The 281,543-nt window shown below is 41.4% G+C and overlaps 39 protein-coding genes, 2 long non-coding RNA genes and 1 pseudogene across 66 annotated transcripts in view; 22 read left to right on the top strand and 20 right to left on the bottom strand.

The window, feature by feature from the left end:
- Positions 1 to 6,893, bottom strand: part of LOC118216473 (metalloproteinase inhibitor 2-like) — a 17,663-nt gene extending 10,770 nt beyond the window's left edge. Inside the window, exon 1 of the mRNA XM_035397644.1 lies at positions 6,151 to 6,893. Within this exon, the coding sequence (XP_035253535.1) occupies positions 6,151 to 6,280 (130 nt within the window). The 5' untranslated portion in view covers positions 6,281 to 6,893. The remainder of the gene's footprint in view (positions 1 to 6,150) is intronic.
- An 8,587-nt stretch (positions 6,894 to 15,480) lies between these two features.
- Positions 15,481 to 25,105, bottom strand: LOC118219167 (galectin-3-binding protein A-like). Of its 2 annotated transcripts, none has more exons than XM_035402147.1 (6): positions 24,953 to 25,105; positions 23,311 to 23,433; positions 21,784 to 21,975; positions 19,332 to 19,463; positions 16,937 to 17,210; positions 15,481 to 16,648 (listed from the first exon to the last, which is right to left on the bottom strand). In XM_035402147.1, the coding sequence occupies exons 2-6, from the start codon at positions 23,378 to 23,380 to the stop codon at positions 15,607 to 15,609; spliced, it is 1,710 nt and encodes a 569-aa protein (XP_035258038.1). In that variant the 5' UTR covers positions 23,381 to 23,433; positions 24,953 to 25,105; the 3' UTR covers positions 15,481 to 15,606. The 2 variants fall into 2 exon arrangements, with proteins under 2 accessions (XP_035258038.1, XP_035258028.1); XM_035402137.1 differs by having other exon boundaries at positions 23,311 to 23,483; positions 24,953 to 25,049.
- A 1,860-nt stretch (positions 25,106 to 26,965) lies between these two features.
- Positions 26,966 to 33,701, bottom strand: LOC118221485 (soluble calcium-activated nucleotidase 1-like). 2 transcript variants are annotated; one of them, XM_035406607.1, is made up of 5 exons: positions 33,287 to 33,701; positions 29,130 to 29,819; positions 28,361 to 28,564; positions 27,505 to 27,891; positions 26,966 to 27,474 (listed from the first exon to the last, which is right to left on the bottom strand). In XM_035406607.1, exons 1-4 carry the CDS (start codon positions 33,480 to 33,482, stop codon positions 27,521 to 27,523), a joined length of 1,461 nt encoding a protein of 486 aa, XP_035262498.1. In that variant the 5' UTR covers positions 33,483 to 33,701; the 3' UTR covers positions 26,966 to 27,474; positions 27,505 to 27,520. The 2 variants fall into 2 exon arrangements, with proteins under 2 accessions (XP_035262498.1, XP_035262497.1); XM_035406606.1 differs by having other exon boundaries at positions 26,966 to 27,891; positions 33,287 to 33,700.
- Positions 33,702 to 33,943: 242 nt separating this feature from the next.
- afmid (arylformamidase) lies at positions 33,944 to 43,330 on the bottom strand. Its single transcript, XM_035406608.1, has 10 exons — positions 43,181 to 43,330; positions 42,857 to 42,961; positions 42,337 to 42,385; positions 39,727 to 39,812; positions 39,534 to 39,606; positions 39,095 to 39,192; positions 38,285 to 38,363; positions 37,130 to 37,265; positions 36,588 to 36,692; positions 33,944 to 34,876 (listed from the first exon to the last, which is right to left on the bottom strand). The coding sequence occupies exons 1-10, from the start codon at positions 43,227 to 43,229 to the stop codon at positions 34,847 to 34,849; spliced, it is 810 nt and encodes a 269-aa protein (XP_035262499.1). The 5' UTR covers positions 43,230 to 43,330; the 3' UTR covers positions 33,944 to 34,846.
- Positions 43,331 to 44,810: 1,480 nt separating this feature from the next.
- On the bottom strand, positions 44,811 to 50,205 carry LOC118219956 (annotated as a pseudogene).
- Positions 50,206 to 52,181: 1,976 nt separating this feature from the next.
- LOC118220428 lies at positions 52,182 to 54,701 on the top strand. The gene is made up of 5 exons (XM_035404287.1): positions 52,182 to 52,283; positions 52,616 to 53,144; positions 53,260 to 53,516; positions 53,610 to 53,858; positions 53,963 to 54,701. Exons 2-5 carry the CDS (start codon positions 52,812 to 52,814, stop codon positions 54,699 to 54,701), a joined length of 1,578 nt encoding a protein of 525 aa, XP_035260178.1. The 5' UTR covers positions 52,182 to 52,283; positions 52,616 to 52,811.
- An 8,056-nt stretch (positions 54,702 to 62,757) lies between these two features.
- On the top strand, positions 62,758 to 73,498 carry LOC118219972 (zinc finger protein 260-like). Of its 2 annotated transcripts, none has more exons than XM_035403528.1 (2): positions 62,758 to 64,163; positions 68,890 to 73,498. In XM_035403528.1, the coding sequence occupies exons 1-2, from the start codon at positions 63,056 to 63,058 to the stop codon at positions 70,005 to 70,007; spliced, it is 2,226 nt and encodes a 741-aa protein (XP_035259419.1). In that variant the 5' UTR covers positions 62,758 to 63,055; the 3' UTR covers positions 70,008 to 73,498. The 2 variants fall into 2 exon arrangements, with proteins under 2 accessions (XP_035259419.1, XP_035259418.1); XM_035403527.1 differs by lacking the exon at positions 62,758 to 64,163 and adding an exon at positions 67,722 to 67,839 and having other exon boundaries at positions 68,171 to 73,498.
- Positions 68,331 to 78,175, top strand: LOC118219970 (zinc finger protein 2 homolog). Its single transcript, XM_035403524.1, has 2 exons — positions 68,331 to 68,378; positions 74,992 to 78,175. Exon 2 carries the CDS (start codon positions 75,025 to 75,027, stop codon positions 76,936 to 76,938), a length of 1,914 nt encoding a protein of 637 aa, XP_035259415.1. The 5' UTR covers positions 68,331 to 68,378; positions 74,992 to 75,024; the 3' UTR covers positions 76,939 to 78,175.
- A 2,533-nt stretch (positions 78,176 to 80,708) lies between these two features.
- Positions 80,709 to 81,145, top strand: LOC118220024 (histone H2B-like). The gene has a single exon (XM_035403621.1). It carries the CDS (start codon positions 80,726 to 80,728, stop codon positions 81,098 to 81,100), a length of 375 nt encoding a protein of 124 aa, XP_035259512.1. The 5' UTR covers positions 80,709 to 80,725; the 3' UTR covers positions 81,101 to 81,145.
- Positions 81,146 to 83,171: 2,026 nt separating this feature from the next.
- LOC118220011 (histone H1-like) lies at positions 83,172 to 84,608 on the top strand. The gene has a single exon (XM_035403608.1). The coding sequence runs from the start codon at positions 83,817 to 83,819 to the stop codon at positions 84,447 to 84,449; it is 633 nt and encodes a 210-aa protein (XP_035259499.1). The 5' UTR covers positions 83,172 to 83,816; the 3' UTR covers positions 84,450 to 84,608.
- Positions 84,609 to 84,955: 347 nt separating this feature from the next.
- Positions 84,956 to 86,379, top strand: LOC118220018 (histone H2A). Its single transcript, XM_035403615.1, has 2 exons — positions 84,956 to 85,880; positions 85,991 to 86,379. The coding sequence occupies exon 1, from the start codon at positions 85,411 to 85,413 to the stop codon at positions 85,795 to 85,797; it is 387 nt and encodes a 128-aa protein (XP_035259506.1). The 5' UTR covers positions 84,956 to 85,410; the 3' UTR covers positions 85,798 to 85,880; positions 85,991 to 86,379.
- Positions 86,380 to 86,951: 572 nt separating this feature from the next.
- On the top strand, positions 86,952 to 87,457 carry LOC118220014 (histone H3). The gene has a single exon (XM_035403610.1). The coding sequence runs from the start codon at positions 86,996 to 86,998 to the stop codon at positions 87,404 to 87,406; it is 411 nt and encodes a 136-aa protein (XP_035259501.1). The 5' UTR covers positions 86,952 to 86,995; the 3' UTR covers positions 87,407 to 87,457.
- Positions 87,458 to 88,215: 758 nt separating this feature from the next.
- LOC118220030 (histone H4) lies at positions 88,216 to 89,234 on the top strand. The gene has a single exon (XM_035403628.1). It carries the CDS (start codon positions 88,641 to 88,643, stop codon positions 88,950 to 88,952), a length of 312 nt encoding a protein of 103 aa, XP_035259519.1. The 5' UTR covers positions 88,216 to 88,640; the 3' UTR covers positions 88,953 to 89,234.
- Positions 89,235 to 89,550: 316 nt separating this feature from the next.
- Positions 89,551 to 90,399, bottom strand: LOC118220038. The gene is made up of 2 exons (XR_004763900.1): positions 90,167 to 90,399; positions 89,551 to 89,861 (listed from the first exon to the last, which is right to left on the bottom strand). It is a non-coding gene; the product is annotated as an uncharacterized LOC118220038 (long non-coding RNA).
- Positions 90,400 to 98,104: 7,705 nt separating this feature from the next.
- LOC118220029 (histone H4) lies at positions 98,105 to 98,533 on the bottom strand. Its single transcript, XM_035403627.1, has one exon. The coding sequence runs from the start codon at positions 98,511 to 98,513 to the stop codon at positions 98,202 to 98,204; it is 312 nt and encodes a 103-aa protein (XP_035259518.1). The 5' UTR covers positions 98,514 to 98,533; the 3' UTR covers positions 98,105 to 98,201.
- Positions 98,534 to 99,699: 1,166 nt separating this feature from the next.
- On the bottom strand, positions 99,700 to 100,229 carry LOC118220013 (histone H3). Its single transcript, XM_035403609.1, has one exon. The coding sequence runs from the start codon at positions 100,159 to 100,161 to the stop codon at positions 99,751 to 99,753; it is 411 nt and encodes a 136-aa protein (XP_035259500.1). The 5' UTR covers positions 100,162 to 100,229; the 3' UTR covers positions 99,700 to 99,750.
- A 548-nt stretch (positions 100,230 to 100,777) lies between these two features.
- LOC118220017 (histone H2A) lies at positions 100,778 to 101,815 on the bottom strand. The gene is made up of 2 exons (XM_035403614.1): positions 101,277 to 101,815; positions 100,778 to 101,166 (listed from the first exon to the last, which is right to left on the bottom strand). The coding sequence occupies exon 1, from the start codon at positions 101,744 to 101,746 to the stop codon at positions 101,360 to 101,362; it is 387 nt and encodes a 128-aa protein (XP_035259505.1). The 5' UTR covers positions 101,747 to 101,815; the 3' UTR covers positions 100,778 to 101,166; positions 101,277 to 101,359.
- A 400-nt stretch (positions 101,816 to 102,215) lies between these two features.
- Positions 102,216 to 103,701, bottom strand: LOC118220010 (histone H1-like). The gene has a single exon (XM_035403607.1). It carries the CDS (start codon positions 103,329 to 103,331, stop codon positions 102,699 to 102,701), a length of 633 nt encoding a protein of 210 aa, XP_035259498.1. The 5' UTR covers positions 103,332 to 103,701; the 3' UTR covers positions 102,216 to 102,698.
- A 2,295-nt stretch (positions 103,702 to 105,996) lies between these two features.
- LOC118220023 (histone H2B-like) lies at positions 105,997 to 106,432 on the bottom strand. Its single transcript, XM_035403619.1, has one exon. The coding sequence runs from the start codon at positions 106,416 to 106,418 to the stop codon at positions 106,044 to 106,046; it is 375 nt and encodes a 124-aa protein (XP_035259510.1). The 5' UTR covers positions 106,419 to 106,432; the 3' UTR covers positions 105,997 to 106,043.
- A 733-nt stretch (positions 106,433 to 107,165) lies between these two features.
- Positions 107,166 to 109,994, top strand: LOC118220022 (histone H2B-like). Its single transcript, XM_035403618.1, has one exon. The coding sequence runs from the start codon at positions 107,181 to 107,183 to the stop codon at positions 107,553 to 107,555; it is 375 nt and encodes a 124-aa protein (XP_035259509.1). The 5' UTR covers positions 107,166 to 107,180; the 3' UTR covers positions 107,556 to 109,994.
- On the top strand, positions 108,937 to 115,342 carry LOC118219998 (zinc finger protein 83-like). Of its 3 annotated transcripts, none has more exons than XM_035403582.1 (3): positions 108,939 to 109,080; positions 112,557 to 112,720; positions 113,554 to 115,342. In XM_035403582.1, exon 3 carries the CDS (start codon positions 113,704 to 113,706, stop codon positions 114,805 to 114,807), a length of 1,104 nt encoding a protein of 367 aa, XP_035259473.1. In that variant the 5' UTR covers positions 108,939 to 109,080; positions 112,557 to 112,720; positions 113,554 to 113,703; the 3' UTR covers positions 114,808 to 115,342. The 3 variants fall into 3 exon arrangements, with proteins under 3 accessions (XP_035259476.1, XP_035259473.1, XP_035259474.1); XM_035403583.1 differs by having other exon boundaries at positions 108,941 to 109,080; positions 112,594 to 112,720; XM_035403585.1 differs by lacking the exon at positions 112,557 to 112,720 and having other exon boundaries at positions 108,937 to 109,080.
- A 5,532-nt stretch (positions 115,343 to 120,874) lies between these two features.
- LOC118220000 (zinc finger protein 501-like) lies at positions 120,875 to 126,525 on the top strand. Its single transcript, XM_035403592.1, has 2 exons — positions 120,875 to 121,076; positions 124,748 to 126,525. Exon 2 carries the CDS (start codon positions 124,887 to 124,889, stop codon positions 125,988 to 125,990), a length of 1,104 nt encoding a protein of 367 aa, XP_035259483.1. The 5' UTR covers positions 120,875 to 121,076; positions 124,748 to 124,886; the 3' UTR covers positions 125,991 to 126,525.
- Positions 126,526 to 130,236: 3,711 nt separating this feature from the next.
- Positions 130,237 to 156,244, top strand: LOC118219987 (zinc finger protein 883-like). 4 transcript variants are annotated; one of them, XM_035403569.1, is made up of 2 exons: positions 130,237 to 130,388; positions 153,977 to 156,244. In XM_035403569.1, exon 2 carries the CDS (start codon positions 154,010 to 154,012, stop codon positions 155,597 to 155,599), a length of 1,590 nt encoding a protein of 529 aa, XP_035259460.1. In that variant the 5' UTR covers positions 130,237 to 130,388; positions 153,977 to 154,009; the 3' UTR covers positions 155,600 to 156,244. The 4 variants fall into 4 exon arrangements, with proteins under 4 accessions (XP_035259460.1, XP_035259461.1, XP_035259462.1 ...); XM_035403570.1 differs by lacking the exon at positions 130,237 to 130,388 and adding an exon at positions 143,181 to 143,333; XM_035403571.1 differs by lacking the exon at positions 130,237 to 130,388 and adding an exon at positions 144,973 to 144,993.
- On the top strand, positions 134,599 to 136,574 carry LOC118220001 (zinc finger protein 501-like). Its single transcript, XM_035403593.1, has one exon. It carries the CDS (start codon positions 134,717 to 134,719, stop codon positions 135,818 to 135,820), a length of 1,104 nt encoding a protein of 367 aa, XP_035259484.1. The 5' UTR covers positions 134,599 to 134,716; the 3' UTR covers positions 135,821 to 136,574.
- On the top strand, positions 154,147 to 164,318 carry LOC118219976 (zinc finger protein 2 homolog). Of its 6 annotated transcripts, XM_035403532.1 has the most exons (5): positions 154,147 to 154,204; positions 157,301 to 157,391; positions 158,892 to 158,984; positions 160,336 to 160,426; positions 160,635 to 164,318. In XM_035403532.1, the coding sequence occupies exons 4-5, from the start codon at positions 160,361 to 160,363 to the stop codon at positions 162,354 to 162,356; spliced, it is 1,788 nt and encodes a 595-aa protein (XP_035259423.1). In that variant the 5' UTR covers positions 154,147 to 154,204; positions 157,301 to 157,391; positions 158,892 to 158,984; positions 160,336 to 160,360; the 3' UTR covers positions 162,357 to 164,318. The 6 variants fall into 6 exon arrangements, with proteins under 6 accessions (XP_035259423.1, XP_035259424.1, XP_035259426.1 ...); XM_035403533.1 differs by lacking the exon at positions 157,301 to 157,391 and having other exon boundaries at positions 154,164 to 154,204; XM_035403535.1 differs by lacking the exon at positions 154,147 to 154,204 and having other exon boundaries at positions 156,393 to 157,391; positions 160,641 to 164,318.
- Positions 164,319 to 167,531: 3,213 nt separating this feature from the next.
- LOC118220008 (histone H1-like) lies at positions 167,532 to 168,269 on the top strand. Its single transcript, XM_035403604.1, has one exon. The coding sequence runs from the start codon at positions 167,581 to 167,583 to the stop codon at positions 168,211 to 168,213; it is 633 nt and encodes a 210-aa protein (XP_035259495.1). The 5' UTR covers positions 167,532 to 167,580; the 3' UTR covers positions 168,214 to 168,269.
- Positions 168,270 to 168,727: 458 nt separating this feature from the next.
- Positions 168,728 to 169,553, top strand: LOC118220019 (histone H2A). The gene has a single exon (XM_035403616.1). It carries the CDS (start codon positions 169,112 to 169,114, stop codon positions 169,496 to 169,498), a length of 387 nt encoding a protein of 128 aa, XP_035259507.1. The 5' UTR covers positions 168,728 to 169,111; the 3' UTR covers positions 169,499 to 169,553.
- A 1,094-nt stretch (positions 169,554 to 170,647) lies between these two features.
- On the top strand, positions 170,648 to 171,504 carry LOC118220015 (histone H3). Its single transcript, XM_035403612.1, has one exon. It carries the CDS (start codon positions 170,662 to 170,664, stop codon positions 171,070 to 171,072), a length of 411 nt encoding a protein of 136 aa, XP_035259503.1. The 5' UTR covers positions 170,648 to 170,661; the 3' UTR covers positions 171,073 to 171,504.
- Positions 171,505 to 172,195: 691 nt separating this feature from the next.
- On the top strand, positions 172,196 to 172,807 carry LOC118220028 (histone H4). The gene has a single exon (XM_035403625.1). It carries the CDS (start codon positions 172,337 to 172,339, stop codon positions 172,646 to 172,648), a length of 312 nt encoding a protein of 103 aa, XP_035259516.1. The 5' UTR covers positions 172,196 to 172,336; the 3' UTR covers positions 172,649 to 172,807.
- A 1,607-nt stretch (positions 172,808 to 174,414) lies between these two features.
- LOC118220027 (histone H4) lies at positions 174,415 to 175,621 on the bottom strand. The gene has a single exon (XM_035403624.1). It carries the CDS (start codon positions 175,477 to 175,479, stop codon positions 175,168 to 175,170), a length of 312 nt encoding a protein of 103 aa, XP_035259515.1. The 5' UTR covers positions 175,480 to 175,621; the 3' UTR covers positions 174,415 to 175,167.
- A 689-nt stretch (positions 175,622 to 176,310) lies between these two features.
- Positions 176,311 to 177,167, bottom strand: LOC118220016 (histone H3). Its single transcript, XM_035403613.1, has one exon. The coding sequence runs from the start codon at positions 177,151 to 177,153 to the stop codon at positions 176,743 to 176,745; it is 411 nt and encodes a 136-aa protein (XP_035259504.1). The 5' UTR covers positions 177,154 to 177,167; the 3' UTR covers positions 176,311 to 176,742.
- A 1,094-nt stretch (positions 177,168 to 178,261) lies between these two features.
- Positions 178,262 to 179,086, bottom strand: LOC118220021 (histone H2A). The gene has a single exon (XM_035403617.1). The coding sequence runs from the start codon at positions 178,701 to 178,703 to the stop codon at positions 178,317 to 178,319; it is 387 nt and encodes a 128-aa protein (XP_035259508.1). The 5' UTR covers positions 178,704 to 179,086; the 3' UTR covers positions 178,262 to 178,316.
- Positions 179,087 to 179,545: 459 nt separating this feature from the next.
- On the bottom strand, positions 179,546 to 180,283 carry LOC118220009 (histone H1-like). The gene has a single exon (XM_035403605.1). It carries the CDS (start codon positions 180,232 to 180,234, stop codon positions 179,602 to 179,604), a length of 633 nt encoding a protein of 210 aa, XP_035259496.1. The 5' UTR covers positions 180,235 to 180,283; the 3' UTR covers positions 179,546 to 179,601.
- Positions 180,284 to 189,148: 8,865 nt separating this feature from the next.
- On the bottom strand, positions 189,149 to 207,904 carry LOC118219999 (oocyte zinc finger protein XlCOF6.1-like). Of its 6 annotated transcripts, none has more exons than XM_035403587.1 (3): positions 195,845 to 197,381; positions 190,866 to 190,968; positions 189,149 to 190,481 (listed from the first exon to the last, which is right to left on the bottom strand). In XM_035403587.1, exon 3 carries the CDS (start codon positions 190,331 to 190,333, stop codon positions 189,230 to 189,232), a length of 1,104 nt encoding a protein of 367 aa, XP_035259478.1. In that variant the 5' UTR covers positions 190,334 to 190,481; positions 190,866 to 190,968; positions 195,845 to 197,381; the 3' UTR covers positions 189,149 to 189,229. The 6 variants fall into 6 exon arrangements, with proteins under 6 accessions (XP_035259478.1, XP_035259481.1, XP_035259480.1 ...); XM_035403590.1 differs by lacking the exon at positions 195,845 to 197,381 and adding an exon at positions 191,316 to 191,752; XM_035403589.1 differs by lacking the exons at positions 190,866 to 190,968; positions 195,845 to 197,381 and adding an exon at positions 207,752 to 207,904.
- On the bottom strand, positions 201,128 to 207,755 carry LOC118219997 (zinc finger protein 501-like). Its single transcript, XM_035403581.1, has 2 exons — positions 203,425 to 207,755; positions 201,128 to 202,589 (listed from the first exon to the last, which is right to left on the bottom strand). The coding sequence occupies exon 2, from the start codon at positions 202,554 to 202,556 to the stop codon at positions 201,339 to 201,341; it is 1,218 nt and encodes a 405-aa protein (XP_035259472.1). The 5' UTR covers positions 202,557 to 202,589; positions 203,425 to 207,755; the 3' UTR covers positions 201,128 to 201,338.
- A 4,956-nt stretch (positions 207,905 to 212,860) lies between the features above and the next one.
- Positions 212,861 to 217,132, bottom strand: LOC118219990 (zinc finger protein 2 homolog). 2 transcript variants are annotated; one of them, XM_035403575.1, is made up of 3 exons: positions 216,958 to 217,132; positions 215,642 to 215,735; positions 212,861 to 215,540 (listed from the first exon to the last, which is right to left on the bottom strand). In XM_035403575.1, the coding sequence occupies exon 3, from the start codon at positions 215,514 to 215,516 to the stop codon at positions 214,026 to 214,028; it is 1,491 nt and encodes a 496-aa protein (XP_035259466.1). In that variant the 5' UTR covers positions 215,517 to 215,540; positions 215,642 to 215,735; positions 216,958 to 217,132; the 3' UTR covers positions 212,861 to 214,025. The 2 variants fall into 2 exon arrangements, with proteins under 2 accessions (XP_035259466.1, XP_035259467.1); XM_035403576.1 differs by having other exon boundaries at positions 215,642 to 215,732.
- Positions 217,133 to 220,324: 3,192 nt separating this feature from the next.
- On the bottom strand, positions 220,325 to 225,632 carry LOC118219994 (keratin, type I cytoskeletal 13-like). Its single transcript, XM_035403579.1, has 7 exons — positions 225,143 to 225,632; positions 222,883 to 222,965; positions 222,521 to 222,677; positions 222,064 to 222,225; positions 221,810 to 221,935; positions 221,462 to 221,682; positions 220,325 to 220,622 (listed from the first exon to the last, which is right to left on the bottom strand). Exons 1-7 carry the CDS (start codon positions 225,584 to 225,586, stop codon positions 220,433 to 220,435), a joined length of 1,383 nt encoding a protein of 460 aa, XP_035259470.1. The 5' UTR covers positions 225,587 to 225,632; the 3' UTR covers positions 220,325 to 220,432.
- Positions 225,633 to 242,104: 16,472 nt separating this feature from the next.
- On the bottom strand, positions 242,105 to 244,221 carry LOC118220040. Its single transcript, XR_004763902.1, has 3 exons — positions 244,183 to 244,221; positions 243,963 to 244,064; positions 242,105 to 242,945 (listed from the first exon to the last, which is right to left on the bottom strand). It is a non-coding gene; the product is annotated as an uncharacterized LOC118220040 (long non-coding RNA).
- Positions 243,750 to 247,254, top strand: LOC118219984 (zinc finger protein 2 homolog). Of its 5 annotated transcripts, none has more exons than XM_035403566.1 (3): positions 243,750 to 243,918; positions 244,593 to 244,650; positions 245,271 to 247,254. In XM_035403566.1, exon 3 carries the CDS (start codon positions 245,391 to 245,393, stop codon positions 246,897 to 246,899), a length of 1,509 nt encoding a protein of 502 aa, XP_035259457.1. In that variant the 5' UTR covers positions 243,750 to 243,918; positions 244,593 to 244,650; positions 245,271 to 245,390; the 3' UTR covers positions 246,900 to 247,254. The 5 variants fall into 5 exon arrangements, with proteins under 5 accessions (XP_035259457.1, XP_035259456.1, XP_035259454.1 ...); XM_035403564.1 differs by lacking the exons at positions 243,750 to 243,918; positions 244,593 to 244,650 and adding an exon at positions 244,692 to 244,843 and having other exon boundaries at positions 245,271 to 246,359; positions 246,444 to 247,254; XM_035403565.1 differs by lacking the exon at positions 244,593 to 244,650.
- A 1,030-nt stretch (positions 247,255 to 248,284) lies between these two features.
- On the top strand, positions 248,285 to 254,758 carry LOC118219975 (gastrula zinc finger protein XlCGF26.1-like). 2 transcript variants are annotated; one of them, XM_035403531.1, is made up of 3 exons: positions 248,285 to 248,440; positions 249,274 to 249,388; positions 250,986 to 254,758. In XM_035403531.1, the coding sequence occupies exon 3, from the start codon at positions 251,019 to 251,021 to the stop codon at positions 252,819 to 252,821; it is 1,803 nt and encodes a 600-aa protein (XP_035259422.1). In that variant the 5' UTR covers positions 248,285 to 248,440; positions 249,274 to 249,388; positions 250,986 to 251,018; the 3' UTR covers positions 252,822 to 254,758. The 2 variants fall into 2 exon arrangements, with proteins under 2 accessions (XP_035259422.1, XP_035259421.1); XM_035403530.1 differs by lacking the exon at positions 249,274 to 249,388 and having other exon boundaries at positions 248,287 to 248,440.
- On the top strand, positions 251,184 to 259,147 carry LOC118219979 (zinc finger protein 2-like). Its single transcript, XM_035403545.1, has 2 exons — positions 251,184 to 251,213; positions 256,635 to 259,147. The coding sequence occupies exon 2, from the start codon at positions 256,642 to 256,644 to the stop codon at positions 258,367 to 258,369; it is 1,728 nt and encodes a 575-aa protein (XP_035259436.1). The 5' UTR covers positions 251,184 to 251,213; positions 256,635 to 256,641; the 3' UTR covers positions 258,370 to 259,147.
- Positions 259,148 to 263,522: 4,375 nt separating this feature from the next.
- LOC118219978 (zinc finger protein 883-like) lies at positions 263,523 to 276,180 on the top strand. Of its 2 annotated transcripts, XM_035403543.1 has the most exons (7): positions 263,523 to 263,673; positions 265,607 to 265,834; positions 268,781 to 269,104; positions 269,497 to 269,580; positions 270,552 to 270,604; positions 272,113 to 272,236; positions 273,069 to 276,180. In XM_035403543.1, the coding sequence occupies exons 6-7, from the start codon at positions 272,225 to 272,227 to the stop codon at positions 274,404 to 274,406; spliced, it is 1,350 nt and encodes a 449-aa protein (XP_035259434.1). In that variant the 5' UTR covers positions 263,523 to 263,673; positions 265,607 to 265,834; positions 268,781 to 269,104; positions 269,497 to 269,580; positions 270,552 to 270,604; positions 272,113 to 272,224; the 3' UTR covers positions 274,407 to 276,180. The 2 variants fall into 2 exon arrangements, with proteins under 2 accessions (XP_035259434.1, XP_035259433.1); XM_035403542.1 differs by lacking the exons at positions 268,781 to 269,104; positions 269,497 to 269,580; positions 270,552 to 270,604; positions 272,113 to 272,236; positions 273,069 to 276,180 and having other exon boundaries at positions 265,607 to 268,704.
- Positions 276,181 to 281,543: the final 5,363 nt, after the last annotated feature.

Genomic DNA, 281,543 nt, shown 5'->3' with positions numbered 1-281,543 from the left:
ACAGGGACGTGAATACAGCCGCTGGTTACTGGGAACAGCAAAAGCAACCATAGTGGCACCCAAAACAACACAAAAAAACATGAAAGCCTCAGACGTTAATGAGCACCCACACAATACATTACAAATGGACATAAATGGTTAGAGATTCTGAGTTTCGGTTGTTGTGATAAAGCTTTAGTGGTTTATTTTTGTGAATGTCTTTTAAACGTAGGTGTGGCTTAGGCAGGCGATAGGAGGCAGGGTCAGAACTGACGTCACACTTGGGGGGTGGTGGCACTGACTCATTTAGCTGAAATCAGTCGCACCTGTGGGGAGACGTATTGTAGGGGGGTTTTGACCTGGATCGCACGCCACGAGTAAGACGCCGGAGGCAAGACGTTTTGGAGACAAACAGACTGAGAAAGCGGAGTTTGTCTCACACACCACGACAAACCGTCACTGTATATACACCTTTTAAACTGAACATCCATATCGGAGGGCGGGCTGGCCGACCGGACCGACGGAACTGCACCCCAGGGGTGTCTAGCGAAGAGTCGCCCGGTCCGAGTGAGCTGGTCGCAGGAAGCCAGAGCGGTGGCCTGGCGGTGAGTCAACCACAAACACGCCCCACAGACAGGAAAGGTTACCTTCACCCAGGAAAGTCCAGGTAACACCTTTCACGTCTAACGCAACACGTAGGGAGAGGCACTAGATTACGGGCTTGCTAGCCTCAGATATTTAGGATTCACGAGCCTGGTTTGGCATACAGCGTAACACTGTACTTAATCATTCAAACTTAAAACAGCGCCTCATTGGCCATACTTAGACCACACCGAATCTCCACCGGGGAAGGTTTTCACTGGATGGCTCCGCAGCCGGAATGTATCGTGGTTACCGCGGAAACACACCAGTCAAAATTTGCAGACCATTTCACGGCAGTTCTCCCCGAGCTGACTGGTGTGCTCACCGTCCTGACAAACTGCAGACACGCCCCCTCGTCTGCTGCCAGCGGGCGGAGTGGCCAAGGCACCGGCGCTCTCCCAAACCCTAATTTTAGCTTGTTTTTTTCCTCCACACACACAGAAAGAGAGAGGGTAGGAGCCCTGTGAAAGCCATAGAGAGGATATGAGTAAGGGCTTAACAGACCTCTAATGAGCCAAAGAAAGCCTCTTCTGCTCTGAAACCAGAGAAGCAGTATTTCCACAGGCACCGCACAACACAAACCCTCACTGCTGGGGCAGGAACTGGCAGGTCTATGTTCACCATGAGGAATCAGTAAAATAAAGTTTTTATTCTCTTTGTGGACTCAAGAGGAAAGATTCATGATCTGGTCCTCCAGTCATTTTGCACATTCACAAAGCCTGTCCAATGAGAATCCATCACCCACTGTGGCAGTTAAAATGTAGCACTGTAAATGTGACCCAGTTTAAAAAGCTGAAGACTTTGGAATTTGTTTTGCTCGTTTTTATGATGACTCAGAGGACATTCCTTAACACAAGGACTTCCAATAACCCTGTTAACAGAGGCCACTTTCTCCTCACGACTGGACCAGAGAGGCAGAGATTTAAAACTAAATCTGACTCCCATTCCAGCCACGGGCAGCATCTGTGCTCAGCGCTGTCCCATCAAATCAATTTGGACATGGGTGGGAAAGCCTGAAATCTCTGGCAGAGCTAAACCACAGCATTCCCAACATTCCCATCACAGCATTATCACTACAGCATTCCCATCACAGTATTCCCAACCTTCTCCCAGCTCTGAGGGTGCGCTGGCAGATCTCTGGTGATTTTTGGCCAGGTTATCATGATGCCTGAGCCAGAGAGAGGTTCCACATTTTAGCTCCATGTCATTTATGTATGGATGTTCTTCCTTAATGGATTCTTTAGTATGAATCTGTGATAACATTTTAATGTAATTTGGGGAACCAGGAAATACACTTTCTGGAATTTTATTCCTTAAAGTAATTTACACAAATAGTTTATTTCATTTTTTGTATGTCGGCTACTTCAGCTGAAGTTCCCCCTGGGAAAAATAACACTGTGGCCGTCCAGGACTGGAGTTAAACCCGCAGGCACTGTGGCCCTCCAGGACTGGGGTTAAACCTGCAGACCCTGCGGCCCTCCAGGACTGGAGTTAAACCCGCAGGCACTGCGGCCCTCCAGGACTGGACTTAAACCTGCAGACCCTGCGGCCCTCCAGGACTGGTGTTAAACCTGCAGACCCTGCGGCCCTCCAGGACTGGAGTTAAACCTGCAGGCCCTCCAGGACTGGACTTAAACCTGCAGACCCTGCGGCCCTCCAGGACTGGTGTTAAACCCGCAGGCACTGCGGCCCTCCAGGACTGGAGTTAAACCCGCAGACGCTGCGGCCCTCCAGGACTGGTGTTAAACCCGCAGGCACTGCGGCCCTCCAGGACTGGAGTTAAACCTGCAGACGCTGCGGCCCTCCAGGACTGGAGTTAAACCTGCAGACGCTGCGGCCCTCCAGGACTGTAGTTAAACCTGCAGACACTGTGGCCCTCCAGGACTGGAGTTAAACCTGCAGACGCTGCGGCCCTCCAGGACTGGAGTTAAACCTGCAGACACTGCGGCCCTCCAGGACTGGAGTTAAACCTGCAGACACTGTGGCCCTCCAGGACTGGAGTTAAACCTGCAGACACTGTGGCCCTCCAGGACTGGAGTTAAACCTGCAGACACTGCGGCCCTCCAGGACTGGAGTTAAACCTACAGACGCTGCGGCCCTCCAGGACTGTAGTTAAACCTGCAGACACTGCGGCCCTCCAGGACTGGAGTTAAACCTGCAGACGCTGCGGCCCTCCAGGACTGGAGTTAAACCTGCAGACGCTGCGGCCCTCCAGGACTGGAGTTAAACCAGCAGACCCTGCGGCCCTCCAGGACTGGAGTTAAACCTGCAGACCCTGCGGCCCTCCAGGACTGGAGTTAAACCTGCATAAGCTGTGGCCCCCCAGGACTGGAGTTAAACCTGCAGACCCTGCGGCCCTCCAGGACTGGAGTTAAACCTGCAGACACTGCGGCCCTCCAGGACTGGAGTTAAACCTGCATACACTGCGGCCCTCCCAGAATGCACTTTGATAAACAGTCTGCTATTCAGACAAGTATATAATTCTGATTGGAAGTTTTTAGCAAAATAAAATAAATACATACATTATTAATAATAACACAATTCCTTTTAAACATGAGACACGTGTGACTGAGGAACAATGCTTTTCTCTGCACATCTGTGGTGTTCCAGACAGCCTCTCACACTCGGGGAAAGGGGCGCTGGAGCCTGTAGCTGCTGGCTTGTTTCAGGCTGTATTTGAATACTAGCACAGAGATTCCTATCCGCTGGGAAGCCCGAAGAGGCGAAGGGCCGGCCAAGCGCCTCAGGGGCTCGGGGCATGTCAAAAAAAAAGGTGGGAATAAACAGAGAGGGAGTGAAAAAGACGGGGGATCCACAGAGCGTGACAAAGCGATACGCGCGTGTGAGGGAGGCCGCGAAGCTACGCCAGGGCGTCCTGGCGCTGAGGCCCACGGCACGAGGTAAACACGGCCTACGAGTGATCTGCATAATACAGCACAGTGCCTTAACACAGCATTAAAATACGGCACAGTGCCTTAACTACGCCTTAACACGGCATTAAAATACGGCACAGTGCCTTAACTACGCCTTAACACAGAATTAAAAATATGGCACAGTGCCTTAACTACGCCTTAACACAGCATTAAAAATATGGCACAGTGCCTTAACACGGCATTAAAACACAGCACAGTGCCTTAACTACACCTTAACACGGCATTAAAATACAGCACAGTGCCTTAACTATGCCTTAACACGGCATTAAAATACAGCACAGTGCCTTAACACGGCATTAAAATATGGCACAGTGCCTTAACTACGCCTTAACACGGCATTACAATACCGCACAGTGTCTTAACACGGCATTAAAATACGGCACAGTGCCTTAACTACGCCTTAACACGGCATTACAATACCGCACAGTGCCTTAACTACACCTTAACACGGCATTACAATACGGCACAGTGCCTTAACTACGCCTTAACACGGCATTAAAATACGGCACAGTGCCTTAACACAGCATTAAAATACGGCACAGTGCCTTAACTACACCTTAACACGGCATTAAAATACTGCACAGTGCCTTAACACAGCATTAAAATACGGCACAGTGCCTTAACTACGCCTTAACACGGCATTAAAAATATGGCACAGTGCCTTAACTACACCTTAACACAGCATTAAAAATATGGCACAGTGCCTTAACACGGCATTAAAATACAGCACAGTGCCTTAACTACACCTTAACACGGCATTAAAATACAGCACAGTGCTTTAACTATGCCTTAACACGGCATTAAAATACTGCACAGTGCCTTAACACGGCATTAAAATACGGCACAGTGCCTTAACTACGCCTTAACACGGCATTACAATACCGCACAGTGTCTTAACTACACCTTAACACGGCATTACAATACCGCACAGTGCCTTAACTACGCCTTAACATGGCATTAAAAAACAGCACAGTGCCTTAACCACGCCATAACACGGCATTAAAAAACAGCACAGTGCCTTAACTACGCCTTAACATGGCATTAAAATACGGCACAGTGCCTTAACACGGCATTAAAATACGGCACAGTGCCTTAACTACACCTTAGAACAGCATTAAAATCTGCAGGTCTGCATCATACAGCACAGGGCCTTAACTACGCCGTGATACAGCATTAACAATGGGCTCGTTCCCCTCCAATATCCCAACACCCTACGCCGCATCTTCCCAAAAACGTCCAAAGACATTCTGTGGCAACTATACAAATGAGATTTTAACGGCTTTACCAACAAACACAAGTTTGAATAAACTCCCATGAACGGATAATGTCCCAGTAACAGTGGCATCGTTGTCGAAATGCTCAGACAGGCCAGATATATTCTGGCACACAGCCGGGAAATTACGTGTTTAAGTAGCCCACAGCAGTGGCTCCCAAACGGGCACCCCTGTGTATGCGATTAAAAACCATAGATGGAATCCCTGAATTTTACCAAGCTGTAACTTTTTCTTAATTCGGTGCTTTTCATTTTTAGAGGGATGACTTGCCCCCTTACACCAAAATTGTTTACAATATAGTGCAATAAGAACAATATGACCTCAGGAATTTTATTCTTCATGGTATGCACAGCTATTTCTGACATAATGTGGTTTAAGAGGGTAAATAACATCTCTAAACATGATAAGCACCTAATTAAGAAAAATGAACAGCTAGTTAAAATTTTGGGATTGCAATTGTGGTTGAAAAGGAAACCCAGCATACACAGGGGTGTCCCACGACCGAGTCTGGGAACCACTTGCCTAGTAGGCCAAAAAAATCCTTCAGAGTCTTTAAAACGTCCCAAATCCAGCCAATGAAGAGGTATACTAACACATTTCTCATGGCACGCTGTGTGAGGAAAATATTTTGGCAGCAGAAGATTTGGGTGACCTGATTCTTTCGAAACCACGAGTAATCCGATTGCCAAGGGGCAGCCGAAACTAACAGAACTCAACCGGTCCGGCAATTAACCCAGAGCGTATTACAGAAGCCATTTATCATGTCTGTGCAGACTGTAGTAATGCACGGGAAACTAGTCAATCTCAACCCATCAGCTATGCAATAAATATTTACTATATTTGCTACGTCATTGGCCTGGTCAAAATGTATACATTTCCATAGCTTGCTAGCTGTACTCAAAACACCCAACTTCGGTTCAAAAGTTAGCTAGCGTTAGTGCTCTTTCAAACCCACCAACTAGGCTACATGTAGTTGATCGGTTACCAAAGAATAAGATGTATAGGTCGAGAAAAAAAACTAAAGCCAAAACATTGACGCTAGTAGTCCTACGCAGGCCTATAAAATTGAGCATTGCTTTCGCTGTCAAAATTCAAAATAAAACTGAATGCGCTGACGATGGAGCCAGCTAAGTACCTAGCTGCATTTTTTCGTACGTCATTGGTGTTCCTCGTGCCAGACTTAACCTGCTGTACGTAGCATAAGCGTTCACCACAAACCCTTATTCAGTGATGGGATCCAGGCAACTACACGTCTACTCCGACTATGACAACTATTGGCTAAATTCACGAGCGGTTGCAAGTCTCTTTAACGTACTACTTACCTATGTCTGCATTGCAAAATGCCTGTTGAGGATGAACAGGAGAACAGCTGCACGCTTCTGCAACCTCTTCAGCGCGCCAGAAAAGCAGCACAACCAGGGTGGCAAAGAAACTGCGTACAGTACAAGTCATTTTCCCACCGCCTTACTGTGTGACTTTATACCTTCTAAAAACTAATAACTGACCGATCTATGAACAAGCGGACCGCGAAGAAACGCTCGCCTTTCTCTTCCACTAGATTCACGGCACAACAACACAGAAAAAACGGAGTTCCCGTGTCCTCCGCAGGCTAGATCGCGCTGAAAGACTATTTTAATTAATCCAGCAGCAGAATATTGATCGCTGAGTAAGTTACAACGTGTAGGCTGTTGTTATGCGTTGGTTCGAGTCATCTACTATCTACTTCCACCGCGTTCTACGCGTCTGTTTGATTTTCGCTGAGATCAGGCGCATTCTTCTGTCTGGCCCCTCCCTCGCCTGAAGGTCGGCCCAGCGGCTCGTTGGGTAGGCTACTTTTAAAGGCCGTGTTGTTGCACTATGAACGGCGACGCGAAACAGTGGTGTGTTCAACGGATTTTCTGGTCTCCTATCTTGACTTCTGATTGGACGCAGTTCTCGTGTTCTGTTTGTCCCGGGGATGCGGATAAATCAGACCCGCAGTGTTTCCTGCAGGTTCGCGTGTAGTATGCGCGCTTCACCCTTCTCCTGCGTCTCGCTCTTATTTGGCTGTACGAGGCCGGGGCTCCGCACGGTATTTTAAGGTCAGGCTGTATCTTTGCTCACAGCAGGGCGGATAAGACTTTCAGTCCACCCGGTATTAACTTGTCCCAACTCATCCTCGATTTCAGAACTGAAAACTGATGTCAGCGATTTCAGCAGTAACAACAAAACATCACAATGACACAAAGAATAAACTACCACATCCCCAGAAATATCTGGTGTTAGTAGTAGCCTGGAGTAGTCAATATGTTTTACAACAATGTTGACACTGAGCCCCAGAATATCGGGGTGCTTTGGTTGTGACACTGCGCAAATACACGGTTGGCGTACTTCGACAGAAATTAGTTCTCAGTGAAACAGTGCATAACAAGGTCTGTGGGCGTTTGTGAGTAACTGTGTCATTATATTTGGAAAGACAAACTGCTGTTGAGTTTTTTAATGTACATTTTTGGCACTTTAAGCGACACAAACTTTGGTACCGTTGAGGTCCGTTGTATCAGGGTGAGCTGCAGAGGATATCCAGAAAACTTAACAAATCTCAGTGAAACAATCTGGAGAGATATATAGCACTCCAGGTCAATGAAAATATTGCTTTTATTTTTGGGTGAAATGCCCCTTTAACAACACAACCCATAAATTACAGCTTCGGTTCTGTCTTCATGAACAGAGATCGCAACTGATTACATTGCACGTAAAAACTCATCTTCTCAATTCGTCGGGTACGAACAGGTAAAGAAGTAATTGCTACAGACACACCTCACTACATAGCAGAGCGAGGTTCATGAACTGGTGCACTGGTGATAGGTTGTAGGGCTAGATAATCATTTAAGTGCAGCAAAACCACAAAGACTGTGAAGGATGGGCCCATTTGGAAAGAATTGTCTGTTCTGAGAATCTGCACAGAGAAATCCAACAGAACATTTTAAATGACAAAAATATGATTGCAGAAAAGTACATTCTTGAGATTCATCAACAAAAAAATAACTCTTGGTAACCCTGATGTCTCAACAAAAAACTGTTTTATGGATTCAGCATTCTGTATTTTTACAGTTTTTCAAACTCTTAGATGTCCTTAAATAGAGCAATGCTGTGAGTAAAAAAAAAAATTAGAATGCTTCCAAATGACCACAAAAATAACTGCTGTACTCAAAGTAATATCAGGGATAGTATATACATATGTTCACGCTTATGTACACTGCACAAAAAGGCAAGTGTGTGTTCTTCAGTGTGGAACAGCCACAGTGAGTCTCCGGCTGTACATCAGCAGGGTTTGGAGCAATCTCCCACTCTCTGGCTCATGCCTAGGGTTGGTTCCAGGTATAGATGACATAAGCGGTTGCTTAGGGCACCATCTGTCTTGGGGGAGGAGGGGGGGGGGCGGCAAGCAGGTCCAAAATTACAACGTATCTTCAGCACCTCCCCCTTGGGCAGCCTGGAGGCTAAAACCATGCCTGCTCATATGGACTACAGACTGGGGGGTGGGCTAGACAGAAACTCCCAGAGTGCCCTTCTGTCATTTGTTCTGTCTGCTGTCTCCTAAGACTCAATCCTCAGGAGGGGACCCCACTGACCAGAGCCTGTCTTCCCTGTTCGTAACATTCCATTTTATTTTATTTGCATTCAGATGAACTGGCCCTGCAGTGTCTGCCATTACAGAGACCTCAGCCAATCCTAGGTCTGCTGGACTTGCACTTGAGATGAAAAAAGAGAGAAAGTTGGGACAAGGAGACAAGAGTACACAAGAGAAACTCTTTCACAATCAAAAGAAGAGACTATGGATGGAATATTTGTCTGTTTATTCACCTATTTTAAGCTTTAGGTTCTGTGCTGTTGTCTATGATTGTACCCAGATTCATTTTGCGCCCATAGTTTACCAGGAATAGCAGGTAGAGACACAGAGCAAGGCAATGCTCACAGTGTAAAAGGTGAGGATGTTGAGACAAACGTGTACTCAACATGCAGAGGTGGACAATCCAGGTTCAGATAGTAAAAGTTCATCCCAGGATTTTGTTCCAGCCACCTGGATTTGCGAATGAGCACCACTCTTCAGCCAGGAGGTAGAGCTAAATCAGCTGGCTGAGTTCAGAGGTGGATGAAATACATGGCAGGACTTTTACTTTCTGACCCCTGGAATGTCCACCTCTGTCAACATGGCACAGGCACAGACACCAAAAGTGTACTCAACATGACACAGGTACAGACACCAAACATGTACTCAACATGGCAGCACAGGTACACACACCAAAAGTGTACTCAACATGGCACAGGCACAGACACCAAACGTGTGCTCAACATGGCACAGGCACAGACACCAAACGTGTACTCAACATGGCACAGGCACAGACACCAAATGTGTGCTCAACATGGCACAGGCACAGACACCAAACGTGTGCTCAACATGGCACAAGTACAGACACCAAATGTGTGCTCAACATGGCACAGGTACAGACACATGAACAGACCCCTTTTCCACAAACTCACACCTCTTCCTTAACTCCCTGAATTTGAACAATATAATAAAACAACCCACCCTCTGAGGGGGGAGAAGAATAGGCCAACTGCGCAAAGCTACAAAAAGTTTTTACTTTTTTTCTTAATATATTTACTGGCAATGATTACTGTATTTGTCCCATACAAACAAAACAAACAAAAAAAAAACAATGAAAAATTGAGCATTAATTTGAATTGCACTGAACTGAGAAAGACACAAACAGAGAGAGAGAGAAAGAGAGAGAGAGAGAGAGAAAGACAAACAGAAAGAGAGAGACAGACAGAGAGAGAGTGAGGGGAAGGGAGGGAGAGTTAAACTTGGTGACATCATTAAAAATAACCAATTCAATCTGGCTTCAGCTGGCTCACTCACTCTCTCTCTCCCTCTCTCTCCTAAGAAAACATCACGGTCATATTCTTCAGGCATTTCCTCCTCTTCTCCTAAACCCACTTCACTTTCTTTATTTGACATTCTCGACCACTGTGTGGAAAAAAGTATATATATATATATATATTCTGTACAGACCTGGGTCAAATACGTATTTGTTTTGGATTTAAATACTTTTCTGTGCTCTGTTAATCTTGCCTGGTGTAATTGAGCCTGCCAATATGATCAGAAGGCGGGGTTTGCACTTTTTGAGAGTATTTCATTGGTTCCAAAACACCAGACAAGATCAGTGTAGTGTAGAGAAGTATTTGAATCCAAAACAAATGCGTATTTGACCCAGGTCTGATTCTGTAATGCAGCTTCCATCCAAACCTGAAAAAGTCACATGATACATTATAATTGGAAAGGAAATCACGAGAAAAATTTACACGCCCCTGCAAAATTGATCAATAATGATCACCTGGAACTCAGCAGTAAGGATTCTGCACTTTGGTTGTTTTTTTTGTTCTTCGGGCCCGAGGCGATGTGCGAAAAAGGACTAAGGGGTCCCGGTCTGTGGGTCCCCCGGGGGCTGGTGAGGCTCAGTCACGTGGACGTCCCATAGCCTGTATTCAAATCAAAACCCTAAAATCGCAATCTCTGTCAGCTTCTCATGCGTTAATTTAAAGAGCTACAGGCTTTTCTCTCTCTGCTTCGCAGTGGCCTGATATTTCTCATCGGGAGAGAAAAAGGGGGCCCCCTATTGTTGGACCATGAGAAGGACTGAGGAGAATCATTGGATAAGTACAAAAAAGAAGCAGCAAAAATAAAGTTTAGGAAACGTGTTCCTCATATATGTCATTATTCCTGGCACGTGTACTTTATCCAGAGGTACTTATAATTTAAATAAAACATTTTAAAGTATTATTATGCCATTGTACAGCTGCTTTATATTTGAACAAACCTGAAGTTCTTCCTGGGAAAACGAGTTCTATCCCATTCTATTCTATCCCATTACTGGCGGTGGTATTCCAGTCAAGGCTGGAATGGAAGAGCCCCAGGAAGACTATGAACCTGCTCAATCTCTCACGTAACAAGACCAGTTCCTAAACCACTGCACGACAATACCTGTGTGTGTGTGTGCGTGAGCGTGTGCTCATGTGAACGTCTGCAACAGGATGTGACATCACTTCACTGAGCAGCAATGACAGTGTGGTTAGTTCCCTTGGTCTGAAGCTCAGTGGGCTAATTGCATCTTGTGCTGATGAAACCAGACAGTGAGCGCTGTGGCCTAAATCCCCCCCCGCCCCCCCGCTCACCCACCCCCCCCCGGGCCTCCCCCCGTTATGCATGTGTATGATCTGTGCATGTCTGAGTTCAGTAGAGGGGGGGGGGGGGGGTAATTGTTTTCACTGTGATTATATTAGCCATAAACTAATACAGCTCTACAGCAGCACAGCCCGACCCTGTTCCAACCTTAATTTGGTTCCTCTGATTCTGAAAAAAACAAAACAAAACAGCAGCACTTTGAGTGGAGACTGTGCCCTCGCTCCCTCCAGCCAGGACTGTGTGGTTATGGTCGCAGGCCCATTGTGCTGGATGACTGTGCGCTGGGACGATGGCTCTGCTGACAGTACCGTGTTTAGACAGTACCATCTAGGTTGATTGACGGGTTGTACTAATCTGCCACTGCTGTGTGTGCAGATGACTGGTCGGGGTGGGGGTGGGGTAGGGGCGGGGGAGGGGGGGAGTCAAGGGTAGCCACTGCTGCTGTGAGTATTGGCTGCAGATCCTTTTTCTTTGTGACACCACTTCCTGTTTTCTAGACTTAGAGCCCACATTCATCACTCTGCAAACATAACCCATTAGAAATGCTTACATAAACACATACTTACACATATCAAGTCACATGGAAACACACACACACACATCCAGTACATACACATGCATACACACACATCCAGTACATACACATGCACACACACACACACACACACATCCAGTACACACACACAGGCACATACACAGGTTTGATTCCCAGTTGGGACACTGCCATTGTATCTTCAGGCAAGGCACTTAACCTGAATTGGTTCAGTAAAATATCCAGCTGTGTTTAAGTCTCTTTGGCTAAGAGCACACACTAAATTCCTAAAATATAAATGTTGTGCATGTGTGTGTGTGTGTGTGTGTAGTGTGACGTGTGTGTGTGTAGTGTGACGTGTGTGTGTGTGTGTGTGTGTGAATAGTGTAACGTGTGTGTGTATGTGTGTGTAGTGTAGCATGTGTGTGTGTGTGTGTGTGTGTATAGTGTAGTGTGTGTGTATGTGTGTGTAGTGTAGCGTGTGTGTGTGTGTGCGTGTATACTGTAGCATGTGTGTGTGTGTGTGTGTGTGTGTATAGTGTAGTGTGTGTGTGTGTGTGTGTGTATACTGTAGCATGTGTGTGTGTGTGTATGTGCAGACATGCTTGTGTAACTGTGGTGATCTACTCCAGATGGAAACTATGCAGAAAATGCATTATCGGTGCCAGGAGGAGTGTTTTTGCGCTGTCTGTGTTCTGAAGGAAAAACATATAAACTCAGAAAGGGCAACAAGGATCCCAGGGTGAAGGTGGATTTAACCCGGGGTACACAACCCCGGTCCTGGGTGCTGGTTTCTCTTCCAACCAGTTACCTTAGTTTTAGTTTTCTGACAGCTCTATAAACTACGCTGGTTCACTCCTGCACTTGACCACAGTAAAATCTTTAGGATACGTAGTCTGTGACTGTAGCTGGTCCTTATACAACTGTCAGATCAGACTGTGGTTGAGCTAATTAAAAAACTGAATGCAGAAGTTGGCACAAGATCCTAAAATAGATCGGCCCAGGTTGTGCACCCGTGTTTTAACCCCTCCTGGTCTCCTCAGTGATGGGGTGCAATGCTGGGTTTTTAAGCACCTTTCACCTTCCCATCATGCCCTGCAAATGCACACTGTAAGCCTTTAACAAGGGAGTGCAAAGCAGCTGCAGGATTAACCCAATCCAGTTAAATGCTGTATTTTTATGGAAACACTGTCAAAAAGTCCACAGAGGAAAACTAGTGTTTGAAGGTTTAACTCCAGTCATGGATTTCTTTAGCACCTGCAGGTTTAACTCTGGTCCTGGAGGGCTACAGCATCTGCAGGTTTAACTCCAGTCCTGGAGGGCTACAGCGTCTGCAGGTTTAACACTGGTCCTGGAGGGCGCAGCGTCTGCAGGTTTAACTCCAGTCCTAGAGGGCCGCAGGGTCTGCAGGTTTAACTCCAGTCCTGGAGGGCCGCAGGGTCTGCAGGTTTAACTCCAGTCCTGGAGGGCCGCAGGGTCTGCAGGTTTAACTCCAGTCCTGGAGAGCCGCAGTGTCTGCAGGTTTAACTCCAGTCCTGGAGGGCTACAGCGTCTGCAGGTTTAACACTGGTCCTGGAGGCCGCAGCGTCTGCAGGTTTAACTCCAGTTCAGTCAGCCACACAGATGGATCCAAACTTGAACTTGGCCTCCTTCTTACAAGGCAGCAGTGCTAACCACTGCACCACCATACCCAAAGGAGCAGCAGTGCTAACCACTGCTCCACCATACCCAAAGGAGCAGCAGTGCTAACCACTGCTCCACCATACCCAAAGGAGCAGCAGTGCTAACCACTGCTCCACCGTACCCAAAGGAGCAGCAGTGCTAACCACTGCTCCACCGTACCCAAAGGAGCAGCAGCGCTAACCACTGCTCCACCGTACCCAAAGGAGCAGCAGTGCTAACCACTGCTCCACCGTACCCAAAGGAGCAGCAGCGCTAACCACTGCTCCACCGTACCCAAAGGAGCAGCAGTGCTAACCACTGCTCCACCGTACCCAAAGGAGCAGCAGCGCTAACCACTGCTCCACCGTACCCAAAGGAGCAGCAGTGCTAACCACTGCTCCACCGTACCCAAAGGAGCAGCAGTGCTAACCACTGCTCCACCGTACCCAAAGGAGCAGCAGTGCTAACCACGGCTCCACCGTACCCAAAGCAGCAGAGGCAGCAGAACACACAGCTCTTGGGGGCAGGCTGCAGTCCGCTGCACACGCTGATATATTGTTCAATTGCTTAACTGATTAGTTGCCGCAATAACTGAACAGTGACCTGTTCTCATGTTTGCAGTGTGTTCGCTGTCATGCTGTTGACGAACTCCTGTCACATGATCTCTGACTTCAGACAGTTACTGCACACAAACACGCTGCAGCCTGCATATACACATACACAGCCCATATACATACATAAACACACATACACACACACCACATACATACATAAACATACATAACCCACATACATACATGAACACACAGACACAATCCATATACGTACATAAACACACACACATACACAGCCCACATGCATACACACACACCACATACAAACATATATACACACACCAACAGTAAATCTCAGGAACATCTTGTTCTTTCCATCCCGATGAGAGGAACGGACGTCCTAGTCACACATAGGCAAAATCACTCAGCAAGCGGTCACCTTTGGCATTTCTGGAGAAGGGCAACAGTGCCACTCAGTGGTCATTAATAGATCAACAGCATCCCAGGTTTTACATTGGTTCCATTACATTACATTACATTATAGGCATTTAGCAGACGCTCTTATCCAGAGCGACTTACACAACTTTTTACATAGCACTTTACATTGTATCCATTTATACAGCTGGATATATACTGAAGCAATGCAAGTTAAGTACCTTGCTCAAGGGTACAACGGCAGTGTCCTTACTCGGGATTCGAACCTGCGACCTTTCGGTTACAAGCGCAGTTCCTTACCCACTGTGCCACACTCGGTTCCAGTGCATCTCATTGTGGAGGACGGATCACGGAACTGCGTTCTGAACCAGCTGCACTCTGAACCAGCTGCGTTCTGAACCAGCTGCGTTCTGAACCAGCTGCACTCTGAGCCAGCTGCACCCTGAACCAGCTGCATTCTGAACCAGCTGCACTCTGAGCCAGCTGCGTTCTGAACCAGCTGCATTCTGAACCAGCTGCACTCTGAGCCAGCTGCACCCTGAACCAGCTGCACCCTGAACCAGCTGCACTCTGAACCAGCTGCACTCTGAGCCAGCTGCATTCTGAACCAGCTGCACTCTGAGCCAGCTGCGTTCTGAACCAGCTGCACACTGAACCAGCTGCACTCTGAGCCAGCTGCACCCTGAACCAGCTGCATTCGGAACCAGCTGCACTCTGAACCAGCTGCGTTCTGAACCAGCTGCACTCTGAACCAGCTGCACTCTGAACCAGCTGCACCCTGAACCAGCTGCATTCTGAACCAGCTGTACCCTGAACCAGCTACATTCTGAACCAGCTGCACTCTGAACCAGCTGCACCCTGAACCAGCTGCATTCTGAACCAGCTGCACTCTGAACCAGCTGCACCCTGAACCAGCTGCATTCTGAACCAGCTGTACCCTGAACCAGCTGCACTCTGAACCAGCAGCAGGCGAGACAGAAGTGAGTCACTGACAGTCAGTTACAGTAATCAATGCAGGATGATATAAAGGCATGGATGACTTTCACAAAAAGTTTGGCTTAACATTAGTCTTTGACCTAGCCTATGCTTACTGTGTGAACTGAGGTGTTGTGTGTTCATTGCTATGAATAACTGTTACATATTGAGAATTGTGCCTCCCCGGACCTGTGTTTTGTAGTTGTTCCAATGACCTTCGGTTTACACTCACTGTATGTCACTTTGGATAAAATGAAAAGTACAAATAAAACGTGAAACATTATTTATTGAATCTTTTTTAATGTCAGCAAGTATGCACAAGGTGAGTTTGTTTGTAAAATGTGTTGATACCAGCTTTCTGTTTACTGGGCTGTGGTTCTGTACTCTTCCTGCCCTAAAATACATACTGGGGTGAAACCACAAACCGGTAGAAGAACTGATTGTCATTGCAGGGGTAGCCTGGACTAGTGCTGCTATTGGTGGCAATCTGGGCGATGTTATCTTTGAAGTCCTGGACGTGGAAGACGTATTCGCCGTCACACGACAGAACGATCTTGTTGGAATAGCGAATGCTGCCACGGTAACGGCTGAGATCTGTGTTGGCGGTCAGCCAGGCAGCGGGAGCGAAGTCGCCCCGCTGACCCCTATTCAGACACTCCTGCCGGGTCCGACAGAGGCTTGTGGTCCAGGAGACCATTTCTCTCTGGAAAAGCGCACTGTTGTGCACAGGGGTCTGGAAGTAGCTGCTGTACTGGTCGTACCTGCCGTACTGGTTGTACCCGCCATAGCTGCGCTGGCTGGTTGAAAAGTTGAAAGACAGGCTCCAGGGTGTGGCGGTGTAAATTCGGGGAGAGTGCTGCTCCCTCTTCCTCTCCATGTGCTCCCTGAGTTTGGCCAACGGCAGGAGGTTGAACTGGTAGGCCTCCAGAGTGCCGCTCTTGAACAGGCTCCGGTGGCTAGCGTAGAGGTCAGAGGTCGAGCAGAGGTCGTACAGCTGCTCAGCAGAAATCATGGGGAATCGGATGGCCCCCAGCAGGCTGGCCACGGCCTCCGAGCCTGGGGGGTCCGGCTGGGCCCGAACCCAGCTCTCCAGGCCCCGCAGGACGAAGCCCTCGTCCGGGACGACGAGGTCGGAGCGGGCCAGCAGGGCTGCCAGCGCGCCCTGGCTCAGGTTGCCCCAGGCCGGCGACTCCACCAGGCCCCGGCCGTTCCAGGCCAGGTACTGCAGGCAGGTCTCCTGCAGGGCCAGGTCCCCGCTCTCCACCGCGTAACTGTACAGGGACACCGGGCCCCGGAACGTGGGGTCCTGGGGCAGCAGCCAGGTGAACAGCCTTCCGGAATCCTCCTGCAGCTGCTCCAGGCCCAGGCCGGAGGCCAGCCGGTGGAGGCAGGGGGCCGAGGCCACCGTGATGTCCACCTGGAGCGTGTACAGGTACCTGCGGGGCCCGTGGGAGACCACGTCAGTCAGCCCCGCCCCCTCAACAAGGCGCAAAGGGGCGATTATGATATTGATACAGTACTGGTTTAAATGATACATTATTTGTGTCATTTTTGAGGAGATTCTGATGGATCTTTTGGGGAGACTGTGATACCTTATTGGGTCATTTTTGAGGGGATTGTGATGGATCTTTTGGGGAGATTGTGATGGATCTTTTGGGGAGATTGTGATGGATCTTTTGGGGAGACTGTGATACCTTATTTGGGGCGATTATCGGTCCTCTTACCTGAGGAACTCGGTCACGTACGGTCGGCACTCTCTGTGCACCTGCATGGTGTAGCTCTGGGACTCCTGGGCGGCCTTCAGAAAGGGGGCTTTGGGGTGCATGGAGAGGACCAGCCTGTGGGTGCAGACCCTGTCCTCCCCGGGCTCGCCCCCCGGGCTCTGCACCACCACGGTGAAGTCACAGCCCCGGCCGCTGTCAAACAGCGCCCCCAGGTACCTCGAAAGTTTCAAAGCGTGGTCCAGAGGGTACACCTGAGAGTTACTCAAAGACCTGTCTGGAACACACAGAACTCCAGTTCAGCTCAGCACCTCTCTTTCAAACGACAATCTGACAATAAAACCCGCGCCAGGAAGGTCAGCAGTCCGCTGCGTGGAACAGGCGGGCGCTCAGAACAGACACACGCGCTTCATTCTGTTCCCTAACAGAGAGATTATAATTACACATAAAACATTAGGAACTGCTGGAGAACACAAACTCTTTCTTTTATCTCTTTTCTTTTAAACTTTAAAAAAAAAAAAACACTTTTAACACCACTCATGTAAAGAAAAAGAAGAAGAAGAAGAAGAAGAAGTGCACAGAACTAATTACAAATTACTAATTACAAAATTACAATTAATTACAAATTACAATAACTAATTACTAATTACATTGACAAAAAAGTCAATTTAATGTTCATTATAAAATGTTTTGGATCATCAGACACGTAATTCACCATGTGGCCATTCTCAGCCATAGGAAGCTTCAAAGTGATCTGCCAGCAAAGCCTGGAGATAAGACAGAGCAGGAACTGGGGGCTTACTATCTGAGGTGTGTGTGTGTGCAGATTTATTTTAGTTTTTTTAGTTTCAGTTTTGGACAACTTGGAAGGAGGTCGTTTTGTAACAGCTGGTAGTGGGCATGTGAGTCCTGCATCTAGGTCTGTCATTCTACATTTCATCTCTGGTTGTTTTGGACTATTCTGCTGTCCTTTGGTTTCTGTCTTTTGGATTACTTTGGGACAAAAGCTGTGGTTTGGTATCTTCTCTCATGCATTTCTTCTGTCCATGTCTGTAACCTTTGATAATTGTTTTAAGGTAGTTGAACGTCATCTTTAGATTAGACGTGAACACTTGTTGTAACTTAATAAATTACTTAATTTTCACCTGGTTGCGAGTTGTACATTTTGATAAAGGTTGATCCAAACAGTTTGCTCTGCCTATCAATTCAGAGATTTGATTGATAATTCATATCTTTGATAATAATTACCAAATTAAATCAAATACATATATTTAACATGTTGGGTAAGTGATAAGTGAGGTGTTTTAACTGTTGAGTCAAATGAGGGGGTTAACAATTAAAACTGCTGGGTTCGGAAAATTAAACATATTTCAATTAATCCTTATTGACAATATATACATACACACTGTATATTGTCACAGGGGAAACATAACTTGAACTTTCCAAATACTGGTATATTGGTAAGACACAAGTGAGGTACAGGTGAAACGCAGATGAGACACAGATGAGATGCAGGTGAGGTATTAGTGAGACGCAGGTGAGGTGCAGGAGAGGCCCTGGTAAGGTGCAGGTGAAATGCAGTTAGGGTGCAGGTGAGACACAAGTGAGACACAGGTGAGATCTTAGCGAGACGCAGGTGAGGTATTAGTGGGACGCAGGTGAGGTGCAGGTGAGGTATTAATGAAACTCAAGTGAGGTATTAGTGAGACGCAGGTGAGGTATTAGTGAGATGCAGGTGAGGTCTTAGTGGGACGCAGGTGAGGTGCAGGTGAGGTATTAGTGGAACTCAGGTGAGGTATTAGTGAGACACAGATGAGGTGCAGGTGAGGTATTAGTGAGATGTAGGTGACGTCTTAGTGAGACGCAGGTGAGGTATTAGTGGGACGCAGGTGAGGTCTTAGTGGGACACAGGTGAGGATTTAGTGAGATGCAGGTCAGATGCTGGTGAGGTCTCAGTGAGACGCAGGTGAGGGCATAGTGAGACGCAGGTGAGGTCTCAGTGAGAAGCAGGTGAGGTGCAGGTCAGATGCTGGTGAGGTCTCAGTGAGACGCAGGTGAGGGCTTAGTGAGATGAAGGTGAGGTCTTAGTGAGACGCAGGTGAGGTGCAGGTCAGATGCTGGTGAGGTCTCAGTGAGACGCAGGTGAGGTGCAGGTCAGATGCTGGTGAGGTCTCAGTGAGACGCAGGTGAGGTGCAGGTCAGATGCTGGTGAGGTCTCAGTGAGACGCAGGTGAGGTGCAGGTCAGATGCTGGTGAGGTCTCAGTGAGACGCAGGTGAGGGCTTAGTGAGATGAAGGTGAGGTCTTAGTGAGACGCAGGTGAGGTGCAGGTCAGATGCTGGTGAGGTCTCAGTGAGACGCAGGTGATAACTGGTCCAGGGGGAGGGCACAGGACTCACCTCTCTCACAGATGACTCCAGCATCCTCGCTGTGGCTGCAGTCCGTCACACCCCAGCCTTTGAACTTGCAGTCCGCCAGGGAGCTCTCATTACCCTCACACGACAAATCATCCAGCCAAACGGGGCCCGATCCTGCAGCGCTCAACGTGGACATAAGGACAACAGAGCCAGGCACAGACAGCACCATCACAGACAGACAGACAGCGCCATCACAGACAGACAGACAGCGCCATCACAGACAGACAGACAGCGCCATCACAGACAGACAGACAGCACCATCACAGACAGACAGACAGACAGACAGACAGCGCCATCACAGACAGGCAGACAGACAGACAAACAGCGCCATCACAGACAGACAGACAGACAGCACCATCACAGACAGACAGACAGAACCATCACAGACAGACAGACAGACAGACAGAACCATCACAGACAGTGCCATCACAGACAGACAGACAGCACCATCACAGACAGACAGCGCCATCACAGACAGACAGACAGCGCCATCACAGACAGACAGACAGACAGACAGACAGCGCCATCACAGACAGGCAGACAGACAGACAGACAGCGCCATCACAGACAGACAGACAGACAGCACCATCACAGACAGACAGACAGAACCATCACAGACAGACAGACAGACAGACAGAACCATCACAGACAGTGCCATCACAGACAGACAGACAGCACCATCACAGACAGACAGACAGCGCCATCACAGACAGACAGACAGACAGACAGACAGAACCATCACAGACAGTGCCATCACAGACAGACAGACAGCACCATCACAGACAGACAGCGCCATCACAGACAGACAGACAGACAGTGCCATCACAGACAGGCAAGCGGCACCATCACAGACAGACAGACAGACAGCAGCATCACAGACAGACAGACAGACAGACAGCACCATCACAGACAGACAGACAGCCCCATCACAGACAGACAGACAGCAGCATCACAGACAGACAGACAGCCAGACAGCACCATCACAGACAGACAGCAGCATCACAGACAGACAGCGCCATCACAGACAGACAGACAGCCAGACAGCACCATCACAGACAGACAAACAGACAGCACCATCACAGACAGACAGACAGACAGGCAGCACCATCACAGACAGACAGACAGAATTACATTACATTTAGCAGATGCTCTTATGCAGAGCAACTTACAGAACTTTTTACATAGCATTTGCATTGTATCCATTTATACAGCTGGATATATACTGAAGCAATGCAGGTTAAGTACCCGCTGGCTTGTTTTCTGTTGGACCTGTAACGTTACCTCTAGCTATACAGCTGTGGTTACCAGAGTTCCAGTTTCTGACGGAATGTCTGGTTTTAAAATTATTTGTACATGTCTGGTTCGGTTCGTGGTCCCGACTGGACAATGTAGTCTAATGTCCAGTCCCAACTAACTGATGGGAGAAATCTACCGGTAGTTTCTAATGAATTTGCTTATCTGTGACTTGGTGAGGTACTCGGGGGTGCGTGGGTGAGGCTGAAACCGGAGGAGGAGCCTTCTTTGATTGCAAACACAGGCTGTTTGATTGTTAAAAAAAAAAGCCTGCACGATATGCAGATACACAAAAAAATACACAGCAAGTAATGCATTAGGAGGAGGAGTCACGTGAGTAGCTACACTACGGTCCAAAGCATTCAGGAGAGAAGATGGCCGTACAAGCTGATATGTTTGTATGAGAATGGGCGTGGCTTAGAGGGGCATGACTTAGAGGGGTCTAACATGGTGGGTGTGGCATTGATGGGGCATGGTGAGGATGGTGTGGCATGAGGGCATGACATGGTGGGCGTGGCAGAGAGGGTGTGACTTGGAGGGGCGTGTCTTGGAGGGTGTGACATGGTGGGTGTGGCTTGGAGGCGTGGCATGGTGGGTGTGGCTTGGAGGGTGTGACATGGTGGGCGTGTCTGGGAGGGTGTGACATGGTGGGTGTGGCTTGGAGGGTGTGAGATATTGGGCGTGGCTTGGAGGTGTGGCATGGGGGCGTGTCTTGGAGGGTGTGACATGGTGGGTGTGGCTTGGAGGGTGTGACATGTTGGGTGTGGCTTGGAGGGTGTGACATGGTGGGCGTGTCTTGGAGGATGTGACATAGTGGGTGTGGCATGTTGGGCGTGGCTTGGAGGCGTGGCATGGGGGCATGTCTTGGAGGGTGTGACATGGTGGGTGTGGCTTGGAGGGTGTTACATGGTGGGCGTGGCTTGGAGGCGTGGCATGGGGGCTTGGCTTGGAGGCGTGGCATGGGGGTGTGCCTTGGAGGGTGTGACATGGTGGGTGTGGTTTGGAGGCGTGGCATGGGGGCGTGGCTTGGAGAGAGTGACATGGTGGGTGTGGTTTGAAGGGTGTGACATGTTGGGCGTGGCTTGGAGGGTGTGACATGGTGGGTGTGGCTTGGAGGCGTGGCATGGGGGCGTGGCCTCACCTTGTCCGTACCTCCCTCCCGGGACAGCGGACTGTGCTCCAGAGAACCCCAGCTGGCGGCACACCACCCGCGCCTCCCTCTCGTCCCAGCTGTCATCGCACACCGTCCCCCACTGGCCCCTGTGGTACACCTCCACTCGCCCCTCTGCCAAATGCTTCCCCCCCACCAGCCTCACGCGCTCATCCTGTACGGCTGGGGGAGGGAGAGGCACCGAGCTGGCACACTTCCAGCACAAACCTAGCACTACTACCACTACTACAACTACTAATATAACTACTACAACTACTAATATAACCACTACAACTACTACTACAACTACTAATATAACTACTACTACTACAATTACTAATATAACTACTACAACTACTACTACAACTACTAATATAACTACTACTACTACAACTACTAATATAACTACTACTACAACTACTAATATAACTACTACAACTACTACAACTACTAATATAACTACTACTACTACTACAACTACTAATATAACTACTACAACTACTACAACTACTAATATAACTACTACTACTACTACAACTACTAATATAACTACTACTACTAATAACTACTACAACTACTACAACTACTAATATAACTACTACAACTACAACTACTAATATAACTACTACTACAACTACTAACATAACTACTACTACTACAACTACTAATATAACTACTACTACAACCACTAATATAACTACTACAACAACAACTACAACTACAATTACAATTACTACTACTACTACAACTACTAATAACTACTACAACTACTACAACTACTAATATAACTACTACTACTACTACAATTACAATTACTACTACTACTACTACAACAACTAATACTACTACTACTACAAATACAATTACTACTACTACAACTACTAATATAACTACTACAACTACGACTACAATTACAATTACTACTACTACAACTACAATTACTATTACTATTACAACTACTACAACTTCAATTACTACTCCTACTACAACTACAACTACTAATATAACTACTACTACTACTACAATTACAATTACTACTACTACTACTACTACTACAACTACTAATATAACTACAACTACTACTACAATTACTACTACTACTACAACTACTAATATAACTACTACTACTACTACAATTACAATTACTACTACAACTACAACAACTACTACTACAATTACTACATCTACTATAACTACTACAGCTACTACTACAACAGTTACAACTACAACTATGACTACTAACTGCTACTACTACTACTACTACTGCTACTACAACTACTACTGCAATTACTACTACAACTACTGCAACAGCTACAGCTACAACTACTATAACTACAACTATGACTACAAACTGCTACTACTACTACAACTACTAATACAACTACAACAACGACTATAACTACTGCTTCAACTACTATAACAAGTACTACAATTACAATTACTACTACAACTACTACTACTACCAGTACTGCTACTGATACTTCTACTACAACTACTACAGTGCACGCAGGTACTCACGTCTATATCCGCGCGCGGACAGACAGATGGAGAACGCCAGCAGATACGGGGTCAAACTCCGCAGCCACATTTTCAGCAGAACAAGGTTAAAAGTAAACGCAGCTTGGTGAAGACCGACGGTTTCTGTAGGACAAACGGCACCACATTCCTGAATCAACCACTCCCTGGAAGACCTTCATGCGTAGACAAAGACCAGATTTACAAGTTCCACAGTTTACAAGGACGTATTATTGTGTTCAGCTCTGCCCTCGAGAGAACGGTAGCATAGTCGTGTGATTAAATAAAAAGAAAGTGAAAAAAAAAATTATCATACTGATTTTTTTTTTCAGTTTCTCTGGGGAATTGGAATCTGTGAATTCTGGTTCATTGCTGAACCCTAATCACATCCTATAATACCCTCACTTTACACGGCTTCCAACATGTCAACAACAAAACGAAAAAAAAAAACAAAACAAAAAAACACATTTCACTAACTGAACATAAAAGAGCAACAAACGTTGGGATTGCACTTGAGACTGTCACTGTTTCTGTCCGGTGACATTACATTACATTACAGGCATTTGGCAGACGCTCTTATCCAGAGCGACGTACAACAAAGTGTATAACCATAACCAGGAACAAGTATGACGAAACCCCTAGAGAGAAGTACCGGTCCAAGTGCAGGGAACAACCGCATAGTTCAACTTGGACCCTGATGGTTAAACTGATTAACACTAACGAGAACGGCAACAACGCAATCTATGGAAAAAATACAAGTAGTCGTTAATACAGTTAATGCACCTAAGTCACTTACGAAACAGCTGCCTAGTTTACAACCCTAAGCTTAGCCATTTACAGGGGGGAAGGGAGGGATGGGGAGAGGTGCAGCCTGAAGAGGTGAGTCTTCAGTCGTCGTTTGAAATGGGTCAGTGTCTCAGCTGTTCTGACCTCCACAGGGAGGTCATTCCACCATCGTGGGGCCAGAACAGACAGGAGACGTGTTCTGGAAGTGCAGGTGCGAAGAGGGGGAGGTGCTAGGCGTCCTGAGGTAGCAGAACGGAGGGATCTGGCTGGCATGTAGGGTTTGAATATCTTGTGGAGGTATGCTGGGGCTGATCACTTGACTGCCTGGTATGCTAGGACCAATGTTTTAAAATTTACATTCAAATCCCTACATGTTTAACCGGCTAACAGGCTAACGAAGCGGTTCGAAGTTGCGATATGTAGCTAATATAAACTTGTCGAATTAGCATTGCCTTATTGATATGCTATGTTTACCACGCAAAACACTTTCGTGACAATAACATTGCCTTATTGATATGCTATGTTTACCACGCAAAACACTTTCGTGACAATAACAGCCAATCAGCATTTAAGCGCATGCATCTGATCTCCCCTGAGGCGCACGAGAAGCAGGGAGACCACGCTCATCTTTTTATCTGCCATAAAAAAAAATAAAAATAAATAAATGAATAAAGATTTATGCAGTTGATTAATAATGCTAAGACAAGAGTTACATTGACATTTAAAATAAAAAATCTACAACTATCAAAACAATTTTCAGCATTGAGACTAATTGGCATGCTACTAATAGTTGAACATATATTACCATGAGGTGAGGTAAGTTACACAAAACAGGCTATCTTTATCTTTTATTCCTTACCGGGCTTCCTCTGTGTCCGTGGAAAGGTCAGTAGCACCGGGTAAAATGAACTGAGATGACAGGTTTATTCTGCCTAAAGTATATTTGCCAAGATTGAACTGTAAAGGTCCAAAGTTCCTTGACCCCGTTTTCCCTGGACAAAACACGCCCATCCGATGCTGCATTTTAAATGAATTCCTTGAGAATATCCACACTATTGTAAGCTTGCACCACGTTTTCTAAATTTTAAATGACTGAATCCTTCACTGAACACCATTTGGTTAGTCTGTTGCGTGCAAGACCAATGCAATACAAGCTTAAATCTTAATAATGGAGAACTTTAAGGAAAAACATCTTAGAGAAAGAATAGCCATTTTGGTTTATTATGTGTCATACGCTGTGACACGTGTGGGTGGACAGAAAAGCTGGACACAGGGAGATAGGCAAATTCAGGTTTTCACCGGAAATGTATTGTACAGTAAGGGGGGGTGTGGGGGGGTCGGGGGTTAATTAAACTTACAAAGCTTCTCCTTCTATCCCCCTCCCCATGGATTCTATGAAAAATAAAAAATTTAAACAACAAAGGAACCAACGAAGCCAACTTCGCATTCATTCTCTCTCTCTCTCTCTCTCTCTCTCTCTCTCACACACACACACACACATACACATGCAAACACACATACGCACACACAAACACTTGCACACACATACACACACTTACACAGGCAAACACACAGATGCACAGACACACACTTGCACACCCAGAGACACACACACTCACACACACACACAATACTTACACATGCAAACACACAGACACACACTTGCACACACATACACACACACACTTACACATGCAAACACACACACACACACACACACATGCACAACCAGAGACACACACACACACATACTTACACATGCAAACACATGCATACACACACACCGGCACACACATACACATGCAAACACACACACACACACACACACACACACATGCACACCCAGAGACACACACACAAATACTTACACATGCAAACACACAGACACACACTTGCACACACATACACACACACACTTACACTTGCAAACACACACACACAGACACATGCACACCCAGAGACACACACACACACACACACACACATGCAAACACATGCATACACACACACACACACGTACACATGCAAACACGCACACATGCACACATAATCACACTCACACACATACACAAACTTACACATGCAAATGCACACATACACACACACGCACACACATACATACACACACGCACTTACACATGCAAACACACTCACACGCACACACACACACACATATACACACATACACACACACACACACACTTATACATGCAAACACACATGCACGCACACACACATACACACACGCACACACACTCACACACATGCACACACACTTACACATGCAAACACATTCACACGTACACACACACATACACACACATGCACTTACACACACACTTACACATGCACACACACACACGCACACACTCACACATGCAAACACATGCACACACACTCACACACATGCACACACACTTACACATGCAAACACATTCACACGCACACACACACACACACACATGCACGCACACACACATACACACACACGCACTTACACATGCACACACACACACACACACATGCACACACACACACACACACATATACTCGCATCACTTCAACCCAGTAAACAGGCTTTTCTTCCCAGAACCTCATTTCTACATGTACAAGATCGCAGTCTCAGGGTGAGGCTCCTTCTGCAGCCCAAACTTCCATACTGGACTGGAATCAGTTAAGAAGGAGATGCTGTTCAATTAGTTCTCATTTTAAGTGGCCTTCGGTGCCAAATGGACCCTTCCATCATTGGGATGAGAGCAAACAGACTGCAGGCGCTGGTCTGTGTTCATCTATAAATCGGTCTTTTCCGGCTTCTAAGAAAACGGTCTGTGAACCACACAATAACCAGGCAAAGCCAATGAAGAGCCAACAGCATGTTTCCACCACAGGCATTTTACTAGAAGAGAACTGTGTGTGTGTGTGTGGGAACACACATATATACACACACACACACTTACACGTAAATGTTATCACATCTATATACAACAGTGAGGTGATAGTTAGAATTTGTGTTCCATAAAACACAAAGCTACTGTACAGAATAAAAATCAATAAATTAATGAAAGACTGTCCAGTCCAGTGCGCCTTACTGCAGCTCCATCACAGCTCCGTTTGGAGCGTTTTCACACGCAGTAGGAGCCGCCCTGATTCCCACAGGGGCCCGGGGACAGCAGTCGGCCTTATCATGGGGCAGCAACTGGTTACAAGCCCTCAGCTGCAGCAGCCAATCACGTGCCAATAACCAGTATCCACCCCTTTCCTCTGACCAATCACGTGACGTGAATCAGCGTCCCACCCCTTTTCATCTGGCCAATCATATGATGCGGTCCAGCAGCCGTTACTTCCCACTGGCCAGCTCTATGGGGGAGGGGAGGTTAAGCCGACTCAAACTGAGCCCCCCCGGCCCCGGCCCCGGCCCGGACGGGCGCTAAATGAACTCCAGCCCCTCGTACTTGACGTCGCCGATCTTGGTTTCGGGCAGCAGGACGCGCCCGTCCAGCGTGAAGGCCAGGATGTAGGAGGCCACCCGGCCGCCGTCCTCCTCGGACTTGAGGGCCAGGACGAGGCGGTCGCGGGTGCCGGGGACGAAGCGGAAGGAGGAGAAGCCGCGGGTGGGGTGCAGGGGCCCCGCGCGGCTGGCCGTCACGCGCCGGAAGTCCGCCGAGCAGCTCAGCAGCAGGTTGGCGGCCCTCCGCTCGTCCGCCGTCTCGTCGTAGCGCTCAGAGCTAGCGCGCCGCGGCAGGAAGTACCAGCGCTGCTGCACCGCGCTCCACACCGCAGCCTCGTGGATCAGGTACCCTGGGGGGGCGAGAGGGGGGGCAGAATAAACCACACCGCCGACTCGTGGATCAGGTACCCTGGGGGGGCGAGAGGGGGGGCAGAATAAACCACACCGCCGCCTCGTGGATCAGGTACCCTGGGGGGGCGAGAGGGGGGGCAGAATAAACCACACCGCCGCCTCGTGGATCAGGTACCCTGGGGGGGCGAGAGGGGGGGCAGAATAAACCACACCGCCGACTCGTGGATCGGATACCCTGGGGGGGGGGGGGGGGGGGGGGGGGAATGATGATGTTTATCTTTTTTGATAGAAATGATTGAGAGAGGGCCAAAGACAGAGAGAGAGAGAAAGAGAGAGAGAGTGAGACTGAGAGTGAGAGAGGAAGAGGGAGGGAGAAAGAGAGAGAGAAAAGGGTGACCCAGTACCTGCCCCTGATCAGAACCTCACCTGGAGGGGTGACCCGGTACCAGCCCCTGATCAGAATCTCACCTGGAGGGGAGATCCCTGCTGCACTCCTCAGGGCCTGGTATTGGGGCACCCAGTTCAGGTGATGAACATCGCCATGGAAACCCACCACCTTGACCCACTCTGGGTTGTCGTTGACAACCTCCCCCGTGGTGGTGGTCCACTCCTTCCCGAGACCCCCCACATACAGCTGCTGGTCTTTCACTGCCAGCCACTCAGCTTTAAACCCTGGGGGGGGGGAGGAAACAGGGTGGTTATAGTGACTATTAATCTTAGAGGTTAATTTAAGATGTCCCCTAAGCCCTCATCCCCTCATTCCTACTTTTTTGGGGAGGGAAGGCTGTAAGGGTATAAGGGTGAAAGTGGGTAAGTGCATAAAAGAGTACGTGTATAAGTGCATAAGGGTGTAAGTGTGTAAGGGTATAAGGGTCTTAGTGTGCAAGTGCATAAAGGTGTAAGTGTTTAAGTGCATAAAAGAGTAAGTGTATAAGTGCATAAGGGTGTAAGTGTGTAAGGGTATAAGGGTTTAAGTGTGCAAGGGCATAAAGGTGTAAGTGTTTAAGTGCATAAAAGTGTAATTGCTTAAGTGCATAAGGGTGTAAGGGCATAAGGGTGAAAGTGGGTAAGTGCATAAAGGTGAAAGTGTGTAAGGGTCTAAGTGTGTAAGTGCATAAAGGTGTAAGGGTTTAAGGGTATTAGGGTATAAGGGTGTAAGTGTGTAAGTGTTTAAGGGCATAAGGGTATAAGGGTGTGTGTAAGTGCATAAGGGTGTAAGTGTGTAAGGGCGTCTGACCTTTAGAGACGGACCCGTCGCCGTCGGGCAGGATGACCCAGGGCACGGCCTTGTTGCCCTCGATGCGGTAGACCACGCCCGTGCGGTCGTCCACGCTGTACAGGTGCCCGTTGAAGGCCACCAGCTCCGACAGCTCCATGCCCCGCCCCTTCTCCGCCAGGTGGCTCTCCAGCACCACCCTGTCCGGGTCCCACTCCACCTCCACCCTCTCGCCGCCGGCGGACAGCAGCAGGTGCCCCCGCCGCAGGTAGCTGAACCAGGTGAGGTGGCTCTGGGCGCGCGAGGCCGTGTCCAGGTCCGCGATGACGGCGATGCGGTAGCGTGTGCCTGCCGCCGTGCGCACGGGCGGGGACAGCGGGTACGTGTCGTTGTAGCGCCGCTCCGCTGGCCCCGCCCCCACGCTCCCGCTACGCTGGGCCTGCCCATTACCGCCGACGGAGCGCTGCCCCGGGCCGCCGCCGCCGCCTGCTGGCCGGTTGAGGTAGAGCAGCAGCGCCAGGGTCAGCAGGGAGGCCAGCGCCATGCCCCGCCCCCGCAGGCGGAAACGCAAGTCTGGGGGCGTGCTGCTCATGCAGGCCAGCAGGGGGAGCCTCCACAGCGCTGAGAGGCGAATGGGACTCATAGATACTGCACCCGCCGCCACAGCACGGCACCGAACTGCAGGTACGAGAGGGGAGACATGGAGCCCACCTTGGGGGGGTGGGGGGGAGAGAGAGAGGGGGGAGGGGAGGGGGAGAGAGACAGAGGGAGAGACAGGGAGAGAAAAATGGGGCAGGGGGGAGGATGAGAGTGAGGGAGAGAGAGGAGGGAGAGGAAGAGAAAGAGGAGGGAGAGAGGAGGGAGAAACAGAGAGAGAAATTAATCGAAGACTCCACTATTTTGCACTTATACACAGTTTCACAGTTGTTGGAATGGGCGGTTAGGTTAGGCTTAGGGTGGTTGGGTTAGGCTTAGGGCAGTTGGGTTAGGATGGCTGGGTTAGGCTTAGGGCGGTTGGGTTAGGGTGGCTGGGTTAGGCTTAGAGCTGTTGGGTTAGGCTTAGGGCTGTTGGGTTAGGGCGGTTGGGTTAGGGTTAGGCTTAGGGCAGTTGGGTTAGGCTTAGAGCTGTTGGGTTAGGACGGTTGGGTTAGGCTTAGGGCAGTTGGGTTAGGCTTAGAGCTGTTGGGTTAGGACGGTTGGGTTAGGGTTAGGCTTAGGGCAGTTGGGTTAGGCTTAGGGCGGTTGGGTTAGGGTGGCTGGGTTAGGCTTAGAGCTGTTGGGTTAGGGCGGTTGGGTTAGGCTTAGGGCTGTTGGGTTAGGGCGGTTGGGTATTCTGTGGTCTGAGGCCTGGTCATATTTCAGAAGACACACACATTCTTTCTCTCGCTCTATCTCAATCTCTCTCTCAAAAACACATGCACTTCTCTTCAAATTCAAATGTGCTTTATTTGCATGACGAATAAAGTTGTGTTGCAAAAGCAATGAGACACATAAATGACAAACAAACCTCCACAAACAAGAAAAGATGGGAAAAAGAAAAAAACAGTAACACCCCCTCATAAACATATGCAAATACGCACACACACCCACCCACCCAGGTGAAAAGACATTCACTTTATAATGTAACATATTAAGAAACCTGTCAGTTTTAACAGTGAACACATGATATCCGAGGCCCCACCCTTAATTTATGGCAGGCAGAGACGTACTGAGCTGCCACCTCTGTTGTGGTATCCTCTTCCCCCAGAAGACTTTTAAATTTATATGGTTCTGATATGTTCTCTCCCTCTCTCTCTCTCTCTCTCTCTCTCTCTCTCTCTCTCACTCACTCACACACACACACACACCTGGCGTCAATTTTGATTGAGACCATCCTGAATCTGTGTGAGAGGTCCTCCAGAATCTCACCATTGAATAGCCTCTTTCACAGCCCCCCCTCCCCTCCCCTCCCCTCCCCTCCCCTCCCCTCCCCCGCCTCTAAGAGCCGGGATACTCCCCAGGCAAACAGAGCGCCATTATGACATGGCTCACAGACCAGGGAGGGTTGTGACTGAGTGACAGCTGCACTGCCCAATCAGAGCTTCAGGACAACACTCAAATGGTGTGATCACAGTGATGTCAAGAGATCCAGGAACAACATCACACCGAATGGACCACATTCCCAAATAAAGGCCATATATTTTGGCAGAGGGTGAAGGTCAGCTTGTAAAACTTCCCTCACAACCACTCTCCTCAAAGTGCCTATCTAGGACAGGTTTATCTCCAATCCCAGAAAACCTCAGTGCCTGCAGGTTTAACTCCAGTCCTGGAGGGCCGCAGTGTCTGCAGGTTTAACTCCAGTCCTGGAGGGCCGCAGTGTCTGCAGGTTTAACTCCAGTTCTGGAGTTAACTGGAGGGTTAAACCCCAATGGGGATAACTGGGCACTACGAAAGAACAACCAAGGCTCAAATATCTTACACACAAACCTTAACCACACAAAGGATCATGAAATGCTTTACTATCGAGTCCAAAAGAGGAGGGACAGAAGTTTACTGAAAGTGCTTCTGGGAAGAAAAAAATGTCATTATCGGGCGGGACTCGGTTGCTTTGAATTATGCTTATTCGGATCTGTCTCGGAAGAGAATTTCCTTTCATGCAAAGCACGAAAATCTGAAATTTGAATACCAAACTCACCCCGGGCAGACCAAGCGTGAGATTCTCCTGGTTCGCGCACGCGCCACCAGTGCAGGACCTTTTCCTTCTCCTGCACATTAACCCCAGATATGCAGAGCATGTTATACCTCGCGTGCGAAAACACGTGCAGCCGCAAGGTCATGCTTGTGAATCACGAACAGACAGCACACCCCCTTCGTTTATCACCAACAGTTTTCCAAAATATTTGCGAGTAGGTCGTCCTCAAAAATAATTCTTCAGTATTAACTGACAATTATGTCATTCGTCCTGTTTATAAGCAAGTTTTCGAGATTTGTCACTCAATATATTTTGTAATCCCTCATTCACTGTATTGCATATTCATCATGTGATTTTTTTTCCTCTCGAAAAATCTAATTGTTTACTAAATACCTGGCAACCCTGATGAATGCCCATTAAAAAACATCTACCGGCCCATTAAAAAACATCTACCGGCTCTTTCGCAAGAAGCTTGCCATGTGTGTAAACACTCCTTCGCGAGCGCTGCGTTCTCTCAAAGCCGCCGGAAAAGATGAAGGATAAACGTTAGATAGCAAAGGAGAGGCGGGTGGAGGATCCGTTTCATACTCTGCTTTGGTAAACAAGAACCGCGAAATATTCACTCCTTGCGCGTGCGGAGCTGCCGTAAACCCAGTCAAAACGCCTGTGTTCCGTCCTTTGTGTCGTATGGGATTAGTCTCGAGGGCTGATTTCACAAACCCAGATTTAGATTCCAGTAAATGGCAATTTTTAACTGAAAAAACATTATTAAACGCGTTTAATTTGGGTATGTGTGCATACAGCCACACAAAAGAACGGGCTATAAATGATACACCTGCCCAGCGCACGCGACCCTGAAATTACATGTCAGCAAAGGATAAATCGAGTAGGCTATAGGTATAATGTTAAAGAAATGCTGTCTTTGTTGATATAAATGTTAATTGAATCAATCACTGTATCTGAAGTGATCTCGTACTCCCAGTGAGGTCGGGCGTTTTATAATAAAGGCAATACTTCACCTTTCATGTAACCTAAAGTAAAATCTAACGCCGCCAGTTGTGGATAAGTGTGCTTCCTACCTGGATTATCAAGTTTTATCTCGCTAGAGTAGGATATAGACATATCTGGGTTTGTACAGTAATACTAGCTAGGTGGCTAGCCAGTAGACAAATAATTTTCAATCAGCAGGCAATCTCCACTCGCTATTTACTGCGTACCCTCATGAAACACCCCCTTTCTCCTTCTATACTCTCTCCATAAAACGCAAAATTATATAAATTTAAATAATATTTTAAAATAAAAAATTAAATAAAATATATAAAAATAAATTGACACGCTTTGTCGTCAATCCACTCAAGCTGGTTGCACAAAAGCTTTGGCTTTTTTTTCGGGCGAGCTAGTTCAGCAAACTCCGATTAATAGGTGTATGTCCCGTTAACAGGATTTAGGCCAGGCAGCTAACCCATTAACCCACGCTGTATCCTACAAACCTAAAATAGCAGCCTACCGTGCGAGCGCAGTTCAGTCGCCGGAGCGGCTATCCCAGCGTTTGGCCAAGGTGTATTTCTGGAGGTGGAAACGCGTCTCTTCGGAGGATCATTGCCCCTGCTCCATCGCGCGCACGGCGCCGAGGCTGCCAGCGCGTTCTCTGTCCCGGTTCCCCCGTCTGCGCGCGGAGTCCGCGGACCGCCTCCACGGCGCATGCCACGTAACCTGAGACCTGCGTTGTCATAGAGCGAGCCCCACGTAATGACCTTCTCCGGTGTCCAGCTCCGTCTTTCCACTCTTGCTGTGCGCACTCTACCCTGCGTTTTAAAAGCGGTGGGTGCGAGAGTGTCCGCAGCCACTTGTCTAACCAACTCGGCCCGTATACGGGACACCGACAGCAACGCTTCTCGTCAGCACTGTAATAGCGCACTGGTAGTACAATAACCGCCAGACCTCTACAGAATACGGTCGACCCAGACCCTGGGAGGACAAACAGGCTTTATTTCACAACAAACAGGCTTTATCCAGCGGTCATATTGCGGAGGTTGTCACAAAAGGGTCGTGAATAAACAGCCTCTCCGAATTGAGCACAAAATCCACACGCTTTATGCTGACATCCACTTTAACTTTAACTTTAATTTTTATTGTGCCATTAAAAAAAAAAAATTCAAATATCATCTTTTAACAGTCTGTGTTTATTTTTGCCTTACTGCCAGAATAAAAACGGAACGCATCACAATATGAAATAATGAAACAAAGTGTGATTAATTGTGCTAATTTCTTTTAATATAAAGTCTCGATCTATCCACTTCAACGGATAAGCGCTGATACTATCTACAGGGGCCACAATTACTTCAGTGAAAGCCAATAAAGTGAACTGTTTTGTGCAAATAAGTGCAGGTTGTGTCATAGCTAAATCACACACTAAGGACATTATTAGTGCAAATCCCAGATTACTACCAGCAGGCCTAGATAGGGCTTAATGTTTCTTTACCCAGTACTTCAAACCAATTACAGTAATGCAAGCACTTATATGAAATAGTCAGAAGTTCACATTTATTTACCTCTGAACTACAAAGTTTAGGGGGAAAACAATAACAAGAACCACTAAAAATAATTATTAGAGTGACAATAACAACAGCAAGTAAACCCAGTCTGTACAAGTTCGGTAAAACTATGGTGCTGGGTTGTTTCTGTCACTGGAGCAAACGTGAAGCGAATTCGCTCACCACCGGAACAGGAAATTAATGCTGCATTATAGATGGAAAATTAGGATTTCCTGGACAGCTGTGAGGTCATCAATGGTCATCAATGGCAAACTAATTTCCACAAATTAACTGTGTTTTTTTTCCCTCTGAGAACAGCCAAGCCTGACATCACAGTGACTGACAGAATATGTTAGGCCCCGACCATTCCCCCCATCACTGCATAAAGGCCATCTGACTGATGTAACCATGCCAACCCAGCAGCCTGGTGATTCACGGGAAATGAAAATGAGGCCGAGTGCACTTTGCACGGGGTCGGGCAGAGGTCAGGCACTGTAGAGCGGTGAATTGTGGGTAAGGAGCTCAGTGTCTCTTCAGCTTCTTCCAATCATGTTCAACAGGAGCTGCAGGGAGAAGGACAGTGCAGTTAGAGCAGTGCAGACAGAGCTCGGCAGGGAGAAGGACAGTGCAGTCACAGCTCTGCAGGGAGAAGGACAGTGCAGTTAGAGCTCTGCAGGGAGAAGGACAGTGCAGTCACAGCTCTGCAGAGAGAAGGACAGTGCAGTCACAGCTCTGCAGGGAGAAGGACAGTGCAGTTAGAGCTCTGCAGGGAGAAGGACAGTGCAGTCACAGCTCTGCAGGGAGAAGCACAGTGCAGTTAGAGTTCTGCAGGGAGAAGGACAGTGCAGTTAGAGCTTTGCAAGGAGAAGGACAGCGCAGTCGGAGCTCTGCAGGGAGAAGGACAGTGCAGTCACAGCTCTGCAGGGAGAAGCACAGTGCAGTTAGAGCTCTGCAGAGAGAAGGACAGTGCAGTTAGAGCTTTGCAAGGAGAAGGACAGCGCAGTCGGAGCTCTGCAGGGAGAAGGACAGTGCAGTCACAGCTCTGCAGGGAGAAGGACAGTGCAGTTAGAGCTCTGCAGGGAGAAGGACAGCGCAGTCACAGCTCTGCGGGGAGAAGGACAGTGCAGTCACAGCTCTGCAGGGAGAAGGACAGTGCAGTCACAGCTCTGCAGGGAGAAGGACAGTGCAGTCACAGCTCTGCAGAGAGAAGGACAGTGCAGTTAGAGCTCTGCAGGTAGAAGGACAGCGCAGTCAGAGCTCTGCAAGGAGAAGGACAGCGCAGTCACAGCTCTGCGGGGAGAAGGACAGTGCAGTTAGAGCTATGCAGCCACAGGCATCCCTGCAGTACAGCAGTGCTCTCCGTCCCTGCAAACACTCCAAACTACAATCACGTTTCTTACCAAAGCTCATGCATAATATACATACAAATCAAACAAACATATTAAATAATGTGAATGATACAACATTTTAAATTATAAATGATACAAAGAATGAAATATATTTTAGTATTAACTGTTCTACTTCTATGTAATTTATGTATTGAAGCTCTTATGATTATTTCCTCCATATAATTCTTCTTTTCTAATTCGTAATAATGGTAAAGTAATGTACAAATCTCTACATGCAATTTTAATAATTTTATTTCTTAGCGTTATGTAAATTGTTTAATTTCTTGTACAGGTACTTCACCTGAAGTTCCCCTTAGGAAAAGACGTTGTTCTGTTCTGTTCTGTTCTGTTCTGTTCTGTTCTGTTCTGTTCTGTTCTGTTCTGTTCTGTTCTGTTCTGTTCTGTTCTGTTCTGTTCTGTTCTGTTCTGTTCTGTTCTGTTCTGTTCTGTTCTGTTCTGTTCTGTTCATTTCAATGTGATGTCACAGTGACTACGTTTACATGCACACTAATTTTCCACCATTATTCCGAATATGACAATATTCTGAATTTGATACGGGTCATGTAAACAACATATTCCATTTGGATATTCCGTATTAGGCCTTATTCCGAATGCACAGCTGTTAATCGGAGTATGCACGGCGGCATGTAAACAGGAATATGTGGAATATTCATTTCATTAGCCATGTAAACAGCTTAGTAGGAATATTGTTTTTTTCGGAATAAGGGCAAAGACCGGAATATTTTGTGCATGTAAAGGTAGTCATTGAGATTGGTTTTGTAACCTAACATCATAGTAAGACAGGTGTGCTAATGTGACATCACAACAAGGAGAGATTCTGAGAATGCTACGCCACCGGTGGAACGCACTATATCAGAGCGTTTACCCGAGTGAGGTGGTAGTCTCCACACACAAACTGCTCAATGATGCTGAAGTGGTCCGTGTTTGGGACATCTTCCAGGGTCACCTTCAGCCCAGAGGACTCCAGAGCCTCCAGGAGGAGAGAGAGGGAGAGAGAGAGAGAGAACATGAAAATAGCTGCCATAAAAAACAAACTGGGAAACAATTCAGGGAAAAGCACAAATACAAAAAAAGAGCATGCATTAACACAAAAGTCCAGTGAGAAATAAAACAAGGACATCAAACCAAAAGGTCAGACAGGGTAAACATCTCTGTATGGTCTGTACAGAGACACAATCCAGGTGAGCAGGGACATTACACCACAGAGACACCATCCAGGTGAGCAGGGACATTACACCACAGAGGCAGGTCAATAAGAGACTGAACTATTGTTCCATTTAAACAGTGCTGGGCTTAATTCAGCATATGCAAACAGGAAATTCACACTATTTAAGGCATCCAATGTGCTAAACAAATAATTATAATGTCCGAAAGTTGCTAGGTTACACTATACGGCACTGTGCTGACTTTGAAGTATTCCTCCGACTGCTTCCTGAAGTCAGGGGAGTCATTCTGCGCCATGGCAACCACAATGTCACAATCAGAGGAGGACTGCTTCAGCTGAGCGACCAATCGGCTTGGGCTGTTCCTCACTGCCGCCTCCCTATCAGGAGACAAAGAAAAGAGATGTCCCCGTCAACCACCGCCTGCCCCTATGACACACACACATACACAAACACGTATGCACTCACGCACGCACACTATACACACACACACACAACACACTACACACACACATACATACAAACTACACACAACACACTACACACACGCACGCAAACGCACGCACGCAAACGCACGCACGCACACACAAACACACGCACACACATACACACGCTCGCACACATGCACGCACGCACACTATACACACACACACAACACACTACACACACACTACACACACGCATACATACAAACTACACACAACACACTACACACACACACGCACGCACACACAAACACACGCACACACATATACACGCTCGCACACATGCATGCACGCACACTATACACACACACACAACACACACACACGCATACATACAAACTACACACATACACTACACACACGCACGCAAACGCACGCACGCACAAACGCACACACAGACACACGCTCGCACACATGCACGCACGCACGCACACACACACACATACACACACACACATACACGCACACGCAAACATACACACACGCACACACACACACGCATGCATGCACACACACACAACAAACGCACACACACACACGCACGCACACACGCACAAACACGCACATGCAAATTCACACACACATGCTCTCACACCTCCTTGTACTGCCTGCCACTAGGCTGCACAAACAAGACAGTACTTGTGTTTACGATACAGATCGTTGGTTTGTTCTGCTAACCTTACACTTATTGATTGTAAATGGGCCTTCTGTTCCCCTCTCGGTGATATTCCCGAGCGTAAGAATGAGGTTTTCCTCCTCTCTAAGTGGCTGAGCGGAGGAGCGCTTGCTAAGCGGCTGTAACGTTGTGTGTAACGTGCTGTGTAATGAAGGAACGGGACGGCTGTGTGTTAAAGTGAAGCGGGAGTATGGGAGGCATTACGGTGCCCAAGGCTTTACACAGGAGAGATACACACTCAGTCATCTTCAGCTGCTCATTCACATGGGTGGAGAGCACAGGCAACAGGTCAAAAATGCCACTGACGAGGAATGCACCTGCGAGAGAGAGAGAAAGAGAGAGAGAGGGAAGGGGAGAGAGAGAGGAGAGAGGGGGGAAAGAGGAGAGGGGGGAGAGAGAGGAGAGAGAAAGAGAGGAGAGAGGGGGGAAAGAGGAGAGAGAAAGAGAGAGGAGGAGGGAAAGAGGAGAGGGGGGAGAGAGAGAGAGGAGAGAGGGGGGAAAGGGGAGAGAGAGAGGGGGAAGGGGAAAGAGAGAGGAGAGAGGGGGGAAAGAGGAGAGGGAGAGAGGGGGTGAAGGGGAGAGAGAGAGGAGAGAGGGGGGAAAGAGGAGAGGGAGAGAGGGGGTGAAGGGGACAGAGAGGAGAGGGAAGGAGAAAGAGAGAGGAGAGAGGGGGGAAAGAGGAGAGGGAGAGAGGGGGTGAAGGGGAGAGAGAGAGGAGAGAGGGGGGAAAGAGGAGAGGGAGAGAGGGGGTGAAGGGGAGAGAGAGGAGAGGGAAGGGGAAAGAGAGAGGAGAGAGGGGGGAAAGAAGAGAGGAAGAGAGAGGGGGGAGGAGAGAGAGGTTAGGGAATGCTTATTTTTCATCAATTTCTAGTATTTTTTTCCATTGTTTTGCATTATATTTCAGGAGAGGAAAACATGATAATGATAATGTATTCTTAAAAACCTTTTTACTATTAATGATACATTTCTTTGACTTCATCTTATATTTATTTCTTTCCTCCTCATTCTCCCACCCCCACCTGAGTTGTGTAGAGGGCGAGAGAAGCACCTTTGATTTGGGGAGTGACGCTGTATTCAGACCAGTCTGTGCTCAGGATCATCGCAGCAAGGTGGGCACCTGCAGAATGGCCGCACAGGTACAACCCACTGCTGAGAGAGAGAGAGAGAGAGAGAGAGAGAGAGAGGGAGAGAGAGAGAGAGAGAGAGGAGGGAGAGAGGGGGGAAAGGGGAGAGAGAGGAGAGAGGGGGGAGAGGGAGAGGGAGAGAGAGTGGAAAGAGAGGGAGAGGGAGAGAGGGAGGGAGAGAGGGGAAGGAGAGGGAGAGGGAGAGGGAGAGGGAAAAAGCATGGGCGGGATGTAGAGAGAGAGGACAATAGGATACCTGGTTTGAATTTGAGAGTCTCTCAGTAAGAGTGTGGAACTGCATGTGGAATCCCCATCCATTTATGTAGTCCGGATTGACCCTCATGCTCAGAGATCCGGCCTTACCTGATGTGAGAGTACTGCTGTACGACAGACACTACACTCCGTCGCACCTGTGACACCATCAAATCCATGCCGCCTACAGGAAGAGCGCGCGAGACAGAGAGAGAAAATGAACAGAGAGACGGAGGTTAGAAAACTGAGAGGGAGGGCGAGGAAGAGCACAGGGGTCCGATAAAAGCATACACCATTTCTGTACCTTTTGGGGCAGTTTCGTAACCCACGGCAACCACGACCGCACCCTTCTGAACCAGGGGGACGGCGAGGAACCCGGACTCTTCCTTACTGCAGGGTGAACGATAAATGAACACAGCAATGGCACTAGCGTACACCACAACACGAGACCCCTACTGGGCGCATTCAGGATGCGCGGGCTCACGGCTCGCCGGGGGAAACCGGATGGATGTCCACTCCAACCCTGACGAGGGCCATAATCAGACCGTCCCACCAAACTAAGCGACCCGTCGAGAGGGACAGCTGACTCAGACGAGGCCAGGAGCCCAGCTGCAACACCGGCAGAGTCACACAGTTCATTGGCTGAAGGGGCGTGGGAGTCACACCCCAAATTGAACAGAGATCAGAAAGTGCTCCTCACCACTTCACAGGCATCAAACCCCAAACTGAACTCCGAAACAGAGCAGAGATCAGAAAGTGCTCCTCACCAGTTCACAGGCATCAAACCCCAAACTGAACACTGAAACTGAGCAGAGATCAGAAAGTGCTCCTCACCACTTCACAATCATCAAACCCCAAACTGAACACCGAAACAGAGCAGAGATCAGAAAGTGCTCCTCACCACTTCACAATCATCAAACCCCAAACTGAACACTGAAACTGAGCAGAGATCAGAAAGTGCTCCTCACCAGTTCACAGGCATCAAACCCCAAACTGAACACTGAAACAGAGCAGAGATCAGAAAGTGCTCCTCACCAGTTCACAGGCATCAAACCCCAAACTGAACACAAACTGAGCAGAGATCAGAAAGTGCTCTTCACCAGTTCACAGGCATCAAACCCCAAACTGAACACTGAAACTGAGCAGAGATCAGAAAGTGCTCCTCACCAGTTCACAGGCATCAAACCCCAAACTGAACACCGAAACAGAGCAGAGATCAGAAAGTGCTCCTCACCAGTTCACAGGCGTGGCCTATTCGGGAGAGCGGCCTATAGGAAGCCGCTTCTGAGAAAAGGCCAACGTTAAGCCACGCCCACAGGTTTCTCGAAAACCATGTAACCATCCGGAAGGAGATTTTGCAGTCAAGCGAGACAAAATTTGAGTTTTGCCTGGAAAGCAAAGCGCCGTGTTTGGCGTAAACCAAACACAGTCCATCACCCAGGCAACACCATCGCTACCATCAAGCCTGGAGGAGGCAGCATCCTGCTTTTCAGCAGGAGGGCACTGGGAGCCTTGCTGCCACCAAGGGCGAGATGGGTGGAGCCAAAACAGGAAAACCCTTCAGAGGAACCTGCTCCAGTCCGCAAGAGGTCTGTGCTTCAGCTGAAGATATATACGTCCCAACAAGACCAGACGAAAGCAACGAAGTCATGGTTTAAAAACCCAAAGGTCAGTACTCAGGACGGGCCCAGTTTAAGCCCAGGGTTAAAGCCCAAAGGAAATCTGTGGTATGACTGGAAAATGTCAGACCACCAACGCTTTCCACGTAACATGGCAGAGAAGCAGGACATTCACAGCAATTCTGAAATCTAACGGTGTAAAGCTCATGCAGACATACCTGAGAAGACCCAGAGCAGTAAATGCAGCCACAAGCCTACATACATAGCACTGACACTGGGGCGCGATTACTTCCGCAAATTAGAAATTTAAGTGTTTCATTTTTGTGTTGGTGAAGGCGGAAAAATACTTCAAAGTACTCCATTTCTGAGGCGTAAGAGGACAAATGTTTGTGGGGGGCTGGCTGAATACTTTCCAAAGGCATTGTAAATTAGATGTAATGGATATCAACACCCATACAAAAATATACTATAGTATCACTATATTAATAATACAGATATTATAGAGCTCTGTAGTATCTATAGTATGGATTTTTATTTATCATTACTAAAAAAAAAAACACTACAGTGTGTTTGTGGAATTATATTATTTGTTGTTTACGTCTAATAATCCTGTAGTGTTTTAAGTCATATAGGCAATATCAGTCAATATTGTTATTACATTATTTTCTATAGTATGCATAGTTACATTTTCCATTGTTTAGTGTAAATAATGATGTAGTACTTTACATTTTACAGGCAATATCAGTCTATAGTGTTACTATGTTACATTTTATGGTATGTTTGTTCAGTTATATTATTCATTCTTTACATAGCCTACATCAATAGCATGAGTACAATCATAGAATATATTTATTTTACTTCAGATAATATTGTCAAGTGTAAGTAGTTCAGTTACTGTTATGTGTCTGAAAATTATCATGCTATCAGAAACATAATTTTAAAATCATAAGACCTATAATTATAAAACCTTCTACAGTAGAACAACAAATTGACTATCATACTGTCACAGTTAATTGCTCAGTATTACTATAATAATCTCTTAAATGCATAAGAACAAACAAAACATAGACATACTCTAGCAACACTACGGTTGTTTATAGGAAATCTCTATAGTAATACTATAGGCTATAGATGTGTATTTTTTATTATTAAATTTTATTTTATTGAGCAATACCGTATAGCCTGCTTCATATCCACACATAACCCGGTCCCAGAAACCCGGTTTGTATGGATTTTCGCTAAGTATTGCGGAAATGATGTCCAATGCGAACTACCAGACTTGAACGCACACTTACCTCAGAAATTGCCAATATCCGCCGTGGAGATAAATAACCAGCGGCAAATCTGAAACCGAAAAGAGAGACACATTTTGGGAGACTGGACTTCCTCCACGATACGCGGAAGCTACCTGCTACACGGCTAAGCAGTTCATCCGATTCAACCGGTTAGATGGGCACACATTGCCCGTGAGCAGAGTTCAGCGATTTGGATCTGGACTATTGTAGGCTACAACTCCAGAACAGAAAATCACTCCGGAATTTTCAACACCACGCACTTATTAAAGAACAGTTCTACCGGCACAGGCTTAGCTTGCCAGGTAGCCTACTGCTACTCTAAAGAAGTTAGAAACACCTGCTCAAGCCACCATTTATGTTTGTACATGGGGTGTGATGTCAGTACTGAACATGCACGTCTGGTCTTAGGCTAAAAGGCAATAGGTTCTGATTACATAGCTACTTGGGAATGCGTACAATTGTAAACCAGGACAGTGCAGGCCAGGGGAAGGGGGTTTCAAAGTGTTATGTAAAGCCCTACCTAAAGAAGGACTGCTGGGTATGTACACATCCAGTTTCTCGCGGTCTCCATCCCCGTACGGCACATTCAGTAGGGTCTGTGCCGCGCTGCGAGCTCTCTCCGTGCCTACACACACGACACACACACTTTCAGGCAGCCTATTGCACTGCAGCAGAAGCAGGAGTTCAGTTCTGCAAGCAACAGATTCGGGGCAGACATGCTTACACTGCCCCGTGACACCATTACATTTCAGCTTACCTCTGTTAGGACAGTAAGAACCACCTCCTAACAAACCTTTTTAAGTTTTAATTATAAATTGGCAAAATAACCGAATCAATGACCGACCTTCTTTGAGGGCGGCCGCGTGAGACTTTAACATATCATCCGCTGACATCCTGAAAACTGCCCGTCTTCCTCTTCCTTCGAAACAGCAGCGCTGTCAATCAGGTTCGGAGCCAGCTCAGCTGGCCGGCAACACCTTTAACAGCACACAGCGCCCTCTGCTGGCACCTATACGAACCGGCTGCGCAGGATAGGCTACACTCCCACCCCGCTGAACAGGTCACAATAATATAATATTGGTTATTTTTACAATTGTTTATTACAATTTAATGATTATAATTGGTTTAAAAAACTTGAAAGAAATATTAAGAAGGCAATCCATTGGTGCTTCTGGGGTATATGACCACAATTTGAATCCAGTTGCCTGGACCTTTAAGACTATTCCCCTACTAACAATGTGTGGTTGTGGCGACGTACTATTAACGTCCTCTATTGGTCTCGTAACGTCCGCGTTACGTCTCAATTTACGTAGTATTAACGTAAAAACGTAAGACCAGCGCCCCGTCGCTGCGACGTCGCAAAACAACGTGGATACGTAACAGTTACGTCCTTACAACTTTACGTTTGACAATGTAATAGAATAACCTTACCCTGACGTTGTGATTACGTCGCCAGGCAGTCATCCGTCGTAACGTTATTGGGATGGCAGGTATGCCATCCCGCCAAGTTACGCCTTGGCGGGGGCATGCCCCATACCTATACAGCACCAAGAGTTTGGCACTTTTCAGGGTTCCCCACAGAAATAACCACAACAGCCACAGACACTCAGCCCTTAAAAACATTAAATTCTGTACATTCTGACCCCATTTCATCAGACAGATTTCATAAACAACTTCACATGTCCACACAATAAAGGCCCAAACTAAGGGGATTTTGCGTTTTCTCCTTCTTCTTCTTCTTCTCTTTCTTCTTCTTCTTCTCATTCTTCTTCTCATTCTTATTTTTCCTGCCGTCTCCCCATTGGACATTTTACCGACATCAGCCAAATCCTCATCCTCACGACTCAATCAAAAACTCGCATACACACGCAAAATACCCATTCCTTTTTATTCTGAAACATTGCCAGTTTAAACAGCTAGTCTGCCTGTGGCCTAGTGGGTAAGGTTGCAGTCTTGGGAACATGGGGTTGTAGGTTCAAGCCCAGCTAGGAATGTGTTTCTTTAACCTGCTTCTACCCTCACTAATAATTGTCTACTACTTCTCAATTATTGCTTTTGCACCATATCTACCCGCCGTTCACCGAACGTATACACTGCATTATGACGTACCGTCTGCACGTTCAGTTATTAACCGGCTACAATATTGTAAAGCCATATGGATTCAACGGGAGCTCTTCTGCGCTTACTGGCCTGTGTTCTTCTTTAAAACCACGGACAGGTTTGCTAATGATATTTCACACATTGCATAGCTATGTCATGATGCTGCACTAACAAAGTCACAGACTGGTAAACCTCCGGTTGAAGGACTGAATCCTGCCTCACCCTCAGGCAGATAATTTCCTCTTTTACACTAACGTTTTCTTACGCTTTTATATTTTCTTTACCAAAACTCACTCACGGCCACCCATACGCATTTCATGACGGCAAATGTATTCATTTAAAAAAATTCATTAAAAAAATAAGTCAATGTTGCATTTAGGTGACAAAAGCTCTTATTTTATTTACTGTACACTGTATACATAGCCAATAATATAAAGCAAATTATATGTTTTCATTTGAATTAAAAAACATTAACATTGATTAAATCTTTTGGTTTCTTTCATGTACCATACAGGCTCTCAAGGTAAATCAATGAGATACATCCAAGTGAATTTTATTAGCTGTAACTGTCTGCAACCATCACTTTTCAAGGATGAATTTTATGCATTTTGCTTGAGATCAGGGTAACATGTGCTAAAGGACTTCACCACCGACTAAGAATAGCTAGGAACAATAGCAAGGTCATTTACGGCTTCAGAAGACAGCCGTTTACATTGAACAACACTCAAATTACAGTTACCGACCACATTTCTTTTTATTTAGTTAGTCAGTTGCCCATCTTCTTAAAAACAGTAACCAGTTTAGCTAGCTACAACAACAGAAAGGCTGACAGTGCATGACAGTTCTTGACTGTAACTATGACAAAACTAGCTGGTAAGCTTGCTAGCGAGAATTTTGGATTTCAATCAGTCAGAAATTGTGGCTAGCCAGATATACTTAATTACATTAATGTTACAGTTGAGTGCACCAAATGCTTGTATTGTTCAGAAAGTTAGTCAGTGCACTATGTAGCTAGCTACAACTAGGTGCTACCACGGTTCTACTGTCTAGCAAGCTGGCTAGTTGTTTTCACTTTCAGGAACTTTCTGATGGTAATTCAAATGCATGCGGAATGCTTTTCACCTGTATGAATTCTCATGTGGCTACTTACATGAGATATCCGAGAAAAGCACTTCCCACACTGTGTACACTTGTACGGCTTTTCACCTGTATGGATTTTCTGGTGGCTCCTTAAATTAAATATAGTGGAAAAGTACTTCCCACATGGAATACATTTGTGGGGCTTTTCACCTGTATGAATTCTAAAGTGTGTCTTTAAGGAATCCTTTCTAGTAAAACACTTCTCACACTCTGAACACTTGTATGGCCGCTCCCCTGTATGAATCTTTAGATGTACATTTAAATCCTGTAGTCTACAGAAACACTTCCCACACTGGAGACACTTGTGGGGTTTTTCATTGGTATGAATTAACAGGTGGCGATTTAAAACATATTTCTTCGAAAAGCCCTTCCCACACTGGGTGCACTTATAGGGCTTTTCACCGAAATGAAACCTCTGGTGGTGACTGAAACAAGGTTTCGTGAAAAAATTCTTCCTACACTGTGGACAATTATAGGACTTTTCACCAGAATTAATTTTCTGGTGCCTCTTTAAATAGAATTTTTTGGAAAAGCACTTCCCACATTGAACACATTTATAAGGTTTTTCACCAGCATGCATTTTCTGGTGGCTCCTTAAAGTAAATATATGGGAAAAGCACTTCTTACATTGAATACATTTGTAGGGCTTTTCACCTGTATGAATTCGAAGGTGTGTCTTCAATGAATGTTTTCTAGTAAAACACTTCTCACACTGTGTACACTTGAATGACTGTTCACCTGTATGAATCTTTAGATGTACATTTAAATCCTGTAGTCTACAGAAACACTTCCCACACTGGAGACACTTGTGGGGTTTTTCATCGGTATGAATTAGCTGGTGGCGATTTAAAACTGATTTCTTTGAAAAGCCCTTCCCACACTGGGTGCACTTATACGGCTTTTCACCCATATGAAGCCTCTGGTGGTGACTGAAGCAAGGTTTTGTGAAAAAATTCTTCCCACACTGTGGACAATTGTAAGGCTTTTCATCTGTATGAATTCTCTGGTGGCTATTTAAATTGTATTTTTTGGAAAAGCATTTCCCACATTGAATACATGTGTATGGCTTTTCACCAGCATGAATTCTCTGGTGGCTCTTTAAATTAAATATAGTGGAAAAGCACTTCCCACATTGAATACATGTGTAGGGTTTTTCGCCTGTATGAATTCTAAAGTGTATCTTTAAGACATGTTTTCTAGTAAAACACTTCTCACACTCTGAACACTTGTATGGCCGTTCCCCTGTATGACTTCTCAGATGTACATTTAAATCATGTAGTCTAAAGAAACATTTCCCACACTGATGACATTTGTGGGGCCTTTCACCTACATGAACTGTCATGTGTTTCTTCATACCAGATTTGCTATCAAAACACTTCTCACACTGTGTACACTTATATGACTTTTTGCCTGTATTAATGTCACCATTTCTATGCATTGTCTTCAAAAGTATTGGGCTTTTTTGTGAATTAATCATCATCTGTTCTTCAGTTATCAAATTCAATCTCTGACAATGTGTATGTTTGGCGTTGTTGTTTGTGCTTTTCGGGACAATCCTGGTTAGATTGTTTTCATTGATTACGTCACAGTGAGGATTTAAATTCCCCCGTAGGGTCAGCATTGGCTCTCCTGCACATTGCCATGGTTGAGTCTGATCTTTGTGATCAACACCAGCTCCATTCATCACAGTATTCATGAGATCACTCACTAAACTTTCACTGGATTCATATTTCACTTGATCAGATTCTTTATGAACACATTTAATATGTAAGTCACTGATGTGCTCTGCCTTAAGGTATCCTCCATCATCAGCCTCTGTTTTGATTTGGTCAGGATGCAGATGGGTTACATATCCCAGCTCTGCACTGTCTAGGCACTCTGTCTTAATAAGATCCCCAATGTAGGCGGTGCCCAGATCAGTTTCTGTTTTAATCAGTGATGTGTGTGTGTGGTGTACATCACTGACCCTGCTGTGTGCTGAAACACACTCTGGCTCCAGTGTGTTGAGTCCTGCTGCAGCACACTCTGTCTCTGACTCTGCCATGTGGACAGACTCCAGTCCACTGAGTTTTTCTTCTTTCTGTCTGATCCTGTGCTGCTCAGTGAGCTCTGGTAGTGTTGTCTCAGTGTCCTGTCTCAGACAGACTCCTGTCTGCATCATACCGCTGCTCAAAGGGGTGCTTTCCTGGAGGGAAACAGGGGAAGGGAATAAGCCTGAATCAAACAGGTCCTACTGCAGCAGCTGACACATTCTTTACACTCTGCAGTCCTGGAGATGCCTGACTGACAACAGGGGGCGCTCTTCCATTATGAGATGGGAGAAACCTTTCCTCCCTCCCTGGGTGATACAAAGACCCAAATCAATTTTAAAATACAGTTTTAATTTCTATTGCCACTTTTGCATTAGTATTCGTGTTTAATAACTGCAGAGCTGGAAAAAGCCCTTTCTGAAGTGCCTCAGAAAATGTGCAGGTTTCCATTTGTTTGTTTAAGTTTTGTGTGTGAGAAAAAAAAACTCCTACCACATGAAACAGAGGAAAATATAGCTGAGAGCAGCGATGTCGGGGGCCAAGCATCAAGAGTGAGTCGTAGTGTATTGGTCAGTCCTTTGTCATGGACTGTAAACCTAATCCAAATACCATTCATACCTGGTGTAGGCCTATATTGTATGCAAGGGTACATCTGCAATAATTTGAAAATTGCAACTTAAGAGGTGATGTAGTATCACCTAGGGTAGTAGTAGGACAAAATTTGATGCACATGACTTACATGGGTCAGCCTTCAATTAATACATTTTAAAAATGTTAATAGAGGCAGGATTGAAAGGAGGTGAGGCTAAATACATTGTACACATTCATATTCAGTTTTCTTTAAGTATGTTGGACTGAGGGGGACATGCTTTTTGGGACTGTTGCAGGGAAGCTGTATGAGGGTTCCTGTCAAATTTCAGACAATACAAATTTATGGAGCCAATGCCAATCAGTATTGTGAAAAAAGCGCCCCCTCCAGGCCACTTAGCACCATAATTCTGTGTGCCTGTGCATGCTCTTCCACATTTATGGGTTCCTACCATGCCGAAAGTATTGTTGCAATTAAAATGTTATAACAAAATCCTCGTCAAAAGAAACAAGCAGGTCATGCTTTTCAACAAGCTGCGTTCATCACACATTTCAGTTTTACAGTTCAACTTCAGTGCTTCAGTTTCGAGGTTGAACTGCGTGGCGATTACCAATGGGTGGTACACTCCTGGGCAAAAAAAAAATGGGCCAAGCCCAAAATGGCAAAAAAAAGCTTTTAATGGTTTTAACAATAAATCATTGGTCAGAAAATTAGTAAGAATTAAACAAATGCACTCCTGAGACCTCCTGTGCCACCATTTGCTTGTTTACTTTTGCTGCAGTGAACTGTTTGGTGAAAAGCTAGAAACAGGGAAATTCACTTTTACAGTAGATAAATTAACATAATGTCAAATAAAAGAGTCATGTTTTGTATTTGGTTGCATATCATTTGCATGCCATGACTTCCTGATGTCTGTGACCTATCAACATGATTAATTTTCCTGTTGAACTCAATGTAAAAAATATTCAGGAGAAACAATGCTTGTAGTATCTACTGCATATCTGGCAGCAGCACGGTGGTTTGAGGCTCATTTGATACCTGTATCAGCATAAATTACAGCTGAATCTAGTCCCACCCCCCAATTCCCATAGAGATCCATTCAAATGCAAAGAGTTTTTGTATCGCTTGTAGGACAAACTGAAAATAAGATATCCAGACTCTGATGATGTTGATAGGAGTGTACTTGTGCACTTACAGTTTGTTTACCGTCTTAACAGCACATTACAGTGATAGCTAACTAGCGATAGCTAGCTTCCCCTGTCATTTCTATTGACTGTTTCTGTCCCTCCCAGATGCCACGCCAATAATATAAACCGTCAAGATATTTATCTTATCAGTTAAATTTCCCCTTTATTCTTCTTAGTGCATCCCCAATGTCCATGTATTGTAGTAGTGATGGTGATAAGTATTCAGCCTTTACATCAGCAAAGTTAACTAAAACAATGTTTCTTAACCTCGGTGGGTAGGCTACTACAATCCCAGAATTTTAACACATTGTTAATTTCTCTTACTTAGGTGCCCTTCATGTTTAGAGGGATTCTTTTCCACAGCGACTGCCAAATGAGCAAACACATTTTATGCTAACATTAGTGAATGGAAAACAATCCGACTTGACGTACGCTAACCGAAATCAAGATTACGGAAATAAAACTTACCCCTTCGTTCATAACTCAATTCAACTCAATCTTTTGTAATGTAGCTTAATTCACAACGGCGGAAGACACTCTGGTTAGGTGAATCCTGCGTGAACCATGAAACGTATGATCTAGTTCAGCAAAGTTGGCTGAACCCGTGAATGTGCGCCACAATACATAACTTCCTATTCCGTTCTTGGACTGAGCTTCAAAATAAAGCACAGTTTACGCTTTACATTTTACGGGTCTGGTGGCTCCATCCGCCATCCGGAGACCCACGCAGGTGTTGTGTGCGTGCGGGCAGGGTGGGGATTCCCGTCCCCGCACAACAGAATGCAAAATTTTGGGGGTATTTTTGTTACCTAGTCGGTAGAGGAACTCCAGTAGGAGAAAAATTGGGAAATTTTTTTTTTTTAAAAAAAGGAAAACGAATAGGATAGGGAGATAATTTGGATACCCAGTTTTAGATAATGAAGAAAGAATAGCAGCGTGTAATGAGGAGAGGGCTGAAATGCTTGCAGAGACATTTGTGAAAGTGCACTGCTCTGAAGAGAGTAAAAGGGGTTGGGAGGCCACCATTATAGCAAATAGCAGAACAGAAGGGCAGAATGAGGAAACAAATGATTCTATGAGTTCTCTTTTGACTTCGACGGAGTTTAAATGTGTTATTATGAAATCGAGATAACATCATCGGGCAGAGATCACATTTGTTATATTATGCTATATCATCATAGTAAAGCATCAAAAGAAATCTTAACTGAGTTCAACAATAACATGTGGGAAGAAGGGAGATCACTTTCTATTTAAAAGGAAACTGTACATGTGGCTAAAATATTGTTTAATGTGACAGAACAATTCAAGTTAGAGTAGAAAATAATTATTCTAGGAAGTACACTGTGGAAAATGGTACTCCACAATGAAATGTAATTAGTCCTTTTTGTTTTCAATTATGATTAGTGATGTTTTCAAACATATATAAAGGTATGCTGACAATGTCGCAAAGTGGAAAAGAGGAAGAAATGCAGAGCTCATTGTGTTTGTAAAATTCAAAGTGAAGATATGTATGTCATGTCTGTGTTTTTGCAAGGGTGTGTGTGTGCAAGAGGCCTGCAGCAGAGATGTGCTACAGGATGTGCTGACCACAAACACCTGCCTGCTCTCTTGTGTAAGACAGAAAGACATTTCTGAGAAAAGAAAGATCAAGAGACAGACGAGCCACCACCGCACACATCTGCCGAAATTTCATTTCTAAAATTAATATTACTGAGTATGCATTTGTATCCTGTTTATCAGTTTTTAATGACAGCCTGTCGCTGGTTATGCTATAAAAAAGGAAGTCTCTGGGCTGCGTCTCAGAGCACTAGGTAAGAGTTCTCAGGATAAGCTTATGTTTGCAAACATTAAAGCTTGAATTGAATATTGTGTGTAAGTCTTTTGACTCTTCTCACCGCCAGTGGATGTAGATAGAATTTCCACCACATTCATAGTAAAGAAGCTACAAGAAGTGATTGGTAAAGTAGAAGACTGATCATTGAAATGGGGTTTTACATTTTCAGTAGATAAAACAAAAATACTCTTTTTTACAAGACAAAAGTTAGGGGATCAAATAAATTTAAGATTATATGGGCAAGAACTCGAAATAATTAAACATTTCAAATATTTAGGTTTATAGTTTGATGAGCGATTAACATGAGCAGTTCATATACAGAAGATAACTGATAAATGTAAAAAGGGACTAAATGTAGTGAGAAGCACAGAATGGGGAGCAGGCAGAACAGCAATTGCAGCCATATATAAAGGATTCATTATATCAGTTTTTGATAATGTGTGTGTGTGTAGTATATGGATCTGTAGCAGACAGTTGGCTAAAGAAGTTACATACAGACAGTACAGTATCAGGTGTCAAGATTCCAGGGGCAGCAGTACAAATGGAGCTGGGAGAAGCATTCAGCTTTCAGCTTTCATTAAATTAGAGGGTACATCCACAGAGTCACAGTGATCAAAACCCAAAAAGGAGTGTGTTAGAGCCTTGCTGGGAGAAAGACAAGAAAGATACTGAGCTTTGGTAGGGTCATTGATATAGAGATCAGAGAGAAGAAAGTTCGCCAAATAGTTCCTTATCTGACAGTTCCTCCATGGTTTCTCAAATGATGGTGTTAATTGTTTATTACTTAAGGGTTCTTATGAAAAGTTATACAGTGTTCATACGATACTGGCCTCCCTGGTGTAATGATTTAATGGACCAAGACGCGAGCTGATATTATTACTTTGACCAGTGGAGGGCAGTAATACGCATGTTATCGTAGACACTGCCGGAAAATCACAAGAAGAAGAACTGAAGATTGCTTTACGGAAATTGTTGGTGTGCGAGTGTTAATCTATACTGTAAAAGGTGTGAATATCAACGAAAATATCAGGGTACTGTTTTAGCACCTCCGTTGGAAAGAGAATAAGGTATGAACGTGTCGTTCAGTGCTATTAATATTTTGCAACGTGAAGTTTTTTTAATTAAAATTTTTTTATTTTTTTATTCTTTATTTTACCAGCAAATATGCGTTTCGCTAGCGAGCACTGACCGTTTAGCCGAACTCAGTGCAATGCCAGCCACGGTACACTTTTGTTTTATTTCTTGTGACATGCGAAATTGATTACGGTGTTTTACAATTGAGTAGGATAGGCTGTGTATGTCAATACAAGTGTGTCGGTAACCAAACAATCTGTCGATTATACGGGCATTTCTGTTGTAATCAGATGATGGAAAGTAAATGCTCTATTTCTTTATTTAGCTCTTCGGATTTAAATCAAAAGCCAGGACTCAACACACCTGAGCCAGAGTGTGTTACAGCACACAGCAGGGTCAGTGATGTACACCACACACACACATCACTGATTAAAATAGAAACTGATCTGGGCTCCTCCCACACTGGCGATCTTATTAAGACCGAGAGCCTCGACAGTGCAGAGCTGGGATATGTACGAGATATGTACGAGATCAAAACAGAAGCTGATGATGGAGGATACCGTCAGGCAGAACACATCAGTGACTTGCAGGATATTATATGTGTTAATATTAAATCTGATGAAATGAAGTGTGAATCCAGTGAAGGTTTAGTGAGTGCTCTCATGAATACTGTGATAACTGGAGCTGGTGTTGATCACAAAGACCAGACTGAACCATGGCAATATACAGGAGGGCCAATGCTGACCCAACGGAGTAATTTAAATCCTCACTGTGACGTAATCAATGGAAACAAGCATGTCCAGGATCTTTCCCGGGCACCCACTCCACTGGTTCCCACCGGGGAAGACTCTGAGGTAAATAATGATTCATGCAAACGGTACTAACACAGCAGGACTGTTTTATGACAAACAATGGCACTGTTGCATTTCAAGACACGTTAAATAAAAATCGCACTCCGCCTGCTTTCAGGAGTCCACAGGCCCTGACGGACAGCTGGGCTACCAGCACGTTACCCGGCTGGCCAGCGCCTTAGTGGACTTGAGGGGACTGGACTGGGTGTCGGACGCCAAGGTGGACAAGCTGGTGTGTCTGTGGAGCGCTCTCCCGGACGCAGACAAAAGCCGGCTTGTCTGCCCTTCCCGGCACCAGGAGAGGCTCGTGAAGGGGCGGTTCAAGGCAACGAAGAGCAAGACCTCTGTCGTGGCAGGAAAGGAGAATCTCCAACAGTAAGTTCAATGACACACTGTCTGTAAACAAACCTTCAGTGTCAAGAGATATGTCACATTATATATCTTCACATATCCTACCCCCCCTTACAGTTGCCTTCTTGGACAAGCCTCGGGTCCTGCAATTTGGCCGAGCACCAGTCGCCTGGTGGAGGCCATTTGTAGCCAGCTCTGCCGCCTGCACCCCACCGGGTACACGTCCAGAGGAGTCCGGAGGACGCGGTGGGCGGCAGTGCTCACGGATTATACCCACATCCGCGAGCTCGTGCTGGACAACCCGAGGCTGATGGCCCGGACCGCACTGCAGCTGTTTGAGCTGAACCAGCGCACTCTCTCCCAGTGGTAAGTGGCGACTTGACGCACGAACTGCTCGCTGTAAGTCTTTCTCAAAATGTGTAGCTTTTTGTCCGTCGACATGCTAAAAACCTGTGGTTTATCACTCTCAGGTTCTCCCGGAGGCAGAAGGAGTGGGAGAGAACTGTGCTGGAGCAGGCCGTGGTGGCTCCCTCTACTCCGGCTGTCGCTTCCCAGCCGTTGCCACGGCAGCTCCTTCGGGGTGACGAGGCGAGCGGACAGCCGCCATTCGTCTTCATCACCCCAGAAGACCGGTCGCGCCAGGCCACCCAGCACAGACGGATCGCTCACGTGCCCATCCTGCCATCCTCCGGCGTCCCAGCCCAGCTCGACACCGCAGCGCCACCGCCCGTTCCACGGACAACAGCGTGGCGGCGGCGCAAAGAGGCGGAGAGAGCGGGGGCGGGAGGCGCCATTCCGCCAAAGCGGCGGAATCCGGTGGAGTACATCTGCGCGCGGTGCAAACAGCCGAAGCGGCGGGAGTTCGGGCACAGCCGCTTCGGCAAAGTGTCTTTCTGCGCCACTGCCGTCGGAAGGTCTGTGGAGGAGTGGCTGGCAGAGATGAAGGGCGCTCAGGAGCGAAGCGTCCAGGAGGACGCTCAGGAGCAAAGTGCCCAGGAGGACGCTCAGGAGCAAAGTGCCCAGGAGGACGCTCAGGAGCAAAGTGCCCAGGAGGACGCTCAGGAGCAAAGTGCCCAGGAGGACGCTCAGGAGCAAAGTGCCCAGGAGGACGCTCAGGAGCAAAGTGCCCAGGAGGACGCTCAGGAGCGAAGTGCCCAGGAGGACGCTGATCCACCTGCTGGGCGGCGGACGCCTTATCCCTGTAAATAGTTCCGTGTTTGTCAGATGAGCTTCTGGCCGATGCAGCTTATTTGAACTCAGAACGGTTTTTAATAACTTCACAATAACATCATGGCATGTGCGGTAAACGAAGTGCAGTCCACCAACCTTGCTCTATCATTTCCTGTTCGTCACAGCGTAGCTGCTTATTCTAGCTCTCTGATTGGTTACACGGTATGTCCGTCAGTTGTATTACCCAATACCTTGAGAGTGTTCTGCCCTCTACTCTGACCGGTACCTTGACGAGGTGTAGGGGCTTGTGTGTGCTAATGACCCTCAGAGCTATATTGCCTGCAGTCTTTGGACTGCTGATAGGGACACCCATGGCAAACAGGTCTGCGGCGAAGCACCGGACGAAAGCCGGTCTGGAACTCTTGGTTGCATCAGAAAGCAGGTGTCCCCTGGTTCATTTGTAATGAAAAAAAAAGCGCTTTTCTTTTATCCAAAACGCTTTACAATTGATGCCTCTCATTCGCCAGAGCAGTTAGGGATAAGGTGTCTTGCTCAAGGACACTTCGACATGCCCAGGGCGGGGTTTGAACCGGCAACCCTCCGACTGCCAGACAATCGGTCTTACCTCCTGAGCTATGTGAAGAGTTTAGGAGTTGTGAAGAGTTGCGTTGATTCTGCACCCTTCTTGTGCGTACACCTCAAAGCTTTCAACCTCAAGACAGTAACTGTATTTTGAATTGTATTTGTATCTCTGGCCCAATCACCTTTGTGTGGATGCCAAAATTAGTTTACCCAGCAAAACAACGTTGAGTGAGTGAAAAGGCAAACGTTCATTTTTTTGTTATTGAATTGTTTTATTGAATACAACTTGACACATTACACGTCATACATCTGCAAGCGTGGACGTTCATGATTTGGACGGCAATTACTGAATCTCCATAAAAGTCATGTCTACTGCAAAAATCAAGAAATCTGTGTATTGTATGAGAAATGTACTGGATCAATAAACATGCACAGATGCTAAAAGCCAATACTGTCTCTGTCAATGCATTCTACTAGCAATAGATCTGTTTAGAATTCACTGTTTAGACTGTATCGTTGACATTTAAAGTGGCACATTTACAGGCTGTAGTGGTTGTGCTGTATACAGCATTCACTTTTGTGTATTCAACTTTACAATTCCTGACATTATTTATTTCATGTGACTTACATTCAAACACTCATTACACCATCATTTACACTGGTTCACACCAAACATGCAGGACCCCATCTGAGCCGAACAAATGTATCTTGGTCTCATCTGACCAAAGAATGTGCTCCCAATATTTATCAGGCTTCTTTTCATGTTCTCTGGCAAAGTTTAATCTTTTTGTGCTGATTTGTGCTGAAGAGCAAGCAAGGGTTTTTTTTCTAGGACGCCGTCCATAGAGGTTGACGTTATGCAACGTCCTTCGCACTGTCTGAGCTGTCACAGAAAATCTGATTTCCATTGATAACCCCTGTGCCAAGTCTGAAGCAGTTGCCCGTCTGTTTTTCAGAGCTAGATTGTGCAAGTAGCGCCCTGTCCGTGGTGTCATTTTAGGAGGACGGCTCTGATTAGTGGTACTATGGCTCGTTCTATACCTCCTGATTAATGCTGCAACTGTGTTTCGACTGATTTTTAGTTGGTCACCGATCTTCTTGTATCCTTTTCCATCTTTGTGAAGTCTCACAATCAGATTTTTCAATTCCTCTGGCAATTCTTTTCCATGTGGAGCCATGATGCAGATAGACACAGCCCATAGGTCCAAAATTGAGAAAGTGCTGGTGTTCACAGGTCATTTTATAACCATGTTCATGCAATTAGGCTAATTGGAAATCACAGGTGTACTCAATTTTGTTTCAATGATCAGAGTTTTTCTAACTTGTGTGTCAGTGATCACAGGTGTATTCACTTTTGTTGCATTGAGTTTCTACTTTGAGGCCTGCATTTTCAATATAGTCTTTCTAAAGTATTTGTTTTTGATTGTTCATAAGAGGAAATACTCTACTTATCAACTTAGAAATAATGCAATTATTGAGAGGTGATACAATTTTGAATCATTTGACATTTAAGTGATATTGCACAGGGGGATATACACATGTATATACACATGTCGTATAGCCTACCGTAAATAGATGACGTTAGACCGATTCTCATTGGAGACCTAGTACACCAGCTTTGGTTGCTGATTATTCAAACTCTGTTGGCTGAATTTCGCGGGCCTTAAAGTCGTCGGGCAAGTTTTTCCAAACGAATGATTTTCTTCTTTTTTACGTCTTCCGCATTTTTCTCGTAATCGCAGAGAGAGCAGGAATTCCTTGAGAAACTCCGTGGCAATCGGATATATTGTACACTGGTCCATTATATCTCCATTTTAACTGAAATAAGTTGCTTTCAAACTTTGTCTGAAGGAATAAAAGCGTTAACACGTTTGCAATTTGGCATTCGTGCCGCCGAAACAATACATTTATGCTTCTACAAAAATGGAGGCTTTCTCTAAACGTTGAAGGTACCTCGTAGAAAACAACTTAAAGCCCAATTCTTACCATTTCATTTCATTCAACTAGCAGACAAAAAAGAAATTACTGAAGCCTTACTGAAGCACGCATATATAAAGAAAAAACGATAGCACACACCAAAATTAAATGAAAACAAAACACATTAAATAACATACAAATACAGCAAACAGACAAGCAACAGACAAAAAAAAACTCTTTAAATTACAAGTGAGATGTGAAGCCAATAAAACATACAACAGAAAACAGGAGGATTTTGTGTACAAATGTTACAAATTTTTGTAGGGTTGATGTGTTTCTTGCTAAGGATTGAGGTCAGTAGTGGTGACCTAAAAGTACAAGTACTTTCCAAATCGAAAGGGAAATTATGCGTTCTTTCACAGTCTTGCACCTGGAGGCGTGTTCTCACAGGAACACCAGAACACACGTGTACCCTACCGGAACACGGCCATAGTTTTGTTGTGGAGGACTCGTTAACCATTGCTCTGTGGGGATTTCCAAAATGTACGATCGGATATACATTTAAGGAACTCTGTTTTAAAAATGCAAAACGCCTACAAGCAACCAGCTGTGTGAGGTGAGAACGATGCCAGACGATCTTATCCGAGGGCGTGTGAGCTTTACCCTTTGAGTAGAGCCGCATATCCTCCGTCACGTTTTCCCGGTATCGATTTCCCACAATCGGCCGCTTGTAGAGTCATGAAACAATATTATGTTGGGGATTTGCATCTGAAATGACAGATATGCATTTAAATCATATATAAACTAGTTTCCCGCAAAGATTACACAGCTGTTAAAGCAGCATTTTATATTTTTGGGCAATTATTAGCTAGCAAGCAAGTCAGCTTCCATTCCACACAGAACCAAGGTGGCAACCACAAGTTTTTACAACGCCAAAACCTGTGTACAAGTGTTCTGTAATTGGCTACTTTTGGTCAGATTTTGTGACTGGCATATGCAGCTGTATAGCCAGCGGGAGAGAATTATTGATTGTGGGCCTGGAGCATTTGTGATGATGTAATCGGCAGGAAACTTTATTGTATGAAGTTTTTCTGTTAATTATGTCAAATATTTCGAATTTCTTGTGCATTCACACCAAGCGGCCAAAACCAGACTTCGTTTTTGACGCTCATTTCCTGGTGTTGTAGTTCCTGGTTGCTCACTAGCGCCACTACGGATGGCTCCAGTATAGGTGTTTTCATATCCGGTTTCCATGTAAGTCTACGGTACAAATGCGATCAAAATACAAAGTCAATAATTTTTTCTCAAAAGAACAAATAGTCATAATAGGTGTATTTTACTGGTCGTATGACTGTCCATGGGTCGATTTCATGATTTATTGCGTCATTTGGGCACAGTGCCAATATTTGTTCTGGACCAATGAGGTACAGCTTGCGTCAGTTCCGGATTACTGCGGCGGACTCAGCTACAGTAGGGGCTACAGTCTATGGTCACTGGGGTGGGCGGTGGCGCTTCTTGGCCTTGCCATTGCGGCTCCGGCTACGGTCCGCCTGTGCTAAGTCAGAAAATGCAGGCATCCCATTTCGTGGTGATTTCATTATGGCGTGTGCTATTTACAGCTGCTCTAGACGACCATAAAATAATCCTCCTCTTAAGCTTTTCGGTATCCGAATTTTTACTATTTCCTTTAGCCTACTTAACCAAATAATTACTTGGCAGAAAGCGTAATCAGCTTGCTATATTTGGTAGTCCAGTAGTAGCCTGTGCTAAAACAGTTCGCAACTTCGGCTACCAAGCCATTTGACTAGCTAGCTAACCTTAACCGGCAAACATTCAATCTGTCAAACGTGTTTGGCGGCTTGTCAGTCGTGTACATTCCGTAAATGTCTACCTGGGCCATGCTTCACGCATGTGACAAAGCTACTATAATCCCGATTTTGGGATAAACACTTTTTCAGTTTCACGAAGCGAATTAAGAGTTTCAAGGTTCATTTGCTGAATATACAACACACGATGAAATCACACACACAGAATTTAACGAAATTAACCATCTTGGCATTTAGAAAGGAACATGTTTTTAGCATTTAAGAGACCGACAAGCTAGGCATTTAAGACAGTGGTTCTCAGAATCGGTTCTGGGGGCTCCTTGCGTATATTGGCTTTTCTCCATTGGTTTTGATGATTTACAAGAAAAAAATAATAGCCTAATAATAATTAGAAATTCAACGTAGGCTACATTATTTTTCTTCATGCACCAGGTGGAAAACTTGCCGTACAAAGTGCGTTGTCATATTTACACGCCTGCAGATCAGTTATTAAAATACTTGGTAGATTTGTTAATCACCGCTGAGTGTTAATTTTTGTTCGGTAGAAAGTGATTTGCGAACGATCGGTCAGCTAGCGTCACCCAGCAAGTGAACACCACAAACGGCGATGGAGTAGCTAGTAGTAGCAGGCTCATTATCTGACTGGCGAAAACCTACGACGATAACTTGCTCGGTTAACAGATCTACCAGACAGTTATACGAAAATTTGCCTAGTCAAATCACCAGTAGCCTACACATCTCCGATTGATTGACCATCAGTGTAGTCAATGTTCTTCCCCTGTGGTTCATATTGCTAACGCGTGAGCTAACCACGGACAGCCTACCTAGCTCACTGGCAAGCTGATATGCTAGCTAAGCATATTCGTTTTGCTGAGAAACATAAATTGAAGATAACTGAACATAGCCTAATTGTATTTTTAATGTCATACATAACGTGATTACATGACACAGTACAGTCACGGATGGAAATTAAACTCCGTAAACATCTGATAATATATTTTAAAACATAACGGCAGACAGTCAGCTAGCCTCGTTCAGGTTGAGGGGCTTTTCCGCACCGGACTGTCAATCAAATTGTAAAAATCACATGACCGCTTAACTTTATGGTTTTGGCTCCAAATCGAGAAAATGGCCGCGCCCGCCATTGAGTTTCAAAACGTGTTTTAGAGACCCACGGAGAGTCAATGGGTGACGTCACAGTAGCTGTGTCCATATTTTTTACAGTCTCTGATTCACACCCATAGCCCCATGGGAAGGAAGTGCTTCGAATGATGTTGAGACGTGCCAGGTCAATAGAGAGTGATTTAGATATGACGTAATCCATGCGTTTTAACTTTTTTAAATATTGGTGATGGAAAAGATACCCAAAATAAATACTCAACCAGTATCCAAAGATCTTTATTTTTGCAGATTGCCTAGCAGTAGGCAATATATATGAGCAGAAATATTTATGTTTTTATCATCAAAAACCGCTAGTACATAATGGCATTCCAGACTGGGGAACTCTTTAGAAAACAGTCGGGTGCGGCCATTAGGGGCAGAATGCTTTAGTAGACCGCTCTCTAAGTATCGACCTTTGTGGTCGTTTAAAACGTAAAATGCGCTTTTATTTTGAATCCCAGTCTAGTAATTGCACCGGAAGTTTGATTCTTCTTATGGCGAGCTTCGACAAATTCAGCAAACGCTGCTGAACTTAATTATACACTTTATCATGCATCACACAGTTTAAGCACAGGCAGTGTGGGCTGCGTCAGTGTGGTAGTCCAGAGACAGAGGAGTATGTCATGTTTTATGCAAGAACTTCAGCAAGGTGAGGGAGCATTAGTATAAGGAATTGTCAGACTTAGCAGTTTCTTATTTTTCTGTCAAATCTGTGCTTCCTCGCGAAAAGAGTCAACCGATTTAAAGAACAGTCGTACGATATTTGCTGTCCACTGGCCTTTATTTTAGTATTTGAGAATAAAATGAAATGCAGTGTGTCGTTTTGAGCGTGGAGGGCAGCATCACGCCTTGCAGCGTTAAGTCTGTCCGGAAATATTAGAAGAAGGAGGCGGAGGAAGAGGTGAGAATTACATCAAGTTAAACAAACGATTAGTATGGATTGAGTCAACAACGATGGAGTAAGTTTTCCACAATCTTGATGCTTTACCACTTACCGCTTCAAATCGTATATTGTTTTCCTACAAGTTGTGTTTGCTTATTTGGGAGTAGCTGCTAAAACACACGTGATTGTAGAACTCATTTTAGAGTTTGAAAGCTTCTGGTCCATCGTGATTTCTTCATGAGCCTGTTCATGATATAGGTACATGGTTTAAGCCTGTATTACATTACATTACAGGCATTTAGCAGACGCTCTTATCCAGAGCGACTTACACAACTTTTTTTTTACATTGCATCCATTTATACAGCTGGATCTACACTGAAGCAATTTCGGTTAAGTACCTTGCTCAAGGGTACAACGGCAGTGTCCTTACCCGGGAATCGAACCTGCGACCTTTCGGTTACAAGTCCAGCTCCTTACCCATTACACTACACTGCCGCCCCATATTACTCTATATTACTCTATAAACTAACTCAATATTACAATATTGAGTTAGTTTATTGCTTTTCAGCGAAGTAGCCACATAAGGTGAGGCCATTGTTTGTAAATTATACAGTAGCATGCCATTGTGACGTAATGAGGTGGAAATTATGGAGAACCTGTAAGTGAAGGAGTATGATAAAACAAGCAGAGATCAGGGGCTAATTGATACCAATTTAGCATGTCTCAGCCACAAGACTTGACAGGATCAAACCGGGATCAGTTACATCAGTGTTTTCAAAGACCTGAATCCCACTTTGATTTAATTTACTTTTCTCTCACCAGCATATGAAAACGGAAGTAAAGCAATGCAAAAATAAAAAAAGAAAATTTTAAATAAATTATCCTGTACATTCTGACAATTCGGTTATTTGCAGTAGTGTTGCCATCTTCTATAAATTGAGTCATAAACTTTGGCCTGTGAAACATATCGTTTTCATTTTTTTGAGTTGCATTTATTGGTGAAGTAAACTGTGTAGAATTAAATTCAAGCCATTCCAGGCAGCTCCACAGTCCAAGACAGAGACATGAATGGGAACATGACTGAGGGAAATTACCCTAATGCCATGACCAGCCCACGCTATTACCCAGGGAGGGCAGAAGGGCTTCTCCCTCCTTGTGGTGCAGGAGCGCCCCCTGTGGTGGTCAGTCAGGGAGTCCAGCTGGGATATTGATATTATACTCTAATATTATATTCAGCCTAATACAGCTTATTTTCCTCCTGCACCGCCTGCTTTGAGCTGTGCACTCTTTGCTCTGGTCCCAAGAATGCCAGTGTTCGCTAGCCCCGCTCAGTGTGCCCACACACTGTCCCATTGACTGCACTCATGCACCGTGCAACATTGATTTGAGAAAGTAGAGCTCTTGGTATCACCCATGAAGGGAGGAAGGGTTTCCCTACCTCATAACACAAGAGTGCCCCCCGTGGTTAGCCGGGTATCTGCAGGACTGCAGAATGTAAAGAATGTGTCAGCTGCTGCAGTAGGACCTGTTTGATTAAGGATAAATCCCTTCCCCTGTTTCCCTGCAGGAGCTGCAGTTCTGCACACCTTTGAGCAGCAGGATGATGCAGGCAGGAGTCTGTCTTAGACACTGAGACAACACTACCAGAGCTCACTGAGCAGCACAGGATCAGACAGAAAGAAGAGGAACTCAGTGGACTGGAGCCTGTCCACATGGCAGAGTCAGAGACAGAATGTGCTGCGCCAGGACTCAACACACTGGAGCCAGAGTGTGTTACAGCACAAAGCGGGGTCAGTGATGTAGACCACACAGACACATCACTGATTAAAACAGAAACTGATCTGGGCTCCACCCACACTGGGGATCTTATTAAGACAGAGAGCCTAGACAGTGCAGAGCTGGGATATGTAGCCCATCTGCATCCTGACCAAATCAAAACAGAGGCTGATGATGTAGGATACCTTAAGTCAGAATGCATCAGTAACATACAGGACATTGATTGTGTGAATATCAACTCTGATCGAATGAAGTATGAATCCAATGAAAATTTGGTGAATGATTTCATGAATACTGCGGTGAACAGAGCTGGTGTTTATCACAATGGCCTGACTGAATCATGGCGATGTGCAAATTCAAACTTTAAAAAAGAAGAAATTTATAATCTGTCAACCAAATGTGGGGACTTAAATCAGCACTGTAACATAAACAATGAAAATAATCACACCAAAATTGTCCAGAAAAGTACAAACGATTGCAACAAACACATTCATTGTCAGAAAGTGAATGTTGCAATTGATCCCATAAGTAATTCAATTAAACACCCCGATCTTCTGAATTTCTGTCAAATCAAGACAACTCAGAGAAAGAAAGGTGTGATTCATACAGAAGAAAAGCCATACAAGTGTAAACAGTGTGAGAAGTGTTTTACTACAAATTCAGCTTTAAATGTACACCTGAGAATTCATACAGGTGAAAAGCCCTACCAATGTTCTCATTGTGGGAAGAGCTTTCGTACAATATCGGTTTTAAATGTACACCTGAGAATTCATACAGGTGAAAAGCCCTATAAATGCACTCAGTGTGGGAAGTGTTTTAGTGCTAATTCTGTTTTATATCAACACCTGAGAATTCATACAGGTGAAAAACCCTACAAATGCACTCAGTGTGTGAAGTGTTTTAGCACAAATTTTGCTTTAAATCGCCACCAGAGAATTCATGCATGTGAAAAGCCATACAGATGCATTCAATGTGGCAAGTGTTTTTCCAGAATATCCCATTTAGATAGCCATCATAGAATTCATACAGGTGAAAAGCCCAAGTGTAGCCAGTGTCAGAAGTGTTTTAGTACAAATTCAGCTTTGAATGTACACCTGAGAATTCATGCAGATGAAAAGCCCTACAAGTGTACAGAGTGTGAGAAGTGTTTTAATAAAAAGTTTTCTTTAGATATCCACTTGAGAATTCATACAGGTGAAAAGCCATACCAATGTTCTCAGTGTGGGAAGTGTTTTCGTACAAAATCTGATTTAAACATACACCTGAGAATTCATACAGGTGAAAAGCCCTACTCATGTTCTCAGTGTGGGAAGTGTTTTCCAAAACTATCAAATTTAAATAGTCACCAGAGAGTCCATATCACGTAAAAGGTGTACAGGTGTGCTCAACATGAGAACAGGTGTCGTACAAAATCAGCTCTAAATATTCACCAGCATGTTCATATGGATGAAAAGCGCTCTCTGTGTATTCATTGTGCGAAGTCTTTTAATACAAAATATTCTTTAGGTGCAAAGTCTGACAGGTGTACACAATGTGGGAAGGGCTTTTTCATGAACTCTGCACCAAAGAATTCATACAGTTCAAAAGTGTTTTTTAACTAAATCTACTGTCAATTTATGCCCGAGTATTCTTACAAGTGAAAAAATCTTTCAAATGTAATGTTAAATGTATAAATTAAAAATCACCTACAGGCAAAGAGCCTGACAAATCTACGCATTGTGGAAAGTGTTGCATGAAATCATTCTTTAAGTTTGTCGGAAATGCCTTGGATGTCTATAAAATAAAATAAAAGCACCCTGATAATTCATTTTTTAAAATCCCTTCATATTTTTAAAGGAAGTCCTTTTTTGTGGATTTGGTGGATGTTTATTTTGTGTTGAAGGAGTGAATAAAGGGCAGTAAACCAGCCATTTTGCAATGTTTGTCGTAGCACTGTTTATAATTCACTGAATATTCCTTGATGATTGTATTTTAGACAGACATCTGAAATAAACAGCAACAATGACTGTGACAATCAGAGATGCCTTTTTCCTTTTATAATAAGTGTTTGTGAGCATTTTATTAATTATAGGTCGATATTTTGTGATGAAATTTAAAGTACAATTTGAAAGAAATGTGAAAACTGAATAAACTGTAGAAAGAAACTTTGGAATGTGTATTGCAAATTCCCTTTGTCCTTTAACTGTGTTATTTCATTCCTGTTCTAAAATTTGGACCTGAAGTCAATCATACCTTCTTTCCCCAAAATATAAAACAAAAAAAATTAACTCACAACCAGTACCAACAATGACCTTATAAACTAGTAAGTGTGTAATCCAGTAATCCTGTACTCCTGTGCGGGGGCCTGTAGACCCATCTGTGTAAATGGGAAGGAAGGCGTAATGCTCTGTCCTAATGTGTCTGTCTGCTTCTTTGACAAGACCCCACTTCACCTCACCTGCATGCACCTGATCCAGGACCCTCAGGTCCACTTCTGGTTTGAACAATGGAGGGATTGCCAGCAGCAAAACTGTAGGGCAGTATACCCTTCCTGTTAGCCCAATTTCATTAGCCTGGGGACCACTCGCCAACTCAAACTTTGAGTCTTATCCTTACTGTGATCCCAGCATGCTTTGCAATACCCTCCTCACCAGGTCAGACTCATCCTGCTATTGCACAGGTACCCAGCATGACAATGAGAGCTGCTGCCTTCTGGACCAGAGAGGCATCTACCCCATCTCCACCTGCCCAGCTGGAGTCGGTGCAGAGACCCATACACCCCGCGTCAGATCCACAGTGTTTGAGCTCGGACTCCACTTAACTTACTTACCTGTGTTTTTGTAGCTGATCCATACACCACACACCCATAATCAAACACTGGTCTAATTAGAGCTATATACGCAGACAGTCTTAGGGGTCGATCTGTCTGCTCCTCAGGCCAATCATGACAGGCACGTCGTTATATTCACGGTTTTCTTGTATTTACCCAGAATCCTGTCTATCAGCCCAAGTCTCCCAGCCCAAGAAATCTAATTAAAGCCACCCACTTTAATTGCCTTCCATGCAGCCTGAGTTCAACCTCATTCCCTATTCTCTTTTGAGAAAAACGAGATTGGGTTTTCTCAGCTAAAAAATTAAAGCTGCACCTGACTGACCACTGTTTTACCTTTACCGTATAACTTACCTACAGCTACCTGCAGCTGAAGAACTTTGTGCTGGGAATTTCCCCCTCTTTCAAGAGACACTTCCTGATGCACTGCCCAGTACATTAGGCGCTGCCTCACAATGAATTTTCTGGTGGCTCCTTAAATTAAATATTTTGAAAAAGTACTTTGCACATGGAATACATTTGTAGAGCTGGAAGTCATGGCATGCAAATGATATGCAACCAAATACAAAACAAGACTCATTTATTTGACATTGTTAATTTGTCTCCTGTATAAGTGAATTTCCCTGTTTCTAGCTTTTCCCCAAACAGTTCACTGCAGCAAAAGTAAATGAGCAAATGGTGGCACAGGAGGTCTCAGGAGTGCATTTATTTAATTCTTGCTAATTTTCTGACCAATGATTTGTTGTTAAGACCATTAAACGCTTAATATTTTTGCCATATTTTGAAATGCAGAGCTCATTGTGTTTGTAAAATTCTAAGTAAAGATATGTGTGTCATATGTCTACGTTTTTGCAAGGGCGTGTGTGTGCAAGAGGCCTGCAGCAGAGATGTGCTACAGGATGTGCTGACCACAAACACCTGCCTGCTCTCTTGTGTAAGACATTTCTGAGAAAAGAAAGATCAAGAGACAGACAAGCCACCTCCGCACACATCTGCCGAAATGCCATTTCTAAAATTAATATTACTGAGTATGCGCATGTATCCTGTTTATCAGTTTTTAATGACAGCCTGTCGCTGGTTATGCTATAAAAAAGGAAGTCTCTGGGCTGCGTCTCAGAGCACTAGGTAAGAGTTCTCAGGACAAGCTTATGTTTGCAAACATTAAAACTTGAATTGAATATTGTGTGTAAGTCTTTTGACTCTTCTCACCGCCAGTGGATGTAGATAGAATTTCCACCACATTCATAGTAAAGAAGCTACAAGAAGTGATTGGTAAAGTAGAAGACTGGTCATTGAAATGGGGTTTTACATTTTCAGTAGATAAAACAAAAATACTCTTTTTTACAAGAAAAAAGTTAGGGGATCAAATAAATTTAAGATTATATGGGCAAGAACTCGAAATAGTTAAACATTTCAAATATTTAGGTTTATAGTTTGATGAGTGATTAACATGAGCAGTTCATATACAGAAGATAACTGATAAATGTAAAAAGGGACTAAATGTAGTGAGAAGTTTAGAAGCAACAGAATGGGGAGCAGGCAGAACAGCAATTGCAGCCATATATAAAGGATTAATTATATCAGTTTTTGATAATGTGTGTGTGTAGTATATGGATCTGTAGCAGACAGTTGGCTAAAGAAGTTTCATACAGACAGTACAGTATCAGGTGTCAAGATTCCAGGGGCAGCAGTACAAATGGAGCTGGGAGAAGCATTCAGCTTTCAGCTTTCATTAAATTAGAGGGTACATCCACAGAGTCACAGTGATCAAAACCCAAAAAGGAGTGTGTTAGAGCCTTGCTGGGAGAAAGACAAGAAAGATACTGTGCTTTGGTAGGGTCATTGATATAGAGATCAGAGAGAAGAAAGTTCGCCCAATAGTTCCTTATCTGACAGTTCCTTCATGGTTTCTCAAATGATGGTGTTAATTGTTTATTACTTAAGGGTTCTTATGAAAAGTTATACAGTTTTCATACGATACTGGCCTCCCGGTGTTATGATTTAATGAACCAAGACGCGTGCTGATATTATTGCTTTGTCCAGTGGAGGGCAGTAATACGCATGTTAGCGTAGATACTACCGGAAAATCACAAGAAGAAGAAGAAGAAGCACTGACGATTACGGAAGTTGTTAGGATGTGAGTGTTAATCTAAACTCTAAGGTGTGAATGCCAACGAAAATGTCCAGGTACTGTTTTAGCACCTCCGTTGGAAAGAGAATAAGGTATGAACGTGTCGTTCATTTTTATTAATATTTTGCAACGTGAATTTTTTAAAATTAAAAAAAAAATTTTTTTTTTACTGTAACTGACAAATATGCGTTTCGCTAGCGAGCATTGACCGTTTAGCCGAACTCAGTGCAATGCCAGCCACGGTACACTTTTGTTTTATTTCTTGTCACATACGGTATTGATTACGGTGTTTTACAATTGAGTATGATAGGCTGTGTATGTCAATACAAGTGTGTCGATAACCAAACAGGCTGTCGATTATACGGGCATTTCTGTTGTAATCAGATGATGGAAAGTAAATGTTCTATTTATTAATTTTTTTAGCTCTTCGTATTTAAATCAAAAGGCTGGAGTCTGTCTGAGACAGGACACTGAGACAGTACTACCAGAGCCAACTGAGCAGCACAGGATCAGACAGAAAGAAAAGGAACTCAGTGGACTGGAGTTTGTCCACATGGCAGAGTCAGAGACAGAGTGTGCTGCACCAGGACTCAACACACTGGAGCCAGAGTGTGTTACAGCACACAGCGGGGTCAGTGATGTACACCACACACACACATCACTGATTAAAACAGAAACTGATCTTGGCTCCACTCACACTATGGTTCTTAAGACAGAGACGCTCGACAGTACAGAGCTGGGATATGTAACCCTTCTGCACCCTGATGAGATCAAAACAGAAGCTGATGATGGAGGACACCCTCATGCAGAACACATCAGTGACTTGCAGGATATTATATGTGTAAATATTAAATCTGATGAAATGAAGTGTGAATACAATGAACGTTTAGGGAGTGATCTTATGAATACTGTGATGACTGGAGCTGGTGTTGATCACAAAGACCAGGCCGAACCATGGAAATGCGCAGGAGAGCCAAATCCGAACTGTAACAAAGAAGAAATTCATGATTTGATGACCCAACGGGAGGATTTAAATCGTGACTCTGATATAATCAATGGAAATAATCAGACCAGAAGCAGAAGCGGTAGCAACAAACGTACAAATGGCCAGAGAAAGGGTTTGGTAACTGAAGAACCCATGAATACTGGTGAGAAGCCATTCAAGTGTACAGAGTGCGAGAGGTGTTTTAATACTAAATCTGATTTAAAGAAACACTTTACAGTTCATGTAGGTGAAAAGCCCTACAAATGTATTCAATGTGGGAAGGGCTTTTCCAATGTATATAATTTAAGTAGCCACCAGAGAATTCATACAGGTGAAAAGCCCTACAAGTGTACAGAGTGTGGAAAGTGTTTTTCCAAAAAATCTAATTTAAGTAGCCACCAGAAAATTCATACAGGTGAAAAGCCCTACACATGTACACAGTGTGGGAAGGACTTTTTAATGAAGTTTGCTTTAAATCGCCACCAGCAAATTCATGCAGGTGAACAGCCTTACAATTGTCATCACTGTGGGAAGTGTTTCTCTGAACTATACGATTTAAATGTACACCTGAGAATTCATACAGGTGAAAAGCCCTACAAATGTATTCAATGTGGGAAGTGCTTTTCCAAAATATGTAATTTAAGCAGCCACCAGAAAATTCATACCGGTGAAAAGCCGTACAAGTGTACACAGTGTGAGAAGTGTTTTTGTACAAATTCAGCTTTAATTAAACACCAGAGAATTCATACAGGTGATAAACCGTACAAGTGTATTCAGTGTGGGAAGTGCTTTTCCAATAGATCTCCTTTAATTTGCCACCAGAGAATTCATACAGGGGAAAAGCCTTACAAGTGCGCACTGTGTGAGAAGTGTTTTAGGACAAATTCTACATTAATTAAACACCTGCGAATTCATACCGGTGAAAAGCCATACAAGTGTACACAGTGTGAGGAGCGTTTTTCCCAAATATCTAGTTTAATTAGCCACCAGAGAATTCATACAGGTGACAAGCCCTACAGCTGTATTCAGTGTGGTAAGTGTTTTTCTCAAAGATCTCATTTAAGTAGCCATCTGAGAGTTCATACTGGTGAAAAGCCCTACAAATGTACACAGTGTGAGAAGTGTTTTTCTCAAACATCTAGTTTAAATAGCCACCAGAGAATTCATACCGGTGAAAAGCCATACAAGTGTACACAGTGTGAGAAGTGTTTTTCCAAAACATCTAGTTTAAATAGCCACCTGAGGATCCATGCAGATGGAGAGTCTTCCATATGAATTTCATTTTTAATAATCATTTTTAAATCATAAAGGCGATAGGCCTGATAAATTTGTATTGTGAGAAGCATACTTTGTGAGGATGTTGGAAGTGTTTCCACTTCTCATGCAAGTTAAAATATCACCTGGTAATTTATAGAAAACTCCCTTCATACAGTTTCATAAAGACACCTGGTAGTTAGTGAAAATGACATTTTCTTCCAAAATACCTTCACACAAAAGTCTGTATAAGTTTTCTCATTGTATAAAGACTTGAATTACCCTTTCTGGTTTAAATGTACAGTACAAAAATCCTTTGTGAAAACTCTGAAGGACAGTGGTTCATTATGTTCATATCAATACCAGAACACTCCATCAGAATCTAAATGTGGGAAATTTGCTTACATGTGTAAAGTACTTCTGTAAGTCACTGTAAATGATTACACTGTAAATGATTGTGTTTTTAAACAGCCTTTTAACAAAGTTTTAATTCTGTTTATATGCATTTATTTACCTGGTCTTATCAGCTTTTCTCTTAATCTTATGAACCAGTCTCATTTGAAGCTGTACAGTTGCACAGTGTAAACCTAGTATATATGTTACTGTCACCAGCTGTTAATTATTTCTTGTGAAAACCCAGTCAGCTTTTCTACAGGCCAAGGGAACTTTTGCATCGAGCCTGCTTATCAAAGCACCACTACAGGGTATTGATTCCTGAAATAAGAATATTATTTTTGTTTGTTTTTCAATAATATTTCAGGTGGAAGTTTGTACTTTGCGTCCTGCATTTTTTAGCAAACCTTTTCTATTGTATAGTTGCACAATATTATATATAATAATAATAATAATAGACAAACACAATCTGCGTAAACTAGTAACACAAGTAATTGTACTTCTTTTTGTCAATACTGAATGCATCATTTAAATATTCACAGTGGAGGTCAGAAAAAGTTTGTGAACCTCTGGGCTAATAACTCCTCCTAAAGCTAATTGGAGTCAAGTGTTCCAATAAGTGAAATGAGCTTAGAGGTGTGGGTTGAAGGTGGCATGCCCTATAAAAAAAGGCACACAAAGTTTGGTTACTGACAGAGGCTGATCTTCTCAAGAAACATGTTCATGTGAACCATCAAAACAATTGTCAGATGACCTTACAGGAAGAAGCGCAGAGAGGCATTTGGTTGGAAAAGGCTATAAAAGCATTTCTAAATGCCTGGGTATTCATCAATCCACAATGGGACAAGTCTACAAATGGAGGAAATGCAGTGCTGTTGCTACTCTCCCTAGGACTGGGCATACTGCAAAGATCACAGTAAAAGCGCAGCCTGCGACACTGAAGCAGGTCTAAAAGAACCCTAGGGTAACAGTAAAGGACCTGAAGAAATTTCTAGAACTTGCTAAAGTCTCTGTTCATGTGTTCACTGTAAGAAAAACACCCAACAATAATGGTATTCATGGGAGGACACTACGGAGGAAACCACTGCTCTGCAAAAAAACATTTCAAAATACCAGCTGGATGTTTCACGATGCTTCTGAGACCATGTTCTATGGACAGTTGAGACAAAAGTTTAACATTTTAGCAGAAATGCCCAACCCTACGTTTGGAGGGAACAAGCACTGCTCACCAACACCAAAACCTCACCCCAGCTGTGAAGCATGGTGGAGGGAGCATCATGGTTTGGGGCTGCTTTGCTGCCTCAGGGCCTGAACAGCTTGCAGTCACTGAGGGAACGAAGAATTCAGAATTATATTAAGAAATTTTACAGGAGAATGTCAGGGTAGCAGTCCGTCACCTGAAGCTTAATAGAAGTTGGGTGATGCCACAAGACAGTGAACCAAAACACATGAGAAAATCAACAACAGAATGGTTTAAACAGAATAAAATTCATATTTTGGAATGGCCAATTCGGAGACGAGACCTTAATCCAATTCAGATGTTGTGACATGACCTGAAGAGGGCTGTTCATTGCAAGGAATCCAAGAAATATCAATGAAGAGAAGCCGTTCTGTGAGGAGGAATGGTCTAGAATTCCTCCAACCATTGTGCAAGTCTGATCGGCAGCTATAGGAAACATTTGGTGGAGGTTATTGCTGCTAAAGAGGTCCTACCAGTTACTAGGTACAAGGGTTCACATACTTTTTCTAGCCAGACCTGTGAATGCTTATTAGACTGTGTTCAATAAAGACATGAAAAGTATAATTGATTGTGTGTTATTAGTTTAAACAGAATGTGTTTGTCTATTATTGTGACTTCAGTGAGGATCAGACCATATGTAATGAGTAATTAATGCAGAAATCCAGGTAATTCTACAGGGTTCACAAACTTTTTACTGCCACTGTAATTGACACCTGTGTAATTTGTTTGGAAGAAACAATGTGAGAACTGGTTGGAGGCAATGTAGAAAGAAAGTAAGTAATGTGTTTTGCGAAATTGTATTCTGATAATGAACTCAACATTACTGGCCTTTTCGGTTCTTCAACTGCCATGTAATGATCCGCTAAAGCTGATCATTAGACTTCAGACATTTTGTTATCTGAGGTAGCTCTATTTTTATATGTTGTATATGAATTGTGTGTGAAATAATTTTACACTGTATGTGCTCATGCAAGGCCTTGATGCCTTGTAAATGTCTGTTTTCTCTTTTACTACCCTGTTTGCAAATGTAGTGTTGCACATAACTCATAACACTAATTGTGCAAGGAATACTTTTGAATACTTTTTGGTATTAACTGTACTAATCTTTTTTTTTTTTTTTTTTTAAGTGATGGAGGAATGTAGTGTTGTTTTAGCATAATTGGTCACAATCCATTAACATTGCACCTCTGTTCTTGTGCTGATTAAAAGCAAGAACACAAATGTTGTGGTAATTCATGGTGGGCAAAATCAGGGAGTTTAAGATTTTTCTGTCTTCATATTGTCGAGGAATATCTAATGCTTTTTGAGATGTTTATTTCAGGTAGTTTAAGTCTGGGAGTTACAGATGTTTTCTGTTTAAATTGGCATTAAAATAAAAATGAATCATTTAGATTCATCAATTGTGCAATGGCATGATCAATAGATTAATTCATTACAAAATGATCATTAGTAGCAGCCTTACTTCACACAGTGAAGGCTCAAGGCTTTTATGTGCTCTAGATTTCTGTATAAATGTCCTTCATTACGGTCTCCTTTACTGCCCCTGTTTGTTAATGTTGTTTAATTCCTGTTCTACGTAACTGATATAAATTTGGCTCGTATGGAGTGTGAATTGTTTTAATTGTTTGATACATCTTCAATTAGTCTAAACATGTAATTTTTCAAGTTTCACATATAACTTAAATACAGTGAATAGCTTATTAATTTGCCAGAGGAACTAGAAGTCCCCGGATTCTCTTAGGTTACTGGGAGATGTGTCCATTTCTGAGCAATTTGCTTTTGTTGGCTTATGTTTACAGCATTTATTTAATATCTAAATTATGTTTCAATGAATCTGTGTGTTATTTTATTTAATTAAATCATAAGACTGTGTTTTTAATCAGTTGTCATTTTTCAGCAAAATGTACATTAGGACAAAAAAAAGTAATGTTAGGCAACTGCCTTTCTGACCAACATGCTTAAATAGGCTATAGTAAGAACAAGCAGAGCATTAAATGTCTTTAGCTGCAGTACTTCACACATGATTAGCCTGTTTTATGAACGTCTACTGGAGTGTTATCATTCCTTGCTAGCCTAGTCCTCACCATATTTAGCATCATAATCATTTTCATCAGCATCAACTACATTGGCATAGTATCCTAATTATTTCATGTTTTTCTGAAATTGGCATTTCGATATCCCATGATATCCCTAATGAGCATTTTTTCAAATATTTACAGATAATAAGTTTTATTGGCAAAAGCATAGGACAACTCCCTCACAAAGGAGCTTTTGCACGTGGAGATGGGAGAAATGTCATGAACACTTTGAAGACAACAGATTATGATCACATATTTGGCAAATGGGAAGGTGGACAATGTAATCTCCCGATTAAGGCTATACAGTACTAAACATTTTCTTGAATAAACGCGTCGACGGAAGATGCTCTTATTGTGGGGAACAAAAAGCCGTAACCCATGCAGTATGCAGCGGTATTTAATATCAGACTAAGAGCCAATCTGCTTGAAGTGGGGGCAGAATTTAATGTGAACAGAAATGTAATTCTAACATTTCTGTTAGAATATTTAAATTCAACAGGTTTGATGGGCAGAAATAGATTTAATTCTTTTTTTTTTTTTTTTGGATATTTTACGTAGATTCTTCCCAATCCACACTCCAGACCAGTGGTTGGCGGTAAATGTACCTAAGTTGGTTATCAACCGCCAGAAGAAGAAGGGGGAGGGGGAGGGGGAAAAGGAAAAGGGAGAGAGAAAGAAAGAAAGAAGAAAGGACAACGACCATAAATTCGTTATGCCTTGTGGTTCTTTGTTCACACCGCGTTAACCCGCACGTGGGATCATAGGCTGCTGGGATTTACATGACGTCAAACGAACGACTGAGTTCAGATAATAGAGTCATCAAAGAACAGGGGTAAGTTTTTTTTCATAAGATTTATGCTTTTCGCAGTTGTATTGGTTTTGTTTACCAGAAAACTTGTGAAATTTAAAGTCCGCCTGCACGAACGCGACAAACGCGAATCTCAAGGGTTGTTTTCAACCAAGCGAAGTCTTTACATTAGCCGCGTTTCCACCGCAGGAACTTTACCCCGGAACTAGGAACCTTTTGAGGAACTCAGTGCGTTTCGACCGCAGAAACTAGGGTCTAAATTTAGTTCCGGAGGCTTTATTTTACCCCCAAAAAAGTTCCTGCTCGGGGGGGTAGTACTTTTGTATCATCCTGGGTGGGAGGAAGGTTTTCCCCCACCTAATAATGCAATAGTGCCCCATGTGGTCAGTCAGGCATCTGCAGGACTGCAGAGTGTAAAGAATGTGTCAGCTGCTGCAGTAGGTCCTGTTTGATTAAGGCTAAATCCCTTCTCCTGTTTCCCTCCAGGAGCTGCACTTCTGCACACCTTTGAGCAGCAGTATGATGCAGGCAGGAGTCTATCTGAGACAGGACACTGAGACAACACTACCAGAGCTCACTGAGCAGCACAGGATCAAACAGAAAGAAGAAAAACTCAGTGGACTGCAGTCTGTCCACATGGCAGAGTCAGAGACAGAGTGTGCTGCACCTGGACTCAACACACTGGAGTGTGTTACCGCACACAGTGGGGTCAGTGATGTACACCACACACACACATCACTGATTAAAACAGAAACTGATCTGGGCACCGCCTACATTGGGGATCTTATTAAGACAGAGAGCCTTGACAGTACAGAGCTGGGATATGTAGCCCATCTGCATCCTGACCAAATCAAAACAGAGGCTGATAATGGAGGATACCTTAAGGCAGAACACAACAGTGACTTGCACATTCAATATGTTAATATTAAATCAGATCAAATGAAGTATGAATCTAGTGAATGTTTGGTGAGTGATGTCATGAATACTGTGATGAATGGAGCTGCTGTTGGTCACAAAGACCAGACTGAATCAGGGCAATGTGCAGGAGAGCCAAACCAAAACTGTAAAAAAGAAGAAATTCATGATCAGCCGACTGATTGTGGGAACATAAATAATCACTGTGGCATAAATAATGAAAACAGTCCGACCAAAACTTTCCAGAAAAGAGCAAATGGTAAGAAAGAACAAATACACTGTGAGAAAGTGCGTGTGATAAGGGAACCTACGATAATTCATTCAAGTAAAAACCTAAGCCTTTTGAATTTAATTCAGAACAAGACAATTCATAGAAATAAAGGGGAGATTCATACTGTTGAAAAGCCATACAAGTGTAAACAGTGTGAGAAGTCTTTTAATTCAAAATATTATTTAAAGTACCACCAGAGAATTCATACTGGTGAAGAGCCGTACAAGTGTACACAGTGTGAGAAGTCTTTTAGATTAAAACATTTTTTAGATGCACACTTCAAAATTCATACAGGCGAAGAGCCGTACAAATGTACACAGTGTGAGAAGTCTTTTAATTCAAAATATTTCTTAGATGCACACTTCAAAATTCACACAGGTGAAGATCCGTACAAATGTAAGCAGTGTGGGAAGTCTTTTAATTCAAAACATTATTTAGGTATACACTTTAGAAGCCATACCGGTGAAAGACCATACAACTGTACATGGTGTGAGAAGTGTTTTATTACAAAATCTGCTTTAAATGTGCACCTGAAAATTCATTCAGGCAAAAAACCATACAAGTGTGCACACTGTGAGAAGTCTTTTCATAGAAAATATGATTTGGGTATACACCTGACAATTCATACAGGTGAAAAACCATACCAGTGCACGAAGTGTGGTAGAAAATATTCAACAAGATCTCATTTGGAATCACACCTACTAACTCATACAGGTGAAAAACCTTACATGTGTCATGATTGTGGAGCGTGCTTTTACACACGACATGTTTTGAATGTCCACCAGAGAAAAATTCATACAGGTGAAAGGCCCTACAAGTGTGCTGTGTGTGGGAAGTGCTTTCCCATGTTATCACAATTAAGTAGCCACCAGAAAATTCATGCAGTTGAAAAGCCCAACAAATGTACTCTGTGTGGTAAGTGTTTTCGTAGAATACATGATTTAAAAACCCACCAGAGAATTCATACAGGTGAAAAGCCATACAAGTGTACACAGTGTGGGAAGTGTTTTTCCAAAACATCTAGTTTAAGTGGCCACCAGAGAATCCATACAGGTGAAAAACCACACAAATGTGCACAGTGTGAGAAATGTTTTTATAGAAAAGGTGATTTAGATGTGCACGTGAGAACTCATACAGGTGAAAAACCCCACAAATGTAGCCAGTGTGGGAAGTGCTTTTCCAGGGTAGCACAATTAAATAGACACCTGAGGATTCACACAGGTGAAAAGCCCTTCAAATGTTCTTAGTGTGGGAGTTTCTTTTCCTTGATATTACAATTAAATATCCAGCAGAGAATTCTCAGCCAGAGAATTCACACAGGTGAAAACCCAAACAAGGGTACACAGTGTGGGAAGTGCTTTTGCACAATATCATATTTAAATATCATAACAGAATTCATTCAGGTGAAAAGTTTTTTTGTATGTATTTAGTTTTTGATAAAATTATCTATTTTAAGAACGTTCCGAAAGTAAATACAAGTGGAAAGACTGACAAATTCTCATTATGAATTATTTGATGAAAACATACTTTGTGATTGTGGCTATTTTGTGTATGAAGTGTTTTCAGTATTCATCCAGTTTAAAAGAACACCTGATATTTTTACATGTCATTACATGCATTAGTGGAAGATTTGTCAGTTTTTTTATGAAGTCAAATTTGTTAAATGTTCACCAAAAATACTTTTGCAAGAAAAAAGAATCTACAATTTTACCCATCTGGTTTAAAGTGACAGCAGAAAAAGCATAGTCATAAGGACAATGGTTCTTCTACGGTTTGTGTGTGTGTGACTGTGTGCACCAATGTAATTACCAGGACAATGGATGTCCGAAAACGACATCACTGTTTCCCGTTCTGGTGTCCTGCTGTGCTGTGCTGTGCACTGTGCTTTTCCTTGCTGATTGAATTTTGGTTGACAGGCAGTTGGATGAACAACGTCTTGACTGAGACAAACTGACCATTTTATTCTTTTCATAGATAAAATATTTTCCTTTGTAGTTTGAAGTTTGTTCATTTGTGATGTAATTATGGAATTTGTATGAAAGAAATTATGTGAAAACTGTGATATACTGTAGAAAGAATAATCTGTATCGTGTATTGCAAACTTGTTTTCTGAGAATTAATTTGACGGGACTGGCCTTTTCAGTTCTTTTACTGCCAATGTAGAGGCTGTTATGTGTTTTTTACAAAAGCTTTAGATTTAGATTTTAGGCAGTATTTTATATCTGAGATATCAGTTGAAGTTCTTTTTTTCTATCTTTATTTTTCAATGTCTGAATTGTGTATGAAATATTTTTTCATTGTGTGTGCTCATACCAAGGCCTTTGTGCCTGTAAACTTCTGTATAAACTTCTGTATAAATAATGTCCTTTGCTTTGTCATTGATTTCTCCTTTACTACCCTGTTTGTAAATGTAGTTCTAATTCTCGTTGTACAGAGTAACTTGTGACACTAATTGTGCAACTAATAAATTTCACTCAGGGTGTACATTGTTTTTATCATTGTAAACATTTTTAATTTAAATGTGTAATTTTAAAATAATAATTTTACCTTTCTGTAATACAATAACAGCAGCAAACTATGCATTGTGTGTGACCGTGTGTCTGTTTGTGTGTGTCTTTGTGTGCATGCCTATGCGTCTGTGTGTGTGCGCGCGCATGTGTCCTTTTATTTTTCCCATTTTACAATATTACTGAAATGCAAAAGGACAAGGCTGAAATGAATAGACAATGCAACAAAAATCTCATCCACAACCAGCTGAGAGGGTCAGGGCTTTCTGAAATTCTCTTGCTGATAGTGAACTCCTAAAGCCTGCCTCCAGCAGCCTCAGTCCCAGCTTCCATGCTGTGCCTCACGCTGGGCCTTAAATACAGACTACGAGGCTGGACTGAGCCTTCTGACAGACTCTGAGGAAACAAATGCCTGTTTACTTTCCTAGAGAGAATAAGAGTGAGAGAACTGGAATATGCATCTATCCATCCATCCATTATGTATACCTGCTTATCCTGAGCAGGGTCGCAGGGGGTTCTGGACGAGAGGCAGGAATACACCCTGGACAGGCTGCCAATCTATTGCAGGGCACACACACCATTCACTCACACACTCCTACCTATGAGCAATTTAGTTGGGTCTCCAGCTGGCCTACATGCATGTCTTTGGACTGTGGGAGGAAACCGGAGTACCCGGAGGAAACCCACGCGGACACGGGGAGAACATGCAAACTCCACACAGAAAGGCCCCAAGCCGAGATTTGAACTCACAGGCTTCTTTCAGTGAAGCGACAGTGCTACCCACTGCACCACCGTGCCGCCCAATATTTATGTAATGTATTTATTTTCTTTTTTCAAACACAGTGACAAAAGAAATAGAGTTAAACATGTTAACATTTAAGTTATGAAATGATCACTTACAGAGATTACAGGGAGTCATTTTACACATTTACAGTCATTGTTGCACTTTTATAGATTAAACTTGAATATTGTAAAAGCAAAGTATATAAAGAAAAACTCTGAAGACACTCAGACTGCCAAAATGTATGTGATAGGTCTTGTGGATACGTCTGAGGACAGTGAGAGTGGACACACAAAAGGAGTCACATTCCACACCCAGACCCAGGCGCAACACGCACAGACTTGCTGGGCTGACAGACAGCATCATCTACGTCATCTTCCTGGTCCATTAGTCGAACTTCCTGATTCACTGACCTTATCAGTCGACGTTCCCTGAGCTGCTTGCGACATGCTGCTGTTGTGTTCTGGGCCAGGTGAGTTTCAGGATCAACTGGCGGAGTTTGTCCTACCTGCGGTTCCTCACACCGGCTCAAACTCGGTTGCTGTAGGAGCTCGGGGTTCGAGGGAAATACGAGCGCCCGGCTTCTCCACAGAGACTGCAGTTTTCCACACTTCTACTGTCTTTTCCCTCTTTATGCCCCAGCTCACCACACCTCCAACATTTCAGCAGCTCACAGTCTTCTACTTGATTACTTGAGGTTTAGGGCCAGTAGAAATAGGAATTTAAATGAAAACAGCCCTGTGTAAAATGCTAGCCAGTGGTCTTGCAAAGGAAGTTGGATAGATAGTTGGAGACATTGCAAACTGGAAACTAAAAAAGCAAGAGAGCGTAGTACTTCACCTATTGCAAACTAGTTCATTCAGACTTAATTGAAAGACATAAAACTGTCAGATAGCAAGTAAAATATATGGTGGCATAACTATATAGAAATTGAAATTATGAGTTTATGCATTTATAAAGAACCTTTCAAGCCGCTTCCTAATGGTAAACCAAAGAGCCTTGCCCTGGCTGAGCTCAGTACTCGGTACACTCCCAGTGAGAGCTGTGGTTAGGCGGAGTTGTTACGTGAAGAGAACTAAGTCTAATGGCTGACTGTTCAATGGAGGAAACCACTGACCATCTTTTATAAGAACGTAACAGGACAAAACAGGAATGGAACAGAATGCAACAAATCGAATGTATCTTTGATATCAATTTGAAATCAATTGCACATGGAATATTTATTGAATCAAGTGACCAGCAAGGCAGGGTGGATGAAATGAAATGGCAAGAACTGGTCTTCAAGTTGTAGGCTATTCTAAAAGGTAGGCTACCGTCAACGTTTAGACAATCCTCCATTTTGTATAGGCATATGGGTATTGTTTCGGCGGCACTGCCAAATTGCAAACGTGTTAAACGATTTTTCATTTCATTCAAAATGATGTGTGTTAAAATTGACTTATAATGTACTCGATTGCCACGGGTTTACTCAAGGAATTCCTGCTGTCTGTGCGATTACGAGAAAAATGCGGGAGACGTTAAAAAAACCTTTGTTTAGAAAAAATTGCGCGATGCCTTTGAGGCCCGCGAAATTCAGCCAATAGAGTTTTAAAAAATCAGCCAACTAAAGCTGGTGTACTAGCGGTCTCCAATGAGAATTGGTTTAACGTCATCTATTTAAAAAGAGGCCAAAAATTTGCATACAGACCGTTTATATTGAAGAAGCACGGGTAAGCCAGCATTACTTGTTTTCCTGTGTTTGCAAGAATGCCTGATCCAGCAAAAACCGCACCCAAAAAGGGCTCTAAGAAAGCCGTCACCAAGACCGCTGGAAAGGGAGGAAAGAAGCGCAGAAAGTCCAGGAAGGAGAGCTACGCTATCTACGTGTACAAGGTCTTGAAGCAAGTGCATCCTGATACTGGCATTTCATCAAAGGCCATGGGCATCATGAACTCCTTTGTTAATGATATTTTCGAGCGCATTGCTGGCGAGTCTTCCCGTTTGGCTCATTACAACAAGCGTTCTACCATCACTTCAAGGGAGATTCAGACCGCTGTGCGCCTTCTGTTGCCAGGAGAGCTGGCCAAACACGCAGTATCTGAGGGCACCAAGGCCGTCACAAAGTATACCAGCTCAAAGTAAACCGACGTGCCACAAATATTGAACCAAAGGCTCTTTTAAGAGCCACCCACACAATCACGGGAGGCAAAGAAAAACCTTTTGAACTGTAATTTAATGTGGAGCTAGGTCTTGTGTTATGAGGTATAGCCAGCGGACTTGCATGCATGTGCCTCAATGGCTGTTTCATCAATCCTTTAGTCTTAAGGACATGCTTACATGCATGTGACCAAAAACATATTACAGGCATTTGGCAGACGCTCTTATCCAGAGCGACGTACAACAAAGTGTATAACCATAACCAAGAACAAGTGTGTCGAAAACCCTAGAGAGAAGTACCGTTAAAAACCAGTAAGGCCGCGCGACTGTCATTGTAGAATTAGATGATTTGCTCTCCTAATGACACTATAAAACCTTTGTAATTATAATAGAATATAATAATTCTATAGTCATAGAATTTTACTGAGAACCTCCAGATGACAAGTACTGTATTTTTTTTTTTTGTAATGTTCTGTGGCAAACGGGTTATATTTAGGTGATCAAACAACTCATGAACATGAGTGAGGTAGCACATCCAAAAATAATTAAAAAATACAGATTCCTTACTTTTTACTATTTATTTTTAGGCACACATTAAAAGGATACTGACGTGTTTTGGCATTACAGCCTTCATCAGAGCAGAAAGGGTTATATTTAGGATTTGTAAACTGAGACCTACAGCTGAAAACAGTGAATGAATTAAATGCTGAAAGTGGTGATTGAAACTTACTCACCGGCGTGAAGACTGCAAAAAGAAACGGCTGTATTAAATCAACATTTGTTTTTAAATTTTAAAGTGACAAGTATGACAGCATTCCTTCACGAATCAGTCTGGTGAGTTAACTGAAGCGATAGCTGAACTCACCATGCCATGACTTTATTGGTGTGATTTTATAGACAAATACAAGAACTAAAAGAATGACTGAAAGAAAGGGCTTTGTGAATATGGTGATCTCTCTGTACTTGAGTGTGAAAATGTGGTATGGCATTTAAATTCCAAATACATTTCAGATGAACTTAGAGGTATGTCATGGTTAGTTACATTAAATAGGCCTCCTGTGAGACATGGTAAAATGAAGCTGTTTTGTTAAAACCACTGACTGTTCCTTTTTTTCCGAGTGTACAGAGCAAGAAACAATAAATCATTTATTACTGGAATGCAAAATATAAAAATAAATTTGGGAATAAATGACAACAATTGGTTTAAGTATTAATATGAATGGTTGTACCACAGAAAACACACATAAACACAAAATTTTTTATTGGATGTTAATATGCATTGTAAAAATGAAAATGGGAAAACTATTTGTATTGACAATATTTTTATTTCAAGTGTGTTGGCCTTTAAACAAATAATATCAGAGCTATAAAGGAAAAGGATGCCCGTTAGGAAAACAAGACTATTTAAACTGTGGACACTTAAAACTTCGACATTGGATGTAATTTGGAAAGAAAATGCAATGTAACCTAACGATGCGCAAATGTAATATGATCTGACATGACATCTACATGTAGAATGTATTTAAATATATTGTACTGTATTATCTTTAAAAAAAAATGAAAAAAGAGAACAATTCTTGCTTTTCATTGCCAGTCAAAGTTGAAGAAATGTCGACTGAATCACAGCCAAGTCAAATAGAAAATAATCCTGCGTTGTGTTCTAATCTCTTACAGTACAAAATCAAAATGATGGAACGATAATACATGCTTTCAATAGCCTGAAATAATTGGTTGGAAAGACATCCTACAGTACCAACTCGAACTTTAGCCTTAGAATTTAAGTTCATGATTTCTGCAAGGACTGATTTTTGTCATGTTTTACTCTCCAAACAATAATCTTTTAGATTATATTGCTTCCGTTTTCACCATTTAAATCATTTAAAATATTTTTTCCCCAAAGGCGTTCAATTTCTTCTAATTTTATGGATGCGAGGGCAGATTCTCCACAAGACTGAAAATATGATCACCCGAAGGAATATCAAGCGTCCGAAGAGCGTATGTATAGTTACTACATGGCCATGTCCAGAAGAAGGACAAATTTACCTGAAAATGCGGACCTATTTATATAAGACTTTATTAATGACGACAGAGAAAACACCTTGGTCTCGATATAATAGGCTAAATAATGTTACCGAACGTTGATGTGTAACGGCGATGAAATCTCAGCAAAGATTTGCGTTGTGCTTTACTGCCGCAACTACAAGTCGTACTTTAAAGCCTCACTTGGGTATTTCATGAGTCTTTTTGGCTTTCCTGTTTTCACACGGGTCTTTTGTGCATAATTAACGAACACATTTAAAGTGTGTGATATGTTTGATAGTTTTAAAAGGCGAATCGTGTGGGAGAAGCACCTTTAACAGGTACTCGTCCATGACCGATGTCGATGTTTTGGACAGGCTGGAGAAAATACGGCAATACTGTTCAGGGCACAGAAGTTAATTTGTTGGCAGAAGGGCTTTTGTTGAAGTTTACCGGCGCTTTTCGCTTGTAAAATACTTGCATAGTGTTCTATTTGATCAATATTGGTAAAGAGAAAACACAAGCGAGCCGAGTTTTCAGAAGCAGAGACGCTGCGCTGGGTATGTTGAGTCTATACGGTCCTCATGTAACATTTAAGTCCAGCCCCCTGTGACACGCACAGCCAAAACGGAACTGTATTACAGACAGCGAGTGTGTAAGGAAAGCGTCTGACGAAAGAGAAATGGCGGAAGTTGCTCCAGCTCCAGCCGCTGCCGCTCCGGCAAAGGCTCCTAAGAAGAAAGCAGCAAGCAAGCCCAAAAATGCAGGGCCCAGCGTTGGACAGTTGATCGTGAAAGTTATTTCTGCCTCCAAGGAGAGGAGCGGAGTGTCTCTGGCCGCATTGAAGAAAGGTCTGGTCGCCAATGGCTACGATGTGGAGAAAAACAATTCACGCGTAAAGCTAGCTGTTAGAAGCCTGGTGACCAAGGGGACTTTGCTTCAGACTAAGGGAGTCGGCGCCTCTGGCTCATTTAAGCTCAACAAAAAACAGGAGAGTGTAAAGAAGCCCGCTAAGAAAGCAGCTCCTAAAGCTAAGAAGCCCGCTGCGGTCAAAAAGGTAGCGGCGAAGAAGCCTGCGGCCAAGAAGTCGCCGAAGAAGAAGCCCGCTGCAGCTAAGGCGAAGAAGAGCCCAAAGAAGCCCAAGAAGCCGACAACAGTGGCGAAGAAGCCAGCCAAGAGTCCGAAGAAAACCAAGAAGCCGGCAGCAGCAGCTAAGAAGGCGACCAAGAGCCCTAAGAAAGCAAAGGCGGCCAAGCCAAAAGTTGCCAAACCTAAGACCAGCAAAGCCAAGAAAGCGGCTCCCAAGAAGAAGTGAACGCCTATACTGTAACGTAACCTCACCAAGCGCCAAAGGCTCTTTTAAGAGCCATCCACAGTTTCTTGAAAGTGCAAGTTTCATTATTTCGTTCTTGTATGCCTGGTGACAAGCTCTTCCATGTGCATAGTTGCGGATATATATATATATATATATATATATAATCGAACGCAAAGGGAAAGCTTGTCAGCCGTCTCTGTGTATGTATGTATCTGGAGGCATGCACAAACACATTCAGGCACCACTACAATCAGGCGCACATGTAGACTATACTGGTATTCTGTGTTCAAACAAGCTGGCTGGCTTCTGCTCCCTCTAAACTCTATGGTTCATAGGTGATTGTTATAGATGAACGAATATCAATATACCGGTTTAAGTTACTTGATATTGAGCGGAATCCCTATCACTGTGGAGGAGAATAAAACCGACAGAAAAGAAAGAAAAATAGAGTCAAAGTAAAAACCGTTTTAATGTGAAAATGAACTGAAGAATTCACGTGAAATTTATAAACATTTTTTGGACCCATCATATACATTTAGGCAGTGAAATTGTTATACAATAGATATACAATACCAGACTCAATTCCAGTAATTCAGATGATTTCTGAATAAACTAAGGGGGGAAAATGCATACGGATTATATAATGTGCTTTGGCCATTGATGTATATATAGAAGTAACGCGAGACTTATGTGTTCGTCTTATATGTTGATTTGCTTGATTGTTTCTTGAATTCGTGTATTTAAATTTTATGAGGCCTGAAATTTCAATTAAGCGCTATTTACGAAATACCGCTGAGACTCAGTTCAGTACTGTGCTGTGAGCGCCATGTATGAATTGTCCTCCTATTTGATTGGACAAAATCCCACCAACGCTGCAGCCAATGGGTGAATAGAGTGTTGCTATAAGAGAGACACTCCGCTGGTTCGTGTTATTCTTTCTTCTCTTAAAACAAGATTGAAAATGAGTGGGCGGGGTAAAACCGGCGGTAAGGCAAGAGCGAAGGCTAAGACTCGTTCATCGAGGGCAGGACTGCAGTTTCCTGTAGGTCGCGTTCACCGATTGCTGCGTAAAGGAAACTATGCCGAGCGTGTTGGCGCCGGTGCTCCAGTTTATCTGGCTGCTGTGCTCGAGTATCTGACTGCTGAAATTCTGGAGCTGGCTGGTAACGCGGCCCGCGACAACAAGAAAACTCGCATCATTCCCAGACATCTGCAGCTGGCAGTGCGTAACGACGAAGAGCTGAACAAACTGCTTGGAGGCGTCACTATCGCCCAGGGCGGAGTATTGCCCAACATCCAAGCTGTTCTGCTCCCCAAGAAAACTGAGAAAGCGGTCAAGGCGAAGTAATTTTTGCGGCGCTTTAAGGACCATTCACCCAAAGGCTCTTTTAAGAGCCACCTACACTTGTATGAAGAGCGCAAAGCTTCCGTTGTAACTTATTCACAACTGTATGATAGTTGAATAGGTTTGTGCCGTACAGTGCCGCTACGTCATTCATATGTAATTTAAAAATTGTTCAGTCGTTTTTGGGTTCTGGGGACCATTGTGTGCTGGTTGCCCAAAACGCACGTGTGACCAGAAATTTTCTGCAAGATTTGACGAACATTCTAATGACAAAAAGGGAAACTGGTTGTGTATTAGCATCACTGTAAATTAAATTGCGGAAACCAGATGTAAAATGACAATGGGAAATGTCTTCATTAAAAAGGGTACTGTTATCAAATTGTAACGGCCTTGTAAAGGAAACCAACTCTGGACCTACTGAGTTGGAATGGGCTGAAATCGATGTTCAGCTTTTGTGATTTCTAGAAGAGTTTTTAAAAAATGTAATTTGTTTTAGTATGTACGTCCTTTGTTGAAGTATTGTGGAATGTTTTATATAATCAATAAAGCTCTTTAAAGAACCCCAAACGATTGGGGTTACCAGAACGTTCCACAAGCTGGTGATTGAATTTTCGCATTTCGCATTTTGAGGGATTACTTTGATGGAGGCACTGTTAGAAGCCACAACCACGAAGAATAAAAGTCCCATATACGAAGCGTTTAACTGATCAAATTAACCACTGAGGTGAATCGGTCTCCTAATCTGTCGCATGGCCACTAGAACTAACCGTTTGGTGATGAATACAAAACAAACCGCTTTCAGAAGGCTTTAGTTGGACTTGAAATCAAAGCTTTGTATAGAATAAATCTTATTCCATTATCTAACCATATTAATGTCGCACGTCACATTGTGAAATGTGCTACGTAATGTAATACATATGCCCTGGGAGAATTATTAATTATTTATTAATAAAATCTTTCTGATGTTTTACTCACATTAGCAATATTGCTGTATGCGACGTTGGAGTAAATCAAGGCGGTAAGAGAAAAGTTTGAATTTTTGGCGGCAGAGGAAACGGAAGAAACGATCCAATAGACTCGGTGAATGACGGCCAATGAGGATCCGTAAAAACCTATCCAATCAGCTGCTCGCTGGTATGCTTTAAATGTGTGTCGGCCGCATAGCGGCACATTCCGAAAACCAAGTCTCAAGTAAGACGCGATGGCCAGAACGAAGCAGACCGCACGTAAGTCTACTGGAGGGAAAGCCCCCAGAAAACAGCTCGCCACGAAGGCGGCGCGTAAGAGCGCGCCTGCAACAGGCGGCGTGAAGAAGCCTCACCGCTACAGGCCTGGTACTGTAGCTCTGCGAGAAATCCGCCGTTATCAGAAGTCTACTGAGCTGCTGATCCGTAAACTGCCCTTCCAGCGCCTTGTGAGGGAGATCGCTCAGGATTTCAAGACCGATCTTCGCTTCCAAAGCTCAGCAGTCATGGCTCTGCAGGAGGCTAGCGAGGCCTATCTGGTTGGTCTGTTCGAGGACACCAATCTGTGCGCAATTCACGCAAAGCGAGTGACGATCATGCCCAAGGATATCCAACTCGCCCGCCGCATCCGGGGAGAGCGCGCTTAAGACCGTTTGCCAGCACACAATCCAAACCACAAAGGCTCTTTTAAGAGCCACTTCAATTCTTGTCAGAGCAACTCTCCATATAGTTTCTGCGTGTGCTTCTCTAATTTATGTTTTTAGATCGCTGATTCCTTCGAGTATTTAATGCTCCAGTGCAGCTCGTGAAGTAACTGGTGTGAATAAGGCTTGGTATTCTCTCCTCTCAGTGAGTGACCCGCGTGGCTCTCTCCAAAAGCGTCTTTTTGTTGCCTGCATTCACTTTACCAGTTAAAAGCAAGTCTACAGTCCCTCATCAGAAATAAATATACCAGGAACAAACTTTGATAGATACAGTCAAACTCCATCAACCATTTCCCTTTTGAGTGAAAGGAATATCCATGAAGTTAGTTTAAGCAATCAACTACAACATTCTTGTAACTGACATAATTAAAACTAATAATTAAACATAATTTAAAAAAATTTCTCACTTTCACCCAGTTTGGTATTTTTGTGGGCTGAAATACTTACTGCGCTGCCATAAATGCGTCTAAGTCAGTATTCGGTGCATTTGGGTGATAAGTGGGAAGTGGTAGTAACCTAAATAATAATGGATCTAAAAAGTTGACGAACTTTGCATTCAGTGTTGATTGTAACATGTTATCCGCGTGAAAATAAAATGTTAAAAAATATAAAATATATCAGTTGGGGAAATCTTTTTTAAATAACTAGTTTCTATAAAATTTATTTTAATCTGTTTTGGAACATTTCATTTGGACAGATTTACACAATTTGGAGCTTAATTGTATTTTAAAATACGGTTTAATAATACGTTCATAACACTTACAGATACGCCTTGGCGGGGCGGCCTGCCCCACACCTATATTCACTTAACCACTCCAAATGAAGAATGACCTAATCTTGGTCCACCCAGACTACTAGAATGACCACTATGAGATGCTAGTGTTCAGTCCTAGCTGTGTGATATTAATTTGTATCAACTCTAGTTTTGATAATCTTTGAAGCAGACGATATGGTCTCTTGGTCTTTTTTTTATTTAAACGACTAGTTCGGTGCGCTAGAAGTCCCTATGCTCTAATACTCGGAAGTCTTGGAGTGCTGGAGGCGGGCTTTAACTGCAGCCGCCTTTTCGTTGCTACGAGACTTCAATCAGGTCGTCTTTGTGCAGATATATGCGTGCTATTAGGTAGCTGCAGTTCATAATTTCTCACGAAGAATTTGTATCCTCTTTGTTGAAAAAATGAGTGGGCGAGGAAAAGGCGGGAAAGGTCTCGGGAAAGGAGGCGCCAAGCGTCATCGCAAAGTTCTCCGTGACAACATCCAAGGTATTACTAAGCCAGCGATTCGTCGTTTGGCTCGCCGTGGTGGAGTCAAGCGTATCTCAGGTCTCATCTACGAAGAGACCCGAGGAGTGCTTAAGGTGTTTCTGGAGAACGTCATTCGTGATGCCGTCACCTACACTGAGCACGCCAAGAGAAAGACCGTCACCGCTATGGATGTGGTTTACGCTCTGAAGCGTCAGGGTCGCACTCTGTACGGCTTCGGTGGGTAAATCTGTCTCATTTGGAAATCCGTTTTGCATCTGCCCAAAGGCTCTTTTAAGAGCCGCCCATATTTTCTGTTAAAAGCAGCCATTCCTCGTTAATGTCAAGCGTAATCTTTTATTAAGAACCGTCATGTTGACCTTGCAAGGGCAGTGCCCATTACTTGAGCCGTATGCTGCGAAATTAAAGGTTCTATGCGCATGGAGGGAATTCACTAACATACTTTTTCTTCAAGTTCTGCTAATTTGACGACTGCGATTTTAAACCGCACCGGTCTCTCCCCCGAAGACCAACGCGTAACCGGTAACCTCGTTACTTTGAACAATAAAAGCTACCTTTCGCTGTTCTGTATTCCGGTTTTATGATGTAAAAAATGTGAGCGGAGTCCATTTACAAGCTGCGATGGAACACGGTCTTTCCCAAAATGTCAGCCGTCTGGAAATTTAACACCGTGTGAAGTGGACGTTAAAGGTCTTATTTTTCAACCTCATTTTCGTAATTTTCATTAATTCTACCGGTTCTGATAGTATTATTGTAAGGAAGCTCTTGGTGGTTAGGAGTTTGTCAACAATATGGGGTGTCTGGTCAGGACACGGAGGCAGGAAATTCTTTTGGGGGTTTATTATAAATGGAATGCAAATACACAGGCACAGGCAATCTCTGTTCTCCTCTTAGGTTTAAACCAGGTGGGTGTGCATGTGTGTATGTGTGGTTCTAAATAAGGAAAAAGAAATACTGTAAGGAAGCTCTTGGTGGTTAGGAGTTTGTCAACAATATGGGGTGTCTGGTCAGGACACGGAGGCAGGAAATTCTTTTGGGGGTTTATTATAAATGGAATGCAAATACACAGGCACAGGCAATCTCTGTTCTCCTCTTAGGTTTAAACCAGGTGGGTGTGCATGTGTGTATGTGTGGTTCTAAATAAGGAAAAAGAAATACAGTTAGCCTACTTCTATACTTATTATCAGCTGTACATTAAAAGGAAATAAACGGTGCTAATCACGTAGCTTACTAAACACAACGGAATATTCTACCATATGTAGATGCACTGTCGCGAGGAATGACACTCTAATGTACCTAGCATAAATCGCCAATATGTGGTAAATATTAAGGAATACTGCTACTAAAACTTAAACATTCTGCTATACAAATTACTATCAGACAATGGATTAACTAATAATCTAAACTAAATATCCTTGACGATAGAGAAAGATGTACTTACTGCCGTTTATTGACGCACACAAAGGAAACTTAACTCGCTAGAAATGACCGTTAAACTGATTAACTTTGCACAAAATTTAACCGCGGCAAGCGCGAGCTGTAAACAAAAGGGCGTTGCCTAGCAACAGGTTAGGTCTTCACTGTCCATACTCTGAGCCTTTTGCACAATTATGCAATTGCTTAAGTGTCAAGTTTTGGCTTTTTAGATTTTTTTCCCCCTCTATGCCAGTAGCTTCACCACGGTGTCTATGGGGCCTTATCAGGATAGGCTACAAAGTCAATAATAGCCGCGTTTCCACCAAAAGTACCCGAAACTTTTAGCCCCTACTTTTCAAGGAACTAAAGGTTCCTTCAGCCCATTGTTGTCTGCGTTTCCACCGCGGTCTACAGTCCCGCGAAGATTAGGCAAATTAGCCCACTGACGTATGAAAAAGCGACGTTGTCGTCGGTCCATCTGTCCTATGATTTCTTCTGTAACCCCATACTACCACCGAAGTAGCTTACATTATTTTCTAATAACCGGGACGGCCCGGAGGGGTTTATTCCACTTGTATACAACGGGTTACCAACAATGACTATATATGGTTACTTTTGTATTTATTGATTTTTATCGATTTAATCACCTGAAATTGAAATGTTCTACCAGTAGCATAGCCTAACAAGTAGGCTATCTCAAAATAAAAGAGAAATTAATCTCATAGCCTACACCAAAAAACTGTTAACCCCGTTAATTGCAAACAATTTGAAAATCACTTATTATTATTATTATTATTAATAATTACATTTATATAGCACTTTTCCATAAGCTCAAAGTGCTTTACAGTGACGGGGAACTCACCTCACCCACCACCAATGTGTAGCACCCACCTGGGTGATGCACAGCAGCCAATTTGCACCAGAACGCTCACCACACATTAAATGGACTGCATTTATATAGTGCTTTTATCCAAAGCGCTTTACAATTGATGCCTCGCATTCACCAGAGCAATTAGGGGTTAGGTGTCTTTCTCAGGGACACTTCCACATGCCCAGGGTGGGGGATCGAACCAGCAACCCTCAGACTGCCAGACAACCGCTCTTACCTCCTGAGCTATGTTGCCCCTCATAGCACATTAGCGAAGGTGGAGAGGGAGAGAACATTTATTTAGCCAATTACGTCTGGGGATGATTTTTAGTGGCAAGTTCTTGCGAGAGCCAGATCTGGGATTTGGCCAGGACACCGGGGAACCCCCTACTCTTAGCGATAAGTGTCATGGGATCTTTAATGACCACAGAGAGTCAGGACCTTGGTTTAACGCCTCATCCGAAAGACGGCATCTCCTACAGCACAGTGTCCCCGTCACTGCACTGGGGCATTGGGGTTTATTTGTACCAGAGGGAAGATTGCCCCCTGCTGGCCCACCCAACACCACTTCCAGCAGCAACTCAGTATTCCCTGGTGGTCTCGCATCCAAGTACTAACCAAGCCCACACCTGCTTAGCTTCAGCCATTTGGCAGGAGCAGAGTGCATGGAGGTATGACTGCTGGCTTAATGAATAATTTATGTTAGGGATATGACACAGTCGATGTAGGCCTTTACAAAATAGAATATTTTGCCATAGGCTGCATATTTTTAAGTGATGTATATGTGGCTGCATATGCTTATATGCCAGTCAGAATATGGTCTAATAACAATTCTCCGACTCAGCCAAATTTACTATGCTGCACCGCAAGTCCACGCTGACATGAAAACTTGCGTACACGAGTTGAGACTTGAGCGGAGGCTACGATCAAATCTCAGGTCACGTCCAAATTGATAAATGCCGAGCTTTGCGTGGAAATGACTGTACGCCCAGTTTTCTGTCGTACGTTCGTTTCATAAATGAGGGCCAATGTGTATTGCCTTTAATATGGATTACCTTTATAAGATAATGTTGAGAATGCAAACCCTGAACATGATGCATTAACTAATTATTCATAAGACTGTTATGAGGATATTGTCTATCCTTAACACTTTAGCCGCGTTTCCACCGCAGGAACTATACCCCGGAACTAGGAACCTTTTGAGGAACTCAGTGCGTTTCCACCGCAGGAACTAGGGTCTAAATTTAGTTCTGGGGGCTTTGTTTTACCCCCCAAAACGTTCCTGCTCGGGGGGTAGTACTTTCCGAAAGTACAGGAACCTTTTGGGTGGAGCTTGCAGCGCTGAACATTTCTGATTGGTCGAGTACTCGCAGCGTTTGTGTTGTATTTATTTTCCGCCATTACCCGCCATGTTTGAAAATATGCAGCGGCAAACCAATTAATTTTCATAATAACTTCAAATCAAACTTGTATGTTATGCGGCGCAGTAGCCTAGTTTTGGTTATAGCCTGTCAACGTCTTGGAATTATAACGTGTGCTCTTCTGTTCTTTTCTTGCTTTAGTATTCGTTTTATAAAATGCTAAGCATTCGTGCTGGGACAGCATATTACGTAGGCTACCAAAATATTCAAACGGATTAATTCGGTTGCTGAATATTTTCTTCCGGATTTTCTTTGTTAGCCCGTTGTAATTGACTCAAAACGTTTGATACAGTTATGTGAGGTATGCGGTAGTATTGCATAATTAACATTGGTGATACAGTACAAGCAAACTGGAAATCACCTTCCGCACTTTTTATCCGGGTAAAATAACAGGTTAATTCTAGTAATCTCCCCTTTAGCTTTTTCAGACTGCCGTAATTTTACTCAATTTTACTGCCATTTTTCAATTCCACGAAAAGACCAGGAAGACTATGGACTAATTTATGGTGCATGGTTCGCATCTGGAGGGCACACTTCGCTGCTCGGCTAGCAGTAACTTCGAAGGAAAGCAAACGGTGGCTGTACCACTACTAATTTACATTTTCACGCAAGTCCGAGTTTTCGTTCTATTCTTGTCATTTTGCCATTAGCCTATATGGAATTGACGACGAGAAAGTAATCAAACAGCAAATTGTTTGCATGTTTTCTGCTGTTGTTGCCAGTTATTCATATAAATGTGAATGCATTCTGTCGCTTCGGATTTCAAGACATGAAGGCGAATGTTCGCATAAAAACATAATGAATGTGTTTGAGAGGATATATGAAAATCAATAAATACAAAAGTAACCATATATAGTCATTGTTGTTGTATATAAGTGGAATAAACCCCTCCGGGCTGTCCCGGTTATTAGAAAATAATGTAGGCTACTTCGGTGGTAGAATGGGGTTACAGAAGAAATCATATGACAGATGGACCGACGACAACGTCGCTTTTTCATACGTCAGTGGGCTAATTTGCCTAATCTTCGCGGTACTTTAGACCCCGGTGGAAACGCAGACAACCATTGGCTGAAGGAACCCTTTAGTTCCTGGTAAAGTAGTTCCTGGGACTGAAAGTTCCGGGTAATTTTGGTGGAAACGCGGCTTTAGATGGCCAACTATATTTATTTGTATCAGAATACACAGATGAAGAGCAAAATTAATTTTTGTGCACACACAATAGTGTAGCTCACGGTCAATTCTGCAATCATTTTTAATTTCAACAAATAAGTTTCCACATTCACATTCATTTTCACTTCCCAATAATCAGGTACAGATAAACTGGACTTGCTTGAAGGTACATTAGCCGTGTTTCCACCGCAGGAACTTTACCCCGGAACTAGGAACCTTTTGAGGAACTCAGTGCGTTTCGACCGCAGGAACTAGAGTCTAAATTAAGTTCCGGGGACTTTATTTTACCCCCAAAAAAGTCCCTGCTCTGGGGGTAATACTTTCCAAAAGTACCGGAACCTTTGGGGTGGGGCGCAAGCGCTGAAAATTTCTGATTGGTCGCCTACTTGCAGTGTTTTATTTCAACTGCCATTTTTAAAAATCTGCAGCCGCAAATAGATTTATTCTCATAACTTGAAATCAAACTTGTATGTTATGCGGCGTAGTAGCCTACTTTTGGTTATAGCCTGCCAACGTCTTGGTCTTCTGTTCTTTTCTTGCTTTAGTATTTGTTTTATAAAATGCTAAGCATTAGTGCTGGGACAGCATATTACGTACCAAAACATTCAAATGGTTTAATTTGGTTGCTGAATATTTTCTTCCGGGTTTTCTTTGTTAGCCCGTTGTAATTGACTCAAAACGTTTGATACAGTTATGTGAGGCATGCGGTAGTTCTGCGTAATTTACATTGGTGATAAAGTAAAAGCAAACTGGAAATCACCTTCCGCACTTTTTGTCAGGGTAAAATAACAGATTAATTCTAGTAATCGTCCCTTTTGCTTTTTCAGACTGCAGTAATTTTACTCTGCCATTCTTCAATTCCACAAAAAGAAGACTATGGACTAATTTATGGTGCATGGTTCGCATCTGGAGGGCACACTTCGCTGCTCGGCTAGCAGTAACTTTGAAGGAAAGCAAACGGTGGCTGTACCACTGCTAATTTAAATTTTCACGCAAGTTCGAGTTTTCGTTCTACTCTTGTCATTTTGCGATTAGCCTATATGGAATTGACGATGAGAAAGTAATCGATTCAACAGCAAATTGTTTACAACGTGTGCATGTTTTCTGCTATTGTTGCCAGTTATTTGTGGAATGTAAATGCATTCTGTCGCCTCGGATGTCAAGACATGAAAGTGAATGTTCGCATAAAAACATAATGAATGTGTTTGAGAGGATATATTGGGATGGCAGGTATGCCATCCCGCCAAGTTACGCCTTGGTGGGGGCATGCCCCATACCTATACGGCACCGAGAGTTTGGCACTTTTCAGGGTTCCCCACAGAGATAACCACAACAGCCACAGACACTCAGCCCTTAAAAACATTAAATTCTGTACATTCTGACCCCATTTCAACAGACAGATTTCATAAACAACTTCACATGTCCACACAATAAAGCCCCAAACTAAGGGGGTTTTGCGTTTTCTCCTTCTTCTTCGTCTCTTTCTTCTTCTTCTCATTCTTATTTTTCCTGCCACCTATCCCACTAACAACATGTCTTTCCATTGGACATTTTACCGACACCAGCCAAATCTTCACCTACACGACCCAATCAAGAACTCGCATACACACGCGAAATACCCATACCCTTTTACTCTGAAACATTTCTAATTCAAGCAGCTAGTCCGCCTGTGGTCTAGTGGGCAAGGTTACAGTCTTGGGAACATGGGGTCGTAGGTTCAAGCCCCACTAGGAACACGTTTCTTTAACCTGCTTCTATCCTCGCTAATAATTGTCTACTACTTCTCAATTATTGCTTTTGCACCATATCTACCCACCGTTCACCGAAGGTATACACTGCATTATGACGTACCGTCTGCACGTTCAGTTATTAACCGGCTACAATATTGCAAAGCCATATGGATTCAACCGGAGCTCTTCTGTGCTTACTGGCCTGTGTTCTTCTTTAAAACCACGGACAGGTTTGCTAATGATATTTCACACATTGCATAGCTATGTCATGGTGCTGCACTAACAAAGTCACAGACTGGTAAACCTCCGGTTGAAGGATTGAATCCCGCCTCGCCCTCAGGCAGATAATTTACTCTTTTACACTAACGTTTTCTTACGCTTTTATATTTTCTTTACCAAAACTCACTCACGGCCACCCATATGCATTTCATGACGGCACATGTATTCCTTTTATTAAAAAGTTACACCAGTTCACCACTGTGCCATTTCAACCAACTACATTTCTTCACTTGGCTACCGTACAAAACCTTATCAGCAAATGCCACGTTTCTACATTCATGTTACCTTGCCCTGTTCTCTATCTAGCCACATACAGACAATTACTACGTATGTACGTTCAGCAACTCCCCATTAAAACATTACATTTAAAATCATGCCTCACTCATAATTATAACTACTAGTACTGAACATGAGAAAAGCACATCAGTACAATAGATTTCACATATTACTTAACCCTTCACTTTAATGACTAATGCTATATACAGACTGTTATATATACCGTTCGATAAGGAAACTAAGCTCGCTCATGGTCACTTCATTTACTTCGCACTATAGTCTGTGATCATGTCAACCTTCACCTACATGCCCATTCTGCTAAAAACATATTGTTTCAACTACGCAATTTCATCATTTCATCATAATTTCTCCCACACTGTTGTTATTTTCTCATATGCAAAGCCTCCACTATCAAGTTTTCCGGTTCTAGCTTAGCAAAACAGCGAAGAGGATTCCTACCTGCAGATAAGCCTATCAAAATGCCTTATAAACCTTACAAACACTAAAAGTGCATCTCCACGAAATAACAAACAATGGAGCAGGACAGCAGGGTACACAAGTTGCGACCTAGGGAGCTCTAATTCTATGGGCTTGCTGATTATTTTCTCAATCAAGGCTCGTTGGATGGCCGTCAAATCCGTGAGTACATACACTGGCCATATTTCACCTGCGTTTCTGATTCGTTTACACTTACGTCACCGCACGCTTTGTCACAGCCACTGTTTTTACATATATAGCACACCGAGACTGCTAAACAGTACACGCTCATCAGACGGTACAAATTCACACAAGGATAGCCATAATCCACAACCGTTTCTTACAGGGTCACTTAACATTTCTCACTCTCATAATAAAACGCTTTGCAAAAAGAAATGATATCTCATCAAAAACACGTTTTCAACGTACAAAAATGGAAAGTTACTCACACATACAAGACCAGTCCAGGCCTGCCATTAAAAGTATTGATATCAAAATGACATTTACAGGGCCAAGTGACTTGAAAGAATAGGGGAAATATTGGGTAGCATTGCTTTGGAATACATCTTATTTAATTTCGGTGAGATAGCCTATATTGTTTGTAGTACCGTAATTTGGCGTCATTTTGATATCAATACTTTTAATGGCAGGCCTGGACTGGTCTTGTATGTGTGAGTAACTTGGCATTTCTGTACGTTGAAAACGTGTTTTTGATGAGATAAAACAGTTACGATCTGACTATTGGCCTGTTATATCCTATTTGCTGCATAACAACGGTCCAAGTTCAACTACCAACGACAGTTTTGCTTGACGAAGGTAAAATATGCCCAAACGGCTGCGGAAGAATATTTCAATTTCAGGTGATTAAATCGATAAAAATCAATAAATACAAAAGTAACCATATATAGTCATTGTTGGTAACCCGTTGTATACAAGTGGAATAAACCCCTCCGGGCCGTCCCGGTTATTAGAAAATAATGTAGGCTACTTCGGTGGTAGTATGGGGTTACAGAAGAAATCATAGGACAGATGGACCGACGACAACGTCGCTTTTTCATACCTCAGTGGGCTAATTTGCCTAATTTTCGCGGGACTGTAGACCGCGGTGGAAACGCAGACAACAATGGGCTGAAGGAACCTTTAGTTCCTTGAAAAGTAGTTCCTGGGACTAAAAGTACTTTTGGTGGAAACGCGGCTATTATTGACCTTGTAGCCTATCCTGATAAGGCCCCATAGACACCGTGGTGAAGCTACTGGCATAGAGGGGGAAAAAAATCTAAAAAGCCAAAACTTGACACTTAAGCAGTTGCATAATACTATCAGAACCGGTAGAATTAATGAAAATTACGAAAATGAGACTCAGGTTGAAAAATAAGACCTTTAACGTCCACTTCACACTGTTAAATTTCCAGACGGCTGACATTTTGGGAAAGACCGTGTTCCATCGCAGCTTGTAAATGGACTCCGCTCACATTTTTTACATCATAAAACCGGAATACAGAACGGCGAAAGGTAGCTTTTATTGTTCAAAGTAACGAGGTTATCGGTTAGGCGTTGGTCTTCGGGGGAGAGACCGGTGCGGTTTAAAATCGCAGTCGTCAAATTAGCAGAACTTGAAGAAAAAGTATGTTAGTGAATTCCCTCCATGCGCATAGAACCTTTAATTTCGCAGCATACGGCTCAAGTAATGGGCACTGCCCTTGCAAGGTCAACATGACGGTTCTTAATAAAAGATTACCCTTGACATTAACAAGGAATGGCTGCTTTTAACAGAAAATATGGGCGGCTCTTAAAAGAGCCTTTGGGCAGATGCAAAACGGATTTCCAAATGAGACAGATTTACCCACCGAAGCCGTACAGAGTGCGACCCTGACGCTTCAGAGCGTAAACCACATCCATAGCGGTGACGGTCTTTCTCTTGGCGTGCTCAGTGTAGGTGACGGCATCACGAATGACGTTCTCCAGAAACACCTTAAGCACTCCTCGGGTCTCTTCGTAGATGAGACCTGAGATACGCTTGACTCCACCACGGCGAGCCAAACGACGAATCGCTGGCTTAGTAATACCTTGGATGTTGTCACGGAGAACTTTGCGATGACGCTTGGCGCCTCCTTTCCCGAGACCTTTCCCGCCTTTTCCTCGCCCACTCATTTTCTTCAAAAAAGACAGAACACAAATTCTTCGTGAAAAATTGTGAACTCCAGCTACATAATAGCACGCATATATCTGCACAAAGACGACCTGATTGAAGCCTCGTAGTAACGAAATGGCGGCTGTAGTTAAAGCCCGCCTCCAGCACTCCAAGACTTCCGAGTATTAGAGCATAGGCACTTCCAGCGCACCGAACTAGTCGTTTAAATAAAAAAAAGACCAAGAGATCATATCGTCTGCTTCAAAGATTATCAAAACTAGAGTTGATACAAATTAATATCACACAGCTAGGACTGAACACTAGCATCTCATAGTAGTCATTCTAGTAGTCTGGGTGGACCAAGATTAGGTCATTCTTCATTTGGAGTGGTTAAGTGAATATAGGTGTGGGGCAGGCCGCCCCGCCAAGGCGTATCTGTAAGTGTTATGAACGTATTATTAAACCGTATTTTAAAATACAATTAAGCTCCAAATTGTGTAAATCTGTCCAAATGAAATGTTCCAAAACAGATTAAAATAAATTTTATAGAAACTAGTTATTTAAAAAAGATTTCCCCAACTGATATATTTTATATTTTTTAACATTATTTTATTTTCACGCGGATAACATGTTACAATCAACACTGAATGCAAAGTTCGTCAACTTTTTAGATCCATTATTATTTAGGTTACTACCACTTCCCACTTATCGCCCAAATGCACCGAATACTGACTTAGACGCATTTATGGCAGCGCAGTAAGTATTTCAGCCCACAAAAATACCAAACTGGGTGAAAGTGAGAATTTTTTTAAAATTATGTTTAATTATTAGTTTTAATTATGTCAGTTACAAGAATGTTGTAGTTGATTGCTTAAACTAACTTCATGGATATTCCTTTCACTCAAAAGGGAAATGGTTGATGGAGTTTGACTATCTATCAAGTTTGTTCCTGGTATATTTACTTCTGATGAGGGACTGTAGACTTGCTTTTAATTGGTAAAGTGAATGCAGGCAACAAAAAGACGCTTTTGGAGAGAGCCACGCGGGTCACTCACTGAGAGGAGAGAATACCAAGCCTTATTCACACCAGTTACTTCACGAGCTGCACTGGAGCATTAAATACTCGAAGGAATCAGCGATCTAAAAACATAAATTAGAGAAGCACACGCAGAAACTATATGGAGAGTTGCTCTGACAAGAATTGAAGTGGCTCTTAAAAGAGCCTTTGTGGTTTGGATTGTGTGCTGGCAAACGGTCTTAAGCGCGCTCTCCCCGGATGCGGCGGGCGAGTTGGATATCCTTGGGCATGATCGTCACTCGCTTTGCGTGAATTGCGCACAGATTGGTGTCCTCGAACAGACCAACCAGATAGGCCTCGCTAGCCTCCTGCAGAGCCATGACTGCTGAGCTTTGGAAGCGAAGATCGGTCTTGAAATCCTGAGCGATCTCCCTCACAAGGCGCTGGAAGGGCAGTTTACGGATCAGCAGCTCAGTAGACTTCTGATAACGGCGGATTTCTCGCAGAGCTACAGTACCAGGCCTGTAGCGGTGAGGCTTCTTCACGCCGCCTGTTGCAGGCGCGCTCTTACGCGCCGCCTTCGTGGCGAGCTGTTTTCTGGGGGCTTTCCCTCCAGTAGACTTACGTGCGGTCTGCTTCGTTCTGGCCATCGCGTCTTACTTGAGACTTGGTTTTCGGAATGTGCCGCTATGCGGCCGACACACATTTAAAGCATACCAGCGAGCAGCTGATTGGATAGGTTTTTACGGATCCTCATTGGCCGTCATTCACCGAGTCTATTGGATCGTTTCTTCCGTTTCCTCTGCCGCCAAAAATTCAAACTTTTCTCTTACCGCCTTGATTTACTCCAACGTCGCATACAGCAATATTGCTAATGTGAGTAAAACATCAGAAAGATTTTATTAATAAATAATTAATAATTCTCCCAGGGCATATGTATTACATTACGTAGCACATTTCACAATGTGACGTGCGACATTAATATGGTTAGATAATGGAATAAGATTTATTCTATACAAAGCTTTGATTTCAAGTCCAACTAAAGCCTTCTGAAAGCGGTTTGTTTTGTATTCATCACCAAACGGTTAGTTCTAGTGGCCATGCGACAGATTAGGAGACCGATTCACCTCAGTGGTTAATTTGATCAGTTAAACGCTTCGTATATGGGACTTTTATTCTTCGTGGTTGTGGCTTCTAACAGTGCCTCCATCAAAGTAATCCCTCAAAATGCGAAATGCGAAAATTCAATCACCAGCTTGTGGAACGTTCTGGTAACCCCAATCGTTTGGGGTTCTTTAAAGAGCTTTATTGATTATATAAAACATTCCACAATACTTCAACAAAGGACGTACATACTAAAACAAATTACATTTTTTAAAAACTCTTCTAGAAATCACAAAAGCTGAACATCGATTTCAGCCCATTCCAACTCAGTAGGTCCAGAGTTGGTTTCCTTTACAAGGCCGTTACAATTTGATAACAGTACCCTTTTTAATGAAGACATTTCCCATTGTCATTTTACATCTGGTTTCCGCAATTTAATTTACAGTGATGCTAATACACAACCAGTTTCCCTTTTTGTCATTAGAATGTTCGTCAAATCTTGCAGAAAATTTCTGGTCACACGTGCGTTTTGGGCAACCAGCACACAATGGTCCCCAGAACCCAAAAACGACTGAACAATTTTTAAATTACATATGAATGACGTAGCGGCACTGTACGGCACAAACCTATTCAACTATCATACAGTTGTGAATAAGTTACAACGGAAGCTTTGCGCTCTTCATACAAGTGTAGGTGGCTCTTAAAAGAGCCTTTGGGTGAATGGTCCTTAAAGCGCCGCAAAAATTACTTCGCCTTGACCGCTTTCTCAGTTTTCTTGGGGAGCAGAACAGCTTGGATGTTGGGCAATACTCCGCCCTGGGCGATAGTGACGCCTCCAAGCAGTTTGTTCAGCTCTTCGTCGTTACGCACTGCCAGCTGCAGATGTCTGGGAATGATGCGAGTTTTCTTGTTGTCGCGGGCCGCGTTACCAGCCAGCTCCAGAATTTCAGCAGTCAGATACTCGAGCACAGCAGCCAGATAAACTGGAGCACCGGCGCCAACACGCTCGGCATAGTTTCCTTTACGCAGCAATCGGTGAACGCGACCTACAGGAAACTGCAGTCCTGCCCTCGATGAACGAGTCTTAGCCTTCGCTCTTGCCTTACCGCCGGTTTTACCCCGCCCACTCATTTTCAATCTTGTTTTAAGAGAAGAAAGAATAACACGAACCAGCGGAGTGTCTCTCTTATAGCAACACTCTATTCACCCATTGGCTGCAGCGTTGGTGGGATTTTGTCCAATCAAATAGGAGGACAATTCATACATGGCGCTCACAGCACAGTACTGAACTGAGTCTCAGCGGTATTTCGTAAATAGCGCTTAATTGAAATTTCAGGCCTCATAAAATTTAAATACACGAATTCAAGAAACAATCAAGCAAATCAACATATAAGACGAACACATAAGTCTCGCGTTACTTCTATATATACATCAATGGCCAAAGCACATTATATAATCCGTATGCATTTTCCCCCCTTAGTTTATTCAGAAATCATCTGAATTACTGGAATTGAGTCTGGTATTGTATATCTATTGTATAACAATTTCACTGCCTAAATGTATATGATGGGTCCAAAAAATGTTTATCAATTTCACGTGAATTCTTCAGTTCATTTCCACATTAAAACGGTTTTTACTTTGACTCTATTTTTCTTTCTTTTCTGTCGGTTTTATTCTCCTCCACAGTGATAGGGATTCCGCTCAATATCAAGTAACTTAAACCGGTATATTGATATTCGTTCATCTATAACAATCACCTATGAACCATAGAGTTTAGAGGGAGCAGAAGCCAGCCAGCTTGTTTGAACACAGAATACCAGTATAGTCTACATGTGCGCCTGATTGTAGTGGTGCCTGAATGAGTTTGTGTGTGTATGTATCTGGAGGCATGCACAGAGACGGCTGACAAGCTTTCCCTTTGCGTTCAATCATATATATATCCGCAACTATGCACATGGAAGGGCTTGTCATGAGCTCCCAGGCATACAAGAACGAAATAATGAAACTTGCACTTTCAAGAAACTGTGGATGGCTCTTAAAAGAGCCTTTGGCGCTTGGTGATGTTACGTTACAGTATAGGCGTTCACTTCTTCTTGGGAGCCGCTTTCTTGGCTTTGCTGGTCTTAGGTTTGGCAACTTTTGGCTTGGCCGCCTTTGCTTTCTTAGGACTCTTGGTCGCCTTCTTAGCTGCTGCTGCCGGCTTCTTGGTTTTCTTCGGACTCTTGGCTGGCTTCTTCGCCACTGTTGTCGGCTTCTTGGGCTTCTTTGGGCTCTTCTTCGCCTTAGCTGCAGCGGGCTTCTTCTTCGGCGACTTCTTGGCCGCAGGCTTCTTCGCCGCTACCTTCTTGACCGCAGCGGGCTTCTTAGCTTTAGGAGCTGCTTTCTTAGCGGGCTTCTTTACACTCTCCTGTTTTTTGTTGAGCTTAAATGAGCCAGAGGCGCCGACTCCCTTAGTCTGAAGCAAAGTCCCCTTGGTCACCAGGCTTCTAACAGCTAGCTTTACGCGTGAATTGTTTTTCTCCACATCGTAGCCATTGGCGACCAGACCTTTCTTCAATGCGGCCAGAGACACTCCGCTCCTCTCCTTGGAGGCAGAAATAACTTTCACGATCAACTGTCCAACGCTGGGCCCTGCATTTTTGGGCTTGCTTGCTGCTTTCTTCTTAGGAGCCTTTGCCGGAGCGGCAGCGGCTGGAGCTGGAGCAACTTCCGCCATTTCTCTTTCGTCAGACGCTTTCCTTACACACTCGCTGTCTGTAATACAGTTCCGTTTTGGCTGTGCGTGTCACAGGGGGCTGGACTTAAATGTTACATGAGGACCGTATAGACTCAACCTACCCAGCGCAGCGTCTCTGCTCTTGAAAACTCGGCTCGCTTGTGTTTTCTCTTTACCAATATTGATCAAATAGAACACTATGCAAGTATTTTACAAGCGAAAAGCGCCGGTAAACTTCAACAAAAGCCCTTCTGCCAACAAATTAACTTCTGTGCCCTGAACAGTATTGCCGTATTTTCTCCAGCCTGTCCAAAACATCGACATCGGTCATGGACGAGTACCTGTTAAAGGTGCTTCTCCCACACGATTCTCCTTTTAAAACTATAAAACATATCACACACTTTAAATGTGTTCGTTAATTATGCACAAAAGACCCGTGTGAAAACAGGAAAGCCAAAAAGACTCATGAAATACCCTAGTGAGGCTTTAAAGTACGACTTGTAGTTGCGGCAGTAAAGCACAACGCAAATCTTTGCTGAGATTTCATCGCCGTTACACATCAACGTTCGGTAACATTATTTAGCCTATTATATCGAGACCAAGGTGTTTTCTCTGTCGTCATTAATAAAGTCTTATATAAATAGGTCCGCATTTTCAGGTAAATTTGTCCTTCTTCTGGACATGGCCATGTAGTAACTATACATACGCTCTTCGGACGCTTGATATTCCTTCGGGTGATCATATTTTCAGTCTTGTGGAGAATCTGCCCTCGCATCCATAAAATTAGAAGAAATTGAACGGCTTTGGGGAAAAAAAATATTTTAAATGATTTAAATGGTGAAAACGGAAGCAATATAATCGAGAAGATTATTGTTTGGAGAGTAAAACATGACAAAAATCAGTCCTTGCAGAAATCATGAACTTAAATTCTAAGGCTAAAGTTCGAGTTGGTACTGTAGGATGTCTTTCCAACCAATTATTTCAGGTTATTGAAAGCATGTATTATCGTTCCATCATTTTGATTTTGTACTGTAAGAGATTAGAACACAATGCAGGATTATTTTCTATTTGACTTGGCTGGGATTCAGTCGACATTTCTTCAACTTTGACTGGCAATGAAAAGCAAGAATTGTTCTCTTTTTAAATTTTTTTTAAAGATAATACAGTACAATACATTTAAATACATTCTACATGTAGATGTCATGTCAGATCATATTACATTTGCGCATCGTTAGGTTACATTGCATTTTCTTTCCAAATTACATTCAATGTCGAAGTTTTAAGTGTCCACAGTTTAAATAGTCTTGTTTTCCTAACGGGCATCCTTTTCCTTTATAGCTCTGATATTATTTGTTTAAAGGCCAACACACTTGAAATAAAAATATTGTCAATACAAATAGTTTTCCCATTTTCATTTTTACAATGCATATTAACATCCAATAAAAAATTTTGTGTTTAGGTATGTTTTCTGTGGTACAACCATTCATATTAATACTTAAACCAATTGTTGTCATTTATTCCCAAATTTATTTTTATATTTTGCATTCCAGTAATAAATGATTTATTGTTTCTTGCTCTGTACACTCGGAAAAAAAGAGACAGTCAGTGGTTTTAACAAAACAGCTTCATTTTACCATGTCTCACAGGAGGCCTATTTAATGTAACTAACCATGACATACCTCTAAGTTCATCTGAAATGTATTTGGAATTTAAATGCCATACCACATTTTCACACTCAAGTACAGAGAGATCACCATATTCACAAAGCCCTTTCTTTCAGTCATTCTTTTAGTTCTTGTATTTGTCTATAAAATCACACCAATAAGGCATGGCATGGTGAGTTCAGCTATCGCTTCAGCTAACTCACCAGACTGATTTGTGAAGGAATGCTGTCATACTTGTCACTTTAAAATTTAAAAACAAATGTTGATTTAATACAGCCGTTTCTTTTTGCAGTCTTCACGCCGGTGGGTAAGTTTCAATCACCACTTTCAGCATTTAATTCATTCACTGTTTTCAGCTGTAGGTCTCAGTTTACAAATCCTAAATATAACCCTTTCTGCTCTGATGAAGGCTGTAATGCCAAAACACGTCAGTATCCTTTTAATGTGTGCCTAAAAATAAATAGTAAAAAGTAAGGAATCTGTATTTTTTCATTATTTTTGGATGTGCTACCTCACTCATGTTCATGAGTTGTTTGATCACCTAAATATAACCCGTTTGCCACAGAACATTACCAAAAAAATACAGTACTTGTCATCTGGAGGTTCTCAGTAAAATTCTATGACTATAGAATTATTATATTCTATTATAATTACAAAGGTTTTATCGTGTCATTAGGAGGGCAAATCATCTAATTCTACAATGACAGTCGCTCGGCCTTACTGGTTTTTAACGGTACTTCTCTCTAGGGTTTTCGACACACTTGTTCTTGGTTATACACTTTGTTGTACGTCGCTCTGGATAAGAGCGTCTGCCAAATGCCTGTAATATGTTTTTGGTCACATGCATGTAAGCATGTCCTTAAGACTAAAGGATTGATGGAACAGCCATTGAGGCACATGCATGCATGCAAGTCCGCTGGCTATATCTCATAAAACAAGACCTAGCTCCACATTAAATTACAGTTCAAAAGGTTTTTTTTTTTGCCTCCCGTGATTGTGTGGGTGGCTCTGAAAAGAGCCTTTGGTTCAATATTTGTGGCACGTCGGTTTACTTTGAGCTGGTATACTTTGTGACGGCCTTGGTACCCTCAGATACTGCGTGTTTGGCCAACTCTCCTGGCAACAGAAGGCGCACAGCGGTCTGAATCTCCCTTGAAGTGATGGTAGAACGCTTGTTGTAATGAGCCAAACGGGAAGACTCGCCAGCAATGCGCTCGAAAATATCATTAACAAAGGAGTTCATGATGCCCATGGCCTTTGATGAAATGCCAGTGTCAGGATGCACTTGCTTCAAGACCTTGTACACGTAGATAGCGTAGCTCTCCTTCCTGGACTTTCTGCGCTTCTTTCCTCCCTTTCCAGTGGTCTTGGTGACGGCTTTCTTAGAACCCTTCTTGGGCGCGGTTTTTGCTGGATCAGGCATTCTTGTAAACTCAGAAAAACAAGTAATGCTAGCGCCCCCGTGCTTCTTCTATATAAACGGTCCGTATGTAAATTTTTTGCCTCTTTTTAAATAGATGACGCTAGAACGATGCTCATTGGAGATCGCTAGTACGCCGGCTTTGGTTGGCTGATTTTTTAAAACTCTATAATTTGCCAACTTGCTTTCGTTGACGCCAGGCTTCAGTAATTTCTTTTTTGTCTACTAGTTGAATGAAATGAAACGGGAAGAATTGGGCTTTAAGTTGTTTTCTACGAGGTACCTTTAACGTTGAGAGAAAGCTTCCATTTTTGTAGAGGCATAAATGTATTGTTTCGGCGGCACGAATGCCAAATTGCAAACGTGTTTACGCTTTTATTATTATTTTTTTTTCAAAGTTTGAAAGAAAATTATTTCAGTTAAAATGGAGATATAATGGATTTAGGTTACAATATATATCCGATTGCCACGGAGTTACTCAAGGAATTCCAGTTCTCTGTGCGATTACGAGAAAAATTGCGGGAGACGTAAAAAAAAAAAAAAAATCCTTTGTTTTGAAAAAGTTGCCGAATGTCTTTGAGGCCCGCGAAATTCAGCCAATAGAGTTTGAATAATCAGCCAACCAAAGCCGGCGTACTAGCGATCTCCAATGAGCATCGTTCTAGCGTCATCTATTTAAAAAGAGGCAAAAAATTTACATACGGACCGTTTATATAGAAGAAGCACGGGGGCGCTAGCATTACTTGTTTTTCTGAGTTTACAAGAATGCCTGATCCAGCAAAAACCGCGCCCAAGAAGGGTTCTAAGAAAGCCGTCACCAAGACCACTGGAAAGGGAGGAAAGAAGCGCAGAAAGTCCAGGAAGGAGAGCTACGCTATCTACGTGTACAAGGTCTTGAAGCAAGTGCATCCTGACACTGGCATTTCATCAAAGGCCATGGGCATCATGAACTCCTTTGTTAATGATATTTTCGAGCGCATTGCTGGCGAGTCTTCCCGTTTGGCTCATTACAACAAGCGTTCTACCATCACTTCAAGGGAGATTCAGACCGCTGTGCGCCTTCTGTTGCCAGGAGAGTTGGCCAAACACGCAGTATCTGAGGGCACCAAGGCCGTCACAAAGTATACCAGCTCAAAGTAAACCGACGTGCCACAAATATTGAACCAAAGGCTCTTTTAAGAGCCACCCACACAATCACGGGAGGCAAAGAAAAACCTTTTGAACTGTAATTTAATGTGGAGCTAGGTCTTGTGTTATGAGGTATAGCCAGCGGACTTGCATGCATGTGCCTCAATGGCTGTTTCATCAATCATTTAGTCTTAAGGACATGCTTACATGTATGTGACCAAAAAAAATGCCGCGCGCTGTAATTGTAGTTAATTTGACAGTCGCCCGAACTCAGGCCGATTTAACTGTAACCGAACCACAAATGCATCCAACGAAGCACTGAGAAACCGTGCTAGAACATGCTGTGCAACCTTAACAGATTCGAGACTGCAACTTCAAAACAGTGGTACATGTTAGTGAACTTATCCTAACCTAGAATATGAAAAAGTAAACCGTTACAATCCTAAAATACATAACACGGTGCTAAGTGGTAGAGGGAAACATTGTAATGTTTTATGTAATGTGCATTTTAAATGTGTATATGTATATATATGTGTAACAGGGAGTGATCACTTTCCGATATTATGCTCTATGAATTTTGATATGTATGTTCAGACTCTACTGCAGCACTTAAGAGTTTGAATTCAAAAGAAACAATAACAGGTGATTTATTGACGGAAACATGTATCATTCTGAGAATACGAAGACTTGGGATTAATGTACAATTTTGTTGCGTTCCTGCTAATGTTGGTGTGGAGGGAAATGAGGGCAGATGAGATTGCAAAGAGAGCGTTGAAATTAAATGACGATGAAATAATGAAAATTGCCTTTGGAAAACGTGAGGCCAAATCGTCAATAAGAAAGGCAGTGAGGGATTCGTGGCAGAAGAAGTGGGACATAGATATCAAAGGGAGACACTATTGCAGTATACAGAAATCAATTAAAGTGAAGGCTTTCAAAGGGAAGTGCAGAAGAGAGGAAGTGGTTTGTTCAAGTTTAAGATTTGGGCATGCTTGATTAAATTCAACTCTTTATTTAATGGCAAAGTGTATTTCAGATAAATGTGATATTTGTAATGTTCCAGAAAATGTCGAGCATGTCATAATGAGGTATACTAAATATAATTCAGAGAGGAACACTTTACGTGATAAGATATATGAGCTAGGATTGGAATGGAATTTGGAAGGGATTTTAGGGAAGGGACAGAAAATGTGGGAGTGCTGCAAGACTCTATTTTCCATAAAGATACTGGATTAGATCATAAAATATCGTTTTTTTTCTCTTTTCTTTTCTTTCCTTTTATGTAATCTGAAGAATGTAAATACCTGATGATATACACTCCGGTACAGGAGGTGGCGGTATGCACCTATACACGTACGTTTTATTTCAACCATTGATTTTAGAGAAGAAGAACAAGCAGAAGAAGAACGTCCAACTCAATCGCTTCATGGTTCACACAGCTTTTAGCAGGCGTTTGGGATCATTTGCCGCTGTTTATGAACTACATGACAATAAACGAACAATTTAGTTGTATTAAGAGTGTCTGCAAACGATAGGGGTAAGTGTTTTAAAACCATAATATTGATGCTTTTGCAGTTGTGTTGGTTTTGCTTACCAGGAAGCTCCAAATCAGGGTCCTGTTTCATGTCGCGACGTGGGTTACTCAGCTAACCAATTCGTTTGTTGACATTTGTGGATAAACTCACTATTTTCGGTTTCACGGAAATAGTTCACTGTTTAGACAGAAATGTACCGAGGCGAGGTACATTATTATTATTATTATTATTATTATTTAGCGACCCTGATAATATAGGAGTAATAATTAACTTTGTTAGTTAATTTGCATTATTCATATATTACAACGTACAGTGCTTCCTGTTTGAAGACAATAATAAAAGCAAAATAAAACCAACAAGCAGGGCATAGGATTACACAGTAAATACAGTAGTAAATAATTAGAAAATTAAAACGGTAGAGAAGAAAAGAAATAAAATGAGAACCAGACAACCATTAAAGCCAAAGAAATGAAAATATAAGTAGCCTAAAGCTATAGTTGCTGTACTGAGCACGGAAAGTCTGCAATGCATCCAAAAGGCATGTCATTGTGTTAATCAGATTTCCTGGTTGTGCAAGGGTGAACACTATTAAGGAAGGTTTCAATTGCAAGAGGGCTTCACAATGGTAATATTTCACAATAGTATATTCAACATGACAGTGCCATGTTGAAAGTGACTGAGCTCTGTAGTGCGACCCATTTTAATGTCAATGTTTGTCTATGGAACTTGATGAATGTATGCTTGATTTTATGCTCCTGTTAGCAATGGGTGTTGCTGAAGTAGCCGAACCCTCTAATTAGAAAGGCTGTCCACATACTTTTGGCAGTGTAGTTATGTGTTTGTTTCTCTTGTGAGGATTGCTTTCTTTATTTTAGAGGTGAAAAAATATGCCCTCCAGTGTTGCCATTATTTGATCTACAAGCTCAAAACGTAATTATTTATTCTTTATACCCGGTTATTACTGGTCAGGGTTGCGAGAGGTACTGGAGCCTGTCCCAGCATGCATTGGGCGAGAGACAGGAATACATCGTGGACAGGTCGCCAATGCAGGGAACTCTAGATATCAGTTTGCTCACTTAGCATGGTACTGGTCCAACGTTACGTCTCTATGAACTGGTCAGTGAAATTACAGCGAGTTAAAGATGTAGCTAAATAAGTTAACAACGGTGCTATAGTGTCACTCATCTTGTAGGACTCTTATGGTTGTTCACTAAATTAATCTATGAAACATCTGGAAATCCAGTAAATATGCTGAATAGGGTTCCATGAAATGTATTGTACCTTTTAGGCATATAGCAATATTTGAGTTGATGAATTAACTTTCAGCGAGGTAGCCTCATTGACAGTGGCTAAGTGAAATCGATAATGATTCAAAAAATGTAACTTCTTAAATATTTAATCCCATCTTCTACTGAGACTTTTGTCGTTTATTCAGGGCGTTACAAATATTCTGCGGCACTGACCATCCAAAACTTTCACTTAACGTACTGGCCTCATCTGGTGGTCAATGAAGGCTAACAACACACAAGCACTTACTACTGGTAGGTTTATCACCTGCTGAGAAGTCTGAGGGGAAATGTTGAGCTCAGTCATACACTATTGTCTACATATTTTACTGAATGCAAGCCCAATATTGTCTACTTAAATGATGGTTGGGCAGGAAGGAGCCAGTCTAAAGCTGCTGTTCACAGTTTACTGTTTAATACATGATGGCTACATGCCAATGTTTTATTTTTTTTATTCATACATACTTTTTAAAAACCCTTTGAAGAGTAGGATTTTTGAAATGTTTGTTTTTTCCCCAAAATGTATAAGTCGGTGTTATGGAACTCTGTTGCTTTCAATTACTAGTTCAGAACATTCTAATCACATAGTTGTGATCTTACACTGGAATAAGTTGTTAAAGGAGTGGAGGATTTCTTTCTTTGAATGGTATCAAAGTAGGTGTGGAGAATCATTGAATATTCCTAGTATTGATATTGACTACCAAGATTTTGGTATCGAATTTTGAATCTTTTAGGATAGTAACTTAGGCAGTGAGAAATCTACCATCTGGGTCTGATTATCCTAAGATTCCTTGGTTAAGGGGAGGCACCACCGTCAAAAACGATGATTTTGGTCCATATGTTAATTTTGTTATTTTTTGATATTTCTGTAGTTTCATAAAATGAACAAACTAAAGGTAAATTATCATTATAAATAGTTACTTTAGATGATAATACAACTCCATCGTCAAGTACACAAAGCATAAAATGAGCTTATGATAGCATCTTTTATGATTAAATGCCTCCGCAGTATTAAAACTGACCTGGTTGAATCATGTATCGTTAAAAAGCTTGTTTCCTGGATCGTACTGCTAGAATGAGCATATGTGGCTATTTCCTTTGCTGTCACTGTGAAGATGGATGAAAGACAAGCAGAACTCTTTGATTTCATTGGCTACTAGCGTTTAAACTGTCCCTTTAACTGCCATTTTCTCAAAACTGTATGTTGCCCTTTGGGTATTCAATTTATCTCAACTTTAACAATAGATACAGCTGCATAATTTTACAGAACTACTACTTAAATGTTATAGCTAGGGCGTGTCAGAGGCTTTTTTGATATGTTTTGTTCATTTTATGTGGCATTTTATCAGTAAAAGGTAAAAAAAAAATTTCTTTTAGATATTATACATATTGTTTTAGGAATTTATTTTAAAAAAACTGTATTTTGACAAAAGCCTCTGACAAGCTCTAGCTGTTGAGTTATTGATCACATTAAAAAAAAAATCAGGTCAGATTTTATCTGTTGAGCTCCCTGGTGTGAATATGTATGAGTGTGAAGCAGGGCGTTCCTGCAGAAGAGCATCCGTGCTCTGTGAACCTACCCTGGGTAAATAAAGATTAAATAAATTAAAAAAAAAAAATATATATATATAGATAGAATATGCTTATATGCAAATTAGCACATTTAATGAGCTTATAGCTCATTTGCATATTTAAAAAAAGAAAAGTCATAATACAAAAAAACCATGTATTTGTGTCTTTATTCAACTGGTAAAATTTCATTTTGATATGAGTAAAGGAATATCTTTTCCTATTAAGGGGTGGTGCCTCCCCTTAAAGGGAAATTGCACTTTGTAACACTTCTGCTTCTCATGACTGATGAATGTGTCGCCCTTCATTTTTAAATTAATTATTTCATTTTAAGTGTCTAACGTTAGAAAGAAAGATCTATTTCTTTTTTTAGCGTAACTCCACATAGTAGTATGGTTTCCGGTTATTTCTTCTTCAATTTCGTTTCGCGGCAAAACCGAGAAGAGGCGAAGCAAAACATTCCGTTAACTTAGCGTTGAAATCGAACAAACTAACGTTCTTTTGTTTGATGCGATATCAGTGTAATAATTAGGTGCATTGTACCCGGTTGTTAAAATGCCCCCGTTAAACTTGCCTTGAAAGCACATTTTCATAGTTTTCCACACGATGCAACTTTGTGCCAGACATGGCTGGATGTAATCAGACACCCCAACATAACAGCCGAAGAAGTTCGCAAACAAGGACTAAGGGTATGCAGTGACCACTTTGAAGCCACGGATTACCAAGGTGACAACTGAAGCCTGGAGCTGTACCCACCGTTTCCCCATCGTTGGTCGAACCACTACAGGTAGGTACTATGCGGGCTGGCTAATGCTATCGTGTCTGTCTGTGATACATAGGATGTCTACAACCAGTTGCCGTTTGTCCTGGGAATAGCCTGTGGTTCCTAAATCTCGGCCCGCTCCTGACTCGCTCTTGCTCAATCAGCCTGCAAATTAGCCAGCTCTTCTTCTGTGTATTCCAGCTCGAATCGATAGGGCAGAACAATCCCATGATCAAAAACAAAATCTCCTTCGTCCTCAGACATTTTCGGTTTCACTAGCTAGTAGTCATACAACACTATTTCTACCATAGACACATATATGTATATATGTCTATGATTTCTACGACCAACCTAATGTTAATGTCTGCAGGTATGCCCACATCAGATGTCGCGCAGTGATATGCATCCTTGAGTTCAACACTGAAATGCCTGGGTCTACTTCCTGCATTTGTAAAGGAAATCAACAAAACAGCATAAATTATTAACATAATGAAATAACTAATCGAAAAATGAAGGGCAACACATTCATTAGAAGGACAATATCAGTCATGAGAAGCAGAAGTGTTCTAAAGTGCAATTCCCCTTTAATACACAACAGCCTTGACATCAAGACGATCAAGGCTCTTGCACTGACTGTAGTGATGATTTGGCACATTTACTTATTGTGGTTTATTAGTTCCAGTACTTCCTTATTACATTCCTATTCACCATAAGAGTTGCTACCCATACTAGATTTTCCAGAATTGTTCCAAATTCTGGTCAGGCATCTGAAGGACGGCAGAGTGTAAAGAATGTGTCAGCCGCTGCAGTAGGACCTGTTAGATTAAGGCTAAATCCCTTCTCCTGTTTCCCTTCAGGAGCTGCACTTGTGCACACCTTTGAGCAGCAGTTTGATGCAGGCAGGAGTCTGTCTGAGACAGGACACTGAGACAACACTACCAGAGCTCACTGAGCAGCACTGGATCAGACAGAAAGAAGGAGAACTCAGTTGACTGGAGTCTGTACACATGGCAGAGACAGAGACAGAGTGTGCTGCACCAGGACTGAACACACTGGAGCCAGAGTGTGTTACAGCACACAGCGGGGTCAGTGATGTACACCACACACACACATCCCTGATTAAAACAGAAACTGATCTGGGCTCCACCCACTCTGGGGATCTTAAGACAGAGAGCCTAGACAGTACAGAGCTGGGATATGTAACCCATCTGCATCCTGACCAAATCAAAAGAGAGACTGATGATGGAGGATACCTTAAGGCAGAACACATCAATGACTTGCAGGATTTAAATTTTAAGTCTGATAAAATGAAGTGTGAATACAATGAAAGTTTAGAGACTGATCTCATGAATTCTGCGATGAATGGAGCTGATTTCTTTCAAAACAAGATAATTCACAGGAATAAATGTGAAATTAATACAGGTGAAAAGCCATACAAATGTATGCAGTGTAAGAAATGTTTTCGTGCAAAAGCTGATTTAAAAACACACCTGAGAGTTCATACAGGTGAAAAACCCTACAGATGTTTTGAATGCAAGAAGTGCTTTTCCCAAATAGGTCATTTAATTTCCCACCGGAGAATCCATACAGGTGAAAAGCCTTACAATTGTGTTCAGTGTGGGAAGTGTTTTTCCCAAATGGCTAATTTAAGTAGCCACTTGAAAATTCATACAGGCGAAAAACCATACAAATGTACACACTGTGGGAAGTGTTTTTCCCAAATGTCTAATTTAAGAAGCCACCTGAGAACTCATACAGGTGAAAAGCCATACAAGTGTTCATGTTGTGAGAAGTGCTTTTCCAGATCATGTCATTTAAATCGCCACCAGAGAAGTCATACAGGTGATAAGCCCTACAATTGTTTTCGGTGTGAGAAGTGCTTTTCCACAAAAAAACATTTAAATGTACATCAGAGAAGTCATACAAGTGAAAAGTGTACTCAGTGTGGGAAGTGTTTCGGAACAAATTCAGCTTTAATTAGACACCTGAGAATTCATACAGGTGAAAAGCCCTACACGTGCATTCAGTGTGGGAAGTGCTTTTCTCAAAGAGCTCATTTATGTGGCCACATGAAAATTCATGCAGGTGAAAAGCCTTCCTTATGCATTTAGTTTTTAATTAAAAAAACAAAACTAAATTGAAATAACTATTTAAATGACTGCTGGAAAGTTTGTACCGATATTTCTGGTGTTCATCCAACGTGAAATAACACCTGAAAATTTATTCAACAACCCCTTCTTATCTTTTCATTAAAACTCCACACAATTCGTACAAATGAAAAGGCATTTACATGTACTCAGTGGAAGGTTTGTCTGTCTTGCATCATTTAAATCTGTTATATTTTTGCCAGAAATGCTTGAAAGGCTGTATAATGTTACCCCATTGGACAAATCGTAAATGTGAGAAGTCATGAGCTCAGTGGTTCTTTATGTTCATTTCAACACCAGAAAATTCCATCAGAAACTAGTTGTGAGTAACCCATGTATAAAGTGTGCTTACTATGTGAAATGCACTTTAATTGTACATTGTAGACTTCAGACAGTATGTTTTTTTCAGAGATAGCAGTTGAGGGCCATTGTTTCACAGTTTTATTTACTGTTGTATATGAAATGTTTATTAAATAATTTTGCACTGACTGTACACTTACCAAGGCCTTTATGACGTGTTCATTTCTGGGTTCTCCTTTCTAGGCCTGTGTGTAAATGTAGTTTAATTAATGTTGCTCATAATGCATAACACTAATTGTGCAAGAATGAAATTTGAGTCATTAGGTGTGAAATGTTGTAATTATTTTAAACATTTTCAGTTTGGCTGAATGTGAAGTTTTTCATTTTTGAAGAATGTCATAGGTATCTTAACTAAATAAAAAGTTATGACAAACATGTAATTAATGGTGTACGTGTGATGGCTAAAACATTCAAAACAGAAAATCCAGGTGAAACTAGGGATGTGAACCTCCGGGCTTCACTGAAAAAAAACGATTTTGATTCTTGAGGCAACGTAATTTGGCAATATAACAGATATTCCTACGATACTGTCCAAAATGATCTACTGTAGTAGGATACTTCATAATCTTGCTAACACAATTCTGTTACAATGTACAGATATGACCAAAATGAGGGTGAGAGTGCTAGAACTTACTGACCGGTTTAACAGAAGGGAAAATGGCACCAGCATGAGTGATGATTGCGTCAAATTGGAAACATAAACAATGATGTTGGCAATGTTTCTAGAGAACAAACCACCATATGATTATAGACATAAATGTTTTGCTATGATTCGTAAAGATACAGATCTATTTTACATATTGTATCGACTGGATTGGATTGTTGCCTTTTGAACCAATACATTGATCTTGATCGAATTTATGGTTGTGAGAGGCAATTATGATTTTAAACAAATGGCTGCATACAAGACGGACATGTGTATCTATTACAAATGTTTATTTACAGGTAAATTATAAAAAACATTGAAAATAATCCATTCCTAAATTGCTAGCTAGCATAGAATGTAGGCCAGATAGTCGATAGTTCAGTGCTATGTTTTAGTAGCTAGGCAGGCTTTATTTATGATGTACGGTCGAGAGACAGAGCTGCTGTGGCAGGAAAGATTATACACTCGGAATAATTATTTGCTACAATGGCATTCCAAATGTGGAGTTTAAAAAGTACCTGGAGAGGGTGGGCGGGGCCAGGCAGTGAAGCCCCCGGAAGTAACGGGAAACAGCCTCTACTGCCCATACTGAGAGCAAGAGAGCTTACTGCCCATTGAATTCAACGTGGAGATCAAAGCTGCTATGGCAACCAAAAACATCCTCAACAACCTCAACAACCATTTTTTGTGATAATAAATTTCATTATGTTTAACTGTTTGAAACAAAACCAATCATTTTGGTTCAGAAGCTTTGGTGATAATGAAATATAAAATATTACAATACCCTTTTATGACAGAAATCCTATGGAGCCCTGTCTCCAATCTCTTGTCTATATCTACACCCCAGTGGTTCAGAATGCCATTGGTCAGAACTGATCAAGTGACTCTTCTGACATAGTGCGGCCGCCATTGAATGGATTCCATTTTATCATCCAACATGAGACGTGTTGTTTGTCCATCCATCCATCCATTATCTCACCTGCTTATTCCTGGTCAGGGTTATGTGAGATGCTGGAGCCTATCCCAGCATGCATTGGCTGAGAGGCAGGAATACACCCTGGACAGGTCACCAATCCGATGCTGGGCACACACCATTCACTCACACACTCATACTTAGGAGCAATTTAGACTGTCCAATTAACCTAACCTGTTTAGCTTTGGACTGTGGGAAGAAATCGGAGGACCCAGAGGAAACCCCAGGGATGCAGACAGAGGGAAAACAGTGCTTTCAATAGGATGGTGTGTTTTTTTTAATTTTTTTTTAAAAGCATCACTCAAGGTAAGTTCTGAATAGTTGCTATGAATCATTCATGAACCTTCTGAAGTCATCCTACGAAAACAATTATTTGCGCCCAGAGCAGAGGTTGCTATGCGTTGTTCCTTGTCTATCCTCCTTTGCAGAGCACCTCTTAAGTTCACTTTTTGCAGGTCACAAAATTAATCTGAAAGCTGCTCACTCGAGGGAAGAGAGCAATGGAAGGGAGTGTGTTTACAGTGGAATCGAATCCAGCCTATGTAATCCGAGGACCACACTCCACACCAGTAGATGGCGGTAATAAACCAAAAGCCAGCAGTAATGAACCAAATGCCTGGCTGTCAAACCCTCAGGGCAAACCACCTATGGTATGTTACATACCCTGCAGCACAGATAGAGGGACTGAGAGACGCATTCAGCACTCTGCAGCACAGACAGTGGGACTACGAGACACATTCAGCACCCTGCAGCACAGACAGAGTGACTGAGAGACACATTCAGCACCCTGTAGCACAGACAGGGGGACAGAGAGACACGTTCAGCACCCAGCAGCACAGACAGGGGGACAGAGAGACACATTCGGCACTCTGCAGCACAGACAGCGGGACTGTGAGACACATTCAGCACCCTGCAGCACAGACGGGGGGACTGAGAGACACATTCAGCGCCCTGCAGCACAGACAGGAGGACAGAGAGACACATTCAGCACCCTGCAGCACAGACAGGGAGACTGAGAGACACATTCAGCACCCTGGAGCACAAACGGGGACAGAGACACATTCAGCACCCTGCAGCACAGACCGGGGGACTGAGAGACACATTCAGCACTCTGGAGCACAGACAGTGGGACTACGAGACACATTCAGCACCTTGCAGCATGGACAGGGGGACTGAGAGACACGTTGAGCACACAGGAGCACAGACAGGGGGACTGAGAGACACATTCAGCACTCTGGAGCACAGACAGTGGGACTACGAGACACATTCAGCACCCTGCAGCATGGACAGGGGGACAGATACACATTCAGCACCCTGCAGCACAGACAGAGTGACTGAGAGACTCATTCAGCACCCAGCAGCACAGACAGGGGGACAGAGAGACACATTCGGCACTCTGCAGCACAGACAGCGGGACTGTGAGACACATTCAGCACCCTGCAGCACAGACGGGGACTGTGAGACACATTCAGTACTCTGCAGCACAGACGGGGACTGAGAGACACATTCAGCACCTTGCAGCACAGACAGGGGGACAGAGAGACACATTCAGCACCCTGGAGCACAAACGGGGACAGAGACACATTCAGCACCCTGCAGCACAGACAGGGGGACTGAGAGACACATTCAGCACTCTGGAGCACAGACAGTGGGACTACGAGACACATTCAGCACCCTGCAGCATGGACAGGGGGACAGATACACATTCAGCACCCTGCAGCACAGACAGGGGGACTGAGAGACACGTTGAGCACACAGGAGCACAGACAGGGGGACTGAGAGACACATTCAGCACTCTGCAGCACAGACAGTGGGACTACGAGACATATTCAGCACCCTGCAGCATGGACAGGGGGACAGATACACATTCAGCACCCTGCAGCACAGACAGAGTGACTGAGAGACTCATTCAGCACCCTGCAGCACAGACAGGGGGACTGAGAGACACGTTGAGCACACAGGAGCACAGACAGGGGGACTGAGAGACACATTCAGCACTCTGGAGCACAAACAGTGGGACTACGAGACACATTCAGCACCCTGCAGCATGGACAGGGGGACAGATACACATTCAGCACCCTGCAGCACAGACAGAGTAACTGAGAGACTCATTCAGCACCCAGCAGCACAGACAGGGGGACAGAGAGACACATTCGGCACTCTGCAGCACAGACAGCGGGACTGTGAGACACATTCAGCACCCTGCAGCACAGACGGGGACTGTGAGACACATTCAGTACTCTGCAGCACAGACGGGGACTGAGAGACACATTCAGCGCCCTGCAGCACAGACAGGGGGACAGAGAGACACATTCAGCACCCTGGAGCACAAACGGGGACAGAGACACATTCAGCACCCTGCAGCACAGACAGGGGGACTGAGAGACACATTCAGCACTCTGGAGCACAGACAGTGGGACTACGAGACACATTCAGCACCCTGCAGCATGGACAGGGGGACAGATACACATTCAGCACCCTGCAGCACAGACAGGGGGACTGAGAGACACGTTGAGCACACAGGAGCACAGACAGGGGGACTGAGAGACACATTCAGCACTCTGCAGCACAGACTGGGAGACTGAGAGACACATTCACCTCTTTTCTCCCCCCCCCTTTCTTTCTTTCCTGCGTTTACATCTCACTTGTGTAAATGGATGGATGAAACGATAATTGTTCGTAGTTTGCCATACTGTTTAGAACAAAGAGGATTGCTAAGCACATGTCAAAGTGGATTCTGTAAAGGTAGATCTATGCTACATGTTTTAGTGAAAGTAAGCAGAAAAAGCAATTAGTATGTAAGAGGTCATGGCTATAGTGTATTGATATTGAGAAAGCTTATAATTCCATGTGGAGAGAAGGACTATTAATTAAAATGCATAAAATGGGTATTGGCGAAAGACTATACAACTGGGTTTTAGATTTCCTCTCTAGTCGGACATTCTGTGTTAAAGTTGGAGATGCTGTTTCAGATGATTTTGATATTTGTAAATGGTATTCCGCAAGGTAGTGCTATTAGCCCTATTCTGTTTAACATTATGATGAATTATATTTTTATGAATGTTGGTAGAGATATTGGGTCATTGCTTCATGCAGATGATGGGGCTATATGGAAAAGAGGGAAAAATATTAGGCATGTGACTAATAGCATTCAGAGTGCCATATTGAATGTTGAAAGATAGTCATATGACTGGGGATTTAAGATGTCAGTTGCAAAGTCATGCTACATGTTCTTCACCAGAAAGAAAAGGGTAGATAATATGCAACTTAAATTATATGGTAAATGTATGGAAAGGGTAACAGAGTTCAAATATCTAGGGTTATGGTTTGATGAGAAATGTATATGGAGAACTCATTAAACATATTGAAACAAAATGTAAAAAAGTACTGAATCTCATGAGATCAGTTTCTGGTTATGAATGGGGAGCAGATAAACAATCATTACTGGAGTGATAGATTATCTGTATTTACAGCAGAAATAGTTAGAGAGCGCTGAAATTAAATGACGATGACAATGAATGTTCCCTTTGGAAAAGGTGAGGCCAAATCATTAATAAGAATGGCACTGAGGGATTCAGAACAAGTGGGACATGGATATCAAAGGGAGACACAATTAAAGCATACAGAAATCCATTAAGTTGAAGGCTTTCAAAGGGAAGTGCAGAAGAGAGGAAGTGGTTTTTTCATGGTTAAGATTTGGACATGCTGGATTAAATTCAACTCTTTATTTAATGGCAAATTGTATTTCAGATTAATGTGATATTTGTAATGTTCCCGAAATTGTCGAGCATGTCATAATGAGGTGTAGTAATTATAATTCAGAGAGGAACACTTTACGTGATAAGATATATGAGCTAGGACGGCTATGAAATTTTAAAGGGATTTTAGGGATGGGATCGAAAAATTGGGACCGCTGCAAGGCTCTCTTTATTTTCCATAAAGATACAGGATTAGATCGTAAGATTTAGTTTTTTTCTTTTCTTTTCCTTTCTTTTACGTAATCTGAAGTATGTAAATCCCTGATGTTATACGCTCCGGTGCAGGAGGTGGTGGTATGCACCTATACACGTACTTGACAAGCCACCATTAATTTTAGAGAAGAAGAAGAATAAGAAGAGGAAGAACCTCCAACTCAATCGCTTTATGGTTAACGCGGCTTTTAACAGGCGTTTGGAATCATTTGCCGCTGTTTATGAACTACATGATGATAAACGAACATTTTAGTTGAATTAAGAGTGTCTGCAAACAATAGGGGTAAGTGTTTTAAAACCATAATCTTGATGCTTTTGTAGTTCTGTTGGTTTTGTTTACCAAGAAGCTCCAAATCAGGGTCCTGTTTCATGTCGCTACCTGGGTTACTCAGCTAACCAATTCGTTTGTTGACATTTGTGGATAAACTCAGGATTTTCGGTTTCACGGAGCTAGTTCACTATTTAGCCAGAAATGTACCGAGGCGAGGTACATTATTATTATTATTTAGCGACGCTGAAAATGTAGGAGTAATAATTCACTTTGTTAATTTGCTTCATTCATGTAGTACAACGTACAGTGCTTCCCGTTTGAAGACAATAATAAAAGCAAAATAAAACCAACAAGCAGGGCACAGGATTACACAGTAAATACAGTAGTTAATAATTAGAAAATTAAAAGAAGGTAGAGAAGAAAATAAAGAAATATAATGAGAAACAGACCACCATTAAAGCCAAAGAAATGAAAATATAAGTAGCCTAAATGTAGAGTAGCTGTACTGAGCACGGAAAGTCTGCATTGCATCCAAAAGGCATGTCATGGTGTTAATCAGATTTCCTGATAGTGCAAGGGTGAACACTAATAAGGAAGGTTTCAATTGCAAGAGGGTTTCACAATGGTAGTATTTACATCGGCTAATCACTAATAAATTAATGTTTTCATTGTGTTTCCAAATGCCCCATGAGGTTAACCCACTAACTTGCACATTACCTAGTTAAAAATGCAGAATTTCAATAAAGAGGCAATGCGGTATGTTTTTATGTTTAACTTTGACCTGCTGCCAGCTCCTTTTGTAGCTGCTGTCGCATGCACTGACAAATAATATAGTTTGACGTTTCAGTCTGTGACAGCAAAGAGCAGAAAGCTTCCTCTCATTTTGGCCGCTGTAGATAGACTACATGGCCAGAAGTATGTGGACACCTGAACATCACACTCGTTCCCAAATCAGGGGCATTGATATGGAGTTAGACCCCTCTTTGCTACTATGACAGCCTCCCACTCTTTCCACTTCTTTTGGAACATGCCTGTTGGTCTGTTTCATCACTCCAGAGAAAGCGTTTCCACTGCTTCCACTGAGTCCAATGGTGGTGTGCTTTACACCATTCAAGTCAACGCTTGGCAATACGCATTAAGTTTGTGTGTGGCTTCTCAGTCATGGAAACCTATTTCATGAAGCTCTTGACTAAAACAGTTCTTGTGCTGATGTTACTTCCAGAGGCAGTTTGGAACTAGGTAGTGAGTGTTGCAGTCGAGGACAGATTTTTATGTGCTACACGCTTCAGCACTCGGCAGTCCCGTTCTGTGAGCTTGTGTGGCCTACCACAGAACGTTGTGGCTCCTAGAACGTTACCACTTAACAATAACAGCACGTACAGTTGATCACAATAATAATAGCTGTAGCAAGGCTGAAATTGAACAAACTGCCCTGTTGGAAGGTGGCATCCTATGGCAGTGCCATGGTGAAAGTCACTGAGCTCTGCAGTGCGACCCATTTTACTGTCAGTGTTTGTCTATGGAACTTGCATGAATGTATGCTTGATTTTATGCTCCTGTTAGCAATGGGTGTTGCTAAAGTAGCTGAACCCTCTAATTAGAAAGGCTGTCCGTATACTTTTGGCAGAGTTGTTAGGCTATATGTTTGTTTCTGTAGTGAGGATTGCTTTCTCTTGAGTTCTTTATTTTAGAGGTTAAAAAATATGCCCTCCAGTGTTGCCATTATTTCATGATCTACAAGCTCAAAACGTAATTATTTATTCTTTATACCCGGTTATTACTGGTCAGGGTTGCGAGAGGTACTGGAGCCTGTCCCAGCATGCATTGGGCGAGAGACAGGAATACATCGTGGACAGGTCGCCAATCTATAGCAGGGAACTCCAGATATCAGTTTGCTCACTTAGCATGGTACTGGTCCAACGTTACGTCTCTATAAACTGGTCAATTACAGCGAGTTAAAGATGTAGCTAAATAAATGAACAACGGCGCTATAGTGTCACTCATCTTGCAGGACTCTTATGGCTGTTCACTATATTAATCTATGAAACATCTGGAAATCCAGTAAATATGCTGAATAGGGTTCCATCAAATGTATTGTACATTTAGGCATATAGCAATATTTGAGTTGATGAATTAATTTTCAGCGAGGTAGCCTCATTGACAGTGGCTAAGCGAAATCGATAATGATTCAAAAAATCTTACTTTTTAAAGATTTAATCCCATCTTCTACTGAGACTTTTGTCGTTTATTCAGTGACAAATTTTCTGTGACACTGACCATCCAAAACTTTCACTTAACGTACTGGCCTCATCTGGTGGTCAATGAAGGCTAACAACACACAAGCACTTACTACTGGTAGGTTTATTACCTGCTGAGAAGTCTGAGGGGAAATGTTGAGCTCAGTCCTACACTATTGTCTACATATATTATTGAATGCAAGCCCAATATTGTCTACTTAAATGATGGTTGGTCAGGAAGGAGCCAGTCTAAAGCTGCTGTTCACAGTTAACTGTTTAATACATGAAGGCTACATGCCAATGTTTTATTTTTTTATTCATACATAGTTTTTAAAAACCCTTTGAAGAATAGGATTTTCGAAATGTTTGTTTTTTTTCCCCAAAATGTATAAGTCTGTGTTCTAGATCTCTGTTGCTTTCAATTACTAGTTCAGAACATTCTAATCACATAGTTGTGATCTTACACTGGAATAAGTTGTTAAAGGAGTGGAGGATTTCTTTCTTTGAATGGTATCAAATTAGGTGTGGAGAATCATAGAATTTTCCTAGTATTGATATTGACTACCAAAATTTTGGTATCGATTTTTGAATTTCTTTTAGGAAAGTAACTTAGGCAGTGAGAAATCTACCATCTGGGTCTGATTATCCTAAGATTCCTTGGTTAAGGGGAGGCACCACCGTCAAAAACGATGATTTTGGTCCATATGTCAATTTTGTTATTTTCTGATATTTTGCTTCTATAACTTGTGTAGTTTCATAAAATGAACAAACTAAAGGTAAATGATCATTATAAATAGTTTGCATACTTTAGATGATTATACAACACCATCGTCAAGTACACAAAGCATAAACTGAGCTTATGATAGCATCTTTTATGATTAAATGCCTCCGCAGTATTAAAACTGACCTGGTTGAATCATGTATCGTTAAAAAGCTTGTTTCCTGGATCGTACTGCTAGAATGAGCATACGTGGCTATTTCCTTTGCTGTCACTGTGAGGATCGATGAAATACTAGCTCATTTATAATAGCTCATTTGCATATTTTTAAAATTAAAAAAAGAAAAGTCATAATACAAAAAAACTTTGTATTTGTGTGTTTATTCAACTGGTAAAATTTCATTTTAATATGAGTAAAGGATTTATTTTTTCCTATTAAGGGGTGGTGCCTCCCCTTAATACTCAACAGCCTTGAAATCATGACGGTCAAGGCTCTTACACTGACTGCAGTGACCATTTGGCACATTTACTTATTGTGGTTTATTAGTCCCAGTACTTCCTTATTACATTCCTACACACCATAAGAGTTGCTACCCATACTAGATTTTCCAGAATTGTTCCGAATTCTGGTCAGGCATCTGAAGGACGGCAGAGTGTAAAGAATGTGTCAGCTGCTGCAGTAGGACCATTTTGATTAAGGCTAAATCCCTTCCCCTGTTTCCTTCCAGGAGCTGCAGTTCTGAACACCTTTGAGCAGCAGTATGATGCAGGCAGGAGTCTGTCGGAGACAGGACACTACCAGAGCTCACTGAGCAGCACAGGATCAGACAGAAAGAAGAGGAACTGAGTGGACTGGAGTCTGTCCACATGGCAGAGTCAGAGACAGAGTGTGCTGCACCAGGACTCAACACACTGGAGCCAGAGTGTCTTACAGCACACAGCAGGGTCAATGATGTACAGAACAGACACACACCACTGATTAAAAAAGAAATTGATCTGGGCTCCACCCACACTGGGGATCTTAAGACAGAGAGCCTAGACAGTACAGAGCTGGGATATGTAACCCATCTGCATCCTGACCAAATCAAAACAGAGACTGATGATGGAGGATACCTTAAAGCAGAACACATCAGTGATTTGCAGGATTTTAATTTTAAGTCTGATAAAATCAAGTGTGAATACAATGAAAGTTTAGTGAGTGATCTCATAAATTCTGCAATGAATAGAGTTGATTTCTTTCAAAACAAGATAATTCACAGGAATAAATGTGAAATTAATACAGGTGAAAAGCCGTACAAGTGTATGCAGTGTGAGAAATGTTTTCGTGCAAAAGCTGATTTAAAAACACACCTGAGAGTTCATACAGGTGAAAAGCCCTACAGATGTTTTGAATGCAAGAAGTGCTTTTCCCGAATAGGTAATTTAATTTCCCACCGGAGAATTCATACAGGTGAAAAGCCCTACAATTGTATTCAGTGTGGGAAGTGTTTTTCCAAAATGACTAGTTTAAGTACCCACTTGAAAATTCATACAGGCGAAAAACCATACAAATGTACGCACTGTGGGAAGTGTTTTTCCCAAATTTCTCATTTAAGAAGCCACCTGAGAATTCATACTGGTGAAAAACCATACAAGTGTTCTTGTTGTGAGAAGTGCTTTTCCAGATTATGTCATTTAAATCGCCACCAGAGAAGTCATACAGGTGATAAGACCTACAATTGTTATCGGTGTGAGAAGTGCTTTTCCACAAAAAAACTTTTATATGTACATCAGAGAAGTCATACAAGTGAAAAGTGTACTCAGTGTGGGAAGTGTTTCGGGACAAATTCAGCTTTAATTAGACACCTGAGAATTCATACAGGTGAAAAGCCCTACACGTGCATTCAGTGTGGGAAGTGCTTTTCTCAAAGAGCTCATTTATGTGGCCACATGAAAATTCATGCAGGTGAAAAGCCTTCCTTATGCATTTAGTTTTTAATTAAAAAAACAAAACTAAATTGAAATAACAATTTAAATGACTGCCGGAAAGTTTGTACCGATATTTCTGGTGTTCATCCAACGTGAAATAACACCTGAAAATTTATTCAACAACCCCTTCTTATTTTTTCATTAAAACTCCACACAATTCGTACAAATGAAAAGGCATTTGCATGTACTCAGTGGAAGGTTTGTCTGTCTTGCATCATTTAAATCTGTTATATTTTTGCCCGAAATGCTTGAAAGGCTGTATAATGTTACCCCATTGGACAAATCGTAAATGTGAGAAGTCATGAGCTCAGTGGTTCTTTATGTTCATTTCAACACCAGAAAATTCCATTAGAATCTAGTTGTGAGTAACCCATGTGTAAAGTGTGCTTACTATGTGAAATGCACTTTAATTGTACATTGTAGATTTCAGACAGTATGTTTTTTTCAGAGATAGCAGTTGAGGGCCATTGTTTCACAGTTTTATTTACTGTTGTATATGAAATGTTTATTAAATAATTTTGCACTGACTGTACACTTACCAAGGCCTTTATGACGTGTTCATTTCTGGGTTCTCCTTTCTAGGCCTGTGTGTAAATGTAGTTTAATTAATGTTGCTCATAATGCATAACACTAATTGTGCAAGAACGAAATTTGAGTCATTAGGTGTGAAATGTTGTAATTATTTTAAACATTTTCAGTTTGGCTGAATGTGAAGTTTTTCATTTTTGAAGAATGTCATAGGTATCTTAACTAAATAAAAAGTTATGACAAACATGTAATTAATGGTGTACGTGTGATGGCTAAAACATTCAAAACAGAAAATCCAGGTGAAACTAGGGGTGTGAACCTCCGGGCTTCACTGATAGAAAACGATTTTGATTCTTGAGGCAACGTAATTTAACAATATAATAAATGTTGCTATGAAACTGTCCCAAACGATCTAATGTATTAGAAAACAATCTTGTCATAATCCTGCTAACAAAATTCTGTTACAATGTACAGATATGACCAAAGTGAGGGTGAGAGTGCTAGAACTTACTGACAGGTTTAACAGAAGGGAAAATGGCACCAGCATGAGTGATGATTGCGTCAATTTGGAAACATAATGATGTTGACAGTGTTTCTAGAGAACAAACCACCATGTGATTATTGACATAAATGTTTTGCTATGATTCGTAAAGATACAGATCAATTTTGCATATTGTATCGACTGGATTGGATTGTTGCCTTTTGAACCAATATATTGATCCTGATCGAATTTATGGTTGTGAGAGGCAATTATGATAACAAAAAAATGGCTGCATACAAGACGGACATGTGTATCTATTACAAATATTTATTTACAGGTAAATTATAAAAAACATTGAAAATAATCCATTCCTAAATTGCTAGCTAGCATAGAATGTAGGCCAGATAATCGATAGTTCAGTGCTATGTTTTAGTAGCTAGGCAGGCTTTATTTATGATGTACGGTTACATTACATTACATTACATTACATTATAGGCATTTAGCTGACGCTCTTATCCAGAGCGGTTGAGAGACAGAGCTGCTGTGGCAGGAAAGATTATACACTCGGAATAATTATTTGCTACAATGGCATTCCAAATGTGGAGTTTAAAAAGTACCTGGAGAGGGTGGGCGGGGCCAGGCAGTGAAGCCCCCGGAAGTAACGGGAAACAGCCTCTACTGCCCATACTGAGAGCAAGAGAGCTTACTGCCCATTGAATTCAACGTGGAGATCAAAGCTGCTATGGCAACCAAAAACATCCTCAACAACCATTTTTTGTGATAATAAATTTCATTATGTTTAGCTGTTTGAAACAAAACCAATCATTTTTTTTTAAAATGGTAAGTTATGAGTAGTTGCTATGAATCATTCATGAACCTTCTGAAGTCATCCTACGAAAACAATTATTTGCGCCCAGAGCAGAGGTTGCTATGCGTTGTTCCTTGTCTATCCTCCTTTGCAGAGCACCTCTTAAGTTCACTTGTTGCTGGTCACAAAATTAATCTGAAAGCTGCTCACTCGAGGGAAGAGAGCAATGGAAGGGAGTGTGTTTAAAGTGGAATCGAATCCAGCCTATGTAATCCGAGGACCACACTCCACACCAGTAGATGGCGGTAATAAACCTAAAGCCAGCAGTAATGAACCAAATGCTGGCTGTCAAACCCTCAGGGCAAACCTCCTATTACATTCTGGTATGTTACACACCCTTCAGCACAGATAGAGGGACTGAGAGATGCATTCAGCACTCTGCAGCACAGACAGGGGGACTGAGAGACACATTCAGCACCCTGCAGCACAGACAGAGTGACTGAGAGACACATTCAGCACCCTGTAGCACAGACAGGGGGACAGAGAGACACGTTCAGCACCCAGCAGCACAGACAGGGGAACTGGGAGACACATTCAGCACCCTGCAGCACAGACAGCGGGACTGTGAGACACATTCAGCACCCTGCAGCACAGACGGGGACTGTGAGACACATTCAGTACTCTGCAGCACAGACGGGGACTGAGAGACACATTCAGCACCCAGCAGCACAGACAGGGAGACTGAGAGACACATTCAGCACCCTGGACCACAAACGGGGACAGAGACACATTCAGCACCCTGCAGCACAGACAGGGGGACTGAGAGACACATTGAGCACTCTGGAGCACAGACAGTGGGACTACGAGACGCATTCAGCACCCTGCAGCACAGACTGGGAGACTGAGAGACACATTCACCTCTTTTCTACCCCCCCCCCTTTCTCTCTTTCCTGCGTTGACATCTCACTTGTGTAAATGGATGGAAACGATAATTGTTCGTAGTTTGCCATACTGTTTAGAACAAAGAGGATTGCTAAGCACATGTCAAAGTGGATTCTGTAAAGGTAGATCTATGCTAGATGTTTTAGTGAAAGTAAGTAATGAGGCAGAAAAAGCAATTCGTATGTAAGAGGTCATGGCTATAGTGTATTTTGATATTGAGAAAGCTTATAATTCCATGTGGAGAGAAGGACTATTGATTAAAATGCATAAAATGGGTATTGGCGAAAGACTATACAACTGGGTTTTAGATTTCCTCTCTAGTCGGACATTCTGTGTTAAAGTTGGAGATGCTGTTTCAGATGATTTTGATATTTGTAAATGGTATTCCGCAAGGTAGTGCTATTAGCCCTATTCTGTTTAACATTATGATGAATTATCTTTTTATGAATGTTGGTAGAGATATTGGGTCATTGCTTAATTTAGATGATGGGGCTATATGGAAAAGAGGGAAAAATATTAGGCATGTGACTAATAGCATTCAGAGTGCCATATTGAATATTGAAAGATAGTCATATGACTGGGGATTTAAGATGTCAGTTGCAAAGTCATGCTACATGTTCTTCACCAGAAAGAGAAGGGTAGATAATATGCAACTTAAGTTATATGGTAAATGTATGGAAAGGGTAACAGAGTTCAAATATCTAGGGTTATGGTTTGATGAGAAATGTATATGGAGAACTCATTAAACATATTGAAACAAAATGTAAAAAAGTACTGAATCTCATGAGATCAGTTTCTGGTTATGAATGGGGAGCAGATAAACAATCATTACTGGAATGATAGATTATCTGTATTTACAGCAGAAATAGTTAGAGAGCGCTGAAATTAAATGACGATGACAATGAATGTTCCCTTTGGAAAAGGTGAGGCCAAACCGTTAATAAGAATGGCACTGAGGGATTCATGGCAGAACAAGTGGGACATGGATATCAAAGGGAGACACAATTAAAGCATACAGAAATCCATTAAGTTGAAGGCTTTCAAAGGGAAGTGCAGAAGAGAGGAAGTGTTTTTTTTCATGGTTAAGATTTGGACATGCTGGATTAAATTCAACTCTTTATTTAATGGCAAATTGTATTTCAGATTAATGTGATATTTGTAATGTTCCCGAAATTGTCGAGCATGTCATAATGAGGTGTAGTAATTATAATTCAGAGAGGAACACTTTACGTGATAAGATATATGAGCTAGGACGGCTATGGAATTTGGAAGGGATTTTAGGGATGGGATAGAAAATGTGGGAGTGCTGCAAGGCTCTCTTTATTTTCCATAAAGATACAGGATTAGATCGTAAAATTTAGTTCTTTTCTTTTCCTTTCTTTTACGTAATCTGAAGTATGTAAATCCCTGATGTTATACGCTCCGGTGCAGTAGGTGGTGGTATGCACTTATACACGTATTTGACAAGCCACCATTAATTTTAGAGAAGAAGAAGAATAAGAAGAGGAAGAACCTCCAACTCAATCGCTTTATGGTTAACGCGGCTTTTAACAGTCGTTTGGAATCATTTGCCGCTGTTTATGAACTACGTGACGATGAACGAACAATTTAGTTGATTTAAGAGTGTCTGCAAACAATAGGGGTAAGTGTTTTAAAACCGTAATCTTAATGATTTTGCAGTTGTGTAGGTTTTGTTTACCAGGAAGCTCCAAATCAGGGTCCTGTTTCATGTCGCTACCTGGGTTACTCAGCTAACCAATTCGTTTGTTGACATTTGTGGATAAACTCAGGATTTTCGGTTTCACGGAGCTACTTCACTGTTTAGCCAGAAATGTACCGAGGCGAGGTACATTATTATTATTATTATTATTTAGCGACGCTGAAAATGTAGGAGTAATAATTAACTTTGTTAATTTGCTTTATTCATGTAGTACAACGTACAGTGCTTCCCGTTTGAAGACAATAGTAAAAGCAAAATAAATCCAACAAGCAGGGCACAGGATTACACAGTAAATACGGTAGTTAATAATTAGAAAATTAAAAGAAGGTAGAGAAGAAAATAAAGAAATATAATGAGAAACAGACCACCATTAAAGCCAAAGAAATGAAAATATAAGTAGCCTAAAGGTAGAGTAGCTGTACTTAGCACGGAAAGTCTGCATTGCATCCAAAAGGCATGTCATGGTGTTAATCAGATTTCCTGATTGTGCAAGGGTGAACACTATTAAGGAAGGTTTCAATTGCAAGAGGGTTTCACAATGGTAGTATTTACATGGTCTAATCACTAATAAATTAATGTTTTCATTGTGTTTCCAAATGCCCCGTGAGGTTAACCCACTAACTTGCACATTACCAGAATTTCAATAAAGAGGCAATGCGGTATGCTTTTATGTTTAACCTTGACCTGCTGCCAGCTCCTTTTGTAGCTGCTGTCGCATGCACTGACAAATAATATAGTTTGACGTTTCAGTCTGTGACAGCAAAGAGCAGAAAGCTTCCTCTCATTTTGGCCGCTGAATGGTGTATGTGGACACCTGAACATCACACTCGTTCCCAAATCAGGGGCATTGATATGGAGTTGGACCCCTCTTTGCTACTATGACAGCCTCCCACTCTTTCCACTTGTTTTGGAACACGCCTGTTGGTCTGATTCATCACTCCAGAGAAAGCGTTTCCACTGCTTCCACTGAGTCCAATGGTGGTGTGCTTTACACCACTCAAGTCAACGCTTGGCAATACGCATTAAGTTTGTGTGTGGCTTCTCAGTCATGGAAACCCATTTCATGAAGCTCTTGACTAAAACAGTTCTTGTGCTGATGTTACTTCCAGAGGCAGTTTGGAACTTGGTAGTGAGTGTTGCAGTCGAGGACAGATTTTTATGTGCTACACGCTTCAGCACTCAGCAGTCCCGTTCTGTGAGCTTGTGTGGCCTACCACAGAACGTTGTGGCTCCTAGAAAGTTACCACTTAACAATAACAGCACGTACAGTTGATCGGGGGAGCTGTAGCAAGGCTGAAATTTAACAAACTGACCTGTTGGGAAGGTGGCATCCTATGGCAGTGTCATGGTGAAAGTCACTGAGCTCTGCAGTGCGACCCATTTTACTGTCAGTGTTTGTCTATGGAACTTGCATGAATGTATGCTTGATTTTATGCTCCTGTTAGCAATGGGTGTTGCTAAAGTAGCTGAACCCTCTAATTAGAAAGGCTGTCCGTATACTTTTGGCAGAGTAGTTATATGTTTGTTTCTGTAGTGAGGATTGCTTTCTCTTGAGTTCTTTATTTTAGAGGTTAAAAAATATGCCCTCCAGTGTTGCCATTATTTCATGATCTACAAGCTCAAAACGTAATTATTTATTCTTTTTACCTGGTTATTACAGATCAGGGTTGCGATAGGTACTGTAGCCTGTCCCAGCATGCATTGGGCGAGAGACAGGAATACACTGTGGACAGGCCGCCAATCTATTGCAGGGAACTCAAGATATCAGTTTGCTCATTTAGCAGTATCTGCTGAAACACATGTGAGAGTAGAATTCATTTTAGAGATGAAAAACTTGGTGCTGGTCCAACGTTACTTCTCTATAAACTGGTCAATGAAATTACAGCGAGTTAAAGATGTAGCTAAATAAATTAACAACGGCGCTACAGTGTCACTCATCTTGCAGGACTCTTATGGCTGTTCACTAAATTAATCTATGAATTGCACTTTTGTGCGTCGCTTTGGATAAAAGCGTCTGCCAAATAAATGTAATGTAATGGAAGCGCGGCTTAAGAAACATCTGGAAATTCAGTAAATATGCTGAATAGGGTTCCATCAAATGTATTGTACTTTTTAGGCATATAGCAATATTTGAGTTGATGAATTAATTTTCAGCGAGGTAGCCTTATTGACAGTGGCTAAGTGAAATCGATAATGATTCAAAAAATGTAACTTTTTAAAGATTTAAGTCGACTTTTGTCGATTATTCATGGCGTGACAAATTTTCTGCGGCACTGACCATCCAAAACTTTCACTTAACGTACTCGCCTCATCTGGTGGTCAATGAAGGCTAACAACACACAAGCACTTGCTACTGGTAGGTTTATTACCTGCTGAGAAGTCTGAGGGGAAATGTTGAGCTCACAGTCATACACTATTGTCTACATATATAACTGAATGCAAGCCCAATATTGTCTACTTAAATGATGGTTGGGCAGGAAGGAGCCAGTCTAAAGCTGCTGTTCACAGTTATCTGTTTAATACATGAAGGCTACATGCCAATGTTTTATTTTTTTATTAATACGTAGTTTTTAAAAACCCTTTGAAGAGTAGGATTCTTGAAATGTTTGTTTTTCCCCCAAAATGTATAAGTCTGTGTTCTAGATCTCTGTTGCTTTCAATTACTAGTTCAGAACATTCTAATCACATAGTTGTGATCTTACACTGGAATAAGTTGTTAAAGGAGTGGAGGATTTCTTTCTTTGAATGGTATCAAATTAGGTGTGGAGAATCGTAGAATTTTCCTATAATTGATATTGACTACCAAGATTTTGGTATCGATTTTTGAATTTCTTTTTGGAAAGTAACTTAGGTAGTGAGAAATCTACCATCTGAGTTTGATTATCCTAAGATTCCTTGTTTAAGGGGAGGCACCACCGTCAAAAACGATGATTTTGGTCCATATGTCAATTTTGTTATTTTCTGATATTTTGCTTCTATAACTTGTGTAGTTTCACAAAATGAACAAACTAAAGGTATAAATGATCATTATAAATAGTTTGCCTACTTTAGATGATTATACAACACCATCGTCAAGTACACAAAGCATAAACTGAGCTTATGATAGCATCTTTTATGATTAAATGCCTCCGCAGTATTAAAACTGACCTGGTTGAATCATGTATCGTTAAAAAGCTTGTTTCCTGGATCGTACTGCTAGAATGAGCATATGTGGCTATTTCCTTTGCTGTCACTGTGAGGATCGATGAAATACTAGCAGAACTCTTTGATTTCATTGGCTACTAGCGTTTAAAGGTCCCTTTAACTGCCATTTTCTCCAAACTGTATGTTGCCCTTTGGATATTCAGTTTCTCAACTTTAACAATAGATACAGCTGCATAATTTTAAATACTTCTTCTTAAATGTTATAGCTGGGGTGTTTCAGAGGTTTTTTGATATGTTTTTTCATCTTCATTTTATGTGGCATTTTATCAGTAAAAATAGGTCAAATGTTTTTTTTTTAACGCTTTTACATTGTTTCATTGTTTTTGGAATAATTAATTTTAAAATAAACTGTATTTTGACAAAAGCCTCTGACAAGCCCTAACTATTGAGTTATTGATAACATTTTTTTAAAAATCCATTCAGATTAGATCTGTTGAGCTTAAATATTGAATATGCTTTTATGCATATTAGCACATATTTAATGAGCTAATAGCTCATTTGCATATTTTTTAAATAATGAAGAAAAGTCATAATACAAAAAAACTTTGTATTTGTGTGTTTATTCAACTGGTAAAATTTCATTTTAATATGAGTAAAGGATTTATTTTTTCCTATTAAGGGGTGGTGCCTGCCCTTAATACTCAACAGCCTTGAAATCATGACAGTCAAGGCTCTTACACTGACTGCAGTGACCATTTGGCACATTTACTTATTGTGGTTTATTAGTCCCAGTACTTCCTTATTACATTCCTACACACCATAAGAGTTGCTGCCCATACTAGATTTTCCAGAATTGTTTCGAATTCTGGTCAGGCATCTGAAGGACGGCAGAGTGTAAAGAATGTGTCAGCTGCTGCAGTAGGACCATTTTGATTAAGGCTAAATCCCTTCCCCTGTTTCCCTCCAGGAGCTGCACTTGTGCACACCTTTGAGCAGCAGGATGATGCAGGCAGGAGTCTGTTGGAGACAGGACACTACCAGAGCTCACTGAGCAGCACAGGATCAGACAGAAAGAAGAGGAACTGAGTGGACTGGAGTCTGTCCACATGGCAGAGTCAGAGACAGAGTGTGCTGCACCAGGACTCAACACAGTGGAGCAAGAGTGTGTTACAGCACACAGCAGGGTCAGTGATGTACAGAACAGACACACACCACTGATTAAAAAAGAAATTGATCTGGGCTCCACCCACACTGGAGATCTTAAGACAGAGAGCCTAGACAGTACAGAGCTGGGATATGTAACCCATCTGCATACTGACCAAATCAAAACAGAGACTGATGATGTAGGATACCTTAAGGCAGAACACATCAGTGATTTGCAGGATTTTAATTTTAAGTCTGATAAAATGAAGTGTGAATACAATGAAAGTTTAGTGAGTGATCTCATGAATTCTGCAATGAATAGAGATGATTTCTTTCAAAACAAGATAATTCACAGGAATAAATGTGAAATTAATACAGGTGAAAAGCCGTACAAGTGTATGCAGTGTGAGAAATGTTTTCGTGCAAAAGCTGATTTAAAAACACACCTGAGAATTCATACAGGTGAAAAGCCCTACAGATGTTTTGAATGTAAGAAGTGCTTTTCCCGAATAGGTCATTTAATTTCCCACCGGAGAATTCATACAGGTGAAAAGCCCTATAATTGTATTCAGTGTGGGAAGTGTTTTTCCCAAATGGCTAATTTAAGTAGCCACTTGAAAATTCATACAGGCGAAAAACCATACAAATGTACGCACTGTGGGAAGTGTTTTTCCCAAATGTCTCATTTAAGAAGCCACCTGAGAATTCATACTGGTGAAAAACCATACAAGTGTTCTTGTTGTGAGAAGTGCTTTTCCAGATTATGTCATTTAAATCGCCACCAGAGAAGTCATACAGGTGATAAGCCCTACAATTGCTTTCGGTGTGAGAAGTGCTTTTCCACGAAAAAACTTTTATATGTACATCAGAGAAGTCATACAAGTGAAAAGTGTACTCAGTGTGGGAAGTGTTTCGGGACAAATTCAGCTTTAATTAGACACCTGAGAATTCATACAGGTGAAAAGCCCTACACGTGCAGTCAGTGTGGGAAGTGCTTTTCTCAAAGAGCTCATTTATGTAGCCACCTGAAAATTCATGCAGGTGAAAAGCCTTCCTTATGCATTTAGTTTTTAATTTAAAAAAACAAAACTAAATTTAAATAACTATTTAAATGACTGCCGGAAAGTTTGTACAGATATTTCTGGTGTTCATCCAACGTGAAATAACACCTGAAAATTTATTCAACAACCCCTTGTTATCTTTTCATTAAAACTCCACACAATTCGTACAAATGAAAAGGCATTTACATGTACTCAGTGGAAGGTTTGTCTGTCTTGCATCATTTAAATCTGTTATATTTTTGCCCGAAATGCTTGAAAGGCTGTATAATGTTACCCCATTGGACAAATCGTAAATGTGAGAAGTCATGAGCTCAGTGGTTCTTTATGTTCATTTCAACACCAGAAAATTCCATCAGAAACTAGTTGTGAGTAACCCATATGGAAAGTATGCTGACTATTGTAAATTGTAGACTTCAGACAGTATGTTTTTTTCAGAGATAGTTGAGGGCCATTGTTTCACAGTTGTTTTTACTGTTGTATATGAAATGTTTATTAAATAATTTTCCACTGACTGTACACTTACCAAGGCCTTTATGACGTGTTCATTTCTGGGTTCTCCTTTCTAGCCCTGTGTGTAAATGTAGTTTAATTAATGTTGCTCATAATGCATTAAACTAATTGTGCGAGAACGAAATTTGAGTCATTAGGTGTGAACTGTTGTAATTATTTTGAACATTTTCAATTTGTCTGAATGTGAATTTTTCATCTTTAAAGAATGTCATAGATATCTAAACTAAATAAAAAGTTGACAAACATGTAATTAATGGTGTATGTGTGGTGGCTAAAACATTCAAAACAGAAAATCCAGGTGAAACTAGGGGTGTGAACCTCCGGGCTTCACTGAAAAAAAAACGATTTTGATTCTTGAGGCAACGTAATTTGACAATATAACAGATATTCCTACGATACTGTCCAAAACGATCTAATGTAGTAGGAAACACTCTTTTCATAATCTTGCTAACACAATTCTGTTACAATGTACAGATATGACCAAAGTGAGGGTGAGAGTGCTAGAATTTACTGACCGGTTTAACAGAAGGGAAAATGGCAACGGCATGAGTGATGATTGCGTCAAATTGGAAACATAAACAATGATGTTGGCTGTGTTTCTAGAGAACAAACCACCATATGATTATAGACATAAATGTTTTGCTATGATTCGTAAAGATACAGATCTATTTTACATATTGTATCGACTGGATTGGATTGTTGCCTTTTGAACCAATACATCGATCTTGATCAAATTTATGGTTGTGAGAGGCAATTATGATTTTAAACAAATGGCTGCATACAAGACTGACATGCGTATCTATTACAAATGTTCATTTACAGGTAAATTATAAAAAACATTGAAAATAATCCACTCCTAAATTGCTAGCTAGCATAGAGTGTAGGCCAGTGTATAGTTGATAGTTCAGTGCTGTTTTAGTAGCTAGGCAGGCTTTATTTATGATGTACGGTCGAGACAGAACTGCCATGGCAGGAATGATTATACACTGGGAATAATTATATGCTACAATGGCATTCCAAATGTGGAGTTTAAAAAGGACCTGGAGAGGGTAGGCGGGGCCAGGCAGTGAAGCCCCCGGAAGTAACGGGAAACAGCCTCTACTGCCCATACTGAGAGCAAGAGAGCTTACTGCCCATTGAATTCAACGTGGAGGTCAAAGCTGCTATGGCAACCAAAAACATCCTCAACAACCATTTTTTGTGATAATAAATTTCATGAAATTAATGAACAATACTCTTTTATAACAGATAGCCTATGGAGCCCTGTCTCGAATCTCTTGTCTATATCTACACCCCAGTGGTTCAGAATGCCATTGGTCAGTCGCATTGGCTGACCAAGTGAATCTTCTGACATAGTGCGGCCGCCATTGAATGGATTCCATTTTATCATCCAACATGAGACGTGTTGTTTGTCCATCCATCCATTATCTCACCTGCTTATTCTTGGTCAGGGTTATGTGAGATGCTGGAGCCTATCCCAGCATGCATTGGGTAAGAGGCAGGAATACACTCTGGACAGGTCACCAATCCGATGCTGGGCACACACCATTCACTCGCACACTCATACTTAGGAGCAATTTAGACTGTCCAGTTAACCTGACCTGTTTATCTTTGGACTGTGGGAAGAAATCGGAGGACCCAGAGGAAACCTCCGGGGCTGCAGACACAGGGAAAACTCCAGAAAATGCAAACTCCACACAGAAAGGCCCTAAGACCTTCTTGCGGTGAAGCAACAGTGCTACCCACTGCACAGCAAATGTATTGTTTGTGAATCAAGTAATTATAGCACGTTTGCGTATTATCTAGCCGGTTGGCTAAGAACAAAGGTGGTCACCGTAAGCACATCGCATCATTGCTAGCTTTTGAAGTTTACTGATTGTGCAATTATATATATAACAGTGAGTGTGGAGAAGTGGTTGCAGCAAAGTGTTAGTGTAATTGTGGAGGGCCCCATAGTGTAGGATACAGAGGCTGTGATTTTAGACAGGAGATGGAAGTTCTGGAGATGAGAGATACAGAGACGATGAAAATAATTTGGGGAGTGAGATAAGGGACAGATTTATGATTAATAATTGATGAATAATTGAATTGTGAATGATTTATGAATAATTGAGTGCATGTTGAGGGATGGAAGGGGGATTAAGAATTGAGCATTGTCAGATCCTTTACCCTACATGTTTTATGTTTCTTCTCGCAAAAGCTGCCGCAAACATCAGCGATAGTGCTTTCAATAGGTCCAGCTGGTGTGTTTTTTTTAATAAAAGCATCACTCAAGATAAGGTATGAATGGTTGCTATGAATCATTCATGAACCTTCTGAAGTCATCCTACAAAAGAAAATATTTCTGCACAGAGCAGAGGTTGCTATGCGTTGTTCCTTGTCTATCCTCCTTTGCAGAGCACCTCTTAAGTTCACTTGTTGCTGGTCACAAAATTAATCTGAAAGCTGCTCACTCGAGGGAAGAGCAATGGAAGGGAGTGTGTTTACAGTGGAATCGAATCCAGCCTATGTAATCTGAGGACCACACTCCACACCAGTAGATGGCGGTAATAAACCAAAAGCTGGCAGTAATAAACCAAATGTTGGCTGGCAAACCCTCAGGGCAAACCTCCTGTTACGTTATGGTATGTTACACACCCTGCAGCACAGATAGAGGGACTGAGAGACTCATTCAGCACCCTGCAGCACAGACAGGGGGACTGAGAGACACATTCAGCACCCTGCAGCACAGACAGGGTTGACTGGGAGACACATTCAGCACCCTGCAGCACAGACAGGGGGACTGAGAGACTCATTCAGCACCCTGCAGCACGGACAGGGGGACAGAGACACATTCAGCACCTTGCAGCACAGACAGGGGAACTGAGAGACACATTCAGCACCCTGCAGCACACACCGGGGGACTGAGAGACACATTCAGCACCCTGCAGCACAGACAGGGGGTCAGAGACACATTCAGCACCCTGCAGCACAGACAGGGGGACTAAAAGACACATTTAGCACCCTGCAGCACAGACAGGGGGACTGAGAGAGACCTTCAGCACCCTGCAGCACAGACAGGGGGACTGAGAGAGACATTCAGCACCCTGCAGCACAGACAGGGGGACTGAGAGAGACCTTCAGCACCCTGCAGCACAGACAGGGGGACTGGGAGAGACATTCAGCACCCTGCAGCACTGACAGGGGGACTGAGAGACACGTTCACCTCTCTTCTTCCCCCCCCTCCTCCTTTCTTTCGTCTAGGGCCTTCCTCCTGCTGCCATTCGCAATTCAACCCATCAATCATCATTTCCTTGCTTCGTCCCCATCTTGCTTTACCCAATCAGAGGAAGGTTCCCCCAGTTGAAAAACCCACCGGTCACCTCTGGAAAAGAGAACGCAATCCAGCCATTTCGTCTATGTTCTTGATTCATACATGTCGCTGTGGTTTAGTCGTATGTATTCCTACCCGTTTGTTGGTTTGCTGTGTATTTGTTTTTCTCCCTTTGTCTTACCCTGGGTTTGTCCCATTGTTGGCTATGCCGAGGCTGGGATACGTAAGCGAGAGTCCTCTATACTCTAACACATAGGGTGGATATATATATATAAAAGTCTAGACACATTAGAATAGGAGTGGTTGATTTTATTGCTCGCAATACTCTATGGGGCATTGAACATACTGACACAAATGGAGAAGTTGAAAAACTAATTGAGGAGAGATCAATCAATCAATCAATCAATCAATCAAATTTTGTTTGTATAGCATATTTTACAGCAGTTGTCACAATACGCTTTACAGACAACCCTGGCCTAAACCCCCCCCCCCCCCCCCCCCCCCAGGAGCAAGCCTAAGGCAACAGTGGCAAGGAAAAACTCCCTGTGGCAGATGGGAAGAAACCTTGGAAGGAACCAGGCTCAAGGGGGAAACCCATCTTCCTCTGGTCGGCTCAGGGTGCCGACTGGTGACCAAAATGTTAGTCAGTTTTATAAGGTTTATGATGTGGCTCAGATGATGGGTGGGGCCGGGTGGCGGTGGTGGGGAGCAGCAGGTGGCGACAGATGTGGGCAGGGTGGAGGCAATGATGAAAGAGGGGCTGGACCGCAGAGGAGCGGGAGACCAGACGACTCTCGAGGGTTGGGGCAAGAGCCCCGCCGGCAGCGTGGGGAAGAGGGTAGAAACGGCAATTAGGGAATTTGCAATATAGCAGACAGTGGGTAAAGTGGCAGTAGTATGTATTCGGGGGACCCCGCCAGGAGTAGTATATGGCTGCATAGCTACTAGGACAGGGATGGAGAGCCCATGCAGTCATGAGGGATAGACAACCATACCCGCCTATCAAGAGCCAGCCCATGTAAAGTCGGGTCACAGCTGATTGACAAGTGACAGTAAGGAAAGGATTGCCACCTACAAAGCTCTATGACTACAGGCTTCTCGCGCCCTGTCTCCAGACTACAACTGATCATAAGCCTGAGCATAGAGGTGCGTTTTTAATCTAGATTTAAATATACTTGTCTCAAAGATGGAAGGGGTGGATGTTACAAGAAATTCAGTTTCATGCCTAGATCTTACCATAGTCTCTGGAAATTTGAGTAATTCATGTGAATGGAATGTAAAGAATGAATCTAACATAGGGAGTGATCACTTTCCGATATTATGCTCTATGAATTTTGATATGTATGTTCAGGAAGGTAACGTAATTGAAAGATGGTGTTTTCCTAAAGCTGACTGGGAAACTTTAGAGAATGTTGTATTGAGTACACTGAACGAATATCTATAGAGGGTGATATAGATAACTGTACAGGAGCAGTGACTTCCATGATTATTAGTGCTGCATCAATATGCATTCCTAAGAGCACACTGAATGGGAAAAAGAAAATGGTTCCATGTTGGAATGGTGAATGTAAAAATGCTATAAAAGAAAGAAATCAGGCATTCAGAATATTAAGAAATAATTTGAGTCAATATAATCTGATAGATTATCAAAGGAAGAGAGCTATGGCACGGAAAATTATTAAGTCATCCCTGGAGAATGCATGGAGGCAATTCTGCTGCTCCATTAGCAGAAGAATAGAATTGGGTAACAACTGGTCAATGATTAAAAAAGATGATTGGGAAAAAAAAAATCTGTTAAAATCCCAGTGTTGATCGATGGAGAATATCTGGCAATTACAAATAAGGAAAAAGCTGAACTACATTACATTACATTACAGGCATTTGGCAGACGCTCTTATCCAGAGTGACATACAACAAAGTGTATAACCATAACCAGGAAGAAGTATGACGAAACCCCTAGAGAGAAGTACCGGTCCAAGTGCAGGGAACAACCGCATAGTTCAACTTGGACCCTGAAGGTTAAACTGATTAACACTAAACAACGAGAACGGCAACAACGCAGTCTATGGAAAAAATACAAGCAGTAGTTAAGACAGTTAATGCACCTAAGTCACCCACGAAACAGCTGCCTAGTTACAACCCTAAGCTTACAGTCATTTACAGGGGGGTAGGGAGGGATGGGGAGAGGTGCAGCCTGAAGAGGTGAGTCTTCAGTCGTCGTTTGAAATGGGTCAGTGTCTCAGCTGTTCTGACCTCCACAGGGAGGTCATTCCACCATCGTGGGGCCAGAACAGACAGGAGATGATCATGTATTGATTATGGGTGTATGGTGTATGGAGCAGCAGCTCAGAGTGTTTTGGAAAAATTAGACAGAATACAGTTCAGAGCTCTAAGACTCAGTATTGGTGCAATTAAAACAACTGCTACTAATGCACTACTGGTGGAAGCTGATGAATTACCATTATTTATAAGACGTTCATGGTTATCATTGGCATATTGGGTTAAGTTAAAGGGATCTGGAGAGGAACAACCTACAACAAAGGTGCTGTGTGATTGTTGGGAATATTCACAACTTAAAGGTAAAGGATTTGTTTAGAATATTAATACAACAGAAAAAGAATACAATTTATGGTTAGAATATGGGCCAAATACTGTGTGGGGTATTGTTCCTCCATGGATATTACCAATGCCCAATGTAGTCTTGCAACTCGTGGAGCAGAAGAGAGAATGGATTGAAAGGGATGTGGATAACATTGGATATTTGGTTCAAGATTATGTGAAGATGAAATTTTATAACTATATGTCAGTATTTACTGATGGATCTTAAGATCCAGGGAGTGGACATGTAGGAACAGGAGTGTACATACCTGAGTTTGATGTAGCCATATGCAAAATAATTAATGATATATTATCTGTATTTACAGCAGAAATAGTTAGAGAGCGTTGAAATTAAATGATGATGAAATAATGAAAGTTCACTTGGGAAAAGGTGAGGCCAAATCGTTAATAAGAAAGGCAGTGAGGGATTCATGGCAGAACAAGTAGGACATCAAAGGGAGACACAATTAAAGCATACAGAAATCCATTAAGTTGAAGGCTTTCAAAGGGAAGTGCAGAAGAGAAGAAGTGGTTTGTTCAAGTTTAAGATTTGGACATGCTGGATTAAATTCAACTCTTTTTTTAATGGGAAAGTGTATTTCAGATTAATGTGATATTTGTAATCTTCCCGAAATTGTCGAGCATGTCATAATGAGGTGTAGTAAATATAATTCAGAGAGGAACACTTTACGTGATAAGATATATGAGCTAAGACGGGTATGGAATTTGGAAGGGATTTTAGGGATGGGATAGAAAATGTGGGAGTGCTGCAAGGCTCTCTTTATTTTCCATAAAGATACAGGATTAGATCGTTTTTCTCTTTTCTTTTCCTTTCTTTTACGTAATCTGAAGTATGTAAATCCCTGATGTTATACGCTCCGGTGCAGTAGGTGGTGGTATGCACCTATACACGTACTGGAATATTCGAAATTATTTTTAGAGAAGAAGAAGAATAAGAAGAGGAGGAACCTCCAACTCAATTGCTTTATGGTTAACGCGGCTTTTAACAGGCGTTTGGGATCATTTGCCACTGTTTATGAACTACATGACGATAAACGAACAATTTAGTTGAATTAAGAGTGTCTGCAAACAACAGGGGTAAGTGTTTTAAAACCATAATCTTGATGCTGTTGCAGTTCTGTTGGTTTTGTTTACCAGGAAGCTCTAAATCAGGGTCCTGTTTCATGTCGCTACTTGGGTTACTCAGCTAACCAATTCGTTTGTTGACATTTGTGGATAAACTCGGTTTCGCGGAGCTAGTTCACTGTTTAGCCAGAAATGTACGGAGGCGAGGTACATTATTATTATTATTATTATTATTATTATTATTATTATTTAATAATGTAGGAGTAATAATTAACTTTGTTAATTTGCTTTATTCATGTGGTACAACGTACAGTGCTTCCCGTTTGAAGACAATAATAAAAGCAAAATAAATCCAACAAGCAGGACACAGAATTACACAGTAAATACAGTAGTAAATAATTAGAAAATTAAAACAAGGTAGAGAAGAACATAAAGAAATAAAATGAGAAACAGACAACCATTAAAGCCAAAGAAATGAAAATATAAGTAGCCTAAAGGTAGAGTTGCTATACTGAGCACGGAAAGTCTACATTGCATCCAAAAGGCATGTCATTGTGTTAATCAGATTTCCTGGTTGTGCAAGGGCGAACACTATTAAGGAAGGTTTCAATTGCACGAGGGTTTCACAATGGTAATATTTACATGGGCTAATCACTAATAAATTAATGTTTTCATTGTGTTTCCAAATGCCCCGTGAGGTTAACCCACTAACTTGCACATTACCTAGTTAAAAATGCAGAATTTCAATAAAGAGGCAATGCGGTATGTTTTTATGTTTAACTTTGACCTGCTGCCAGCTCCTTTTGTAGCTGCTGTCCCATGCACTGACAAATAATATAGTTTGATGTTTCAGTGCATGACAGCAAAGAGCAGAAAGCTTCCTCTCATTTTGGCCACTGTGGATAGACTACATGGCCAGAAGTATGTGGACACTGTTGCATTCAATTACTAGTTCAGAACATTCTAATCACATAGTTGTGATCTTACACTGGAATGAGTTGTTAAAGGAGTGGAGGATTTCTTTCTTTGAATGGCATCAAAGTAGGTGTGGAGAATCATAGAATATTCCTAGTATTGATATCGACTACCAAGATTTTGGTTTCGAATTTTGAATTTCTTTTCGGAGAGTAACTTATGCAGTGAGAAATTTATCATCTAGGTCTGATTATTCTAAGATTCCTTGGTTAATACACAACACCTTGACATCAAGCCGGTCAAGGCTCTTACACTGACTGCAGTGACCATTTGGCACATTTATTTATTGTGGTTTATTAGTTCCAGTACTTCCTTATTACATTCCTACACACCATTGCTACCCATACTAGATTTTCCGGAATTGTTCCGAATTCTGGTCAAGCATCTGCAGGACCGCAGAGTGTAAAGTATGTGTCAGCTGCTGCAGTAGGACCTGTTTGATTAGGTCTAAATTCCTTCCCCTGTTTCCCTCCAGGAGCTGCAGTTCTGAACACCTTTGAGCAGCAGTATGATGCAGGCAGGAATCTGTCTGAGATAGGACACTGAGGCAATCCTACCAGAGCTCACTGAGCAGCACAGGATCAGACAGAAAGAAGAGGAACTCAGTGGACTGGAGTTTGTCCACATGGCAGAGTTAGAGACAGAGTGTGCTGCAGCAGGACTCAACACACTGGAGTGTGTTACAGCACACAGTGGGGTCAGTGATGTACACCACACACACACATCACTGATTAAAACAGAAACTGATCTGGGCTCCACCCACACTGGGAATCTTAAGACAGAGTGCCTAGACAGTGCAGAGCTGGGATATGTAACCCATCTGCATCCTGACCAAATCAAAGCAGAGACTGATGATGGAGGATACCTTAAGGCAGAACACTTCAGTGACTCGCAGGATTTTAATTTTAAGTCTGATAAAATGAAGTGTGAATACAATGAAAGTTTAGTGAGTGATCTCATGAATTCTGCAATGAATGGAGCTGGTTTCTTTCAAAAAAAAAAAATTCACAGGAATCAATGTGAAATTAATACAGGTGAAAAGCCATACAAGTGTATGCAGTGTGAGAAGCGTTTTCATGCAAAAGCTGATTTAAATACACACCTGAGAATTCATACAGGTGAAAAGCCCTACAGATTTTTTGAATGCAAGAAGTGCTTTTCCCAAATAGGTCATTTAATTTCCCACCGGAGAATTCATACAGGTGAAAAGCCCTACAAATGTGTTCAGTGTGGGAAGTATTTTTCCCAAATGTCTAATTTAAGTAGCCATTTGAAAATTCATACAGGTGAAAAACCATACAAATGTACACAGTGTAAGATGTGTTTTGGAAAAAATCCAGCTTTAATTAGACATCTGAGACTTCATACTGGTGAAAAGCCCTACAAATGTATTCAATGTGGCAAGTGTTTTAGTACAAAATCTTATTTAGAGATACACCAGAGAATCCATACAGGTGAAAAGCCATACACATGTACTCAGTGTGGGAAGTCCTTTTCAGCTATATGTAATTTAAATATCCACTTGAGAATTCATACAGGCGAAAAGCCGTATAAATGTACTCAGTGTGGGAAGTGTTTTAATGCACGATCTCAGTTAGTTACACACCAGAGAATTCATACAGGTGAAAAGCCCTACACGTGTATTCAGTGTGGGAAGTGTTTTTCTCAAAGAGCTCATTTATGTAAGCACCTGAAAATTCATGCAGGTGAAAAGCCTGCCGTATGCATTTAGTTTTTAATTTAAAAAAATATTTTTTAAATAACTATTTAAATGACTGTTGGAAAGTTTGTACAGATGGGAGATTCTTGTGGGAGGTATTTTATGAAGCCTACTTTGTGATCTGGGCTGTTTTGTGTAGGAAGTGTTTCTGGTGTTCATCCAATGTAAATTAACATCTGAAAATTTATTCAACAACCCCTTCATATCTTTTCATTAAAACACCAGACAATTCGTACAAATGAAAAGGCATTTGCATGTACTCAGTGGAAGGTTTGTCAGTCTTGCATCATTTAAATCTGTTATATTTTTGCCAAAAATGCTTGAAAGGCTGTATAATTTTACCCCATTGGACAAATCGTAAATATGAGAAGTCATGAGCTCAATGGCCCATTATGTTCATTTCAACACCAGAACATTCCATCAGAAACTAGTTGTGAGTAACCCATGTGGAAAGTGTGCTTACTATGTGAAATGCACTTTAATTGTAAATTGTAGACTTCAGACAGTTCGTTTTTTCAGAGATAGCCGTTGAGGGTCTTTGTTTCAGTTTTTTTTTACTGTTGTATATGAAATGTGTATTAAATAATTGTACACTTGACTGTAGGCATACCAAGGCCTTTATGATGTGTATGATGTGTTCATTTCTGAGTTCTCCTCAGGGCAAGAGAGCTTACTGTCCATTTAATTCAATGTGGAAATCGAAGCTCCTATGACAACCAAAAACATCCTCAACAACCATTTTTTGTGATAATTAATTTAATTATGTTTAACTGTTTTAAACAAAACCAACCATTTTGGTTTAGAAGCAATGGTGATTATGTAATATAAAATATTACAATACCTTTTTATAACAGAAAGCCTATGGAGCCCTGTCTCCAATCTCTTGTCTATATCTACACCCCAGTGGTTCAGAATGCCGTTGGTCAGAACTGACCAAGTGACTCTGCTGACATAGTGCGGCCACCATTGAATGGATTCCATTTTATCATCCAACATGAGACTTGTTGTTTGTCCATCCATCCATCCATTATCTCACCTGCTTATTCCTGGTCAGGGTTATGTGAGATGCTGGAGCCTATCCCAGCATGCATTGGCTGAGAGGCAGGAATACACCCTGGACAGGTCACCAATCCGATGCTGGGCACACACCATTCACTCGCACACTCATACTTAGGAGCAATTTAGACTGTCCAGTTAACCTGACCTGTTTATCTTTGGACTGTGGGAAGAAATCGGAGGACCCAGAGGAAACCCCCGGGGCTGCAGACACAGGGAAAACTCCAGAAAATGCAAACTCCACACAGAAAGGCCCTAAGACCTTCTTGCGGTGAAGCAACAGTGCTACCCACTGCACAGCAAATGTATTGTTTGTGAATCAAGTAATTATAGCACGTTTGCGTATTTTCTAGCCGGTTGGCTAAGAACAAAGGTGGTCACCGTAAGCACATCGCATCATTGCTAGCTTTTGAAGTTTACTGATTGTGCAATTATATATATAACGGTGAGTGTGGAGAAGTGGTTGCAGCAAAGTGTTTTAATTGTGGTTGGGCCATAGTGTATGATACAGAGGCTGTGATTTTAGAATGGAGATGGAAGTTCAGGAGATGAGAGATACAGAAATGGTGAAATTAGTTTGGGGAGTGAGATAAGGGACAGATTTATGAACAATTGAATCATTAATGATTTATGAATATTTGAATTATGAATGATTTATGAATAATTGAGTGCATGTTGAGGGATAGAAGGTGGATTGAGAATTGAGCTTTGTCAGATCCTTTGCCCTACGTTTTATGTTTCTTCTCGCAAAAGCTGCCGCAAATACCAGCGATAGTGCTTTCAATAGGTCCAGCTGGTGTTTTTTTTTTATTTTAAGCATCACTCAAGATAAGCTATGGTAAGGTAGCTATGAATCATTCATGAACCTTCTGAAGTCATCCTACAGAATAAAATATTTGCGCCCAGAGCAGAGGTTGCTATGCGTTGTTCCTTATCCATCCTCCTTTGCAGAGCACCTCTTAAGTTCACTTGTTGCAGGTCACAAAATTAATCTGAAAGCTACTCACTCGAGGGAAGAGAGCAATGGAAGGGAGTGTGTTTACAGTGGAATCGAATCCAGCCTATATAATCTTAGGACCACCTTCTTTTTTTTAGTTCTGACTTTAAAGTCAGAATTCTGACTTTAAAGTCAGAACTAAAAAAAAAAATAGTACGTGGCCCTAATCCTCTTCCGTAAGATCGTAAAATATAGGTTTTCTTATTTTCCCTTTCTTTTGTGTAATCTGAGGTATGTAAAGCCCAGATGTTACACACTCCGGTACAGTAGGTGGCGGTATGCACCTATATACGTTTTTTACAATCCGCAATTACATTTAAAGAAGAAGAAGAAAAAGAACGGGATGAACCTCCAACTCAATCGCTTTATTGTTCACACAGCTTTTAACGGACGTTTGGGATCATACGCCACTGTTTATGAACTACATCACGATAGACGAACAATTTAGTTGAATTAAGAGTGTCTTCAAACAACAGGGGTAAGTGTTTTAAAACCGTAATCTTGATGCTTTTGCAGTTCTGTTGGTTTTGTTTACCAGGACGCTCCAAATCAGGGCCCTGTTTCATGTCGCTACGTGGGTTACTCAGCTAACCAATTCGTTTGTTGACATTTGTGGATAAACTCAGGATTTTCGGTTTCATGGAGCTACTTCACTGTTTAGCCAGAAATGTACCGAGGCGAGGTACATTATTATTATTATTATCATTATTATTATTATTATTGTTATTATTTAGCGACGCTGACAATATAGGAGAAATGATTAACTTTGTTAATTTGCTTTATTCGTATAGTACAACGTACAGTACGTCCCGTTTGATGACAATAATAAAAGCAAATAAAACCAACAAGCAGGACCCAGGATTACACAGTAAATACAGTAGTAAATAATTAGATAATTAAAACAAGGTAGAGAAGAAAATGAAGAAATAAAATGAGATACAGACAACCATTAAAGCCAAAGAAATGAAAATGTAAGTAGCCTAAGGTAGAGTATCTGTACTGAGCACGGAAAGTCTGCATTGCATCCAAAACGCATGTTGTAGTAGTAATTTATTTCTGTCCTTATTAACAATTTTCCAAAAAGAATGCACATAGAAATAAATAAATAACAATAAGGCATTAAATTAAAAGGAAAACAAAAAATATTGACCGAAAAGGTGTAGACTGAAGCTTTAGCTTATTATACTTACCCTTTTTACATTATGTATTCTAATAGGCAACACTTTCACTACTAGGTTTATGCTATACAAAAACAAAACAGAAACAAAAACAACATTTCCAGACATTTCATACACAATAATGATCATAACTCAGTTTTATATTTGTTTACCACATTATTTTTAAACATTTTTTTAAATTTGCAAAGTGAACTACACATTATTTAATTAATTCCTTGTCACAACTATTCCACAAGTTAACCCCTTTGACAGATATACATCTATTTTTTATATTTGTCCTTACCCTTGTTTTTTTAAACATACCTATTCCCCTAAGTCATTGTGTTAATCAGATTTCCCGGTTGTGCAAGGGTGTACACTATTAAGGAAAGTTTCAATTGCAAGAGGGTTTCACAATGGTAATATTTGCAGAAATATGTAAATTACATAATAATTTACTTAATTGGGCTAATCATCAGTAAATAAATGTTTTCATGAAAATGTAGAATTTCAATAAAGAGGCAATGCGGTATGCTTTTATGTTTAACCTTGACCTGCTGCCAGCTCCTTTTGTAGCTGCTGTCGCATGCACTGACTAATAATATAGGCTAGTTTGACGTTTCAGTGTGTGACAGCAAAGAGCAGAAAGCTTCCTCTCATTTTGGCCGCTGTAGATAGACTACATGGCCAGAAGTATGTGGACACCTGAACATCACACTCGTTCTCAAATCAGGGGCCGTAATATGGAGTTAGACCCCTCTTTGCTGCTATGACAGCCTCCCACTCTTTTCACTTGTTTTTGGAACACGCCTGTTGGTGGAATCACTCCTGTTCAGCCACAAGAGCATTAGTGATGTCGGGCACTGATGTAGGGCGATAAGGTCTGGCTCACAGGCTGCGTTCCAGTTCATCCCAAAGGTGTTTGATGGGGTTCAGGTCAGGGCTCTGCAGGCCGGTCAAGTTCTTTTCTCACAAACTCAAACCATTTCCGTACGTTCCTCACTGTGCATGTCATGCTGAAACAGGAAAGGGCCTTCCCAAACTGTTGCCACAATATTGGAAGCACACAATTCTTCAGAATCTCATTGTATGCTGTAGTTTTAAGATTTCCTTTCACTGGAACTAAGGGGCCTGAACCATGAAAAACAACCCCAGAAAATAAGTCCTCCTCCACCAAACTACAGCTGGCTCTATGCATTTAGGCAGGTAGCGTTCTCCTGTGTTATAGACCAGATAGTAAAGCCTGATTCATCGCTCCAGAGAAAGCGTTTCCACTGCTACAGAGTCCAATGGTGGTGTGCTTTACACCACTCAAGTCAACGCTTGGCAATACGCATTAAGTTTGTGTGTGGCTGCTCGGCTATGGAAACCCATTTCATGAAGCTCTTGACTAAAACAGTTCTTGTGCTGATGTTACTTCCAGAGGCAGTTTGGAACTTGGTAGTGAGTGTTGCAGTCGAGGACAGATTTTTATGTGCTACACGCTTCAGCACTCGGCAGTCCCGTTCTGTGAGCTTGTGTGGCCTACCACAGAACGTTTTGACTCCTAGAACGTTACCACTTAACAATAACAGCACGTACAGTTGATCGAGGGAGCTGTAGCAAGGCTGAAATTTAACAAACTGACCTGTTGGAAAGGTGGCATCCTATGGCAGTGCCATGGTGAAAGTCACTGAGCTCTGCAGTGCGACCCATTTTACTGTCAGTGTTTGTCTATGGAACTTGAGCCGCGTTTCCACCGCAGGAACTATACCCCGGAACTAGGAACCTTTTGAGGAACTCAGTGCGTTTCCACCGCAGGAACTAGGGTCTAAATTTAGTTCTGGGGGCTTTGTTTTACCCCCCAAAACGTTCCTGCTCGGGGGGTAGTACTTTCCGAAAGTACAGGAACCTTTTGGGTGGAGCTTGCAGCGCTGAACATTTCTGATTGGTCGAGTACTCGTAGCATTTGTGTTGTATTTATTTTCCGCCATTACCCGCCATGTTTGAAAATATGCAGCGGCAAACCAATTTATTTTCATAATAACTTCAAATCAAACTTGTATGTTATGCGGCGCAGTAGCCTACTTTTGGTTATAGCCTGTCAACGTCTTGGAATTATAACGTGTGTTCTTCTGTTCTTTTCTTGCTTTAGTATTCGTTTTATAAAATGCTAAGCATTCGTGCTGGGACAGCATATTACGTAGGCTACCAAAACATTCAAACGGATTAATTCGGTTGCTGAATATTTTCTTCCGGATTTTCTTTGTTAGCCCGTTGTAATTGACTCAAAACGTTTGATACAGTTATGTGAGGTATGCGATAGTTCTGCATAATTAACATTGGTGATACAGTACAAGCAAACTGGAAATCACCTTCCGCACTTTTTATCCGGGTAAAATAACAGGTTAATTCTAGTAATCTTCCCTTTAGCTTTTTCAGACTGCCGTAATTTTACTCAATTTTACTGCCATTTTTCAATTCCACGAAAAGACCAGGAAGACTATGGACTCATTTATGGTGCATGGTTCGCATCTGGAGGGCACACTTCGCTGCTCGGCTAGCAGTAACTTCGAAGGAAAGCAAACGGTGGCTGTACCACTACTAATTTACATTTTCACGCAAGTCCGAGTTTTCGTTCTATTCTTGTCATTTTGCGATTAGCCTATATGGAATTGACGACGAGAAAGTAATAAAACAGCAAATTGTTTACAACGTGTGCATGTTTTCTGCTGTTAATGAATGTGTTTGAGAGGATATATGAAAATCAATAAATACAAAAGTAACCATATATAGTTATTGTTGGTAACCCGTTGTATATATGTGGAATAAACCCCTCCGGGCTGTCCCGGTTATTAGAAAATAATGTAGGCTACTTCGGTGGTAGTATGGGGTTACAGAAGAAATCATATGACAGATGGACCGACGACAACGTCAGTGGGCTAATTTGCCTAATCTTCGCGGTACTTTAGACCCCGGTGGAAACGCAGACAACCATTGGCTGAAGGAACCTTTTAGTTCCTGGTAAAGTAGTTCCTGGGACTGAAAGTTCCGGGTAATTTTGGTGGAAACGCGGCTTTGCATGAATGTATGCTTGATTTTATGCTCCTGTTAGCAATGGGTGTTGCTGAAGTAGCCAAACCGTCTAATTAGAAAGGCTGTCCACATACTTTTGGCAGTGTAGGTATATGTTTGTTTTTCTAGTTTGGATTGCTTTCTCTTGAGTTTTTTATTTTAGAGGTGAAATAATATGCCCTCCAGTGTTGACATAATTTCATGATCTACAAGCTCAAAATGCAATTATTTATTCTTTATATCCAGTTATTACTGGTCAGGGTTGCGAGAGGTACTGGAGCCTGTCCCAGCATGCATTGGGTGAGAGACAGGAATACATCGTGGACAGGTCGCCAATCTATTGCAGGGAACTCTAGATATCAGTTTGCTCACTTAGCATGGTACTGGTCCAACGTTACGTCTCTATGAACTGGTCAGTGAAATTACAGCGAGTTAAAGATGTAGCTAAATAAATTAACAACGGCGCTATAGTGTCATCTTGTAGGACTCTTATGGCTGTTCACTAAATTAATCTATGAATTGCACTTTTGTACGTCGCTTTGGATAAAAGCGTCTGCCAAATAAATGTAATGTAATGGAAGCCCGGCTTAAGAAACATCTGGAAATTCAGTAAATATGCGGAATAGGGTTCCATCAAATGTATTGTACTTTTTAGGCAATATTTGAGTTGATGAATTAATTTTCAGCGAGGTAGCCTCATTGACAGTGGCTAAGTGAAATCGATAATGATTCAAAAAATGTAACTTTTTAAATATTTAAGTCGACTTTTGTCGATTATTCATGGCGTGACACATTTTCTGCGGCACTGACCATCCAAAACTTTCACTTAACGTACTCGCCTCATCTGGTGGTCAATGAAGGCTAACAACACACAAACACTTACTACTGGTAGGTTTATTACCTGCTGAGAAGTCTGAGGGGAAATGTTGAGCTCAAAGTCATACACTACTGTCTACATATATTACTGAATGCAAGCCCAATATTGTCTACTTAAATGATGGTTGGTCAGGAAGGAGCCAGTCTAAAGCTGCTGTTTACTGTTTAATACATGAAGGCTACATGCCAATGTTTTATTTTTTTATTAATACGTAGTTTTTAAAAACCCTTTGAAGAGTAGGATTTTGGAAATGTTTGTTTTTCCCCAAAATGTATAAGTCAGTGTTATGGAACTCTGTTGTTTTCAATTACTAGCTCAGAACATTCTAATCACATAGTTGTGATCTTACACTGGAATGAGTTGTTAAAGGAGTGGAGGATTTCTTTCTTTGAATGGCATCAAAGTAGGTGTGGAGAATCATAGAATATTCCTAGTATTGATATCGACTACCAAAATTTTGGTATCAAATTTTGAATTTCTTTTAGGAAAGTAACTTAGGCAGTGAGAAATTTACCATCTGGGTTTGATTATCGTATGATTCCTTGGTTAATACACAACAGCCTTGTTATCAAGCTGTTCATGGCTCTTACACAGACTCAAGTGACCATTTGGCACATTTACTAATTGTGGTTTATTAGTTCCAGTACTTCCTTGTAACATTCGTACACACCATAAGAGTTGTTAGCTATACTAGATTTTCCGGAATTGTTCCAAATTTTGCTCAGGCATCTGAGGGACGGCAGAGTGTAAAGTATGTGTCAGCTGCTGCAGTAGGACCTGTTTGACTAGGACTAAATCCCTTTCCCCGTTTCTCTCCAGGAGCTGCAGTTCTGAACACCTTTGAGCAGCAGCATGATGCAGGCAGGAGTCTGTCTGAGACAGGACACTGAGACAACACTGCCAGAGCTCACTGAGCAGCACTGGATCAGACAGAAAGAAGAGGAACTCAGTGGACTGGAGTCTGTTCACATGGCAGAGTCAGAGACAAAGTGTGCTATACCAGGACTCAACACACTGGAGCTAGAGTGTGTTACAGCACACAGCAGGGTCAGTGATGTACATCACACACACACATCACTAATTAAAACAGAAACTGATTTTGGCTCCACCCACTCTGTGGATCTTATTAAGACTGAGAGCCTTGACTGTACAGAGCTGGGATATGTAACCCATCTGCATCCTGACCAAATCAAAACAGAGACAGATGATGGAGGATACCTTCAGGCAGAACACCCCAGTGACTTGCAAGATATTGTATGTGTTGACATAAAATCTGATCCATTGAAGTGTGAATCCAGTGAAAGTTTAGTTAGTGGTTTTATGAATACTGTGAAGACTGAAGCTGGTGTTAATCACCAAGACCAGATTGAACCATGGCAATGTCCAGTAGAACCAAGCCTAAACTTTAAAAATGAAGAAATTCATCATATGCTGACACAATGTGGGGACTTTACTTATCATTGTGACATAAACAATGAAATTAATCAGGCTGGAATTGTCCAGGAAAGCACAAACAGTCGCAAGCCATACAAGTGTACACTGTGTGAGAAGTGTTTTAGTACAAATTCATCTTTAATTAAGCACATTAGGATTCATTCAGGTGAAAAGCCCTACAAGTGTACACAGTGTGAGAAGCGTTTTGGTACAAAATCTTATTTGCATTTACACCAGAGAATTCATACAGGTGCAAAGCCATACAGTTGCATTCAATGTGGGAAGTGCTTTTCCAGAATGTCTAATTTACGCAGTCACCAGAGAATTCATACGGGTGAAAAGCCGTACAAGTGTGCACTGTGTGAGAAGTGTTTTAGTTTAAAATCTTCTTTAAATACACACCGGAGAATGCATACAGGGGAAAAGCCTTACAAATGTACTCAGTGTGGAAAATGCTTTTCCCAAACAAGTGCTTTAAATTTCCACAAGGTGATTCATACAGGTGAAAAGCCTCATCAATGCCCTCAGTGTAATAAGTGCTTTTCCCAGATACCTAATTTAAGTATTCACCTGAGAATTCATACAGGTGAAAAGCCGTACAAGTGTACACAGTGTGAGAAGTCTTTTAGTACAAAGTCTGCATTAAATGTTCACCAGAGAATTCATACAGGTGAAAAGCCCTACAAATGTGTTCTGTGTGGGAAGTGCTTTTCCACAAAATTTAATTTAAGTAGCCACCATAAAATTCATACTGGTGAAAAACCTTATAAGTGTACACAGTGTGAGAAGTGTTTAAAAACAAAATATGCTTTGAACATACACCTGAGAATTCATACAGGTGAAAAGCCATACAAGTGTACACAGTGTGGTAAGTGTTTTTGTAGAAATTCAGCTTTGAATGAACACTTAAGAATTCATGCAGGTCCCAAGTGGAGCTTGGGGGCGCGTTCAGTGAGTGTGGTGAAACCTGGACCCCACCCCCTGGGGCCCTCTAAGGGGGCCCTGTAATCGCGAGCTTGCACTGCCACACAGACTTTAATAGTGATGAAATTAGTACAACAGTGGTGGTCCTCCCTCAGGGGGCCCCTCTCGCTGGAACATTGATGGTAGAATGTAGCGAGTTGGTTCTATAACAGCCAGCACGATACGCAATTTTTAAAATGAAATATTACTTTGTAGGCTACATAGCCTGCCTGATGACTACAGTAAACAGGCCATTTGTAGAATTTGCAGTGATGGTTGCTCAAGTATCAGAAGAATGTGTTTTAAAAGAGCTAGACAGAACTAAGATGAGAAACTAAGAACTAACTATCAGTTGACTGAAAACATTAAGCTCCCAATGGCTGTGTCCAGACAAGCGACCCAGCCTTCTATGCACCTCCTGCACTGCCTTCACCCCCCTCTGTGGACCATGGCCCTTTGCCTTCCCTGTCTGAATTACTGATAATTGGTGACTCCATCGTGGGGAACATGAGGGCTATATCCCCCATTACATACTGTTTACCAGGCACCAGGGTTTTAAACACCCTTGACTGGATTCCAAGCCTCCACAACAAACATCTGCGTATGCATAATGTTAATGTTGGCACCAATGACACTGTTTTTCAGCCGTCCAAACTTATTAAACATGATTTTATTTGTCTTTTTAACACACTCGAACTGTGGAAAATGTCTTTTTATTTCTGGTCTAATTTCCACTCTTGGTCGAGAGAGAGGATATTTTAGCTATATCTCGCGTAATTTAGCTGTCGTCGTTTGCCAGTATTTACTGTGGCAACTATTACACTGTACTGGAATGTAGCACCCCTTTCTTTGAGCCCCTGCCTACACAGTTTTATTGACAGGTCTTTTGACTTTGGAAATGAAAATTCAAAGGAAGGATTGCATTTTCTTTTTGATTTTTGACATGCCTTATGCCTGACCATGCGAAAATGATAATGCAAACGGAAGCAATGCCATTGCATTTGATTTATGTCACCCTTGTGCCACAAAAACATGAATATGAAATGCCATTTCAAAAATAGTTTTTCATTTTCATGTAAATTATGACAGGGTTGTGTTGTAGTGGGAGAGAAATTGAATATGAAATGGATTTTGCATTTAAATTTTAAAATTGTCAGAACGTGCATGCAAAACACAAAGCGCGCTCTTGGAATTTCATTTCTGAATTATGTAATTGTTTTTCTGCACATCCAATGAAACCGAAATTTATTTGAATTTATTATTTGTTTCATTTTTACATTCTCCTAATTACGTACATTTCTTCTTATCATTGTGCTGTTTTATTATTATTTTTACATTTCTCAGTTTTTTTTAATTTCCTTTTTGTAATTGCAAATTCTTTATTATTATTATTATTATTATTATTATTATTATTATTATTGTTACTTAAACAAAAGAGATATTTGCGCTATTGCCACCAGCCGAGTTCCGGTCAGTGGCCATCTTGGCAGGATTCTACACTTTCGACCATCAAAGGACTATGGGGGATACCTACAATTTGGTGCATCAGAAACTTTTTTTTTTGTTATCCGTATGTGCCATGTAACCTGTCTGCCTCGCCGCGTGATTGCTGTGGTCATAGGAGCTAGATTTTTATATTTGCTTAAGTGCAATATGCAGATACAGACGCGCATCATCCTGTCACAGCCATCTAAAATAATTGGGTCATAAAATAATTGGCTCCGCACCCCCTGTTCTGATACCCAGGCTCGGCCACTGATGCAGGTCTGAAACCCTAAACTGAGGGCGAGGCGGGATTCAATCCTTCAACCGGAGGTTTACCAGTCTGTGACAGTCTGTGAGTACCATGACATAGCTATGCAATGCGTGAATTATCATTAGCAAACCTGTCCGTGGTTTTAAAGAAGAACACAGGCCAGTAAGTACAGAAGAGCTCCCGTTGAATCCATATGGCTTCGCAATATTGTAGCCGGTTAATAACTGAACGTGCAGATGGTACGTCATAACGCAGTGTATACGTGCGGTGAACGGCGGGTAGATATGGTGCAAAAGCAATAATTGAGAAGTAGTAGACAATTATTAATGAGGGTAAAAGCAGGTAAAGAAACGTGTTCCTAGCTAGGCTTGATCCTAGGATCCCATGTTCCCAAGACTGTAACCTTGCCCACTAGGCCACAGGCAGATTAGCTGTTTAAACTGGAAATGTTTCAGAATAAAAAGGTATGGATATTTTGCGGGTGTATGCGAGTTTTTGATTGGGTCGTGAAGGTGAGGATTTGGCTGGTGTCAGTAAAATGTCCAATGGGGAGACGTTGTTAGTGGGATAGGCGGCGGGAAAAATAAGAATGAGAAGAAGAAGAAGAAGAAGAAGGAGAAAACGCAAAATCCCCTTAGTTTGGGGCTTTATTGTGTGGACATGTGAAGTTGTTTATGAATTCTGCCTGTTGAAATGGGGTGGGAATGTACAGAATTTAACGTTTTTAAGGGCTGAGTGTCTGTGGCTGTTGTGGTTATTTCTGTGGGGAACCCTGAAAAGTGCCAAACTCTCGGTGCTGTATAGGTATGGGGCATGCCCCCGCCAAGGCGTAACTTGGCGGGATGGCATACCTGCCATCCCCATTTCGTTTCATAGCATGTGGCCATACTACCATGCCCCCTGCTTCTGCTGAATGGCTGAAGCTAAGTGAGTGTGGGTTTGATTAGTGCTGGGATGGGAGACCGTCTGGGAAAACTCAGTTGCTGCAGGAAGTGGTGTTGGTGAGCCTGCAGGGGACAATCTTCCCATGGGCCAAATAAATCCCAGTGCAGTGAGGGGGACGCTGTGCTGTTGGAGATGTCGTCTTTCGGATGTCACTGTGGTCATTAAAGACCCCATGAAACTTCTCACAATGAGTAGGAGGTTCCCCAGTGTCCTGGCAAAAAATTCCCAACCTGGCTCTCAAACTTGCCACCTAATCATGCCCTGATTTAATTGGCTAAAAAATGTTCACCTTAGCAAATGCATAGTGTGTGTTCTGCTGCAAAATGGCTGCAGTGCATCACCTAGGTGTGTACTACAAGTTGGTGGTGAGTGAGGTGAGTTCCCACTCATCACTGTAAAGCACTTTGAGCGTTTGGAAATGTGCTATATAAATGCAGTGATTCATTCTTTCATTCAGTCAACGGGTTTTGTCAATAGGATCTGAGAACTGGCCTAACCTGCTCCACACTCCAGCTCAATAGGTGGCGGCAATGCACCTTCCATGCGGTTTCAGAGCCGCAATAAACATAATCAATGAAAACAGAAGAAGTAGAGGAAGGGAACGAATTATGAACTGTCGTTTTTTGGTTTACACAGCTTTTACACGGCCATGGATTTCTTCGCTGCTGTGAATTACATCGATTTAACTAAACGATTGCATTGAATTAATAAAGACATCAAGGAATTGAGGTAAGTTTTAAACCATTATCTTGATGCTTTTGCCACGGTGCTGGTGTGGTTATCAAGAGGCTCCAAATCGGGATGCATTCTATTCACTGATTTGCCCTACTCAAAATATCGTGAGAATACTGTTTCTATGTAGTTCTCACGTTTCAGCTAGCCCAAAGTATGGGAAATGTTTATTGAAAAAACGTATGCTGTGCTGCGTGCTTTCGTAAATGAAGTATTAGCCACAAAAACTTGTTTCCGTAGTGCGTCCATTTGTTTTGTTTATTTCCGACCAAAAGCACTTGTATGAGGGGTGGAAGTAACAAAAATGATTAATTAAACGCTGATTCGATTAAATTGCAAGTAAACGTTCCATCAATTGAAATGCAATCAAATTGAATATTGCATCAAATAAAATGCAATTACATCAAATATTGTATTGGATCACTTTGACATTTATTTATTCACTAGTAATTTAATCAGTTCGATGCACTTCAATTCCAATCACTGCTTTTATCAATTCAATTCAGCTTTCGACACCGCTTTTTATCAATTTAAGGGTAGTTTCATATTTCACCAAGTGTCTAGCCTACCCGCCGATGAAGCACTCGTCTATGCGTCTCCACAATCAAACAGGTTTTACATTTCCATATCATTATTAGCTGGTTAGATAGCTAAGCGCACATAGCAGTTAGATAGCCCAATATGCCTACGTGACAGCAAGGGCAGAAACATACCCTGCGCAATCACGCGAACGCAAATGGCAACGTCGGGCGACGCACTGCAAAGCGCACGGCTCAGTTCCACATGCTGAACGTGCGCTCTCGTGTCCATGTAGTGATAATAAACCCGAGTCCTCAAGTGGGCGATCCAGGACAGTTTCAAAAGACTGAGCAGAAGAATGCACACATTGGAAAGTCGGTTAAAAAAACGCTGAAGGAAACTATCTATTTTGCGCAAGAGAGATCCAGTTAGTCAGCGGGAGAGATTGAAACCCCACAATATAGGTCCAGGGGACCGTACGCGCAAATGAAAGAAGCGTGCGATATATATTTGTATATACAAGTCATATTTCACTACTTGTTTGCCACATTTCCTTATTGTGGTTTAGTAGTTTCGGTGCTCTCTTATTGAATTCCTGTACTTCATAAGGCTCACCACCCATCCTGGATTTCCCAGGGTTGTTCTGAATTTTGGTCGCTGACTTTGAAGCAGTTGATTTAATCCCGGTACCGGGAACCTTCCGAGTCCGAGGTTGGATTTGAACCCAGGCTTCTCATTCGTGCAAAGTTTTGTTAGGCGAACGCATTACCAGCCTACTAAAGGCGAAATTTTCTCTAGTGTCCTTGTTTACTTTGTTTTTTTCTCACAGAAACACAAAGCTGAATTGAACAAAAATGCAAACCTGCTCGTGTTCGGCATCTCTTCAGAAAGAGCTTTCTTCCACTTGCTATAAGAAAATGGTAAAAAGAACATACAAAGTGGCAGATGAAGTCGACTGCATTTTTAAAATTCAGCTGAGACTTTGTATCTTCCTCCTCACAATGGTCTCCTCAATCCCTGTATTCAGTTGGGCATCTGCAGAACTGCAGAGTGTAAAGAATGTGTCAGCTGCTGCAGTAGGACCTGTTTGATTAAGACTAAATCCCTTCTTCTGTTTCCCTCCGGGAGCTGCAGTTCTGCACACCTATGAGCAGCAGTATGATGCAGGCAGGAGTCTGTCTGAGACAGGACACTGAGACAACACTACCAGAGCTCACTGAGAAGCACAGGATCAGACAGAAAGAAGAGGAACTCAGTGGACTGGAGCCTGTCCACATGGCAGAGACAGGGTGTGCTGCTCCAGGACTCAACACACTGGAGCCAGAGAGTGTTACAGCACACAGTGGGGTCAGTGATGTACACCACACACACACATCACTGATTAAAATAGAAATAGAAACTGATCTGGACTGCACCCACACTGGGGATCTTAAGACAGAGAGCCAAGTCTTTACACTTGAAAAGGAAACCCATCTGCATCCTGACCAAATCAAAACAGAGGCTGATAATGGAAGATGCCTTCAGGCTGAACACATAAGTGACTCACAGGATATTAAATGTTTTGACATTAAATGTGATCAATTTAAGTGTGAATCCAGTGAAGGTTTAGTGAGCGATGTCATGAATACTGTGATGACAGGAGCTGGTGTTGATCACAAAGAGCAGGCTGAACCATGGCAGTGTGCAGGAGAGCTGAACCCAAATTGTAAAACAGAAGAAACTCATGATCTGATGACCCAAAGTGAGGACTTGTATCGTCACTGTGACATAAGCAATGAAAATAATCGGACCAGAATTGTCCAGAAAAGCACAAACCGTAGCAAGCCATACAAATGCACACAGTGTGAGAAGTGTTTTAGTACAAGTTCAGCTTTAAATAAACACCTTAGCATTCATACTGGTGAAAAGCCATACAAGGGTACACAATGTGAAAAGTATTTTAATAGGAAATCTAATTTAGATACACACCACAGAATTCATTCAGTTGAAAAGCCATACAGTTGCATTCAATGTGGGAAATGCTTTTCCAAAATATCTAATTTACGTATCCACCAGAGAATTCATACAGGTGAAAAGCCATACAAGTGTACCCTGTGTGAGAAGTCTTTTAGTACAAATGCAGCTTTAACTAAACACCTGAGATCTCATACAGGTGAAAGGCCGTACAAATGTCTTCAGTGTGGGAAGTGCTTTTCTAAAATATCTAGTTTAAGTAGCCACCAGAGAATTCATACAGGTGAAAGGCCATACAGGTGTACACAGTGTGATAAGTCTTTCAGTGCAAGTGCAGCTTTAACTAAACACCTGAGAATACATACAGGTGAAAGGCCCTATTTATGTCTTCAGTGTGGAAAGTGCTTTTACGAAACATCTCAATTAAATTGTCACCAGCGAATTCATACAGGTGAGAAGCCGTACAAATGTACACAGTGTGAAAAATGTTTTATTAGAAAATCTCATTTAGAAAGACATCTGAGAAGTCATTCGGGTGAAAAGCCATACAGTTGTCTTCAATGCAGGAAATGCTTTTCCACAATGTCTAATTTAAGTACCCACCAGAGAATTCATACAGGTGAAAAGCCCTACAAGTGTACACAGTGTGAGAAGTGTTTTAGGACAAAATCTTATTTAGATATACACCAGAGGATTCATACTGGTGAAAAGCCATACAAGTGTACACAGTGTGAGAAGTGTTTTAATAGAAAATCTTATTTAGATATACACCAGATAATTCATACAGGTGAAAAACCCTACCAATGTCCTCAGTGTGGGAAGTGTTTTTCCCAGAAATCTAATTTACGTAGCCACCAGAAAATTCATACAGGTGAAAAGCATGTATTTAGTTTTTAAATTAATTTTTTTTTACATTACTCTCTTCAAATTCATGCCATGAATTTTATTTGTGTACCACTTGTTATAGAGACACTGTCAAAAAGGTGCTCTACAGAGAGGTGGGGGGAAGGAAAATTTGGCAAAAACCAGGCCTTAAACTCCCAAAAGAGAGCAAGTGAGATTAAAAATAACTTCCCAGAGGGAAGAGAAATACTCAAACAGTGGTGAGACAAAACTCCCCAATCGGAAGAAATCATGAGAGGAGGCTGGCTATAGAAGGGGAGCCCGTCCTCTGCTGGCTGGCCTTAGTAAAGACAGAATGAATGGTAACGAAAATGAAATAAGGGATCAGTCAGAGCAGTTAGGTAAATGGGTTGGGCAGGTGGCTGTCTGATGTTTTAAACTAGCTGGTGAGATGGAAAGTACAAGTTAAGAGATGTATAATATGTAGTTCAGAGGGGTGGGGCGATGCACCTACGCTGTGTCATGGAGTGAGCTTGAACCAGAAGAGGGATTTGGCTGGAGGGGTCCGTGACTGCTGGTGGGGGAAGAGCAGAAGCTGTTTCAAGTTTGGTTGAAAAAGAAACAATGTGAAAACTGTTTGGATATACTGTAGAAATATTGTAATGTGCTTTCCCACTTGTATTCTGAAAATGTAGAGGCTGTAATTTGTACACTGAACAAAAATGTAAATGCAACACTTATTTTTGCAGGCATTTTTAACGCACTTAAATAATACCTCAAACATTTGTACTATGTGCACAAAATGTTTCCCACGAATTTGTTTATATCACTGTTGGCTAGCATTTCTCCTTTGTCAGAATAATCAATTTCCTGCACAGGAGTGGCATATCAAGATGCTGATTAAAAGCCATGATCACTACACAGGTGTTCCTTATGATGGGGTCAATAGAGGGCCACCCTAAAATGTTGAGTTTTTTGTTGTTCAACACCATGTCACAGATGCCTCAAGAGTTAAGAGATCATGCAGTTGGCATTCTGACTGCAGGAACGTCCTGTAGAGCTGTTGCCAGAGAAATAGATGTTCATTTCCCCACCATAAGCTGCCTCCAGTGTCGTTTCAGAGATTTTGGAAGTTTGTCCAACAGGCCTCAGACCATGTGTGACCACGCCAGCCCAGGACCGCCACATCCAACTTCTTCACCTGCGGGATCGTCTGAGGCCAGCCACACGGACAGCTGATGAAACAGTTGGTTTACAAAAATGTAGAATTTCTGCACAAACTGTCAGAAATCGCCTCAGGGAAGCTCATCTGCGTGCTCGACGTCCTCACCGGGGTCTTGATTTGTCTGCATTTTGGCGTAAAAATCGACGTGAGTGGGCAAGAGCTCACCTTCGATGGCCACTTCTTCCATGTTCTCCCAGTTCTTCCGTGGCCTGTATATTCACCAGACATGTCACCTATTGAGTTTGGGATGCTCTGGACCGGCGCATACGTCAGCGTGTTCCAGTTCCCACTAATATCCAACAACTTCGTACAGCTATTGAAGAGGAGTGGGACAATATTCCACAGGCTACAATCAACAATTTGATCAATTCAATGTGAAGGAGATGCGTTGCATGAGGCAATTGGTGGTCACACAAGATACTGATCGGTATTCTGTTCATTTCGTGGTATCTTCTTTTTGGGGAATATGTGACTAACAAAAGAATATCTGTATCCCACATGAAATCAATATATATGTGCTTAATGAATCTATTTCAGTTGACTTATTTACGTTTATTACTTTTGAACTCATTAAAATCTTCGAAATTGATAAGTGTTGCATTTATATTTTTGTTCAGTATAGGTCAGCTAAAGCTTATAATATAGTTTACGATATCAGGTGAGGATCATTGTTTCACTTTATTGTTCAATGTTGAATGTAAATTGCGTATGACATAATTATACATAGTGAATGTGCACATACAAAGCATTTATGCATTGTGAATTTCTGTATAAACTCTTGTCCTTCACTGTGTCATTGTTATCTCCATTTATTTGCCATTAATAAACTAGTTGGGGGTACGAGGTCTTAAGCGGGGAAAGAGGAAAGCGGAGAATGTAATTACTAGAATAAGACTTAGTCACACATGATTAAAAAGTACTTTGTTTATCTTAAATAAGCATTTTCTTTTGATGGGGAAGAACTTCTAATATCATTATTAATTGTAGAAGATAAAATGGTGAAAGAGGAATATTGTGAATGAGTTTGCAAAGAGATGGGGGAAGAACTTCAGAATAAACGGGGCACTGGTGCATATTGGTTTCTGAAACTTCGGCAATATAAGCCTGCGGTTACGTTCGTTCCATATCACAGAGCTCAGTAGTCCCGTAAATAAGAGAGCAAGAGACAGGGACGGGCGGCATGCCACCTCACAGCAGGTAGGTTCGGGGTTCACACCCCAGCCTGAGCCTTTCTGTGCAGCGTTTGCATGTTCTGCAGTGCAGCAGAACCGTTCGGGTGGGCAGGCTTAATGAGGTATTCACCGATTGGTTTCACATTACGTCAGTTATGTGACTCCGCATACGGTCTCTTCACGTCCTCTTTCGTAAGCTAGGTCAGTGGAGAAGCTAATATAAATAAAAATGCCAATCAAAAATCGTATTCCGTCATAGCAACAAGATAAACCCGACAATAACCATAAGATGCTATTTCAAGTGTGTTGGCCTAAACAAATAATATCAGAGTTAAAAAGGAAAAGGATACCCGTTAGGAAAACAAGACTATTTAAACTGTGGACACTTACATTACATTACATTACATTACAGGCATTTGGCAGACACTCTTATCCAGAGCGACGTACAACAAAGTGTATAACCATAACCAGGAACAAGTATGACGAAACCCCTAGAGAGAAGTACCGGTCCAAGTGCAAGGAACAACCGCATAGTTCAACTTGGACCCTGAAGGTTAAACTGATTAACACTAACACAACGAGAACGGCAACAACGCAATCTATGGAAAAAATACAAGCAGTAGTTAAGACAGTTAATGCACCTAAGTCACATACGAAACAGCTGCCTAGTTACAACCCTAAGCTTACAGTCATTTACAGGGGGGTAGGGAGGGATGGGGAGAGGTGCAGCCTGAAGAGGTGAGTCTTCAGTCGTCGTTTGAAATGGGTCAGTGTCTCAGCTGTTCTGACCTCCACAGGGAGGTCATTCCACCATTGTGGGGCCAGAACAGACAGGAGACGTGTTCTGGAAGTGCAAGTGGGAAGAGGGGGAGTTGCTAGGCGTCCTGAGGTAGCAGAACGGAGGAATCTGGCTGGCATGTAGGGTTTGAATATCTTGTGGAGGTATGCTGGGGCTGATCCCTTGACTGCCTGGTATGCTAGGACCAATGTTTTAAATTTGATGCGAGCTATAACAGGCAGCCAGTGGAGGGTAGTGAGCAGGGGAGTGACGTGGGAGTGTCTGGGGAGGTTGAAGACCAGACGAGCCGCAGCATTCTGAGTGATAGGACAAGCCATGGGCAGATATTACAGGGCCAAGGGATCTGGTGTACAAGGAGAAGAGAAGGGGACCGAGGACTGAGCCCTGGGGAACTCCGGTGGCGAGGGGACGGGGTGGTGATACCTTACCCGCCCAGGCAACCTGGAAGGAACGGTCAGAGAGGTAAGACTCAATCCAGTCAAGGACTGTGCTGCAGATCCCTGTTGCTGCCAGGGAGGACAGGAGGATAGAGTGCTCCACAGTGTCAAATGCAGCGGAGAGGTCTAGAAGAATCAGGACAGAGGAGAGGGAGGCTGCTCGTGCGGCATGGAGTGACTCACTGACCGAGAGGAGTGCAGTCTCAGTCGAGTGGCCAGGCCTGAAGCCAGACTGGTGGGGATCAAGCAGGTTGTTGTGAGAGAAGAAAGCAGAGAGTTGGTTAGATGCAGCATGTTCAAGTGTTTTGGATAGGAAAGGGAGGAGGGATACCGGGCGGTAGTTCTTTCGAATTGAATGTAACTTGGAAAGAAAATGCAATGTAACTTAACGATGCACAAATGTAATATGATCTGACATGATGTTATTTAAATGAAAAATGTATTCAAATACATTGTAGGCCTACTGTATTTTATAAATAAAGATGAATAAAGCTCTTTAAAAAATAGAAAAGAGAACAATTCTTGCTTTTCATTGCCAGTCAAAGTTGAACAAATGTCGACTGAATCCAAGCCAATGCAAATATAAAATAACCCTGCATTGTGTTCTAAACTCTTACAGCACAAAATCAAAATGATGGAACTATAACAAGTGCTTTCAATAACCTGAAATAATTGGTTGTAAAGACATCCAACAGTTCCAACTCAAACTTTAGCCTTTGATTTAAGTTCATGATTTCGGCAAGGATTGATTGTTGTCATGTTTTACTCTCCAAACAACGATCTTTTTGATTATATTGCTTCTGTTTTCACCATTTAAATCATTTAAAATATTTTTTCCCCAAAGGCGTTCAATTTCTTCTAATTTTATGGATGCGGGGGCAGATTCTCCACAAGACTGAAAATATGATCACCCGAAGAAATATCAAGCGTCCGAAGAGCGTATGTTTAGCTACTACATGGGCATGCCCAGAAGAAGGAGACATTTACCTGAAAATGCGGACTTATTTATAAAAGAGTATATTAATGACGACAGAGAAAATACCTTGGTCTCGATATAATATGCTAAATAATGTTACCGAACGTTGATGTGTAACGGCGATGAAATCTCAGCAAAGATTTGCGTTGTGCTTTACTGCCGCAACTACAAGTCGTACTTTAAAGCCTCGCTTGGGTATTTCATGAGTCTTTTTGTCTTTCCTGTTTCCACACGGGTCTTTTGTGAATAATTAACGAACAAATTTAAAGTGTGTGACATGTTTGATAGTTTTAAAAGGCGAATCGTGTGGGAGAAGCACCTTTAACAGGTACTCGTCCATGACCGATGTCAATGTTTTGGACAGGCTGGAGAAAATGCGGCAATACTGTTCAGGACACAGAAGTTAATTTGTTGGCAGAAGGGCTTTTGTTGAAGTTTACCGGCGCTGTTCGCTTGTAAAACACTTGCATAGTGTTTTATTAGATCAATATTGGCAAAGAGAAAACACAAGCGGGCCGAGTTTCCCGGAGCAGAGACGCTGCGCTGGGTAGGTTGAGTCTATACGGTCCTCATGGAACATTTAAGTCCAGCCCCCTGTGACACGCACAGCCAAAACGGAACTGTATTACAGACAGCGAGTGTGTAAGGAAAGCGTCTGACGAAAGAGAAATGGCGGAAGTTGCTCCAGCTCCAGCCGCTGCCGCTCCGGCAAAGGCACCTAAGAAGAAAGCAGCAAGCAAGCCCAAAAACGCGGGGCCCAGCGTTGGACAATTGATCGTGAAAGTTATTTCTGCCTCCAAGGAGAGGAGCGGAGTGTCCCTGGCCGCATTGAAGAAAGGTCTGGTCGCCAATGGCTACGATGTGGAGAAAAACAATTCACGCGTAAAGCTAGCTGTTAGAAGCCTGGTGACCAAGGGGACTTTGCTTCAGACTAAGGGAGTCGGCGCCTCTGGCTCATTTAAGCTCAACAAAAAACAGGAGAGCGTAAAGAAGCCCGCTAAGAAAGCAGCTCCTAAAGCTAAGAAGCCCGCTGCGGTCAAAAAGGTAGCGGCGAAGAAGCCTGCGGCCAAGAAGTCTCCGAAGAAGAAGCCCGCTGCAGCTAAGGCGAAGAAGAGCCCAAAGAAGCCCAAGAAGCCGACAACAGTGGCGAAGAAGCCAGCCAAGAGTCCGAAAAAAACCAAGAAGCCGGCAGCAGCAGCTAAGAAGGCGACCAAGAGTCCTAAGAAAGCAAAGGCGGCCAAGCCAAAAGTTGCCAAACCTAAGACCACCAAAGCCAAGAAAGCGGCTCCCAAGAAGAAGTGAACGCCTATACTGTAACGTAACATCACCGAGCGCCAAAGGCTCTTTTAAGAGCCATCCACAGTTTCTTGAAAGTGCAAGTTTCATTATTTCGTTCATGTATGCCTGGTGACAAGCTCTTCCATGTGCATAGTTGCGGATATATATATGATTGAACGCAAAGGGAAAGCTTGTCAGCCGTCTCTGTGTGTATGTATCTGGAGGCATGCACAAACACATTCAGGCACCACTACAATCAGGCGCATGTGTAGACTATACTGGTATTCTGTGTTCAGCTGGCTTCTGCTCACTCTAAACTCAACGGTTCATAGGTGATTGTTATAGATGAACGAATATCAATATACAGGTTTAAGTAACTTGATATTGAGCGGAATCCCTATCTCTGTGGAGGAGAATAAAATCGACAGAAAAGAAAGAAAAATAGAGTCAAAGTAAAAACGGGTTTAATGTGAAAATAAACAGGAATTCACGTGAAATATAGGCTATAAACATTTTGGCAGTGAAATTGTTATACAATAGACTCAATTCCAGTAATCCAGATGATTTCTGAATAAAGGGGGGGAAATGCATTCGTCTTATATAATGTGCTTTGGGCATTGATGTATATATAGAAGTAACGCGAGACTTTTGTGTTCGTCTATTATGTTGATATGCTTGATTGTTTCTTGAATTCGTGTATTTAAATTTTATAAGGCCTGAAATTTCAATTAAGCGCTTTTTTACAAAGTACCGCTCAGACTCAATTCAGTACCGTGCTGTGAGCGCCATGTATGAATTGTCCTCCTATTTGATTGGACAAAATCCCACCAACGCTGCAGCCAATGGGTGAATAGAGTGTTGCTATAAGAGAGACACTCCGCTGGTTCGTGTTATTCTTTCTTCTCTTAGAACAAGATTGAAAATGAGTGGGCGGGGTAAAACCGGCGGTAAGGCAAGAGCGAAGGCTAAGACTCGTTCATCGAGGGCAGGACTGCAGTTTCCTGTAGGTCGCGTTCACCGATTGCTGCGTAAAGGAAACTATGCCGAGCGTGTTGGTGCCGGTGCTCCAGTTTATCTGGCTGCTGTGCTCGAGTATCTGACTGCTGAAATTCTGGAGCTGGCTGGTAACGCGGCCCGCGACAACAAGAAAACTCGCATCATTCCCAGACATCTGCAGCTGGCAGTGCGTAACGACGAAGAGCTGAACAAACTGCTTGGAGGCGTCACTATCGCCCAGGGCGGAGTATTGCCCAACATCCAAGCTGTTCTGCTCCCCAAGAAAACTGAGAAAGCGGTCAAGGCGAAGTAATTTTTGCAGCGCTTTAATGAGGACCATTCACCCAAAGGCTCTTTTAAGAGCCACCTACATTTGTGTGAAGAGCGCAAAGCATCCGTTTTAACTTGCATCTGTATGATCCTTGAATAGGTTTGTGCCGTACAGTGCCGCTGCGTCATTCGTATGTAATTTTAAAACAGTCCTCGGGTTCTGGGGACCATTGTGTGCTGGTTTTCCAAAACGCACGTGTGACCAGAACTTTTCCGCAAGATTTGACGAACATTCTAATGACAATAAAGGGAACTGGTTGTATATTAGCATCATTGTAATTAAATTGCGGGAACCAGATGTAAAATGACAACTGGAAATGTCTTCATTAAAAGTGGTACTGTTATTAAACAAATTGTAACGGCCTTGTAAAGGAAAATAACTTTGGACCTACTGAGTTGGAATGGGCTGAAATTGATGTACATCTTTTATGTGATTTCTAAAAGGGTTTTTAAAATGTAATTTGTTTTACTATGTATGTACTTTTTTTTTTTTTGAAGTATTATGAAATGTTTTATATAATCAATAAAGTTCTTTAAAGAACCCCAATACCATAACGTTCCACAAGCTTGTTATTGAATTTTCGCATTTTGTCTTTTGAGGGATTACTTACTCGCATTGATGGAGGCACTGTTAGAAACCACAACCATGAAGAATAGAAGTCCCATATACGAAGCGTTTAACTGATCAAATTAACCACTGAGTCTAATCTGTCGCATGGCCACTAGAACTAACCGTTTGGTGATGAATACAAAACAAACCGCTTTCAGAAACTTTAGTTTGACTTTAAATCAAAGCTTTGTATAGAATAAATCTTATTCCATTAACTAACCATATTAATGTCGCACGTAAAATTGCGAAATGTGCTACGTAATGTAATGCTTATGCCCAGGGAGGATTATTAATTATTTTCATAAAATCTTTCTGATGTTTTACTCACATTAGCAATATTGCTGTATGCGGTAAGAGAAAAATTTAAAAAATTTTTGGCGGCAGAGGAAACGGAAGAAACGATCCAATAGCCTCGGTGAATGAGGGCCAATGAGGATCCGTAAAAACCTATCCAATCAGCTGCTCGCTGGTATGCTTTAAATGTGCGTCGGCGGCATAGCGGCATATTCCGACAACCAAGTCTGAAGTAAGACGCAATGGCCAGAACGAAGCAGACCGCACGTAAGTCTACTGGAGGTAAAGCCCCCAGAAAACAGCTCGCCACGAAGGCAGCGCGTAAGAGCGCGCCTGCAACAGGCGGCGTGAAGAAACCTCACCGCTACAGGCCTGGTACTGTGGCTCTGCGAGAAATCCGCCGTTATCAGAAGTCTACTGAACTGCTGATTCGTAAACTGCCCTTCCAGCGCCTTGTGAGGGAGATCGCTCAGGATTTCAAGACCGATCTTCGTTTCCAAAGCTCAGCAGTCATGGCTCTGCAGGAGGCTAGCGAGGCCTATCTGGTTGGTCTGTTCGAGGACACCAATCTGTGCGCAATTCACGCAAAGAGAGTGACTATAATGCCCAAGGATATCCAACTCGCCCGCCGCATCCGGGGAGAGCGCGCTTAAGACAGTTTGCCAGCACGCAATCCATACAACAAAGGCTCTTTTAAGAGCCACTTCAATTCTTGTCAGAGCAACTCTCCATGTAGTTTCTGCGTGTGCTTATCTAATGTATGTTTTTCGATCGCTGATTCCTTCGAGTATTTAATGCTGCAGTGCAGCTCGTGGAGTAACTGGTGTGAATAAGGCTTGGTATTCTCTCCCCCTCAGTGAGTGAACCGCGTGGCTGTGTCTCCAAAAGCGTCTTTTTGTTGGAATCATTCTGTTGCCCGCATTCACTTTGCTACCAACTAACAGCATTTAAAGCAAATCTACAGTTCCTCATCAGAAATAAATATACCAGGAATAGACTTGATAGATACAGTCAAACTCCATCAACCATTTCCCTTTTGAGTGAGAGGAATATCCATGAAGTTAGTTTAAGCAATCAACTACAACATTCTTGTAATGGACATTATTAAAACTAATAATTAAACTTTTTTTTTTTTTTAATTCTCACTTTCACCCAGTTTGGTATTTTTGTGGGCTGAAATACTTATTGCGCTGCCATAAATGCGTCTAAGTCAGTATTCGGTACGTTTGGGTTATTTGAAGGGGTAGTAACCCAAATAATAATGGATCTAAAAAGTTGAATTTTGCATTCAGTGTTGATTGTAACATGTTATCCACGTAAAAATAAATTAATGTTAAAAAATGAATCAAATATATCAGTTGGGGAATTTTTTTTTAAATAACTAGTTTCTATAAAATTTATTTTAATCTGTTTTGGAACATTTCATTTGGACAGATTTACACAATTTGGAGTTTAATTGTATTTTAAAATACTGTTTAATAATAAGTTCATAACACTTACAGATATGCCTTGGCGGGGCGGCCTGTCCCACACCTATATTCACTTAACCACTCCAAATGAAGAATGACCTCATCTTGGTCCACCCAGACTACTAGAATAACTACTATGCGATGCTAGTGTTCAGTCCTAGCTGTGTGATATTAATTTGTATCAACTATAGCTTTGATAATCTTTGAAGCAGACGATATGGTCTCTTGGTCTTTTTTTTTTTATTTAAACGACTAGTTCGGGGCGCTGGAAGCCCCTGTGCTCTAATACTCGGAAGTCTTGGAGTGCTGGAGGCGGGCTTTAACTGCAGCCGCCTTTTCGTTGCTACGAGACTTCAATCAGGTCGTCTTTGTGCAGATATATGCGTGCTATTAGGTAGCTGCAGTTCATAATTTCTCACGAAGAATTTGTATCCTCTTTGTTGAAAAAATGAGTGGTCGAGGAAAAGGCGGGAAAGGTCTCGGGAAAGGAGGCGCCAAGCGTCATCGCAAAGTTCTCCGTGACAACATCCAAGGTATTACTAAGCCAGCGATTCGTCGTTTGGCTCGCCGTGGTGGAGTCAAGCGTATCTCAGGTCTCATCTACGAAGAGACCCGAGGAGTGCTTAAGGTGTTTCTGGAGAACGTCATTCGTGATGCCGTCACCTACACTGAGCACGCCAAGAGGAAGACCGTCACCGCTATGGATGTGGTTTACGCTCTGAAGCGTCAGGGTCGCACTCTGTACGGCTTCGGTGGGTAAATCTGTCTCATTTGGAAATCCGTTTTGCATCTGCCCAAAGGCTCTTTTAAGAGCCGCCCATATTTTCTATTAAAAGCAGCTATTCCTCGTTAATGTCAGAGGTAGTCTTGGTATAAATGTCTGTTCCTAAATGTGAATGTAACTTGCTGCGAGGAAAATGTCCCCATGGGGATAAAGAAGTTCTCTATGTAGGTATGTACAATATATATTTTACATGCAGTATTTATTGTACATAACAAATATACAACCACTTGTACATTTACTCAAATTCAGTTCAGAAGCAAGTATAAATGTGTTTTCTGGAGAAATATGCTTCCTGTAGTTACTGACCACCAGTTTTCTACCTGAATTTCAATGTGTTCCATGAGGCAATTCGAAATATTTGACACTTTGATCTGACACAAAGTTTGCATGACATTGTAAAATGATAAGATAACAAAACACAGGGCCAAGTGACTTGAAAGAATTGAGGAAATATTGGGTAGCATTGCTTTGGAATACATCTTATTTAATTTCGGTGAGACAAGATGGCCTATATTGTTTGTAGTACCGTAACTTGGCGTCATTTTGATATAAATACTTTTAATGGCAGGCCTGGATTTTGGCAGTCTGAATGAGTTATAGACGGTGTTTGTCTTGTATGTGTGAGTAACTTGGCATTTTTGTACATTTGAGATATCATGTCTCTTTGCAAAGCGTTTTATTATGAGAGTTAGAAATGCAAAGTGACCCTGTAAGAAACGCTTGTGGATTATGGCTATCCTTCTGTGAATTTGTACAGTCTGATGAGCGTGTACCGTTTGGCAGTTTTGGTTTGCTATATATGTAAAACAGTGGCTGTGACAAAGAGTGTGGTGGCGTAACTGTAAACGCATCAGAACCCTGAAAAGTGCCAAACGCTCGGTGCTGGATAGGTATGGGGCATGCCCCCGCCAAGGCGTAACTTGGCGGGATGGCATACCTACCATCACAATGAAGCGTTGAAGCATCTGTTCATCCAAATCTCATTCCTGAGATGATTGTCCCGTCTCCAATTCCTTCCCGCCTTTCTCATCTTACAAAAAGGTTTCCTGATTTTTTACCAATTCAATTTCTAATCAATCCTTTGTTTCTATCTTAAATTAAAATAATTAAAAAACTCAAAATTAATTTAAAGTTTACATTCTCTCTTGCTATTTTAAGCATATTTATAACTAATGGTCTCTTGTGTTACTGGGGCGCCCCTATAGTAGCAAAAACACGCTTAATTTTGGCCATGAGGTGCAGGCGTAAGTCAAGGCGCAAACAGGACAGAGACACAGGAATGGCCCTCAAAGATGCACTGAGAATCTTTGCAACAAGAATCACATACAGTATTTTAGGCTACTGTCTCAAAAACCACAATTAACAGGAGGTGACAAAAAGTTAAAGGAAAACAAAATAAAAACATTAATTTATTTGAAACGAGTAAAATGCCAAAATGCTATGAGATGTGACAGTCAGTAAGCCAGTAGTCTTGGCATGTATGCATGAATGATAAAATAGTGAGTGGGGTGTTGTATGGTAAAAGGAAAAACAAAGATGTGGCACGTAGGGAGCAGAGTTTTCCCCTTTCTCATCATGGAAGTGGGGTGCGCTCTTATAGTACCGGGAACACCGGGAATTCTGCAGACTATTATAAGGATGTTGTTCAGCGTTAACGCTTTGATGGCCAAGCCGACTATATTTACTTGTATCAGAACACACAAACGAAGAGCAAAATTAATTTGTGCACACAATAGTGTATCTCACAGTCAATTCTGCAATTATTTTTAATTTCGACAAATAAGTTTCCACATTCACATTCATTTTCACTTCCCAATAAACAGATATAGATAAACTGGACTTGCTTGAAGGTACATTGACCCTGTAGCCTATCCTGATATGCCCCCATAGACACCGTGGTGAAGCTACTGGCATAGAGGAAAAAAATCTAAAAAGACAAAACTTAGCAATTAAGCAGTCGCATAATACTATCAGAACCGGTAGAATTGATGAAAAATATTACGAAAATGAGACTCAGGTTGAAAAATAAGACCTTTCAATGTCCACTTCACACTTTGTTAAATATCCAGACGGCTGACATTTTGGGAAAGATAGTGTTCCATCGCAGCTTGTAAATGGACTCCGCTCACGTTTCTTACATCATAAAACCGGAATACAGATCAGCGAAAATACAGGTAGCTTTTATTGTTCAAAGTAACGAGGTTACCGGTTAGGCGTTGGTCTTCGGGGGAGCGACCGGTGCGGTTTAAAATCGCAGTCGTCAAATTAGCAGAACTTGAACAAGTATGTTAGTGAATTCCCTCCATGCGCATAGAACCTTTAATTTCGCAGCATACGGCTCAAGTAATGGGCACTGCCCTTGCAAGGTCAACATGACGGTTCTTAAAAAATTACGCTTGACATTAACAAGGAAAGGCTGCTTTTAACAGAAAATATGGGCGGCTCTTAAAAGAGCCTTTGGGCAGATGCAAAACGGATTTCCAAATGAGACAGATTTACCCACCGAAGCCGTACAGAGTGCGACCCTGACGCTTCAGAGCGTAAACCACATCCATAGCGGTGACGGTCTTCCTCTTGGCGTGCTCAGTGTAGGTGACGGCATCACGAATGACGTTCTCCAGAAACACCTTAAGCACTCCTCGGGTCTCTTCGTAGATGAGACCTGAGATACGCTTGACTCCACCACGGCGAGCCAAACGACGAATCGCTGGCTTAGTAATACCTTGGATGTTGTCACGGAGAACTTTGCGATGACGCTTGGCGCCTCCTTTCCCGAGACCTTTCCCGCCTTTTCCTCGACCACTCATTTTTTCAACAAAGAGGATACAAATTCTTCGTGAGAAATTATGAACTGCAGCTACCTAATAGCACGCATATATCTGCACAAAGACGACCTGATTGAAGTCTCGTAGCAACGAAAAGGCGGCTGCAGTTAAAGCCCGCCTCCAGCACTCCAAGACTTCCGAGTATTAGAGCACAGGGGCTTCCAGCGCCCCGAACTAGTCGTTTAAATAAAAAAAAAAGACCAAGAGACCATATCGTCTGCTTCAAAGATTATCAAAGCTATAGTTGATACAAATTAATATCACACAGCTAGGACTGAACACTAGCATCGCATAGTAGTTATTCTAGTAGTCTGGGTGGACCAAGATGAGGTCATTCTTCATTTGGAGTGGTTAAGTGAATATAGGTGTGGGACAGGCCGCCCCGCCAAGGCATATCTGTAAGTGTTATGAACTTATTATTAAACAGTATTTTAAAATACAATTAAACTCCAAATTGTGTAAATCTGTCCAAATGAAATGTTCCAAAACAGATTAAAATAAATTTTATAGAAACTAGTTATTTAAAAAAAAATTCCCCAACTGATATATTTGATTCATTTTTTAACATTAATTTATTTTTACGTGGATAACATGTTACAATCAACACTGAATGCAAAATTCAACTTTTTAGATCCATTATTATTTGGGTTACTACCCCTTCAAATAACCCAAACGTACCGAATACTGACTTAGACGCATTTATGGCAGCGCAATAAGTATTTCAGCCCACAAAAATACCAAACTGGGTGAAAGTGAGAATTAAAAAAAAAAAAAAGTTTAATTATTAGTTTTAATAATGTCCATTACAAGAATGTTGTAGTTGATTGCTTAAACTAACTTCATGGATATTCCTCTCACTCAAAAGGGAAATGGTTGATGGAGTTTGACTGTATCTATCAAGTCTATTCCTGGTATATTTATTTCTGATGAGGAACTGTAGATTTGCTTTAAATGCTGTTAGTTGGTAGCAAAGTGAATGCGGGCAACAGAATGATTCCAACAAAAAGACGCTTTTGGAGACACAGCCACGCGGTTCACTCACTGAGGGGGAGAGAATACCAAGCCTTATTCACACCAGTTACTCCACGAGCTGCACTGCAGCATTAAATACTCGAAGGAATCAGCGATCGAAAAACATACATTAGATAAGCACACGCAGAAACTACATGGAGAGTTGCTCTGACAAGAATTGAAGTGGCTCTTAAAAGAGCCTTTGTTGTATGGATTGCGTGCTGGCAAACTGTCTTAAGCGCGCTCTCCCCGGATGCGGCGGGCGAGTTGGATATCCTTGGGCATTATAGTCACTCTCTTTGCGTGAATTGCGCACAGATTGGTGTCCTCGAACAGACCAACCAGATAGGCCTCGCTAGCCTCCTGCAGAGCCATGACTGCTGAGCTTTGGAAACGAAGATCGGTCTTGAAATCCTGAGCGATCTCCCTCACAAGGCGCTGGAAGGGCAGTTTACGAATCAGCAGTTCAGTAGACTTCTGATAACGGCGGATTTCTCGCAGAGCCACAGTACCAGGCCTGTAGCGGTGAGGTTTCTTCACGCCGCCTGTTGCAGGCGCGCTCTTACGCGCTGCCTTCGTGGCGAGCTGTTTTCTGGGGGCTTTACCTCCAGTAGACTTACGTGCGGTCTGCTTCGTTCTGGCCATTGCGTCTTACTTCAGACTTGGTTGTCGGAATATGCCGCTATGCCGCCGACGCACATTTAAAGCATACCAGCGAGCAGCTGATTGGATAGGTTTTTACGGATCCTCATTGGCCCTCATTCACCGAGGCTATTGGATCGTTTCTTCCGTTTCCTCTGCCGCCAAAAATTTTTTAAATTTTTCTCTTACCGCATACAGCAATATTGCTAATGTGAGTAAAACATCAGAAAGATTTTATGAAAATAATTAATAATCCTCCCTGGGCATAAGCATTACATTACGTAGCACATTTCGCAATTTTACGTGCGACATTAATATGGTTAGTTAATGGAATAAGATTTATTCTATACAAAGCTTTGATTTAAAGTCAAACTAAAGTTTCTGAAAGCGGTTTGTTTTGTATTCATCACCAAACGGTTAGTTCTAGTGGCCATGCGACAGATTAGACTCAGTGGTTAATTTGATCAGTTAAACGCTTCGTATATGGGACTTCTATTCTTCATGGTTGTGGTTTCTAACAGTGCCTCCATCAATGCGAGTAAGTAATCCCTCAAAAGACAAAATGCGAAAATTCAATAACAAGCTTGTGGAACGTTATGGTATTGGGGTTCTTTAAAGAACTTTATTGATTATATAAAACATTTCATAATACTTCAAAAAAAAAAAAAGTACATACATAGTAAAACAAATTACATTTTAAAAACCCTTTTAGAAATCACATAAAAGATGTACATCAATTTCAGCCCATTCCAACTCAGTAGGTCCAAAGTTATTTTCCTTTACAAGGCCGTTACAATTTGTTTAATAACAGTACCACTTTTAATGAAGACATTTCCAGTTGTCATTTTACATCTGGTTCCCGCAATTTAATTACAATGATGCTAATATACAACCAGTTCCCTTTATTGTCATTAGAATGTTCGTCAAATCTTGCGGAAAAGTTCTGGTCACACGTGCGTTTTGGAAAACCAGCACACAATGGTCCCCAGAACCCGAGGACTGTTTTAAAATTACATACGAATGACGCAGCGGCACTGTACGGCACAAACCTATTCAAGGATCATACAGATGCAAGTTAAAACGGATGCTTTGCGCTCTTCACACAAATGTAGGTGGCTCTTAAAAGAGCCTTTGGGTGAATGGTCCTCATTAAAGCGCTGCAAAAATTACTTCGCCTTGACCGCTTTCTCAGTTTTCTTGGGGAGCAGAACAGCTTGGATGTTGGGCAATACTCCGCCCTGGGCGATAGTGACGCCTCCAAGCAGTTTGTTCAGCTCTTCGTCGTTACGCACTGCCAGCTGCAGATGTCTGGGAATGATGCGAGTTTTCTTGTTGTCGCGGGCCGCGTTACCAGCCAGCTCCAGAATTTCAGCAGTCAGATACTCGAGCACAGCAGCCAGATAAACTGGAGCACCGGCACCAACACGCTCGGCATAGTTTCCTTTACGCAGCAATCGGTGAACGCGACCTACAGGAAACTGCAGTCCTGCCCTCGATGAACGAGTCTTAGCCTTCGCTCTTGCCTTACCGCCGGTTTTACCCCGCCCACTCATTTTCAATCTTGTTCTAAGAGAAGAAAGAATAACACGAACCAGCGGAGTGTCTCTCTTATAGCAACACTCTATTCACCCATTGGCTGCAGCGTTGGTGGGATTTTGTCCAATCAAATAGGAGGACAATTCATACATGGCGCTCACAGCACGGTACTGAATTGAGTCTGAGCGGTACTTTGTAAAAAAGCGCTTAATTGAAATTTCAGGCCTTATAAAATTTAAATACACGAATTCAAGAAACAATCAAGCATATCAACATAATAGACGAACACAAAAGTCTCGCGTTACTTCTATATATACATCAATGCCCAAAGCACATTATATAAGACGAATGCATTTCCCCCCCTTTATTCAGAAATCATCTGGATTACTGGAATTGAGTCTATTGTATAACAATTTCACTGCCAAAATGTTTATAGCCTATATTTCACGTGAATTCCTGTTTATTTTCACATTAAACCCGTTTTTACTTTGACTCTATTTTTCTTTCTTTTCTGTCGATTTTATTCTCCTCCACAGAGATAGGGATTCCGCTCAATATCAAGTTACTTAAACCTGTATATTGATATTCGTTCATCTATAACAATCACCTATGAACCGTTGAGTTTAGAGTGAGCAGAAGCCAGCTGAACACAGAATACCAGTATAGTCTACACATGCGCCTGATTGTAGTGGTGCCTGAATGTGTTTGTGCATGCCTCCAGATACATACACACAGAGACGGCTGACAAGCTTTCCCTTTGCGTTCAATCATATATATATCCGCAACTATGCACATGGAAGAGCTTGTCACCAGGCATACATGAACGAAATAATGAAACTTGCACTTTCAAGAAACTGTGGATGGCTCTTAAAAGAGCCTTTGGCGCTCGGTGATGTTACGTTACAGTATAGGCGTTCACTTCTTCTTGGGAGCCGCTTTCTTGGCTTTGGTGGTCTTAGGTTTGGCAACTTTTGGCTTGGCCGCCTTTGCTTTCTTAGGACTCTTGGTCGCCTTCTTAGCTGCTGCTGCCGGCTTCTTGGTTTTTTTCGGACTCTTGGCTGGCTTCTTCGCCACTGTTGTCGGCTTCTTGGGCTTCTTTGGGCTCTTCTTCGCCTTAGCTGCAGCGGGCTTCTTCTTCGGAGACTTCTTGGCCGCAGGCTTCTTCGCCGCTACCTTTTTGACCGCAGCGGGCTTCTTAGCTTTAGGAGCTGCTTTCTTAGCGGGCTTCTTTACGCTCTCCTGTTTTTTGTTGAGCTTAAATGAGCCAGAGGCGCCGACTCCCTTAGTCTGAAGCAAAGTCCCCTTGGTCACCAGGCTTCTAACAGCTAGCTTTACGCGTGAATTGTTTTTCTCCACATCGTAGCCATTGGCGACCAGACCTTTCTTCAATGCGGCCAGGGACACTCCGCTCCTCTCCTTGGAGGCAGAAATAACTTTCACGATCAATTGTCCAACGCTGGGCCCCGCGTTTTTGGGCTTGCTTGCTGCTTTCTTCTTAGGTGCCTTTGCCGGAGCGGCAGCGGCTGGAGCTGGAGCAACTTCCGCCATTTCTCTTTCGTCAGACGCTTTCCTTACACACTCGCTGTCTGTAATACAGTTCCGTTTTGGCTGTGCGTGTCACAGGGGGCTGGACTTAAATGTTCCATGAGGACCGTATAGACTCAACCTACCCAGCGCAGCGTCTCTGCTCCGGGAAACTCGGCCCGCTTGTGTTTTCTCTTTGCCAATATTGATCTAATAAAACACTATGCAAGTGTTTTACAAGCGAACAGCGCCGGTAAACTTCAACAAAAGCCCTTCTGCCAACAAATTAACTTCTGTGTCCTGAACAGTATTGCCGCATTTTCTCCAGCCTGTCCAAAACATTGACATCGGTCATGGACGAGTACCTGTTAAAGGTGCTTCTCCCACACGATTCGCCTTTTAAAACTATCAAACATGTCACACACTTTAAATTTGTTCGTTAATTATTCACAAAAGACCCGTGTGGAAACAGGAAAGACAAAAAGACTCATGAAATACCCAAGTGAGGCTTTCAAGTACGACTTGTAGTTGCGGCAGTAAAGCACAACGCAAATCTTTGCTGAGATTTCATCGCCGTTACACATCAACGTTCGGTAACATTATTTAGCATATTATATCGAGACCAAGGTATTTTCTCTGTCGTCATTAATATACTCTTTTATAAATAAGTCCGCATTTTCAGGTAAATGTCTCCTTCTTCTGGGCATGCCCATGTAGTAACTAAACATACGCTCTTCGGACGCTTGATATTTCTTCGGGTGATCATATTTTCAGTCTTGTGGAGAATCTGCCCCCGCATCCATAAAATTAGAAGAAATTGAACGCCTTTGGGGAAAAAATATTTTAAATGATTTAAATGGTGAAAACGGAAGCAATATAATCTAAAAGATTGTTGTTTTGAGAGTAAAACATGACAAAAATCAGTCCTTGCCGAAATCATGAACTTAAATCAAAGGCTAAAGTTTGAGTTGGAACTGTTGGATGTCTTTCCAACCAATTATTTCAGGTTATTGAAAGCACTTGTTATAGTTCCATCATTTTGATTTTGTGCTGTAAGAGATTATATATATATATTTAAAATGCACATTAATATTACATAATAACATTTTACAGTTTGATTAGGTTCCACGGTGTATGTTTCTTTTGTTGTATGTCCAAAGTTTTCATTCTTTTCAGTTCAGTTACCACCAGGCTGAAGACTACATCGCTGGAGATGTTTATCTGGTTAACAACCACCTTACACCTCGTCCTCCACAACTTTGCCACCACTGTGCATATCAGCGTCCAATAAAAGTCTCTATGTGTATCTGACATGTTTTCTTGGAATATACCATACATCACAGCATTAAACTTTACATTTACATCAAAACCAATACTAGGCATCTTCCACCACACCTCTTTGGATCTCTGACAGTACAAAATTAAATGTTCACTAGTTTCATCCTCATTGCAATTATTCATTGGGCATATTTTAGTTGTTACGAAGCAGCTTGTTACGTCCCTCCGCCCCAGGTGGGGGCGCTGGCCGTTTGGACACGCGTGTGTCTTGTTAACATTAATTGTGCGCACCTGTTGCGGTGCCCTTTTAAGAAGCCTGGAGTCGGCTTCTCAGGAGATGGGAGTTTTTTCTCCTCACCTCTCGACCACGGCCGGGTCTTGATTTTATCTGTTGTGTTGCGTCTATTTTAGTATTTCTTTTTGTAATTAAAATAAAGTTATTGGTTATTTTGGGAAACCTTGGTGTCGGCATCGCTTATGTTTGCGGGGGCTTGAGAGCAACCGTAACATAAATGGGGGCTCGTCCGGGATATTACCCTGTAGAGTTTACATTTTCTCTTCTTAGCCCGGTTAGCTTAGCCGCCGGGCGGGTCCAAGGGACTTGTCACTTTATTGTTTTGCCTTTTTTGTTTTTGGTGGTTAATATGAGTGGGGGTACGCTTCGGGGCACTGAGGTCGACTAGTTAAGTGGTCTACTGACAGTGCTCAAGAGTTTAGCGTTCAAAGTCGCCCCGAGCGCAGAAAACCACCGAAGACTAGTTTATTGAGTTAGTTTTTTTCTGTTTGGTTAGGTAGGATCGGGAAAGCCTACAATAGTTAAGAGTTAAATGATAGCGCCACTAATTGGTTTAATCACTCTGGATTTGTATCAGCTGTGTCGTCCAGCTGGGCCGATTGGGCTGGGAAAAGGAGAGACTCGTTTGACTGGTATGGTTTTTTTTTGATAGCACTGTTCAGTTCGATAACTGCGTAACATGGACGCCTAAACATTTAGGCTACGTAAAGTTTCGGTTAGTCTCTTGTTATCGGTGCTTCGTGGTAATTGTCTGTCAGCTGATCCTCCTGCACGGTGTTCTGGCTTACAGCGTTCGGCCAGGTTAGACTGGTTTAGCACAGACGATCTTTCGATTTCCTAACTTCTCGTTTATGGCTTTCTCGTTTCTTATTGTGGAGTATACTATCGTGCATTTGTCGTTTTCCGAATATTAAGTCTCGTACCTCGTCCGTTTCGTGTTAGCCTGGTAGTGCTTCTGCTTCGGTCCTAGACTACTTATATTGCGGAACCGTCCGATAAACTGCTCAAGCCTCGAGATGTAACGTTGAGTTTGCTCCAGTGTCTGTGTACTTGCACATGGTATTATAGAATAATAGTCCCTTGCTTTTACTGAACATCCTTTCACTACCAGTATTTAATTGAATTGCCATCTATGCTATGGCTGAGTCTGGATTTGAGTATTTACTATTTGGATTCAGTCAGCTAGATGCCTCTGGATGTACATCAGTTGTATGGCTGGCAAGTGAAAAAGTTCCTGCGGCGCCGAACGCATGCGGCGCGCGTAGAGTTCCTACGGCGTCGCACGCGTGCGGCGCGCGTAGAGGTCCTGGGGCGTCGCATGCGTGCGGCGCGCGTAGAGTACCTGCGGCGTCGCCTGGGTGTGGCGCGCGTAGAGTATTTTAATGAACATCCTTTCCCTACCAGTCTTTAATTGTATGGCTGGCGAGTGAAAAAGTTCCTGCGGCGTCGCACGCGTGCGGCGCGCGTAGAGTTCCTGTATTGTTTCTCTGTCTGTCTCCCCTGGTTTGTCTCCCCTTGTTCATTTTTTGTTTTGGGGACTGGTGTCCCCAGCTGGTGGTGGGGGTGTTACGTCCCTCCGCCCCAGGTGGGGGCGCTGGCCGTTTGGACACGCGTGTGTCTTGTTAACGTTAATTGTGAGCGCCTGTTGCGGTGCCCTTTTAAGAAGCCTGGAGTCGGCTTCTCAGAAGATGGGAGTTTTTTCTCCTCACCTCTCGACTACGGCCGGGTCTTGATTTTATCTGGTGTGTTGCGTCTATTTTAGTATTTCTTTTTGTAATTAAAATAAAGTTATTGGTTATTTTGGGAAACCTTGGTGTCGGCATCGCTTATGTTTGCGGGGGCTTGAGAGCAACCGTAACACAGCTCCATTTCACTATTGCTCGCACAGCTAGCCTATTACCTGAAACAAGCCACATAATATCCCTCTTGTTTTCTCAGATGCTTCTACTAAGAATGTTCTTTATACATATTTTCGCTTCAGATGCATCCAAATTTTTGTAAGGGAAAATACCACTGTATGGTTTATCACATATTTTTGCACATACACTTTTGCTTGATAATTCAGTCCAGTCATTGACAGGTGATTGACAGGTGACAGTAAGAAAAGGATTGCCTCCCACAAAGCTCTATGACTACAGGCTTCTCGCACCCCGTCTCCAGACTAACCGTCTAACCGATTGTAAGCCTGAGCATAGAGGTGCGTTTTTAATCTAGATTTAAATATTGAGACTGAGTCTGACTTTATACATTTTGGAAGCTGGTTCCACAGTAGTGGGGCTCTATAGGAGGAAGCCCTACCACCTTTTAGGTTTTTGGAAATTCTTGGGACTACCAAGTAGCCTGCGTCTTGGGATCGGCGGGACCTTGTGGGCTTATAAGGTAGAAGCAGGTTAGTTATGTATACAGGTGCACGTCCATGCAGAGCTTTAAAGGTCAGGAGCAAACCCTTGAAATCTATCCTATGCTTAATGGGTAGCCAGTGAAGCGACGCTAGCACTGGTGTAATGTGCTCATACTTCTTAGTTCAGGTCAAGATACGAGCAGCTGCATTCTGCACAAGCTGGAGATTCTTTAACGAGTTATTAGGGCAGCCAGATAGCAAGGCATCACCGTAATCTAACCTAGACGTAACAAACGCATGGATCAATTTTTCAGCATCCCCAACTGACAGGAAATGTCTAATTTTAGCCATGTTGTTTAGCTGAAAGAAGGCAATTCTGGATATGTTTTTTTATATGTGTGCCAAAATTAGATCAGGATCAATGGTGAACAGTGGGTTTATTGCCAATACATATAGGGCAGCTGAGTGGGCATCCTTGTTTCACATCTCTCATAATTTCTATTTTTTCTGTTAAAACACCATTCACATCGATCTGGACAAATGATTGTGCATACAATCATTTTATAATACCAATGAAAGCTTTTTCAAAACCATATACTGCTAGGGCTGCCCACAGATACATAATCAAAAGCCTTCTTTTGGTCTAGGCCTATGATGAAAAATTAATCTTTCCCAGGGTTAGTGATTATATTTCTCAGCAGGCCTCGATTATCCCACATAATCCTTCCCTGAAGAGCACAAGTCTGTTCTTTATCGATTATCTTTTCTAATACTCCATTCAGCCTATTCATGATTATTTTTGCATATTATTTTAAGATCTTGTAATAAAAATTCATTAAAGTGACATGTCTCCAATTGGGCAAATTAGTTGCATCTCCTTTTTTATATAGTAGCGAGATTACAGCATGATAAAATGAGCTCTGCAATCTGCCGGTCCTGATCCCGTGATTAAAAACTGAGGTCAGCAGTTCAGTCATCTCACCTATACACACCTGATAACATTCACCCGGGAGTCCATCTGGCCTTTCCTTCATTTAATTGTAAAATGGCTTGGATTACCTCAGCCTTAGTAATGTCCCCACCAAGTGAGTTTGGGCCAACTTCATGAGTTTCAGCAGGGTCAAGGAATGCTCCAAGTTTTATTTCATTAGTATCCATTTTCTGATGCATCTCTTTGCACGCGAGTGTAATTGCTTCTCGCTTTCCTTTCCCATCTTTTATTACTTGACCCTCCCTCATTTCTTATTCCTTCAACAAATTTATTTTTAATTTTCCTTTTGTATTTCTTTATCAAACTTTGGGCATTCCCGGGGCCGTCCACGTTTCCATCAGTATCCGACTGTAGTCGTAGATGGTGAGAGATCTCGTTATTAAGTTTGCTCAATTCCGCCTCCATTTCATACAATAAATTATCATCATCTTCTGTCTTATTTGCCTTTGTTTGTAGGTTGACATACTTTGACATTAACATTTATATCTTTCATTGCGTTCTTGGCTCAACATTTTACTTTCATATTTTAAAAAGTGCCTTAAACGTTCTTTCATGTTTTCATGATCGGAAATGACCAATACCTTTGTTTTATAGTTGAATGGAGTTATCCCTTCCGATACATATATACGGTCAATCCTTGCTCTGACCTTTCGGTCAAACCGAGTAAAGTCCGTTTTTTTAGGGTGTAGCATACGAAAAACATCATTGACATCACAGAAATCACTCATGGCTTGAAGTGCTCTTCCTTCTCTGCTCAATTTAAAAGGGTGCGTGGGGATTCGGTCATTTGCATCTGTGTATGCGTTAAAGTCTCCGCACAAAATCGTATGGTAGCCTACAACCAACAATTCATACAGTTTCTTAAAAATTTTAACCTTACTTGCAGCGTCAGGTGGAGTGTATACATTTATAATTAGCAATTTCATATTTGCGTAAAAACAATCGACCAATAAAATTCTTCCAGGGATAATTTCCCTGCTTTTGGTAATTTCGGCCTTATCTTTAAAGAATATGCCAACTCCATCAGCCATGTCATTACCAACAGATAAAACAGATGTGCCCTTTGTCCACGTGCCAGTTACCTTCACCATACCCTCCCCTGTGGTCAATATTAGTTCTTGCGTACATAGGATATCATATCGTGTGTTATGGAGGCATTGCATTTTTATATTTCTATTCCTTATTGACTTTATGCCTCTCAGATTACAAGTGGCGATTGAAAGTAACGCCACGTATACAAAAGGGGTTCACATCGTGACAGAGGCAGATCAGAACAAAAGCAAACATCTCATTCAGGCCTGGTCTTTTTCTTAACTAACCCACCCGCAGCCGGGCGTGATCGCTGCGTTTTTTGCCTTGGGCCATAACAGGGTTAATCACGCCCTGGGCGTGTCGAAGTGTCCTTGAGCAAGACACCTAACCCCTAACTGCTCTGGCGAATGAGAGGCATGAATTGTAAAGCGCTTTGAATAAAAGCGCTATATAAATGCAGTCCATTTACCATTTACATCCGGCGGCCTCTGTTGCTGCTGCTGTTGCTGGACTATGATGGATGTCACTCTTTCTCCCTCCAGTGTTGTGTGCTTTGCCTGCTGCTGGGCTCCTCCTGGAGCTTCTTGTCGCCTCAGGGCGGAAGTGAAACTGCCTCTTCCTCTGCCTCTGCCTACCACCAGTCACCCCTCGTCCTTTCCTACTGCGACTGGCTGTGTCCCTCTCCGCAGCGGGGCGGTAGAGCTGCGCTCCTCTCCACTCTCTGGCAGCTGCTGCCTGGTTGTGGTGCGTTGAGTGTTATTGCCATCTGGCAGTGGCTCCTGTTGGGCTGCGGTCTGCGGTTCTCTGGTGCTCTCTTGTGGCTCTTGCTGGTTTTGACACGGTTGCTGCTCGTCCTCGGTTCTGGCTCGGTTTTGGTTTTTTGCTTTATTGCTGTAGGAGTGGGGACATTTAAAATAAGTGTGCCCCACTCCTCCACACAGGCTGCACCGGGAATCATTGCTGCAATCTTTGGCCTTGTGACCCAATCCTCCACACTTCCAACACTTCATCTGGGTACACTCCTTTACCTGGTCAGGTGCACCACAGACGAAGCAAGTTTGCCGCTGCCCAGGATAAATCACACGGCCATTGTAAGGGCCTAGAGATATGGAATTAGGTAGTGTTACGGGATGACCATTCGCGTCTTTTTTTAACTGGAGTTTGTATTTCCTAACCCCGTACCAAATTCCAAAAAGGTCCACAGGCTTGTAAGGGGCCTGCAGGATATCGCCATGTCTCATTAGAAACGGTTCAATATCATGGTCCGACACTCGGCCAGTCCAGAATTTTACCACAACATTGATGGTATCTATAGCTACAGAAGAGTCGATAGCCCAATTACTCCAAGGGGCTTCATTTGATTTTGCATATGCCGTCTCCGTGAAGCGCCTCAGGGCGTCTTCGTGGAAGAAACAAAGTTCAAAATCTATCCTATTAGGCAACGCAATGAAAGAATAAACATCCTTGACATTAATGCCGCCTGATGCAAAAAGTAACTTTTCACCTTCTCTGGTATATTTGAACCTCGCCCAGTGCTGGGTGAGTCGAGAGGCGTAGGAGGCCATGTTTGTTATTTTATTTTTTATTTCCTCACCCAGATCGCAGCCGTAGCTACGGCCGCGGCCTGGGGAGATTTCTGCTGATAGGTTTTTTTTTTGTTGTTTTTTTAACACACAGTAATCCACTCAGTAAACCAAGTTAAGCGCAGCGATAAATTAACGCAGTAATCCGAGTTAACCACCGGTTTTGCCCCTGCCACTCATCTTCCTTGTTCTGTTAGCAGTAAAGAAGTGGGTGGGTTATTTTCAATATATTTGTATAATTTAACTGTAAATAAACATTTCTAATAGATACACACGTCCGTCTTGTATGCAGCCATTTTTTGTTATCATAATTGCCTCTCACAACCATAAATTCGATCAGGATCAATGTATTGGTTCAAAAGGCAACAATCCAATCCAGTGGATACAGTATGTAAATTGATCTGTATCTTTACAAATCATAGCAAAACATTTATGTCAATGTTATGTCAATTAATGTTCTCTGCAAACACTGCCAACATCAGTGTTCATGTTTCCAATTTGACGCAATCATCACTCATGCTGGTGCCATTTTCCCTTCTGTTAAACCTGTCAGTAAGTTCTAGCACTCTCACCCTCATTTTGATCATATCTGTACATTGTAACAGAATTTTGTTAGCAGGATTATGAAAAGATTGGTTCCTACCACATTTTTTCGTTTTGGACAGTATCGTAGCAACATTTGTTATATTGCCAAATTACGTTGCTCAAGAATCAAACTCATTTTCTATCAGTGACTTTTTATTTAGTTGAGATACCTATGACATTTTTTAAAGATGAAAAACGTCACATTCAGACAAATTGAAAATGTTCAAAATAATTACAACAGTTAACACCTAATGACTCAAATTTTGTTCTTGCACAATTAGTGTTATGCATTATGAGCAACATTAATTAAACTACATTTACACACAGGCCTAGAAAGGAGAATCCAGAAATGAACACGTCATAAAGGCCTTGGTAAGTGTACAGTCAGTGCAAAATTATTTAATAAACATTTCATATATAACAGTAAATAAAACTGTGAAACAATGGCCCTCAACTGCTATCTCTGAAAAAAACATACTGTCTGAAGTCTACAATGTACAATTAAAGTGCATTTCACATAGTAAGCACACTTTACACATGGGTTACTCACAACTAGTTTCTGATGGAATTTTCTGGTGTTGAAATGAACATAAAGAACCACTGAGCTCATGACTTCTCACATTTACAATTTGTCCAATGGGGTAACATTATACAGCCTTTCAAGCATTTCTGGCAAAAATATAACAGATTTAAATGATGCAAGACTGACAAACGTTCCACTGAGTACATGTCAATGCCTTTTCATTTGTAAGAATCGTCTGGAGTTTTAATGAAAAGATAAGAAGGGGTTTTTGAATAAATTTTCAGGTGTTATTTTACATTGGAAAACACCAGAAATCTCTCACCTGTACAAACTTTTCGGCAGTCATTTAAAATAGTTAATATATTTATTTATTTATTTTCTAAATGAAAAACTAAATGTGTATGGAAGGCTTTTCACCTGCATGAATTTTCAGGTGGCTACATAAATGAGCTCTTTGAGAAAAGCACTTCCCACACTGAATGCACGTGTAGGGCTTTTCACCTGTATGAATTCTCAGGTGTCTAATTAAAGCTGAATTTGTTCCGAAACACTTCCCACACTGAGTACACTTTTCACTTGTATGACTTCTCTGATGTACATATAAAAGTTTTTTTGTGGAAAAGCACTTCTCACACCGATAACAATTGTAGGGCTTTTCACCTGTATGACTTCTCTGGTGGCGATTTAAATGACATAATCTGGAAAAGCACTTCTCACAACAAGAACACTTGTATGGCTTTTCACCTGTATGAATTCTCAGGTGGCTTCTTAAATTAGATATGCGGGAAAAACACTTCCCACAGTGCGTACATTTGTGTGGTTTTTCGCCTGTATGAATTTTCAAGTGGCTACTTAAACTAGCCATTTGGGAAAAACACTTCCCACACTGAATACAATTGTAGGGCTTTTCACCTGTATGAACTCTCCGGTGAGAAATTAAATGACCTATTTGGGAAAAGCACTTCTTGCATTCAAAACATCTGTAGGGCTTTTCACCTGTATGAATTCTCAGGTGTGATTTTAAATCAGCTTTTGCACGAAAACACTTCTTACACTGCATACACTTGTACGGCTTTTCATCTGTATTAATTTCACATTTATTCCTGTGAATTATCTTGTTTTGAAAGGAACCAGCACCATTCATCGCAGAATTCATGAGATCACTCACTAAACTTTCATTGTATTCACACTTCATTTTATCAGACTTAAAATTAAAATCCTGCAAGTCACTGAAGTGTTCTGCTTTAAGGTATCCTCCATCATCAGTCTCTGTTTTGATTTGGTCAGGATGTAGATGGGTTAAATATCCCAGCTCTGTACTGTCTAGGCTCTCTATCTTAAGATTCCCAGTGTGGGTGGAGCCCAGATCAGTTTCTGTTTTAATCAGTGGTGTGTGTGTGTGGTGTACATCACTGACCCCGCTGTGTGCTGTAACACACTCTGGCTCCAGTGTGTTGAGTCCTGGTGCAGCACACTCTGTCTCTGACTCTGCCATGTGGACAGACTCCAGCCCACTGAATCCTTCTTTCTGTCCGATCCTGTGCTGCTCAGTGAGCTCTGGTAGCGTTGTCTCAGTGTCCTGTCTCAGACCCGACTCCAGTCTGGATCATACTACTGCTCAAAGGTGTTCAGAACTGCAGCTCCTGGAGAGAAACAGGGAAAGGGATTTAGTCCTAACCAAACAGGTCCTACTGCAGCAGCTGACACATTCTTTACATTCTGCCGTCCTTCAGATGCCTGACCAGAATTCGGAACAATTCTGGAAAATCTAGTATGGGTAGCAACTCTTAAGGTGTGTAGGAATGTAATAAGGAAGTACTGGAACTAATAAACCACAATAAGTAAATGTGCCAAATCGTCACTGCAGTCAGTGTAAGAGCCTTGACCGTCATGATGTCAAGGCTGTTGTGTATTAAAGGGGAATTGCACTTTATAACACTTCTGATTCTCACAACTGATATTGTCCTTCTAATGAATGTGTTCCCCTTCATTTTTCAATTAGTTATTTCATTGTGTCAATATTTTACGCTGTTTTGTTGTTTTCCTTTACAAATGCAGGAAGTAGATCCAGGCAGTGTAGTGTTGAACTCAAGGATGCATATCATTGCGCGACTTCTGATGTGGGCGTACCTGCAGACAATAACATTAGGTTGGTCGCAGAAATCATAGACATATATGCATATATGTGTCTATGGTAGAAATAGTGTTGTATGACTACTAGCTAGCGAAATCAAAAATTTCTGAGGACGAAGGAGATTTTATTTTTGATCATGGGATTGTTGTGCCCTAATCAATTCGAGCCGGAACACATAGAAAAAGAGCTGGCTAATTTGCAGGCTGATCGTGCGAGAGCGAGTCAGGAGCGGGCCGAGATTTAGGAACCACAGGCTATTCCCAGGACAAACGGCAACTGGTAGCAGACATCCTATGTATCACAGACAGACGCAATACTGTTAGCCAGCCTGCATAGTACCTACCTGTAGCGGTTCGACCAACGATGGAAGAACGGTGGGCACAGCTCCAGGCTTCAGACGGTCGACTTGGTAATCGGTGGCTTCAAAGTGGTCGCTGCATTAAGTCCATTGAGCATTACGTTTTAAAGTCCTCGTTTGCGAACTTCTTCGGCTGTTATGTTGGGGTGTCTGATTACATCCAGCCATGTCTGGCACAAAGGTGCATCGTGTGGACAACTATGAACATGTGCTTTCAAGGCAAGTTTAATGGGGGTATTATAACAACCGGGTACAATGCACCTCATTATTATTGGTCTTATATCGCATCAAACAAAAGAACGTTAGTTTGTTCGATTTCAACGCTAAGTTAACGGAATGTTTTGCTTCGCCTCTTCTCGGTTTTGCCGCGAAACGAAATTGAAGAAGAAATAACCGGAAACCATATTACTATGTGGAGTTACGCAAAAAAAAGAAATAGATCTTTTTTTCTAACGTTAGACACTTAAAATGAAATTATTAATTTAAAAACGAAGGGCAACACATTCATCAGTCATGAGAAGCAGAAGTGTTATAAAGTGCAATTCCCCTTTAAGGGGAGGCACCACCCCTTAATAGGAAAAAAAATTCCTTTACTCATATCAAAATGAAATTTTACCAGTTGAATAAAGACACAAATACATGGTTTTCTTGTATTATGACTTTTCTTTTTTTAAAATATGCAAATGAGCTATAAGCTCATTAAATATGTGCTAATTTGCATATAAGCATATTCTATCTATATATATATTTTTTAATTTATTTAATCTTTATTTACCCAGGGTAGGTTCACAGAGCACGGATGCTCTTCTGCAGGAACGCCCTGCTTCACACTCATACATATTCACACCAGGGAGCTCAACAGATAAAATCTGACCTGATTTTTTTTTTTAATGTGATCAATAACTCAACAGCTAGGGCTTGTCAGAGGCTTTTGTCAAAATACAGTTTTTTAAAATCAATTCCTAAAACAATATGTATATGCTGACCTTTTACTGATAAAATGCCACATAAAATGAAAATGACTGAACATATCAAAAAAGCCTCTGAAACGCCCTAGCTATAACATTTAAGAAGTAGTATGTAAAATTATGCAGCTGTATCTATTGTTAAAGTTGAGATAAATTGAATACCCAAAGGGCAACATACAGTTTGGAGAAAATGGCTGTTAAAGGGACCTTTAAACGCTAGTAGCCAATGAAATCAAAGAGTTCTGCTAGTATTTCATCGATCCTCACAGTGACAGCAAAGGAAATAGCCACATATGCTCATTCTAGCAGTACGATCCAGGAAACAAGCTTTTTAACGATACATGATTCAACCAGGTCAGTTTTAATACTGCGGAGGCATTTAATCATAAAAGATGCTATCATAAGCTCAGTTTATGCTTTGTGTACTTGACGATGGTGTTGTATAATCATCTAAAGTACGCAAACTATTTATAATGATCATTTACCTTTAGTTTGTTCATTTTGTGAAACTACACAAGTTATAGAAGCAAAATATCAGAAAATAACAAAATTGACATATGGACCAAAATCATCGTTTTTGACGGTGGTGCCTCCCCTTAACCAAGGAATCTTAGGATAATCAGACCCAGATGGTAGATTTCTCACAGCCTAAGTTACTTTCCTAAAAGAAATTCAAAAATCGATACCAAAATCTTGGTAGTCAATAGCAATACTAGGAATATTCTATGATTCTCCACACCTAATTTGATACCATTCAAATAAAGAAATCCTCCACTCCTTTAACAACTTATTCCAGTGTAAGATCACAACTATGTGATTAGAATGTTCTGAAATAGTAATTGAAAGCAACAGAGTTCTAGAACACCGACTTATACATTTTGGGGAAAAAACTAACATTTCAAAAATCCTACTCTTCAAAGGGTTTTTTAAAAACTACGTATCAATAAAAAAATAAAACATTGGCATGTAGCCTTCATGTATTAAACAGTAAACTGTGAACAGCAGCTTTAGACTGGCTCTTTCCTGACCAACCATCATTTAAGTAGACAATATTGGGCTTGCATTCAGTTATATATGTAGACAGTAGTGTATGACTGTGAGCTCAACATTTCCCCTCAGACTTCTCAGCAGGTGATAAACCTACCAGTAGTAAGTGCTTGTGTGTTGTTAGCCTTCATTGACCACCAGATGAGGCCAGTACGTTAAGTGAAAGTTTTGGATGGTCAGTGCCGCAGAAAATCTGTCACGCCGTGAATAATCGACAAAAGTCTCAGTAGAAAATGAGATTAAATCTTTAAAAAGTTACATTTGTAGAATCATTATCGATTTCGCTTAGCCACTGTCAATGAGGCTACCTCGCTGAAAATTAATTCATCAACTCAAATATTGCTATATGCCTAAAAATACAATACATTTGATGGAACCCTATTCAGCATATTTACTGGATTTCCAGACGTTTCTTAAGCCGCGCTTCCATTACATTACATTACATTTATTTGGCAGACGCTTTTATCCAAAGCGACGTACAAAAGTGCAATTCATAGATTAATTTAGTGAACAACCATAAGAGTCCTACAAGATGACACTATAGCGCCGTTGTTAATTTATTTAGCTACATCTTTAAATCGCTGTAATTTCACTGACCAGTTGATAGAGAAGTAACGTTGGACCCGTACCAAGTTTTCCATCTCTAAAATGAATTCCACTCTCATGTGTGATTCAGTAGATACTGCTAAATGAGCAAACTGATATCTAGAGTTCCCTGCAATAGATTGGCAACCTGTCCACGATGTATTCCTGTCTCTCGCCCAATGCATGCTGGGACAGGCTACAGTACCTCTCGCAACCCTGACCAGTAATAACCGGGTATAAAGAATAAATAATTGCGTTTTGAGCTTGTAGATCATGAAATTATGTCAACACTGGAGGGCATATTATTTCACCTCTAAAATAAAGAACTCAAGAGAAAGCAATCCTAACTAGAAAAACAAACATATAACTACACTGCCAAAAGTATGTGGACAGCCTTTCTAATTAGACGGTTTGGCTACTTCAGCAACACCCATTGCTAACAGGAGCATAAAATCAAGCATACATTCATGCAAGTTCCATAGACAAACACTGACAGTAAAATGGGTCGCACTGCAGAGCTCAGTGACTTTCACCATGGCACTGCCATAGGATGCCACCTTCCCAACAGGTCAGTTTGTTAAATTTCAGCCTTGCTACAGCTCCCCCGATCAACTGTACGTGCTGTTATTGTTAAGTGGTAACGTTCACAACGTTCTGTGGTAGGCCACACAAGCTTACAGAACGGGACTGCCGAGTGCTGAAGCGTGTAGCACATAAAAATCTGTCCTCGACTGCAACACTCACTACCGAGTTCCAAACTGCCTCTGGAAGTAACATCAGCACAAGAACTGTTTTAGTCAAGAGCTTCATGAAATGGGTTTCCATAGCCGAGCAGCCACACACAAACTTAATGTGTAATGCCAAGCGTTGACTTGATTGGTGTAAAGCACACCACCATTGGACTCTGTAGCAGTGGAAACGCTTTCTCTGGAGTGATGAATCAGACCAACAGGCGTGTTCCAAAACAAGTGGAAAGAGTGGGAGGCTGTCATAGTAGCAAAGAGGGGTCCATCTCCATATTAATGCCCCTGATTTTGGAACAAGTGTGATGTTCGGGTGTCCACATACTTCTGGCCATGTAGTCTATCTACAGCAGCCAAAATGAGAGGAAGCTTTCTGCTCTTTGCTGTCACACACTGAAACGTCAAACTATATTATTAGTCAGTGCATGCGACAGCAGCTACAAAAAGAGCTGGCAGCAGGTCAAGGTTAAACATAAAAACATACCGCATTGCCTCTTTATTGAAATTCTGCACTTTTAACTAGGTAATGTGCAAGTTAGTGGGTTAACCTCATGGGGCATTTGGAAACACAATGAAAACATTAGTTTTAGACATGCCTTTTGGATGCAATGCAGACTTTCCGTGCTCAGTACAGCTACTCTACCTTTAGGCTACTTATATTTTCACTTCTTTGGCTATAATGGTTGTCTGGTTCTCATTTCATTTCTTCATTTTCTTCTCTACCTTGTTTGAATTTTCTAATTATTTACTACTGTATTTACTGTGTAATCCTGTGTCCTGCTAGTTGGTTTTATTTTGCTTTTACTATTGTCTTCAAACGGGAAGCACTGTACGTTGTACTATATGAATAAAGCAAATTAACTAACACAGTTAAATATTACTCCTATATTTTTAGCATCGCTAAATAATAATAATGATAATAATAATAATAATAATAATAATAATAATAATAATAATAACAATGTACCTCGCCTCGGTACATTTCTGGCTAAACAGAGAAGTAGCTCCATGAAACCGAAAATTCTGAGATTATCCACAAATGTCAACAAATGAATTGGTTAGATGAGTAACCCAGGTAGCGACATGAAACAGGACCCTGATTTGGAGCTTCCTGGTAAACAAAACCAACACAACTGCAAAAGCATCAAGATTATGGTTTTAAAACACTTACCCCTGTTGTTTGCAGACACTGTTAATAAACTAAATTGTTCGTTTATCGTTATGTAGTTCATAAACAGCAGCGCATGATCCCAAACGCCTGTTAAAAGCTGTGTGAACCAAAAAGCAAATGAGTTGGAGGTTCTTCCTCTTTTTCTTCTCTAAATTTAAATGCGGCCCGTGAGGAAACGTGTAAAGGTGCATACCGCCACCTACTGTACTGGAGTGTGTAACATCAGGGCTTTACATACTTCAGATTACACAAAAGAAAGACAAAAAACTATGTTTTACTATCTAATCCTGTATCAGTAATGAAAATAAAGAGAGCCTTGCAGCACTCCCACATTTTCTACCACATCCCTAAAATCCAATCCAAACTCCATCCCCGTCCTAGCTCATATATCTTATTATGTAAAGTGTTCCTCTCTTTATTATATTTACCATTATATTTACACCTCATTATGACATGCGCGACAATTTCGGGAACATTACAAATATCACATTTATTTGAAATACACTTTGCCATTAAATAAAGATTTGAATTTAATCCAGCATGTCCAAATCGTGAAAAAGCCACTTCCTCTCTTCTGCACTTCCCTTTGAAAGCCTTCATCTTAATTGATTTCTGTATGCTGTAATAGTGTCTTCCTTTAACATCTATGTCCCACTTCTTCTGCCACGAATACCTCACTGTCTTTCTTTTTAACGATTTGGCCTCACCTTTTCCAAAGGGAACTTTCATTATTTCATCGTCATTTAATTTCAACGCTCTCTTTGCAATTTCATCTGCTTTCTCATTTCTCTCCACACCAACATGAGCAGGAACCCAACAACATTGTACATTAATTCCAACTCTTTGTATTCTCAGAATTATCGTAAATATTTCCATCAATAAATCATCTCTTATTGTTTATTTTGAATTCAAACTATTAAGTGCTGCAGTAGAGTCTGTGACTACTCTCTCAGGCCTGACCTCTTCTACCCATTGTAATCCTAAGATTATAGCAACTATTTCTGCTGTAAATACAGATAATATATCATTAACTCTTTTGCATATGGCTACATCTGGTTCATGCCTTTATAATGTCTAGGCTTGATTATTGCAATGCTTTGTTTACCTACCAGACTCTACGTTACAGCGACTTCAATTAGGACAAAATGCAGCAGCCAGAGTACTTAACCCACACACGCCGCTCAGAGCATATCACTCCTGTTCTTAAATCATTGCATTGGCTCCCTGTTAAATCCAGGGTTGAATTTAAAGTGTTGCTAACTACTTACAAAGCATTGCATGGCTTTGGACCGTCATATTTGCAGGATTTGATTGAGCCTTATATTCCCTGTCGTACCCTGCGTTCAGCTACTGCTGAACTTTTAGTGGTTCCTCGTTGCCGATTAAAAACAGCTGGGGTAAGAGCTGCTAGAGCTTTCCGTGCCTCTGGAATTCAATCCCAAGCCATATCAGAGGTGCAGCAACAATTGATTCTTTTAAATGATGTCTTAAAACTTACTTGTTCGCATGTGCCTATTCCTCTTAGTTTTGACTTCTTAGGTTATTTATTTATTTATATTTTTTATTTATTTTTTATAATAAAGCGCCCTGGGATGTACGCATGAAGAGCACTATATAAGAGCTTATTGTATTGTATTGTATGAGATTCAGTACTTTTTTACATTTTGTTTCAATATGTTTAACACGAGTTCTCCAAAAACATTTCTCATCAAACCATAACCCTAGATATTTGAACTCTGTTACCCTTTAGATACATTGACCATACAATTGAAGCTGCATATTATCTATCCTTCATTTTCTGGTGAAGAACATGCAGCATGACTTTGCAACTGACATCTTAAATCCCCAGTCATATGACCATCTTTCAACATTCAATATGGCACTCTGAATGCTATTAGTCACATGCCTAATAATTTTCCCTCTTTTCCATATAGCCCCATCATCTGCATAAAGCGATGACCCAATATCTCTACCAACATTCATAAAAATATCATTTATCATAATGTTAAACAGAATAGGGCTAATGGCACTACTTTCAGGAATAACATTTACAATATCAAAATCATCTGAAACAGCATCTCCAACTTTAACATGGAATGTCTGACTAGACAGGAAATCGAAAGCCCAGTTGCATAGCCTTCCGCCAATACCCATTTTATGCATTTTAATCAAAAGCCCTTCTTTCCACATGGATTCATAAGCACAGGGGTTTTTACAGATTTTCTTTTCCCACTCATCTTTTTAATCACTGACCAAATGTTACCCAATTCTATTCCTCTGCTAATGGAGGAGCAGAATTGCCTCCATGCATTCTTCTTGGATGATTTAATAATTTTCCATGCCACAGCTCTCTTCCTTTGATAATCAGATTATATTGACTCAAATGATTTCTTAATATTCTGAATGCATGATTTCTCTCTTTTATAGCATTTTTACATTCATCATTCCACCATGGAACCATTTTCTTTTTCCTATTCACTGTGCTCTTAGGAATGCATATTGATGCAGCACTAATAATCATGGAAGTCACTGCTCCTGTACAGTTATCTATATCACCCTCTATAGATATTCGTTCAGTGTACTCAATACAACATTCTCTAAATATTCCCAGTCAGCTATAGGAAAACACAATCTTTCAATTACGTTACCTTCCTGAACATACATATCAAAATTCATAGAGCATAATATCGGAAAGTGATCACTCCCTATCTTAGATTCATTCTTTACATTCTTTCACATGAATTACTCATATTTCCAGAGACTAAGGTAAGATCTAGGCATGAAACTGAATTTCTTGTAACATACACCCTGATACTTCTTCCATCATTGAGACAAGTAAGTGATCTCTCCTCAAATAGTTTTTCAACTACTTCTCCATTTGTGTCAGTATGTTCACTGCCCCATAGAGTATTGCGAGCAATACAATCTCCACACCATATTTCTCTTCTATCAACACTTTATGAGATCTCATGAAATATTTGCATTGACAACTTCTTACAAGGATTATAAAAATGTACTAATTTGATATCTCCTCTGGGGCTACACATTTCTATCACTATACATTCATACTCACTTGGAACATTTACTCTTCTATATGCTAAAGTATCCTTAATGAATGTTACGCATCCTCCACCTTGTTTTCCAATTCTGTCACATCTAACAGAGCCGTAACCTGACATGACAAAGCCCAAGTGTGGTCATAACCATGTTTCTTGTATACAAATAGCATCAGGTACAGCTTCCAGATCAGCCTACAACCTTCTTGAACTCTTGTCTATTCGCAATTAAACTTCTGGCATTCCATTGGAGGATATTAAATACTGTGAGGAAACTAATCACCTTGAGACAGTTCATCATAATTAGAAGGGTTCAACATCCCATGAATCAGATCAGCCTTAACTTCTTTAATCCCCAATATCTCTATAGCTGCCTCTACAATTGTCATGATTCTGTCACTTTGTTTCTTTTATTGCATTGCCACATTCACAGTCTTACAGATGAAAGCAACAAAGCTGATTTTATCCACAATCAATGTGTCCTCATTAATCTCCTTTATACATGGATTTATTTCTGTTTGTCTCTGACTTGGGGTGGGAGACGGAACCTCTATTGGTCATCTATTCTCAAACTCTCTTGCGCTATTCACCACTTGTTATACTGAATCTGGCTAGCTCGCTTTCCTTCGCAACTGCTTCAGCATAAGATACCTGGTTTGTTACTTTATATTTCTGCACCTCTCTAGCTTGCCTTTGAACAGGAGATCCTCCAAAAGCAGCACTGTGTTCATCGCCACAGGTGCAACATTTGATTTTTGCATCTTGACCACATTTTCCATATTCATGTTCACCCCCACATCTTGCACATCTTTGCTTTCCTTTACATCATCCTGCAGTGTGTCCCATTCTTTGACACCTGAAACATCACAGTGCTGCTGGGATAAACTCTGTGACATGATAACTCATATACCCCATTCTTACTTTCTTGGGCATAACATTTTCAAACTCAAGGACTACTGACAGTCTATCCGTTTTTGCACTCTTCCTATGCATTTGTATTCTTGTAGCTTTCACCACCTTTCCTCCTTTCAATTCCTGGATTATCTCATTACATTACATTCATTTGGCAGACACTTTTATCCAAAGCGACGTACAAAAAAAGTGCATCCACAAAATGTCATCCATCGACATTGACAAATGTCCATCATAAATAACACCCCTAAGCTTAGCAGCATTCCCTGGGATGTGAGAGCTGATCCTGTCTCCATTCAGTGTTTCCGCACTGAGAATCTTATCTCTTTGCCGTTGATCTGTAGCAAAAGTCAAAAGCCACCTGTTACTTTAATATTTTGCAAACTTAATCTTTCCTATTTCTCTCTCAATTGCTTTCGTCAGTTTCAGTGGGTGACAATGCCCTCCTTCTTTTCTGAACATTACCATCACTTTTCATTCATTTTGTTCATTCTCCTTCCTCACACTTGTCTTCGTAGCCTTCACTTTTTTGGCCACGTTGCCCAACTCCAAACCAAAACAGCCAGAACTGTCAATCCTATTTCTATTTCCTCTTTCTAGATGCATCCGGCCATGTCATATTATCGCTATCTCCATCTGAACTATCACACATGATAGCTACAGTCACGGTACAGTTGTTGCTAATCCGCTAAATCAAAATAACTGACAAATGGATTTCAAAAGTTGTCACAACTTTTTATTTAGTTCAGATATCTATGACATTCTTTAAAGATGAAAAACTTCACATTCAGACAAATTGAAAATGTTCAAAATAATTACAACAGTTCACACCTAATGACTCAAATTTCTTTCTTGCACAATTAGTGTTATGCATTATGAGCAACATTAATTAAACTACATTTACACACAGGCCTAGAAAGGAGAACCCAGAAATGAACACGTCATAAAGGCCTTGGTAAGTGTACAGTCAGTGCAAAGTTTTTTAATAAACATTTCATATACAACAGTAAATAAAACTGTGAAACAATGGCCCTCAACTGCTATCTCTGAAAAAAACATACTGTCTGAAGTCTACAATTTACAATAGTAAGCACACTTTCCATATGGGTTACTCACAACTAGTTTCTGATGGAATTTTCTGGTGTTGAAATGAACACCACTGAGCTCATGACTTCTCACATTTACAATTTGTCCAATGGGGTAAAATTATACAGCCTTTCAAGCATTTTTGGCAAAAATATAACAGATTTAAATGATGCAAGACTGACAAACGTTCCACTGAGTACATGCAAATGCCTTTTCATTTGTAAGAATCGTCGAGTTTTAATGAAAAGATAAGAAGGGGTTTTTGAATAAATTTTCAGGTGTTATTTTACATTGGATGAACACCAGAAACACTTCCTACACAAAATAGCCCAGATCACAAAGTAGGCTTTCATAAAATACTTCCCACAAGAATCTCCCACCTGTACAAACTTTTCGGCAGTCATTTAAAATAGTTATTTATTTATTTTCTAAATGAAAAACTAAACGTGTACGGAAGGCTTTTCACCTGCATGAATTTTCATGTGGCCACATAAATGAGCTCTTTGAGAAAAGCACTTCCCACACTGAATGCACGTGTAGGGCTTTTCACCTGTATGAATTCTCAGGTGTCTAATTAAAGCTGAATTTGTTCCGAAACACTTCCCACACTGAGTACACTTTTCACTTGTATGACTTCTCTGATGTACATATAAAAGTTTTTTCGTGGAAAAGCACTTCTCACACCGATAACAATTGTAGGGATTACCTGTATGACTTCTCTGGTGGCGATTTAAATGACATAATCTGGTAAAGCACTTCTCACAACAAGAACACTTGTATGGCTTTTCACCTGTATGAGAACCCAGGTGGCATCTTAAATTAGATATGCGGGAAAAACACTTCCCACAGTGCGTACATTTATATGGTTTTTCGCCTGTATGAATTTTCAAGTGGGTACTTAAATTAGTCATTTTGGAAAAACACTTCCCACACTGATTACAATTGTAGGGCTTTTCACCTGTATGAACTCTCCGGTGAGAAATTAAATGACCTAGTTGGGAAAAGCACTTCTTGCATTCAAAACATCTGTAGGGTTTTTCACCTGTATGAATTCTCAGGTGTGTTTTTAAATCAGCTTTTGCACGAAAACGCTTCTCACACTGCATACACTTGTACGGCTTTTCATCTGTATTAATTTCACATTTATTCCTGTGAATTATCTTGTTTTGAAAGGAACCAGCTCCATTCATCGCAGAATTTGTGAGATCACTCGCTAAACTTTCATTGTATTCACACTTCATTTTATCAGACTTAAAATTAAAATCCTGCGAGTCACTGAAGTGTTCTGCCTTAAGGTATCCTCCATCATCAGTCTCTGTTTTGATTTGGTCAGGATGCAGATGGGTTACATATCCCAGCTCTGCACTGTCTAGGCTCTCAGTCTTAAGATTCCCAGTGTGGGTGGAGCCCAGATCAGTTTCTGTTTTAATCAGGGATGCATGTGTAAGGTGTACATCACTGACCCCGCTGTGTGCTGTAACACACTCTGGCTCCAGTGTGTTGAGTCCTGCTGCAGCACACTCTGTCTCTGACTCTGCCATGTGGACAGACTCCAGTCCACTGAGTTCCTCTTCTTTCGGTCTGATCCTGTGCTGCTCAGTGAGCTCTGGTAGTGTTATCTCAGTGTCCTGTCTCAGACAGACTCCTGCCTGCATCATACTGCTGCTCAAAGGTGTGCACAAGTGCAGCTCCTGGAGGGAAACAGGAGAAGGGATTTTAGCTTTAATCAAACAGGTCGTACTGCAGCAGCTGACACATTCTTTACATTCTGCCGTCCTTCAGATGCCTGACCAGAATTCGAAACAATTCTGGAAAATCTAGTATGGGTAGCAACTCTTATGGTGTATAGGAATGTCATAAGGAAGTACTGGAACTAATAAACCAAGTAAATGTGCCAAATGGTCACTGCAGTCAGTGTAAGAGTCTTGACCAGCTTGACGTCAAGGCTGTAGTGTAGTAAAGGGGAATTGCACTTTATAACACTTCTGCTTCTCATGACTGATATTGTCCTTCTAATTAATGTGTTGCCCATCACTATTCAATGAGTTATTTCATTATGTTAATATTTTACGCTGCTTTGTTGTTTTCCTATACAAATGCAGGAAGTAGACCCAGGCATTTCAGTGTTGAACTCAAGGATGCATATCATTGTGCGACTTCTGATGTGGGCGTACCTGCAGACAATAACATTAGGTTGGTCGTAAAAATCATAGACATATATACATATATGTGTCTGTGGTAGAAATAGTGTTGTATGACTACTAGCTAGCGAAACCGAAAAATGTCTGAGGACGAAGGATGAAGGATTTTGTTTTTGATCATGGGATTGTTGTGCCCTATCGATTCAAGCCGGAATACACAGAAGAAGAGCTGGCTAATTTGCAGGCTGATCGAGCGAGAGCGAGTCAGGACCAGGCCGAGATTTAGGAACCACAGGCTATTCCCAGGACAAACGGCAACTGGTTGTAGACATCCTATGTATCACAGACAGACACGATAGCATTAGCCAGCCCGCATAGTACCTACCTCGAGCGGTTCGACCAATGATGGGAAAACGGTGGGTACAGCTCCAGGCTTCAGACGGTCGCCTTGGTAATCGGTGGCTTCAAAGTGGTCACTGCATTAAGTCCATTGAGCATTACGTTTCTAAGTCCTCGTTTGCGAACTTCTTCGGCTGTTATGTTGGGGTGTCTGATTACATCCAGCCATATCTGGCACAAAGTTGCATCAGGTGGACAACTATGAACATGTCCTTTCAAGGCAAGTTTAACGGGGGCATTATAACAACCAGGTACAATGCACCTCATTATTATTGGTCTTATATCGTATCAAACAAAAGAATGTTAGTTTGTCCGATTTCAACGCTAAGTTAACGGAATGTTTTGCTTCGCCTCTTCTCGGTTTTGCCGCGAAACGAAATTGAAGAAGAAATAACCGGAAACCATACTACTATGTGGAGTTACGCTACAAAAAGAAATAGATCTTTCTTTCTAACGTTAGACACTTAAAATGAAGTAATTAATTTAAAAATGAAGGGTGACACATTCATCAGTCATGAGAAGCAGAAGTGTTACAAAGTGCAATTCCCCTTTAAGGGGAGGCACCACCCCTTAATAGGAAAAAAAATTCCTTTACTCATATCAAAATGAAATTTTACCAGTTGAATAAAGACACAAATACATGGTAAAATCTGACCTGATTTTTTTTTTTTTATGTGATCAATAACTCAATAGTTAGGGCTTGTCAGAGGCTTTTGTCAAAATACAGTTTTTTAAAATAAATTCCTATAACAATATGTATATGCTGAAAAAAAAAATTTTTGACCTATTTTTACTGATAAAATAAAATAAAAATGAAAATGACAAAACATATCAAAAAAAGCCTGTGACACACCCTAGCTATAACATTTAAGAAGTAGTATGTAAAATTATGCAGCTGTATCTATTGTTAAAGTTGAGATAAATTGAATACCCAAAGGGCAACATACAGTTTTGAAAAAATGGCAGTTAAAGGGACCTTTAAACGCTAGTAGCCAATGAAATCAAAGAGTTCTGCTAGTATTTCATCGATCCTCACAGTGACAGCAAAGGAAATAGCCACATATGCTCATTCTAGCAGTACGATCCAGGAAACAACTTTTTAACGATACATGATTCAACCAGGTCAGTTTTAATACTGCGGAGGCATTTAATCATAAAAGATGCTATCATAAGCTCAGTTTATGCTTTGTGTACTTGACAATGGTGTTGTATAATCATCTAAAGTAGGCAAACTATTTATAATGATCATTTACCTTTAGTTTGTTCATTTCATGAAACTACACAAGTAATAGAAGCAAAATATTAGAAAATAACCAAATTGACATATGGACCAAAATCATCGTTTTTGACGGTGGTGCCTCCCCTTAACCAAGGAATCTTAGGATAGTCAGACACAGATGGTAGATTTCTCACTGCCTAAGTTACTTGCCTAAAAGAAATTCAAAAATCGATACCAAAATCTTGGTAGTCAATATCAATACTAGGAATATTCTATGATTCTCCACACCTAATTTGATACCATTCAAAGAAAGAAATCCTCCACTCCTTTAACAACTTATTCCAGTGTAAGATCACAACTATGTGATTAGAATGCTCTGAACTAGTAATTGAAAGCAACAGAGTTCTAGAACACCGACTTATACATTTTGGGGAAAAAACGAACATTTCAAAAATCCTACTCTTCAAAGGGTTTTTAAAAACTACGTATCAATAAAAAAATAAAACATTGGCATGTAGTCTTCATGTATTAAACAGTTAACTGTGAACAGCAGCTTTAGACTGGCTCCTTCGTGACCAACCATCATTTAAGTAGACAATATTGGGCTTGCATTCAGTAATATATGTAGACAGTAGTGTATGACTGTGAGCTCAACATTTCCCCTCAGACTTCTCAGCAGGTGATAAACCTACCAGTAGTAAGTGCTTGTGTGTTGTTAGCCTGCATTGACCACCATATGAGGCCAGTACGTTAAGTGAAAGTTTTGGATGGTCAGTGGTCAGAAAATTTGACACGCCCTGAATAAACGACAAAAGTCTCAGTAGAAGATGGGATTAAATCTTTAAAAAGTAAGATTTTTAGAATCATTATCGATTTCGCTTAGCCACTGTCAATGAGGCTACCTCGCTGAAAATTAATTAATCAACTCAAATATTGCTATATGCCTAAAAATACAATACATTTGATGGAACCCTATTCAGCATATTTACTGGATTTCCAGATGTTTCATAGATTAATTTAGTGAACAACCATAAGAGTCCTGCAAGATGAGTGACACTATAGCGCCGTTGTTAATTTATTTAGCTACATCTTTAACTCGCTGTAATTTCACTGACCAGTTGATAGAGAAGTAATGTTGGACCAGTACCAAGTTTTCCATCTCTAAAATGAATTCCACTCTCATGTGTGATTCAGTAGATACTGCTAAATGAGCAAACTGATATCTGGAGTTCCCTGCAATAGATTGGCGACCTGTCCACGATGTATTCCTGTCTCTCGCCCAATGCATGCTGGGACAAGCTACAGTACCTCTCGCAACCCTGACCAGTAATAACCGGGTATAAAGAATAAATAATTACGTTTTGAGCTTGTAGATCATGAAATTATGTCAACACTGGAGGGCATATTATTTCACCTCTAAAATAAAGAACTCAAGAGAAAGCAATCCTAACTAGAAAAACAAACGTAAGTGCAAAAAGTATGTGGACAGCCTTTCTAATTAGACGGTTTGGCTACTTCTGCAACACCCATTGCTAACAGGAACATAAAATCAAGCATACATTCATGCAAGTCCCATAGACAAACACTGACAGTAAAATGGGTCGCACTGCAGAGCTCTGTGACTTTCACCATGGCACTGCCATAGGATGCCACCTTTCCAACAGGTCAGTTTGTTCAATTTCAGCCTTGCTACAGCTCCCCCGATCAACTGTACGTGCTGTTATTCTTAAGTGGTAACGTTCTAGGAGCCACAACGTTCTGTGGTAGGCCACACAAGCTCACAGAACGGGACTGCTGAGTGCTGAAGCGTGTAGCACATAAAAATCTGTCCTCGACTGCAACACTCACTACCGAGTTCCAAACTGCCTCTGGAAGTAACATCAGCACAAGAACTGTTTTAGTCAAGAGCTTCATGAAATGGGTTTCCATAGCCGAGCAGCCACACACAAACTTAATGTGTAATGCCAAGCGTTGACTTGAGTGGTGTAAAGCACATCACCATTGGACTCTGTAGCAGTGGAAACGCTTTCTCTGGAGTGATGAATCAGACCAACAGGCGTGTTCCAAAACAAGTGGAAAGAGTGGGAGTCTGTCATAGTAGCAAAGAGGGGTCCAACTCCATATTAATGCCCCTGATTTTGGAACAAGTGTGATGTTCGGGTGTCCACATACTTCTGGCCATGTAGTCTATCTACAGCAGCCAAAATGAGAGGAAGCTTTCTGCTCTTTGCTGTCACACACTGAAACATCAAACTATATTATTTGTCAGTGCATGCGACAGCAGCTACAAAAAGAGCTGGCAGCAGGTCGAAGTTAAACATAAAAACATACCGCATTGCCTCTTTATTGAAATTCTGCATTTTTAACTAGGTAATGTGCAAGTTAGTGGGTTAACCTCACGGGGCATTTGGAAACACAATGAAAACATTAGTTTATTAGTGATTAGCCCATGTAAATACTACCATTGCGAAACCCTCTTGCAATTGAAACCTTCCTTAATAGTGTTCACCCTTGCAAAACCAGGAAATCTGATGAACACCATGACATGCCTTTTGGATGCAATGCAGACTTTCCGTGCTAAGTACAGCTACTCTACCTTTAGGCTACTTATATTTTCATTTCTTTGGCTTTAATGGTTGTCTGGTTCTCATTTTATTTCTTCATTTTCTTCTCTACCTTGTTTGAATTTTCCAATTATTTACTACTGTATTTACTGTGTAATCCTGTGTCCTGCTAGTTGGTTTCATTTTGCTTTTACTATTGTCTTCAAACGGGAAGCACTGTACGTTGTACTATATGAATAAAGCAAGTTAACTAACACAGTTAAATATTACTCCTATATTTTCAGCGTCGCTAAATAATAATAATGATAATAATAATAATAATGTACCTCGCCTCGGTACATTTCTGGCTAAACAGTGAAGTAGCTCCGTGAAACCGAAAATCCTGAGTTTATCCACAAATGTCAACAAACGAATTGGTCAGCTGAGTAACCCACGTAGCGACATGAAACAGGGCCCTGATTTGGAGCGTCCTGGTAAACAAAACCAACACAACTGCAAAAGCATCAAGATTATGGTTTTAAAACACTTACCCCTATTGTTTGCAGACACTGTTAATCAACTAAATTGCTCGTTTATCGTTATTTAGTTCATAAACAGCAGCGCATGATCCCAAACGCCTGTTAAAAGCTGTGTGAACCAAAAAGCAATTGAGTTGGAGGTTCTTCCTCTTTTTCTTCTCTAAATTTAATGGCAGATCGCGATGAAACGTGTATAAGTGCATACCGCCACCTACTGTACTGGAGTGTGTAACATCAGGGCTTTACATACTTCAGATTACACAAAAGAAAGAAAAAAAAAACTATATTTTACTATCTAATCCTGTATCAGTAATGCAAATAAAGAGAGCCTTGCAGCACTCCCACATTTTCTATCCCATCCCTAAAATCCAATCCAAACTCCATCCCCGTCCTAGCTCATATATCTTATTACGTAAAGTGTTCCTCTCTGAATTATATTTACCATTATATTTACACCTCATTATGACATGCGCGATAATTTCGGGAACATTACAAATATCACATTTATTTGAAATACACTTTGCCATTAAATAAATATTTGAATTTAATCCAGCATGTCCAAATCTTAACCATGAAAAAACTACTTCCTCTCTTCTGCACTTCCCTTTGAAAGCCTTCACCTTAATGGATTGCTGTATACTGTAATAGTGTCTCCCTTTGATATCTATGTCCCACTTCTTCTGCCACAAATCCCTCACTGTCTTTCTTTTTAACGATTGGGCCTCACCTTTTCCAAAGGGAACTTTCATTATTTCATCGTCATTTAATTTCAACTCTCTCTTTGCAATTTCATCTGCTTTCTCATTTCCCTCCACACCAACATGAGCAGGAACCCAACAAAATTGTACATTAATTCCAACTCTTTGTATTCTCAGCATTATCGTAAATATTTCCATCAATAAATCATCTCTTATTGTTTCTTTTGAATTCAAACTATTAAGTGCTGCAGTAGAGTCTGAACAAATGACAACTCTCTCAGGCCTGATCTCTTCTACCCATTGTAATCCTAAGATTATAGCAACTATTTCTGCTGTAAATACAGATAATATATCATTAATTATTTTGCATATGGCTACATCAAACTCAGGTATGTACACTCCTGTTCCTACATGTCTGCTCCCTGGATCATTAGATCAATCAGTAAATACTGACATATAGTTATAATAATTCATCTTCACATAATCTTGAACCAAATATCCAATGTTATCCACATCCCTTTCAATTCATTCTCTCTTCTGCTCCACGAGTTGTAAGTCCACATTGGGCATTGGTAATATCCATGGAGGAACATTATCCCACACAGTATTTGGCCCATATTCTAACCTACTTAAACCATATTCTTTTGCTGTTGTATTAATATTCCAACCAAATCCTTTACCTTTAAGTTGTGAATATTCCCAACAATCACACAGCACATTTGTTGTATGTTGTTCCTCTCCAGATCCCTTTAACTTAACCCAACATGCCAAAGACAACTTTGAACGTCTTAAATATAATGGTAATTCATCAGCTTCCACCAGTAGTGCATTAGTAGGAGTTGTTTTATCTGAACCAATACTGAGTCTTAGAGTCTTAGAAATTTCTTCTTGCACAATTAGTGTTATGCATTATGAGCAATATTAATTAAACTACCTTTACACACAGGGCTAGAAAGGAGAACCCAGAAATGAACACGTCATAAAGGCCTTGGTAAGTATACAGTCAGTGCAAAATTATTTAATAAACATTTCATATACAACAGTAAAAAAACTGTGAAACAAAGACCCTCAACTGCTATCTCTGAAAAAAACATACTGTCTGAAGTCTACAATGTACAATTAAAGTGCATTTCACATAGTAAGCACACTTTACACATGGGTTACTCACAACTAGTTTCTGATGGAATTTTCTGGTGTTGAAATGAACATAAAGAACCATTGAGCTCATGACTTCTCACATTTACAATTTGTCCAATGGGGTAAAATTATACAGCCTTTCAAGGTAAAACATTTTTGGCAAAAATATAACAGATTTAAACGATGCAAAACTGATAAACCATCCACTGAGTACATGTCAATGCCTTTTCATTTGTAAGAATTGTCTGGTGTTATTTTACATTGGATGAACTCCAGAAACACTTCCTACACAAAATAGCCCAGATCACAAAGTAGGCTTTCATAAAATACTTCTCACAAGAATCTCTCACCTGTACAAACTTTCCGGCAGTCATTTAAATAGTTATTTTTAAAAGATTTTTTTTTAAATTAAAAACTAAATGCATATGGAAGGCTTTTCACCTGCATGAATTTTCAGGTGGCTACAAAAATGAGATCTTTGAGAAAAACACTTCCCACACTGAATACAATTGTAGGGCTTTTCACTTGTATGAATTCTCTGATGTACATTTAACTGATTTTTTGTGGAAAAGCACTTCCCACACTGAATACACTTGGCCTTTCACCTGAATGAATTCTCTGGTGTATAACTAAATAAGATCTTGCATTAAAACACTTCCCACACTGAGTACATTTATAGGGCTTTTCATCTGTATGAATTCTCTGGTGGCGATTTAAATGACATAATCTGGAAAAGCACTTTTCACAACAAGTACACTTGTATGGCTTTTCACCAGTATGAATTCTCTGGTGTATAATTAAAACTGAATGTGTTCTAAAATGCTTTTTACACTGTGTACACTTGTACGGCTCATCATCTGCATGATTTCTAAAGTGTTTATTCAAAGCTGATTTAATACTAAAACACTTCTTGTGCAAACTTTTATCTGTATGAATTTCACCTTTTTTTCTAGGAATTTTGAATTAATTGGCATGGGTTCTACTACCACTTTCACTCTCTGACAATGTGCACATTTGATGGTACTGTTTTTTCTTTTCTGGACAATTCTGATTTTATTCTTTTCATTATGTACATCACAGCAATGACTGAAAGTTTGGATTTGGATCTGCACATTGCCATTGTTCAGTCTGGCCTTTGTGATCAACACCAGCTCCACTCATCATAGTATTCATGAGATCACTCACTAAACTATCACTAGATTCAGATTTTATTTTTTTTATTTAAATCCTGCAAATCATTGATGTGCTTTGGTTGAGGGTAACTTCCATCATTGGTCACTGTTCCGATTTGATCTGGATGCAAATAGGTTACACATCCCAGCTCTGTACTGCCGAAACTTTCTGTCTTAATAAGATCCCCAGTGTGGGTGGAGCCCAGATCAGTTTCTGTTTTAATCAGTGATGTGTGTGTGTGGTGTACATCACTGACCCCAGTGTGTGCTGTAACACACTCTGGCTCCAGTGTGTTGAGTCCTGGTGCAGCACATCCTGTCTCTGACTCTGCCATGTGGACAGACTCCAATCCACTGAGTTCCTCTTCTTTCTGTCTGGTCCTGTGCTGCTCAGTGAGCTCTGGTAGTGTTGTCTCAGTGTCCCATCTCAGACAGACTCCTGCCTGCATCATACTGCTGCTCAAGGTGTGCAGACTTCTGGAGGAAAACAGGTGAAGGGATTTAGCCTTAATGAAAAAGTAGGCCTAATATTAAAACTTTGCATATTATAATCCTGGTGTGTTGCACTGTATTTTATTTATTTATTTATTTTAATAGCAGCTTCTCTCAAATGTAGCCCACCTAATATTAAAACTTGTCGAGCCAGTAACATTAGCTACTGTCAATGGTCCATTCTCACAATAAGGTGAGTGGGTGGGTCGTGCCATAGCTGTTATTATATTCATTGATTATAACACAGCTGGAATGCTGTATTGACTAGTCAGAATCCAGGATCAGAACAATTTGTTTCATAATAGGAAATTTGACTACCTAGCTAAGGAGGTTAGATGCCAAATAGTATAACTGATAATATATTACTGTAGGCAAAATTAAGGCACTCTTAACTGGCTGCACAGCGTTTCTGATAGCGGCCAGCTAGTAAACTGTATACCATATCTACCTGTAAAATACTGTTAAAATTCAAGAGTTAATAATCCGAACACTTTCATTCTCATCCTTAAAATATTATAAATGCATCAATATTGTACATATATTTACTTTCGGAGGTAAATTCATTACTTTTTATTTAAAGCATGGCAAAACGTATATCTATTGTCGGGGTTTTCTCCAATTTGGTGGGAGTTTTTTCAGCCACTGTAAACGCGTATGTAAACTTCCGGTGTGTTTATCTAAATTAACAGGTGAAACTAAAGAGCAGCGTTTTCCAAATATTGGTGACACGCCCACAAACAGCCGATTGTGGGGACGCGGCGACAGGCGGCAGTCGCCGCGTATAGTGTGGCTTCAGCATTAGTGTTTACTGGCGGTTGCAGCAAGCTTTTGGTTTATTACCGCCACCTAATAATGTAATAATGTAATGTAACCTATTGGTGTGGAGTGAGGTCCTAAGATTAGGCGTTGATAGGTACTTTGGGCGTGTATAAATCATTGTTTTGGGTGCGTCCAAATCGTAGAAAAATATGTAGTCAATGTGACGTCACCCATCGACTCTCCATGGGCTAAATAGGCCCGATAAGCGCAGTTCGTGGGCGCCGTCATGGTGTACAATCTGGAGCTAGGAATGCACTTTAAGAACAGAAAGTCCGGTCGTCCACAGTGTGTTTGAGATTGACTCAGCACAGTGACGCAAACTGTCCCTGATTCGTCCGCAAAATACTTTTGGCCCAAATTGGCACGTGGAGACATTAGACAAAGAAAAAACACCTATTGCAACTACAGTTTCTTGTGGAAAAAAATTGACTTACGTATTTTGACTGTATTGTTACCGCTGACTTACATTGAAACGGGTGGCTGAAACATACTGGTGCCAACCGCACTGGCACTATTGAGCAACATCTCTCTGGAGGGTGGTAGTGGAGGAGAGGAGGATAGATTTTTTGAGCACTGGGGGACACCCCAGTTCCCAATACTCAAAAAATGTATCCTCTTTTCCTCTGTAATGACAAAAACAATGGACCTTCAAAACCTGTGGCAATCTGTTTCCGGTGTCATTTGCATGACTCGACCGCTTTACCAAAATTGTACCATGAGGTTTACACCCCTACTTTCACCAGTATTTGTTTCACATTTGGCCCATTTGCTTTAGCTACCACATGGACACCATCATTTACATATTTGTTACAAATTCAAATTTTAATTGAGATGCATATTAAGTTCTTTAAAGATAAAAAAACTTTACATTCAGACAAATTGAAAATGTTTAAAATAATTACAACAGCTCACACTCGAGTCAATTTCTTGCACAATTAGTATTATGAGTTATGTGCAACGTTAATGAAACTGCATTTACAAACAGGGCAGTAAAAGAGAAAAGAAACATTTACATGGAATAAAGACCTTGCATGAGCACATAGTATGTTTTGTTAGATAAAGCAGTTGAGGATGTTTGTTTCACTCATTATTTTTCAGTGTTGTATATGAAATAATTTTACACTATCTGAAGTCTAATGGTGAGCTTTAGCTGGCATACACATTACAGCCTCTGCATTTGCAGTAAAAGAACGGAAAGTCAATAATGTCAAGTTCATTTTCAGGAAACAACTTTGCAATACACATTACCATGTTTCTTTTGACAGCATATCCAAACAGTTTTCACATTGTTTGCACAAATCACACTGGTGTCAACTTTATCATCAAAAAATATCACCTTAATGACTCTAAGGAAAATGACACATTTAAAAAATAAAATAGGATCCCAGTTTGTCACTTTTCCAATTTCTTGTCCAAAGTACAATCAGCAAGGAATACCACAGGGGAACTACACAGCGCTACTATACAGGAAACAGGAAACATTCACTACAACACTGCAGATGAAAAAAAAGAATACATTATACGTGCAAACTTCAACCTGAAAATTCGCTAGAAAATGAGCACAATACATTTTTTTAATTGAAAATTTTTTAAATTTTTTAATTGGAGTTGTTACCTAACAGTGGTGGCTTTGATGAAAAGCCTCTGTGGAAGAAGTCTATCTAGCGAGTAGGAAAGATTGTTAAAATTTTACTGCTGGTGATTGTGTGTGTGTGTGTGTGTGTGTGGCTGAAAATGATAATGGTTCATAACATTAAGAGAAAGGTTTAGAACACACATGAATAAGTGTACATGTGAACAATTGGATGAAAGCTCAACTAGATCAATTCTCAGGGGCTAATGAAATTACACACAAGGAAAAGCACTTTCCTCAGTGAATATATTTGCAGAGCTTTTCACCTGTATGAATTATCTGATGTGTTAATAGAAGCCAAATTTGTAGAAAAACACATCTCACACTGTACACTTCTACAGCTTTTCCCTTGCATGAATTCTCAGGTGCCTACATAAATGGTAACGCTGAAAAAAACACTTCCCACACTGAACACATGTGTACGGCTTTTCACCTGTATGGATTCTCTGGTGTTGAAATAAAACTGAATTTCTAGAAAAACACTTCCCACACTGTGTACACTTGTATGGTTTTTCTCCTGTATGAATTCTCAGGTGTTTAATTAATACCGATTTTGTTCTAAAACACTTCTCGCACTGCGTACACTTGTAGGGCTTTTCACCTGTGTGAATTCTCAGATGGATTTTTAAATTATATATTGTGGAATAGGACTTCTCGCACTGAGAACATTTGTAGGGTTTTTCACCTGTATGAATTCTCAGGTGGCTACACAAATGAGAACTTCGAGAAAAACACTTCCCACACTGAATACATGTGTATGGCTTTTCACCTGAATGAGTTCTCAAGTGAACATTTAAATCAGATTTTATATAAAAACTCTTCTCACACTGAATACATTTATAGGGCCTTTCACCCGTATGAATTCTCAGATGGATGTTTAGATTGTATATTTTGGAAAAGCACTTCCCACACTGAGAACATCTGAAGGGCTTTTCACCTGTATGAACTCTCCGGTGTTTAATAAAATCTGAATTTGTAAGAAAACACTTCTCACACTGTGTACACTTGTACGGCTTGTCACCTATATTATGTCTCAGGTGTATATTTAAATTAATATGCTTCTTGCATGCATTTTTACATGTATGAATTTCACCTTTTTTTCGTGGAATTCTGTTTATAAAGGAATTAATTAACTTGGGTTCCACTTTCTGACAATGTATATGTTTTTTTCCACCGTTAGTATCTTTCTGTACAATTCTGGTTTGATTATTTTCATTGTTTTTGTCACAGTGATGATTTAAGTCCCTACATGGGGTTTGCAAATGATGAATTTCTTCTTTTTTACAGTGTGGATTTGGCTCTCCTGCACATTGCCCTGATTCAGCCTGGTCTTTGTGATCAACACCAGCTCCATTCATCACAGTATTTATGAGATTACTCACTAAACTTTCACTGGATTCACACTTAATCCTATCGAATTCAATTTTCACACAATTAAAATCCTGCAAATCACTGATGTGTTCTGCCTTAAGGTATCCTCCATCGGCAGTCTCTGCTTTGATTTGGTCAGGATGCAGATGGGTTACATATCCCAGCTCTGTACTGGCAAGGTTCTCCATCTTAAGATGCCCAGCATGAGTGGAGCCCAGATGAGTTTCTGTTTTAATCAGTGGTGCATGTGTGTGGTGTACATCACTGACCCCGCTGTGTGCTGTAACACACTCTGTCTCCAGTGTGTTGAGTCCTGGTGCAGCACACCCTGTCTCTGTCTCTGCCATGTGGACAAACTCCAGTCCACTGAGTTCCTCTTCTTTCTGCCTGACCCTGTGCTGCTCAGTGAGTGATCTTGATCTTGATCTTGTGGTGATGTACTTCAGAAAGGGCATTCTTCCACTCAGCTACAAAAAATCCTAAATGGAGCACACGAACTGGCAGCTGAAGTTAAAAACTGCATTTTTTAAAATGTAACTGAGACTTGGAATCACTCAGGGGGAAAGGAAGTTTTCCCCACCTCATAATACGCCCCCCTGTGGTCAGTCAGGCATCTGCAGGACTGCATTTGCGTTTGTTCCAGCTTTGTTTTTCTGTGAGAAAATGAACTCCTGCTACATAAAATAGAGGAAATCAGCAAATAACAAGACCTTGTACAGAGGCCTGAAGACATGGCTGGCCCTGGACAATTTCCCTCATCCATTCTTGTACCTGTCTTGGGTTTTGGAGTCATCCTTTAATTCTATTCAGTTGACACCATCAATATGAAAGACACCCAAAATAAATAAATAACTTTTCCACTAACAAACCCCATGGGTCTGACTTATACAATGTGACTCAAGAAGATGAATGGCATAACGTATTGGAGAATTATTAAAGGTTTATGCACCACAAAATGAAGCAAAACAGACTGCTATGTATAGGACAATATGCACATTCAGTGTTCTATTGCTTGAAATGGTTTGCCTTGGCAAACTTGCCATGTAAACAAAAAGTTCAATTTACAGACAAAATGACCAGCATCAAAAAAAATTTTTTACGCGATTCCAGAGGTTTTCCTATATTGAAATGGGGCTAATTTTTTTCCAAGACAGCAGGCCAAACTGCAGAACAATACCGGGAAACACAAGACGGAAATGGTGTACAAGACTGCAATTCGGCACCACCATGGCAGGTGCAGTTAGCTGGTTTATAACTAAATGGCGTCACTTCCTATTTTTCCATTTGGCGGCAAGAGTTATGGCAATTCAAACAATGTGGGATCGGACAGCTGGTCTATCATTTAACAATGCGAACATGCTAAATTGGTATTTATTAACCCCAATCTCTGCTTGTTTTACCATAGCCCACTGCTTAATATACATGTTAACCAGTGTTTTCACCAAATAACAATTCCATGGCATTGTTTCTTTTAAAAGCAATGGCCGGGAAGCACAGAATGTGGCTACTTCGTTCAAACGTAACTGACTACCAGTTGTATTGCACAATATACCCAAGAACAATACAGATATTTCAATCCAATTAACAACATTCATAGGATTCCACACGTCCGAGGGATTGATTTTTCGAGCAACTGTAAGGATCCTACCGGTAGGCGCCATTGCCACGTTACTGTGTTATTAAATTCAAGGATATCTTTGTGAAGTACCATTGGTCCAATGCTAAGTTTTTAAACTACAAAATGAATTATACGATCACGTGCGTTTTAGCAGCTATTTCCAAATTAGCAAACGTATCTTGTGCAAATATAATGGAAATCAACACGATTTGAAGCTTGCTGGCAAAAACAAAACTAACTGAATTGAAAACATCAAGACTATGGAATTAAAAACTTACCCCTTTGATGATTACTCAGTTAATTCAAATCAGTTTTGCTTCATGTAATGTATTTCTCGGCGGCGAATGAACCCTACACGCGTTAACGCTGTGTGAACCAAAAGGCATATCATTTTCTTCAACAGTGTTGACTGAATCTACGGAAGCTCGCCACAATAAGACTGGAACTTCCAGTACAATTTTTTAAACGGGTTTCAAAATAAAAGTGCATTTTACGTTTTAAACTATCCCCACGTTGAGATCTAAGGTTGAGTCTCGAGAGCTGCGGTAACAGTCTGCCCCTCATGGCTGGACCAGGTATGATTTTCTAAACATTTCCCCCTTTAGAATGTGATGATTTTTTTTTTGTCTATGCACTTTTACCATCTTAATTGATCTTTTATTTCAAATGTTTTATGCATTCTCTTTTCATGTACCTTAAATGCCTCTGTCTATGCATTTATGCATCGATCTATGCATCGATCTGCTACAACGTGAAGCACTTTGGCTGCATTTCATGTATGAAAAGTGCTATACAAATAAAGTTTATTATTATTATATTATTATGATGGCATGCCATTTTTGAAGGCAAAAAACATCAATATTTGTGCTCATATACTAATATTCCATCTGCAATCAAAATGTGCTTCAGATAATGGTTGAAATTTTCTATTTTTCACATTCTTCTCACTGGCAAGAACAAAAAAATCCAAGATGTATGTCATATCTAAAACCACTCTACTAACTGGACATCACCTCTCAACATCATTCAAAGGGCCCCCTTCCTATGGGGCTGTGGTGTGAATGCACATGAAGTTGTGTGTGTGAGCAGCAACTAAGATCAACAAAATGGCTCTCTCAGTAAATTAAGAATAATACTACAGCTTTGATGGAGAGGCTTGACTAACATTTTGATTGGTATTTTGATACTCAGGATTCATATGCCCAGAAAAACAATAAATAATTTACATATTAGATGATATTGATGCTGAACATGTCAACAAGTACCAATGAATGTCAATAATGTTCTTGTAAAAAGATTACAAGAAGTCAAAAGATACCCTCTCAAGTATTGCAGCTAATAGCCTTTTATGCTACATTTCCATACAGCAACACTTGCTGGTTGGATTGGCAGTAGCCCATTTTATCTGCCATAAAGCTTACCCCAGTGGTCATATTGCTCAAAGGTGACAATTGATTAAAAACACAGTCCCTTGACTAATTTATTTCCAAAATATCATTTAGTTATTAAATAAAGCATGTCAATATGTCACAGCAACGGCAAACTCTCCTGAGATTGCAAAGGTAAATGTACTCATCTGAAGTGAAACAGAGAATTAGAACCTTTTGTTTACAGAGAATTAGAACCTTTTGTTTACAATATACAATTTGTCCTAGGAACTTTTTCCAGGGTTTTGCTACCACATGTTCAACCCAGTAGATTCAGAGGAAAAAGTATGAGGTAGAAACTATAAACAATCTGCATTCTTTAGTCTGCAGAAGGGGACTCAGTTCATACAATGAATGTTCCAAGACCCACAGAGGGGCAATCCATTGATTTAAGTTAGACCCCACCCCCATAAACATGTCAAACAAAGCCACAACTTCACACTTATTACTGAAAATCAGGCCTACTCCTTATTTTTTAAGTGTACTGAAAAATAATAAAACATTTTTGAGAATGTATTGAGTTGCTCACCGATATAAAATAAAATCAAGTTGTCACTGAACATGCTCTCTGCTGTGGAGTTGTTTTCACTGTCCTCTGAAATATTCGCTCAGATAAGTGATTTTGTCCAAGGCTTCCAAACACAGAGTCTTCTGTTAGACTTAAAATATATTTTTGCTGTAAAACAACAACCCTTTTTCAAAAGGTTCAATAACATTTTTGCCTGTGTGTAAGCATGCATACTGAAAAAGTTATGATTTGTTTATACAAGAGAAAAAATGTGCCTCCTTTTATTCAAGGCTAACAACCTGTCCAGCATTAGAAATGTAAAGTCATTGGCTAGAATGCTTTTCAGTTTCTCAATTGTCACTGTAATAGGTTGCCAATGGCTGGCTGTGTGCTCGGAAGAAGTTCTGCCCTCCAATTCAACTAGTTGCTTAAGCCCAGCAGGTCCTGTTGGTTATACTTCTTGCCCAGTATTGGTCAGAGAACATTGTAGGTGGGCTCACCTTGTCACAGAGAGTATATATAAACCAGAGATAGTAACATTTCTTATGTGCACACTACTGTTGGTGTGTATGCAATAGCAAAACCATTGTTTTCAACAACTCCATAGTAGTTATGAATTCCAAAAAGTGCTAACTCAGAGAAACATCAACAGAATGTTTTTCAGAGTTGGCACTTTTTGATACTCATAACTACTATGGATTTTGTTCGCTGGAACCCTTTCATGATAAGGACACCAACACCACCGTGATTCATGTTTTCTGGATTTCTAAAATGCATAGAAGGTGAGGATCCCCCACGTGTTACAAAATAAGGAATCATTGTCGCTAAAATATTGGCATTGTAAAATAGTGTGCAGAGACAGAAATGACAGATTTAATTATGTCAAACAGGCCTCCTTTGCTGCTGTAACAGCCTCCACTCTTCTGGGAAGGCCTTCCAGCAGATTTTGTAACATCTAAAAGTTGCTTTTATCTTTCTACTTTGAAGGCTTTGTCTGTGTTCATATAGCTAAATACCTTTAGGAGGGAAGTATACTGTAGATACAGCAAGAAGTACTGTAGCCCCCATCTGTATTCTCCTTCACAATATATTGCCACTAATATGGCCAAAAATACTGAAACAGGAAAGGGCCTTCCCCAAACTGTTGCTGCAAAGTTGGAAGCACAGAATTGTCTAGAATGTCACTGCATTAAGATTTGCCTTCATCGGAACTAAGGGGCCTAGCCCAAACCACGAAAAACAGCCCCAGACCAAGGGTGTCCAGATACTCTTGGTCATATACAGTATATATTTTTTAACTAAACCAAATACATAAGTCTACAGCTATAAGCGTATACATTTTCTTAATTGCTCCAGTATATTTATTTGCCAACTTGTAACTATGAAACTAGCCAATTGAGTTTTGGCAAACTTCAGGGAGAAAAACATGTGTGCTACATAGATGAGGCATAGAAATGTTCAGCCCATTTGAGCCACATGCAGCTGAGAAAACAGACCCCTCAAAACTACTTTTAACATTGGCAGAGACGGAGCCACTGCCGGTGAGAACTATGAGGACTCAATGAGCTTTTACCACTTGGTTTCTTGAGAACTACTGATTGTGTCTTGTTTAATAAATGCCAGTACAACAAAAAAAAAAAAAGATATACAAGGAGAGTAAGTGGGTGGTAACTTGAATAAAAATGGCACCAGAATGACACTCACTCAGGATTTAGTTTCAACATCTCTGAGATTTTTATTGCAGCAACCGCCAGATTATAGCTAGTCATTTTCATGAGGTGCAGAGGGTGTTCTGGAGGCGGGCGCATTCAGTGTTATTTATGTTTTGGATTCAGAGGACACAGCGCTTTGAGAGGAACTAACCACCTTGCCATCCACCAACTCTTCCACAATTGTCACCACCTTACGTGTGGTGGTGGTGGAGGAGGAGGAGGCGGAGCCAGAGCCCGAGCCAGAGACCAAGCCAGAGCCAGAGCCAGAGCCAGAGCCAGAGCCAGAGCCAGAGCCGCTGTGGAAAATAAATGTATTTTTTATTAGTGAAGTCATAATCATGAACTATCATCATTAATAAGTAAAAATAAACAACAATTTACCCACCCTTTGACACAGTGTGGAGCTTGAATTTAAATGAATGTCATCACAAATAATCATTTTAATTCTATGACCAAACCCAATTCTAAAAGTATTATCTGACTTTATACTTGGCCGACACACCCTATTCCCCCCTGTTCTAGTTCAAAAACCTGATGTTGTACCAGATTCAGAAGTGATGGTATATTGAGGAGACTATATGACCTAATAGAATGACTTTTCTCTTTACAGCAAAACCGTATTTAAAAAAAATACGTATGGTGCCCAACTTGGGCCTGAGCGTGTCCAATTCCCACCCCAATCTGAACTGCTCAACGGCCTCCAGCTGTAGCCGTGTTAAGGTTTAAACCCCACTGCAAAGTATAGACAACTGTTCAACCAGACTCCTCCAAAACACGAGGTGTCACTAGCTGCTTCTTTTCATGCTGCAGACTACAGCTAAACTCGCATAGAGTGGAGTTGGAGGAAGACCTTTCATATGCAGTGTTAACGTGCAGTATATAGGCACCCGATCGATTAGCGGGGTTGCTAGGTAGCAATGAAACTTGGACCCTAAAGGATTGAACCCACTCATACCCTGGCCAATGCAACCACCAATTGTATGTCACCCTATGGAGCTACCGGCCACAGTCCACAGTGGCCTGGTCTGAATTCAGACTGATATCATGAGGCTTATCCCTGTACTACAGTGAGATGCCTTAACTGAATGAGCTACCCAGCTGCCCAAAACAGTATGCTTGGTTCAAATAGACTCACCCATCCCAATCTCCATCCAGCAGTCTTCTGTACTCTGCTATCTCCATCTCTAGACGGGTCTTGATGTCCAGCAACGCCTGGTACTCCTGACTTTGACGCTCCATGTCGGCACGGAGCTGCATCAGCTGTTCCTCCATGTTGGTGACCTGTATCTGGAGGCTGTTCAGCTGCACGGAGTAGCGATTCTCTGTGTCCCTTAATGTGGCTTCCAGGGACGATTTCTGTTGGATGCAGAGAGAAACGTAGGCGAGTGGGGAAGTGAGAGGGTTTATATTAGAGGAGAGCCAAGAGACTCAACTGGTTAATGGCAAAGTTGCTTTAGCAGGGCTTCATGATGTCCTAGCCTACCATGCTTAGTTGAGACTGCAGCTCTATTTCAAGCCCCTGCAGTGTGCGCTTGAGCTCCGTGAGTTCAGTTTTGGTCGTCTGCACAGTCTCTATGTTGGCCTGCACTTCCTGCTTTAGTGGTTCTGCCTGTGAAAAATGACAAAAAATTGAAAAACAAAATGAATGACGAAAATTGTCAGCTGGAACAAAGGGAACACAATATGAACTGGAATATAGATGACAATCAGATTTGTTTTTACCCCCCGACATATTACCTTGGCTTGAAACCAGTTCTCCCATTCCTTCCTGCTCTTGTCAGCCATACCCTCGTACTGATCGCGGAGACCTTCCAGGACTTTGTTCAGATCTTCTTGCGGTGCTGCGTCCACTTCTACATGGACCTGGCCACTCATCTGTTGTCTCATGGACAGAAGTTCCTGAGCAAAAGAACCCAAATTCAATGGTTAGCACACTGACTCTTATGTGTTCAACAGAGTAGTATTCTTACAAGTATTTCTTACAAGCAATGTGATGGTAAGGTAATCAAGGATATTATGTTATGTTCTAGGGTACAAGACTATTGACTAATTCAGTCAATGTGTCAATGAAGATTCTCTTCTTTTCTTAACTATAACATAGATAAGCCCCCATTTTTAAGCTCCTTATTTGACATCCAAGATGTAAAATCCTGATCCCTGTTGCAGAAGAAGGGACAGTGCCTGACATGCCCACCTCCTCATGATTCTTCTTGAGGAAGACTAGCTCCTCCTTCAGACCTTCAATCTGCATCTCCAGGTCAGATCTTGCCATTGTCAACTCGTCCAGGACCCTCTTCAATCCTGCAATATCAGCCTCCACTGACTGCCGCATGGACAGCTCGTTCTCATATCTACAGCAAAGAAGGGTTGTTATGAATTATTTTAGACTGAATTGTTAACATTTCTTTTTTAAATACACAGACAGGCCTTTTGAAACTATGGCTAGGGTTTATTTTTCTGTGTTTTAATGCATTCTGCTTGATAATTGTTTTTAACTCTCTATAACAGTCCACATAAATAAATTTCCCTTCACATTACTTTTGTTTTGAGACTCACTTGACTCTGAAGTCATCAGCAGCCAGCTTTGCGTTGTCAACGCTGAGATAGATACTGCCATTGAGACGGGTGGCATCCAGGATCTGAAAAAGGTTGCAATGTTCAGGCACTAAACCCCTTCAGTTAGCTATTCATAACAAATGTGTGAGGATTCTGTAATTATTTATTTAGGCTTGCAGCAAAAAGGATTGCAGTGAGGTTTCCACATGAACTAAACTTTATATGAAGGCGACACAATTCTGTTGTAAATATTATGAATCAACTTTGTTGCAAAAATCGAACCTTTGTTGTGGTCAAGTTGACACCTTTCAGGGACTGGCCTAAGCTGTACACACCGACCCCATTTTTGGCTTTGTAACACCCCTGAGGGCCTCTTGTGTAAAACACAGTGTCAGATATTGAGGTGCAGAGAATAGGAATGGATGATAAAGCAGACGATGCCTGAGCAACAGCCACTATCATGAGGTTATCTGAGGTCTGAGGGGACCGTAAGCATGTCGCAGTTTGTGACAGATTTGTCTCGTGTATCTAGTTTATAAAAATGGGCCATATAGTGACTCACTCCCAGTTCTTACTTCCAGACATGCTCCCAGTTCACATTGAGCCAGATCCTGACTTGAGCAATTTAAGTGCATTTCACACAATCCCTGCTGTGCAGGTCTTACACAAACTTGATATGTGCACATTCTCACATGAAATATGCAGCCACGAGATTCTGCATAGCTAGTCCTGACCCACAGATGGAATACGCCCAGAGCAGTCATTCTATTGCCATTATATAAACCCCATTACTCAGCGCTACAAGGCACGTGTGACTTTAATTATAAAACAGTCAGCAGTTTATTCATTTAAGGTTGCTTTCTTTGTGCGTCTCACCCACCCAAACCCCTAAATGAAAGTGCTGTTCGTAAGAAACCAGAGGCCCAGGCAAACATTTAGATATTCTTCTTACAAGCCCATTTTCATTTAGATCTTTCGGACTCAGAAATTAAAACAAAATAAGCCGCCTTCACTTGAGTTTCCAGCTCAAAGTTATGTGGCTCATAATTAATTTGCAAGGTCTGAAAGTGTTTGCTTAGTAAAATAGTTCATGTGACTTGAACTAAGAGAATGGTACTGCAAACATTTCTCATATTTGTTCATTGAGCAAATTAAATTGAAGTGTTTACTTATGCTTAAACTTTGCGTCCCTGCTATTATGTTCATGGATACATCCATCTATCCGCCCATTATATATACCCGCTTATCCTGGTTGGTCAGGGTTGCGGGGGGTGGGGGATGGGGGGATGGGGGTGGGGTGGGGTGGGGTGTTGTGATGGGGCCTCAGCATGCATCGGGAACAAGGTGATTTAATAAAATGCTAATTATCGAATTATATAGTATTTATAATTCATTAGCAATACCAAACATGATGACATGTAAATACGGAGTTGCTACAAAATGACAATAGCTGAATCAATTTTGTCAGTATTCCATGTGAAACCATTAATATTCACTAAGAAAACAAACATCGAGCTGTAATTCCACCTTTTTTTCATGCAACCAAAGGATGCATAGACAAAACCGGGCAGGACTCAACCCAGGATTCATATAACTTGGTATTGAATGACACACCCTATTTTCATATAGACTCCACCCCAGGCAAGAATCTATCATTTTCCCACTCAAGTCAGCTAAACCTATATAAATACAGGGACACAAGCGTTCAACTGCCATGGAAATTTGAGTTAGGCGCATGAATCTCAAGCAGGGATCGGGCCCATTGACCTTCCTCATGGGCATTCATGTACTAGAAAGCCAACATGAAATTGTTCAGAGCACTGATTACAACTAGTTAATATTTGATCTGGCATGTGTAGATGGGTTATATGATAAGGGACGCAGTCGGGCTTGTCCTGCATGTCATGCGCATCAAAGCTCTGAAAACAGAGAATTTGCTTTTACTGTGGAAAAACATCTTATTAAGACCTCATGCCAATGTGGACAGAGGAAATGATAATCTTGAATGACATGAGTGATCCACTATTAATCATGAAATATGTATAAGATGACTTCCAAAACTGGATTAGTGTGTAAATCATCACAGCCACACCTTGTGGGAATAAACAGTAACTTGGACATGTGAACAGCAATTTATGGAACCTGGAACAAATCAACTGGTTACATGGTGAAAGGTACAGTTGTCGAACCTCTATGTTTTAGCACTTAAAGTTCTCTTTTTACATAGGTTAAGGAAAGCTAAATTGGAAAGTTGATTTACCTTTCCCTGCAGATCCCTGATGGTGGCCTCGTATGCGCTGTAGTCACGTGCAGACGGAGAGGTCTTGCTCTCCAGGAACTGGCGGATCTTCAGCTCCAGTTCAGCGTTGGCCTTCTCGAGGGAGCGCACTTTCTCCAGGTAGGTGGCCAGACGGTCGTTCAGGTTCTGCATGGTGGCCTTCTCGTTGGTCGAGATCTGCATCTCTCCAGCATCGGCCAGGTTGAATCCGCCCCCTGAACCGCCACCGAAGCTAAAACCGCCACCGCCGCCGCCGCCGCCGCCGGCAGAGAAGGTGTTGGAGGCGCTGGAGATGCGCACGCCACTGCCGCCGGAGCCGCCGTACATACTGCCGGCACTCCTGCCGTACATACTGCCTCCACCTCCTCCTCCGAAGGAGCTCCTCTGGGACCCACCTGACATCATCATGCTCTGGCCGTAAGACATGGTGACAGCTGCTTGGATGGCGTCTGACTGCTCTACCTCTGGCTGTGGAGAGAAATGACTGGGGTGAAAGCCCCGGCTTAAGATTTTTATAGAGCTGGTTGGAGGGAGGGGAGAAGAGGGAGGAATGGGAGGAGTACATCAGATAGGGGAGGGATTCACTAAAACACACCCTACCACAAGGGTGTGCCAGCAGGCATACCACCACGCACTCTGCTGCTGCTGACTGGCTGAAGCTAAGCAAGAGCAAGTGTGGGCTTGGTTAGTACTTGGATGGGAGACCACCAGGGAACACTGAGTTGCTGCTGGAAGTGGTGTTGGTGGGCCAGCAGGGGGCAATCTTCCCTCTGGTCAAATAAACCCCAATGCCCCAGTGCAGTGACAGGGGCACTGTGCTGTAGGAGATGCCGTCTTTTGGATGAGACGTTAAACCATGGTCCTGACTCACTGTGGTCATCGAACATCCCATGACACTTAACGCAAAGAATAGGGGGTTCCCCGGTGTCCTGGCTAAAAACCCAGATCTGGCTCTCACAAAAACTTGCCACCTAATCATCCCCTGATTTAACTGGCTAAATGAAAATGTTCTCTCCCTCCAATGGAGCTGCTCAGTGGCCAACAACATAGGATTGTGGTTGTACTGGGCGGCTCCCAGGTGTGAATGTGTATGAGTGTGAAGCAGGGCGTTGCTGCAAAAGAGCATCCGTGCTCAGCGAACCTACCCTGGGTAAATAAAGGTTAAATAAAAAAATTTAAAAACTACAAAAGGGTCTGCCGTTGGGCAGTGCATTCAAAATTCATTCAAAGAAATTCAAAGCCACACCCATTAAATGCATTGCTGTAAGACAAACATCTGTAGCATTCATTTCCTCCACTAAGAAGGCTATCAGTCTCAAACATTACATGCCTCAGCAATTATGTATGGTCATTAACTGCCCACTTTCTGGAGCAAAAAAAGTTTCACATTTGGAAATCAAACCAGGAATCTCTGAATTATAAGCCTAACCATTATGCAACAGTGTCATTGGCTGTCTCCACATAATTCACATGCATGTTACTGCTAAATGCACTGTGACCTTCAGACATGAATCGGTTTTACTGTAACGATAAAAAAGGGTTGAAACATTGTTGGCATGTCATCTGAAGTCTCAACTGATTAGGTGTTTTGTTTGGCTGCCTCAAGACTTCAAGATTTCAGCCATAGGGGACAGCCTATGACAGGTAATAAAACGCTTATATTGAAAGTGCATCCACACAAGTTGTGACTTGCTTGCTTCTTAAACAGTATGTCAAGGCCTCTGTTGGTAACTGGCATTGGCAAAAAACTGCATTTATTTTTACAAAATGCAATTTTTTGATGTTAAATATAAAGGACGAAAGATACCAATGTAAGGAGCCAGTACACAAACAAGTACTGTGAAACATTTTTTTTTTTTTTAAAAGGAGATACCTAAAATAAAGAACGCACAACTGAACATTACAAATAATATCTAAGAAAAAGTGTACATCACCCAACCAACTGCACTAATGAATGGGAGTGTCTCATCTTAGAATCTTGGTGTGACCCTACATGAGAAGTTTTGGAGAGAAAGAGGAGCAGGGAGACCAGCCCATAATTATGGACAGCAGAAGGGTTCAGAGTCTGTTTCCTGAGCAAAAGTCTGACTCAGGCCTCGTTGAAGGCTACAGGCACTGACTGTGGACAGTGAAGAACCGATCATGTGAGAGATAAACAGGAGTGTGGTGTATGAGGTGGTCTAAAGAAGAGCTGAGGGAATGGGGTCCAGGGAACAGTATACACTGCATTTTCAAAAGTATGTGGACACCTGAGCATCACACCCATATGTATGTGTTGATACATCGCATTTCAAAACCATGGGCATTTATATGAAGTTGGTCATCCCATAACAGCCTCCACTCTTCTGGGAAGGCTTTCCAGTAGATTCTGGAACATGGCTGTAGGGATTCACTTCCACTCAGCCACAAGACCAGTAGTGAGGTTGGGCACTAGTATTGGACAATAAGGTCTGGCTCGCAGTCACCATTCCAATTCATCCAATACATGTTTTATGGGGTAGATTTCACTGTAGTGAGTGTTGCAACCAAGGACAGAGGCCTATCGCTTCGCAGCTGAGCTGTTGTCGCTCCTATACATTAATACATATATAAATACACACACTATACACACACCTCACAATAACAGCACTTACAGTTGACTGGGGAAGCTAGCAGGGCAGAAATTTGGCAAAATGACTTGTTGGAAAGGTGGCATCCTATGACAGTGTCACGTTGGAAGTCAATGAGCTCTTCAGTATGACTCATTCTACTGCTAATGTTTGTCAATGGAGATTGCTTGGATGTATGCTTGATGTTATGCACCTATTAGCAATGGGTGTGGCTGTAATTGTTGAAACCAGGAATTATAAGGGGTGTCCACATAGTTTTGGAAATATAGTGTTGCAGAATCATAATGGTTTCATGTTCTTTGTACTGTAAACAACATGAAATTCAAATGAGGAAATAAAAAGATGAAAAATAATGGGAGAGAATTCACAAGACTTAGAAATGAATAAGGCAGTTCCACCGCTCCAGCAGATGAATAGGATGTGTGGAAGAAAGAATAGGCATTGGAAAGAGCTGCAGGTGTTGCTTTGTTCTCCACGGTTATTCAGGTTTTAATGAGGACAGAGAGCTGGAGGGAGAGCACAGAAGCATTGGCTTGATAATAATCAGCCTTCAGGCGACAAGCTAACAGCTCCATATTCTCCTATAATGGATGGGTTGTCATAAAAAAGGGATCACCAGAGGATAGGTTTGAGATTACGCAAGACCGTGAATGAGGCATAGGACAGCTGCTACCTTCACAGAGTTTTTCTCTGACAACACCCAGTTTTGGTGGCCCATGCGTAAAACCTCATGTACTTATGTCAGAACTATATTCCGATTTATTTGACTTTATTTATTGACTCATTGGAATTATATTCACAGCAAATGCACAATAAACTTGTTAAATATGTTTGGAGTGCTTCATACTTTAGTGTTTATAACAATCCACTTGGTATTCAGCTTGGTACATAATTGTAGAACAGGAAAATAGCATGGAAACCAAGACAGAGACAAAGACCTCTGTACCTGTGAGTGTTCCTTCATTATTTTCTTAGATAAACTTATACAAATTAATAACAGTGTTATGGGTATGTCTTTAGTGGTGTTAATCCTTCAATAAATTAGTTATCCCAACGTATACCCCTTTTTGCTACTAGCAGTTTGCAAACGCATTTACAGAATGGAACAAAGAGAACCTTTCTTCACCTGCTTTGCGTGCATGGAACTGGCTGGACTGCATCATGTCACTTTTCAGTTGTCATTTTTTAAAGCTCTAAATCTGTCATTGCCTCATTTCTCTTTTGACGATAATATGCACACAATAAAAGAGATGGCTTGCTGAGTCTTGCACGGTATGTTTCTGGAGGGCTGTTCTCTTGACAGCAACCTCCAGTATCAGGGGATGCGGGAATGCTGTGGGCTAACGCATGCAATCGAAAAACTGGCTCTCAGATAATCCTTTCAGTGTAGATCAGTGTTGTGGAGGCTATGATTTCTCAACACACTCTCAAATTGATTATTTGCATTATGTTAGTATATTTTGCAATATCTAAGTTGCCAAAGTGCTACAGAATTTCCAGGTAGGACACTGTCGTTGTACCCTTGAGAAAGGTACTTCACCTGTACTGCTTCAGTATGCGCTCACCAGCCACTTCATTAGGTACACCTGTTCAACTGCAAACTGCACACGTTAACGCAAACATCTAATCAGCCAATCACATGGCTGAAACTCAATGCATTTAGGCATGTATCCACGGTCAAGACGATCTGCTGAAGTTCAAACCAAGCATCAGAATGGGGAAGAAAGGTGATTTAAGTGACTTTGAATGTGGCATGGTTGTTGGTGCCAGACGGGCTGGTTTGAGTATTTCAGAAACTTCTGATCTACTGGGATTTTCATGCACAACCATCTCTAGGGTTTACAGAGAATGGTCCAAAAAAGAGAAAATATCCAGTGAGCAGCAGTTTTCTGGGCAGAATGCCTTGTTGATGTCAGAGGTCAGAGGATAATGGCCAGACTGGTTTGAGCTGATAGAAAGGCACCAGTAACTCAAATAACCACTTGTTACAACCGAGGTATGCAGAAGAGCATCTCTGAACGTACACCACGTCAAACCTTGAAGTAGATGGGCTACAGCAGCAGAAGACCACACCGGGTGCCACTCCTGTCACCTAATGAAGTGGCCGGTGGGTGTATATATCCTGTATAAATGGATGCTATGTAAAAAGTTGTGTGAGTCGCTCTGGATTAGAACGTCTGGAAAATGCCTGTAATGTAATGTAAGTATGCCGCGGAGGAGGGGGCATCCCACACAAAACTATGTGAGTACATACGCTTCTCTATTGGCAGGTGCCTTTTGATGCTGGTTTCATGTTGCAATGAGTTCAGACTGGGTAATGCAGCCCAGGCATTCACAGCTGGGGTAGAACCATGAGTCTAACACGCTTTTTCAATTATATAATTCAAATAGAGCAGCATTCATATACTTTCACCATTATACAATTATAAACATGGGAGCTTATCGTCTGAGTGTGTGTGTGTGCATAAACATATGTAAATATATTTAAGCAATCAGAGAGGAGAGGCCATGCTATGTTGTGAATACAGTCACAGCTAAAGGGGATTGTAAGCAAGATGTGACGCGGAGTGCCTGCAACCCCTTTACATTACATTACAGGCATTTAACAGACGCTCTTATCCAGAGCGACTTAAGCTAGCTTCATACTTTCCGCATCCACGTGTCCGTGAGGGTCCGCTTTGGCCCGCGTGATGTAAATGTCGTCATCCGCCCATGTCCAGAGGGTCCGAGCGACCCCTATGCGGACGTCCGCGTGCAGCCCAGAATTTGTGACTGTACGCATAGCAAGCGCGCCAACTGCACATGCTCCAGATAACAAAATGGATGCCTGTTTTGAAGAGAGTTGTTTCGAGGAGATCCGCCGTTACCCACATTTATATAAATCGTCTTTGAAAGAATACAAAGACAGCCAAATGGCGTTGAACTTCTGGTGAGAAATCGCGTAAATGCTTGGGAGTGATGAAAATGCCTGCCGTCAAAAGTGGAAATATCTGCGAGACAGATATGTGAAGGCCAGGAGAAAGCTGAAAGGCAGACCCTGAATGGAACCACGTGCGCGTCCGCGCGACCGGTACAAGTCCGCCGCTGTGCGCAGACACGGAATGCAGAAAGTAGGTCCGAGCCTTTACACTGTATACAATTATACAGCTGGATATATACTGGAACAATGGAGGTTAAGTACCTTGCTCAAGGGTACAACGGCAATGTCCTACTGGGGAATCTAACCTGTGACCTTTAGGTTACAAGACCATTATAGCCATTATACTGCACTGCCGCCGTTTAAGATGTGATGCCTTATTCCTTTTAAAAAACAGCAGTAATATCATTAACGTTTTAGCCAAAAAAAAGGCACCAATGTTCAATACATGTGATCATTTATTAATAAAAAATACAATGATATTTTTTGATGGGAACATTACTGGGTGGTTGATTCTTGGGACCTGAGAAATGGTGAATATTTGTGAATAAACAAGGGGGAGGTGGGGTTCCTCCTCCAGAACAATTTTCAATGACCTTGTTTCCTGCATTCTGGTGATTTTTGAGTAAAAAAATAAAAATAAAATAATAGATACACTGTGATGGCACTTTTATGTGAAATAGGGCTACTTTTCGATCATAAACAGCAGTTTCAACACAAATCTATATCTTATCTGTATTAGTTAATGGCTATTTCCTTATGCTAATCACATGAAAAGGATCGCACATACAATTTACAAACCGTCAGCATTCATCATCTCATAAACCTGGGATATGCACAAAAAAAATTCCATTGTTTACCATTTCCAGAGGAGTTATCATTGTCAGCTGTTTTGCCATTCCATGCACTCCAAAATTATTGTCTACAAAGTAATGTTAATATGCCTGGTTTGTATAGATTCTCAGAAAATACATGAGTTCACCTATCAGCTTCTCTGGTGACTATTGACGAAGCAGTCCCTTAGCATAGCCAATGGGACCCACCGTGTGCCAGCAATGACTCGACCTGGACAGTATATGTTCTGCCCAGCACACAGCCAGCGGCAAGATATTGGAACTTTTGGAAGTAACGTTATGTTTTGATATCATCTGCAGACAGCTGAATTAACTGTGCTTCCATATTAAAAGTAGGCCTAATGTTAAAACTGCCCATATTATAGTCCTGGTGTGTTGCACTGTATTCTTTTATTGCAGGTTTTCTCAAATGTAGCCCACCTAACATTAAAATGTGTCCATCTCACATTGTCAGTGCCAGTTATTTCAGCATTACTCCAGTTTTGTGCCCTTACTTCCTTTAGATGCAGCTGATGCAGCATTGACCGGTGGGTTGAATCTCTTGAAGGAAAAAAACTTCAGTGAGGACTTGCCGTCATACAACCAGTGCTAAATTTGTGTTGGATTCTGCTAGCCAGGATGTGGCAAGATCCCTTTTTGCCTGCATTTGGATTAATGGACACAATGTAAATAATTTTACTTTTGGTTTGGTCAATAATACACCTTTTTGGTTTTCCTGAGTCTTTGCTGCTAGCAGCAAATGTCTCCACAGGCTATTTCACACCACTGAGTGAATACATAATTGAATACAAATCATAATTCAGTATCAATGAGCCGAAGGGAATCCTTGAAACATGTTTTTCTCACACTATAGGAAACCACAAGATGACATATGCCTCGCTCACCCTAGGGCGCTGTGATTGGCCGGGGCATTTTTAAACTGGTTCCATGTTGCAATAAAAAGTTCAGATGCGGAAATGCAGCCCATGCAGTCACTGCAGTGCTGAAGCACGCGATTATAACACAACTGGAACGCTGTATTGACCAATAAATATCCAGGACCGGAACTGTATGTATATGTATGTATATGTATATATCCATCCATGCATGATCTTACCCGCTTATCCTGGGCAGGTTCACGGGGGGTGCTGAAGCCCACCCCAGCATGCATTGGGTGAGAGGAGGGAATACACCCTGGACAGGCCGCCAATCTATCACAGGGCACACACACCATTCACTCACACAGTCATACCTATGGGCAATTTAGAGTCTCCAATTAGCCTACCTGCATGTCTTTGGACTTTTAAACTACATTCCTAAAAGTATGTGGACATTTGTATGTGAACATCACACCTATACGTACTTGTTGAAGATCTCATTCCAAAACCATGGCCATTAATATGGAGTTGGACCCCCCATTGCTGCTGTAACAGCCTCCACTCTTCTGGGAAGGCTTTCCACTAGATTTTGGAACATGGCTGCAGGGATTTGCTTCCATTCAGCCAGAAGAGCATTAGGGAGGTTGGGCACTGATGTTGAGTTTACAGTCGCCACTCCAGTTCATCCCAAATGTGTTTGGTGGGGTAGAGATCAGGGCTCTGTGCAGGCCAGTCAAGTTATTCTCGACTAAACTCGGCAAACCATTTCTTTATGGACCTTGCTTTGTGCACACGGGCACTGTCATGCTGAAACAGGAAAAGGCCTTCCCCAAACTGCTGCCACAAAGTAGGACGCGCTTAATTCTCTAGAATGTGATTGTATGCTGTAGCATTGAGGTTTCCCTTCTCTGGATCTAAGGGCCCAAACCTTGAAAAACAGCCCCCGAGCATTATTTTTTCTCCACCAAACTTCACAGTTGGCACTATGCATTCCGCCAAACCCAGAATCATCCGTCAGACTGCCTGACAGTGAAGCGTGATTCATCACTCCAGAGAACGTGTTTCCACTGCTCCAGATGCCAGTGTGCCTTACACTACACCAGCCTACACTCGGCATTGCGCATGGTGATCTTAGGCTTGTGTGTGGCTGCTCGGCCATGGAAACCCATTTCATGAAGCTCTTGACTAAAACAGTTCTTGAGCTGATGTTACTTCCAGAGGCAGTTTGGAACTCGGTAGTGAGTGTTGCATTCGAGGACAGATTTTTATGTGCTACACGCTTCAGCACTCGGCAGGCCCGTTCTGTGAGCTTGTGTGGCCTATCGCTTTGTGGCTGAGCTGTTGTTGCTCTGATATATACGTTTCCTCTTCATAATAAAAGCACTTACAGTTCACTGGGACAGCTCTAGCAGGGCATAAATCTGATGAACTGACTTGTTGGAAAGGTAGCATCCTATGACAATTCCATGTTGAATGTCACTGAGCTCTTCAGTATGACCCATTCTACTGCCAGTATTTGCCAATGGAGATTGCATGGCTGTGTGCTTGATTCTATGTTCCTGTTAGCAATGAGTGTGGCTGAAATAGCCAAAATTACTAATTATAAGAGGTGTCCGCATTCTTTTGGAAATGTAATGTATATATATTCATTATGAAGCTCACTCTGTATCTTTCAATTAACTGTTCATATATTGTTCATATATTCTTTCTACTGACTGTTGCAAAGTAGCATATGTCTACAGACTGGAGTTTAACATGCAGAAATTTCTCTTTGAACGAAGGTTAGATCAACAGAGCTTGGGCCTGTGGAATTTTTAAGAGTTCAATTTATTCTGCCATGCTTTTGTAAGTAGAAAAATAAATGCAGGCACGTCTTTGTTTTAAAATAGGTTGCTTAGTACAGTAAATGAACTAGTGAGTCTGTTACCCAAGTACAGATAAACAAAAACCAACAAATGACAGAGAATTCAATATTTATGCCCTGTGCCTTAAGGGAAACAAAGGGCCAAGTGGTCACTGCCTTAAATGAATACGCATCACAGGAAAAGGGGGGGTAATCAGACACCAGGGGGAAGAAACAAGGTGTGGGGGAATTGGACTGAAGTAGGGGGCAGATGATATCACACAAAGGTACAGCATGCCAAAGGCATCTGTTAATTGAATGTAGTCGATCTGAAAAAATATGGGAACAGATTAAATCTATTGGTTTTAATATTTCAATTTCACCAGAAACTGTATTTTATGGAATAATATATAGCATTGATGATAAACTTAAAGATTCATACTGGTTAATAATATGTCTAGTGAATCTGCAAATATGGAAAACGCGATGTAAAATGAAAATTGATCATATCTACGTGTCAAGTGATTCTGTATGCAAGAACATTTTAACATAACTAAAACGTCGAAGGACAATTGACATTAAGCACGGCAATGCAAATCTTTGAGAAACTCTGGACTTTTAATATTGAAGATGCTTCACCTAATGTAGTAAGATTTTCTTGTTTATGTAATTCTTTGTAATTACTTGTATAATTGAAATAAAGTTTTTTTTTTTTTTTTTTTTTTTTAAGAAAAAAAGCAAAGAGCATAGATGCGATAGAGGAACTAGAATGCTTTGTGGAGTTTCTGAGGGGTAACTAGGTACATACAGTTCAGGCCAAAAGTATTAGGCCCCCTGCAGTAAAAAAAAAAAAAAAACTTTAGGTAGAGAATTGAGCTAATATATGCACATTTTTTGAATAACAAACCAATTTTACTACAATTTATTTTTCTAGACACCACAAAATATTAGTCTACTGCCTCTTGATCTTCTTCTTGGTCTTCTCCTGTTAACATTACTGCTGGTCAGCTGGACCCGTCTGAGTGTGTACTGAACACTGCACCTGGAAGCTTTCAATTTAAGCACTTTCTCACGGGGAATAACCTTGCCACGACATGTCTACTTGGCCCAGCGCATCTAACCTAATGCTGCCTTCTTCTCTGACAGAAAGACAGGATATTTCTTGCAGCTTTAGTGGCTTTTTTACTACCCCTACAAGCCAATGGTATGAGGCTACCTGTGGTTTAAAAAACCAGTGCGTAAGATTTCACTCAGTGTAACTGCCCCTCCACTTCCCTCCCATCCCCCATTTGCAAAATGATTGGATAGGCTTCCAATACTTTGTTTAATTGTAATCAAAACCGAGGGAGGCTATTTCGAGGAAAGTCTTATTTATTTTTATGTAAAACCCATCTTTTAGTGATATAAATAAATTACTACGTATTCCCTGTGTATTCATGTCATCTGGCAGCCTTTGATTAACTCCACCCCCTGGTCAGATGGACAGGTGAGTCTTGCCCTGTTACTTACTATTATTCTTTCAGTACTAAGAAATCATGCAGATTGGCACAGCCTCTGTTCTTTCAGTACTATACTATGACCAGTCATGCAGATTGGCACAGCCTCTGTGCTTTCAGTACTATACTATGACCAGACTTGTGGATTGGTACAGCCTCTGTTCTTTCAGTACTATACTATGACCAGTCATGCAGATTGGCACAGCCTCTGTTCTTTCAGTACTATACTATGACCAGACTTGCGGATTGGTACAGCCTCTGTTCTTTCAGTACTATACTATGACCAGTCATGCAGATTGGCACAGCCTCTGTTCTTTCGGTACTATACTATGACCAGTCATGCAGATTGGCACAGCCTCTGTTCTTTCAGTACTATACTATGACCAGTCATGCAGATTGGCACAGCCTCTTCAAGGCCAGATGAGGCAGAAAGTTGTGTTTAAAAATGGGTGACAATCAATGTGGTGAGAAATAATTGAATATTGCAGACTCAGGAACCCCAAAGAATGAGTCCGCAAACAGCAGGTCCAATTAACCAATGTGCGCACTTCTCATGGGCAGCCCAAGAGAAACTCTGAATACATTTCCTGATACATTAATCTTTCACTGGCAAGAATCAGAATTTTCACACGTCATTCACGCCCCTAGGATTTATATCTTCACATAGGAGTACTCGGATTTATGTATGCAAATCTGTGTGAACACGAACCAGCAAGACCTGAAGTCCTGCGTGAGTGCACTTTTGTCCTCAAGCATAACACATTGTTGGCATATTGACACGCAATGATTAAAAGTCTGAGAGTTAACACATTTCAGCAGGATTTTCAGATCTGCCACTTTCTGATGAATATTTTCTTGTAAACAAAAAGTGCAGTCAAGGTGTAAAATACACTTTAGTTTTATTTAAAATATTTGTGATTCATTTATTTTTATTTCACAATTAATAATAATTGTGCTGGTGATTTAACCTATCCCCCTGCATGTGATCTGTGCTGCTATCCTAGGTTAACAAGCTGCTAATTACCTAATTGGCCTCACCTGCCTGTGGCTCTACATAAGCCTGCTGCAGCTTCACCTGCCTGTGGCCCTACATAAGCCTGCTGCAGCTTCACCTGCATGTGGCCCTACATAAGCCTGCTGCAGCTTCACCTTCACCTGCCTGTGGCCCTACATAAGCCTGCTGCAGCTTCACCTGCCTGTGGCCCTACATACGCCTGCTGCAGCTTCACCTGCCTGTGGCCCTACATAGGCCTGCTGCAGCTTCACCTGCATGTTGCCCTACATAAGCCTGCTACAGCTTCACCTGCATGTTGCCCTACATAAGCCTGCTACAGCTTCACCTGCCTGTGGCTCTACATAGGCCTGCTGCAGCTTCACCTGCATGTGGCCCTACATAGGCCTGCTGCAGCTTCACCTGCATGTGGCCCTACATAAGCCTGCTGCAGCTTCACCTGCATGTGGCTCTATATAAGCCTGCTGCAGCCTCAACTTCACCTGCATGTGACCCTACATAAGCCTGCTGCAGCTTCACCTTCACCTGCATGTGTCTGTACATAAGCCTGCTGTAGCTTCACCTGTCTGTGGCCCTACATAAGCCTGCTGCAGCTTCACCTGCCTGTGGCCCTACATAAGCCTGCTGCAGCTTCACCTGCATGTGGCTCTATATAAGCTTGCTGCAGCTTCACCTGCATGTGGCCCTACATAAGCCTGCTGCAGCTTCACCTTCACCTGCATGTGTCTCTACATAAGCCTGCTGTAGCTTCACCTGCCTGTGGCCCTACATAAGCCTGCTGCAGCTTCACCTGTCTGTGGCCCTACATAAGCCTGCTGCAGCTTCACCTGTCTGTGGCCCTACATAAGCCTGCTGCAGCTTCACCTGCCTGTGGCCCTACATAGGCCTGCTGCAGCTTCACCTGCATGTGGCTCTACATAAGCCTGCTGCAGCTTCACCTGTCTGTGGCCCTACATAAGCCTGCTGCAGCTTCACCTGCCTGTGGCCCTACATAAGCCTGCTGCAGCTTCACCTGCCTGTGGCCCTACATAAGCCTGCTGCAGCTTCACCTTCACCTGCCTGTGGCCCTACATAAGCCTGCTGCAGCTTCACCTGTCTGTGGCCCTACATAAGCCTGCTGCAGCTTCACCTGCATGTGGCCCTATATAAGCCTGCTGCAGCTTCACCTGCATGTGGCCCTACATAGGCCTGCTGCAGCTTCACCTGCATGTGGCCCTACATAGGCCTGCTGCATCTTCACCTGCCTGTGGCTCTACATAAGCCTGCTGCAGCTTCACCTGCACGTGGCCCTACATAGGCCTGCTGCAGCTTCACCTGCATGTGGCCCTACATAGGCCTGCTGCAGCTTCACCTGCATGTGGCCCTATATAAGCCTGCTGCAGCTTCACCTGCATGTGGCCCTACATAGGCCTGCTGCAGCTTCACCTGCATGTGGCTCTACATAAGCCTGCTGCAGCTTCACCTGCATGTGGCTCTATATAAGCCTGCTGCAGCCTCACCTTCACCTGCATGTGGCCCTACATAAGCCTGCTGCAGCTTCACCTGCATGTGGCTCTATATAAGCCTGCTGCAGCTTCACCTTCACCTGCATGTGTCTCTACATAAGCCTGCTGCAGCTTCACCTGTCTGTGGCCCTACATAAGCCTGCTGCAGCTTCACCTGTCTGTGGCCCTACATAAGCCTGCTGCAGCTTCACCTGTCTGTGGCCCTACATAAGCCTGCTGCAGCTTCACCTGCATGTGGCTCTATATAAGCCTGCTGCAGTTAAAGAAGGGAGAAGCTTTTGTGGAGCAGTTTGTGGCTGAAGCCTGTACAATGCCGTAGACTTGTGATTTTTGTTTTGGTTATTTCTTTGTCTCTTCATGTGGAGTTGGACGGTGAATGTTCTTTTTCTTAAACTTTTTTTTTTTTGGTCAGAGTAAGAAACATGCGAAAGACTCACCATTTTTTGTTTTTCATCAACAGAAAGATTAATTTGTTGCAGACTAGGGTTAGTAGTCTTCTGAAGGCCCTGCTTTGGCCTTACCTGTTTTGTCCATCACCTACAACTGTTTGTACTCTATATATTTTGTGGTTTTTGGGTGTAGTTTGTGTGTCTTTATAATAAACATGTTTGTTTTGTTGGGGGAAATTTCTTTTGCACTTTGTTATGGGCATAAGGGACTTTGTTGCGTTCCAATTTGTGTTGTCCTCGTTATTGTGTAATAATAATAATAATAATAATAATAATAATAATAATAAATTTTATTAAACTCTCATAAATTAAATGTAGATCAAAGTTTATATTGTATTGCCATCTACAAGCCATGCTTTTTCTTGCATGCAAACATTTCTTATTGGGGTATTACTCGCAGGTGTCAAACTTGCCACAGGATAAAATTAATTCACAAGATTTTGATCACAGTTCAGAACAGTAGTTAAATCAAGGGATCAGCCCCAGCATACCTTCACAAGATATTCAAACCCTACATGCCAGCCAGATCCCTCCGTTCTGCTACCTCAGGACGCCTAGCACCTCCCCCTCTTCGCACCTGCACTTCCAGAACACGTCTCCTGTCTGTTCTGGCCCCACGATGGTGGAATGACCATTATTTTTCCATAGATTGCGTTGTTGCCGTTCTCGTTGTTAGTGTTAATCAGTTTAACCATCAGGGTCCAAGTTGAACTATGCGGTTGTTCCCTGTACTTGGACCGGTACTTCTCTCTAGGGGTTTCGTCATACTTGTTCCTGGTTATGGTCATACACTTTGTTGTACGTCGCTCTGGATAAGAGCGTCTGCCAAATGCCTGTAATGTAATGTAATGTAATGTAAAATCAAGAGCTTGATATAACTGTTGTTGTGGGTTCACATTACAGGCTACGTGCTGCACTCTAAATGTTTCCAATAACCTCACCTACATCACAGGCATGGGTCTCTGATGGAAAGACAGGATAATATCACAACCTGACAGCTTAATGATTTCATTGTCTACCCTACAGTAAGTAAAGCGTTACATTACATGGCATTAATTTGGCAGACGCTTTAATCCAAAGTGACGCATAGTAAGTGCAAACCAAAGGTCATTGGAACAACTACAAAACATAGGTCCAATAAGGAGATTAACTAAAGGCTTGGCATTTTATATAGAATCTATATCCTCTCAGTGATGAGTCATTTTGTTAAAGGTAATTCAGAGATGTAAGGATCAAGAGCGAGAGAAAAAGTTTCCAGCAATTGTAATCCTTTATTTGAACAGGGTAGGGCAGTGAGAACCCTTTGCATGTTTGCCCTGTGAACAAAACATAGCAGCAGTAACTCTCTTTTTTCTCTGTACAATGCAGCCAGTCTCTTCATGAGCAACACACCCAGAAAACAGGCTTGTCAGGACAATGACAACCTTGTTATACTAAATCAACTGGCTAAAACCGAAAATAGTCCATTCCTTTACATAATGTGCGCTGAATATCACACTCCCCGAATGACAGTTTGCTGATTAAAATGCTAACTAAAGGTGCCTTGCGTTACTAAATAACTAAGCAGCCGAGTAACTTCATCTCAGACTGAAGGGGTTCGGCTATGGTGCTGCAGAGTCCCAGTCCTTGTGCATGACTTTGTCTGACGACCGCTCACTACTGCTGAGGGGAAAAACAAGCACTCGCTGCACACACAGACTTTACCGGAGCGTTTAAGAGGAGTCTGTTGAGTACGATGTGACTGGAGATGATCAGTCTACTTTAGACTGGGGTTGGGTTAAGGTGGATAAATTATGCCTGCCTCATCATTTTCAAAGGCAAGTCTTTTAAAGACAAAGAAAATTTGTCCAAAAATAATAAAAAGAGTCCTAAAACAGGAAAAATCCAGGAGAATGGTGGACCTGGGAGGATACCTGGAGAGGGCAATGAAATTTGGGAGTCTCCTGGAGAAATCAGGAGGGTTGGCAGGTATGGCCAATATAACCATTTTTAGTTTGTAACTATTCCCTTTTATCCAGTAGAGGACAGCGTAAGCATTCCAACGGTTATGACAGGTCTCATGTGAAATTTGTAAAAACAATTGAGAGCCCTGTGCAAACCCCTGGAATTGTCGCTTCAGCACAATGTTGTGCAGTCAAGCATAGCCTTACACAGTAGGCTTTGGGCTCATCAGCTTGGCTAAAGCAAAATCTCGTCTTGCTGACAGATATTGGTAGTGGCTCAGAAGAGGAAGAGAAAGCATGAAGTCGAGGGTACATATGAAAATGTACATGTTGCTGCTTGTAACATTTAAATGATTTACATCTAATCATATTTCTGATATTTTTATATTCGGATTTGTCGTAAGAGCCAACTGTCAGTTGCATAAAATAAACTATATTTATAAAGTAGTTCAGGAAGGAAAGGAAAAAGCAATAAAACAGTGAAGAATACAAGAGTTTAAACAAAAATGTTTACATACTTTTACAAGTAAGCATACATGTAAGAATGTGCACATTCACAATTCAAAATAATTCCGCACACAATTCATACGCAAGAGTGAAACAAAGATTCTCACCCAATGTCTGATGACACATATTGTCGGAATTCTCATGATCAGCTTTAAGTGACAAACATATTAAATCCTATACCTTGGCAGTACAGTAACAGAAAAGTGTCTGTTCTGCCAAGTTCAGTTTCCAAATAAAGGTTTGCAATACATATTACCATGCTTCTTTCTACATTACATCCAACCAGTTTTCACATGCTTTCATACAAATTACACTGGTGTCAATTTGCTCATTACAAAATATCACCCTTCAGCTAGCGAGTTACATTTTACATTTCAAGGAATTAATTTTCCTGTTGAACTCAATGGACAAAAAAATATTCAGGAGAAACAATGCTTGTGGTATCTGCTGCAAATCTGGCAGCAGCACGGTGGTTTGAGGCTCATTTGATACCATGGATCCTTGATGACTTAAAGCCAATTAGCCAACAAATGTGTTCCATACTGTATCAGCATAATTTACAGCTGAATCTAGTCCCACCCCCCAATTCCCACAGAGATCCATTCAAATGCAGAGTTTTTGTAACACTTGTAGGACAACCTGAGTATAAGATATCCAGACTCCAATGATGTTGATGGGTCACAGACATCAGTAAGTCATAGCATGCAAAGGAAATGCAACCAAATACAAAACATGACTCTTTTATTTGTCATTATGTTAATTTGTCTAAAACACTGAAATGGGGGACTAAGTATAAAAAGTGCTGTAATCACTACATGGTGAAACCAAAATGTATAAGAATACCCTTTAATAAAAGTTCTGAGTCTGCGCTTTGACCACATGTGAATTGTTTGATTACAAACAGAAAAAATAAAACATTAAATCAGAAAAAAAGCAGAAAAATGCAGGTGGTTGTAATGTTGTGGCTGATCGGTGTATATATATTTGTGTGTGTGAAGACATTCTGTATGCATTATCAGGTTTCTTTTAAATTTGATCAAAATTTGAAACACTCCCCACACAAACTTAACCATGTAATAGAGGCTTTCATGAAACACTACATGAGCATATTTGTCCGGTTATTCCCCTGTAGGATTTCATTTTTGGTCAACAATTTTTGTTACATTGGAAAGAATTTAGACCAGAACGAATTCTCAAGTTGAAAGTTGAAAATTTTTTTAAAACTTTATAATCTTACTGCAGTTCTAGGCCTTCTCACCTGAATGAATTCTCTGGTGGCGATTTAAATGGCTTGCTGTCAAGAAGCACTTTGCACAGTGAATGTACTTGTATGGCTTTTCACCTGAATGAAATTTCTCGTGGCTATTGAAATGACTTGTGGTCGAAAAGCATTTGCCACAGTGAGAACATATGTAGGGCTTTTTGTCTGAATGACTTCTCAATGCATCTTTAAAGAAGATTTCACATGAAAACACTTATATGGCTTATATGGCTTACTATATGGCTTTTTACCTGTATGAATCCTCAGATGAATACTTCAAAGAGAATTGGTAACAATACTCTTCTCACACCGTGTACACTTGTATGGCCAGATTTAAGATGAACAAAATTAATATCCTCACTGATGTTTTCAGACTTAAGGTATCCTCCATCATCAGTCCACCGTGTTCCTCTTCTTTCTGTCTGATCCTGTGCTGCTCAGTGAGCTCTGGTAGTGTAGTCTCAGTGTCCTGTCTCAGACAGACTCCTGTCTGCATCATACTGCTGCTCAAAGGTGCGCAGACGTGCAGCTCCTGGATGGAAACAGGGCAAGGGATTTTAACTTTCATCAAACAGGTCCTGCTGCAGCAGCTGACACATACTTTAGGATTTTGAGATAATTTAGAGTTTAGAATTTAATATACGTAGAGAGAAGGTAATTCCACAGAAATTACTGCATAATGTTAAAGATATGGGTCTGTGGATTAAATGTATACCCCCCTTCATTTTGTAACAATTTTTTGTTTTTGCAGTAATCATATATGCAAATTAGTTAATAGTGACCTGACAGTGTTTGGAAATTCATGCCTGGGACACACTAAAACACCAGCAACAATTGCTGGGAACATGATTCCACAGAAATGACTGCATAATGTTAAATATATGGCTCTGTAGATTAAATGTATACCCCCCTTCATTTTGTAACAATTTTTTGTTTTTGCAGTAATCATATATGCAAATTAGTTAATAGTGACCTGACAGTGTATGGAAATTCATGCCTGGGACACGCTAAAACACCAGCAACAATTGCTGGGGACATGATTCCACAGAAATGACTGCATAATGTTAAATATATGGCTCTGTAGATTAAATGTATACCCCCTTTCATTTGGTAACAATTTTTTGTTTTTGCAGTAATCATGTATGCAAATTAGTCGATAGTGACCTGACAGTGTATGGCAATGCATGCCCAGGCTACACTAAAACACCAGCAGTTGCTGGGAACGTAATTTCACAGAAGTGACTGTATAATCTTCTAAATGTGAGTATGAAAATCACACTTAAGAAGTAATTTCATTTACCAAGCTTTTATTTTGAAATACTCGAACCGGAAAATCTCCCAGCTTCATTCAGCTAACTTCCATAGAATATCAACGCTGAATTCAGGCGTACGCTTCATGGTTTACAGACCTTTACTATTTGAGATCATTCTCTGCCAAGAAATACATTTACTCAAGTTAACTAAACGATTGAATTTAAGTAATCAACGAACATCAACGAACAGGTGTAAGTTTTTCCTATAATTTCGACGGTTCTGTTCGTTTGTTTACCCGTATCTTTCAATTCACTTGTTTGCAGAAGAAATGTCTTCGCTAATTTGGCAACAGCTGATGAAACCCATTGATTGTAGAATTCATTTTAGATTTTGAAAACTGTAAGATGGTCAATAAAAATACAATGATTTAAAGACATCGTTAAATAATGTTTGCTCATAGAAGATTTTATTCACATCCTTTTGCGCACACTATGCTTTGTATAGCTTTTTGATACCTCTTATTTTGCCCCGTTGCGCGTGGTGGGAGAGGAAGCGTCAATTTACCTAGCAACCATTAACCGGAAATGGCTCCCTGGAAATGAACGTGAAACCCGCCCTTGCGATTGTGTAACTTGCTAAATATCTGTTCTTAGCAGGTAGTGGACGGATTGGTGCTTGGAACTCTTTCTGATTTTTTTTTTTTTTTTTTTAATTGGGCCTCAAAGACATTGTCCAGTAAATACTTTTAAATGAGTATCTTTTTCCAACGAAGTCGAAAAAAGCCGTAGCCTAATGTTATAGCATGCTGGTGTGATTTCGTTTCTTCATACAAACGGAATTTTCAGAGTAAATATTTGAACACTGGCGAACTAATGCTGATTGGCTGAGCAATGGTTAGTAAGTCGTATTTTATTTTTCATTGTAGAGCAGTCTGCACAAGCCTTTTGATTCAACTGCACTTTGTGTCAACCTTCTTTGGACATGTAAGGATTTAAATTGTTTGTCTTCCCGTATTTATGCACGTGAGTCTCACGTGCTGAGAAGTTGGTCACGTATTTTTGGAGTCATAGGCTGTGACCCAATCCAAGGTCCCAATGCGAAAACAGCTGCCTACATCCTTAAGTGAGCTCGCTACATTGACACTGATGAAATCAAATGAATAGAAGTAAATCAAAGGTAACTCCACTACCCAAGACAGGGACATGAATGGGCTGAAGGAATTGTCCTTATGCCATAGCCAGCGCAATCTTCAGGCTGCTACACAAGGTCATATGTGTTGCCGTTTTCCTCTTTTGTATGTGGCAGTTTATTTTATCACTGACAAAAACACTAATGCAAATGTGCATGTGTTCTGAGGTACTACAGGAATTATTTTCTTCTGCTCTCCCATAAGAAAACACCAAGCAGAACAGACAAAGTTGGAACTGAATTTAAAAGACTGTGTCACCCTAAGATGGAGGAAGGGTTTCCCCAACCTCACAATACAAGAACGCCCCCTGTGGTCAGTCAGGCATCTGCAGGACTGCAGAGTGTAAAGCATGTCAGCTGCTGCAGTAGGGCCTGTTTGATTAAGGCTAAATCCCTTCCCCCTGTTTCCACCCAGGAGCTGCGGTTCAGCACACCTTTGAGCAGACAGGACACCGAGGCAACACTACCAGAGCTCACTGAGCAGCACTGGATCAGGCAGAAAGAAGAGGAACTCAGTGGACTGGAGTCTGTCCACATGGCAGAGTCAGAGACAGAGTGTGCTGCACCAGGACTCAACACACTAGAGTGTGTTACAGCACACAGCGTGGTCAGTGATGTACACCATACACACACATCACTGATTAAAACAGAAACTGATCTGGGCTCCACCCACTCTGGGGATCTTAAGACAGAGACCCTCGACAGTACAGAGCTGGGATATGTAACCCATCTGCATCCTGACCAAATCAAAACAGAGACTGATGATGGAGGATACCTTAAGGCAGAACACATTAGTGACTTGCAGGATGTTAAATGTGTTCATATTAAATCTGATCAAATGAAGTGTGAATCCAGTGAAAGTTTAGTGAGTGATCTCATGAATACTGTGATGACTGGGACTGATGTTCATCAGAAAGACCTGAATGAATCATGGCACTGTGCAGGAGAGCCAAATCCTAACTGTAAAAAAGAAGAAATTCTTGATCTGCCGACCCATTGTAGGGGCTTAAATCATCATTGTGGCATAAACAATGAAAATAATCAGACAAGAATTGTCCAGAACAGTGCAAACAATATCAGCAAGTCTCCTCATTTCCAGAGAACAAATGTCATAATTGAACCCGTGGCAATTAATTCACGTAAATATCTGAGCCATTTGAATTCATTTCAAGACAAGACAATTCAAAGAAATAAAGGGGAAATTCATGCAGGTGAAAAGCCCTACAAGTGTACACTGTGTGAGAAGTGCTTTTCCCAAAAATCTCATTTAAATAGACACCTGCAAATTCATACAGGTGAAAAGCCATTTAAATGTATTCAGTGTGGGAAGTGCTTTAGTAGAAAATCTGATTTAAATAGACACCTTAGAATTCATACAGGTGAAAAGCCATTTAAATGTATTCAGTGTGGGAAGTGTTTTTCACAAAAAAGTGCTTTAAATTGCCACAAGATGATTCATACATGTGAAAAGCCATACAAATGTGTTCAGTGTGGGAAGTGTTTTTCACAAAAAAGTACTTTAAATTGCCACAAGATGATTCATACAGGTGAAAAGCCATACAAATGTGTTCAGTGTGGGAAGTGTTTTATTACAAATTATGACTTAAATGTACACCTGAGAATTCATACAGGAGAGATGCCATACAAATGTTCACATTGTGGGAAGTCATTTTCAAAATTGGCTCAGTTGAATAGTCATCAGAGAATTCATACAGGTGAAAAACCCTACAATTGTATAGAGTGCGGGAAGTGTTTTGCACAACAAAGTACTTTAAATTACCACAAGATGATTCATACAGGTGAAAAGCCACACAAATGTCCTCAGTGTGGGAAGTGTTTTTGCAAAATAAGTAATTTACATTGTCACCAGAGAGTTCATATGGATCAAAAGCCCTACACATGTGCACATTGTGGGAAGTGCTTTTCCAAATTATCTCATTTAAATCGCCACAAGCCATACAAATGTATTCAGTGTGGTACATGTTGTAGTACGAAGTCTGCTCTAAATATACACCTGAGAATTCATACAGGTGAAATGCCATAGTGTTTCAAATGTCCATCAAATGTATAAGAACAATGGCTGGGAAAAACTGGGATGCCGTTTTCCAAGTGTTCAAAAGTTTTGTTGTAAAGAAATGTCATTTTAATTCTTTGTAGGATGAAGGTTGATATTTTGTAGTGATGAACTTGACACCAGTTTGAAAGAGTCAGTGTGAACTGTGTGGATGTAATATAGAAATAAGTGGTAATGTCTATTGCAAACTTGCATTCTGAAAATTAACTTGACAGTACTGCCATTTTGAGTTATTTTGCTATCAGTGTTGAGGCTATAATGTGTATGTCAGCTGAACCTGGTCATTTGTCTTCAGGCAGTATGTTTTATCAAATGTATCTGTTTTTTCAAACTTTATTTGTCCATTTTGTATATGAATTGTGTATGGAATAATTGTACATAATAATAATAAAAATAATAATTATTATAATAATAATCATAATAATAATAATAAGATAATAAACCATCTTAAATTAAGATGGTAATAAATGCATAGATAGAGGCATTTAAAGTAACAATCTCGAAGATCTCCGTTTCGTTGTCTTTGGCAGCACCTATAGGCGATAAGGGGTAATTGCAGGTGTGTCTTTGGACCTCACTTCCCAGAGATTCAAACAGTGTCGCCGTTGTGACGTCATTCTGTTGGCACCTAGGGGGGGATCGAACCGGCAACTCTCCGACTGCCAGACAACTTCTCTTACTTCCTGAGCTATGTTGCCCCTGTTGCTCATAATTGTCTCTCACAATTTAAAAATGTGGAAGGAGTATATAATATTCGAATATATCGGAGGACGGAGTGTGGCACAGTGGGTAAGGAAGTGCGCTTGTAACCAAAAGGTCGCAGGTTCGATTCCCGGGTAAGGACACTGCCGTTGTACCCTTGAGCAAGGTACTTAACCTGCATTGCTTCAGTATATATCCAGCTGTATAAATGGATACAATGTAAAATGCAATGTAAAAGTTGTGTAAGTCGCTCTGGATAAGAGCGTCTGCTAAATGCCTGTAATGTAATGTAATATCGAATGAGGTTTGGGCACACAGAGCTAAACGCCACAATGTTTTTTTAATGAATAAACAGTGGGAGACATTAATATTACAACCTTCAAAAAATCAATGAACATGTAGTGGTTAAGTGTCAAATATGTAGTCAAAAAAGAGGGCAACGGTTTTAAGTTTGTCAGAAAACAAAGTGCAGGTGAATATTATTGACATTTTTTTTTTAAAGTTTTTTTTTCACTGATTTTCATATTTCATTTTATAAAGAATAGAGGTCTTATCTTTGTCTTATCTTATTTGAACACCAAACTTTGAATAATTAGATATAGAAGATAATAAATATCCCGACCCGCACTCCAGTTCAGAAGGTGGCGGTAATGCACCACAAAAGTGGTAGACAACCACCATAAAACTGAACAAGGAGTCTGCCCTGCTGTACCACAGTCCGTCGTTCGCTGTATTCTTCACACAGTTGTAACCCGCACATTCGATTGTTCGCTGCAGAGGTTAAATAACGATTTCATCAACAAATATGGGTAAGTTTTCCCCGATGTTAATCGTGATGATTTTACGGCTCGGTTAGTTTAGTTTACCAGCAAGCTTGAAATCTTCCTATTTGTTTTCACAAGATAGGCCTGTTTGCTAGTTTGCGTTTGCCAGTAAGTTGGCTTCAAAACGCACCTGATTGTCCAATTAATTTTAGAGTTTTGTTTATTTGTTTATTTAAAGGATCCCCATTAGCTGATGCCGTGGCAATCAGCTACTCTTCCTGGCGTCCACACCTGTACATAACACATATTAGAGTTTCAATATTTCGTCCTGCTCCGGCGTTACTTCTCACTGAGATGTTCAGTAAGAATATAATACGTTAGGGATTTCACTACATTACAGGCATTTGGCAGACGCTCTTATGCAGAGCGTCTGCCACTAATATTGGCTATCAGCTAAACTAGCGCTACTCAACTCCACGTCCTGTGGGCTGCATTATTTGTCCCAATCTTACACTGCGCCACCTGATTTTACAAATAATTTAACTACCTTGGTTCAGGAAGCAGTGACGGCTGCTGATTTGAAAACTGAGGAAAATGTCCGCTTAAACTGTTCGATCAGTACCGTCCAGTTCTCCTGAATTAGTCTATTAGGTGCGTAATAGTCATTTTTATTTGCATCGGACGATTGTGCACATTCTATCGACATTATTTTAAAATGTGGATACGTGTAGCTACTGTCGTTCTCAGCACGCACACTCGGAGAATAGACATGGCTAATATCTTCAGTGTGCGGATTTAAACGAATTGGAAGCGCAGGATTTGTAGTCTTTATTGAAGGTTGTGCTGAAAGGTTTCTGCCCCGTCTGTTCTCAACTCAGCAACCGCCAGGAAGTAAGCTCATTAGTGAAACCTGTTGGTTTAGTGTGTGGCTGGAGCTAATACTTGTGGACACTGCGTACTGCTGGACCTGGTCTTCCTTAAAAGTGTTGACGGGTGAGCACATGGATGAAATTAATTTGTGGATTCTGATGTCACGACTCTCATACCACCGGGTCATGACATTGAGACTCTTGCCATTTTCAGTGATTAACAAGAGCAGTATCTCCAACAAACCCTTATCCCTCAGTAATGCCTCGAGCTCTGTGAGCACAGTGCTGTTTGGTGTGATATCGATCTCCATTTCTACAAATCTGGGATAAAAACTGACATACTTTGAGTGATACTATTGAGATTCCTACTTCCCCATCCGGTTTTACGTGATTCAGGGGAGGAGTTTTGTTGACTGAAAATAAAACTTCAAAATTGAGCTATAAATATGCTCCATGTAAAGCATTTCCGGCTTGGACAGTGTTTAAAAACCTTTCTTGGCAGTGGCCATAAGTTTGTCAACTTCATGGAAATAAGTTGGCTAAATGCTACTCGCTGGTGCCCCCATGTGGGCAGGGCTAGTTAGTCACTTAATTTACCTGCATGCTTTTAAGGATGCTTTTATATACTTATAACATAACTTGCATTGTGAGACACAAATGCATTCACATTTGTCAATATTATAATCTGCATTTCTTGATACTTTCCACAACTGAGGAGTAATTCATGGTAGGTACAGTGTATCAGTGAAGAAAACTTTCAGATCGGTTGTGATGGATTTTCCTTGCGGCCTGTATTGTGGCGGCATAGCTCAGGAGGTAAAAGCGGTTGTCTGGCAGTCGGAGGGTTGCCGGTTCAATCCCCGCCCTGGGCATGTCGAAGTGTCCCTGAGCAAAACACCTAACCCCTAACTGCTCTGGTGAATGAGAGGCATCAATTGTAAAGCGCTTTGGATAAAAGCGCTATATAAATGCAGTCCATGTACCATGTAAATGCAGTCCATTTATTGTCTGTACCACAATATGCTATGCCGTTGTGGTACAAACAATAAATACGATATGCTGGCCGTTTTTTCAAACAGTTCTTCATTTTTTTTTTTTTTTTTTTTTTTTTTTAAACTGGCGATCTGTTGCACATACTTCTGTCTCAGCTGTGTGACCCTCACCCTCAGTGTTTCCCACAGGTTGAGACTCCATTTTTGATTTGGGGGAGGGGTGTGTGTAAGCGATTGTAAACCAGGGGTTGCGGAGGCGATAGTGGGAATTGTGTGCAACGCTTCTTGAGGCTCGTGCTATTGGCACATTTGAACAAGCGACAAAGCTCTTTGGCATCGGTAGAGCAGGGGGAGAGCTAGCTTGTTTTGTATTTTCTTGGTTTCCTCTATTTTATGTGGCAAGAGTTTATTTTCTCAAAGAAAAACAAAGCTGAAACAAACACAAAAGTAAACCTGAAAATGTTCTGAGGCACTTCAGAAAGAATTTTCTTTTACTCTGTGCAAACATGCAAAAAATAACACCTAGTTAGTTAAAACTGTTTTTAAAATTAACCTGTGATGTGCACAGGTCACTTATCACCTGGAAGGGTTGCCTCCATTTCCTAATGCAAGAGCGCCCCCCGGTGGTCAGTCTAGCATCTTCAGGAATGCACAGCGCAAAGAATGTGTCAGCTGCTGCAGTAGAGCCTGTTTGATTAAGGATAAATCCCTTCCCCTGTTTCCCTTCAGGAGCTGCAGTTCTGAACACTTTTGAGCAGCAGTATGATGCAGGCAGGAGTCTGTCTGAGACAGGACACTGAGACAACACTACCAGAGCTCACTGAGCAGCACAGGATCAGACAGAAAGAAGAGGAACTCAGTGGACTGGAGTCTGTACACATGGCAGAGTCAGAGACAGAGTGTTCTGCACCAGGACTCAACACACTGGAGCCAGAGTGTGTTACAGCACACAGCGGGGTCAGTGATGTACAGAACAGACACACACCACTGACTAAAACTGAAACTGATCTGGGCTCCTCCCACACTGGGGATCTTATTAAGACAGAGAACCTCGAGTGTACAGAGCTGGGATATGTAGCCCATCTGCATCCTGACCAAATCAAAACGGAGACTGCTGATGGAGGATACCTTCAGGCAGAACACATCAGTGACTTGCAGGATATTAATTGTGTGAAAATTGAATTTGATAGGATTAAGTGTGAATCCAGTGAAAGTTTAGTGAGTAATCTCATAAATGCTGTAATGAATGGAGCTGGTGTTGATCACAAAGACCAGGCTGAACAATGGCAATGTGCAGGAGAGCCAAACACAGACTGTAAAAAAGAAGAAATTCAGGAGCTGCTGACCCAGTGTGGGGAATTAAATCGCTATGACAACACTAATGAACATAATCAGGCCAGATTTGTTCAGAAAAGTACGAACATTTGTGGCAAACATAAACAGCGAACAAATGTGACAATTGAACCCATGATAATGAATTCATGCAAAAACCAAAAACTTTTGAATTTCTTTCAAAACCAGACTGTTCATAGAAATAAAGGGGACCTTCATTTAGGAGAAAAGCCATACAAGTGTACACAGTGTGAGAAGTGCTTTTTGAGATTGTCTCATTTAAATAGCCACCAGAGAATTCATGCTGGTGAAAAGCCCTACAAATGTACTTCGTGTGAGAAGTGCTTTTCCAGAATGTCTCATTTAAATAGCCACCAGAGAATTCATACAGGTGAAAAACCCTACAGATGTACTCAGTGTGGGATTCATTTTTCGCAAACAAGTGCTTTAAATTGCCACAAGATGATTCATACAGGTGAAAAGCCCTACAAATGTACTCAGTGTGGGAAATGTTTTTACCAAAAAAGTGCTTTAAATCGCCACAAGATGATTCATACAGGTGAAAAGCCCTACAAATGTACTCAGTGTGGGAAATGTTTTTCCCAAACAAGTGCGTTAAATCGCCACAAGATGGTTCATATGGATGAAAAACCCTTTCTTTGTATTCAGTGTGGGAAGTATTTTAATGCAAAATATTCTTTAGATATACACATGAGAATTCATACAGATGAACAGCCTTACAAATGTCCTCAGTGTGTGAAGTCTTTCTGTAGACTATATGATTTAAATAGCCACCTGAAAATTCACTCAGGTGAACAGACCTACAAGTGTACAGAGTGTGGAAAATGTTTTTATCGGAAATATAATTTAACTTGCCACCTGAGTACTCACACGGGTAACAAGCCCTTCAAATGTATTGAGTGTGGGAAGTGTTTTTCCCAAAGAAGTGAGCTAAATCGTCACAATATAATTCATACAGGTGAAAAACCCTTCAAGTGTACTCAGTGTGAAAAGTGTTTTTTTTCAACATCATCTTTAAATTTACACTTGAAAAGGCATACACATGAATATCCCTTCAAATGTCCTCAGTGTGAGAAGTCTTTCTCCAGAATATATGATTTAAATAGCCACATGAAAATTCATTCAGGTGAACGGCCCTACAAGTGTACAGAATGCGGGAAGTGTTTTAACAGAAAATATAATCTAACTTGCCACCAGAGTACTCACAGGTGAAAAGCCCTACAGATTTATTCATGGTGGGAAGTACTTTCCAAAATATCTCGTAAGTAGCTTCCAGAGAATTCCTCTGGTGGTAATTAGCCACCAGAGGATTTGTGCGGAAGAACGCCCCTGAAAGTGTGAACAGTACGGACTGGCCTTTTTAACTAAACCAGCTTTAAATCAACACCAGCATAATTCATACATTTGGAAAGATAGCCTTGTCAGCCTTTCCTGTTGCATGGTAGTACAGTGTATGGTTCCCCCTGATGTATTCCCTGCAATGACTGGGACAAACTGGGATCCCGTTTCCCTTTTACAATGAGTGTTTGGGAACATTCTTTTCATTGTAAGGGAATTTCATTCGTATTTCGACGGCTGGAATTTTTTAGAAAAGATGGTAGAAAGCTGGTAATGTGTCTTGAAAACTCGTTTTCTGAAAATGAAATTGACAGAACTGGCCTTATCAGTTTTCTTTTTTTACTGCCAGCATAGAGGCTGTAATATGCATGTTGACTAAAGCTGATCATTACACTTCAGACAATATGTTTTTATCAACATTTCAGAATCTTTGTTTCTCTACTTTTCAGTGTTGTAGATGAATGGTGCATGAAATACGTTAACATTGTGTGCACATTCCAAGACTTTTATGCCATGTAAATTTCTGCATGGACTCTAATGTCGTTCACAGAGTCATTGCTTTCTAATTTACTATCCCTGTTTATAAATGTACTGTAGTTTAATTCCTGTTGCACATACCTGAAAACACTATTTGTGCAGTAAATACGTTTTATTCCTATGGGTCTGAATTGTTTTAATCATTTTATACATTTTCAATTGTATGAACACTTTTTTACATCTCAAATAACCATGACATGCTTTTTTGTGAAAACTCATCTGATTCAATGAATTGATATTCTGAAGAATGAAATGACAATAATGAAAAATAACATCTTTAATTATGACAAAGATGATGTATATATACAGAAAACAGTGATTTTTGTATTTCATATTTAGACTTACTGCATTTCTAACAAACAACATGGAAGAAAGGAAATAAATGCTTTGCCTTTACGTATAAACGGTACTCCAGAAACATCATTTGTATTATTATTATAACAAAGGAGTATTTAAATGTCATAACTTTGCTAGGTTTGAAAACAAACATTTAAGTTGCATTTTTCTCGCATATGCGCAGGTGGACCTTTATTTTGAACAATTTCAGAAAAAGTATTTGCCCCCTTCCTGATTTCCCCTATGATTGCATTTGTCACACTGAATGGTTTCAGATCTTTAGACCAAATGTAATATTTAGTGTTGGCAAAGCGAAGCTTTCTGAAGCAATGAAGCTTGCCTCTGAATTGTATCGAAAAAGCATTCATTACTCGCAGCTTTTAAACACAGTGCATGATAGGAGAGAGCACAACTATTTAACCTTTTCTAACCACTTTTGTCTACTATGAGCATAACTAGGAACGCCAGTAATGTTGTTTGGGCATATTTCTTCAAATACAGAATATCAGCATCTTATGTGGCTACATCATGCCATTTACCTATTATTTAATAGGCTGAGTTTATGTAGCCTTCATATTTGAATTTGGAATCAGGATACAAGTGCAGCGTCAACAATTAAATGGGGAGAGGAGGTGCTCATAAAATACACCTGTATAGTTTATATATTGCATTATTCCTAATGGATTGTTTTTGTTTTTATTTGTTAATGTTTGCATTTATATACATTATTACTGTTTTTTTTTTTTTATTATTTCATTTATTTTACTATAAACACTGAAAATATATAAGGAAAAAATTTGAATTTTCAACTTTTCCCCCCCTGAATCGCAGGAGGAGAAAGCTTACTTTAGTTGTTCATATCATTTGAAAATTCTCCCAAATTGTAGGTCACTCTCTTTTCAGTTCTTTCTGCAGAAATAAATCCTATTTCCTATATACATCTTGTCATGCCTGCTTATTACAAGAGGAGAATCTTCTCTGCTCAATAGCATCATATAAAGCGTTATTAACCATGTCTTCAATGGATAGCCCCTCCCAGAGGTATGACAGAGGTGGCCAATATAGAGGAATACGACATAAATAATGGAATGTTTTTGTTCTCTCCAAGGAAAAGTTTAGTTTACAGGCATTTAGCAGACACTCTTAACCAGAGAGACTTGCATTGTATCCAATTATACAGCTGGATATATACTGGAACAACGCAGGTTAAGTACCTTGCTCAAGGGTACAACGGCAGTGTCCTACCGGGGAATCGAACTTGCGACCTTCCGAGGTTATAAGACCAATTCCATGGCCATTATACTACACTACCGCCGAATAAAAAAAGAATACAAAAAATAAACATTTCAACTATTATCTGAAGCACATTATGATTGCATATAGCAGACATATTTATGTTTTCTGCCATCAAAATTGACACGCTATAAACACGTTCCAAAGGGGAAGTCGCGGGGGGTGGTTTAACACATGCATAGCTCTTTTATTTTGAAGCTCAATCCAGAAACTGCACAGGAAGTCCGAATCTTTCCATAAATACAGGCTGTACGATACGCCATTTAACAACACAAAGAAGAAGAAAAAGTAGATTGAGCCTGCCCAGCTGAACTAAATCAACGCTTTCGTTATTATAATTTAACAAGTCAAATATATTGTTGAGGTGAGTTTATGGAGTCATTAACAAACGTGTACGTTTTTATTTCCATAATCTTGATGCAAATCGGGTTGATTTCTGTTTGCACAAGATGTGTTTGCTAATTTGACATAAACTGCTGTGAACACTCGTGCTTGTAGGCTAGAGTTCATTTTAGAATTTAAATACTCAGTAGCCTACTGGTCCAACGTTATTTTTCTGTGAGATGGTCAATAAGCTAATAGTGGGTCAAATGTATCGCGAAATAATTTAACGCTCCAATGTCGTCATGCTGTTGAATCCGGTTCTCTAAATTAATCCGTGGAACATGTGGAAATCCTAGAAATATAATGAATTCTATTTTTAGTTTTATGTATATTATAGAACTGAGAGAGAAAATTTGGCTAATTTATGTTGCTACTTTATGAGTATCGGCCATTGCTTGCAAACGGAACAGTACCAAGTGTGATGTTATTTGGTGAAAATACTGGAGAACCTGAAAATGAAGGGGAATGATAAAACAAGCAGAGATAAGGGGCTAATTGATACCAATTTGGCATGTTCTTAGCAACGCGACTAGTTAAATCACTGCTTTCAAAGGTCAGACATCACTTTGTTTGGCCTTCCTCTCGCCGCCAAATTGTTTACGGATGCGACGCAATAAATAAAGATGCTTCCCCAGAATTGAGTCAATAGAGATGATTTCCCAAAATCACATTTCGAATTTTCAGGTATAGAATTAAATTAAGGGCAGCTCCACAACTGAAGACTGGGATGTGAATACTCTGAGGGAAGTCATCCTGCCACAGCCAGCCAGTATTCAGGCTGCTCTGCAAGATTTTGTGTTTTGCTGGTTTCTTCTGCTTTCTGCGGCAGGAGTTTATTTTCTCGTAGGCAAAGCTGAAAAAATACAAATGCATACCTGCACGTGTTCCAAGGCACTTCAGAAAGGTCTTTTTTTCCACTGTTCTTTTTGCATTTTCTTATAGCAAAGTGACAGTTTAATTTAAATGTGTGTTTTTAAAATGAACCTGTCAGTTGGTATCATGCAGGGAGGCAGGAGGGGTGGCCTCCACCTCATAATGCAAGAGCGCCCCCTGTGGTCAGTCGGGCATCTTTAGGAATGCACAGTGTAATAAATTTGTCAGCTGATTTAAGGATCTTTTTCCCCTGTTTTCCTCCAGGCAGGTTATGCAGGACGCTGAGACAACACTACCAGAGCTCACTGAGCAGCACAGGATCAGACAGAAGGAAGAGGAACTCAGTGGACTGGAGTCTGTCCACATGGCAGAGTCAGAGACAGATTGTGCTGCACCAGGACTGAACACACTGGAGCCAGAGTGTGTTACAGCACACAGCAGGGTCAGTGATGTACACCACACACACACATCACTGATTAAAACAGAAACTGATCTGGGCTCCACCCGAACTGGGGATCTTAAGACAGAGACCCTCGACAGTACAGAGCTGGGATATGTAACCCATCTGCATCCTGACCAAATCAAAACAGAGACTGATGATGGAGGATACCTTAAGGCAGAACACATTAGTGACTTGCAGGATGTTAAATGTGTTCATATTAAATCTGATCAAATGAAGTGTGAATCCAGTGAAAGTTTAGTGAGTGATCTCATGAATCCTGTGATGAATGGAGCTGGTGTTGATCACAAAGATCAGACTGAACCATGGCAATGTGCAGGAGAGCCAAACACAGACTGCACAAAAGAAGATATACATGATTTGATGACCCAATGTGAGGACGTAAACCATCACAGTGACATAAACAATGAAAATAATCTGACCAGAATTGTCCAGAAAAGTAGAAATCTTAGAAAAAATCCTAAATCGTGTAGGAAGATGAGTGAGACAATTGAGTCCATTATGAACAATTCAAAGAAAAGCAAAATGCTTTCAAATTTCTTCCAAAGCAAGACAGTTCATAGAAATAAAGGTGAAATTAATATGGGTGAAATGTCATACAAGTGTACACAGTGTGAGAAGTGTTTTTGTTCAAAATATTACTTGGATATACACCTCAGAATTCATACCGGTGAAAAACCATTCAAGTGTATACATTGTGCAAAGTGTTTTAATAGAAAATCAGGTTTACATTTGCACCTGAAAATTCATTCAGATGAAAAACCATACAAGTGTACACAGTGTGAGAAGTGTTTTCGTATAAAAACAGCTTTAAATATACATATAAGAACTCATACTGGTGAAAGGCCCTACAAATGTCCTCAGTGTGGGAAGTGTTTTCGTTCGAATTCTACTTTGAGTATACACCAGCAAATTCATTCAGGTGAAAAGCCCTACAAATGTTCCCAGTGTTGCAAGTTCTTTTCAAGAATATCTCATTTAAATAGCCACCAGAAAATTCATACAGGTGAAAAGCCCTACAAATGTATCCAGTGTGAGAAGGATTTTAGTACAAAATATTATTTAGCCGTACACCTGAGGATTCATACGGGTGAAAAGCCGTATAAGTGTATGCATTGTGAGAAGTGTTTTCATAGAAAATCTGGTTTACAGATGCACCTGAGAATTCATACAGGTGAAAAGCCCTACAAGTGTCTGCATTGTGAGAAGTGTTTTCATAGAAAATCTGCTTTAAATTTTCACCAGCAAGTTCATTCAGGTGAAAATCCCTACAAATGTTCTCAGTGTTGTAAGTACTTTTCCAGAATATATCATTTAAATAGCCACCAGAAAATTCATAGAGGCGAAAAGCCCTACAAGTGTACCCAGTGTGAGAAGTGTTTTAGTACAAAGTTTTATTTAGGTGTACACATGAGAATACATACAGGGGAAAAGCCATACAAATGTATGCATTGTGAAAAGTGTTTTTGTAGAAACTCTAGTTTACAGATGCACCTGAGAATTCACACAGGTGAAAAGCCCTACATGTCTTCTCCGTGAGGGAAGTACTTTTGCTCATTTACCAAAATCCCTTCATATTGTTTTAGGACAAACCACCATGTCGCAGTTTCCAAATTCGTATTTGGTGGGTGTTTATTTGGAGTAGGATTGAATGAAATGTAGTAAGCTGGTCATTTTGCAGTGCTTATAATGGTGCAGTTTTTTCATTTGATATTGCTTGCCCTATTGCATTTTGGACAGACATCTGAAAAAATGACAGAGTGACTGGGACAAACTGGGATGCCATTTTCTATTTATGAAAAGTGGTTTAGAATGTTTTATTCTTTAAAAAAAAATGTAATTTTAGTTCTTTGTAAATGTAAAATGAAATTCCTTCTGGATTGATGGGTGATATTTTGTGATGATTAAATTACTACCAATGTAATTTGTTTGACGGAAACAGTGTAAAAACAGTTTGGATATACTATCAAAAGGAACATGGTAATCTGTAATGTGTATTTCAGCTAAAGGTGATTGTTAGACTTAAGGCAGTAGGTTTTGTCTGAGATATTTGTCTTTATTATCTCTGTTTCTGCAGACCCTGCACATTCAATTTCAAATCAAAATGTTATACTTAAACTTTGTATCAAAAAACTTGGACTTTCTGACATTTTCAGTTTCTGAATACAAAGGTTTTTTCTTAAATTTCACATACTGTACATGTGCTGTATATATCTGTACAAATGAATGATGGCTTTATATTTTGTATTGGTTTCAGCCTGGACTGTGATTCTTTCCCTCTTTAATAAATGCCTGTTTCTTGTTCCTCATGTATTGATTGAAGCAATCCTCTGGTATTCAATGACCATCCTGTGCTATTTCCCTACCTTAAAATATATTAAATTATTAATAGGAAGAATTTAGTCCATCCATTATCTATACTTGCTTATTCCTGGTCAGGGCCATGGGAGGTGCTGGAGTCTGTCCGAACATGCATTGGGCGAGAGGCGGGAATACACCCTGGCCAGGGCACGCACGCCATTCACTCACTTATACCTATGGGCTTGTTTCAGTTAATAGGCTAGCTGTGCGAGCAATAGTGAAATGGAGCTGCTTCGTAACAACTAAAATATGCCCAATGAATAATTGCATTGAGGATGAAACTAGTGAACATTTAATTTTGCACTGTCAGATATCCAAAGAGGTGTGGGGGAAGATGCCTAGTATTGGTTTTGATATCAATGTAAATTTTAATGCTGCGATGTATGGTATATTCCGAGAAAACATGTCGGATACACAGAGTTTTATTGGACGCTGATATGCACAGTGGTGGAAAAGTTGTGGAGGACGAGGTGTAAGGTGGTTGTTAACCAGGTAAACATCTCCAGCGATGCAGTCTTCAGCCAGGTGGTAACTGAACTGAAAAGAATGAGAACTTTGGACATACAACAAAGGAAAAATACACCGTGGAACCTAATCAAATTGTAAAATTTTATGTAATATTAATGTGCATTTTTATATATATATATATATATATATTTTTTTTTTTTTTTTTTTGTATACCATTTTGTAAATGTATTAAAAAAAACAAAGTACTGCATGTCTTTGGACTGTAGGAGGAAACTGGAGTACCTGGGGGAAACCCACAGGGACATGAGGAAAACATGCAAACCACACAGAAAGGCACTGGGCAGGATTCAAACTAAGGACCTTCATGCTGTTCTGAATATTACATTTTTTTTTTTTTCCCACGGCGCGCAGGAACTACGCGGGAATGGCAAATTGTGGTCACTCACGGACAATCTGAGAGGGACATTTAGTCGGACGCATGTGCAGGTGGTACTTCGTCTTTGCATTTCCTAAAATCATCGCATGCACAGGTGGTGCTAGCGATGCCTTTCTTTGCATTTCCTAAAATCTTCGCCTAACGTTACTTCAGCTAACCCTAACATGTTAGCGTTTCGCCTACTTTAACCTAGTTAGTGCGACGCCTTCATCTGTCTGCATCTCCCAAAATTACCACTTCAAACGGCACAAGATTTTTACGTACAGATTTATTGCCTAACGTTACTTTAGCTAACCCTAACATGTTCACGTTTTGCCTACTTTAGTTAACCTAGTTAGCACGTGCGGATGCTATCCTGCACGCATGAGTAGGAGCTAAGGACACACAGCTACAACCACCGATACAGATGTATGGACACACGGAGGACAACAAATAACGTTACAGAGGTGAGGACATGTCATAGCTAGCTAGCTATATAGTTAGTACAGTTGCGCCGTGGGTCTGGACGGTTTCGTGCTTGTTTTTAAAAAGGTCTCAAAATTTGATCAGGCCATAAATGAGGTCATATGGAGCAATAGGTTATTTGAAACCCGATTATAGTGTCCTCAAGTCAGAACTGCAATCCCAACCCAAGGCATGTCACCACCATGCCAGCTGCTCTCATTTGAAACTCGTCCTCTGCGAATGGTTTCCAAGTTCACTCAACCTGTGTTTTTGTGTGTGGTGGTTGTACAGCACTGAACAGCTGGCTATTGTAGCTTCCTGTCACAGCTTGTGACATGATTTGTCTTATGTAGGCTAGCTGTGCGCAGTATTTGATATGCATGTACACTGTTAGCTATGAAAGAATTACAGCTTGACAGGTAACTTTAGCATTCTTCATTGTTTATGTAGCTTGAAGTCAGCCATTTTTTCCCTGTAACTCTTTAACTGGCAACCGGCTGCACATTTTACTTGTGAGAAAAAGACTGGTGTGGTGAGGAGTATTGTTGGGGGCATTAACCCTAGTATCTGATGTCTCTGACAGACATAAACACAACTTTTTTTTTTTTTTTTTGAGGAAAAGCAATACTTTTATTCTGTATCCTTCTGCACGCTCTGTGGATGTATTCTTTCTTTTAAAGATTTTCTGTGTTAAAAAGTTAAATAAAGCAACTTTAAATGAAGCCAGGTGACTACAATTCCAGACCTTAATGAATACTCTGACCCTTCTAATTTCTGCTGTTGTGATTTCTTTCTGGGGTCCTTTTACTAGCTGACTGAGTACTTGGAAATAAAGATTTTTTAATCTTATAAAGCTGGGGAATGCTGTTGGAGGATATCTAAATGCTCCCAGCTTGGAATTTCTGCTGTCAGAAACATCCTCAAAGTCAAGGCATGATTAGGAAGACTGCAAAAAAATCTCTGATAGAACTGCTTGGAGAATTGTCAGATATGCAAAGCAAAAACCCACATATAACTGCAAAGTAGGGATGTGACGGTATGAAAATTTCACGGTATGATAATCGTACTACTCAATATCATGATTTTCGCTAGGCTATATCACGGTATTGGTTTTAAGCTAAAAATAAATAAATAAATAAAAATCACACAAAGTTTACAACTCAATCTGTTTATTTATGGATCTGTAGATTTTTTAAACCATTTTAATTGAAAAATAAAACAAAAAATGCAACTGAATAGTTCACTCCTTGTAATTGTATATTTAAAATAATAAAAATCCTTTTTCCTGAATGCTAAGTGAGCCCACTCGGATGAACGAGTTCGCTTTTTGGGGGGATATAATTCTTCATTACGGTCCGTAACAGAATCAGCGTCAGACAAGTGTTTTAAGGGGCTGCAAACGGAGATGCCATGTCTGTACAACAGCTAGCTAGCCAGCGTTGCCAGAAATATTAAACTATCGTACCGGAGGCTTAAAATTATCGGATTTTAAAGAAAATTATTGTACACAGCCAAAAAAGAGAAATCATAGGTGTAAAAATGTAATTTCATAAAAATAGCGTATTTATTGTAAGCAACAACCTTGTTTGACATGCCTACTCACATACTTCTGCCAACGAGTGCAATACCAACAGCCACAAAGGGGGGGACAACTTTGAACAAAATGGACATTAGTAGGCTTTACAACAAACTAAATTAATACTAGGATAGGATACTGCTGATCCAACAAAAATGCGTATAAAGGCCTCAGTGTAAAGCATAGGCCTACTATAAAATGGCATTAGTTGCAATACTGTTGTCATCGCTAGCAGAGTAGCTAGCAAGATAGCCAACAACTGGCTAATGTCCAGGACGACTTTGGCAACTTTCTGAAAAAACGCAACGTACCACAAAGAAGGCTTTGGCCTTCTGAGGGCCGCAATGTAATGTTCAAACTGACTTATCCAAACATCCGAAGGCCATTTTCAGCCCTCCAAATGTCTTCTCTATTCCAACGTGTGTTTTCGAGTTTTTGATTGAATGACAAGTCACGTACTGTGGTAGGGATGATGTATGCCATCTTCAACCATGTCTTAAATGGATTGCCATTGTCCCCTAACAACCATCCTCCCAGGGGGGGGATTCACTTAGAAGACTGTAGGAATGACATGGTTTGATCTAGGATAATTTGCTAACACACATGTAACCTTTCACGTAGAATTGAAAATCACCGAATGCACCAATATGTAACAACTGAAAAGTTCAACAAGTCATGTTTTGTTCAACTTACAACTTTTGTGCCACATCATTACATAATGATCATGTCTCTGTCTCAAGTCCATCTTGATGATGCATTATGATCCCATTTCCATTAAGGTTTACAAGAACGGTGGTCACAATCGCAGTCCCTCCTTCAGTATCATCAACAGCTTTGCCATTATACGCAAATTATTTCACGATAATCTGACATTTTTGATTGGCACATAAGTTGTGTATCAGCACACCAATCAAAATATTAGTAAAGCCTCTTCATCAAAGCTGTAGTGCTTTTTCAAATTTCCTCATACAACCATTTTGTTTATTATAAATGCTTCTCACCCACTCAGACTTTCTTGTATATTCACACCCCCAGCCCAATGGGAGGGGAGCTTCAAATGACGTTGAGAGATGATGTCAGGTCAATAGAGTGGTTTAGATATGACATAAATCATACTATAAAAATAGACATGTGAACCATTATTTGAAGCACATTATGATTGCAGATTGTATATGAATATAAGAGCAGAAATATTTATGCTTTTTGCCATCAAAACTGCCATGATATAATAACATACCAAAAGAGGAAATCTTTGGAAATAATAGCTTGGTCCAGTCATTAAGGGGTAGAATTATTTTGAGTACTGCAGCTCAGAAGTCCCATCCTAGGGGTCGTTTAAAACGTAAAATACGCTTTTATTTTGAAAATCGCCCCAGAAACTGCACCGGAAGTTTTAAACTCATTGTGGCGAGTTTCCATATGTTCAGTTTACTCGGCCGAACTGAATCGTACGCTTTGTGGTTCACGCAGGTTTAACACGCGCAAGAGATCATTCGCCGCCGAGAAAGTACATTGCATCAAGTCAATTAATTTGTTGAGTTGAATTTACTGAGAAGGAGTAAGTTTTACCTCCATAATCTTGATGTGTTCAGTTCTGTTAGTTTTGTTTACCAGCAGGCTTCAAATCGGGTTGCTTTCCATTATCTAATGTTTGCACAAGCTGTGTTTGTTAATTTGACACAAGCTGTTAAAACACACGTGATTGTAGAATTCATTCTGACAGTACTGGTCCAACGTTATTTCTCTGTTAGTTGGTCAATAAGCTAACAGTGGGACAACGATATAGCTAAATAATTTAATAATGCTGCAATGGCGTTACATTGTTGGACCCGGGTTGTTCTGTAAATTAGCCTACTCCGTGAAACGTGGAAATCGTAGAAATGTGGTGAATAAGATTGAATCACCTATATTGTTTTTTAAGGGTATATTATGCCTACTTTTCAGCGTAGCGGATAGGCTACATTATGCGCATCCCGGACATTGCTTGCAAACAAGTCACTGCCATGTTATTGTGATGTTATTTGGTGAAAATGCTGGAGTACCTGTGAATTAAGGAATATGACAATAATACAAGCAGAGATTAGGGGTTAAGTGATACCAATTTAGCATCTTCTCAACAATGAGACTAATCAAATAATTGTTTTCAAAGCTGTCTCACTTTGTTTTAATGGGCCTCAGGGGTCTGACGTAACACAGAGCGAAACCTTTATAAATGGATTTCGTATCAAAAGAGTATTTCTCTATGGATAAAATGAATGGGAGGGTCGCATAACCGTCCCTATCGCAGTCTCTGATTTAAACTGGCGTTTAAAACTTAGACGTTTTCCGCACATATTTCAGGCTTAATTCGCTAAATTCAGATACGGCTTCCCAGCCGATAAGATTATTTTTCTAATCAGCAAGGTGTTATTTCAACGTCACACCTAGCTTGGTGGCCTTTCAAGCTGGTCAAATTGCTACCATTAGCCAGCAAAGTAAATTTAAAGAAAAAACTCATAACTTCAGGAAATTGCTACAGAGAACAACAACACTAATAACAATAAAGATGTTTAATGTGATCTATACTATACTACTGTACAAAATTTAAAAAACGTTCAGTTTGTTACACTAACGGCACACGACTTATGCTAATGAATGGTAGCTGGAAATGGAGCCCTGTGTGTGATGTAGTTGTGCCAATTAGCCTTTAGCTATGTGTTTTTTTTTTAAATTTATTATTACATACTTTTTTTTAGATTATAAAAAATGGATGAAAAGCATTCTTTTTTCCATATAATTCAAACAAACGTCCAAATGTCGTTAATTAATTTGATGCAATTAGCAAAATGCCGTTCTATAGGCCTTTTTTTATCCGGAACACACAGACCATTATTCATCTCAGATAGGGTAGCTATACTGTGACAGCCTACATTCTAAAGCCAGTTCATTAAATCTCACATGGACTAATTCCGAAACATTTCCGTAGATCAGTGAAACTTGTACATCGTTTTATATCATGTGACTTACTGTATCCCAGTGTTCACATTGAAAAACAATTATTTAACATCTGAAATCAAACTTGTTAGTAGTAAATACATCCTTTGGAAATGGTTGACTGAATAAATTTATTCATGCATATTCACATACTGAAATAATGGTAGCTGCCATGCTTATTTATGCTTAGAGTCATGCTTGTTTAAATTTCATTAATGTACAAGCAAATTAATAAACATGCTTCCCCTTCTTAAATAGCCAAATTTGAGTGCAACAATGTCACCCAGAAATGTGAAAAGACTTCTCTGGTAGAATACACCGATGTATCCTTCGCTCATCTCCAACAATATTGGGACATTGGAGGGAAGGAAGACACAAACATCAGTTTCTGGGGCACAGAGGAGACGAGGTGGTCGTGGAGAAAAGGAGGATACATTTTTATTTGCGACGCGCCCATTGTGTCAGCTGTGGCAGTATGACCTGTTTAAGGCTAGATCCCTTCCCCTGTTTCCCTCCAGGAGCTGCACTTTTGCACTCGTTTGAGCAGCAGTGTGATGCAGGCAGGAGTCTGTCTGAGACAGGACACTGAGACAACACTACCAGAGCTCACTGAGCAACACAGGATCAGAAAGAAAGAAGAGGAATTCAGTGGATTGGGGTCTGTCCACATGGCAGAGTCAGAGACAGAGTGTGCTGCACCAGGACTCAACACACTGGAGCCAGAGTGTGTCACAGCACACAGCGTGGTCAGTGATGTACACCACACACACACACCACTGATTAAAATAGAAACTGATCTTGGCTCCACCCACGCTGGGGATCTTATTAAGACAGAGCATCTTGAAAGTACAGAGCTGGGATATGTAACCCATCTGCGTCCTGACCAAATAAAAACAGAGGCTGATGATGGAGGATACCATATGACAGAACATGTCAGGGACTTGCAGGATATTAAATGTGTTCATATTAAATCTGATCAAATGAAGTGTGAATCCAGTGAAGGTTTAGTGAGTGATCTCATGAGTACTATGATGAATGGAGCTGATGATCACAAAGAGCAGGCTGAATGTGCAGGAGAGCCTAATCCAAACTGTACAAAAGAAGACATTCTTGATTTGCCAATCCAATGTGAGGACTTAAATAGTCACTGTGACATGAATGAAAATAATATGGCCAGAATTGTCCAGCGAAGTAGTAATTGTAGCAGAAAACCTAAATGTTGTAGGAAGATTAATGTCAAAATTGAATCCATTCTGAAAAATTCAAGGAAAAGCCAAAGGCTTTCAAATTTATTTCAAAACAGGACAATTCATAGCAAGAAAGGTGACAATCATACTGGTGAAAAGTTGTACAAGTGTACACAGTGCAAGAAGTGTTTTTGTTCAAAGAATTACTTGGGTATACACATGAGAACTCATACAGGTGAAAAACCTTACAAGTGTCCTCATTGTGGTAAGGCCTTTATAAAGAAATCTGTTTTAAATCTACACCAGCAAATTCATTCAGGTGAAAAGCCATACAAATGTTCTCAATGCTCAAAGTTATTTTCAAGAATATCACATTTGCATAGCCACCAGAAAATTCATACAGGTGAAAAGCCCTTCAAATGTATTCAGTGTGAGAAGTGTTTCAGTACAAAATTTTATTTAGGTGTGCACCAGAGAATTCATACAGGTGAAAAGCCGTATAAGTGTATGCATTGTGAGAAGTGTTTTCATAGAAAATCTGGTTTACAGATGCACCTGAGAATTCATTCAGGTGAAAAGCCCTACAAATGCTCTCAGTGTTGCAAGTCCTTTTCAAGAATATCTAATTTGAATAGCCACCAGGGGATTCATACTGGTGAAAAGCCCTACAAGTGTACACAATGTGAAAAGTGCTTTCGTTTAAAATCATGCTTGATTGTACACCTGAAAATTCATACAGGTGAAAAGCCATACAAGTGCATGCATTGTGAGAAGTGTTTTAATAGAAAATCTGCTTTAAATCTTCACCAGCAAATTCATTCAGGCGAAAAGCCCTACAAATGTTCTCAGTGTTGCAAGTCATTTTCCAGAATATCTAATTTAAATAGCCACCAGGGGATTCATACTGGTGAAAAGCCCTACAAGTGTACCCAGTGTGAGAAGTGTTTTAGTACAAAGTTTTATTTAGGTGTACACCTCAGAATACATACAGGGGAAAAGCCATACAAGTGTATGCATTGTGAAAAGTGTTTTTATAGAAAATCTGGTTTACAGATGCACCTGAGAATTCACACAGGCGAAAAGCCCTACACGTCTTCTCCGTGAGGGAAGTACTTTTGCTTGTTTAGCAAACTCCCTTCATATTGTTTTAGGACAAACCACCATGTTGTGGTTTCCTAATTCTTATTTGGTGGGTGTTTGTTTTTAGTAGAAGGACTGAATGATCTGTGGTAAGCTGGTCATTTTGCAGTGTTTAGTCTTTCAAAAATACAATTTTAGTTCCTTGTAAATATGAAATGAAATTCCTTGTGGATTGATGGGTGATGTTTTGTCATGATTAAATTGCTATGAGTAAAATTTGAAGGAAACAATGTGAAAACTGTTTTGATGTACTGTCAAAAGAAACATGGTATTGTGTATTGCAAATTTGTATTCTGAAAATAGACAATTTTATTTATTTATTTTAATTTGTTTAACCAGGCGGTCCCATTGAGATACATCTCTTTTGCAAGAGAGACCCAGACATTTCTGCCTTTTTCATTTAGATGGTAGACAGTATGTTTTATCTGAGATATCAGTTGACAAACTTTGTTTCAAAGTATTTTTATTTTATATTTATTTATCTTTATTACCTTGGATTCTGTGGGCCCTGTGTTGAAATTTCCCTAACAAACACGGTATGTCAGCACCTCTGAAGATAGCGCTGATTAATGTGTTCAGTCTTAAACAAAACGTGTGTACTTAATGACCTCTTTGTATCAAAGAACTTGGAGTTTACACTTCAGAAAAAATAAGCAGTCCATGCACCCTTAACTATATTATTATAGGTAACCAAGAGTATGAAGTATGGGGTAATGGGCTCATGCTAATTGTTCATAATGGTCTGTGAAGCACTTTGTGATGCTTGACCTGGAAATGTGCTATATGAATAAAATGTCATTCATTCATTCGGTTTCATTTTTCAATGTTGTGTATGAATTATGTATGAAATAATTTTACAGTGCAGTCCAAAGGTATTTGGATCAGGGGAAATAGTTTTTTCCCTGTACTCCAGCACATAGGATTTGAAATAAAACAACAGTTAAAGTGGGGACTGTCAGCTTTAATTTGAGAGTATTTACATTCACATCAAATGAAATATGTAGGAATTACCACCCATTTATATATAATTCACATTGTTTTATTTCAAATCCTTTGTGCAGGAGTACAGAGCCAAAACAACAAAAACTGTCACTGTCCACATACGAACTGCACTGTACATCGTGAATGTGCACATACCAAGGCCTTTATGCCATGTAATTGTCTGTATAAACTCTTCTTCACTGTGTCATTGTTTTCTTCTGTACTACTCACTTATAAATGTAGTTTAACTCCTGTTGTAACTCTACGCTAATTATAATTATGCAACAAATAAAACTGAGTTGTATGCAGTATGAGTTGTTTTAATCATTTTAAATATTTTCATTTTACCATTTCAGTTTCCTTTTCATATACTATGTGTGGTAGGGTGGGCGTGGTTTGGCGTCGGCTGCAGAGAGAGTGACAGGAGCGGCTCTCAGATCCATCGTCACAGTTGTCAGGCGGAGGTAATCAGCGCCGATAATTGCTAATTGTTTGATTGCGCTGATTGCCTCTGATTGTTTTCAACAGTGAGCCTGGGGTTTAAAAGGCCGAGGCCAGGAGTCTTTGCGAGAGAGCTGACGACGGAGAAAGAACAGCTCTATGGTTGTTGAGAGGAAATACCAACAAAAAAAAAACTTCATTTTGTCAAAGAGCCGGTTGGCTGTAATAAAAGAGCACGTAAGTGCTGAAATAAACTGACAGTCTCACGTGAGTGTGTGTTGGAAGGTAGGAGGGGTGGCACTCATCTTGCCACACTGTGAATATGCTGTATGTCAGGGGTATATACTGTATATCAATTTCAAATTTCCCAATACAGCCATTTTGTTGATCATAATTGCTTCTCGCAGACAGGCCATGTCCGAATCAGAGCACTTGCCTTCTATTGAGTATAGCTGTTGAGAACTGGATGACAAAGTTGTTTACTAGGCAGATTTTTTTCTCTAAATGTAGTGTACTTGAAATCCCAGGATGATTTACTTATTTGCAGGGTTTCACTGATTGTATTTGGGAGCGTACTTTTCAGGAAGTAAAAGACCATTTTGGTCCAATAAATATGACCGCTTACCATCGGACAGGTAGTGCTTGTTATTGGTCCACAGCTCCCACGTGCTCTCCGGCCTGTGGGGATTGTGGCAGAGACTTTCACTGGTCCAGATGGACGGGTCCGGACTGCTAAAGTGAAGGTAAACGACAAGATTTACATTCGTCCAGTTGCCCGGCTTGTACAGCTTCACAGACTCACTGAGCATGAGAAGGATGCTCTCTTGTGAAAACAAATGTCCTAACAGACAGTGGCTGTGTTAGAAAGCCTGTCAGCGGCACACAGTTTTTCCCTATAGAACAGCCTTCGCAGATTAATTTGGCATGTGTGCTGGCAGAGCGGTAGCCATTTTTGGAAACTTTTTCCCGAATTTCTTTTGCTGCTGTGCGTTCATGCAAATAATACCAGAAACACACACATGCCTACACAATTAACCACAGTTGCTATAATTCATTTAAATCTATCATTGCCCTTCTCTATGTCTTAATGGCAATTCCATTTAACATGTTTGAAAACAAAACCTCACTCGTCTGGAGCCAGATTCTCTAATCGGAGTCCTGTTCATATTAACCACCTCCACCAGTAGATTCAGTGTGGAGGTGTACCCCTCCGCTACATGCAGCTTTGCTTTAAAAATGAGGCACAGCTACACTCACCTTTTCCTTCAACAACAACCACACTTGCGCATGGCCATACAAGGGCAGAATGTACGGTCAGAAAATATTATGGAGGATAGTTTTCTTATACTGCCCATTATGTACTAAAATGTATTACCTAAACAGTATGCAGTATGCTTAGTAGACAGTAGTTAAGGAGGCTGATTCGGAGCCTCACACCCACAGCCCCATGGGGATGCTGAGAGATGACCAGGTCTGGAGCACACAGCAGGGTCAGAGATGTACACCACACACACACATTGCTGATTAAAACTAAAAATGATCTGGGCTCCACCCACACTGGGGATCTAAAGGCAGAGAACCTTCACAGTACAGAGCTGGGATATGTAACCCATCTGCACCCTGACCAGGTCAAAACAGAGGCTGATAATGATGGATACCTTAAGTCTGAGAACGTCAGTGACTTTCAGGATATTCATTACGTTCATGTTCACAGAAGCTGATGATGGAGGATACCTTACTTTGAGCTGAAGGAGTGACCGAAAGGTGGTAAGCGGACTATTTTGCAGTGTTCGTAATGGTGCAGTTTATAGTTCTACTTCTGATATTCCTTGCTTATTGTATTTTTGACAGACATCTGAAAAACAGCAGAATAACTGGGACAAACTGGGATACATCTTTCCTTTTTTTTTTTTACAAGTGTTTGTATTTTTTTTTTATTGAAAGTGCCAATTTAGGTCCTTGTAAATTTGAAATGTAATTCCTTGTATATTGAAAGGTGATATTTTATAAACATGGTAAGAAAGAAACATGGTAGTGTATTTTGCAAACTTCTATTCTGAAAATGAACTTGAAAAATTAGTACAGGCCTTTTCAGTTCTGCTATGTAGAGGTTTTACTGGGTACGACAGCTAAAGCCGATTAGATTTATTGTCTGTGAGCCACCTCAATTCACATTCCGGATCAGTGGGTGGCGATAATGCACCATTCGCTGTTATCCACCCGCCGTTAAACGAAACCGAATACGAAAAAGAGAGAAAACACCGGAAGTCGATTTTTTTTCCGATTCTTTTTGCTGATGTGATGTTGCTCTGCTTAACTCTATTTTACGCTTTATGTTGCAAACAGCTTTCGCACACATATGGGATCTTTCCCCGAAGGGAATTAATTCGGCTGCTAGATACATCTAGTTAAACGATTGAGTTTGTTGAGTCATCAATGAATCGGGTAAGTTTTTTTTTTTATAATGTTGATGCTGTTACAATTGTGAGTTGGTGAAAACAGTACACAAGAACCTGTCAGTGAAGGAGCATAATAAACCAAGCAGAATTCAGGGGCTACCAATAGCCTACCACTTTATCATGATGTCTTGCACAATGCACATGATCAACACAGAACTTGATCATGCCCTTTCTCTCGCCGCCATATTGAAAAAGGACCTGCTGTAAACCTGAGAAGTCGCGTGGTTGGCGGGGTGTTTGGTAGAAAGAAATCATTAAACCATAAAGAAGTTATATGTAGGCATTATTAATTGAAAGCGGATCGATTCTATTTTTTAGGTTTGGTGGGGAAGTTCAAAGAAATAGAGTAGGTTTTTATTATCATTTTTCAGAGTTATTGACTCCTGTAGGCCTAAAAGGATGTGAAGTTTCGGGATATTTTTATACAGTCTCTGTTCGGGGTGCTTAATTCTCCCTATTAAATAGAATAGAGCGGCGGAAGCTCTATTTGCTCTATAAGCAAACTACGTAGCATTTAAGTATGGGTTCAAGTATTGCTATGCAGGGGCGCAGGAGAGATTTTTGAAGTGGGGGGACCAAACTGTGAGGAAAAGAAAGGTATCAACTTTTAAGCTTATTCAACTACCCCGATCCGGGGGGACGGATAGGGGTCCCTATGAAACTGGGGAGGACGTATCCCCCTGTCCCCCCCGCCATCTGCGCCCCTGGTTGCCATGTGCTGAATACGAGGGGTTCCAATTGTTTAAACACAGTTTTGTGTTTTAGATCGCCAAGATGGTCTAAGATTTTCTCAGTTCAACCGTTCTCATCCCAAAGGGAACGGTGTCTATAGTGATCTGTCGTCCTGACCCTGCGATTTAAAAATGGAACTCACAATCTCCGAAATGAACTCTTTCATCGTTGGCCTATCGAAGACAACCTGCAACCGATGTCAAGCACTGTAAGAAATAACCCAATGGGCGCGATTGTTTTAGTACATGCCAAGAGACTGTATATCGAGGATGTATAACGTCATCCTTGTGGTTGTATTAGATACACAAGTCTGACCGTTCGCTCGCAATAATAGATATTTTAAACAAGAGTTACATATCAATCCTTTGCTGATGTGGAACCGTGTAATTTTCTGGCTGCAGAATGATTCAATGCCTCATTTGCTTATATGAAGTTGTCGCTGTTGCCATATATGATGAAATGCGCTAGCATAGCATGCAGCAATATACCGGATATGTCGTTCAGTCTTTTTTTCTTTTTGTTCTTTTTTACTAAACTGAATGATGTCAAGAAATACTTGTGAAAGTAATCAGGACATGGATAGCGAGGAGTAGAATGGAGAACGATGGTGTGAAATTGGGAATATGAGATGGAAAAAGAAAGGATCATGAGAGAGATGGCGAGGAGGAGGATCAACCAGAAAAGTTCAATGTAATAGTGTGGTTTGTGATGAGGGTGATGGCGTTAAAGTAAATCCAGTAAAGCTCACTAAAGCCCTAATGAGCATTAGGTTGAAGATACTAAGTTTGCGACGGTCCTAGGGGGTTGTAACTTCTTTATTAGCTGTGGAAATGAGTCCCAGATTAAGAAAGTCATGCGTTCCAAAGGCTGCTGTGACCACTGTGTACTGAGCACACCATTTCTGGAACTAATTCATTTGCATACTGATGAAATAGACTATTTCTGCCATAATATCCCAACTTGCAGTGTAAAGAATGTGTCAGCTGCTGCAGTAGGACCCGTTTGATTAAGGCTAGATCCCTTCCCCTGTTTCCCTTCAGGAGCTGCATGTCTGCACACCTCTGAGCAGCAGTATGATGCAGGCAGGAGTCTGTCTGAGACAGGACACTGAGACAACACTACCAGAGCTCACTGAGCAGCACAGGATCAGACAGAAAGAAGAGGAACTCAGTGGACTGGAGTCTGTCCACATGGCAGAGTCAGAGACAGAGTGTGCTGCACCAGGACTCAACACACTGGAGCCAGAGTGTGTTACAGCACACAGTGGGGTCAGTGATGTACACCACACACACATATCACTGATTAAAATAGAAACTGATCTGGGCTCCACCCACTCTGGGGATCTTAAGACAGAGAATTTTGACAGTGCAGAGCTGGGATATGTAAACCACCTGCATACTGACCAAATCAAAACAGAAGCTGATGATGGAGGATACCTAAAGGTGGACCATATTAGTGACTTACAGGATTTAAAACCTGTTGATATTAAATGTGGTCAAATCAAGTGTGAATCCAGTGAAGGTTTAGAGAATGATCTCATGGATACTGTGATGACTGGAGCTGTTACTCGCAAAGACCAGACTGAATCAGGGCAATGTGCAGGAGAGCCAAACCCAAACTGTAAAAAAGAAGAAATTCATGATTTTCTGACCAGTTGTGGGGACTTAACTCATCACTGTGACAAAAACAATGGAAATAATCTGAGCAGAATTGTCCAGAAAAGTACAACCAGTAGCAAAAAAAATGTGCATTGTCATAGAATGAATGTGATGTGTGAACCCATGATAATTAATTCAAGTGAAAATCCGAGTGTTTTGAATTTATTTAAAAACAAGACAATTCATAGAAATAAAAGGGATATTCATACAGATGAAAAGCCCTACAAGTGTACACAGTGTGGGAGGTCATTTTCTCAAATGTGTTATTTAAACCGCCACCAGAGAATTCATACAGGTGAAAAGCCATTCAAATGCAGTCAGTGTGGGAAGTGTTTTAATTCAAAATCTTATACAGATATACACCTGAGAATTCATACAGGTGAAAAGCCCTACAAATGTCCTCATTGTGGGAAGTGTTTTTCCCAAATATCTCATTTACGTAACCACCAGAGAATTCATACAGGTGAAAAGCCCTACAAATGTCCTCAGTGTGGGAAGTGTTTTTCCCAGTTATCTCATTTAAATAGGCATCAGAGAATTCATATAATTGAAAAGCCCTACAAGTGTTCTCACTGTGGAAAGTGTTTTTCTTCAATATCTTATTTAAATACCCACCGTAGAATTCATACAGGTGAAAAGCCCTACATGTGTTCTCAGTGTGGGAAGTGCTTTTCGATTACAAGTCATTTATATCGCCACCAGAGAATTCATTTAGATTAAAATTCCTACACGTGTACTGTGTGTGGGAGGTATTTTTCCCAAAAGGTACTTTAAATAGGCACCATAGAATTCATGCAGATTAAAAGCCCTACAAATGTACACAGTGTAAGTGCTTTTCAAAAATGTCTAATTTACATAGTCACCACAGAATTCATACAGGTGAAAAGCCCTCCAATTGTTCTCATGGTGGCAAGTGTTTTTCTTCAATATCTAATTTAAATACCTACCGTAGAATTCATACAGGTGAAAAACCATATCAATGTATTCAGTGTGGGAAGTATTTTTCCCCAATGAAGCACCTTAAATGTACACAAGATGATTCATACAGGCGAAAAGCCCTACAAATGTGTTCTGTGTGGGAAGTGTTTAATACAAAATCTTATTTACAAACACACCTGAGAATTCATAGAGGTGAAAAGCCATACAAATGTTCTCTGTGTGGGAAGTACTTTTTATGTGCAAGTCATTTTCATTGTCATCAGTGAATTAATTCAGGTGAAAAGTCCTAGCTTGTAGAAGAACAAAATCTACTTTAAACTTAAACCTGAGAATTATTACAGGTGAAAAGTTTTTCATATGTAAGTAATGTTTACATAAAAAATATCATTTTAATGACCAAAAAAGAAATACAGGTGAGTAACCTAACAAGTGTACTATTGTAGTGTTTCATGAAAGCATCCTTTTCATGATGCATTCTGTGTGGGAAGTGTTTCAAATTTAAAAGAAAAACAATGCATACAAAATATTATTTTTAGACAAACCACTGTTATGGTTTCCTGTGTGTTGGGTGTTTATTTTGAGTTAAAGCAGTTTATGAAAGGTGGTAAGCAGACCATTTTATAGTGTTTGTAATGGTGCAGTTTATAGTTCTGTTTTTGATATTCCTTGCTGATCGTATTTTGTACAGATGTCTGAAAAACAGCAGAATAACTGGGACAAACGGAGCTGCCTTTTCCCTTTTGTTACAAGTGTTTGTGAATGTTTTTTTTCTAAAGAGTGTCATTTTAATTCCTTGTAAATGTAAAATGTAAAAACTGGTTGCATGTACTGTATAAAGAAACATGATGGTGTGTTTTGTTACATGGAAAATATTTTGCCTGGAGGTAGAGATTACTACTGGCTGGATATCCCAACTATTTGTCTATCACTGTCACCCCTGTTGTTAGAAACAGAAGTAAACTTTCATTTTTGTAGAGGTGTTCAATAGCTGAGCTGGATTCCCTTTTAACATATTTATGATTGGTCTCATTAGAAAGAGTCTAAAACCATGAAACCTTTGGTAAATATGATGCTTAGTCCTGCAACAACATAAGGCAAATGCAGTAATTAAACCATTGACTTATAGTTAAGCCAGTCCTGGTCTGACCCCCCTTAAACACCTCCCCAATCAGTGTGGCAATCCTCCTCTGTTAATTAACTGCAGGTGGGCCAGAAGGAAGGTGGGGTGTCCCTCCATGGCTTGAAAATGAAAACCAGAAACAAAAGGCATTTTTGCAGGAACAAAACAAAACAACAGAAACAAAATCGGCATTACTGTTCCTGAGTAAGAACATCAAATAAATTTAGATAACCGTTAATAAATTAACCTAGGGGGCAGAATGATTTGAAGTCTGAATTTCATGTAGGAGGTCTTCATTTACTAAAGAGATCATCATCCCGGACATTAAATCTAGAGCCCGACCGATGCCAGATTTTTGGGTCCGATGCCGATCCCGATTTTGGAGAGTCCTAGCCCACCGATTACCGATGTTTTGACCGATATTTTGTCAAAAAGTGCAACATTTTCAAATCAATTTGAAAAACTTTTTATCAAAGTTTCTATATTTGAGAACATTTAACTTATAAGCAACAAATAAAAATAAACACACAAAGAACTTTTTAGATAAAAAAAATGTAAAAGATGATATTAAAAATATATATATTAACACCATCTTTAAGTGTGTGAAATCAAAATAACTCCACACCTTGCTTTCACTCCTTTCTTTTCCAGCCATCTATAAAAAATTAATTTAAAAAAAAAATCAGTTTTCCAGTTTCAAACATGTATTTTTATAAATATTATTATTGTTGTTGTTATTAATTTGTTATTATTATTTCTTAGTATCTATTCTCAGTAAATTAATTATTTTCTTATTTTATTCCTACTACATGATCTCAAAGAGTAAGACTTTATCTAGCGAGCTTCCCTGTCCATAATAATTCGGTGGTGAAAATAACTACAATACGCTCTGACGCGTGACTAGATGACACACTCGCTCGCAATAACGCATTAGCTATTGACACAGCCTCATTATTTCTTATTATATATTCTCAGTAAGTTAAATGAATTATATTTTCTTATTTTATTTCTACTACATGATCTCAAAGAGTAAGACATTATCTAGCGGAGCTAATGAGTGAATTAAGTGTAACGTTAGATGAAATTAAATTGACTGGATGAAATACGTGAAAAACACTACAATGCGCTTTCGTGCAGGTTACCCGCGCTAACTGTTGGTTGATTCACTTCTCCAACAGCAATCATTCTCTCATGTTATCACGACAAAGCTAGATAACATGGCTTAAAATGATCCACGTTAGAAGTGTTTTATCAGCGTTTTTACTGTCTGGTTAGCTTGCTACGGTGACGCGTGACTAGATGACACACTCGCTTGCAATAACGCGTTGGCTATTGACACAGCATCATATAGTAGCTAATATCATTATCTCAGATAAAAAACAAATGTGTGATGCATTCAATCACCATTTTATTTCGGCTGGTTATTTATTTGAGAATACAGCGATGTCCTCTGGAAATGTAGATCCTACGCTGCTTATGTGCTCACTGCCACTTCATAAAGGCTTGCTAGCCAGCTAGCTTGCTAAAGTGAACCAAATATGTTAGCTAGCTCGCTCGCTTGATAATGAGGATTGATAAACATAGTGGTCGTATAAACGCATTTAATTAAATACTTTCACTAAATATTCATACCTTTATTGTTGCAATTGAATCTGTGCAGACAAGTCTTGCAGTGGAGAATATTGGATGAGGCACGAGTGACAAACGTCTTATTACAGAAGCAGCGCGTCAGCTGCTGCAGTTCACACTTGTATTAGAGCTCCCTCTACTGGATAGTTCTAGTAAATAGCAATTACAACGTTCGAACAGACAAGTACAGATAAATAATCTATGTTGTTTTTGTTTTTTATACTTATTTTAAAATCGCGACACATGGGCTGCATAACTGCCGATCCGGATGTCGTCAAAAAAGTCAAATAATGGCCGATATATCGGCCATACCGATATATCGGTCGAGCTCTAATTAAATCCCTCAGGAACTGTGTCTATCTCACCCTGAGTCATAGCTCCACTTCTTATCTGTTTGAATCCAGGGCGTGACTGTACATGCATTTGCTAGGCTCAGTTTTTTCTGTCAGATACTAGATGATTGAAGAAAATAAAATTTCTTCAAGACATATTCCTGTCTCATCATTCTTATCTACTTTACCACTGGAATGTTTCCACTCCCCTTGAGCTTTGATCACATTGTGACAGAGCAAGGGGTGTGGTCTTGGAAGGCAGATACTACCCGTCAATTTGGCTCCAGCCTCCAGGCACCCTCGTGGACAGCCCCGCCCCTCGTTGTGAACACCTGAGCAGGGTTGCCAATCAGCAGAGACAGGCACAAGAGAGGGTGCGGTGGAGTTAGTGGGGGAGGACAAACTATGTCTGCAGCCGGACTGGGTGAAGCACCTCCACCTGACCCTCCCACTCGTTCCCTGCCATTGCGGTCGGACGGAAGAAAACTGCAGATTGTTTAGTTTAAGGGTTTAACTTTATTACTTTTGGCTGCTTGTGTAAACTTTGTTGTGTCTGGCAAGCAGCTTACCTGCCCAGTGTTAGAAATGTCAAGGCTGTCCAATATGAAGTAAAAAGGCTCAACTTGGAGCTAGGCTTTTGTTTTCTTTGTTTTGCTTTTCTTTGTCTCCACTGACCCATATTTTCAAAATAAACATTTCAGAATTTCTGTACTGGGAGCATACCTACTCTGTTGATCTGTTGCACCACTCACACTCCTGGGTGACTGTGTTGGGTCACAATATGTTACTACTCATGTAGGAAATGTTCCAAGAAATTCTACATTCAGCTTTTCTGTCTCCTCCATCACAACAGGGATACTGGACACTACAGGCGAAGAATATACCCTCTCACCACCCACCAAGTTATTATGACTGTAACCCCCTAAAAAGGCAAAGATGGTGCTAAACCAACAGTTACCGTATAATTCACCAAACTGGATTTCAAGTGTGCTGTAAAGGAGTTCACATAAATGAAGATGTATCGGTTACTTCATATATGAAAGTGTGGTCTGACTTTGTTTGACCGGCACATATCTGAGGATTAAAGACACACAATGACTGAGCTGTACCTGTATTACCTGTAATATCACACACTACTGGATGCAAATGATGTCCATTAAGGGAACACCCAAACTTCAGACAAAAAGCTACCAAACAGCTGGAACCACTGATATTCCTGGTACATCCGGGATAGCACTTTGTTCAGAAAAGTTCTGATCCATAGTCAGGGTGGAGCCTGGGCAAACAGGCTTAAGCTGGGCTGGGCCTTCTCTTTACCCTTGGCATGGAGTTTCCTGCACTAGGTCTTAGTATGGCAGTAATCCCACACTGGCTGTTCAGTAGAAGAGGATGACAATTAGATGAAAATTATCTCTCTGATAATCATTTCAAATGGCTGCGCAATCTTGGCAGATCTATACCACTTATTAAATTAAGTATTTTTCTGACAAAATCTACTAATAAATGGCAGATAGCTATAGGAAGAATGGTAAAGGGTCAACACAATCTTTAGGACTATGATACCATGTATGATCTAGTGACCGCTCCTTGAACACAAGTGTGCAAAATCTGAGGGTGCTGTGTTGAACTACTAAATATCTATGAAGAAAAACATAAGCAATGTACCCTGGTGTCCCGTAGTGTCTCCAAATCTATCCAAAATGCCTAAATTCAGCTTTGCTGTAAATCATGACCCAATCATATATTTCACTGCAAATCAACTGGTGCGACTCACGAAACTCATATTTGCATCATCTTCATCTGGAAATTACTATCATTTAATCAGTATAGAGGTCTAAGATATATATGGGTCCAAACACTTATCCACTTATAAATGCTTTTTGTCCATTCTAAAGCATATAAATTTGCTGTATGCTGTAACTCAAAAGTGTATCAGATCAGTATAATCTTACTCAAGTAATTCAAGGCCTAACCTGGGTTACTCAATTATCACAAATGCAGATCAGTCTTATTTTTATGAATAAACCTGAAACAATTACAAAATCTTTTAATTTGGTAACAGGTATGTCAGATCATAATCTGACTTTAATTGTAAGAAAACTGACTAAACGAATTTTATACAGACAAAGGGATAAAAGCTTTGTTAATGTCATACCCAAAATTTTAGTCAGTCCATTTGAGGATAAATTAAAGCAGTTGGACTGGAATGATGTTCTGCAGTCTGATGACATATAAAAAGCTTATATCTAATATTATGATGGTCAGAGTTAGTGAGACTAAAAATGAATTTTGCAAAAAGGTCTCACACTCGCGTAAAAAATATAATTTACCATGGTTAAATGAGCATCTTTGGAGGTTAATGAAGCAGAGAGACTTAGCATTGAAGGCAGCTCTTAAATCTGGATTACCACATGATAAGGAATTGCGAAACAAAGTAGTAAAAGAACTGAGACAGGTTAAGGCTGATTATTTTGTTAAACTAATAAATGACTCTAAGTGAAATAGTAAATTAATTTGGCAAAATATTAATACAATTACAAAGAAGGAGGGTAAATCAGTTCAAAATTGAGTAATAAAGGAACAATCAAAAGTGATAGAAGATAAAGAACAAATAGCCACAATCTTTAATTCATTCTTTGTGGATTCAGTACAGTGTCTGGCCAAGAATTTTGGTGTTGGAGTTCTTGAACCTGCAAATAATGAATTCCCTGTTTTCGCAAGTGAAAATGTCTCAGAATCTACAGTAATGAAAACACTTGATTGCCTAAAAGGGTCTAAATCTAAGGATGTATTTGATATTGATGTACGTTTTTTTTTAAAATTATAAATCAGTGCTATGTAAGCCTTTAACTCAACTGATAAATCTATCAATAGCAAATTCCTATCTTCCATCTTCATGGAAGACTCCAGTAGTGGCTCCTGTCTTTAAATCAGGTGAAAGAACTATCCCATCAAATTATAGACCCATTAGTATCCTTCCAATAGCTTCTAAAATTGCAGAAAAGGTAGTTTGTGATCAGCTAGTCTCTCATTTAAATGAAGGTGAATTTACTCTACATCCAATGCAATTTGGTTTCCGAAAGCATCATTCGACATAAACGGCAAATTGCTTTTTTGTTGAACAAATCAAAAGTCAACTTGATAAAGGTGGTGTTGTCGGAGCTGTGTTTTTAGATTTTAAGAAGGCATTTGACACAGTTAACCATAATGTTTTACTTTCTAAATTTAATTTATCTGTCAATGCCCTGACCTGAATCCTCCTTAACTAAGAGGAAACAATGTACAAGGTTATGTGATAAGTGTTGCCCATCTGCTAGTTGTACAGTAGGGGTCACTCAAGGGTCTATTTTAGCACTAATTTTATTTAGTATATATTAATGATCTTCCTCAGGTATGTCCAGATGTTAGCATTCAAATGTATGCTGATGATACTGTGATTTTTACCCATGCAAGATCTAAAGATCATGCTGCAGTGAAACTGACAGCTGCAATGAGCAAGGTGTCGGATTGGCTAGCTGATTCATGCTTGGCCCTTAATGTAAGCAAAACAGTTTGCATGTATTTCACAGCGAGAATCAATAATTCAGTTAATCCTGACATTTTAATAAATGGTGAAGTCATCACATCTGTGACACATGTTAAATATCTAGCCATTATAATTGACACAAACCTTGTCTTTCAAAAAACAAGTTAGTAGGGTCATCAGCAATGTTAAATTTAATCGGAATAATTTTATCAGGCACCAGTTGTCTCCCATCTGTCTTACTGCATAACAACCTGGTCAGAGGCAGGTGAGACCACACTCAAGCCTGTGTTCTCACTCTACATACAAATCCT

Source organism: Anguilla anguilla, chromosome 2 (assembly GCF_013347855.1).
Source record: "Anguilla anguilla isolate fAngAng1 chromosome 2, fAngAng1.pri, whole genome shotgun sequence".
NCBI classification, from domain to species: Eukaryota; Metazoa; Chordata; class Actinopteri; order Anguilliformes; family Anguillidae; genus Anguilla; species Anguilla anguilla.
Note: the sequence above shows the minus strand (reverse complement) of the source record. Positions and strands in the feature narration are given on the sequence as shown.

Coding starts and splice junctions, on each gene's coding strand:
- LOC118220023 (XM_035403619.1), bottom strand. CDS start 106,418: ATGCCTGATCCAGCAAAAACCGCGCCCAAGAAGGGTTCTAAGAAAGCC.
- LOC118220029 (XM_035403627.1), bottom strand. CDS start 98,513: ATGAGTGGGCGAGGAAAAGGCGGGAAAGGTCTCGGGAAAGGAGGCGCC.
- LOC118220028 (XM_035403625.1), top strand. CDS start 172,337: ATGAGTGGTCGAGGAAAAGGCGGGAAAGGTCTCGGGAAAGGAGGCGCC.
- LOC118219999 (XM_035403589.1), bottom strand. CDS start 190,333: ATGGCAGAGTCAGAGACAGAGTGTGCTGCACCAGGACTCAACACACTG.
- LOC118220030 (XM_035403628.1), top strand. CDS start 88,641: ATGAGTGGGCGAGGAAAAGGCGGGAAAGGTCTCGGGAAAGGAGGCGCC.
- LOC118220019 (XM_035403616.1), top strand. CDS start 169,112: ATGAGTGGGCGGGGTAAAACCGGCGGTAAGGCAAGAGCGAAGGCTAAG.
- LOC118221485 (XM_035406607.1), bottom strand. CDS start 33,482: ATGCGCCGTGGAGGCGGTCCGCGGACTCCGCGCGCAGACGGGGGAACC. Junction 28,565..29,129: donor CGACGGGTCCGTCTCTAAAG/GTCAGACGCCCT, acceptor CCCCCCCCCCAG/GGTTTAAAGCTGAGTGGCTG. Junction 27,892..28,360: donor AGCAGGGATCTCCCCTCCAG/GTGAGATTCTGA, acceptor TCGCCCCCCCAG/GGTACCTGATCCACGAGGCT.
- LOC118219976 (XM_035403532.1), top strand. CDS start 160,361: ATGCAAACCTGCTCGTGTTCGGCATCTCTTCAGAAAGAGCTTTCTTCC. Junction 160,427..160,634: donor CCACTTGCTATAAGAAAATG/GTAAAAAGAACA, acceptor TCCCTCCGGGAG/CTGCAGTTCTGCACACCTAT.
- LOC118220010 (XM_035403607.1), bottom strand. CDS start 103,331: ATGGCGGAAGTTGCTCCAGCTCCAGCCGCTGCCGCTCCGGCAAAGGCT.
- LOC118220022 (XM_035403618.1), top strand. CDS start 107,181: ATGCCTGATCCAGCAAAAACCGCGCCCAAGAAGGGTTCTAAGAAAGCC.
- afmid (XM_035406608.1), bottom strand. CDS start 43,229: ATGTCAGCGGATGATATGTTAAAGTCTCACGCGGCCGCCCTCAAAGAA. Junction 39,193..39,533: donor CAGCAGTACTCTCACATCAG/GTAAGGCCGGAT, acceptor CTCTCTCAGCAG/TGGGTTGTACCTGTGCGGCC. Junction 37,266..38,284: donor GAGCAGCTGAAGATGACTGA/GTGTGTATCTCT, acceptor GTCTCCTGATAG/GGAGGCGGCAGTGAGGAACA.
- LOC118220016 (XM_035403613.1), bottom strand. CDS start 177,153: ATGGCCAGAACGAAGCAGACCGCACGTAAGTCTACTGGAGGTAAAGCC.
- LOC118219990 (XM_035403575.1), bottom strand. CDS start 215,516: ATGCCCTTTCTGAAGTACATCACCACAAGATCAAGATCAAGATCACTC.
- LOC118220009 (XM_035403605.1), bottom strand. CDS start 180,234: ATGGCGGAAGTTGCTCCAGCTCCAGCCGCTGCCGCTCCGGCAAAGGCA.
- LOC118219997 (XM_035403581.1), bottom strand. CDS start 202,556: ATGATGCAGGCAGGAGTCTGTCTGAGACAGGACACTGAGATAACACTA.
- LOC118220001 (XM_035403593.1), top strand. CDS start 134,717: ATGGCAGAGTCAGAGACAGAGTGTGCTGCACCAGGACTCAACACAGTG.
- LOC118220017 (XM_035403614.1), bottom strand. CDS start 101,746: ATGAGTGGGCGGGGTAAAACCGGCGGTAAGGCAAGAGCGAAGGCTAAG.
- LOC118219975 (XM_035403531.1), top strand. CDS start 251,019: ATGATGCAGGCAGGAGTCTGTCTGAGACAGGACACTGAGACAACACTA.
- LOC118220018 (XM_035403615.1), top strand. CDS start 85,411: ATGAGTGGGCGGGGTAAAACCGGCGGTAAGGCAAGAGCGAAGGCTAAG.
- LOC118219984 (XM_035403562.1), top strand. CDS start 244,823: ATGAATAGAAGTAAATCAAAG. Junction 244,844..245,270: donor TGAATAGAAGTAAATCAAAG/GTAACTCCACTA, acceptor GTTTCCACCCAG/GAGCTGCGGTTCAGCACACC.
- LOC118219972 (XM_035403528.1), top strand. CDS start 63,056: ATGAAGTATGAATCCAATGAAAATTTGGTGAATGATTTCATGAATACT. Junction 64,164..68,889: donor AAATAGTCACCAGAGAGTCC/ATATCACGTAAA, acceptor AAGAACCCATGA/ATACTGGTGAGAAGCCATTC.
- LOC118219987 (XM_035403569.1), top strand. CDS start 154,010: ATGATGCAGGCAGGAGTCTGTCTGAGACAGGACACTGAGACAACACTG.
- LOC118220027 (XM_035403624.1), bottom strand. CDS start 175,479: ATGAGTGGTCGAGGAAAAGGCGGGAAAGGTCTCGGGAAAGGAGGCGCC.
- LOC118220024 (XM_035403621.1), top strand. CDS start 80,726: ATGCCTGATCCAGCAAAAACCGCACCCAAAAAGGGCTCTAAGAAAGCC.
- LOC118220013 (XM_035403609.1), bottom strand. CDS start 100,161: ATGGCCAGAACGAAGCAGACCGCACGTAAGTCTACTGGAGGGAAAGCC.
- LOC118219167 (XM_035402147.1), bottom strand. CDS start 23,380: ATGTGGCTGCGGAGTTTGACCCCGTATCTGCTGGCGTTCTCCATCTGT. Junction 21,976..23,310: donor GTCCGCGCGCGGATATAGAC/GTGAGTACCTGC, acceptor TCCCTCCCCCAG/CCGTACAGGATGAGCGCGTG. Junction 19,464..21,783: donor GGGAGGGAGGTACGGACAAG/GTGAGGCCACGC, acceptor TGAGCGCTGCAG/GATCGGGCCCCGTTTGGCTG.
- LOC118220008 (XM_035403604.1), top strand. CDS start 167,581: ATGGCGGAAGTTGCTCCAGCTCCAGCCGCTGCCGCTCCGGCAAAGGCA.
- LOC118220021 (XM_035403617.1), bottom strand. CDS start 178,703: ATGAGTGGGCGGGGTAAAACCGGCGGTAAGGCAAGAGCGAAGGCTAAG.
- LOC118220428 (XM_035404287.1), top strand. CDS start 52,812: ATGTACGAGATCAAAACAGAAGCTGATGATGGAGGATACCGTCAGGCA. Junction 53,145..53,259: donor CCACCGGGGAAGACTCTGAG/GTAAATAATGAT, acceptor GCCTGCTTTCAG/GAGTCCACAGGCCCTGACGG. Junction 53,517..53,609: donor GGAAAGGAGAATCTCCAACA/GTAAGTTCAATG, acceptor CCCCCCTTACAG/TTGCCTTCTTGGACAAGCCT.
- LOC118220000 (XM_035403592.1), top strand. CDS start 124,887: ATGGCAGAGTCAGAGACAGAGTGTGCTGCACCAGGACTCAACACACTG.
- LOC118219970 (XM_035403524.1), top strand. CDS start 75,025: ATGATGCAGGCAGGAGTCTATCTGAGACAGGACACTGAGACAACACTA.
- LOC118219979 (XM_035403545.1), top strand. CDS start 256,642: ATGCAGGACGCTGAGACAACACTACCAGAGCTCACTGAGCAGCACAGG.
- LOC118220014 (XM_035403610.1), top strand. CDS start 86,996: ATGGCCAGAACGAAGCAGACCGCACGTAAGTCTACTGGAGGGAAAGCC.
- LOC118219994 (XM_035403579.1), bottom strand. CDS start 225,586: ATGTCTTACGGCCAGAGCATGATGATGTCAGGTGGGTCCCAGAGGAGC. Junction 222,678..222,882: donor GCTGATGACTTCAGAGTCAA/GTGAGTCTCAAA, acceptor TCTTTGCTGTAG/ATATGAGAACGAGCTGTCCA. Junction 221,936..222,063: donor AGAACTGGTTTCAAGCCAAG/GTAATATGTCGG, acceptor CATTTTTCACAG/GCAGAACCACTAAAGCAGGA.
- LOC118220015 (XM_035403612.1), top strand. CDS start 170,662: ATGGCCAGAACGAAGCAGACCGCACGTAAGTCTACTGGAGGTAAAGCC.
- LOC118219978 (XM_035403542.1), top strand. CDS start 265,643: ATGCAGGCAGGAGTCTGTCTGAGACAGGACACTGAGACAACACTACCA.
- LOC118220011 (XM_035403608.1), top strand. CDS start 83,817: ATGGCGGAAGTTGCTCCAGCTCCAGCCGCTGCCGCTCCGGCAAAGGCT.
- LOC118219998 (XM_035403585.1), top strand. CDS start 113,704: ATGGCAGAGACAGAGACAGAGTGTGCTGCACCAGGACTGAACACACTG.